Below are 246,206 nucleotides of genomic sequence, written 5' to 3'. Positions count from 1 at the left end.
GATATCAGGTTGGAAATAATTTAGGCCAGATTATTTTTCTATTTATCTCCAATAACTTATGCCAATAGAAGAAGTCTTTATTTGTCATGCAGCAACTGAACACACGCATGTTAGATGAGAGACACAGAGGAACACACCCACACATACACGCTGCCTCTCCTCACTTGACCCATCCCGTCGTCCTTCTCTCCCAAGGGCAACCGGGAGCAGACATGGGTTGCAACGTGGGCCGCGCCCGAGGACCAATCCAAGTGCTCCTGTCCCTCTTCATCAGGGACGCGACAGCGTTAGCGATCTGTATGTTCAAGGTTTATCTCTTTTTTTGGGGGACGGGGGGGGGGGGACACACCCTTGCGAGCACGGGGAGAACAAACTCCACACAGAAAGGCCTGGGAGATACCCCACCTGGGTACCTGGCAACCTGGTCCCCAAGCGGGAATCGAACCCACAACCTTCTTGCTGTGAGGCGACAGTGTTAACCACTACACCACCGTGCCGCACTACTTCATGAACAAAGCATGCGTTACGGCATATTGATGAATATATATTTATAATTGGCAGATGATACTGTCTGTTGTCCTGTTGTAGGATCCCCTTGATTCAGTGCTGGAGAAGTGTGAGCTTGCGGAGCATTGCGTGCACAACAGAGCGAGACTGGAGCAGTGTGAGACCCGCGTGGCGCCTCGGTCTGCGACGGTGGGGGACTGCACCGAGGAGCTGTTTGACTTCCTACATGCCAGGGACCACTGTGTGAGTCTGACGTCTGGCCTGTGACCATTATTGACCATTATTCATCATCAAACCTTTATTTAACCAGAAAATAAAAACCCATTGAGACAGAGGTCTCTTTTTCAAGGGTGATCTGGCCAAGAAGGCAAGCACAGATGATGAAAAAACATATATAACAAGACACAATACACATACAGTAGACCAGGGGTTCCCAAACTTTTCAGGCCGCGACCCAAAAATAACGGTGTCAGAGAGCCGCGACCCCCACTATTATAGGAATTAAACATTTTTTTTTTTTTTTTTATTATTAACGAGAGGGCCTACCTGGAAGAGGTAGAGAATCTGTCGCAGTGGTGTCAGGAAAACTGCCTCTCCCTGAATGTCAGCAAAACAAAAGAGATGATTGTGGACTTCAGGAGGTCGGGGGTCAGGGACTACAGTTCCCTCAGCATCGACGGGGCACCGGTTGAGAGAGTGAACAGTTTCAAGTACCTCGGAGTCCACATATCCGAGGACTTGACATGGACCACACACATTGACAGTATTGTGAAGAAGGCACGGCAACGCCTCTACTTCCTCAGGCGCCTAAGGAAGTTCCAAGTCAGTCAGAAGATCCTTAACACATTCCCTGCCACGCTTATATCCATCAATGTTTGATCACTGCCACCAGTCTAAGCCTATGGAGATGTTTACCTTCTTTGCAGGGCTATAACTTTTTAAATTGTATTGCTAAATTGACATTACTATGGCCCATTCAACATCGATTATCTATCGTTCAGGATGTAGGAACGTTTTACTTTTTCATTCATAGATTCTTCCAAAAATACCGTCTAGAATATAAGTATGTTTTTATCGTTTTCTGCAGTAATTCATAGAACGTGAGTTATAGGCATAAACGCATATATAGATTATCAAATGCCGTTTGTTGCCGATACACGCTATATTAAAAATTTCAACTGTACATGATCCTAAACGTTATGACTGATCATGTGCGGATGAACGGAGGGGGGGGGGGGGGGGGGGGGGGGGGTCGTTTATAATTCCGTGATCGTCGTTAAATGCTTTATGTAGTATGGGTGATATATTGATCAAAGCAGTTTGCATGGATAATAATAAACAAACAGGCTGAAAGTAACGTCAGCGTCCTCTTACCGTTGGGCGATGAGACTGGAGCAAAAAGATCCCATTTATTTGACGGCGATCGAGTCGATCCATTTCATATTTGTATAATAATAATACACGCCCAAATCATGTAGATTATTGAGTTATGGCAGCGATCCATATCCACGGTGTGTGGCTAGAGTCCCACGACAATATGTGAGTGCTGGACGTATTTCGGAGACGCACCGAGGTCGACTCGGCCATTTCCGGTTTGGCAACTCGCCGATCATCCACCAGGGGCAGTATTGAAGCGTTGCAGAGTTGTGCCGAGTCCCACTGCATCAGACCAGGCTCTGTGAGGGAAATATAATTAACATGGCGAAAAAATGAAATATGATCTCAATAACGTCGTACGCCGTGGATTGGCAGAATTAGCATGAACTTGAAACACGTCGTACAACGGTATTGGCGCAGGATGTGTTAAGAACTTCTACTCATGCACAATAGAGAGCATCCTGACTGGCAATATCACCTCCTGGTTTGGGAATAGCACCGCACAAGACCGTAGCAGACTACAGAGAGTGGCCCGTTCAGCCGAAAGCACAATTGGAGGGGGGCTTCCCACTCTCCAGAACATTTACAACAAGCGGTGCATGGGTAAGGCTAAGAGAATTATCAAAGACTCCAGCCACCCAAACAACTGCCTCTTTGAACTGCTGCGGTCAGGCAAACGATACCGGAGTCTCATGGCAAGCACAGAAAGACTCAGAAGAAGCTTCTATCCCCAGGCCATCAGGATGCTCAATGACCAATAACATTGATTGATTGATTGATTGATTGATTGATTGATTGAAAAGTTTATTAACAGATTGCAGAATGGGTACAGTACAGCTCAATACATACAATTGTTAAGGGGATGCAGACCAGAGAAAGACTTTCGTCTTGTTTACATCAGGGTCCCCCGTTGTTACACTATGTAACAACCATCAAATGCACTCACAGCACACACATCCACACGCACACACTCACTTTAAACAAACAACTCACTGCAGCACCCACTTTACACACTTTAGAACACCTAAACACACTTTATATTTATTGGTAAAGAATTTGCACTACAACCCATACCTCATTACACCTTACTGTAAATTGTACCTAAATTGTACCTCATCCCATTTCTGCTTTGCACTATATAGTATATTGTATAGTATATTGTATGGTAACTCAGTTACTTCTACTCTGCATTGAACATTGTACATATGTACATACTGAACACTTGTGTCTACGTACGTGACTTCTATTTTTTACTTGCTATACTTATTTTATTTTATACTTATCTATTTTTGTCTAGCACAGTCTCTGGAGCGTAACAGAAAGAAGCATTTTGTATAAAAGTATTCTGTACTTCTGTATGACAACTAATAAAGAAACTTGAACTTGAAGGTAGTTTGCTGCTGTTGGAGGCGGAAATGGGCGCGTCACGCGATTGGGCGCACATGTCACATGACCAGAAACGTCAGTGGCCAATCAGATCGCAGAACGCGGAACTGGAAATCCGTTGGTAAAAGAATAGACGCCAACTGGCTCCCCCCCTCTCTCTCCTCCATGTAACGCGGAAGTGCAGTCTGTGGTCTATTGCGTTTCAACGTCTTCCTGGATTCCCCCACAAACGCGTTGTGTGTGTTTTGTTTACACAGTGTAAAGATTCTATAGTAGAACTCTACTGGACCAAGACTTCACATCTGGACCAAAACGTTCTTCCTGAGAAAACAGACATCAGACTGTGGACACCACAACATCTGTAAGTAGTACAATTATGTTTACATTGTTTTCCTCTCTTGTGCTGCTTCCTTGCAGCAGCGGCACTCGAAAGGAGCCCTGAAGTTGTACAATCCCAGTTGAATTCAGAACAAATGCTAAATGTTTTACATCTGTAGTACTTTACCATCTCCATGGTCAACTAACTGCTAGCATCTGCAGCGACATAATTCTCTTCACAATAACATATTACATTTCTCCCGATACCGAATTAGCTCTATCGTAGCTGTAGTTTCAAGTTTATTTTATTGATCACATAGGTACAAGTACATTATAGTGAAATGCTTGGTTCTGTGTGGCCCCTGAGATTGTGCTTCATACAGTAAAAATGAACAAAATCAAGCAACATTTCGACGGAGTCCACAGAGAGGCGGGAGAGTGCGACGCCATCTTGTTGACTTTCTTTGTTCTTTGTTCACTGTATTCAGCCAGACGTTACGGGGAGCTGGCTGCCATTCGGTAGCTAAAGTCAACGTGATATTAACGTTAGTTTGATTGACATTTACAGGGGCCAGTTTCGAATAGCAGCCTCCCGTAGGTGCTCTTTGAGAGCGGTTTTGAAGGAGGGTAGGGAGTCACATTATTTTACGGCTGTGGGACGGGTAGCAATAGCATATATCTGCAGAGCTAATTACAAACATCTCAAAACAAGCTAGTCAGACTACTGCTTGACCTAACTCCTAGAACCCACCTCACCCCTGTCCACTTTGACAACCTAGGATGGCTTAGAGTAGACAACAGAGTACAGCAACTTGCAATGGGCCTGGTCTACAATATACACTACGCGACCAAGGTACCCATGTACATGTCAAAATACTTCCCAAAGGTCAGTGAATACCACGATCACAACACCAGAGGGAGCTCCACAAATCATGTAAAACCCAGATTCGGCTCAAACAAGGGACTAAACACGTTTCGCAATTATGCCACATCAATGTGGAACGCCCTACCTAAAGCTGTAAAGGAATGTGAATCACTACCCACTTTCAAAAACACTCTCAAAAAACACCTACGTGAGACTGCAATTCGAAACTGGCCCCTACAAATGTCCTAACCTAGTTGTACAGTAAATGACCAAGTAAGGCTTTGTCAGTATTCCAATGTACAGTGTAAAATGTGTGTGTCCCCTACCCAACCCCCCCCCCCCACCACACCTCCAATGTACAGCCCTCACCCAACCCCACCCCACCCACCCAACCTCCTCCAATGTACAGTTTCTACGCCAAATGTATATACACTCTTTTTCTGGACACTTTTGTATCACAAACAGTACTGTATTTGCAAATCTGATATGCCATAAATGTATAGATGTAGCAGTACTGTCTATCTGTATGTCATGTATGTCATATATGTTATGATGAATTGAAAATGGGGGACCCTGATGTAAACAAGACGAAAGTCTTTCTCTGGTCTGCATCCCCTTAACAATTGTATGTATTGAGCTGTACTGTACTGTACCCATTCTGCAATCTGTTAATAAACTTATCAATCAATCCAGAATCTTCCTCTATCAGCTCTGTAACACCGACCAGACACAGTGTCTGGACAGCTGACTTAGAGCTGGTTTGTGTACACCAACACATTGCCTGGACAATTTAGGCAACTAGGTAATTCAATACAGGTTTCCCACATGGTTTCATGAAGGTGGTGTTTAATAGTAGACAGTATCAAACGATTCTGACAGATGTAATTGGTTAGATTAGATCTACTAGTTGGACATTTCAAATATTGTGGAAAAGCAAAACCGTAAAGTAGACAAATAGTTTTACAGCAAGTTAGAGCAATGCTGACGCAACAAACAAGAATTGAGAGCACCATCCAATCCATAGAGAACACGATTATAAAGCAGTAAAAGAAAACAAAACTCAGAGTTCTGTACTAAAACGGTCAGCATTTTGCTGCTTGCAGACCGAGAGAGTAGGGTACATCTGCAGTGCCGGGGCCTGTACTGTGCATCGGGGCCTGTACTGTGCGGTGCACTACTGCGCATGCGAGAAACAAAGTAACAGTGTTTCCTCTGAAAAAAAACAGCAGCAGTGCTGTAGGGTTGCACGGTATACCGGTATTGGTATAGTACCGCGGTACTAGAGTGTTCGAAATGATACTATACTGCGTTTGGGGAAAAAAACGGTACTTATTTTTATTTATTTATTCATTTATGCATGCGAATGCCTTCCTATTGGAGCACAGCGCTGCTGTCAGTGGTGACGTTGCGCTAGTTTACCGGAAGCAACCTTCTGGAATGAACAACAACAAACTCTAGTTGAGACAAGAGCTGGCATGGCTCGTCCAACGAACGTTGGCATCGGTGGCGCGACCGCAGCGCCGACAGGAGCCACCGCGGCGCCGGTTGTCGTGGCCATCGGCAGTCGCAGTGAGGATCTCCGTCGACCGACGCCGGCCGGCCAGCTCTGACTAGAGTTGTAGCTCGCTGGCTATATGGGCTAACGTTGGCCGAGTTCGCTCCATGCGGGGTGTGCTAGCCAACCAACGTCAATCAACAAAGATCCTCACCGCGACTAGTTAGTTATCATAACCATCCTCGGCAGTCGCGGTGAGGATCTTTGTTGACCAGCGTTGGCCGGCCAGCACATTTTGCACGGGGGGCGAACTCGGCTGGCGTTGGCCTGTATTGCTGTACAGCCGGCGCCGGTCGACGGAGATCCTCACTGCGATTGTCGATAGTTGTGGTGGCCGGTGTCGCGTGCCGCAGTAGCGCCTGTCAGTGCTGTGGTCATGCCGTCGATGCCAACACTCGCCGGACGAGCCATGCCGGCCCCCGTGACTACAGTTCCTTATAGGAGCATTCGAAAATGTCCACAATGCTAGAAAATAAATTGAAATGCCTAATAATAGCCTAAACTGCCGTGCTGAAAGCTAGTAAACACAGCATCTCTATGGCTTAGTCACAAACGTGATTTATACAGAGACATTTGACAATTGCCCATTAACACTTTGGATGCCACGCCCGAGATTTCTCGGGTTTACCCCCCGCGGGTTGAATGCCCACACCCGAGAATATTCATTTTAAATTTTTTTTTATATTAGCGATCTGAAATCATATTGCATCAAGCGACTCTACCGTTGGAGATCCAGGCACCCCCGGCGCTCAGATGTGAAAAAAGCGCCCCCTATCGTCTCCCAGATGGTAAATCACCCTTTTGGATTTGGGTGCGGCTCCGTCACTGACTTTGCGGGCAGTGCGCATACTGTACATACACACACACTCATTGTCTGTCTTTCCATATACCATAACCGTATAATGTAATGTGGTGCGTTTCATGTGGACAGCGCACATGGGAACGCACACACGCCATATGCCGCGGAGCAACACACACACACACCAAACATTCCCTCCTGTCAGCTTTCGTAGGATGTCCGAATGCGCACAATCATTTCATTCCGTTTCCGTTGTTATAGCAGAATGACGTTCATACAGCAAGACATTTATTCATCACATCACATTTATTACTCACAGTCATGATGCATTCGCTTCACTCTGCACTCCTAGGTTGACGTGTTGGCCAAGCAGAAGCACACATATCCGCCAGGTTAAATGGGAGGGGTTGACGCAAGGTAATCGTCACGTGAGCGATATGATTGTATTGTACTGTTTACTTGGTTATCTGTAATTTAAAACAGTTGGAAGTATAGTGGATATAGTGGAGGATATATATTTTGTGTGTAGGAATTGGTTTAATGTGTTAAAAAGAATAATAAAATGTACATCCTGTTTAAAGCCTAGTGGGAGGGGCTATTGGATACAAGAGGGCTGCTTTGGCCCAGGGACGTCAGTCTTGAATGGACTGAGTTACAGTGAAGGTAACCAGGATCCCTAGTAAAACGTGTTGGTATTGCTTGTAGTGGAAGTAGTAGTGTATATTGTGTATTTAGACTTTGTGTAGTGTTAAGTATATGTGACCAGGTATGGACTTCAGGGTCATGTTGAGGGATCTTCATTTTTTTTTTTTTTTTTTTTTTATACATATTATGAAAGTACAGATTCATACCTTCAAAATAAGCCATCACTTGAACATTTTGGTGGGATACTTTGCAAGCTACTTCCTATGATTCATGGTGATTATCACAAAACGTATTCAGAGATAATAGCCTTCAAGAGACGAGCAGGCTATTCTGTGACAATAGTGAAACAACTACAACACTACCCAGAAGTCATTGTAATCCATGGCCCCCCTCTCTCTAGGGCAATTAACACCTGGCAGCTTTCCAGTCTGAGGCTCTTTGTTATTACAATGAGTCTGGTGACTGGTAGTGAAAGGGACCCTGATAATAAACAAGAGATTAATCAAGTTTCAAGATTTTATTAGCATTTAAAATAACACGAGATAAAAATAGACATGCTAAAGTCAATGTTCAATGTTCTGATGGCCTCTCCAGAAGCATTTAGATGTAAATACATGTAGTGTGGTAGTGAAAGACACAACAACTAGGTTAACCGTCTGTAGTGTGGTAGTGAAAGGGTTAACCTTCTGTAGTGGTAGTGAAAGGTTAACCTTCTGTAGTGTGGTAGTGAAAGGTTAACCTTCTGTAGTGTGGTAGTGAAAGGTTAACCTTCTGTAGTGTGGTAGTGAAAGGTTAACCTTCTGTGGTGTTGTAGTGAAAGGTTAACCTTCTGTAGTGTGGTAGTGAAAGGGTTAACCTTCTGTAGTGTGGTAGTGAAAGGTTAACCTTCTGTAGTGTGGTAGTGAAAGGTTAACCTCCTGTAGTGTGGTAGTGAAAGGTTAACCTTCTGTAGTGTGGTAGTGAAAGGGTTAACCTTCTGTAGTGTGGTAGTGAAAGGTTAACCTTCTGTAGTGTGGTAGTGAAAGGTTAACCTTCTGTAGTGTGGTAGTGAAAGGTTAACCTTCTGTGGTGTTGTAGTGAAAGGTTAACCTTCTGTAGTGTGGTAGTGAAAGGTTAACCTTCTGTAGTGTGGTAGTGAAAGGTTAACCTTCTGTGGTGTTGTAGTGAAAGGTTAACCTTCTGTTGTGTGGTAGTGAAAGGTTAACCTTCTGTAGTGTGGTAGTGACGGATAAAAAAACGGATAAATCGTTTTTTTTACCATATTTCTACACATTTCGCTGCCACATTACAAATTATGAAATCTCGACGAAATACCTCTGAATAAGAATAAAAAAAAAATTAAAGATTCAATGACTAATTCGGCCAGAAACGGCTTTGAGGCGAAGCGTTACTAAGCGCTTCTGTAGTGTGGCAGTGAAAGGGTTACAACATCTCTCTTGCGCGCTGCAACAGCAGCAGCTCTTCAGCGTTCAGATTTTTATTCTGCACAAAGAAATCCGCGGTACTAAGCGCTTCTGTAGTGTGGCAGTGAAAGGGTTACAACCATAGGCGGCGTGTGCGCATTATGGCAGGGTAGGCTCCAAAAGGAACGCCCCCTTTTAGGAACGCCCCCTTTTATTTTTGGTCGCAAACTGTCCAGGGGTTCTGATTTCATATACACACACACACGTAACTAGGCTATACTACAGCGAGCCCCACTCATTTATATATAGTGCAAATTAAGTGTTCAAATGAAGGCATCCAATAATATATTAACCATTGTCTTACCTTAATGCAGATAAATGCGACATCCAATATGATTAACGGTTCACTGATCATGAAATATGAACTACTATACAATTGCAATAGTATTAGAAAGGATATATAATAACAACACAACAAATTTGTTTCAAATTCAAGGACATTTATTAGAGAATCAAGAGGTTTATTCAGGGAAATGTCATGTGAAATGCGGGTGGTCATCGATTGTGCAAAATACAATAATAAAATAAAAACGGTATTAAGAAGACATAATGTGCATGATAAAAATAGACATGCTAAATTCCTGAGACGGCACTGGTTCCTATATACACTATTATACAATATATAATTTTAACTCCGTCATTATACTTATCTAAATAAACGTTCCAAGATGAACCACATCTGTTCCTTGCTTAAAGTGACTTTTACTTTCCTCCTTCCTTTAAGACCAGACATGTAGGTTATTATGAAATACTAATAATATCAGTAGTTGCAGTCAATATTGCACATTTTTATTTGCAAATTAAATCAGTAACGGGCTGCACGTTCTCTTCGCCAGTCTGATGTCTCATCTTCTCGTCTTTCGTCTGTGTTGCTGTAATGGGGCGAGAATGGGGGGGGGGGAAGCGGTGACACAAATTAATTACTGTCCATGGTCCTGAATTTATACACACACACACACACACACTAGACTACAGCGAGCCTATCCCCTTTCGTTAGATATACTGTAGTGCAAATTATGTGTTCAAATTAAGGCATTCAATATGATTTCAATCAATCAGTCTTACCTTAATGCAGCAATATGCGACGTTTTGTCTTGGCATCGTAGGCAGCAATGATCTCTTCTACTCCAAGTGTGCGTGTCAGATCACTTTCAATGTGAAGCAGACTCAGAGTTGACAGTCTCGATGAAAAGGAACGTTTCTGTTTCCCAAAATATGTTTTAGGATATTCTGGCAGGACTGGCTGAGAGGGGCCAGTGTTTTTTTCTCCCAAATCAGTGTGGGGTGGATTACCTGAAGCCTCAGGTGATCGGGTCACGGTGTTATGCCCAGGGGCAGGGCTCGCTGTGGCTTCACGGATGCGATCTTCTAGAGCTTCTGAATTACTGTTATCTTCTTCTTGCTCCTTTGTCTTGAAAAAATTACGTATATCCATCTTGCATTTGTGCAGCCGTTGCTGTGTGCTGTGACCTGGAACCAACTGGCGACTGCATTCGAATTCAGATGTTTATACAAACGGATGCGTGCGATGTGATTGGTACAGACTGGATGCGGTCTGGAATGTCAACTGCCCATTGACACCTCCGTCGGGGCGACCCCCCCCCCCCCCCACACACACACACAGAGTTTCAAGTTTCAAGTTCAAGTTTAGACACAGGCTGCCTAATTCTGCAGTATGCCCATATATTATTTATATATAAATGCTAAATATTTACATCAGACATGTACAGACAATGTACAAACAAACAATAATTCTACATATTAGGTACAGGCAATCATATGGTGTTAGAGTTCTGCAGGGATGTTGTTGACAAGTTATTTTTTAACCATGTTTTGAAGTGGGGGTGGGTGCCCGCAGGGCCGTCTGGAATGTTAAGTGTAGAGAGAGCTATAGTCTTCCTGGGGTCCACACAGAAAGACAACACAAAACACAAAACATAACAACATGAGATACATATGACAATCACAATTAACAATGATAATCTAAAAACAGTAAAACATTGTAGACATCATTAGAATCAGAATATTTTGCTCACATATTTAAGTAGTGCATTCTCAGGTGGTATTTGAAAGACACTTTACTATTCAATTTACTTTTGTTCATTGGGCAGTTATTCCAATGATTGATGGCACGATAAACAACAGTCCTCTTTAAAGCATTTGATTTTGGACGTGGTAACATAATCTGTCCATCATCGGCTGACCTAGTAAAATAAGTATGAACCTGACTGCATCTGACAATTTGTTTGTATAAGAAAACAGGTTGAGATGAAAAGACAGTGTTCCTGAAAAATTTAACTGTGTTGAAAACCAGCCTATTCTCCTTAGTGTGCCTTTGACTCAAAGGCTTTGAGGTGCTTTGGTATAGGTGCAAGCATATTCATAGTACCCTTGAATGAGTGCTCCTGCCTGCAGTCTTCAGACAGTGTATTCAGGCCGTCTGGAATGTTAAGTGTCACCACACCTATCCATTGACGGACCCCAGCCCCCCCCCCCCACACACACAGGTACACAGGGGATTTTTTTTTTTTTTTTTTTTTTTTTTTTTAATAAATAAAAAATAATGTGTCGACTGGTCTGGGAAGGCACAGCCTGCCCCAGCCTTATACACCCGCCGCCCATGGTTACAACATCTCTCTTGCGCGCTGCAACAGCAGCAGCTCTTCAGCGTTCAGATTTTTATTCTGCACAAAGAAATCCGCGTTACTAAGCGCTTCTGTAGTGTGGCAGTGAAAGGGTTACAACATCTCTCCAGCAGTCCAGCCTCGCGCTGCAGCTGCTGAGCAGTGCACCAAGCCGCGCGATTGGACATTTGTAACGTTGACACAGCCAAGCTTTCAACAGTGTTATTTAGATGTATTTACCCATTAGGTTGAAAAAAATGCACCCTAACGAAATTCGTTCGCTCATAAAATTCTAACTGTGTTTTAATGGTTTTTAATTAAGTTAAAACATGCGTTTTATAACGGGTCAAGGCCTTTTTTTTTAATCTTTTTTTTAGACACTGCGTTACGTTGCTTATAACATTAAGATAGTGTATTAATAGTGTGTTATTCTCTCTCTGAGAAAGGAGAGCTAAATAATGACGTCTGTGTGTTAAAGGATAACTCCACTTTTTTTTTTAAATTAGCTTATTTAACATCTTCCCTGGAGTTAGACAAGAAGATGCATACCTTTTTTGTCTCTGTGCGTGCATTTTAGCTTTGGGAATAGACGCTCCGTTAGCATAGCTTAGCTTCATCACTGGAAGTGGGGGAGGACAGTAGCCTTACAGTGCCTTACAGTGTATTGCAAGGTCTGACATTGACCAAACTTGATATGCATGACCTTGGTGGGCTCTAGGTCAACTCCTGAAAAGGGGGTCAATGTCAGACCTTGCAATCAAAAGTTAGGGGCGCACTGAAATTATGGCAAGGGTTATTAGCCCCCTAACTTTTGATTGCAAAGTCTGACATTGACCCCCTTTTCAGGAGTTGACCTAGAGCCCACCAAGGTCATGCATATCAAGTTTGGTCAATGTCAGACCTTGCAATACACTGTAAGGCACTGTAAGGCTACTGTCCTCCCCCACTTCCAGTGATGAAGCTAAGCTATGCTAACGGAGCGTCTATTCCCAAAGCTAAAATGCACGCACAGAGACAAAAAAGGTATGCATCTTCTTGTCTAACTCCAGGGAAGATGTTAAATAAGCTAATTTAAAAAAAAAGTGGAGTTATCCTTTAACACCTATTATGTACATGTACTTGGCCCCTGTGGACAGGCCCAAGCCCGCTCATGTCGTTTTTTATCCTCAATTGAAAGAAAATTTGTGGAACTATTATAGCAATAATTACCTCATTTACAAGTTGTATTTAAGTTTGCAACTAAGGGCAAATAATGGAACAGATTAATGACAATTCAAATATGTAAAAAAAATCAAGATTTCGATTTTTGGGATTTTCTGGACAGCAAGACATTAAGTCATTTCAGAGCACCTCCCCCTTTGCGGATCAAATCGGGTTTGGTCACGGCGAGTCACATATTGTGTTTTGTTTATTTGTTTTCTCTTTTTCCACTTTTGTTAGATATAGTAAGTATAGCGTATTTTGTTTTACGTTACTTTCACTTTTCACATTTTTTGTAAAACTATATCACCTCTGCACTTTTGGGAGGCGGGAAATAAAAAACCCACCAACGAGATCTTTCGACTACGCCTGTTTATGAGAGAATCAAAGGAGTTCGGGAGAGGACCCCGTCACAATGAAAGTGAATGGGAGTTCAATCTGGAGCCTTAGAGCAGCGGGGATTATGTGTTTACACTATACTCGGTGGATCAATCAAATGAGCGCTTTTTTCGAATGGCGATCAGGAATTGGAATAATCCATTTGGATACCATCTGATCTCAGGTAAGGCATCTATGTTATCAGTATTAGGATAATCAGACCCGTTTTCATGGATATATAAGCTTTTATGTGATTATGGTGATAGGCTGTTTGACTCTGCTCGCGGTCAGGAAATAGGAGAATCGATTTTCAACTGCCGGCACGAGCGTGCATGCGTACACATATACTATCGATCATCTAGCGTTTATTTGAAAACGATTCATAAATAGGCCGAAAAATGACAACGTTCTAGAATATTCCAGTAAAGGCGCTTATTATGAGTTTTTTCCGTGAAAACAAGTGATTTTCAAAATGCTATCAAACGGAAATGAAGCGATAAAAAAACAATCTGCCACGACAATGTTGACTGGAAAATGAGTCTTTGATAAGCGACGGGCAGATTAGACACATAATTTAAAACATAGATTAGGCGATATTAATGTTAACATTGAAGTGGCCTTGGGCATTCAAGGGACTAATACGGAATTAACCTCTGGCGCTCAAAGTGTTAACACTTTCTGCGCCAAAAAACGTCGTACAACGGGTTTCAAGTTCATGCGAATTCTGCCAGATCACGGCGTACGATGTTATTTTGATCATATTTCATATTTTCGCCATTGTATTCATATTTCACTCACGGAGCCTTGTCTGATGCTGTGGGACTCAGCACAACTCTGCAACGCTTCAATACTGCCACCTGGTGGATGATCGGCGAGTTGCCAAACCGGATATGCCGGTTGGATCTCAGTGCGTCTCCTAAATCCATCCGGCCACTCGTATATCGTTGCGGGACTCGAGACACACACCGTGGATATGGATCGCTGCCATAACTCAATAATCTACATCAGGGGTGTCAAACTCATTTTCACAGAGGGCCACATCAGCATTATGGTTGCCCTCAAAGGGCCAAAGACCGTATAAATGTTAATGTAATGTAAAATAAATGTAGCTACTCATTTACATATTGTTAAACATGTTGTTTCTGTATTTATTACTTATTCAAGTTATACATATTGCATATGCATTTGCATAGATGTAAAAATATATGTTAGCTTATGTTATTTTTAGGGATGCACGATATTGATTTTTTGACACCGATACCGATAACTTTATGCTCCTCAAGCCGATACCGATACCGATAACCGATATTTTATCAACTTTTTTTTTTTTTTTTTGTATTTATAAGCTCCGACGTCATCGGTACTGCTATCGGTACTCGAGAAATTGTGGAGTTTTTTTTTAGGAATTTAAACGTCGCAAACTAATCTTGTTGGCTGTTGTCTATTATCTCTCCTGCCTCTGTCTCTGCCTGCGAGCGGGCTCCCTCCCACACACACACTCACTCACACACACACACACACACTCACTCACACGGGTGCTGCGCTGCCGACTCAGTACAGACAGCTCTGCTCTCATAATGGCGGAGAGAACGAAATGTTCAAAAGTCTGGGTCTATTTTACTAAAGTCGATGCTGACAACGCTCGTTGCCACAAGTGCAACAAGACATTTGCCAGTAATGTATAAGCGCTGGTACTTGTCAATGTGGCTGGCGGGGAGATAACGTTAGCTCCGAGTAGAGTAATGGCTGACAATCCGGAGGTAAATAAACTAACGAGAGCTTCCGATTGGTGGTAAGAAGAAGAGGTGGGTGCAAGCCGTGGGACGTAATTGGCAGATCGACTGTCTGTCTCCGAATGTAACGTGACTACGTCACAGCCAAGAAAGGGAGCGCTCGATTTGTGAAAAACTCCCTGTTCCTAAACCACACGCTATCAGTTTTACCACAGTACTGGCAAAATGGGAGGATGCTATAATAAAAACAAGCGCCCTTCATCCAAATCCACCCACACCGGATTTCTTTTAACCAAAAAATGTATTATATGTTATCGGAGCTATCAATAACGTTATCGGGATGACGTCATAATTGCTGATATCGGCCCGATAATTATCGGCCCGATAATTATCGTGCATCCCTAGTTATTTTAACGAATAATTTTAGTTTATCAGACCCCCATATTACTCCATCAATCAATGATCAAACCATTCAAGTAAATAACAAAGAAGAATATCATCAAATACAAGCTATGACATTAAGTTTGTTCAAAACCTTTTTGTCACAGTCAAGAGGGGCAGAACTAACAACTGTGAGCTGCAAAGAACACGTGGGACAGATGTAGCAGATGTTACAAAAACAAATGGCTGCACACAACCTTGCAGAGGCCATACATCCAACTAATGGAAGATAGTTTAATTAACTTTAATTAACAGATTGCAGAATGGGTACAGTACAGTACAGCTCAATACACACAATTGTTAAGGGGATGCAGACCAGAGAAAGACTTTCGACTTGTTTACATCAGGGTCCCCCATTTTCAATTCGTAATGAAATTGCTATTATGTGTCTGCATGAACACACAACTGTAACTGTACTCAAAAATAACAAAATAAGGGTTGTCTCAGTTCACAACTATATTGGTAAAGTTTTGGGTGGGACTTGTTTGCGTCCCTACAGCTTCTTATTCAATTGAGCGAGATGCTCGGTTATGTCACACAGCCAGTTTGCATCTGACAGTTCAGACAATATTTCTTCAACCCTTTACCTATTCTGCCTGGATCTTTTTTGTATTTTGGGCTGTAAAATTGTCAAAGAATGTCTGAGGAGTAAACTTGTGCTTTTGGCTTTTTTCCTTTGTTACTTCATCAATACCTCAGATGTTCAACATACATGTATGTGTAAGAATGTGTAATAACTAAGGCTGTCAAAGTTAAAGCTTTATTAACGCATTAACCCACAATTATTTTTAACACTGCTATTTTTTAACCCAATATTAATGTTTAAAAAAAAAATTGGGGCCGTGAGTTTGACACCTATGATCTACATGATTTGGGCGTGTATTAGTATTATACAAACCGCAAATGGATCTACTCTATCCCCATCAAATAACTGGGATCTTTTTGCTCTAGTGTCATCGCCCAACGGTAAGAGGAGGCTGCCGTGACTTTCAGCGTTTTTGTTTATTATTATTAGAGCTGGGCCATTAACGGCGTTAACGTGCTGCATTAACGTGAGACTAGTATCGCACGATAATATAATTGACACCGTTAATCTTTTTCTCAACGTTGGGTCTGTATTGTCCTTAAATACTTGCCGTAGTTCACAGCTGTGGTGCCCGGAAGTGATTGCATCAAGTCAAGTCAAGAGTTTTAATTGTCACGGCATACAGGTATACAATGAAATGCGGGTGGTCTTGCCCGCAACGATGTGCAATACAGTGGTACAACATATAATAGAATGTACCGGAGCTGTAGTCAGAATAATGTGTTAAACTAAAGTAACTTTAGTGGTCCGGTAATCATTGTTATACAGGTGAGGTTAAGAAGTCCTCAGGATATAACACAATTCGGCGATGAGGACGTCTGAATCTGCGCAATGCAAAAAAGAAGAAGTCCGTTGAGAGCTTTGTTTACATTATTAACGTTAGCTTAGCGAGTTAGCATGTTAGCTCACGTTAATCGGGCGGCACTTGAAAACATCTACAAGAGGAGGAAATCCACTTTACACACTAAAGGAAGGATCGACTGGACTATCGTGAGTGTTTACAACAGAAATGGCTTGGGTTATTGGAAATATTGGACCGTTTGATGACAATGTGGAGCAATATGAAATGAAAATGGGAGACCCTGATGTTAGCATGTTAGCTCACGTTAATCTGGCGGCACTTGAAAACATCTACAAGAGGAGGAAATCCACTTTACACACTAAAGGAAGGATCGACTGGACTATCGTGAGTGTTTACAACAGAAATGGCTTGGGTTATTGGAAATATTGGACCGTTTGATGACAATGTGGAGCAATATGAAATGAAAATGGGAGACCCTGATGTAAACAAGACACGTCTTTCTCTGGTCTGCATCTTCTTAACAATTGTGTGTATTGAGCTGTACTCCGACTGTAGTAGCTGTTCAGTGTTCTCTTGGATGTGGACCTGAGACAGTAGCTGTTCAGTGTTCTCTTGGATGTGGACCTGAGACTGTAGTAGCTGTTCAGTGTTCTCTTGGATGTGGACTTGAGACTGTAGCTGTTCAGTGTTCTCTTGGATGTGGACCTGAGACAGTAGCTGTTCAGTGTTCTCTTGGATGTGGACCTGAGACTGTAGTAGCTGCTCAGTGTTCTTTTGGATGTGGACCTGAGACTGTAGTAGCTGTTCAGTGTTCTCTTGGATGTGGACCTGAGACTGTAGTAGCTGTTCGGTGTTCTCTTCATTCATGGAACCGTTACACTGAGCTTGCACTGAATTTGTTGAGAAACCTGCTTCTACAGCAGTCTGTGTGTGAGCAACCAGTCAGCAGCATTGTGAATTCAGAGATTCACTAAAAGACACATTGAGAGACAGGTTTTGTGTGGATTAAGAAATGAAGGTGCACAGAAGAAACTACTGACAGAGAGTGATTTGACACTGGAGAGAGCTGTCAATATCAGTGTAACAATGTTAATGGCATCAAAGGAAGGGCACAGAAAATTACGATAAATCTGGTTTTAAAAGAAACACTGGAAATTACAAAAAGAAGAGACATGTTCATGCTGTTGAACAAGGAGATAGAACAGCTAGTGACTCCTCAGATGAAGAGGAGAGGATAAATCTCCTCCTCTGGTCATTATTTGGGTAGAACACACATTTTGAATGCATTTGGCAGACTTTTTTCTTTTCTTTTTGAGCCATTTTAATCTAGATTAATCTAGATCAATTGCAGGTAGATTAATCTAGATTAAAAAATGTAATCTATGCCCAGCTCTAATTATTATCCATGCAAACTGCTCTGATCTATATATCACCCATACTACATGAAGCATTTAACGACGATCACGGAATTATAAACGACCCCCCCCCCCGTTCACCCGTGCATGATCAGTCATAACGTTTAGGACCATGTACAGTTGAAATTTTTAATATAGTGTGGATCGGAACCAAACGGCATTTGATAATCTATATATGTATTTATGCCTATATCTCACGTTCTAGGAATTACTGCAGACAACGATAAAAACATATTTATACTTTAGACGGTATTTTCGTATGAATGTGTGAATGAAAAAGTAAAACGTTCCTACATCCTGAACGATAGATAATCGATGTTGAATGGGCCATAGTAATGTCAATTTAGCAATACAATTAAAAAAGTTATAGCCCTGCAAAGAAGGTAAACATCTCCATAGGCTTAGACTGGTGGCAGTGATCAAACATTGATGGGTATAAGCGTGGCAGTTAATGTGTTAATGGTTCATACATACTGTATAAAGATAACGGAAATCTATTTTATTTGTTAAACAGCCTACAATATGACATAACCTAGTTCTAGATTATGATAGGCTATAGTGTTGTCACGATACTGGAATTTCGACTTCGATACGATACCTTGAAAAGTATCGATACTTTCGATACCAAAAAAAACTTTTTATAATATTTCTTTTTTATTATTATAATAATTTTTTATTTTTATTTTTTAACAAATTTTGCTTTTGTTGCTGGTTGATTCTCCTCAGCTTCTCTCTGGTACTATACGAGAAGATAAATACACTTTTAAAACCCTTTGTTTATCTTTAGATCAGAGAGAGGGAGAGAGAGAGAGAGATTTCTCCGGAGCTATGCTCGGAGCATTTATTAACGTTACATTTTCAACAACATTGCTGCTAATTGGACACTTCATGGAGGCGGGGTAACGTTGTGTCGAGTTCATGCGTGTACTGGTGTAGGATGGGCTCCGGCTCCGCTCGACCTAACATTTGAAACGGGGTAGTTGTGTCGAGTTCATGCGTGTACTAGTGTAGGATGGGCTCCGGCTCCGCTCGACCTAACGTTGGAAACGGGGTAGTTGTGTCGAGTTCATGCGTGTACTGGTGTAGTGGGCTCGGCTTGACGTTACTCCGTTTCCATGAAGTAATAGGTGGCCAGCTAGCTAGCATTAAGCTAACGGAGGAACGACAGCTAACGTTAGCTAATAATAGCGTTGTTTACAAACTGAAGACAGGGCTGCGCTGCCCGGCTGTGAGGGGGAGGAGGCTGCAGCAGCTTGTGTCTGTTGCTCTGAGCGAGGAGGAGGAGGAGGCGGAAGGGCAAGGCTCTGGCAGCGCGTCTGTCTGTCAACAACTTGCGGGAGCAAGCCAGCTGGTACCGATACTGCAGAAAGTATCGGTACTTCGGGAAATGAGTATCGAAGCCGTTTTAAATATTCAGTATCGATATTTATCGATACTTCGATATTTTTGACAACACTAATAGGCTATATCAGTCTCACTCATCAAAATATTTTCTAGGTAACTTATGGTATCTCAAACTAATTAGGCCCTCTGCTATGACAAATGTATAATAATACAACCATACTTTTTCTACCCCTTGAATTTTTTTAACTACAGAAGTCTACTGCATTTGGCTCACAGAGTGACTCCCCCCACTCAGAAGCAACCTAACCTCCCAGGTTTTTTTGAGCAGCATATAAAGTACACAAATTAGTCCAAAGATGATAAAAGGCTCAACAGGGCAGTCGCAGAGTTCATCTGTGTGGACCAAGTTCCAATATATATACAGTTGAGAAAGCTGGGTTCAGAAACCTTGTACAGCAACTGTTTTGAGTGCAAAAAAAAGTTCCCCAGCATTTTGAACGCCATTGCTTTTAATTTATTTATTCTCGTCATTGTTGTGTTTTAAAATAAAGAACAATAATGACATCTGAGAGTGTTTCCCTGATTTTGAGAAAGTATCGAAAAGTATCGAAATTAATATTGGTATAGTATCGAAACTAAAATGTTGGTATCGTGAAACCCTACGGTGCTGCACGCGCTCTGCCGGAATCTATATTTGTGCGTGCGCACGTGCCGCCGGAATCCATATTAGCGCACGCTGCCGGAGAAATAACTTAAAACTACCTTAGAATTGTTCGAGATTTGCTAGGATGTTTTTGGTGTGTCCGCTGACACTAGAAGTGCTCTGGAGGCCCAGGTAGCTGCATATTTTACACTGCAAAAAAAAGAAATCTTATCAAGTGAAAATATCTTGTCTTTGGTACAATAAGTCCAATATTGAGTAGTAGGGCTGCTCAACGACGTCGAATTTTTGCGTCGTACCCAACCCTAGTCATAGGAGACTATTGCGCTTCGTTGCCCCTTATATCTTGAATCGTGTGCCAAATGTCCTGAATCACGGGTACGACCGTCACGTGAGGTTCAACGTCACCACACACGTCATCAACACGAGCCTCGATACACTCCACATAAATTCCTGGATTATTCAACAAACGCTTTGTGTGTTTACAGTGTGAAACTCTCTGTGGCAGAACTCTATTGGACCAAGACTTTCTTCTTGTGGAAACAGACATCAGATTGTAGACACCACAACATCTGTAAGTACAATTTATGTTTACTTTGAGTTTCTGAACATGGAGAGACCAATCCAAGTCGATCGGAACTTTCTCGGCCGAGCTATAGTCACATTCTCAGCACCTACTCCCCATGCGCATGCGCAGATTGCCCACGGAGTCTCGGGATTGTCCAGATGTCTAGGTTTATCAATCTGCGCATGCAGAGTTTGGGGAGTAGGTGCGGGAAAAATTACTGTAGCTCGGCCGAGAAAGTGCCGATCGATTTGCGATTGTTCTCTCCATGTTCAGTGCCCAGTAGTTCAAAATCTTTAATCTCAATCAGATCCGATCCGATTTGAACCTCTTTACCTCTTAATCTCTGAAAATCCGCCTAAAAATGCACACCTAAGTAAATGGAAGATTGCTCCACTTCTACAAGGCCATTTGCATGTTCTTTAGGGATGCCCCGATCACGTTTTTTGCCACCGATACCGATCACCGATCGTCGTGAGCCATATCGGCCGATACCGATCCGATACCGATCGTTTTTGATTAGAAAGAAATTAAAAATTATTTTATATACATTTTTTTTTTTTTAATAAAATATATATATTATATAATTAGACTTGTACTTGTATTATCTGCGAGACATCGCCACCACGCAACAAGTCAAAATGCTCGCTATCTGCAAACAGCTCCACTGTCTGTAGAGTACACACAGACAGTGGAGCTGTTTGCAGATAGCGAGCAAAAGGATTCTCCGGCGCTGCAGCGGGACCCTATTGGTAACGTTATGGTTCTTTGGTCATTTCACATTCAGCAAGCCCTCAGCTCGAATACGCATTCAATCAATGTTATAAGACATTGATATCAGGAGCTATCTGTAGCTACTGCTAGCCGGCTAGATGACGTTAAGACAACTATTTAGTTCAATCGGACATTTAGTTTTGAACAGTGAATTAACGTCAGCTAACGCGAGCTAACGGAGCTATCAACATGCACTACAAGACTTGCTGGAGCATTTGTTGATATCAGGAGCTATCGGTAGCTAGCCGGCTAAATACCGTTAGACAATGCCTACTAAAAGTGAATAGTTGACTGGGTAATTTTGTTTAAACAGTAACGATAGCTAGGTAGCTAACGTTAGCTCAGGTCGAATGCACTATCTAGACTCAGCAGAGGAGGTCCGCCTCATCTGTGTTTACAAACTCTACACGGGTACGGGCGGGGCTAGGGAGGAGGAGCAGTTTGCAGGTCCTGTGCGTCTGAGACAAGCGAGTGAGATATCCACTTGATCAGTTTCCGCGATCGGCGAATATGACTAATTATCGGAATTCCCCGATCGCATATTTATACTGCTTATCGGCCGATAACGATCGGTGGTATCTAGGGACATCTATGGACCTCAGGGAATGTATTCCCAGTGTCATAAATATTGTGTCTATTACTAGGCTTGAGTAAATTGTTATGAAACACTACAAATGTGTCTAAGGAAACTGAGGATACGGCTACATATGGGATGATGACAGTGGTGAGGATGATTAACATCAGTGTTGCCTGGGAAGTGTGGTGGTAGATGAGGGGTTGGGTCGTGGGTGAGGGTGTGGACTGGGGTTGGGATGTATAGGCGAGGGGATTAGGGTTATACAGTAGGTAGTAGGGCTGGGCGATATGACGATATTATATAAATATCGGGTACAGTTCATTAACGATGCACCTTTTAAACGTATCGTGGATATCGTGATGTTTTGCCCAAGAGGATTGTGTCGCGTCAATCTGGTCCACACGTTGACACTTTTGAACAGCGCCGCCCCACACACACACACTACTGCATCAAAGTTACTACTTATGATAACAAAGGCATTCGTTTTGTGGCATTAACGTTATATAGTTACACTTTCAATAACATCAGCGTATTTACATAGCAACGTCCGAGGTCGACCTAGATAGCAAGCATTAGTCGTTCATATCTCAGCCCGTGCTGACTCAGTTGTGCCCATTCTGCGGTCTGTTAATAAAGTTTTCAATCAGACAGATGTATGGAAAGGCTTTTATTATAACATCCGTTGCAGTAAAATCATTATGCCTCCAGTCGTTTAGTCATTCTGCGGAGCTAAAAGCTAAACGTCGGCCGCGGCGAGCTACCGCTGCCATTGTTGTTGTCATTGAGCTCTCCAATGGCGGAAGTAAAAAATGAATACGCGCTTGCCGATTGGTGCTAAGAACAGCAGGGCGGGTGCAAGCGGTGTGACGTAATTGGCAGACGAGACTGTCAATCAAAATGATTCTGTTTGCCGTCTGAATGAATGAAAACGTTATTAACAGATTGCAGCATGGGTACAATACAGTACAGCTCAATACAACAACAGTCAACAGTGGACTGCAGGATGCAGACCAGAGAAAGACTTTCGTCTTGTTTACATCAGGGTCCCCCATTTTCAATTCATCATATTTCATATCTAAATCATATAATATCTCATTGCTAAATATATGCAATATATAATCTAATAATCCAATAATCTAAATCTAATATATAATATAAAAATGCTAAATGCATGGGTATTTTATTTTGTCTTTAATGTTAGCTTGCAAACTCAAATACTGTCTTGGTAAGCCTCATAATGAATTGTTTGGGGAAAAAAAGAAAAACATTGTGATGCGTATCGTGTATCGCCGAAAGGTCAGAAAATATCGTGATATCATATTTAGGCCATATCGCCCAGCCCCACTAGGTAGTGTGATTTGTTTGTATTTTTGTACCTGCATTCTATTTAGTTTTTAAATGGAAAATAAAAAGGTTAATGTCTTATTGATTTGTCAATTTTTTGACATTCCAAATTAAGGGGATGGTGTAGTGTGTGGGTCTATTCTTTTTCTCATTATACTATCTGTTACAAAGGATCAGATTAAACCGAATATATATATTTATTGATTGATATATATTGCATAATATTTGTATATCGTTTGATATCCCTTGTATATTCATTTACATTTACATTTAGTCATTTAGCTGACGCTTTTATCCAAAGCGACTTACAAGTTCTGTACGACAAGCCATCAGGAAGAGCACAACTCTATCAGCTGAGTAACAATGTTCATCAAAGTGTTGAGTGCTACAGTGTAGGTTAGTTTATTAGGACAAGTGCATGACAGTATGGTTAGTTAGGGTTAGATTTTTTTTTTTTTTTTTTTTTGTAATTCAGATAATGGTTGAAGAAGTGAGTCTTTAGTCGACGGCGAAAGATTGGACGTGTTTCGGCTGTCCTAACTGGGGTGGGTAGTTCATTCCACCATTGTGGGGCAAGGACTGAGAATAGGCGACTTCTCTTTGATGACCCTCCCGGAGCTTGGATAGGAGTAGGTCTGAGGCGGCCAGAAGATGCAGAGCGTAGGGGTCTTGAGGGTGTGTAGTTAGAGACCATTGACCGGAGGTAGGCGGGAGCAGTTCCCTTTGCCGCACGGTATGCTAGGTCAAGGGCCTTGAAGCGGATTCGTGCAGCAATGGGGAGCCAGTGCAGGTCCCTAAGAAGTGGGGTGACATGGGCCGACTTCGGTAGGTTTGAGATCAGGCGGGCCGCTGCGTTCTGAATGAGTTGAAGAGGCTTAGTGGCAGTGGCCGGGAGGCCAGCGAGCAGTGCATTGCAGTAGTCGAGGCGGAAGATGACTGTTGATTGGACGAGGAGTTGGGTGGCTTCTTTTGTCAGGAAGGGGCGTATCCTTCTGACGTTGCTCAGGAGGAATCGGCAGGTTCTGGTTGTCGCTGCGATGTGAGCAGAGAAGTTCAACTGGTCGTCGAGGACAACACCAAGGTTCTTGGCGGTCGGGGACGCGGTCACAGCTGCATTCTCGACTGTGATGGAAAGGTCGGTCAGGGGGGAGGATTTGGCCGGCAGGTGGAGCAATTCTGTTTTGCTTAGGTTCAGTTTGAGGTGGTTGGTCGTCATCCAGGCGGAGATGTCGGACAGACAGGCCGAGATCCGCTCAGAGACGTGGATATCTGAGGGAGGGAAGGACAGGAAGAGTTGAGTATCGTCGGCATAACAGTGGTAGGAGAAGCCATGAGACGTGATAATGTTACCCAGTGATTTAGTGTAGAGGGAGAAGAGAAGGGGTCCTAAAACCGAGCCCTGGGGGACACCCGTCCGCAGGGGGCGGGTGGCCGACAGGGTCCCTCTCCATGACACTTGGTAGGAGCGGTCATTGAGGTATGATGACAACCATGTCAGCGCAGAGCCAGCCACTCCCATTCCTGCGAGGGCCGCGAGGAGGATCTGGTGGTTGACTGTGTCGAAGGCTGCAGATAGATCTAGGAGAATCAGGACAGAGGAGAGGCCTTTCGCTTTTGCTAAGTGAAGTGCCTCTGTGACCGCAATGAGGGCTGTCTCTGTGGAGTGACCAGTCCTGAAGCCTGACTGATTAGGGTCTAGGAGGTCATTCTGTAAGAGATAAGCAGTAAGTTGGTTGGATACAGCACGTTCAAGTGTTTTAGAAAGGAAGGAGAGAAGAGAGACAGGACGGTAGTTGCCTATGACGGTAGGGTTCAGGGATGGTTTTTTTATGAGGGGCGTGACTCTGGCTTGTTTTAGGGAGGTGGGGACCACCCCCGAGTTGAGTGAGGAGTTGATGGTTGCAGTTAGGAATGGGAGGATGTCTGGTGCTATGGACTGGAGGAGTGGGCTGGCCCCAAATAGAGCATTGAGACCGCGTGCGAATTAATAACTGAAGTGTCAGTGTTTAACGCTATACCGTCGAGTGCGACCTATTCTATTAAGTCAGTAATAGTCTATTTGTGTATAGTGTATCGTGCGGCTAAAGTTCTACAGTGACCAGCATCACCAACGTTTTCCTCGTATCAGCTAGAGTGCTTATCCAGGCTGGGCTGCTTATCATGGCGCTTTCACCCGAGGGGCCCTAGACGAGGATCGTGTGGACATGTACACTGGATTATCTACCCGACGACTGCATAGCCCTTTTCGGCTGGATTATATTTGCTTTTGGTCCTGTAATTAATGGAGCGGAGAATCGCCGACGCCCACAAGTGTGTGGGATTTACCCTGTGAGGAGCCACGTCGAGTCTGCCCCTCAGAAGCCTGAGGCAGGCTAGCTTTCTTCCATGTGGAGCTACATGCTACGGAGAACAGCTGTATTCGTCTGTGGATCAAGATCTTATTGCACCGTCTCCCGTACTCGGAGTCTCCTTATCATCGTTGCCCAGACTCTACTACCGACAGATCCTCTACCCTTGCTGGCTTACAACCGGGGGGACCCTTCCAGTATCTCCCGCTATATTACTAGTGTACCATAGATATAATTCCCTAAGATTCAGGTTGTATGATTACCTCCTGCGTAATATGAGAATGGACATTCGTTATTGATTTGCCTACGCACATTCCTTTGCCTTATAAGCGCATTCAAAGTGAAGTAAAGAAAGTATATTATGTACCTTTTGCTGCAATAAATACTTAAATACAACTTTGTGTAGAACCGATTCATTGTGGGGAAGTGTTCATCATTAGATACCTATGTACTGTATGGCCAGTAGGAATGTACATAAAGACGGTAGTGGTTTAATGATACCATACTTATCAATACAGTCAGGGAATTGTACCCCTCAGTTACAATTGGTCCTTCGAGCCGGAGGGTAACTAGCGTAATATTAATATAGTGGTATTAATATTGACATGGCCAATGATGAACACTCCACAAAACGGTTCTCCTAAAATAGATCGCCCGCAGCGTAGACGGCAGACACCTCAGTACTTAGAGGATTACGTTGCCAATATACTACCTAGCTTTCTACAGACGGTAAACGCGGAAAAAGTAGATAGTAAAATTATGTCTGACCCTATCGACCAGGCTACCCCGCCAGTAGAGGCCCTAGTGGGTTCTAACGTAACTGACCAAGCTCACGGTGGGGACCAGGAGGGACCTGACATGACTTTACCCCCCGCCAAGACCGAAGAAGTAGTCCCCGGAGAGCTCCAGGATAAAGAAAGCCCTCCAGGGATGGAACTCGACCCACCACAAGAAAGGGCGAGCACCCCGGAGATGGATCTCCTAGACTCGCCACAGGAGAACGGATCTCCAACGAGTACTACCAGGAGCGGATCACCTCAACCAGCGTCTTCCCCCAGCGAGGCGGACAAGATGCTGGCACAGGCCTTCCTCGCCAGCCTGGCAGCCTCAACAGAGCGCGATCGACTCCAAGCACAGACGCTTAGTGAGCGCGAACATTCTTCCATGGAAAGAGAACGCCTTCAAGCGCAGCAACGGAGCGACGAAGATCGTATACGTCTAGAGATTAGACGCCTTCAGACGTAAGAGAATATGGGAAGAGACCGGGCCGAAGCCCAGCGCGCCGCCGCCGCTGCCGGTGCCCAAAGAGAAGCAGAGCGCGACCTCGCTCTCACCAAGCGCGAAGCCGAGCGCGACCGATTACAAGCGCAGATAATGGAGCAGCTGATTACCAGGGCAACACCCCCTCCCTCCGCACGGGGCTCCAGGGCCTCGTCAAGACAAGGGTCAAGGGCACCCTCCCCTACCCGATCAAGCGACCCTGAGCCCGACCACCAGAGAGAGCCTATACCCCTCTCCGAACCCCTTCCCCGACCAATCCAAGCGAGACCCAGCTACAAGGAAGAAACGGTCTACACCGCAGAGAGGCTAAATAGACGACTACAGGATCTAGATGACCTGCCAGAGGAAGAAGAAGAGGGAGAGGAGGAGAGTCAAGCCCAACAGCAGCACAGTACTCCACAGGACCAGGAGGTCCAGTACAGCCCAGGCTTTACCCCCGCGGCTCTGCGCTACAGACCCCCGACTCAATTCACGGGTGAGCTTGACGCACGACCAGCCCCGAGGAACAGCACCTGGATACGCGGGCCATGGTACCCAGCCCACCAAGAGGCGTAAGAGGAGACTCGCCTAGGAGGCCTCTCTTCCAACGCTCACCGATGTGCCAGCCATCCATGGCATCGTACATTGGCACACCGACGTTCCCGGACTTCACACACGAGAACAGAGCACAGTACACAGAGCTACATGTGCTTAGAGACAATGATGTCCGATGTAGCTGATGAACCGTACAAATATGCTATCCTACTAAAGCACCTCAAGGTCCCCCGAGCGCACAATATAGCGCTGGCATATGCCACCTCTACTACCCCATACACCGCGGCTCTAGCAGCACTCGACCAAAGATATGGACGCATATGGGACTACGTAATACAAGAGATAAGGCATATTGACCGCCTACCCCCAGCCACAGACAATCGCTCACTAGATGACCTGTCTATCAAGGTACAATCCCTGGTAGGGATGCTGGGGGCGCAAAGAGAAAAGGGTATGCACGAACTGTACGCGAACTCTAATGTCGAGAGGATTTTAGAGAAGCTTCCGCCCGCCCAACAAGAGCGCTTCAGGCGGCAAAGAGACCACCGTGATCCTAACGGTCCCGAGCCATCCCTCCTAGACCTAGCCGACTTCCTGGCGAGAGAAGTCAACAGCCTACGGTTGGATACGTTCATGCGGAGCACACCAAGCTCCAGAGAGGGACCTAGGAGAGCAAACGATGGCCGCAGATTGGTGACCGTCATGCACCAATCAGAATCAGTACCGAGCAGCAAGAACCACAGTACCCCCTCGATGAAAGAAGTGGAAGATGGTGTGACACGTTCAAGAAGATGACCGCCGACGAGGTGAGTCAATGGATAAAGTCCAACCGACGCTGTTACCGATGTGCGCGCAGTCACATGGCAGCCGATTGCCGCTTAAAGAAGAGGTGTAGTCGGTGTGACGGAGCCCACTTAGACGTCCTACACGACAGTAACAGAAGAAAGCCTGCACCCTCAAGCAGCACAAAGGCAAGTGTTATGTACATTGACCCCGCCAGCAGCGGGGGCGCCCGGGTGCTCTTAAAGGTGGTCCGTGTAACATTGAGTTACCAAAACAAGGTCATGGACACTTACGCCGTCCTTGACGACGGGTCAGAGAAGACCCTTCTCCTCGCGTCCGCTGCGGCCCAGCTGGGGCTGCGGGGGAGCGAAGACCAGATGACGATTCGGACAATAAGAAGAGATCTAAAGACGATAAAGGGCGAGAATGTCTCCTTCACTATCGCAGCAAGCAGGCAGCCAGAGAGACGGTATAGGATCACTAACGCTTTCACCAGCCAAGACATAGGCCTGTCGCAGTACACCTACCCCATCGCCAAGCTGATGGATAAATATGTGCACCTGCGTCAACTACCTATACCGCTCATAGATGGTGCCACCCCGACCCTGCTGATAGGCTCCGACCATGCAGACCTCATCGTCCCGATGGACCGGGTCCACACAGGGCCCAGAGGCTGTCCTGCAGCAGTCGAGACCCGCCTAGGATGGACACTACAAGGCCCCCTCGCTAGGTCTCTTAACCGAACAGCAGCCACTAGCTGCCTCCACTCCAGAGTGACAGAAGAAGACACCACCCTCCTACAGCATGTCGAGAGGCTATGGACACTAGAGACAATGCCCTTTAAGAACGAAAAGAAAGACATTCGTTCCAAGGAAGACATTTACGCTATAGCCCTCCTCGAGCAGGGGACAAAGAGAGTCAAAGTCAATGGAGTGATGAGATACGCAACTCCACTCCTGAGGCGAGAGGGTATGCCTACCTTCCACGCCCCAAAAGAAGCGACGGAGCGGTATCTATTGAACACAGAGCGGCGCCTAGCCAGAGACCCCGCTCAAGAGACTGTGTACCGCGCTGAGATTGACAAGCTAATCACAGCGGGACACATAAAGAAAATTGACATTAAAGAGGCCGATCAGACGACCGAATCATGGTACGTGCCGCACCACAAAGTCCACCACAACGGCAAGGATCGTATTGTGTTCAACTGCAGCTACCAGATCGGATCACAAAATCTGAATAAAGAGCTCTTGCCCGGCCCAACACTCGGCCCCTCTCTACTAGGCGTGTTACTACGTTTCCGCCAAGACAAGGTGGCCATCAGCGGCGACATCAAAGGGATGTTCCTGCAGGTGAGACTAGTGGAGGAGGACAAGCCCCTGCTGCGGTTCCTATGGAGAGAGAGGATCGGGGACGAGCAACCAGCCATCTATCAATGGGAAGTCCTCCCTTTCGGAACCACATGCAGCCCATGCTGTGCTACGTTTGCACTGCAGAAACACGTCGCAGAGGACCCAGCAGCTGATGAAGAGGTCCGACAAAGTGTAGGAAATAGTTTCTACGTGGACAACTGTCTGCAAAGCGTCTCGACGCCAGAAGAAGCCGAGGCCCTTCTACTCAAGCTCCGCGCCTCCCTGATCAAAGGCGGCTTTGATCTCAGGCAGTGGGCCAGCAGCGACCCGCAAGTATTGCGCAGCCTCTCCCCCGAGGACAAGGCAGCAAGCAGCGAGACCTGGATGGCGACCATCCCAGGAGAAGCCCAAGAAATGACATTAGGACTAGTCTGGCGCTTCAAAACAGACTCGCTCCATTATAAACACACACCCCTGACCAAGGAGCAGGGAAGGTCGACTGCACTACCGACCACCAGACGGAGTGTATACAGAACACTCGCCAGACAATATGACCCGTTGGGATGTATTCTACCTTACACCACCAGGGCAAAGATGATTGTAAGAGCATTATGGGACAAGGACCAGGGCTGGGACGACCCCATACCCGAACACCTTGCATCCACATGGAGAGAGTGGGAGACAGAACTCAGCTCACTCCCAGGTGTCAACATACGCCGCAGCTACTTCCCACCCACAGTGAGGCCGGAGACGTGCCAGATGGACCTGCACGTCTTCAGCGACGCCTCCGAAGTAGCCTACGGTTCGGTGGCCTACTTGCGTGCCCGAGAGGAGGGAGGAGAAATACATACTGCTTTCATCCTGGCTCGCTCAAGAATAGCCCCACGCAAGCAACAATCTATCCCGCGTCTAGAGCTCTGCGCAGCCCTAGCAGGAGCGCAACTCGCCACGTTAATCCAACGTGAACTCACCATCCCGGTGCAAAGAACAATCTTGTGGTCAGACTCCACGACAGTACTCACATGGATCCGGTCTGATTCGTGTAGATACAAGGTCTTCGTGGGAGTCAGAGTCACAGAGATTCAAGATTTAACAGAAGCAGCAAGCTGGAGGTATGTGGACACAAAACACAACCCAGCTGACGTCATCACCCGGGGAATGTCCCTGGATGACCTCACCCGTCACAACCTATACAGTGACGGGCCAGAGTTCCTCAAGCTCCCGGAAGAAGAGTGGCCTACACCCACCCCACGGGAAGCGAGTAAAGAGGAGGCAGAGAACAAGAAATCTATGTTTTTTGATTTGACCACACCCGTCTCCACAGACCCCGACATAGACGATTGCCTCACCCTTGAGAGTGCGCAGCTAAAGACATTCCTGTGGCACCACCCAGAGGTTCAGCTCACTACTGACATTACTGCAGCTAACTACGAAGAAGCAGAACTTCTTCTCCTACAACGAGCCCAGAGAGACTCGTTTCCCGATGAGCTAGACTGTCTACAGGGAGCAAAGCCTGTCCCGTCAGACAGCAGATTGCTCCACCTAGCCCCCGAGAGCGACGCCCATGGTCTCATCAGAGTGGGTGGTCGTCTGCGGAGAGCTCCAGACTTACCGGATGACGTCAAGTACCCGATAGTCTTAAACAGCCGACACAAGGTCACAGAGCTGATCATAAAGAAATACGACGAGGATGTGCATCACGCCGGGGCAGAGAGAGTCTTCGCGGAGATCAGACGTCGTTATTGGATACTGCAAGGGAGAGAAGCAGTGCGGCGTTTCCAGCGGACTTGTCTAGACTGTCGTAAATGGCGAGCGCAGCCCAGTATACCCCGGATGGCTGACCTACCTCCCTGTCGCCTCCGACTCGGCGACAAGCCTTTTCACTCCACCGGTATGGACTGTTTCGGCCCGCTGTATGTAAAGAAAGGAAGAGGGACCGAGAAGCGGTGGGGTATTGTATTCAAATGCATGACCACCCGAGCGATGCATATAGAACTCCTTCCAACCATGAGCACAGACTCATTCCTTATGGCCTTCCGAAGATTCACATCGCGGAAAGGCAAACCGTCTATACTATTGTCTGATCACGGGACAAACTTCAAAGGCGGAGAAAGAGAGCTGAGAGAGAGCTTCCAAGCTATGGGCCCAGAACTTAAGACCCACCTCGCTCCATCCCAGATTGATTTCCAGTTTAATCCCCCGAATGCACCTCACTTCGGTGGAACTTGGGAACGAGAAGTACGTTCAATAAAGACAGCCCTGTACGCCGTGCTTGGGGCCCAGACCGTGGCGGAAGAAGTCCTAATGACAGTCCTCACGGAGATCGAGGGAGTATTGAACTCAAAGCCCCTCGGTTACGTCTCAAGTGATGTAGCAGATGTCGACCCAGTCACCCCAACACTCTCTTGATGGTGCGGCTGGACCCCGCGCTACCACAGACAGTGTACAGGCCTGAAGAAGCGAACGGCCGAAGAATGTGGAGGTACAGTCAAGTATTGGCTGACAAGTTTTGGAACAGCTTCCTACTCCACTATCTACCGTCTCTACAGACCCGCCAGAAATGGATGAAAGAGAGAGACAATTTGACAGAAGGAACAGTCGTCATGATTATCGACCAGTCACTACCCCGAGCTATGTGGCCGGCTGGCCGCGTAAGCAAAGTGATCACCGGTGCCGACGGAAGGGTCCGAGCAGCCGAAGTGCTCGTCCAAGGGCGGATCTACACCCGACCTGTGGCGAGGCTAATAGAGTTGCCAAGGCTCCCCGATACTATTGATGACGACCATGACCCCATGACTTTGTGGACTGCCATACCCCTCACAACAGACATTGAGTAGTGGACAGTGCGGTTAATCTGTCTCTGCTTAGCTAATTAGGTGGGACTAATTAGGAGGCGGCTGTTACAAAGGATCAGATTAAACCGAATATATATATTTATTGATTGATATATATTGCATAATATTTGTATATCGTTTGATATCCCTTGTATATTCCTTGTACATATACACGGAATATCCCTTTAGCCTAGTACAGACCATAATATTTCATTCCCCTATTGGACAGCGGTCCACAGGCGCCAAGGCCATGCCTCCAAAGTCAGGTTCAAAGTCACCGCCGGGGACATGCCTGGACATGAATGGTATTGCGCAAGGATATGAGACAGGAATAAATCTGGTACTAGTTTATTCATCTAAGCTTATAAATACGGCGCAGGTGAATACAGAAGTATGTTACCCAATAAGTTGAAGCCTCACCCACGATACGACGTGCGGTGAAGTATGGCCTGTTTGGCCCCAAATAGAGCATTGAGACCGCGTGCGAATTAATAACTGAAGTGTCAGAGTTTAACGCTATACCGTCGAGTGCGACCTATTCTATTAAGTCAGTAATAGTCTATTTGTGTATAGTGTATCGTGCGGCTAAAGTTCTACAGTGACCAGCATCACCAACGTTTTCCTCGTATCAGCTAGAGTGCTTATCCAGGCTGGGCTGCTTATCATGGCGCTTTCACCCGAGGGGCCCTAGACGAGGATCGTGTGGACATGTACACTGGATTATCTACCCGACGACTGCATAGCCCTTTTCGGCTGGATTATATTTGCTTTTGGTCCTGTAATTAATGGAGCGGAGAATCGCCGACGCCCACAAGTGTGTGGGATTTACCCTGTGAGGAGCCACGTCGAGTCTGCCCCTCAGAAGCCTGAGGCAGGCTAGCTTTCTTCCATGTGGAGCTACATGCTACGGAGAACAGCTGTATTCGTCTGTGGATCAAGATCTTATTGCACAGTCTCCCGTACTCGGAGTCTCCTTATCATCGTTGCCCAGACTCTACTACCGACAGATCCTCTACCCTTGCTGGCTTACAACCGGGGGGACCCTTCCAGTATCTCCCGCTATATTACTAGTGTACCATAGATATAATTCCCTAAGATTCAGGTTGTATGATTACCTCCTGCGTAATATGAGAATGGACATTCGTTATTGATTTGCCTACGCACATTCCTTTGCCTTATAAGCGCATTCAAAGTGAAGTAAAGAAAGTATATTATGTACCTTTTGCTGCAATAAATACTTAAATACAACTTTGTGTAGAACCGATTCATTGTGGGGAAGTGTTCATCATTAGATACCTATGTACTGTATGGCCAGTAGGAATGTACATAAAGACGGTAGTGGTTTAATGATACCATACTTATCAATACAGTCAGGGAATTGTACCCCTCAGTTACACTATCCACTGAACTGTTTTATGTGTACAACCTCAATTTTTAGAATATCTACATCCTGATCTGCACTGCACAATTTTTTAGAACTGTATAGTATTCTTTATTCTAGTCATCTTATTTTATTCTAAGCTAAAATTATCGTATTGCACTGCACACTTTTTAGAACTGTATATAGTAATCTTTATTTTAGTCATCTTATTTTTTTCTATACTAAATGTATTGTATTTTATTATTGGAAGCTGCTATGGTCGAGGGACCACAATAAATAGATTTTCACTCTACTTGCTGTAAAGCACTGTGATCAATACATAGAACTATCCTACCTGTCTGTGATCAGTACATACTTTATGTTGCATGGTTTGGAGAGCTAGGAGGCTACCTTACGCTCTAGCCTAAAACTAACTTTTCCTTTTTCCGTTTCAAACCTTTATTTCAACTTGTTAGGAAGTGGAGGTTTCCCTCATTTAGATTAGATTAGCTGTCATTATACAGCACAAGTACAGTACTAGAAGAATGTTTGGCAGATGTAGGCCATTGTCGGTACATTATGAACCATGACACAAAGGTATCTTTTTCTCTTAACCTGCTGTAAGTTAGCCTTTAGTTTTTTTTGCAAATAATCCACTGTGCCCACCATGATTAATTTGTTTTGGGCATCTTTGTGTCAACGTCTAGAGAAACCCCATAATGGATTGTCCAGACGTCCACACGCTTCCCATCACCCGTGGCAACAAGGATGGTCTGCTGGACATAGACGAGCTTGCCAGAGGTGATCATTTTACCACTTAATTTATATTCCTTACATTCTTTAAAGTAATTTTGTTTTTAATTTCTATCATTCCTAAACACCTCATGGATATCAATCAATCTACATTTTATTACGGACTCAGGGTCCATATAATATACGATACATAGAATAAATGACAAAAACCATAAAAAACATAGTTTAAAAGATAAGAAAAGAAAATGCAGAGTCTTGCATAAAGACAACCGTCTCAGTGTTTCCTGGGATTGAAGGACAAAACCAAGATGATCTCATTTACAGTCATTTACCCGGCAAATACATTTCTACATAAGATTTCTTAAGACAGCTTGGGATGGAAGTCCTGCAGCCACAAACATCTTACTTGCACTACACCATCTAGCCCTCTTAAGTAATATTATCATGACATCATTATAAGATACTTGTTTCTGTAAGCTTGCTTTTTTGTAGTTTGATTGCAGCACATCGTAAACTAACTGAGAGAACTGAGACATGTAAACTAACTGAGAGAACAGAGACATCTTCACTACATCTGTACACATAGTCAACTAACTGAGAGAACAGAGACATCTTCACTACATCTGTACACATACTGTACTAATCTTACTGAGGGAACATAGAATCAGTATTTTCCTCAACATAGATGTAGTATTTTCTCCAACATGGATATAGTATTTTCCCCAACATATTGTATTTTCCTCAACATCGATTTAGTATTTCCCTCAACATAGAATTCCAAGATGTTAGAAGACAAAGTGTATTACAATGGCAGCATGTGTCTAACTGCAAAGGGCTAGATTGTGGCTTGACACAGGGCAGCTGTCTTGGACCACTCCTGTACTCTATATTCACAAATGACTTACCATCTGCTTTGTGTAAAGCAAGTATACAAATGTACGCGGACGATCCCACACTGTATTATGCTGCAAACACTAGTGGTGATCTACACAAAGTTTTATCTACAGAGTTATATGCAGTAACTAATTGGATACAACTAAATAAGCTGGTATTAAACATCTCAAAGACCAAATCAATTATCATAGGAACCAGTCACAAACTATTAGCCAATCCTACACTGAGTCTGCACTTGTCTGGTGGACCCATACAACAGGTTGATAAGGTTAAATTACTGGGAGTCATAATAGATAGTCGACTGACATGGGTAGAGCACATTGACACAGTGGCTAAGAAAATGGGTAATGGCATTTATATGGCAAGAAAATGCCGTCCTTATGTTCCACCACATATTCTGGGACAGGTCGTTAAGTCATTCGTTTTAAGCCACCTGGACTACTGCTCACCTGTTTGGTCCTCTGCATCTGACAGTGCACAGAGGAAACTACAAATTATCCAGAACAGAGCTGCCAGACTAGTCTTACATTGCCCCATAACAACGGACATAAACAGTATGCATAGGGAATAGGGATGGGTACCGAATTCGGTACTTTTGAGGTACCGAACCGAAACACGTCGGTACTACAGAGTATCGAATCAAGTGAGAAACCGAAAAATAAATAAATAAAATAATTTCTTTTTTTTTTATAATTTTTTATTTTTTTATTTTTTCTTTCTTTTTTTTTTTACTTTTTTTTTCATGTCAACGTTCACACGCACAATATATGCTTACCTAGGATTTGACTTGATTCAACAACAAAGCAGTCGGAGCAATGACGAGCCGAAAACTGTCGAAATTGTAGTTATTTGAAGTTTGGATTTTTTTTTTGCGACTGAGGTAGGTAAATTAAATTTCTTGAGACTAAAGTACCGAAAAAAGGTACCGTTGGGTACCGGTATCGATTCACAGGTACCGGTACCGGTATCGGTTCAAATGTGAAAGGTACCCATCCCTAATAGGGAACTCTTATGGCTATCGGTAGATAAAAGGCTTGTCTTAAATACAGTCACATTCTACAATAACAGCATCCACGCCTCTAAGCCTGAGTTTTTATATACCGATATTTTCGGACTATAAGCCGATTTCCCCCCCCCCCCCCCCATTTTCCCCATTTTTGTGCGGCTAATCTATGGATTTCTACAGCTAACTGGGTGCGCTCCCTCAGCTCTGTGACCGTCAGATCAGACTCCTAAATCTGCTGCAGCAGTGCACACCTTGCCCCTCCTCCTCCTCACAGACCCACGTCAACCAACCATTACGACAAGAGTCTAGTGTATGAGCAGCTCGGAGCTCCTCTTTCAACATAACTGAAGCATTAAACAAAATGACCCAGTCAACGAACTATTCACTTTAGTTTATTAATGCATGCGGCGTTAATACCTGGCTGGCTAACTAGCGTGGCTATCGTTCTGTGAGCTGGCGTTAGTACCTAGCTGGCGCTGGCTAACTAGCGTGGCTATCGTTCTGTGAGCTGGCGTTGGTACCTGGCTGGCTAACTAGCGTGGCTATCGTTCTGTGAGCTGGTGTTAGTACCTAGCTGACGCTGGCTAACTAGCGTGGCTATCGTTCTGTGAGCTGGCGTTAAATGGGAGCTTCCTCAAACAGCCATCTCTTTCCCGACAATCCCCTCTGTTAACGAACCCTTACATATGGTAATTAAACATTAAAACACCTGCGGCTTATAGTCCAGTGCGGCTTATATTATGTACACATCATTCAATTTAGCTGCTGTGGCTTATATTCAGGTGCGGCTTATAGTGTGAAAATTACGGTAGTCAAATGATCAGATGTAGTCACTTACACAATCATTTAACTAGAATGGCAGGAGAAGGTAAAATCATGTTACCTCGCCCAAAATTGAATGCCATACGAAAATCTGTAATTTATCTAGCCATTACTTATTGGAATAGCTGCCCAGAACACATACGTCAATTAAATAGCAAATCATCATTTAAACATAAATTCTGAATGTATTACTTAGCTAGTGAGCAGTATTGGTGGTTATTTATTTTTGTTTTTAATTATTTGTTCTTATTATTTTCTTAGCTGTGACAAGCTGAAGATGGTAATGCTGCCCTTTACAGGCAAGCATTAGCTTTTCATCTTTCATGTGCAATATTGTTTTTTTGTATGTATTTTTTTGTATGATTGTAATAAGTTAGGTTGTTGTTTTGTTTATATGTGACTCGCCGTGACCAAACCCGATTTGATCCGCAAAGGGGGAGGTGCTCTGAAATGACTTAATGTCTTGCTGTCCAGAAAATCCCAAAAATCGAAATCTTGATTTTTTTTACATATTTGAATTGTCATTAATCTGTTCCATTATTTGCCCTACAACTTGTAAATGAGGTAATTATTGCTATAATAGTTCCAAAAATTTTCTTTCAATTGAGGATAAAAAACTACACGAGCGGGCTTGGGCCTGTCCACAGGGGCCAAGTACTGTACTTAATAGGTGTTAACACACAGACATCATTATTTAGCTTTCCTTTCTCAGAGAGAGAATAACACACTATTAATACACTATCTTAATGTTATAAGTTATAAGCAACGTAACGCAGTGTCTAAAAAAAAGATTAAAAAAAAATAGGCCTTGACCCTTATAAAACGTATGTTTTAACTTAATTAAAAACCATTAAAACACAGTTAGAATTTTATGAGCGAACGAATTTCGTTAGGGTGCATTTTTTCCAACCTAATGGGTAAATACATCTAAATAACACTGTTGAAAGCTTGGATGTGTCGACGTTACAAATGGTACAATCGCGCGGCTTGGTGCTCAGCAGCTGCAGCGCGAGGCTGGACTGCTGGAGAGATGTTGTAACCCTTTCACTGCCACACACAGAAGCGCTTAGTACCGCGGATTTCTTTGTGCAGAATAAAAATCTGAACGCTGAAGAGCTGCTGCTGTTGCAGCACGCAAGAGAGATGTTGTAACCCTTTCACTGCCACACACAGAAGCGCTTAGTACCGCGGATTTCTTTGTGCAGAATAAAAATCTGAACGCTGAAGAGCTGCTGCTGTTGCAGCACGCAAGAGAGATGTTGTAACCCTTTCACTGCCACACACAGAAGCGCTTAGTAACGCTTCGCCTCAAAGCCGTTTCTGGCCGAATTAGTCATTGAATCTTTAATTTTTTTTTCAGAGGTATTCAGAGGTATTTCGTCGAGATTTCATAATTTGTAATGTGGCAGCGAAATGTGTAGAAATATGGTAAAAAAAACTATTTATCCGTTTTTTTATCCGTCACTACCACACTACAGAAGGTTAACCTTTCACTACCACACTACAGAAGGTTAACCCTTTCACTACCACACTACAGAAGGTTAACCTTTCACTACCACACTACAGAAGGTTAACCCTTTCACTACCACACTACAGAAGGTTAACCCTTTCACTACCACACAACAGAAGGTTAACCTTTCACTACAACACCACAGAAGGTTAACCTTTCACTACCACACTACAGAAGGTTAACCTTTCACTACCACACTACAGAAGGTTAACCTTTCACTACAACACCACAGAAGGTTAACCTTTCACTACCACACTACAGAAGGTTAACCTTTCACTACCACACTACAGAAGGTTAACCCTTTCACTACCACACTACAGAAGGTTAACCTTTCACTACCACACTACAGAAGGTTAACCCTTTCACTACCACACTACAGAAGGTTAACCTTTCACTACAACACCACAGAAGGTTAACCTTTCACTACCACACTACAGAAGGTTAACCTTTCACTACCACACTACAGAAGGTTAACCCTTTCACTACCACACAACAGACGGTTAACCTTTCACTACCACACTACAGAAGGTTAACCCTTTCACTACCACACAACAGAAGGTTAACCTTTCACTACCACACTACAGAAGGTTAACCCTTTCACTACCACACTACAGAAGGTTAACCTTTCACTACCACACTACAGAAGGTTAACCCTTTCACTACCACACTACAGAAGGTTAACCTTTCACTACCACACTACAGAAGGTTAACCTTTCACTACCACACTACATGTATTTACATCTAAATGCTTCTGGAGAGGCCATCAGAACATTGAACATTGACTTTAGCATGTCTATTTTTATATCGTGTTATTTTAAATGCTAATAAAATCTTGAAACTTGATTAATCTCTTGTTTATTATCAGGGTCCCTTTCACTACCACTACCAGTCACCAGACTCATTGTAATAACAAAGAGCCTCAGACTGGAAAGCTGCCAGGTGTTAATTGCCCTAGAAAGAGGGGGGCCATGGATTACAATGACTTCTGGGTAGTGTTGTAGTTGTTTCACTATTGTCACAGAATAGCCTGCTCGTCTCTTGAAGGTTATTATCTCTGAATACGTTTTGTGATAATCACCATGAATCATAGGAAGTAGCTTGCAAAGTATCCCACCAAAATGTTCAAGTGATGGCTTATTTTGAAGGTATGAATCTGTACTTTCATAATATGTAAAAAAAAAAATGAAGATCCCTCAACATGACCCTGAAGTCCATACCTGGTCACATATACTGAATATGTGTGTGTATATGTATGTATGTATATAGTGTGTATGTATGTATATGTGTGTGCGTATATATGTATATTTGTATGTGTATATATGGATATGTGGGACTTCGGACCCCAGGAAGACTAGCTGGTGCCATTGGCGTCAGCTAATGGGGATCATTTTTTATAAACAAATACAAATACGACGGTTCTCTCAGTTTCAGAGAAGGACACAGACTGGTTTGTAATCCAAGGTTATGAGGAGCTTGGAGAGAAGAGTGGAGCTAAACTACAGACAAGACTCTTGGAAATCCCGCTCAAGAGATTGTCAGTGGTAAGATGGGAAGAAAATTACATTGGGAGTTGTTTAAAGGGGACCTGCATTGCTATTCCTAGCACTATTTGGGCAACTTTACACAATTCCTGTGAGTCTATTGAAGACATAAGCCCATAAGCACTTTGAGTGACAGATGCCTAATGCCTAATTTTACTTTACTTTTAAATTGCTTCTAGTTAATTAACCTCTTTAGCCTGAGCGGTCCGACGGAGGTTAAAGGGTACAAAGTATGAAGAAGGTGAACATGTGATTTTACTATATAATGGTCAGCTAACTGCTAGCATCTGCAGCAACGTAATTTTCTTCACAATTAAATATTACATTCACTCTTCACAATATTACAACCTCTGATAGGTCTATCTTAGCTGTAAAGACATATATTGTCAATGAATTGGTCAAAGACAGACCAGACCACTAAAGACTACTATGACAGACAGATATGACCAAATCAACAGAAAAAGGTCTTTCCTCTTTTCCTCCTTTACCTTTCCTTTCAGCCATAGGCTACAACAGGATTAACGAGCAGCGTCAAGGCTGCAATGCCAACAGTTGTCTATGTCAATTGATATTGCTAATATAATATCCATTCCATTGAATATATAATTTCAGACTGAATTATCTGTACTAGTGGTCTGTGTACTCTTACAATGATATTGTTACAAGGACAGACAAACCACAATGTTTTGAGAACTTGAGAAATACAAACTGAACGAATGCAAAATCTGAACTCTTCATTGGTGTACTTCTCTCTTCTCCAGGTACAATTGCTGCATTGCTCCCCAACGACAAGCAGAGATATGAACAAGTCAATGCCTCACTGCTGTGACCGGTGTGGAAAGAGCTTCATCAAGAAGTCCAATTTTCTAAAACACCAGTGCATTCATACAGGAGAGAAGCCTTACTACTGTGACCAGTGTGGATCGCGCTTCAGGACCTCTGGAGAATTAAAGACACACCAGCGCATTCATACAGGAGAGAAGCCCTATAACTGTGACCAGTGTCAGAAGAGCTTCAGTATCTCTCGAAACTTAAAGGTTCACCAGCGCATTCATACAGGAGAGAAGCCTTACCACTGTGACCAGTGTCAGAAGAGCTTCAGTATCTCTCGAAACTTAAAGGTTCACCAGCGCATTCATACAGGAGAGAAGCCTTACCACTGTGACCAGTGTCAGAAGAGCTTCAGTACCTCTGGAAACTTAAAGGAACACCAGCGCATTCATACAGGAGAGAAGCCCTACCACTGTGACCAATGTGGCACACGCTTCAGGACCCTTGCAGACTTAAAGAGACACCAGCGCATTCATACAGGAGAGAAGCCTTACCACTGTGACCAGTGTCAGAAGAGCTTCAGTATCTCTGGAAACTTAAAGCAACACCAGCGCATTCATACAGGAGAGAAGCCTTACTACTGTGACCAATGTGGATCGCGCTTCAGTATCTCTGGAAACTTAAAGCAACACCAGCGCATTCATACAGGAGAGAAGCCTTACTACTGTGACCAATGTGGATCGCGCTTCAGGACCGCTGGAGAATTAAAGATACATCAGCGCATTCATACAGGAGAGAAGCCGTACCACTGTGACCAGTGTGAGAAGAGCTGCAGGACCCTTGGAGACTTAAAGGAACACCAGCGCATTCATACAGGAGAGAAGCCTTACTACTGTGACCAATGTGGATCGCGCTTCAGGACCGCTGGAAAATTAAAGATACACCAGCGCATTCACACAGGAGAGAAGCCTTACCACTGTGACCAGTGTGGGGAAGGCTTCAGTCGGTCTGGAAACTTACAGAGACACCAGCGCATTCATACAGGAGAGAAGCCATACCACTGTGACCAATGTGGCACACGCTTCAGGACCCTTGCAAACTTAAAGAGACACCAGTGCATTCATACAGGAGAGACCAATGTGGAGAGCACTTCAGGACCTCTGGAGAATTACAGATACACCAGCGCAGTGTTACTACTGTGACCAGTGTGAGAAGAGCTTCAGTAGATGTGACGGCTTAAAGGTTCACCAGCGCATTCATACAGGAGAGAAGCCTTAAAGACAGTGGAGGAAACATTTCATTCGATCATTTAATTTAAAGACACACCAGCACATTCATACAGGAGAGAAGCCTTAAAGACAGTGGAGGAAACATTTCATTCGATCATTCAATTTAAAGACACACCAGCACATTCATACAGGAGAGAAACTCTCACCAGTGAATTCATACAGGAGAGAAACCCTACCACTGTGACCAGCATGGGATGAGCTTCAGCCAATCTCAAGATTTAAAGAAGCACCAATATATTCCAGTATATTTATTCAGGTGTCAAACCCATTGTGTAGAAATCTGCTTAAAAACTCAACATACTTAACAACACATTCATCCTCAAACACCAGTTTCATGGTTTAAATAGAGTCTTTCTCTCTAATCCTCTCTTCCAATAGTTGTCTTTCTTCACACACATAGGGCCCAAGGGGTGCTTGAGCATCTGCCCTTTTTCCATCAGAGTCAAACAATGCCCTTTTCTGTCTGGTGGTAATGGTATTTTATTTGCATGTTATACTGAGTACTGTTATACTGAGTACTGTTATACTGCTATACCGAGTACTGTTATACTGAGTACTGTTATACTGAGTACTGTTATACTGAGTACTGTTATACTGCTATACCGAGTACTGTTATACTGAGTACTGTTATACTGAGTACTGTTATTTAATTTTGTCTATTTTCTATTGAAATTCTATCATATGTGCTAAATATAGATGCAACAATGCATTTTAAAGTTTTAAAAGATTGCGTCCCTCCCAACTATTCTTTGACATCTGTAAGCTTTGCAACACGACTCACTAGGAAATACTGCCTGTGGTTTAGGAGGGGTGGCTCCTAGGTAGAGCAGGGCAGGACGCAGAAAGAGACGATATCTCCTGTGTATGAAGATTATCATTTAAATATCTATTTAAAATATTTTTTGTTATACCCGACATCGCTGCGAATGAGGGCAACCGTAACTTTTTTTAGTTAAAATAAAGGTTTGAAATTAAATGAATTAGGGTTAATCAATGGTATTCAATACAGTGTGAAATAAGCAAAAAACAAGATTTTACATGCAGCATGTGTGAAAGGGTCTTTAGTGTGTTTACATTGCATACTGCATTTTGTCATAGCCTGCACCCTCGTACATTATAAGACCAGTGTTTGTGAAGTGTTGGTGTCGTGCGTTATTGATTGTTTTAAGCATTCAGAGAGAGAGAGGCTTTGATGTACCCTTTATTTTTGGTCGAGCACCAAGGTTGAGATGTGAAACATTGGAAAAGCATATTACTGTTCCACTGGCTTTTCCTCTTGATATAATTCTCAAATATCTACACATAGCAACCATCGTTTTGCACATAGCAACCGTTGTCCCTTCCATTGCCATGTTCAAAACAATGGCCGCTATGTTACAGGCAGCCATGTTGGAAGAAATACACAAACATTCAGTACAAGGCCTCTATTTAAACACATTTTCAAATGTGAACTCTAATGTAAGATACACCGATAAGAGAGAGACGCTTGTCTCTGGTTTTATAATAAAATGGCAAAAAGACAAAGGTATAATGTTCAGTGCAAATGTGTATGTCGTTTACAGTTTATTATGCCACAAATGTATGCCTTAGTTATACGGTGGTTTGTCACAGAGTTAAAATGTTTTCACTATCAATATATAAAATTAGCCATTGTTTTTGTTTCTGGCCCGCCATACTGTCGCCCGAGGCCAAACTTAATTGCTGACCCCTGGTCTGTAAGAGATCATCTGACCCCTGGTCTAGGAGGTCATTCTGTAAGAGATCATCTGACCCCTGGTCTAGGAGGTCATTCTGTAAGATCATCTGACCCCTGGTCTAGGAGGTCATTCTGTAAGATCATATGACCCCTGGTCTAGGAGGTCATTCTGTAAGATCATCTGACCCCTGGTCTAGGAGGTCATTCTGTAAGATCATCTGACCCCTGGTCTAGGAGGTCATTCTGTAAGAGATCATCTGACCCCTGGTCTAGGAGGTCATTCTGTAAGAGATGATGACCCCTGGTCTAGGAGGTCATTCTGTAAGATCATCTGACCCCTGGTCTAGGAGGTCATTCTGTAAGAGATCATCTGACCCCTGGTCTAGGAGGTCATTCTGTAAGATCATCTGACCCCTGGTCTAGGAGGTCATTCTGTAAGAGATGCTGACCCCTGGTCTAGGAGGTCATTCTGTAAGATCATCTGACCCCTAGTCTAGGAGGTCATTCTGTAAGATCATCTGACCCCTGGTCTAGGAGGTCATTCTGTAAGATCATCTGACCCCTGGTCTAGGAGGTCATTCTGTAAGATCATCTGACCCCTGGTCTAGGAGGTCATTCTGTAAGAGATCATCTGACCCCTGGTCTAGGAGGTCATTCTGTAAGAGATGATGACCCCTGGTCTAGGAGGTCATTCTGTAAGATCATCTGACCCCTGGTCTAGGAGGTCATTCTGTAAGAGATCATCTGACCCCTGGTCTAGGAGGTCATTCTGTAAGATCATCTGACCCCTGGTCTAGGAGGTCATTCTGTAAGAGATGCTGACCCCTGGTCTAGGAGGTCATTCTGTAACCCAGAGGTCTGTGTGCCTGAAATAAATACAAATATAGAATAAAAGAAATAATGACCAAAACCCGAGAAATCTCAGGTCTGTTAACCTGAGATATCTCGGGTCTGGCCATTAATGTGTTAAGAAGCTCCTTCCTGCAGGAGACAAACAACACAACATTAGATTAGATTCAAATGTATTGTCATCATACAGCACAAGTACAGTACGATATAAATAGGTTTGGTATCCAACCAGAGTGCAAATGTAACAGTAAAGTGCAGTAGTAATATACAATGTACAGGTGATTAAACTGAATATAAAATATATAAATTAATTAGTACTACTGAGTAATGGTGCTAATCAGTAAGTCATACTGGCCAGCAGTGTAACTGGCAAGAGTAGGTAAGTGATATGTACAGATATATATATAGTATCTACATTATGTAAAAAGGACTATATTAGTGATGCACCGATGTGAAAATTGTGGCAGATACCGATAACCGATATTAATATTGCTGTTCTGGCCGGTACCGATATTTACCGATGTCGATATCTCTGTATAGAAAACACTTTTTTATGATAATCAAATAAAGAGCTATTTTCCAAAAAGCATTTTATTTTACATTTGTAACTTATTTTCAGAAATGACTGATATTTTGATATCGGCCCTATCTTGATATCAGACCGATACCGATGTGTAAAAAAATGCCCATATCGGCCGATATTATATCGTGCATCACTAATGTCCATATAAAGCTTGTGCTTGTATCGACATGCCTTGTATCTGTTTAAACATTACGTTTCGGGTTAACGTTACTCACTAGACGATTGAAGGAGCTCTTGCTGGTCCTATTAACGTTAGCCTACTTAGCTAATAGCTTACTGGTCCGTGTGTCTGGTGGAGCGCTAGTGTGAGGGGAGAGCTTTCGGATGGAAAGGGCAAAGCAACTTGTTTTGGGAGCCGAGCTGAGTTGGACGACGTGTCTGACAGCCCTGGTCCTGCTGCTCAAATGGCTCAATGGAGGACAACGGGCAAGAAGGACTATTCTGAAAGCAAGAGACCGAAGGGCAGCGACCCTGCTGAGGGCAGAGCAAGCTGTCCGTCAATTCAAAGAGTCGGTAAGTGTTTTTTACACAGACGATTCCCCACCCCACCTACCCAACCTCGTCCAATGTACAGTTTCTTCGTCAAATGTATACTGTATACTCTCTTTTTTAGACTCTTTTTGTATCACAAACAGTACTGTATTTGTAGATCTGGTATGTCATAAATGTCTAGATGTAGCAGTACTGTCTATCTGTATGTCATGTCATATTATGTTAAGATTAATTGAAAATGGGGGACCCTGATGTAAACAAGACGAAAGTCTTTCTCTGGTCTGCATCACATTAACAATTGTGTGTATTGAGCCGTACTGCATTGTACCCATTATGCAATCTGTGTTCAAACATTTTTTCAATCAATCAATCAATCAAAGTACAGTAGTAATGTCGTTTGTTGTGGAAATTTAGTTTTACCAAGTCCGGTGAGCTTAATACATTTAATTTCAAACCTGTATTTAAACTCGAAAGGCAACTGAGGTTTCCCCCATTTACAGTCACGTTGAGTGTACACACAGAGTTAAAAATATAACACAGAATATAAAATCATAACAATAAGACAAGTAAGGATAACAATCAATTAAAACATGTAGGCCTACAACTTGATTTACAATGGTTGGAGATCAAGGTTTTAAACTGCAACAGAGGGGAGAATCTCAAGCTGGACTGTTCCATTCCATGAGCTAGGGGGCATCATAGTAAAATGTAGATTTACCCTGTTCCCAGCAAACTCGAGGGACCTAGAACGGGTTCCATAGGTTCCAAAATTCCATTCCAATAATGATGTAGTATAATTAGGTATCTTACCAAAAACGGCTTTAAAGATGAACAAATACCAGTGTTTGTTGCGCCTCTCCAACAGCGAGGACCAACCAACCTTCTCATAAAGGACACGGTGATGAGTGTTGTATCTATCATTAGTGATGCATCTGAGGGCAGAGTGATAGATGGAGTCCAAGGATGTACTGTAACTTAAGTAAGGGTTTAGGCCGCAGCATGCCTATTATCACCATAGTCCAGGGTCCTCATTTATAAATTTTTCTTAGAAAGTATTCTATTTTCATACGTAAGCACAGAATTTAGAATGTGTGCACGCACAAAAAAAACAGGATTTCTCACACGTGCGTACACAGGTCCTACGCACACCTGTCTTGATAAATATCACTTTGATCCTAAGCTGGAGCTCGTGCACTGTTTTAAGTATTTGCATACCAGAACCGCCCCGATTAACCATATACGGTAATGGAACACCCCCATGAAATGTGGAAAAGTGGACTAAGCCGAGGGAAGCGTGTTATGGAGAAATACGTGACAGGCTGACAGACGGATATGATATCTATTAACCATTGCTGCCTGGGCAGCGCAAACACTAATAAAGACCGTGCTGGAATATGACTGCCTTTTTCCGTTTTGTTCGATTAATACCCAGGGATTAAAGTTCTCCTCAATTTTATTCCAAATCGCAACGGATTTTCCATCAATTTTCTACCTGCTGCATATGATTTCTAGAGGCATACAATCTATTTTGATGTCTGTATTGGGTAGCTTATATAAACAATAATACGAGAGCATATACAAGAACAATGAATCTCACTGCCATGTATGATGTAGCCTATACGCCATGTATAGCCTGCCTATGTGATCAATAAAAACGTGAACTTTAATCCCATCATCATATTTACATAGTCTGTCCACTATGTTTATTACTTTGTTATTTCCCCCCCTATCTATGTAAAGCGACCTTGCATGGGTCTCTTGAAAGGCGCTATATAAAATGAAGCTATTATTATTATTGTTGTTGTTATTATTATTATCACGTCTGTGCGCGGAGCTCAGTGAAGTTTCAAAGGAGCGAGGTAATCTATTCTAACCAACAAATTGAAGTAGAAAGCATTTCGTTGTGGCCAATCTTATTTGGAAACATGACACAAAATAATAGTATGTCGCTTTTTATTTGAAACAATATTTAATCGCGTTTGGAGGTGGGTGTTCTGTAACCCCTTTCGTGACTGTAATGCACAGAGTGAATCCACAGTCACTTGCTCCTCAATAGGAAACCAACCTAGATTTACCCTGAAGGACTGGTTCTGACTGAACCGTTCGTTATACAAGAATCACAGAGACGTTTCAAAGGTACTCACAGTTGCACGAGGGTTTCGGACAGAGATACGGGATGGTTTGAAAGCTCGGCGTTGCTAATAAACATTTTAAATATTTTTTATAAACTGGTCAACACAGCATTATTTCCGGCGTTGGCTGCCTGGTGTGATCACAGCGCATGCGCATCATGCACACAACGCCGGAAATAATGCAGTGTTGACCAGTTTATGAAAATTAGGGATGCCCCGATCATGTTTTTTGCCACCGATACCGATCACCGATCGTCGTGAGCCATATCGGCCGATACCGATCCGATACCGATCGTTTTTGATTAAAAAAAATTAAAAATTATTTTATATAATGTTTTTTTTTTTATAAAATATATATATTATATAATTAGACTTGTACTTGTATTATCTGCGAGACATCGCCACCACGCAACAATTCAAAATGCTCGCTATCTGCAAACAGCTTCACTGTCTGTGTGTACTCTAGTAGCCTCCAGCTCCAGCAAGGATTCTCCTGCGCTGCAGCTGGACCCTATTGGTATAACGTTACTGTGCTTTGGTCATATCACATTCAGCAAGCCCTCAGCTCGAATACGCATTGAATCAATGTTATAAGACATTGATATCAGGAGCTATCTGTAGCTACTGCTAGCCGACTAGATGACGTTAAGACAACTATTTAGTTCAATGGGACATTTAGTTTTGAACAGTGAACTAACGTCAGCTAACGCAAGCTAACGGAGGTATCAACATGGACTACTAGACTTGCTGGAGCATTTGTTGATATCAGGAGCTATCAGTAGCTAGCCGGCTAAATACAATACAATACAAGTTAAACAATGCCTACTAAAAGTGAATAGTTGACTGGGTAATTTTGTTTAAACAGTAACGATAGCTAGGTAGCTAACGTTAGCTCATGGTCGAATGCACTATAGACTCGAGCAGAGGAGCCTCCTCTCAGTCCTCAGTGTTTACAAACTGTACACGGGTGCTGGCGGGGCTAGGGAGGAGGAGCAGCGGCAGTTTGCAGGTCCTGTGTGTCATAGACAGACAGCGAGTGAGATCTCCGCTTGATCGGTTTCCGCGATCGGCGAATATGACTCATTATCGGAATTCACCGATCGCATATTTATACTGATTATCGGCCGATAACGATCGGTGGCCGATCGATCGGGGCATCCCTAATGAAAATTATTTAAAATGTTTATTAGCAATGCAGAGCTTTCAAACCATCCCGTATCTCTGTCCGAAACCCTCGTGCAACTGTGAGTACCTTTGAAACGTCTCTGTGATTCTTGTATAACGAACGGTTCGGTCAGAACCAGTCATTCAGGGTAAATCTAGGTTGGTTTCCTATTGAGGAGCAAGTGACTGTGGATTCACTCGGTGCATCACAGTCACGAAAGGGGCTAGGTGGTTGATGGTGGTTGAGAAGTGAGAGAGAGAACCCTTGTAAGTTCTATCTATTTATACACTGTGGAGCGCAGTTCTGGAAGGTTCTAGCCTGTTCTAACCGGTTCTACTATGACATCATACTGAAGCTTAACTTGAATTACACTATGACACAGCGGCAGTTACACTAGGTGTTCTGCGTCTGCCCCCCGTGCCAAACAAGCAAACCAACCTCTTGTTCGCGCATGAGCCCGTTATAATTACACTACTGTCGCTATTTCACAATGAACTATAATGAATTACGGTTCATACAGAACATGCGCCAGTGTCGGGAGTAATGCATGAAAGCTTATTTCCGCGTTGAAACTAATGCATGAACTGATGAGCGCATATGCCGTAGTAACGATATTCTACCACTGGGCGTCAGCTACGCATGCTCTGAGCTGTGCGTAGACATAAGCACAAAGTCAAGTTCACGTTCAAATTGATAAATCCCACACTTTGCTTAGAAATGGTCGTACGCATGGGTTAAGCACATATCTGTGCGTACGCAACGTTGATAAATGAGGGCCCAGGACTGATAAGAAAACTGCTTCGACAACAATTGAGATCGAGTCAAGGGATAGCAAAGAAAATAGTTTTATTCTTTGCGCACAGAAGGATCAATTCAAAGCAGAGAGACAATCTGAGAAGTGAGCGACACGTCAAGGTTCACTTTCAGCCTTAAACAGTAGTAAAGAAATCGAGGTTTGTATACATGAAAAAACTGTCTATGACGTGGAATGAATACTGATAAGCCTGCACCTGCTGTGGCTAGGAGTGGTTTAAGACAAAACATGTTCTCTGTATGTTAGAGCATTTAGTAAGCTGATTTCCCGTACAGGAATAGTACAAGAAATATTGACAGTGTTTCTTAAAGGGTAACAAAGCATATGATTTTTCTATAATTCGTTTATATTATAGTTTATAATACATTTAATTATATTATAGAAAGATTTTTCTATAATCTAATTATAATACTATAATAGAGTTGGATGATGTTTCACTGTCAAATATCTTTAAGGTCCCATCCGCGCTTAGCAGGCGCCCCGACCGAACTGTAGGAGTCGCTGTTTACAACTACCCGGACCCACCCCGCCAGCTTCTCCCACCCTCTAATACTGCCAATTGTATTAGTGTGAACGGCCAGCCAAGCTGGTGACAACCCCGGAGCTGTGAGCTGGATTCGAACAGGCGAATCCTGCTCACAGCTCCGGGGTTGGTGACGAACGCAATCTCCGCTACGCCACCTAACCGCCCGCGTCAGCCACTGTATTAATAATTGACCATGGTACTGCCATGATACAAATCATGTATCATCATGGTACCATTTTTGTACTTAGATAATATAAACCAATTTAACCATGATAGTATAACCGAGTGGATTTGAACCTGAGACCATAGGATCCACAGGCGGCCGCACTAACGAGCTGAGCTAAAGGGTCAGACCCGTAGTTTACAATAGCATAATAAAAAACAATTACCAGATAAATGCAATAGATTATACAGAGCTTGTCGTACTTTACCACAGGAACGTTTCGTAAGGGTACTGTCAGTCATAGACGGTAGTGTCAGTATGTTGACTTACTCATTGTCTAACTTACTTGTTTCATATAGCATCCATTGACGGACAGCCCTACCATCATATCTCTTTCTTTGACCGAGTTGACAAAGCGTTTGAAGGAGGGAACACTGAGTCCTGAAGATGTGTTGTATTCATACATGGAAAAGGTAAGAGAAATTAAGTTAATGCAATAAAGATATTGAGGTATGTGCTATGCTCCAAACAACTTTCAGATTTCTATTCACTCACCCTACACTGACCTGTCACTACACTGACCTGTCACTACACTGACCTGTCACTACACTGACCTGTCACTACACTGACCTGTCACTACACTGACCTGTCACCTGTCACTGACCTGTCACTACACTGACCTGTCACTGACCCGTCACTGACCTGTCACTACACTGACCTGTCACTGACCTGTCACTACACTGACCTGTCACCCTTCACTGACCTGTCACTACACTGACCTGTCACCTGTCACTGACCTGTCACTCCACTGATGTGTCACTACACTGACCTGTCACTACACTGACCTGTCACTACACTGACCTGTCACTGACCTGTCACTACACTGACCTGTCACTACACTGACCTGTCACTGACCTGTCACTACACTGACCTGTCACTACACTGACCTGTCACCTGTCACTGACCTGTCACTGACCTGTCACCTGTCACTGACCTGTCACTACACTGACCTGTCACTGACCTGTCACTACACTGACCTGTCACTACACTGACCTGTCACCTGTCACTGACCTGTCACCACACTGACCTGTCACTACACTGACCTGTCACCTGTCACTGACCTGTCACTACACTGACCTGTCACTACACTGACCTGTCACCTGTCACTGACCTGTCACTACACTGACCTGTCACTACACTGACCTGTCACTACACTGTCACTATACTGACCTGTCACTACACTGACCTGTCACTACACTGACCTGTCACTGACCTGTCACTACACTGACCCGTCACTACACTGACCCCGTCAGAGATTTGATTTGCCATGTATGGACGAATCCACATTGGAATACAGGTACTTAAATTAACCCGATGATTGATGTCAGGCTATCTCGGTTTCTCGAAGCCTGATTCGGTCTCAAACTGTCTCGTTAATTCGAACCAGACTTGAGTACTCAGGATAGTTGCACTTAAGTCCCACGGGTTGACGTGATGACATATTACAGTACATTGTATATAGGAAGTGGAAGTAAACATTGCACGTCACATGTATTGCATCTAACAACCGTATGGCAGTTCGTTTGTTCCGCACACAATGTATGTAATGTACTTCCTTGTTGATAAGAGTATTAATTAAACACTTGAAAAATATCCCTTTAGAAAAGATAGAAAATGTGCGATTAATCGTGATTGAATATTTGAATGGATAATAGACAGCCCTAGCTGTTAGATATGATTCAGTACAGAATTCCAAAACTGTCTGTATTGCAGGTGGGGAGATAACAGGAACGTTGTGATCAGAAGTCATTCATACATTCTCTGATGAGGCTTAAGTTAACTTCTAGTGAATACAATATGTGTTTAACTATTGCTCATTGTTCTGGTTCCCTGGGCTGCCCTTGTTAAGAACTACTGATGTACAACCTGTGTAGGCTGTTTGGCTGTTTGGCTGATTGACTGTCCGGACAGTGTCACACACAACCAAATGACACTCTTCATCATCTTCATCAGTGATGAGGTGACAGATGTGAAACTGTCTTGTTTTAACCCTTGGTGGTGTCTGTGTTCTTGTTACTCATCCAATGGTCCCGCCTCATTATTGGGATTTTAACCCTTTCACTGCCGCACTACCAAATGGTTAACCCTTTCACTGCGACAATACACAGAATGTTAACACTTCCACTGCCACACAACAGCAGGTTAACCCTTTCACTGCCACACTACAGAAGGTTAACCCTTTACTATCACACTACCGACGGTGACCGTGTGGTAGTGAAAGGGTTAAAACATATAATAATATAGACAGCATAAATGTGTCATTTACCTCTGCTTGATCACATTTATCAATAAAAGTAATAAAATGAGATGTAAAAAAAATAAAAAGACATCATAATCACGACTGAATGAATGGAATAAATCATGTTTATCTCGAAGAATATGAATGAAACAAGGTGGAGGCAGACAGTGAAGGTACACAGAGAACCTTTTTACTTAATTTATACCATATTTACTTGTTTTCACCTACAATTGCCACACTCTTGGGTCCAGTGGACCCGAACACCACGTACTGTATCTAATATAAAATGTAGGGAGGGGCTCAGTGTGCATTTAATGATTTTGATTTTGATTGTATTACGGATCCCCATTAGCTGGTGCCATAGCAACCAGCTTGTCTTCCTGGGGTCCATACAAAAAAAATGTATTATCACAAAACAAAATTATTAAAAGTCAGTACTCAACACACAATGCATAATGAAACTAACAATTAAGATGGCTAAAATGACATGCAAGCACAGAAACAGAAAACAAAAAAAAACAAAAAAAAATACTTTACAGTGTTAAATACAATTTAAGATTATTTTTGAAAGTGAATCTACTGTAAATGCAGCAGAGGTTTTGAGGCAGGTTATTCCAAAGAGTTAATGCTCTAAAAATAAAAGATCTCATTAAAGCGTTGGTTTTTGGACCTGGTAATTCAAGATGCCCATTACTGGAACATCTAGTTTAACACTTTGATTGCCCAAGCTTAATTCCTTTTTACCCCCTTGAATGCCCAAGGCCACTTCAATGTTAACCTTAATATCGCCTAATCTATGTTTTAAATTATGGCTATGTGTCTAATCTGCCCGTCGCTTATTAAAGACTCATTTTCCAGTCAACATTGTCGTAGCAGATTGTTTTTTTATCGCTTCATTTCCGTTTTCTAGCATTTTGAAAATCACTCGTTTTCACGGGAAAAATAAGACATTCCATGATAATCGCCTTTTACTGGAATATTCTAGAACGTTGTCATTGTTCGGCCTATTTATGAATCGTTTTCAAATAAACGCTAGATTATCGATAGTATATGTGTGCGCATGCACGCTCATGCCGCAAGTTGAAAATCGATTCTCCTAGTTGCTGAGCGCTTGCACAGCCAAACAGCAATATCACATAATCACATAAAAGCTTATATCTCTGTGAAAACTAGTCTGATTATCCTAATACTGGTAACATAGATTCCTTACCTGAGATCAGATGGTATCCAAATGGATTATTCCAATTCCTGATCGCCATTCGAAAAAATCGATATTTTTATTGATTCACCGTGTATACTGTAAAAACACATAATCTCCGCTGCTCTGAGGCTCACTAGTGGAGCTGATCGACCCCGGCTGCGTGAGTGAGAAGTAAAATGTGGAGTCAGGGATTTTTTTTCTCATTCATTTTCATTGAGTTCAATCCAAAAGGGTGAATTACCATCTGGGAGACGATAGGGGCGGTTTTTTCCACATCTGAGCGCCTGGAGTGGTTGGATTTCCAACGGTAGACTTGGTTGATGAAATATGATTTCAGATCGCTAATAAAAAAAAATAACTAATATTCTCGTGAGGGGCCTTCAACCAGCAGGGGGTAAACCCGAGAAAACCCGTAATGAGCATGCACAGTATTACTAAAAATAACCTGTTTATGTATAAAAACAGGAGTTTTACTGCTCATGACCAACTTGAATGCATTTTGAATGAAGATGTGTTCTTTACTGTATGTAATATAAATGTAGGGAGGGGCTCAGTGTGTATTTAATGAAGATGTGCTCTTTACTGTATGTAATATAAATGTAGGGAGGGGCTCAGTGTGTATTTAACCTGTTCCACATGATGTGAAAATCCGCATAAAATATATACCTATAGGTAAATGGAATATTGCTCCACTTCTCCAAGGGCTATTTGCATATTCTTGGTATCTAGGTACATCTATGGACCTCAGGGAATGTATTCACAGTGTCAGAAATATTGTGTCTATTACTAGGCTTGCTTAAATTATGATGAAACAAAGGAGAATATGAATTATGATTTTTCTTTGCATCTTTGACAGTGAATAACACCATGATAATAATGACCAAATGTAAAAACCTGCCACTGATCTCGTTCAGTACCCTCTTGAGATCATGTGTAAAAAAAATCTAAGGATATTAATAAAGGGAAGATGATAAAACCGAAGGTTCTGTAGATACAGTACTGAATTCTCCCATCCGGACCAATGCAATTTGAAATATTATTATAGAATAGATGCTTATACATTACCTTATTATAGCCAATTCGCACATTTATATATATATATACATATATTATCTTTCAAATGCCTGAGTTCAATTTGGATTTAGTATCACCAGGCGTGCATAAGAACAGATAATGATATCTACTGTAATCTAGTGTACTTTTTTATTTTCCTCACAGTGCAACCGTTTTGAAACTAATTTCAGATCTAATTGTTCCTACATTCTAACAATAGGGAGGAGAAACTAACTGCGTTTCAATATTTGTCAAACGTTACCTTTTGTGGCTTATTATCGCAAATCATAACAGTTATGGATATGATTCATTCAGAACGCTGAACATTGAAAGCCCACAGTATCTGACAGGAAGTGTAGTTTGGAAAAACTCTGGTCGACAGCTATGCATGTCCTCTACAAAATGGCCACAAAAAGGCTACAATTCCCATGGTTCAAAATGTCCATTTCCGTTTTCCGGCTTGGATAGACGATCGAAAATCGAAAACTTAAAACGATCTAATGGCACTTTTAACCTATTACTAAACTAACGTATTGATGATAATATACATTCTACATGGTTTTGTGACATGTTAGTGATGTTAATACTTGAAAACGTTTGATAAAAAAATCGCAAAAAATATTGATCTATAACCATAATGTCATTTTGGGGTCGGTACCTACCCTAAGGGGTGGAACAGGTTGAAGATGTGCTCTTTACTGTATGTAATCTAAATGTAGGGAGGGGCTCAGTGTGTATTTAATGAAGATGTGCTCTTTACTGTATGTAATATAAATGTAGGGAGGGGCTCAGTGTGTATTTAATGAAGATGTGCTCTTTACTGTATGTAATATAAATGTAGGGAGGGGCTCAGTGTGTATTTAATGAAGATGTGCTCTTTACTGTATGTAATATAAATGTAGGGAGGGGCTCAGTGTGTATTTAATGAAGATGTGCTCTTTACTGTATGTAATATAAATGTAGGGAGGGGCTCAGTGTGTATTTAATGAAGATGTGCTCTTTACTGTATGTAATATACATGTAGGGAGGGGCTCAGTGTGTATTTAATGAAGATGTGCTCTTTACTGTATGTAATATAAATGTAGGGAGGGGCTCAGTGTGTATTTAATGAAGATGTGCTCTTTACTGTATGTAATATAAATGTAGGGAGGGGCTCAGTGTGTATTTAATGAAGATGTGTTCTTTACTGTATGTAATATAAATGTAGGGAGGGGCTCAGTGTGTATTTAATGAAGATGTGCTCTTTACTGTATGTAATATAAATGTAGGGAGGGGCTCAGTGTGTATTTAATGAAGATGTGCTCTTTACTGTATGTAATATAAATGTAGGGAGGCGCTCAGTGTGTATTTAATGAAGATGTGCTCTTTACTGTATGTAATATAAATGTAGGGAGGGGCTCAGTGTGTATTTAATGAAGATGTGTTCTTTACTGTATGTAATCTAAATGTAGGGAGGGGCTCAGTGTGTATTTAATGAAGATGTGCTCTTTACTGTATGTAATATAAATGTAGGGAGGGGCTCAGTGTGTATTTAATGAAGATGTGCTCTTTACTGTATGTAATATAAATGTAGGGAGGGGCTCAGTGTGTATTTAATGAAGATGTGCTCTTTACTGTATGTAATATAAATGTAGGGAGGGGCTCAGTGTGTATTTAATGAAGATGTGTTTTTTTATGGAGGCTTTATCCTTTATACCGGCAGCCATCAGGCTCTACAACAAAGGGCTCGGACGGCCGGCTCTGCTGCCAGAACTATCACTGTCAGAACTCGGGACTTGAGAACCAGAGACTCACATCACCGTACTGACTATCTTGTATTGTGTACTAGAGACACATATCACTCTACTATCTTGTATTTTGTACTTCTTTATATTATATTGTATTTGTATTTATATTGTATCTAAAGTGTATATAAATACTGGACTGTAATAGGACTGTGAAGCTCTGTATCCCCCCCCCCTGTACCCCCCCCCCCCCCCATGCTGCTTTGACACCTGAATTTCCCCAAGGGGATCAATAAAGGATTATCTTATCTTATCGTATCTTATCTTATGTTCTTCACAGAAAATGAGCCAAGGCCAATGAGTCTTATTTGAAAACAATTCTTAATTTATAATGTCTCTCTTACTAAACATTGAAAACGGGTCCCTCACACCCTCACACCCTCCTCCTTGTGCGAGGCGATAAGCCGAGCAGGAGATGTAGGGGGAGGAGCTGGCAAGTGTCCAGGAGGTCCTGATTAAATTAATGCATTAATTAACATTGTTAGCCTGTAACAAGCACCAATTGACGCCTTTGAACAGTTATCCTGTCTTTAATCAAAGGATAATTACATTTATTTCTGACCTAGACACAATTTTTTTCATCACCTTGACATCATACCAATCAATTCCGACCAAAAGGCCTGTCAAGGCTTTTGACGGACGAGGCCCTTAATACGTCCTCCATGTTGGAAGAAAGAATGGTTGCTACAGTACATCTGGTACACAGATCACAGTAGAACCGTAAAATCATGCTTTCACAGTGTTTTATCTATGCGACCACTGTACATAAATTGGGAAGCCATGTTGGAAGAGAGAGATAACTACACAAATATTCCATGAAAGGCCTCAAGTGCATGGATCACAACGGAGTGCATTTTGAATCGACTGTCTCCTTCCACCAGCAGTATAATCTAGACTAGAGCACCAACAATCTGACGGAGAATGTCCTCCTCAACTCAATCTGGTGAAAGGGTATTCAATTAAAATGTTGATGCAAAATGAGCTTTTCTCCTACAGGTCTATATAGTTTTGTTGGCATTCTGATCAAACTTGTGATGGGAATTAGGCCAAATCACATGGCTTGCTTTCTGAGAGACGTTCCATTCGCTTCTCTGCCTTTTGGCTAAGATCAAGTGTAGTATCTGTTATTATCGGTTTAATTTCTGAAACGTGCCCTACTCGAGTACCATATTAAATAGATTTTTGGAACAGGGAGATGGAATAGAGGCTTGCTCCGTCCACCCCCAGTATCCCCATGAACGGTGCACTCCTCCTCCCCAAATGTCCCCAAAGGGATCAATAAAGGAATATCTTATTTTATCTATATAATAATATATATCTTATAATATAAATTATTATATTATATATATATTAATATAATATATTTTTAATGACTCTTCCTTCTACTTGTGATTTTATTTCACATTGTAACAGTTTTATTTACATTTAGTCATTTAGCTGATGCTTTCATCCAAAGCAATTTACGAATAGTTGAACTTGAGTCGATTTCCTCACCCTCTCGCTGTGTGATAGTCAAGTCAAGTCAAGAGTTTTAATTGTCACGGCATACAAGTATACAATGAAATGCGGGTGGTCTTGCCCGCAACGATGTGCAATACAGTGGCGTCACGTGATCTCTGTTTATATGCTGGGACCAGCAAGATGGCGGCATGATCCGACGTGTTTGTTGCTCCCGCTAATGGTGGAGCCGGTACAGCCTTGTAACCGGCTCTGAACGGGGTGTAACAGTGGTCGAGTGTATTTCCTCCCCTTGTGGAGCAGACGATGTGCTGGAAGAAAGACGGCATGACTTTCTTCAGATTCGCCTGATTGAAATCCCCGGCTACTATCATGGCTGCTTCCGGATGCTTGATCTGGTGTGTGTTCAGATGTTCGTGTAGTTCCCCTAACGCCCTGCCGACGTTCGCCTGGGGGGGAATGTACACTGCAGTCATGATCACTGCAGTGAATTCGCGCGGAAGATGGAACGGGCGACATTGGATGATTGAAAAGCAGCAGAGAGGTTGAGTAGTCGCCGGCTGTTGTTCCACTGTTTGGACTGGAGGGGCAGAGGGGCTAGAGAGGAGGGAGCGGATGGTGTCAACTTTGGTCCTGAAGAAGGTGGCAAAGTTGCTACACTGTTCCTCAGAAGAGTCGGAGTGAGGTTATATTTGGGGAGGTTATGATGGAGGAGTAGTACTGGGACCGTGCCAGACTGGGGGATTTTGAGTAGGCCTTCTGGTGTTCACGGTAGGCCAATTTGTGTACAGTGAGTCCTGAGACCTTGAGTCGCCGCTCAAGGACACGCCCAGCAGTCTTCATACTCCGCAGCTCGCTGGTGTACCAGGGGGCTGAGCGTGCGAAGGTGACTGTTTTGGATTTGACAGGGGCATGGAGATCCAGAAGACTGTTCAGGGATTTATTGTAGAAGTCCACTGACTCAGTTGCTGATGAGAAGTTGACAGAGGAGAGAAGCTGGAGGTCCAGGGTTATGGTGTCCGGGTTGATATTTTTGAGGTTCCTGAAACGGATTTGGCGCTTGGGCTTGTTGAGTGGAGACTGGAAAGACAGCTCCATTGAGATGGTCTTGTGGTCAGATACCCCCAGATCGTAGACTAGCAGGTTGTTGATGGGGGCGGAGTTTGTGATGACCAGGTCGAGCGTGTGGCCCTTTGTGTGTGTGGGGACATCAATGTGTTGTGTGAGGTTGAGGCGGTCCAGAAGTAGCAGAAAACTCAGCTGCAGGGTGGCAAGAGGGCGTGTCGACGTGAATATTTATATCTCCAAGTATTATGATATTGGCAGATGTTGTGCAGAGTGTGGTGAGGAGGTCCTGCATCCGAGTCTGGGATGAAAACAGAGTTGGGTTTAGGTGGCCGGTAAATCAGTAGTATTGTCATGAGGAGAGGGGGTTTACATTTGAAAGCAAGGCATTCAAATGAGGACAGTACAGGCAGGGGCAGGGGGGGGCAGTTCCAGTTGGTTTCTATGAATAACGGCTAAGCCTCCACCACGATCGGTGCTGCGGGCTTTCTCCAGGTAACTGTAACCAGGAGGACAGGCTTCGTTTAGGGTGAAGTAAACCTCTGGCTGGTGCCAGGTTTCAGTGAGACACATGAAGTCTATCTCCTTGTCGATAATGTGGTCTTGTATGAAGGATGATTTATTATTGAGAGATTGTGTATTTAGAAGTTCTATTTTGACTTTTGGTAATGAGGTGAGTCTCTGTACGGGCCGGAGTAGGCTAGAATCCACTCCACGATTTCTGAAACCCTTCGCGGGTTGTGATCTCGCGTTACTCCCCGTGGTAACATGCAGAGGTCTCGCGGGGTTTCACAGAGCTCCGATGACGCGTCAGATCTGCGACACGGCGACCGGCAGAACTGGAATAGCTGCATGTTCATGCTGGGAGTAAACAACCTTCCTCTGTGTGCTTCTGTGGATGTAACGAGGCCGGCGAAGAAGTCCAAATTGTTTTATTGTTGTGGCGAGCGTTGGGAAGTTGTAGTTGTTGAGACTCAGGAGTTGCGGGATGGCGTATTTCAGCATACCGGCGCCGAAACAGTTAGCCGAATGCTAAATGCTAACGGCAGTCAGCTGGTGCTCGGTAGCAACGGAGTTTGGGCGAAGCAGGAGGAAGCTCTGACAGCCGTCAGATCAGTCGAAAACCGTGCAATAATTCCAAGGTAAGACACTTTGAAACAATCTGACGTTTAGCTTGGTGTAGACTACCACCACGTTTAGCCATGTATCTACAGCCAGACGATCGTCATATCAAACAACCCTGGACTGATTGATTGATTGATTGAAAACTTTATTAACAGATTGCAGAATGGGTACAATACAGTACAGCTCAATACACACAATTGTTAAGGGGATGCAGACCAGAGAAATACTTTCGTCTTGTTTACATCAGGGTCCCCCATTTTCAATTCATCTGGACATATATGACATACATGACATACAGATAGTCAGTACTGCTACATCTATACATTTATGACATACCAGATTTGCAAATACAGTACTGTTTGTGATACAGAAGGAGTCAGGAAAAGGGAGTATATACATTTGACGTAGAAACTGTACATTGGAGGAGGTTGGGTGGGGGGGGTTGGGTACACTGGGATATTGACAACCATACTGGGTAATCTACATTGGAGGTGGTTGGGGGGGGGGGGGGGGCACACTGTATATACAAGCAAAACTGTACATTGAGGGGGGGGGGGGGGAGACACTGTACAAACAAACAAAATTGTACATTGGACTATTGACAAAACCATACTAGGTAAATGACTGTACATTGGAGGGGGTTGGGTTAGGATATTTACAGGGGCCAGTGTTGAATTGCAGTCTCCCGTAGGTGTCCCTTGAGAGAGGTTTTGAAAGTGGGTAGTGATCCACATTCCTTTACAGCTTTGGGTAGGGCGTTCCACATTGATGTGGCATAATTGCGAAACGTGTTTAGTCCCTTATTTGAGCCGAATCTGGGTTTAACATGATTTGTGGAGCTCCCTCTGGTGTTGTGATCGTGGTATTCACTGACCTTTGGGAAGTATTTTGACATGTACATGGGACTTAGCTGTTGTTGTTAGCCGGGAGCTATTTGTTGAATTAGCCCTGGGCTGGATCCACGGAGCGATGATCCATGGCATCGAGGAAGGAGGTGGAACTTGGAGAAATATCTCAGTGGATGTTGAATAGGATTCAAATGATAGCGACAGCAGGAGGACAATGGGCCTGTGTAGTTGATAACAGCCGTCGAAAAAACAGTAAACAAAAATGTATCCGTATAGAGATCCGAGTAAAAATCACAAAACGTTAAAACATATATAAACAATATAAAAGTTCTCAAATTTATTAATCTAAAAAGTTGGCTTTGTATATAAATAAGATGTCAAATCAGACGGAGAAGCGGCGAACAACAAACGCCTGCGTCCTCTCCTCTCTCTTAATTTAGTCTCGCATGTCATATATGTTATGATGAATTGAAAATGGGGGACCCTGATGTAAACAAGATGAAAGTCTTTCTCTGGTCTGTATCCCCTTAACAATTGTGTGTATTGAGCTGTACTGTATTGTACCCATTCTGCAATCTGTTAAATAAAGTTTTCAATCAATCAATTCAATTCAATCAATCAATAAATAACATCTTATCTCTCCATCATTCACAGATACACCGCGCACTCTTGCCTGTGTATCACTTGTACCGACTCAGATTCCCCTAAATCTGAGGCCGGTAACAAATTCCATAAACTGATATTTTTATTTTATTTAACCAGGTAGGTTAAGAACAAATTCTTATTTACAATGAAGGCCTGGTGAGAGGACAAAAGGACCTCTCGAAGAGTAACAGGGAAAGGAGACCAAATGTGTTAATAAAATAAAATAGAGAGACATGATACATACATCACAGAGGTATTGCAAATAAATAATTCAAACACAAACAACCAAATACAATTACAAGGTATATAGATGAAACCGTTAAAAGGCTCGGTGACAGTTGCAGGTGTGTGTAAACAACCATAAACTGAGATGGGACGAGCGTCCTCTAGCGCAGAGCCAACACTTTTCACTTTGGGGCAATTCCATGCAAATGTCAACCTCACCATGAAAAAAATTAAATAACATGATCATAACCAAACCAATTTCAAATGTATCATCAAGGTCTCTATATTTTGAAGTACAAAATAGAAGGGCTGTTGTATCAATATGTGAATCAATTATGTACTTTGTCTTTCCATTGGCAGGTGAAGCATGCTGTTATAATGCCCCTTTATGGGACAGCGAATGTAACATCCATAACGTTTTCCAGGAAAAGTTGTCATAAAACATGCATCTGGAATGCAATGTCAACCAAACTTCCTAAGCAAAGCTAACTTTTATAAAGATGACATATTAGCAACAATTAGTCATCTGGTCTTATTTTTTGTATTCTTTACAAGTGTTATGGATGTTACCGTTATGGATGTTACATTGCAAGTGACGGATGTTACATTGCAAATGTGTGTTAAGTCCGATTATGACCCCTTTGTTTGAAGTATAATTTACACATTTTAGTTACATTTATTGAGATAAAGATGAGCCTGCAGTAAGAAATGTTTTGACCTTTTGGATTTTGAGATAGGTGACAAAATACACAGCGTTATGGATGTTACGGAAATTGACAAGCTTTTCGGACTCACTGAACACATGATGAAAGCTCTGTGAATATCTTTTTCAAAGAATAACATGTTTACTATCACTTTGTAGGGAAGGGTTTGAGGTACCCAAAAAGCACATTCAGGAAAACCTGGCATTTCCTCTCAAGGAATGAATCACAAAAAAGTGCCGTTATGGATGTTACATTTTTGCGTTATGGATGTTACACGTCTGAAATAGACAAAAAACACTATCAAAAATGTGTGTTGTTAAGTCCGATTATGACCCCTTTGTTTGATTTAAATCAGTGTAGTATCTGTTATTATCGGTTTAATTTCTGAAACGTGCCCTACTCGAGTACCATATTAAATAGATTTTTGGAACAGGGAGATGGAATAGAGGCTTGCTCCGTCCACCCCCAGTATCCCCATGAACGGTGCACTCCTCCTCCCCAAATGTCCCCAAAGGGATCAATAAAGGAATATCTTATTTTATCTATATAATAATATATATCTTATAATATAAATTATTATATTATATATATATTAATATAATATATTTTTAATGACTCTTCCTTCTACTTGTGATTTTATTTCACATTGTAACAGTTTTATTTACATTTAGTCATTTAGCTGATGCTTTCATCCAAAGCAATTTACGAATAGTTGAACTTGAGTCGATTTCCTCACCCTCTCGCTGTGTGATAGTCAAGTCAAGTCAAGAGTTTTAATTGTCACGGCATACAAGTATACAATGAAATGCGGGTGGTCTTGCCCGCAACGATGTGCAATACAGTGGCGTCACGTGATCTCTGTTTATATGCTGGGACCAGCAAGATGGCGGCATGATCCGACGTGTTTGTTGCTCCCGCTAATGGTGGAGCCGGTACAGCCTTGTAACCGGCTCTGAACGGGGTGTAACAGTGGTCGAGTGTATTTCCTCCCCTTGTGGAGCAGACGATGTGCTGGAAGAAAGACGGCATGACTTTCTTCAGATTCGCCTGATTGAAATCCCCGGCTACTATCATGGCTGCTTCCGGATGCTTGATCTGGTGTGTGTTCAGATGTTCGTGTAGTTCCCCTAACGCCCTGCCGACGTTCGCCTGGGGGGGAATGTACACTGCAGTCATGATCACTGCAGTGAATTCGCGCGGAAGATGGAACGGGCGACATTGGATGATTGAAAAGCAGCAGAGAGGTTGAGTAGTCGCCGGCTGTTGTTCCACTGTTTGGACTGGAGGGGCAGAGGGGCTAGAGAGGAGGGAGCGGATGGTGTCAACTTTGGTCCTGAAGAAGGTGGCAAAGTTGCTACACTGTTCCTCAGAAGAGTCAGAGTGAGGTTATATTTGGGGAGGTTATGATGGAGGAGTAGTACTGGGACCGTGCCAGACTGGGGGATTTTGAGTAGGCCTTCTGGTGTTCACGGTAGGCCAATTTGTGTACAGTGAGTCCTGAGACCTTGAGTCGCCGCTCAAGGACACGCCCAGCAGTCTTCATACTCCGCAGCTCGCTGGTGTACCAGGGGGCTGAGCGTGCGAAGGTGACTGTTTTGGATTTGACAGGGGCATGGAGATCCAGAAGACTGTTCAGGGATTTATTGTAGAAGTCCACTGACTCAGTTGCTGATGAGAAGTTGACAGAGGAGAGAAGCTGGAGGTCCAGGGTTATGGTGTCCGGGTTGATATTTTTGAGGTTCCTGAAACGGATTTGGCGCTTGGGCTTGTTGAGTGGAGACTGGAAAGACAGCTCCATTGAGATGGTCTTGTGGTCAGATACCCCCAGATCGTAGACTAGCAGGTTGTTGATGGGGGCGGAGTTTGTGATGACCAGGTCGAGCGTGTGGCCCTTTGTGTGTGTGGGGACATCAATGTGTTGTGTGAGGTTGAGGCGGTCCAGAAGTAGCAGAAAACTCAGCTGCAGGGTGGCAAGAGGGCGTGTCGACGTGAATATTTATATCTCCAAGTATTATGATATTGGCAGATGTTGTGCAGAGTGTGGTGAGGAGGTCCTGCATCCGAGTCTGGGATGAAAACAGAGTTGGGTTTAGGTGGCCGGTAAATCAGTAGTATTGTCATGAGGAGAGGGGGTTTACATTTGAAAGCAAGGCATTCAAATGAGGACAGTACAGGCAGGGGCAGGGGGGGGCAGTTCCAGTTGGTTTCTATGAATAACGGCTAAGCCTCCACCACGATCGGTGCTGCGGGCTTTCTCCAGGTAACTGTAACCAGGAGGACAGGCTTCGTTTAGGGTGAAGTAAACCTCTGGCTGGTGCCAGGTTTCAGTGAGACACATGAAGTCTATCTAGGGTGACCAGATATCACGCATTGCGCGTGATTGCACAGCAAAACTGTCTCTTTTCACGCGTCACGCAAATTGAGACCATGTCCCTCTTATTGGTTGTCATCTGCGCGAACGTCCCCCCCCCAGCCAATGGAACCCCGAACGCGGAAGTGAAGCTCCGTTGGGGAAAATATACACACAAGCGGGGCCTATTTGAAATCTCCGCGATAGCAAAGAGCTGAGTGACAGACAGTGACACAACTGACAGCTCGTGCGACCCGCCATTAAGAAGAAGACACTGACAGCTGCCTAGAACACACTCGTACTTTAAAAAATGCAGGACACACCAAACAAAAAGAGGAGGTGTAGTTACCGTAGCGAATGGAAAACAGAATACCCATGGGTGAGAAATGTCGAGGGGGATGCAGAGAGGGTTTATTGTGAACTTTGCAATAGTTCGTTCTCTATTGGGCATGGGGGCGAATTTGATATAAAACGACATAGACAAGCTGAGTCCCACAAGAAACGGGTTACACAAAAAGAGACGTCAAAATCCATGTTCGCATTTCTCCGACCAAAAGACGTTGGACAAGCAGACAAAATAACTGCTGCAGAGGTAACAACTGTTTACCACACTGTCCAACATGCCCAGTCATACAGATCAGCAGACTGTGGTACCAAGCTATCCCCTACCATTTTCCCCGACTCTGACATAGCCAAGACAATGGCCTGTGGTCGGACCAAGGCAGCAGCCATCGTAACCGACGTGCTAGCCCCTGCTTCGGTGGAGAGTTGTCTCAGAGAACTCAAAACGCCAGCGGTTAAGCCACGGGAGGAAACAACCAAAGGTGTGTTAAATTCATGTGTGTATGAGGGTGTAGATTCCCTTCGGGAAAATGAAATATATTGCAAATATATTAGGACTATAGTACTGTGGGAGTATTGCCAATATATTATTAAATGTATTACAATAACAATATATTATCAAAGGATATATCCACAATATATTTACAAATATACACATGGTAATTATATTGGTGTGTATATTATTCTATTTCCATATATTATGATATGGTTGGAAAGGATATTGCCATATATTTCACTAAAATATATTAATAATATACTGCACACATATTTTTGATAATCACATGCTCAACTTCCTGCAGTCAGAGTGAACTGAATACATGCATTTCATAGCAAATATTGAAATAGCAGTAATACCACATTCATTAACAAACATATAAGGGATGGAAAGGGGGGATGGCAGTTTTAGAAGGGGGATAATTTTGACCTGTTTTTATCTCAGGGGGGATCCCATCCCATCCCCCCTCAATTTGAGTGCTGTGTATAATAATTTGTGTGTAGATAATCTCTCTTTAGCCTAATCATCCATCTTTTCTCTCTCCACAGCCCACACGCCATTCTTCTCTGTGGCTTCAGATGCCTCTAATCATGGCACCACAAAACTATTCCCACTCTCTTTAAGATACTGGACGCCAGAGTTGGGTTTACAAACAAAGATCCTGGACTTCTATGAGGATAGTGATGAGTCATCTGCTGCAATCTACCACCAGATTACAACCAAGTTAAAGGACAATGGCCTGAAACTTGAAATGATTTCAGCGTACACTGCTGACAATGCCAGTGTGAACTATGGGAGAACCAACTCAGTGTTCCAGAAGCTGAAAGGGGACAACGGAGACATCTTAAAGGCAAACTGTGTGGCCCACATCGTCCACAACAGTGCAAAACATGCTGGAGATAAGATGAACATTGACATTGAGAGTGTGGTGAACAAAATCTACAGTCACTTCTCATCATCTGCAAAACGCACTGCAGAATTGAAATCAGTGTTTGCGTTTGTGGAGGAAGAATTCCAGTCTGTGCGGAGACATGTGCCCACAAGGTGGTTAAGCCTGTGGCCCGCAGTGAAGAGACTCCATGACAGCTGGGTGGCTATCAAAAGTTACTTCCTCTCTTTGGGAGAGGAGCAGTGCCCAATGTCACTATGGCGGCTGTTCAAAGACGACCAGCATGGTGAGGGGAAACCCCTTGAGCTGCAGGTAATACATTTTATTGCACTCAACCTTTTTTATTGTACTTTATATTTGAAACATCATGTACTTTGATTATCCCTACAAAAACATAGGGATAATGGAAACATAATGATAATGCCAACAGTATCAGTATACAGTAGCATTGACTGTCCTTACTCCTTTTAGGTTTACCTGTCTTTCCTGAGCAACGCGCTGAAGATCTTCCATGACATTGTGCTGCTGCTGGAGAGAGATGACGGGACTGTCTGTGAGCTCTATGACATGATGTTCACTTTGAAAACAAAGCTTCAGCAACGACAGATGGATGGCTTCTTTGGGATGGAGACAGATGTGATCCTCCAACAGTTTCCAGACACACAGGCAGCAGTGATCAAACAGGATATGTCCAACTTCTACCAGGCCTCTCTCAACTACCTGGAGCAGCGATATGACTTCACTGACAGCAACTTCCAGAAGAAAGTGGCCAGCTTGGCACTGCTGAAGAGCCAATTCACCTTCTCCCATCTCTGCGAAGCTGTAGAGGTCCTGCAGTTAAGAAAGAAGCTGGACATGGATGCACTATACGATGAGCACTGTGTGGTTCTGCCACGCCAACAGGCCATCGTAGAGTCAGGAGCTCCTGTCGTGGAGAAGTGGTCCACCTTGCTCAAACACACAGACACACCAAACCTGACTGCAGTTGCGTCTTTCCTCTTCAGCATTCCCATCACCAATGCCTCAGTGGAGAGGGTGTTCTCACTGATGACTGCATGCTGGACTGACCAGAGGAACCGCTGCTCGGTGGAGCTCATAAAGGCAGAAATTCAAGTGAAGTGCAACTTTAGACTAAGTTGCAAGGAGTTCTATGCATATGCACTGAAGGAGAAGGCTCTGCTGGAAGCTGCACGCTCCAACAAGAAGTACAAAGTAAAAAAGAATCTTGATGGTAAGAAACGTATGTCATTTTGGACCCCCTGTGTCTACAATAAAGTATGATTTATTTGATTTTGAATGGTGTTGGATTTTACTATGCTGGAAAACCATTTGGAACCTTCTCATAATGTTGCTTATGCTTAATTTATTTCCTTATTATTATTCAGATGCTGGTGTGAAGGTGTGAAGAGAGAATCCTGTGGGTGGCGCCAGAGTGCTGAACTGTCCTTTTCCTGCTCCCAACCACCACTGCAAGTCCCCCCTCATCCTTCCTCCCCCCTGCTCATTCCCTGAATCCCTGGACTTGTGAGTTGAGACTGTTGTTACTGTTCCTGCTCTGTTGAGCTTTCCAATCATCACTGCAAGTCCCCCCTCATCCTTCCTCCCCCTGCTCATTCCCTGAATCCCTGGACTTGTGAGTTGAGACTGTTGTTACTGTTCCTGCTCTGTTGAGCTTTCCAATCATCACTGCAAGTCCCCCCTCATCCTTCCTCCCCCCTGCTCATTCCCTGAATCCCTGGACTTGTGAGTTGAGACTTGTGTTACTGTTACTGCTCTGTTTGATAAGTGATTGTAAGTCTGGGTGGTCATTTAATGTATTTAATTTATTTTTAGTATTATTTATTATTATTATAATTTTGACACCCATTAGAGACAAAAGGAAAATAAAAATAAAATGAATAAGGGCAAAACATATTAGGCTTGTGGTCATTTTAATGAGGACAGTGGCGGATGAGCCTTGAAGGAGGCGACAGGGACAGTCCACCAAAAGGGTGGGGGGGGCTGCGCGCTGGGGGGGGGGGGGGGGGGGTGTCCCACATTGTCCCTCACAAACATACCCTTTGTCCCACATTTGGTTTATTGGGACCTGGTCACCCTAAGTCTATCTCCTTGTCGATAATGTGGTCTTGTATGAAGGATGATTTATTATTGAGAGATTGTGTATTTAGAAGTTCTATTTTGACTTTTGGTAATGAGGTGAGTCTCTGTAAGGGCCGGAGTAGGCTAGAATCCACTCCACGATTTCTGAAACCCTTCGCGGGTTGTGATCTCGCGTTACTCCCCGTGGTAACATGCAGAGGTCTCGCGGGGTTTCACAGAGCTCCGATGACGCGTCAGATCTGCGACACGGCGACCGGCAGAACTGGAATAGCTGCATGTTCATGCTGGGAGTAAACAACCTTCCTCTGTGTGCTTCTGTGGATGTAACGAGGCCGGCGAAGAAGTCCAAATTGTTTTATTGTTGTGGCGAGCGTTGGGAAGTTGTAGTTGTTGAGACTCAGGAGTTGCGGGATGGCGTATTTCAGCATACCGGCGCCGAAACAGTTAGCCGAATGCTAAATGCTAACGGCAGTCAGCTGGTGCTCGGTAGCAACGGAGTTTGGGCGAAGCAGGAGGAAGCTCTGACAGCCGTCAGATCAGTCGAAAACCGTGCAATAATTCCAAGGTAAGACACTTTGAAACAATCTGACGTTTAGCTTGGTGTAGACTACCACCACGTTTAGCCATGTATCTACAGCCAGACGATCGTCATATCAAACAACCCTGGACTGATTGATTGATTGATTGAAAACTTTATTAACAGATTGCAGAATGGGTACAATACAGTACAGCTCAATACACACAATTGTTAAGGGGATGCAGACCAGATAAATACTTTCGTCTTGTTTACATCAGGGTCCCCCATTTTCAATTCATCTGGACATATATGACATACATGACATACAGATAGTCAGTACTGCTACATCTATACATTTATGACATACCAGATTTGCAAATACAGTACTGTTTGTGATACAGAAGGAGTCAGGAAAAGGGAGTATATACATTTGACGTAGAAACTGTACATTGGAGGAGGTTGGGTGGGGGGGGTTGGGTACACTGGGATATTGACAACCATACTGGGTAATCTACATTGGAGGTGGTTGGGGGGGGGGGGGGCACACTGTATATACAAGCAAAACTGTACATTGAGGGGGGGGGGGGAGACACTGTACAAACAAACAAAATTGTACATTGGACTATTGACAAAACCATACTAGGTAAATGACTGTACATTGGAGGGGGTTGGGTTAGGATATTTACAGGGGCCAGTGTTGAATTGCAGTCTCCCGTAGGTGTCCCTTGAGAGAGGTTTTGAAAGTGGGTAGTGATCCACATTCCTTTACAGCTTTGGGTAGGGCGTTCCACATTGATGTGGCATAATTGCGAAACGTGTTTAGTCCCTTATTTGAGCCGAATCTGGGTTTAACATGATTTGTGGAGCTCCCTCTGGTGTTGTGATCGTGGTATTCACTGACCTTTGGGAAGTATTTTGACATGTACATGGGACTTAGCTGTTGTTGTTAGCCGGGAGCTATTTGTTGAATTAGCCCTGGGCTGGATCCACGGAGCGATGATCCATGGCATCGAGGAAGGAGGTGGAACTTGGAGAAATATCTCAGTGGATGTTGAATAGGATTCAAATGATAGCGACAGCAGGAGGACAATGGGCCTGTGTAGTTGATAACAGCCGTCGAAAAAACAGTAAACAAAAATGTATCCGTATAGAGATCCGAGTAAAAATCACAAAACGTTAAAACATATATAAACAATATAAAAGTTCTCAAATTTATTAATCTAAAAAGTTGGCTTTGTATATAAATAAGATGTCAAATCAGACGGAGAAGCGGCGAACAACAAACGCCTGCGTCCTCTCCTCTCTCTTAATTTAGTCTCGCATGTCATATATGTTATGATGAATTGAAAATGGGGGACCCTGATGTAAACAAGATGAAAGTCTTTCTCTGGTCTGCATCCCCTTAACAATTGTGTGTATTGAGCTGTACTGTATTGTACCCATTCTGCAATCTGTTAAATAAAGTTTTCAATCAATCAATTCAATTCAATCAATCAATAAATAACATCTTATCTCTCCATCATTCACAGATACACCGCGCACTCTTGCCTGTGTATCACTTGTACCGACTCAGATTCCCCTAAATCTGAGGCCGGTAACAAATTCCATAAACTGATATTTTTATTTTATTTAACCAGGTAGGTTAAGAACAAATTCTTATTTACAATGAAGGCCTGGTGAGAGGACAAAAGGACCTCTCGAAGAGTAACAGGGAAAGGAGACCAAATGTGTTAATAAAATAAAATAGAGAGACATGATACATACATCACAGAGGTATTGCAAATAAATAATTCAAACACAAACAACCAAATACAATTACAAGGTATATAGATGAAACCGTTAAAAGGCTCGGTGACAGTTGCAGGTGTGTGTAAACAACCATAAACTGAGATGGGACGAGCGTCCTCTAGCGCAGAGCCAACACTTTTCACTTTGGGGCAATTCCATGCAAATGTCAACCTCACCATGAAAAAAATTAAATAACATGATCATAACCAAACCAATTTCAAATGTATCATCAAGGTCTCTATATTTTGAAGTACAAAATAGAAGGGCTGTTGTATCAATATGTGAATCAATTATGTACTTTGTCTTTCCATTGGCAGGTGAAGCATGCTGTTATAATGCCCCTTTATGGGACAGCGAATGTAACATCCATAACGTTTTCCAGGAAAAGTTGTCATAAAACATGCATCTGGAATGCAATGTCAACCAAACTTCCTAAGCAAAGCTAACTTTTATAAAGATGACATATTAGCAACAATTAGTCATCTGGTCTTATTTTTTGTATTCTTTACAAGTGTTATGGATGTTACCGTTATGGATGTTACATTGCAAGTGACGGATGTTACATTGCAAATGTGTGTTAAGTCCGATTATGACCCCTTTGTTTGAAGTATAATTTACACATTTTAGTTACATTTATTGAGATAAAGATGAGCCTGCAGTAAGAAATGTTTTGACCTTTTGGATTTTGAGATAGGTGACAAAATACACAGCGTTATGGATGTTACGGAAATTGACAAGCTTTTCGGACTCACTGAACACATGATGAAAGCTCTGTGAATATCTTTTTCAAAGAATAACATGTTTACTATCACTTTGTAGGGAAGGGTTTGAGGTACCCAAAAAGCACATTCAGGAAAACCTGGCATTTCCTCTCAAGGAATGAATCACAAAAAAGTGCCGTTATGGATGTTACATTTTTGCGTTATGGATGTTACACGTCTGAAATAGACAAAAAACACTATCAAAAATGTGTGTTGTTAAGTCCGATTATGACCCCTTTGTTTGATTTAAATCAGAAGTATTTTATGACTCCTTGTTTGATTAAAATCCAACATATTTCCAGACACAACTTTTTCACACATTGTTGGTCTAGGCAGAGCAGTGTCCACGTTAGCCTACTGCTAATCGGCTGCTGTCAGCCATCTCCCCCTCGTGTCTGCTCAGCCTACATGTGTATTTGTTATTGTTTTGCAGAGTGTCGTGACAAGAATCCCATCCCAAAAAACACAGAAACCCCAAATGAAACCAAACAGAAAGTAAATGAGTATTATTCCAGGGACGACATTTCAAGACAGGCCCCTTGAATGAAGGATGCAGTGACCATAAGAGAAGGAGTCAAGCAGAGGGTTCAGAAACGCCACATGCAGGGAACAAACTTAACTTTTTGACTTACCAGCCATTTGGCTGGTAGATTTAAAAAACTACCAGCCAGGCAGATTTTTTACCAGCCAAAAATTATAAATAGCTTTTTAGTATATCGCCATGTGTTATTATTACTATATAATACTCTCATATGCTATTTTCAATTAATATCATAAACAACATAAGGAATATTAGCATAATTTTGAGTGGACTGAAGGAATGAGTCAGCGTTAATAGTTTTAAATGCAAATAATTTATTGCGAATTTATTTACAATATGGAAGCAAAAGAACATATTAAAACAACTTCAGACAAGATAAACAAATCCATACTTGCCACCTACAAGGGATGTTAGCGGAGTCTGTAATGCATCCAGCCTTGTATGGAATAATAATAGTAATAGAATACCAACGGAACGGAACGAATATTCTAATTGTTCTGGCGGCCAGCCCTAATTTAGTTCATAGTCCTCTTCCTCAGACAGTTCCTCAACACGGTCCGCCATGGAGCCTGGCCTTCTGATACGCACTCCATCTGTGCACCACAGGTCAATAGCGGGGTTGGGGTCGAACGCCTTGATGTCTTCCGAGGTCAGCTGCACTGTGAGGAGATCTGATAGGGAGGCAGGGGTCAGCTTGGACCTCCACTCAGACTTAACCTAAATACAAACAACAACAAAAACAGGGGGGAAATGGCAGTGAGTGAACGCATATTTTCTTGGCACTCACAGAGAGCTTAATGGTAACGTGTGCAGTGTGCAAGTCTTCACCTGCTTCATGGCACTGAAGCCTCGTTCACAGGCAGAGCTGTGGATGCTGGGATGGACAGGACCAGGTCCATCAGATGGAGCACATCAGGGCATAGGTCTTTGTGGAGCCTATTCACTTCAGACCAGGACAGGTTTACCACATTTCCCTCTTGGTATAGTTTTGTTTTTAGGATGGTCCACTGGTCAGGTATTTTAACCTCACAGACACCGGCAGAGTTCAGGGCCCTCATTTATCAATGTTGTGTACGCACAGATATGTGCGTAACCCCTGCGTACGATCATTTCTAAGCAAAGTGTGGGACTTATCAATTTGAAATTGTGCTTGACTTTGTGCGTATATCTACGCACAGCTCGGAGCATGCGTAGCTGGCTCCCGTTGGTAGAATATATTATTACAACACGGAAATAAGCTTCTGTGCATTAGTTTCAACACTGGCATGTTCTGTATGAACCGTAATTCATTATAGTTCATTGTAAAATAGCAACAGTAGTGTAATTATGGTCAAAACCCTATAAATAGTATTTGGAATAATAGGTCTTTCTCTCCGAATGAATGCAGCATGGTTTATAGCGTTATCGGAATATACGGGGTGTACTGACTGACTGCGCTCCGCGTAACTCAACTCGTTATTATTTTGCGCACAGACCGCAGAAACACGGGAACGTTTTGATTATATTTAAAAGGCTTTACGTTAAATGAAACAAGTGGAATTTCGAAGCTGTAAGCAGAATACAAGTCATATGAACACCCACGATATAGTGTTCTTTCCCCTTTCTACTGTATAAGAAAGAATAAAAAATGCATTGCAATGAGAACAGAGGGTGTATGTGTATTACAAAACCCTTGCAATAAATGTGTCTTAAATGAATGAAAAGCATACATGCTCTGGACACAGAGCATTATCGTGTGGGTGATATCATGACAGAATTTCACTTATTTAGTTTTACAATGTCAAAGCCTAAATCAAAACGTTCCCGTATTTCTGCAATCTATGCGCAAAATAATAATGAGTTGAGTTCTAACAAAGAACGTATTACATGCTGGGTGGGCTGATAGAGTAAACTATGATATGAATATGATATGATATAATGTATACTGGTCCGTCCGCGAGGATATGGCGAGGAGTCGGATAGCCATTAAATGCCATTTGAGAATGAATGCAAAGCGACGGCCTATAGCCTATACATATTATTTAATGTTTTCATAAGCGTAAAGATACAACAGCTAGATTAATGATCAAGTTTGTTTATTGTGCAGGGTTCGCAGGGCTGTGTCATGTGCTATTATATATGCGCAAGTTACTGTTGCATAATGTAGGCTATGGGTTGGCTGCTATTATATGTAATTCATATAGGCTGCCTAATACCGACAACAAAATAGATTGTATCATATGCCTCTACACACATCATATTATACCCGGTAGCCAATCCATATTCCAGCATGGTTATGATAATGATACAGCAACGCGCCAAACAGACAGTGGTTAACGAACGGTCTTTATTAATATTTTGAGCTGTCCAGGCAGAATTGCAGCAATGGTCTTAAAGGGGAACTATCTTATAAATGACCTTTTCCAGTGTTTCGGGTTATTTTATAGCTATGTGGACTTATAGTAATATAATCTATGTCTCTAATTCTCGATTTGGCGCATTCTTCCAATTCTCCCCTCACAATAATGTCCCTCCCTCAAGTGAGTCATCTGAAAATTTGCCTATATGGGACGTCACATGGTGAATTTGCATAATAACACCCGCCCCCCTCTATCTGCCAGGCAGCCACGAGCCAGCGCAGGTAAACACAGTTGAACAGTATCTATTGCAGGACGCAACCGCAAGCAAATTGAATTGAAGTGAGTTACTTAGCATTGGATTATCGTTATGAACAGATCGGGGCTACGTTGTGCTGTTCCTAGCTGCCGTGCAACGAATGTGACCTTGCATTTATTCCCTGACGATAGCGTGACCCGTCATCAATGGACAAAGTTTATTTTCGGCGACCCGCCGAATGGTTTTCCAACTCATCGTAGTCGCGTCTGTACCGCACATTTTTGCGAGGATGACATTGATAACAAAGGACTTTATGATGCTGGGATGAGTTCCAGGATTACACTAAAGAAGGGTGCTGTACCGTGTATTCGGGACCCGAACGAATCCGTAAGTACAAATGTAATTAGTCAGCTAACTAAATAATTGTTGCTAGCTTAGCTAACGTTATTTTAGCTCTGTGCTTCATTATATATATGTAGACCTAGTTGTGTGTATTGCGAATGAATGATTGTGTTCCTTGTGTGTGTTTGGGGGGGAATAGCTAGGTTTATCTCAGCTGTTTATTGCGCCAAGGAAATCTAACGTTAGTACACGCTGTGTGTGTGGTAGACGGAGTGTAAGGTATTCCATCCTAATTGTGAAATAAATGATCAGATAATCCAGTCGGGCCTGACTATATTCAATATCTAAACTTTACCTGCACTATTCTTACCCTACCTTCAATGGTTTTATTCCAAGTAGTGAATCAAAATATGTTACAGACAGATTATGCATTGTATTGTATTATATATGTAATTGTTTTTATCCTTAGGGCAATGTAAATGTAAGCAGGCCTTTGCAGCGCCCAGCTACGCGGGACGCAACACGCTCCCGGGACATCTGTTGCCAGACCGACCCCCCAAATAGAATATCTATTGGCACTCAGCTCTCTATAAGAACTTTACAGACGCATGTCAAAAGTCAAGGTTTGTAACATTTCTGATCAATTAGCAAATTATGTATTCCAGTTAGTGCTGTGATGTGTTGCTTAGAATATCAATTCTGTAGCTATTGCACATGTAATGCACACATGTAGTTTTGGTAGCTATAATAGCCTTTAGATTGATTGATTGATTGATTGAAAAGTTTATTAACAGATTGCAGAATGGGTACAGTACAGTACAGCTCAATACATACAATTGTTAAGGGGATGCAGACCAGAGAAAGACTTTCGTCTTGTTTCCATCAGGGTCCCCCATTTTCAATTCATCATAACATATATGACATACATGACATACAGATAGACAGTACTGCTACATCTATACATTTATGACATATCAGATTTGCAAATACAGTACTGTTTGTGATACAAAAGTGTCCAGAAAAGGAGTGTATATACATTTGGCATAGAAACTGTACATTGGAGGAGGTTGGTTGGGTGGGGTGGGGTTGGGTGGGTTGGGTGAGGGCTGTACATTGGAGGTTGGGGGGGTTGGGAAGGGGACACACACACATTTTACACTGTACATTGGAATATTGACAAAGCCTTACTTGGTCATTTACTGTACAACTCGGTTAGGACATTTGTAGGGGCCAGTTTCGCATTGCAGTGTCACGTAGGTGTTTTTTGAGAGTGTTTTTGAAGGTGGGTAGTGATTCACATTCCTTTACAGCTTTAGGCAGGGCGTTCCACATTGATGTGGCATAATTGCGAAACGTGTTTAGTCCCTTGTTTGAGCCGAATCTGGGTTTTACATGATTTGTGGAGCTCCCTCTGGTGTTGTGATCGTGGTAATCACTGACCTTTGGGAAGTATTTTGACATGTACATGGGTACCTTGGTCGCGTAGTGTATCTTGTAGACCAGGCCCATTGCAAGTTGCTGTACTCTGTCGTCTACTCTAAGCCATCCTAGGTTGTCAAAGTGGGCAGGGGTGAGGTGGGTTCTAGGAGTCAGGTCAAGTAGTAGTCTGACTAGCTTGTTTTGAGATGTTTGTAATTTGTTTTTTAGTGCCTTTGAGGTGCTTTCGTACCTTGAGGTGCAAGCATAGTCGTAGTACCCTTGAATGAGTGCTCCTGCTAGAGTCTTCAGGGTATTCTTGTTTACCAGAGAGGAGATCCGGTACAAGAATCGCGTTCGTTGGTTGACTTTTTTTATTACATTGGATGCCATTTTGTCACAGGAAAGATTAGCCTCTAGGATGGAACCCAGGTAGGTAATTTCATCTTTCCTTGTGATAATATTGTCACCCACTGTAACCGAGAAGCCGTCGGTCTTGCTGAGTTTGTTATTTGAACCGAAGAGAATGGACTCTGTTTTGCCCATGTGTAATGATAGTTTGTTGTCGGCGAGCCATATGCAGATTTTGCCTAGTTCCGAGCTGAGGGCTTTTTCAACCAGTAACTTGTTCTTGTCAGAGACCAGCAGGGCTGAGTCGTCCGCAAACAGGAACAAGTTGCAGTCACAAGCTGACGACATGTCATTTGCATAAATTAGGAATAGTAGCGGTCCTAGTATGCTTCCTTGTGGAACACCACAGCTCACTGTGAGGGGGGGGGATAGTGTACCGTTTACTTCCACCATCTGTTCCCTCCCCTCCAGGTAGGATTGTATCCAGCTCACTGATAAACTATCAAAACCAATTGCTTTTAGCTTGTCAATCAGAATGGTGTGATTGACAGTGTCGAAGGCCTTTTGTAGGTCCAGCATGACCATGCCGCAGTATTTGCCCGCGTCCACCTCTTGTTTGATGTGGTCGTTCAAGTAGAGAAGGCATGTGTCAGTGGAGTGGGATGTTCTGAAGCCAGATTGGAATTCGTAGATTAGATTTTTTTCCGCGAGATACTTTTCGATCTGTTCGTATACTATTTTTTCCATGACTTTCGAGATGGATGTAAGGATAGAAACAGGGCGGTAGTTACCCGGGTCTAATTTGCTGCCCTTTTTGTGCAGGGGTGTTACTCTCGCAATTTTGAAGTCCTTGGGGACGTGTCCCTGTTTTATGGAGAGGTTTATTATGTGTGTGATGACTGGGGTGATGGCTGCTGCTGAGTCTCTGAGGAATTTGGAGGGGATGTTGTCATGGCCAGTGGCCTTGTTTGGTTGGAGGGCGCTCAGTTTTTTGAGTACCTCATCTGTAGTTACTATTTCCAGTTTGAAGTCGTCTTTGTGGACGCCTAGGTTCTTGTAGTATGCTACTATGTGTTCTACCCCATACTGCCCTGAGTGGGAGGGTAGTTTGTTTACCAGTGTTGTGGCTATGTTTGTGAAGAAAGTGTTTAAGTAATTGGCTACATCCAGCTTGTCTGTGATGAGCGTGTTGTCCGTCTTTATGTTTATGTTTGAGAACCTGGTTTTGAGTTTTTTACTGCAGCCTAGTTGATTGTTGAGTAATTTCCAAAGTTCACGTGGTTTATTTTTGTTTTCCTCGGTTTTGTCATTGATGAAATGCAGTTTTGATCATGGAGTTTACGTCATTTCTTAGTCTGTTTCTTTCTAGTTTGAGTTCAGTCACGTGGTCTTGGAGTTCACTGCTCGTGCTTTTGGTAAGCTTTGACTGACTTTTACGAAACTCAGAGCATTTTTTGTCTCTGGCTTTCATAGCGGTCAGTATTTCAGTGTGCATCCATGGCTCAGCGCGATTTTTTACCCTGTTGGTTCTTAGGGGGGCCATGTTGTTTAGTATTGATGAAAATTTGGTTTTGAAGCCAAGCCAAGTTTCTTCAACCAGTGTACCATTGAGTTCATCTGACCAGTCCAGACTCTCCAGTTCAAGGTTAAAGGCCTCGCTAGAGTAGGTTTTGAGGTCTCTAGATGTGACTGTTTTGTGACAGCCAGCCTTTAGTTTTAGCTTTTTGCGGGTACAGAATATCATATAATGATCACTTAACCCGCATGCTATAACCCCTTTATTGGAGATCTTGGACTTGTCAGAGGTCAGTATGAGGTCAATGGTAGTCTGAGTTGATTCACATATCCTTGTGGGTTGGGTGATTAGTTGGCTGAGGCCGTGCAGATCACAAAACCTATTGAAGGATTTGAAGACGGGTGCATCTTTTTGTTGCATATCCGTGTTCCAATCCCCAATAAGAATTTTTTCCGCATCCTCAGCTCCAGCTAAGCACACATCCAGAGTATCATAAAAGCCAGTTTGATCTGGCGGTCTGTATATTGTGCCGACTAGAACAGATTTTGCCCTTTCAAATAAAATTTCCACCCATACGGTTTCAATTGTCTCATGATGAAGGTCAGTACGGGTAATGAATTTGGTGTCCTTATGTATGTACATACAAACACCACCTCCATACTGGTTTCTGTCATTACGGACTATAGTATAGTTCTCTATTTCTATTTCAGGGTCTGTTACAGATGGATCAAGTTTAGTTTCAGTAAAGCATATTAAGTCTACCTTACCGCTCATAAACAGGTTTCTTATTTCGTCCAGCTTATGCTTAATGCTGTTCACATTAAGGTGAAAGATGTGTAGTCCGTTTTTATTAGCTGTGTTATTGATGTCTTCAAGTTCCAGGTAATTGTTTTCTGGTGCTGCTGTGGGGGAGGGAGGGGGGGGGGCTTTGTTGTTGTCTCCGTGAGGTCTGTGTGCTGGTGTGTGGTGAGGGGGGATCCTTTGTCCTGTCTTTTCTGGCGGCAACCCTTTGTTCTCCTGGGCTGGTAAACATAGCCAGCCTGGCTAGGTTGGCTAATTTATCAGGCGATTTGTCCGTGGGGTTGCCGGTTGGGGGGGCTTTGTTGTCGTGGGTGGGAAGGGGGGAGGGGGGGGTCGGGACCCGCGCCGTGCTGGTACAACAAAGGACTTTGTTCCTGGATGTTTTCGCCGTTAGCTCCGCTGGCTAGCCGGCTATCGGGCGTTGAGATGTTTAAATCCCGCGTCGGGATGGTTGTCATGGTTTCGACCCTCGGTTCACCTCCTCTCGTCTCTGCCTCACGTGTGCTCGTCTGCTGCGGCGTCATTTGGGAAGAGTTGCCGTCCGCGCAGTGGATGTAGCCACAGGTTGAGTTGTTGACGTTGGTCGCGATGGTAACGTCCCTCGCTTCTTGCGCTGCCAGACCAAGTCTTCTCGCCTGAGTTCTGGTCAAGACCGGGCCTGGGTTTAGATGAATGTCTCCCGAGAGTAGCAGGATAAGGGACAAAAAGGTCTTTCGGTCCATTCTGCCATTCGGGGGTCTGTTCTTTCTTTCAGGATTGGCCGTTAATGTTGCGTGAACGGTCGCTGTCCCCACGGCCAGGTGCTTATGCTCCGTGCCGTTTTGGAAATAAAAGTCGCTGTGTACCTCCTTTTCTATGTTTGCTCTTCTCTCCTCTTCTGTCTGGTTAGATATCAATCTATCTACTGTAATATCATCCACAGACAAACTGAACAGGCCATAAGACTTGTGAATGCCTAGCAATCTGTACACATTGAACGAAAGTCTGCCTTCTTTGACTAAACTACTGTATGTTTTCTAAATAGCTGTTCAGGCAAAAGTGGCGTCTGTAGAGGTTGGAGTTGGAACCCCAGGCTGCTGGTTCAATGAACCTGCTCCCTCCACCTCAACACCAGTGAAGACCTTTCGATCCGGTAAACGACCACGGCTGGATTTGGATGATGATGATGTGTTCTTCAGCTCCCCCTTTGAGGACCAAGAGCCTCATGACTCCACCTACACCCCTGACTCAGCGACGACCGAGTCCTCGATTCTAGCGTAAGTTCTTAGCCAGTAAATAGTAATGCTGTTCTAATAGTAATGTGCCAGTTCTGATGTAGATGACGTCATTTATTTACGTCATTGTGTTTCTTTTTTCTTTATTCTTACGCTCATATCCCTTGAGCAGGCAAGCCTCACCACCCATATACAATGTACCTAAATACATCGTATACGAAGACTGTCTCCTCCAGTTATTCCAAAAGTGTCCGGTGTGCAGTGCTGCATGTGATGTCCAGAAACAACGCGAGGAACCTTCTTGGCTGTCAATCAACGGTGCCCCCATTGCCAGTTTAGCAGAAAGTGGGCGAGTCAGCCATTGATTGGAACCCCACCTGCAGGGAACCTACAACTTTCTGCTGCTGTCTACTTCACAGGGGCATCTTTCAACCAAATGGAGAAGGTATTGATTGCATAAGTCATGTATCCATTATGTTTCCATTTTGTTTGTGTTTAGCGTTATTAATTTATTATTTTCTTGTCTTAAAAAATATTAGGTTCTCAATGCATTCCGCGTCAAGACGATGAAGTACAGCGCGTTTCGGAGACACGCCAGGATGTACTTGGAACCTGCCATTATTAACAAATGGAAGACACAACAGGAGGTAAACGGTACTCTACCCCCCCCCCCCCTCACAGTGAGCTGTGTGGTTTCCACAAGGAAGCATACTAGGACCGCTACTCTTCCTAATTTATGCAAATGACATGTCGGCAGCCTGTGAAGCAATATAATCCAACCAGAAAAGGTTCTGCAGTCGCCGGTGTAGGTTCTCCAGTGTACATATCCAACGGTTCTCGTCTAGGACTCCTCGGGTGGGGGCACGAGTTTAGGCCGCCCAGCCTGGATAAGTGCACTAGCTATATACACGACGAACCGGTGGTAATGCTGGTCACTGAAGAACGGTAGCCGCACGATACACTATAAATGATAGACTATTACTTCACATTAGAATAAGGCGAACTCAACGGTACTGCGTTAAACTCTGACACTTTAGCGTTGCCTTTGAACTTGCCATTGGGTGTATGGTCGTTGGCGCCTAGGGGTCGCTGTCCAATAGGAGAGCGAGTATTATGGTCTGGTTTGTACCCAGGTAAAGGGATATTCCGTGTATATAAAGAATATACAAGGGATATCAAACGATATACAAATATTATACAAGGGATCTCAAGCAATAAATATATATATTCGGTTTAATCTGACCCTTTGTAACAGTAGTAGTATGGCGATATTGTGTGTATTGAGCCGTACTGTATTGTACCCATTCTGCAATCTGTTAATAAAGTTTTCATTCATTCATTCAGGTGACTCTTGCTACTTTGAGCCAGAAGAATAAGGTCATCGTTGGCGGCGACATGCGTGCAGACTCCCCAGGTTAGAAGCATTTCCCAATGTCAGATTTCTACTTTATGATTTAATTCAGAGTATTGCACTACATTGATGAAATTGTTATTCTACTCCTGTATGTCCACAGGCCACTGCGCAAAGTACGGCAGCTACTCCGTCATGGAACTAGACTCCAACACTGTCATAGACATCCAGCTAGTGCAGGTGAATACCGGTATACTACTTGTAGTGGCCGCTTGTCTCATTGAATTACTTGAATGTCCAAGATGCAGCCGATGTAGTTTGCAGGGTTTTATTGTCCAAAGGAAAAGATGAATGATGATGAAGTTGAACAGAGCAGTTGTCAATTGTTTGTTGCAGATAAGCAGTTCCAGGTTTGAGAGTGAATCCTCGCAGGTGCATGTACTAGCTCTGAATACAGAGCCTCTTATAATAGAGCTGGTGTGCCCCCTAGTGTCCAAACATAAATACTGTTCTACCGTTACCCCCTCCAAACGGTTACTGGAAAGAATTACACTCCTCCACATACAAATTTATTTGGAATAACAAACCACCACGTATAAAAAGATCCACCGCACAGAGAAACAAAGCAGACGGAGGTATGGCATTTCCAGATTTCTACCACTACTTTAAGGCGTACACTTTAAGACCACTAACAACATGGTTTGATCCCCAAGCATTAGTATCCAAGGAGAAATTTAGAAGAAAATATAGTAGCTCCACATAGGCTGAAGGGCATAGTATACACCAAATTACCAATTAAGCAATGCGATCCTAAATTATTATTATTATTATATAAATGGCATAATCACATAACGGGTATTAGGGGTATATCCTGTATAAGACATGACTAAATGGTAATTTCATTGGATATGCACTGTGAATTAATGCTTGTATATCTTTTTTTTTTTTGATCCACTTTTTCTCCCATTTTTCGATATTTTCTCCCATCCCAATTTCGTATCATCCAATTCAACCCTCCCCTGTCACGAACGCTGTTTCTTGCCTCCCACAAGCCGGCTGCAATGTGGACTAAGTCATACATAGCACAAGTCCCCTCCGGTACTTGAGGTAACAGCAGTCGCATCTTTTCACCTGCGCAGCTCGATCAGTGTCGAGGAGTAACGCGTGGGAGGCTCACGCTGCCCCCGACACTTCCTGATTCTACTGCGCAGGCACACCAACCGACTTGTAGGAGTCGCTTGTTCACAACGTTCGATCCCCACCCTTCAGTTTTCCCTCCCCGTAATACGGCCAATGTGTATTACTGCGGACGACCAGCTAAACTGAAAACAATGTGGAGAGCTGGATTCGAACACGCGAATCCTAGCGTCTCCACACTGGTGGCGAGTGCCTTGCCCACTACACCACCTAGCCGCCTTAATGCTTGTATATCTTATCGTGTGTTGTCATGTTTGTTTATATGTCTGTTTAAAAAAATAATAAAAAAAAAAAAAATAAAAAAAAAAAATCTAGAAAAAAAAAAAAAATACTGTTCTGCCTCTGTTCTGTTCAACAGAGCAATGAGGTTGGTGGCAGTTACCATATGGAAAAAGAAGGATTGCAGCGAAGCCTAGCTCTTCTGAAGGACAGTGGTGTGACATTGGATTGCATTGTCACAGACCGTCACCCCCAGATTCAGAAGTTCCTGAGAGATCAGGGCATCAATCACTTCTATGATGTCTGGCATCTAGCAAAGGGTATGACACATTCAATCTCTTATGCTGTTGTTATCCTGTTCTGTTTAAATATGCATGATATCAAAGGTCTAAAATTAAGCTGTGTAAACAATGTATAGCTTGGTAAGTAAATAAATTATGTAATAGACTGGATGATGACTTATGTTCTGCAAAATCCTATTACAAGGGTTGTCTAAGAAGGTGGACCAAGTGGCCAAGGACAAGGACTGTCTGGTGGTGAAGAAGTGGAGGCAAGCCATAACAAACCACCTCTACTGGACTGCATCTTCATCGCAGACAGGCCCTGAGAAAGTGGCAAAGTGGATGTCACTGTTCAACCACATGCATGATGTCCATACACATAAAGACCCACTGTTTAAAAAGTGTCTTCATGCGGACCATCTCTCAAGAGATAAGAGCAAGTGGTTGAAGCCTCGTATGTACACACTATGGTTATGTGTCAGAAGTTGATATTGTCAAAAGACCTATGTATGTCTGTCCATCTTTCATGATGAGTATATATTTAACATATTTTTTTCTGAATGCAATTTCTTTTTACCTTTAGAATCAAAGGCTGCCTTCAGACTTGAAAAAGTGCTTCTAAACAAGAGAATCCTGAAGGATGTCGCTAAACTCAGTCCACACCACCAAACGTCTCCATTGGAGTCTTATCACAGTGTCATCTTACGGTTCGCACCAAAGAACGTTGTGTTTCCATTTCTAGGAATGCTTTGCAGGTAATTTAGATTGTGTACAGATGACTAATTATGAACACCTGATGTGTAATCACTCATTATGTAGAAAATAGATTACCTACTAGATCTATTAAAAATATATTGCTTATATATATTTTTGTTCTTTCAGACTCTACCTATCTGCAATGCATTTCAATGAAAATGCCAAACGCCCACAAGCTACAAGTTCCACTGGAGAGCCTGCCTTCAAGTTACATTTTCCCAAGGCAAAGAAGGGGGGCTACACTCTGAAACCCATAAGGGCTGCAGCAACATTCAGTGAGTAAAACATGCAATTTCTTGGAATGTTAACTTATTCTTGGGCACTTGGGTTTAGATTTTTCCTTTTAATTAACATTTCTATTTCGAGGTCGATTCCATGCCGTATGAGTCAAATTAAAACATTTGGTTATTACTCTGGATATAAAATTAACAGACAAAACAGAGGCACTGGCTATTGGGGGTAACATTTCTCAACAGGCCATATCCCTCTTCCCTTTTAAATGGCCAAGTACTGGTATTTATACACATTTGACTAATTGTATAAAGCCAAGTACACAAGGCTTATCAATATGATATTTATATATGATAAAGTGGGCTTGTATAGAGCGTATAGGGTTATAAAGGCACTGCATATTTATTTTCATCTTATTAGTTTATCTTATTTCCCATTTGATTGTCATTTTCTGCATAAACTATATTATTGAAAGACTAAAACTGCACTTACAGTTGAACAGCAACGATAACAATAAAGTTATAAGAATACAAATACATTTAAATAACATTTATAACATGACATGGCATTTTTTATTTACAGACTATGTGAACGAGCTCATGGAGCTCTTGTTTGACAGCGTCATCCTTGAACCGGAGCGTTACATGGAGCAGGTGCTTGAGATTCCCATCCCTGAACATCTGTCTGCGCATTTTGACAGGCCTTCGATGGAGGATGCCATTGCGGGATATGAGTCACGCTTTAATGAAGGGGCGGTCTGAAGCCAGACCAGGCTATTGGTCCAATGAACCTGCTCCCTCATAGTCAGTAATGTTCTTTATTTATCTCGAACATTTCAACCATAAAACAATGAGTACTGTATACACTATTACCAACCCATACTTATATTCATTATACACACTCATACCAACCAAGACTCATTATACAGTAGTAACACAAAGGTTTTAGAGTTTTTTTTTATGTTTTTATTTTCTTTAGTCAAGGGGCGGCGGTCTGAAGCCAGTGTATACCCCCTCCTCGTCTGGGTATTCTGCATGGATGCGAAGGACCACACAAGAGGGAATGACGACCCTCACGTGGCGGCCCAGAAAACCCCAGCACCAGCTGACAAAGCTTCGATAAGCTACATATCTGAAACGACTAAAGAAGAAAAAGAAGTATTTTATTTATGAAAAGGTCCATGAAAAGGAGCGCTGCAGTAGGGATACAAGGACAGTGTCATCTGAAAACTTAACCAGATGCCTTTGGTCATCAAGCGATCTGCAGCTGTCCGTGTACATAATGAATAGAGATTTAATCTTTCACTAGATTACAAAAAATGTGAATCCCTACCCACCTTCAAAACCGCTCTCAAAGAGCACCTACGGGAGGCTGCAATTCTAAACTGGCCACCGTAAATGTCCAAATCCTTGTATGAAAGGTGCTATACAACTAAAGTGTATTATTATTATTATCAGCGTTGGGATATTTTGCATTCCACTGATATAGGTCTGTTTGAATTCCCAGTGGAATTAAGGTGATACCCGGCCGTGCCAGCTAAGTCTATAAAAGAAATTGAGACGCATGCTTTGGGCTCAATCACTATTGCCCAATGATGTGTCTGTCTAACCCCAAGATTTTTATATATACGGTATATATTCAATAAATTTGAATATCGTGGAAAAGTTATTTTATTTCAGTAATTCGAGCAAAACTCGGTTATAGATTCATTACATACAAAGTGAAATATTTCAAGCCTTTATTTGTTTTAATTTGGATGATTATGGCTTAAAGCCCAAAATTCAATATCTTGAGAGTTTGAAGAGAAATGTAATATAGAAATGTCGGCCTTCTGAAAAGTATGTTCACTCAGTACTTGGGTGGGGCTCCTTTTGCACAAATTACTGCAAAATATATAGACTTTTACACTGTTCTAATTTATTGAGCTGTGTGTGTATATAAACACATGGTGGCGCTCTGCACCCCACATCATTGTTTAGGGAAAGCCCCGGCTCATTTACTCCCTACATTGAAACAACTGCATTTTGTTATACGAGCAAATGATGTGGACTTCAATTCACCCTGTCCTGTAAACTGTACATCCTATGTGCATTACACAACGGCTACCTCCATCACCTTATCATAAGCTCTCAGTTAACCGATGTAAAGCTTTCTAAATAGTCATAGGCTGATTTTCAATGACCTAACCTTAGTAAATAGCATTTGTACTATTTTGTGGTAAATATTTTGCTAACTAGATATTTTTACTTGTTGTAACATTAGCATGTAGAGTAATGTATATAGCTAGCTAAGCTAGTGGTGTATGGAAGATGCTGTTGGAATTTGTGAGCTTGTCTCAGAGTTCAGAGGCAACTGGGCAATGCGTCTTGAAGCCACAACACTGGGTCCTTCATGTGGACTATTCTCGTGAACACTGTAAACACTACCCCATTTAATAATTAAAAGTGTTTGGCAAGTCAGTGCTATTTACTCCTCTTATAGTAGTGGATTTATTCCTCCCAGTATTAGTATGTGTTTATGGAAGCCAACGTATATACTTGAATTGTCACTATTTGCACAACTGCCTTTGTTCATTTACAATTACACAATTGTATGATGTACAAGTAATATTCGCTCACGCTCTGCCAGACAGGGTTGTCCTCTTAGTCCCGGTCTGTTCAATCTATCATTAGAGCCGTTAGCACAATATATAAGACAATCCCAATCCATAGAACCTATCGTAATCAAGGGCACACAACAAAAAATTTGTTTATATGCGGACGATGTAATATTGTTCATGAAAAACCCCAACACCACATTGCCTCATCTGCTCAAGTTGATTGAGGACTTTGGTGATTTATCGGGATTTAAGATAAATTGGCCGAAGTCGGCTTTCCTTCCACTTAACACCCCTGCAAAAAAAGATACAACCCTCCCAGGACAGATACCGATGGTAAAACATTTCAGATGCTTGGGAGTGGAAATATTCCCTACCATAAGACAAACGGTGAAGCACAACTACACAAAAATCCAAAACAAAATCAAAGACGACCTTGATAGATGGGCAAAACTTAAGAACACAGTACAAGCACGGATATCAATAGTTAAGATGGATGTACTACCTAAAATCAACTTCTTCTGTTCAATGCTACCGTTACCCCCTCCAGAGGGTTACTGGAAAAGATTACACTCCTCCACATACAAATTTATTTGGAATAACAAACCACCACGTATAAAAAGATCCACCGCACAGAGAAATAAAGCAGATGGTGGCATGGCATTTCCAGATTTTTTCCTATATTTTAAGGCGTACTCATTAAGTCCATTGACAACATGGTTTGACTCCCAAGCATTAGCATCTTGGAGGAAAATAGAAGAAAACATAGTAGCCCCACATAGACTGAAGGACATAGCATACACTAAACTACCAATCAAGCACTGTGAACGAAAATTTGGCCCCATAATTACTCATGCGATCCGGATATGGCGTGAATCACAAAAAAAAAATCCTAACCCACAAGAATGGCACAACCATACTCCCTTATTCAATAACAATGCTCTCTTAATTGGAAAACGACCTATAAGATTCCCTATATGGGAAGAGCAAGGCATACACTCATTAGGGGATATTTTTAACAAACAGGGTTTTTGTAGTGATAAAGAAATACGCAAAAAATTTAATCTCACCAAGTCCACATGGCTTTTTCACAAACAGTTAGAGCTATGTTTGAAGTCTCACGGTGTTCCATTAGACAGACCAATTGAACACCACAGATACCACAAATTCTTCTACTCAAGAGAGACATCGAGAGGTTTTGTTTCAGAATTTTATCATCAATTACTAACGTCCTCGTATGAAACCCTCCAACTTGACTCTGTCTGGAGGAGGGATATACCAGACCTGGAAAATGACTTTGATTGGCAAGGAGCCTGGGCAAATGTCCGACTTACATCAAGGAACCCGGATCATCAACAAATCAATCTTAACTATATTCACAGGACATACTTGACTCCTATAAGACTGTGCCGAATGGGGCTCAAACAAGATTCCAAATGCACCCAATGTACAAATGGGGACGAAGGGACATTTATGCACATGTATTGGGACTGCTCACCAGTTAAGGCATTCTGGAAAGATGTGACCCAACAAATATCAAAACTCGTATCTTGGAATATACCTGTACACCCCTCGGTATTGCTGTTGAATGATGTTTTTGAGTTTGCAGTGAATCCACAGCTAAAGAGATTGGTTTTATCGGGTATCACAGTAGCCAAAAAGCTGATCGCATCACGCTGGTTTCAACCGGAAAAAATTTGCCGTAAAGTTTGGTTTCTTACATATCTCGATGTAATTTACCATGAAATATCTACAGCAAGAATTCTGGGTCTCAATGAATCCAAAATGTCAATGTGGTTAGAAGTGGTGGAGAGAATAAAAGCTAGCTTATAATGGTAGTGTCTGGTTAGGTGCGAGGGATAGTGGAGGTACTTCTCAAGGTGGGGTCCGGGAGGGGGGGGTTCGAGCTGAGCATATGTATGTAGTTTTTTTTTTTAGATAACAGGTATTATGGGTATATCTTATATAAAACAACTAACCAAAAGGTGATCCCATTGGATGTGCCCTGACAATTAATGCTTGTATATCTTATCGTGTGTTGTCATGTTTGTTTATATGTTTGTTTTAAAAAAGAATAAAAAAATAAAATACAAAAAAAAAGTAATATTCGCTGGTATTATAATGTAAAATAAATTGTGTTTTGTGCTGTACAACACAGTGACATTCCTTCATGCACAACACAGTATTCAAATACATTATACAGCTGTACTGTTATTACATTATACATACTTGTTTACGCCCCGGATTGGCAGACACCCATAATCTGCCCTGTAAATGTTGTTTGCCATTTGCAGCGAATATCGGTTTAGGCAGACCGGTTCCAAACCTGGGTGGTCTACCATGCACAACGGGGGTTCCCGTGCTTGGTCACATCTTCTCCTGACCTATATAAAACAACACAGTTAGTCCATTTATTCACCCTAAACCCTGTCCTCATCCTTCAAGGTCAATCTAAAGAATGTGACATTAGCCAGATGCATGTTTTCTGTAACTGTTAGCCAGTTTATGTTACTCATAAACAGTACTGTATATTTTGTAGATCTGGTATGTCATGAATGTCTAGATGCAACAGTACTGTCTACCTGTATGTCATTTATGTTATGATGAATTGAAAATGGGGGACCCTGATGTAAACAAGACGAAAGTCTTTCTCTGGTCTGCATCCCCTTATGTAATTGAGCTGTACTGTACCCATTCTGCAATCTAAAGTTTTCAATCAATCAATACCTGAGGTATTTCCAGGCAACAAAGATTCTCCACCGCGGTAGGCATTCGAGCACAGTTGCCACAGACACACCTGCAGTGCATAAACGAAAGTGCATATACTGTAAAGTGAACAGATTCAACACAATTCCTACTGTACTTGTAAGACGTGGATGCAATATATAACATTATGCTTCTCTTTTCGTTGGGCATGCTACCTAATTTACCCAAAGAAAACTAACGTTATACCTCGCTATAACGTCATAAATAACTACTAACTAACGTTACTGTTACTGACTGTTGTTAGACAGTATACATTACCCACCACTCAGAAACAACTTGAAGCCCTCGTCGTTCAATCTCGTCCTCCTCCTCCTCGGAGTCGCAGTCGGGGTCACTCTCCGGATCAAAAATATATGCGTGCGCCATGTTTGTTTACGAGTTCACTTTCGCACGCGTATGGGCGGAGCTACAGGTGGGGGTCTCTCTCTCTCTCCCTGTCACTCAAATCGCATTCAGAGTATGGGCGTGGCCAAGCCTCAAAACGGCTTAAAATTTTGAGGTAGACAAATGCTGCTTTTGAGTACTCGATTAGAAAGGAAAAAAAATATATTTTTTTTAAATAAACCTTACACATGTGTTCCATAAACTCACAGGAATTGTGTAAAAGTGCCCAAATAGTGAAAGAAATAGTAAAATAGTTCCCCTTTAAGCAGGGAACAAACTTAACTTTTTGACTTACCAGCCATTTGGCTGGTAGATTTTAAAAACTACCAGCCGGGCAAATTTTTTACTAGCCAAAAATTATAAATAACTTTTTAGTATATCGCCATGTGTTGTTATTAATACTCTCATATGCTATTTTCAATTAATATCATAAACAACATAAGGAATATTAGCATAATTTTGAGTGGACTGAAGGAATGAGTCAGTCAACTGGTCGTTATTCCTCTGTCTTTCCTCTGTCAGCGCGCACACACCACACACGCGGCTCCTCCCCCGCTAGCCCCCACCCTCTTCTAGTCAGCCTGCTGTTCTCTGTCTCTCTCTCTCTCTCTCTCTCTCTCTCTCTGTGTTTATGCGGAGCAGCGTTAGCTCCGCACGGCTAACGCGGAGCTAACGCTAGTTTGCCCCGAATTAAATTAATAACTAGGTTGCAAATCATAGTAGTTTTCACTGCACATAGAAGCAGTCAAACAGCGGGAGCATTTCGGGAGCATATGACCAAAACCCAGGCAACTTCGAGCCCTTAAGGAATCAAATAGTCTGCTCTATGGCTGCATGCTGTGTATCGCTGCTCTGCTCGGCTTTAATGGAGCAGAAGCACGGACTGGGGCGGATATGACTCGCGGAGTTGCTACAGGGTTTTTCAAAATAAGAGTATCATATGAACGGAAAGTTTCTAGCTGCCGGAGCTAGAGCTGCCGCGGTATTGGTATTTTCCTTACCGCACAAATTTGCGAAATATTTCCTACCGCCGCGGTTATTACCGCACAGTGCGCACAAAAAAATAAAATAAAATAAAGTTTGAATGCATTTTTTATTTTTTTTCAGTAGTCTACTCTTATAGCCTGCCTCTAGTCTAATGGCGCTTTTCCACTGCATAGTACCTACTCGACTCGACCCGCTTTAGGTACCTGGTACTTCGTTCCTTTTCCACTGCAGCCAGGTACTACTCCGTTTGTCTCCGTGTGGGGATGCAGGCGGGGCCGCTTGTGTACACTGAAAGCTCCGTGGGCATAGCCATGTCCGAGGGCTTGCAGCAAGCCAGAGTTTAACACAGTTTCAAGATGGCGGCAACGTTAGAGGTAACGTTAGCTTTAGCAGAATAGCCACAACGAGAGTCTGGTTAATGTTGTTATTGATTGATTGATTGATTGAAACTGTGTTAAACTCTGGCTTGCTGCAAGCCCTCGGACATGGCTATGCCCACGGAGCTTTCAGTGTACACAAGCGGCCCCGCCTGCATCCCCACACGGAGACAAACGGAGTAGTACCTGGCTGCAGTGGAAAAGGAACGAAGTACCAGGTACCTAAAGGTCGAGTCGAGTAGGTACTATGCAGTGGAAAAGCGCCATTAGACTAGAGGCAGGCTATATGCTATAAAGAGTAGACTACTAAAAAAAAAATGCATTCAATTTTTTTTTTCTTTTTTTTGCGCACTCACTGTGCGGTAATAACCGCGGCGGTAGGAAATATTTCGCAAATTTGTGCGGTAAGGAAAATATCAATACCGCGGCAGCTCTACGTCTGGGCGCTACTTTATTATTTTTATAAAAAACAGCGGTGATGCGGTATTCAGCCCAACTCTGCGGTGGGCGTGATGCAACAGCGATACCGCGGTAATGCGGTTATCGCGGCAGCTCTAGCCGGAGCCCAGATATTATGACTGGAGCTGCGCTTGGGGCGGCAATGAGACCCGCACAGGATTTTCAAAATAAGAGTATCGATATGAACTACACGCCAGCTGGCGGGCAGACTATTATTTTCAGACGCCAGACGGTAAATCTACACGCATTTGGCGATGGGCGTCTAGTTATTTTGTTCCCTGGTCTTAAGGGAGTCGTTGATATCTGACATCACCATGTACAAGTCCGCCAGCATTTTATTTATTATCCCATACGGGTTGTGTCTTCTTGGTTAGGCAGCGCCTCTGTGAACAATCTCTCAGAGTTCGCTCGGGTCAGTCCATTATTTCACATCCCATGGGGGTGTTCCATTACCATATATGGATAATCGGGGTGGTTCTGGTATGCAAATACGTAAAACTGTGCACGAGCTGCAGCGTAGGATCAAAGTGATATTTATCAAGACAGGTGTGCATACGACCTGTGTACGCACGTGTGATAAATCCCGTTTTTTTGTGCGTACACACATTCTAAATTATGTGCTTAAGAACAAAGATAGAACACTTTCTTTTTTTTTATTTGTCTTTTTTTCCCCTCCTTTTTCCTCCGATTTTCTCCCATCCCAATGTTAGTCGTTATGCCAATTCCCAATCCCTTTCCTGGTCGCTGCGCACTTACCCCCCACAGTCGGTCTGGGAGAGTGGAGGCTATCACATGCTTCCTCCGACACACGTCTAGCCAATCAACCGCTTCTTTTCACCTGGCAGCGCGGACTCTCACTGAGAGGGTGTAACTAGAGCTGCCGCGGTATTGATGTTTTCCTTACCGCACAAATTTGCAAAATATTTCCTACCGCTGCGGTTATTACACAAAAAAAAATTTGAATGCATTTTTTTTTGTCTACTCTTTATAGCATATAGCCTGCCTCTAGTCTAAATTGTCTATCTTTAGAGGATGACTTTGCAGCATGAATATTGTTTGGGATTCGGCATGCACGCATTCGTTATTAAAAGTGAAACACGGATTCGAAGTCTCCCCTCTGTGTCGCGGGCAGGGGTGGTAGCGGCGCGCCCGCCGGTTACCCCCCCGACCCTTTCTTCTTCTTCTTATTATTACGTTACTACTTATGATTACAAAGGCATTCGTTTTGTGGCATTAACGTTATATAGTTACACGTTCAATAACATCAGCGTATTTACCGGACCATAGCAAGGCAAGCGTTACTCAATTCATATCTCAGTTCCTTTCTTTGCTCAGAGCGTGCCGAGTTGTACCCATTCTGCGGTCTGTTAATAAAGTTTTCAATCAGACAAGTGTATAGAACGAAGGGCTTTTATTATAACATTTCGTTGCAGTAAAATCATTATGCCTCGTTCCCTGAGGAGCGACGGTAATCCACTCCGGTCTCCGGTGGGAGCTAACGTATTAGCCGTGTTGTGACTGTGAGCTCTGATCAATGGCTGACATTCAGGAAGTAAAAGCACTGCAAGACGCTCCAACGTGTGACGCGTATCTCTTCTGACCAATCAGTGGTCTGCAGTGTTTCATGTGACTTTTCTGGTACCCAATAGGGTCGCTTGGAACTTCGACAGAGAAGTAGGGTATATCTGCAGAGCCGCAAGCCCAACGAGAGCAGGGTACTTTATTATTATTATAAAAAACAGCAGTGATGCGGTATTCAGCCCAACTCTGCGGTGGGCATGATGTAACAGCGATACCGCGGTAATACCGATACCGCGGCAGCTCTAGGTGTAACTTGTGGAAGGATCACACTACCCCCCTTGGACTCCACTGTAGAGAACGGGTGCAGGCCTTTGACAACAAACTGGGTCACAGCCCTGTGACACCCGTTCACCCTATCCTGTCATCCTTCCTCTAGCTGCTAGGGAGAAAGGACTTTGGGTGGTGGAGGTAGAGGGAGGATGTGTGGTGGGCTCACTGGCCTGGGACACATTGGTGGCTGACGCCTCAGCTTGACGATCTATAAAAAGTTTTTAGATTGTAGTATTTGTAGCTAAACAATTATTTTGTTTATTAGCCTATTTGTAATAATTCGTTATTAGCCTAGGCAACTCCGTATCTTGGCTTACCGGCTGCAGTGGACGTGGATGCAGATGGGACACTGCGTGCAAGGCAGTCGAATACGGCGCATTTCTGCACACTAATATCGTGTTTTGCCAACAAATGTTTTGATAGATTGCTCGTATTGCCACCCTTACTGGCAAATGTTTTGTTGCACTTGTGGCAACGTGCGTTGTTCGTATTGACCCTTGAAGTATATCCATACTTTAGAACGCTTCGCTCTATCCGTCATCACGACTCAGTGCATGCAGACTCAGAGGCAGAGCTGTCTGTGTGCAGCGCGCTTCAGCACGGGGACAGCACTTTCATTAAGGAGTACCCGTATGTATAAGAAGTACCCGTATGTATAAGAAGTACCCGTATGTGTAGCGACTCGCGAGGAGTGTGTGTAATAATGACTCGCTGCGGCTCGCTTCTTGTGCAGAGACAGAGAGAGGAGAGATCGTTCGCAACTTTTAAATAATAATAATAATAATAATACTTTCTCTAGAGTATCGATAGCAGTACCGATGATGTCGGAGCTTATAAATACTCCGGTATTTTCTAATATAGTACCGGTTCCCGTTTAGAACCGGGGTCCGGGGGTCATCCCTACCCACCGGTCTGGCCGGAAGTATTGTTGTTATTATCCTAGCTGCCTAGCAGAATGTATTGAGCGGACAACTTGTCTCGTCCGGCTCTGTGTTTTTGAGCTAATGATAAAACAAATGTTGAGATTGTTGGTGAACAACTAACTTTAGGTTAGTTTTAACGTTAGCTACTAACGTTAGATGCAGCTACTACAGGCAATCAACGATGAGGAGGAAGCGTCAAAGCCGTATATAATAGAATAGCTGTGGTGCGTAGGCACTGCAGCACGACTCGAAACTACCTGTTATAATAAATTAATTCATGTTTAACTTGTCCCCGTGTCCAGTCCTTTGACCAGCCCCACCCGTTCATTGTAAACAATGATGCATGTAATTGTATTAACGTTATTCTGTGTTGTAGCTATGCTATTATACGTTGTATTTCGTTTGTTAGCTATTTAGCTAATGTTGTTAGCATTGGATAGCGTCAACACTAGATCTTTAATCTTTATTTAGCAGTCCAGTTTCTCCGGGCAGTAGCGAGTAACTACTTGGGTCTAAAAATAGCTAACGTTACATTACAAAGAACGCTACTTGGTTAAAAGGAGCAACACTATTGAGAAATGTAGTTAAGCTATGTGGCGTTGCTAGTGCCCCACGGAGCTCCCGTGCTGTGCTCTGTAGTAAGGCCAGCGGCCCCCCACACGGAGAGTGACTGACAAGGGGTACTGGTTCCGCCTCATTAAAACAAACGCGCAAATATCAATTAATCGCGCCCGTCAAAATCATTGCATTCATTTTAATTATCGCGCCGATTAATCGATTTATTGCTTATCACGGCAGGCCTAGGCTACACTAATATTATAATATTATACTATAAGACGTCACCATCACTTTCATACCAACCGTGCCCTTATTGGATTATTTATGTTGACGAAACTGATAAAGAAAGTTGATTTAATAAAAGAAAAAGACTCCTTTAATCAGATTAATCACTTTATTCAAATTGAGGATTTAGTAAAAAAAAAAAAATAATCATTAAAAATAAATAATATAATATATATATTTTTTTTAATGATTTTTTTTACAGACATTCGAAGCTTTGTTCGAATACTTATAATAATAATAAGCACTATCTCTCAACCAAAGCAATGCAACAGAACAATTTTGATTGACAGTCGATTCTGCCAATTACGTCACACCGCTTGCACCCGCCCCTGCTGTTCTTACCACCAATCGGCAAACGCTTTACTTCCGGGAAGTCCGCCATTGATCTGCAGCGAGAGATCAACAGCAAACCTACCGGCGCTAATAACTTTAGCTCCCCGCGGCCACGAGTAGTTTACCAGCGCTAGCCTCCGCAGGATGACCAAACGAGGCATAATGATTTTACTGCAACGAATGTTATAATAAAAGCTTTTCTATACATTTGTCTGATTGAAAACTTTATTAACAGATTGCAGAATGGGTACAACTCAGTACGGGCTCTCTGAGCAAAGGAAGGAACTGAGATATGAATGAGTAATGCTTGCTATGGTCGGGTAAATACGCTGATGTTATTGAACGTGTAACTATATAACGTTAATGCCACAAAACGAATGCCTTTGTTAATCATAAGTAGTAACTTTGATGCAGTAGTGTGTGTGTGTGGGGGCGGCGTTGTGCAGGTCGCTTGACTGAAACTTTTTTCAAAGTTTGAATGTGTGGGCCAGATTGACGCGACACAAATTGATGGATATTTATCGGCTACTGTCATCGGCATAATTGAGCTTATCGGCCGACAGGCCGATGGCAGTCAATGAGGCACTTATCGGCCGATACCCGACCGATATATCGGTGCACCCCTAGTTATAACAAGCACGTTACATGACCGGCACTTCGGCCCTAGAGTGTACTCCCCTGTACTCTACTGCGGTTCAGATTAATACAGGAAAAGGTATACATTGGGGGCTCGAGTCCGGGATATGAAAATAAATCCTGATTTCATCTGTGAGTTGTAAACTGTATGGAAATGTGAAGTTAGCTCATGCTACTGGAAAACGGACGCCTCGTCATTAAATGAAGTTAAAAATGATGACGCCCCTCTTATTTTACCCGCGGTTGTCGCAGTTGTCTGTTCTACATCCCACGGGTCACTTGACACACCGCAATCTGCGGTTATCGCGACAGCCCTATGTTTAATCATATCTCTATCACCACTAAGAAATGCCCTCTTCTTTCGGTTAATTGCAGCTTTCACCTCCCTAGATACTCAAGGTTTATCATTTTAATAATTTTACAGGGGATGGCATCATCAACACAGAAATGTAGACTCTTATCAGCTTTACTGTCCAGGTCAAGATCATCGTCCTCTAAAATTGATGCTAAAATACAATAATAAAATAGAATAAAATAGGCATAGAAAAAATAAAATAGATAAGACACAAGATATGCATGGTAGAAAAAAGACATGCTAGGTTCCTGAGAAACTGGTTCTTATATACACTAGTAAACACTACTATGCAATATACAATTTACAATGTTAACTCTTAAATGCAGTGGTGCCCAACCAGTCGATCGCGATCGACAGGTAGATCGCGGGCTGATTTCAAGTAGATCTCGATTAATAAAATTCGATTATAATTTTTTTAATTTTAAATTCTTTTTTTGCTAAATCAACTCTGCCTCTCCTTGTTAACTACAACAAACAATGCTGTTTGTTATTTAAGATGAGGTCGGACTCGGCACTGACTTGATTTGTGTTCATTATGCTGCTTTTATAAAGCCTCAAATGACGGCTTACAATATACAATTTTGGCTGGTAGCTCTCGGCTAGGTGGTAAATTAAAAAGTAGATCTTGGAGGGGCGGTTAGGTGGCCGAGCGGAGATTGCGTTCGTCACCAACCCCGGAGCTGTGAGCTTGATTCGCCTGTTCGAATCCAGCTCACAGCTCCGGGGTTGTCACCAGCTTGGCTGGCCGTCTGCACTAATACAATTGGCTGTATTAGAGGGTGGGAGAAGCTGGCGGGGTGGGTCCGGGTCGTTGTAAACAGCAACTCCTACAGTTCGGTCGGGGCGCCTGCTAAGCGCGGATAGGACTCGAGGGGGATAGTGTGGTCCTCCCACACGCTACGCCCCCTCGATAAGAATCCGCGCTGCCAGGTGAAAAGAAGCGGTGATTGGCTGGACGTGTGTCGGAGGAAGCACGTGGTAGCCTCCACTCTCCCAGATGATCTGACTGTGGGGGGTAAGTGCGCAGCGACCAGGAAGGGACTGGGAATTGGCATACGACTAACATTGGGATGGGAGAAAATCGGAGGAAAATGGAGGGGGAAAAAGACAAAAAAAAAAAAAAAAAAAAAAAAGTAGATCTTGGTTCAAAAAAGGTTGGGCACCCCTGTCTTAATGTATCTAAACTAGAAAGTACCTCCTTCTTTTAAAGTGTTTCTAAAGATTACATTTTTGAGTGACATTTTGTTTGAAGTGATTTTTTTAGCGGTTGCCGCGCGCATGTGTGTTCTCATGTGTATTTGTGAGTGGAGAGTTCAGTGTTCTGATGGCCTGGGGGAAGAAGCTGAGTCGGAGACAACACAGACGTAACACACAGGTTACATTTGCATCCTAAAATGGCTTACCTGAGCTGGGTCCACCTTGGTTGGTCTCCTTGTTCTCATGCAAGGCTCTATAATGCCTCAGAATCGGTGAGGTGTTATTGTTGTATCCAAGTTATTTTGAACACAACAGACACTTCACTTTTTAAAGTAACAGAAATTAGAACAAGGGATATGCTGTGTTGTCACATTTATTAATATTACTACTGTATGTGCATACTTAGGAGAGAGATCAGCTCGGTTAGTTATTACTATGTGAATACTTAGGAGAGAGATCAGCTCAGTTAGTTGAACAGATAGCAAACAAACAAGGTCAACACAATGTGAGGTCATAGGACCTAACAAAATTAATAGTTGGTTTCCGGTTGCCGACCGACCCTGCCGATTTAGGTGCGACCCAATATATTTGATGAGTTAAAAAAAAAAAAAAAAAAACGATTTTTTATTTTAATTTTCTTTCTAGAATAAAGTTTCATAGAAATCTTAGTCAAACATTTAGTATTATGGATATTAAACATGCTGGCAGAGTACATGCATCCATGTTGTTGTGAACATTTTAATTAAATAAAGAAATTCCCTATCCATAGTCGCCGTGGGAAAGAATAAAATAAAAAAATAAAATAAAATAAATTCCCTACCTACCCATGGCCAAACTGACAACCAACAGGAAACCAACAATATATTTTACTTTGCCTAGGTAGGGATGGGTACCGAACCGAATGAAGGGTACCGACCGAATCACGTCGGTACTACCGAGTACCGATTCACGTGAGAACCGCCGGTGCCAAATACATTTTTTTAAAGTCTGATGACGTCAACCTTTCGTTTACCGCAAAATGAAACCTATGAAGTGTGCCGCACGTTCACACGCACAATACGCACTTACCTAGAATTTGACTTGATTCAACAACAAAGCAGTCGGGGCAATGGCAAGCCGAAAACGGTCGCAAGTGTTGTTACACTTTACAAAGCTAGATGCAGACAACGCTCACTGCAATATTATATATATACAAATTGTTCTAAATAAATAATAATGATAATAAATTATTTGAAGTTTGGATTTTTTTCGTATATAGATATAATTTTTAGAGACTAAAGTACAGAAAAAAGGTACCCTTGGGTATCGGTATCGATTCAAATGTGAAAGGTACCCAACCCTAGTCATAGGAGACTATTGTGCTTCGTTGCCCCTTATATCTTGAATCACGTGCCAAATGTCCTGAATCAGTCACGTGGTACGACCGGCACGTGAGGTTCAACGTCACCACACACGTCATCAACACGAGCCTCGATACACTCCACATAAATTCCTAGATTATTCAACAAACGCTTTGTGTGTTTACAGTGTGAAACTCTCTGTGGCAGAACTCTACTGGACCAAGACTTTCTTCTTGTGGAAACAGACATCAGACTGTGGACACCACAACATCTGTAAGTACAATTTATGTTTACTTTGAGTTTCCTGAACATGGAGAGACCAATCCAAGTCGATCGGAACTTTCTCAGCCGAGCTATAGTCACTTTCACTTTTTGATGTCACACATGCGCTGTAAATAACTATGTACAGATACCGAGATGTCACTCCATGTTACCTGCTACCTGTTACTGCACAATGTTGTTTCTTCTTTTGATTCTATTATATGTACCACTGTATTGCACATCGTTGCGGGCAAGACCACCCGCATTTCATTGTATACCTGTATGCCGTGACAATTAAAACTCTTGACTTGACTTGACTTTTCTCAGCACCTACTCCCCATGCGCATGCGCAGATTGCCCACGGAGTCTCTGGGTTGTCCAGATGTCTAGGTTTATCAATCTGCGCATGCAGAGTTTGGGGAGTAGGTGCGGGAAAAATTACTGTAGCTCGGCCGAGAAAGTGCCGATCGATTTGCGATTGGTCTCTCCATGTTCAGTGCCCAGTAGTTTAAAATCTTTAATCTCAATCAGATCCGATCCGATTTGAACCTCTTTACCTTTTAATCTCTGAAAATCCGCCTAAAAATACACACCTAAGTAAATGGAAGATTGCTCCACTTCTACAAGGCCATTTGCATGTTCTTGGTATCTAGGGACATCTATGGACCTCAGGGAATGTATTCACAGTGTCATAAATATTGTGTATATTACTAGGCTTGAGTAAATTGTTATGAAACACTGTACAAATGTGTCTAAGGAAACTGAGGATACGGCTACATATAGGATGATGACAGTGGTGAGGATGATTAACATCAGTGTTGCCTGGGAAGTGTGGTGGTAGATGAGGGGTTGGGTCGTGGGTGAGGGTGTGGACTGGGGTTGGGATGTATAGGGTGAGGGGATTAGGGTTATACAGTAGGTAGAGTGATTTGTATTTTTGTACCTGCATTCTATTTAGTTTTTAAATGGAAAATAAAAAGGTTAATGTCTTATTGATTTGTCCATTTTTTGACATTCCAAATTAAGGGGATGGTGTAGTGTGTGGGTCTATTCTTTTTCTCATTATACTATCCACTGAACTGTTTTATGTGTACAACCTCAATTTTTTGAATATCTACATCCTGATCTGCACTGCACAATTTTTTCGAACTGTATAGTATTCTTTATTCTAGTCATCTTATTTTATTCTAAGCTAAAATTATCGTATTGCACTGCACACTTTTTAGAACTGTATATAGTAATCTTTATTTTAGTCATCTTATTTTTTTCTATAATAAATGTATTGTATTTTATTATTGGAAGCTGCTATGGTCGAGGGACCACAATAAATAGATTTTCACTCTACTTGCTGTAAAGCACTGTGATCAATACATAGAACTATCCTACCTGTCTGTGATCAGTACATACTTTATGTTGCATGGTTTGGAGAGCTAGGAGGCTACCTTACGCTCTAGCCTAAAACTAACTTTTCCTTTTTCCGTTTCAAACCTTTATTTCAACTTGTTAGGAAGTGGAGGTTTCCCTCATTTAGATTAGATTAGCTGTCATTATACAGCACAAGTACAGTATTAGAAGAAAGTTTGGCAGATGTAGGCCATTGTCGGTACATTATGAACCATGACACAAAAGTATCTTTTTCTCTTAACCTGCTGGAAATTAGCCTTTAGTTTTTTTCAACTTTTTTCTATGTCGATGGAGACCAGAGCCTCAGCCATGAGCACTCCAGCCGGCAAACTGCCACCGGGTCTACCCTCGCCTCCGCCCGGTATCGATGAGATAAGTGAAGCTGTTCTCTCGGTCATGACCAAACTCCATGCAGACTTTGAGGTACGCTTCGCTGAAACACAAAGAAAAGTACAGGCGGAATTTTTTGATACTCTTCATCAGGAAATGTCGGAGGAAATTAGATTGGCGGTCGACCCTTTGAGGGAGAAGATGGAGTCGCTACACGCGGCCTCCACGGCTAATGCTAACGAACTAGCCTCGCTAACGACAGAGGCCTCACAACAGGGCGAGAGGATAGCGTGTCTGGAGAGCTCCCTGCTGGCTAGGCAGGCTGACGTTGCCAAACTACAGTCGGTAATTGTGGAAGTGCAGTCCCGGGAGAGACGATACAACATCAGGATTGTTGGTGTACCGGAGGGCAGTGAGGGAGGTCGTCTATCGGAGACCATGCCGCAGCTGTTGCAGAAAATACTGGGGGAAGATGTCCTCCCCACCCCACCGATATGCGAGTCGGCCTACAGAGCGGGCAAGACCAGTCCTGGAGTGAACAAGGAGCCGAGGCCCATCATTGTCAGGCTAAACAGGCTACAACAGAGAGAGCTCATCATGCGGTCGGCCCGTGCCAGAAGGGATGAACTAGGTCTCGGTGGTCACAAAGTGGCCATTTTCGAAGACTTTACGCCGGAGGTTCAAGCACAGAGAGGCGGGTACAAAGTGGTCATGGCCAGGCTATGGAAACTGGGCCTGAGGCCTACGCTATTCGCCCCTGCGAGATTATCTGTGCTGTGTAAGGGCGATGATCATCGTTCATTTTGGTCGTTGGCTAAAGCGGAGGAATATCTCGGTGGGATAACCGAGACTGTAGCTTGATAACTATGTCGGGTGAGTGACTTGGCGATGTGGGCATAAATACATTGATAGAGCGGACTACTCACAAATGCTTATTGTCATACCCAAATAGGCTAACTGGCCACTGCCCATCCAAGCTAGCGGGGCATCCCAATGACTTCTGTTACTTGCTAATGCTGACCTCATGGTCGTACGTGTGTGTCGCCTCTATGAAAGCTAGCGAGCTAGCTGGACAATGTTCATTTCAGATACGAGCGTGCTGGCTGGCTTCATCACTAGCTGGCGCGCTAGCCTCGGGCTAACTAACATGCTATGGCTATCGACCGCACAGAGCCATTCGGGACCCGTTAATGTTTACGTATTTTGGCTATTGTTGCTGTTTAAGTGGCATCTGTTTGCACAATTTAACTGTGATTGGGTCCTGTCCTACCTATCTTCTGATATGCTTTATTTTATTTTTATTTTTTTATCCAGTTGTGCTATAGCATTTCGACGTTGAGACGCAGATTCAGAAGTAGTTGGTTACAGGGATGGCGTTGAGTTATTATATAATAATAGCTGATTTTTTCCCTTATAGTTGGTTCATATTAGGGCCAAGGCTCACGTTTGTTTTCGCCAGTAGCACCTGCGGTTGACCCGTTTTGTTGTGTTTTTAGGACTTGTTTTCCTTGTCCAGACGGGGTTTGGCTGTTTTGAGCCTTAAGCTCCAGTCGTAGAAGGTCGGTTAAGTATATATATGCAATATATAATAACAGGTTGTGTCAGATATAGCTTATTACTATCCCCGGGTTATTGAAGGTGTTTACTTCTATTTTATATAGGACTATGTCATTCCAGCCTTTGTACCTGACCAGGGGGACTGTTAAATGCTTGCATCTTGACCATAACCCTTTTTCCTTTTTCTTTTTATTGTTGCTGTTTAAATGACGTCTGTTTGCACAATTTAAATGTGATCGGGTCCTGCCTTAGACTATCTTCTGGTATGCTTTAATTTTTTTAATTTTTCTTTATCCATTTGTGCTATAACATTGCGACATTGATACGCAGAGTCGGAAGTAGTTGGTTACAGGGATGATGTTGAGTTATTATATAATAATGGCTATTTTTTCCCTTATAGTTCTCATGTTAGGGCCAAGGCTCACGGTGGTTTTCGACCGATAACTTTATTGAATTTAAAAATTTTATTTTTATTTGTGTTTATTGGACTAGTGGGGGTTTAATTAGGGGTTTATCTAGAGAGGGGGTCGGAGTGGAGAGAGTCTTATTGGATCCATGATTCCAGTGGGAAACGATAGGAAGATGACCATCCTTAGTGGATGGAGCATAGGGAGGGGATTGGAGAATGGGTATAGGAGGGTTAATATTAGGACGGTGGGTTAGGGTATAGAGTAGGAGTAGGGGGGGTTGTAACTGGGGTGGTATTTTTCTGTGTTTTCTGTGTTTTCTGTACTGTTGTCCTATATATGTGTAATTGTTCCTCCTCTGAACTCTTGGGATTGACCGTCTGGGCCCGCCTGGATCAGCGCCTCTGTCCTCAGCCTGGCTGCACTGGTATGTTCTCCACGCATTTTGACAAATTCGACCATGGCTAAATTGAATATTTTAATTTGGAACGCAGGTGGTCTTAACGCCCCACACAAGCGTGCCAGTGTCCTTTGGTTATTGAAGAGAAGAAATATTGACATTGCTCTCCTTAGTGAGACGCACTTATTGGTGGGGGATGTGTCAAGGCTAGCAAATCGACAATATCACGTTATCTCCTCATCCTCAGCCGATGATAAGACAAAAGGAGTCGTCATAGTTACAAGACGTAACCTTGATATCAAAGTCCTGGATGTGTGGTCGGACACGGAGGGAAGGATTACTATAGCAAAAGTTGAGTTCTCTCATAGGAAGATGGCATTAATAGCATTGTATGCCCCTAACACATTTGATTCAGCGTTCTATAACACAATCATGAAGAATATGTTGGAACTTACTGGATACGCTCTCATTGTGGGTGGTGATTTTAATGCATGCTGGGATGCGGAGATGGATAGGTCCGGGTCCTCTGAAACAAGCGACCAAAAACTGTCCTCTAAGGCCCTCAGGATGTGGGCCCAGGACACGGGGTTCGCAGACCTATGGCGCATATCCAATCCCACCCTCAAGGATTACTCTCACCTGTCAGCCAGACACAAAACCTTCTCTCGAATAGACTATGCATTCGCGTCCCCTAATATGTTTGATAGTTTCGACGTCTCATTGGTTCCCCTAGCTCTCTCGGACCACAAGGGGATTTTCCTTATGGCAACCTTTGGCAGGCTCTCCACGAGAGCTCCCAGGTGGCGTTTTAACTCAACCTTATTAAAGAACGATGATTTCTGTACTGAGTTCAGGAGTAAACTAACTGAATTCTTGCAGATCAATGTCGGCACGGTCGAAGACCCTAGGGTCCTATGGAACGCATTGAAAGGATTTATCAGGGGTCATGTCACACTTTTCGCCTCCAATTTGCGTAAATCCCGGTCAAAAAAACTAGAAGGACTGGAAACATTATACGCAGACCTATCTTTGCAAACTAACTATAGTGAACGACTAAACACACAACGTAAGATAGTCAAGAAAGAAATAAACTCCATACTTAAACAACAGTCTGAATTCTTGATACATAGGACAAGGCAAAATTACTACTTTCACGGTTCCAGGCCTAGCCATCTGTTGGCAATGAAGATACGCTCGAATGATCATTTCTCGGATATCCCTTCGATCAAGACGCGACAGGGAACAGTCACTACTGATTCAAAAAAGATCAACGACACTTTTAAAGAGTTTTACTCACAGTTGTATAGCTCAGAGGTTAATTTCGATAACGCTAAATTTGAATCGTTCATTGGCGGGCTTGAGATACCCCACATTTCTGAAGCAGAGGCTAAGGAACTGGGGAAACCAATCACTCTTATGGAACTTAGGGAGACAATTGCTGAAATGCAGAGGGGTAAGGCACCAGGCTGGGATGGGATTCCACCCGAGGTATATTTAGCTTTCTGGGACCAACTGGGTCCATTGATGCTCGATATGATCAATTACGCTATCGAACAAGGGGAGTTCTCAAGGGATGTCAACATGGCATTGATTTCTTTACTTCTCAAGAAGGATAAAGATCCCAATGATTGTGGTAGCTATAGGCCCTTGAGTCTTCTCGGGGCCGATCTAAAAGTGTTTGCCAAGGTGCTGGCCCGCCGCCTGCAGAGATTTATGACGGTATTGGTACACTGCGATCAGACTGGTTTTATCCCGGGGCGCCTGGCTGCAGATAATCTTAGGAGGCTGTTGCATGTAGTCGAAAACAGTAAAGACAATACAGCTCCGTCCACAGTTCTGTCTTTGGATGCCATGAAGGCGTTTGACAGACTAGAATGGTCATACCTGTGGAAGGTACTTGAGGTTATGGGTCTTGGAAAGAATTTTATTCATATGATTAAAGTCCTGTATGCCTCGCCGTCGGCAATGATACTGACAGGCAAAAACTGTTCCACACTTTTTCCAGTCTCCAGATCTTCTAGACAGGGTTGTCCTCTGAGCCCAGGACTATTCGCGCTTTCCCTCGAACCATTGGCCCAATTTATTAGGCAATCGGAGGACATCGTCCCCATAATGGTCAATAATACACCACACAAAATTGCTCTCTATGCGGATGACCTACTGATTTTTATGGATGACCCCTCCCGGTCGGCCACAAAATTACTGGGAATAATCGACGACTTTGGTAAATTGTCAGGCTTTAAGATTAACTGGAACAAATCAGCCTGCCTACCTCTTAATGAGCTGGCCAAGGCTGTGCGACTACCAGCTGATATCCCCATAGTGGAACATTTTAAATACTTGGGCATAGAGATATTCCCCACGCTGAGTCAAACTACTAAGTACAACTTCACGGGTACTTATGATAAAATACGCCAGGATCTAGACAGATGGTCGTCCCTTCCTAACTCCTTACAAGCCCGGGCTTCCATAATCAAAATGAACGTCCTGCCTAGGATACATTTTGTTAGCTCAATGCTCCCCCTGCCCCCTCCAATAGACCACTGGCGCAAGGTACAATCGATGGTATCTAAGTTTATCTGGAATAACAAATGCCAGAGAATCAAAAGAGCTACTACTCAACGTAGAAAACAAGATGGGGGCCTCGCAATCCCTGATTTTAAGCTTTATTTCTGATCCTTTTCACTGAGACCTCTGATGTGCTGGCTAGACCCTTTAGAGGCTGTATCTTGGCGCTCCTTAGAAGCGGCGGCGGTCTCACCGCTAAGATTACAGGATGTAGTGTACTCCACTATCCCTATTTCGAAATGCCGGCTGAGGTATGGACCGATCATAACTCACGTGATCCAAACATGGCGTAATGTACAAAAGTCGTGTGGGGTTAAATGCCCATGGCACCTGGACTCTCCAATTTTTAATAACCAGCAACAACTTGTTGGGCACAAGCCGGTTAGTATTCCTCAATGGCAAAGGAGGGGAGTCCATACTCTGGAGGATATTTATGATAAGAACGGCCTTTGTGCGTTTCAGGACTTAAGAGAATTTTATGATCTTCCCGGCGAGTCCTTCTTTCTTTACCTTCAACTAAGGTCAGCGCTGAGGGCGCATGACGTGCCATGGGCTCAAGCTTTGCAACCACACCCCTTCCTCAGGCTCATAGTGGACAGGACGACCTCCAGAGGGTTTGTCTCAGACTTTTATACGCTCTTAATTCAATCCACGTATAAAAATCTATCATTGGATACAATCTGGCGTGTGGATATCCCGGAGTTGGACCCTGAGTTTGACTGGGATGATGTTTGGGCAAATGTGGCATTGTCTTCCCGCAACCCCAATCACCAGCAAATTAATTAAAATTATATTCATAGGACCTATCTTACACCTAGGAAGCTATTTGCTATGGGACTGGTAACCGACTCCCGGTGCACTTTGTGCTCTCAAAGGGCCACTGGCACTTATATGCATATGTATTGGGATTGCCCACCAGTAGCCCGCTTTTGGAGGTCAATAACGGACAAACTTTCAGATCTGTGTGGCTTAACTATCCCATTCACAGCTGTTACGCTACTCCTGAACGATATAACAACACTACCCGCGTCCGTACAACTAAAAAGGGTTGTCCTAGCGGGCGTCACAGCAGCGAAGAAGCTAATAGCATTGAGATGGAAGGAGCCTGAGAAGCTCACAGTGATTAACTGGTCCCTAACACTGTTGGATGTGATTTATCTTGAGATATCCATGGCGCGGGTGATTGGGGTGGGGCAGGCTGGGATTGACCTGTGGTTCACAGCAGCTGAGAAGGTCAGGACCGCCGTGTGTGGCTGAGCGGGGTTGGGGTGCTTGTTCGGGGGAGTCCGGCGGTCTCGTGGGAGGGGGAGGAGGAAATGTCTTGTCTTGTCTTGTTTTTTGTGTTGTCCTCTTGAGTTTAGCTGGGGATTTTATGGGGGGGCAGCTATTTAGCTATTTCTTCACTATTTGGTCACTTTTACACGGTCCCTGTGAGTCTATGGAACACCTCTGTAGGTTTTTGTTTTTTCATGAAGGTTCATTGCTCTGTTTTCGGGTCGTGTTCTCAAAAAGTGGGCCTTGTTGTGAATTAGAGATGTACGTTTTATTAATATAGGGCCACACGGCCGGGAATCGGGGCTGAATACTGGGAAAGGCCATTTATTAGATAGTACCCCTTGAATTTAAAATTTAAAATGTTGAACTCTGTTTTCTTTTATTTTTGTCTGTATAATTGTTATTCTGTATTATTATTGTTTTTGTTATTTTCCTGTGAAGTTCTGTGTATTGTGATTGTGATTAATGTGTTGTCTTGTTTCATGTAAATAATAATAATAAAAAATTTAGCAAAAAAAAATATATATACTTGTTTCTGTAAGCTTGCTTTTTTGTAGTTTGATTGCAGCACATAGTAAACTAACTGAGAGAACTAAGACATGTAAACTAACAGAGAACAGAGACATCTTCACTACATCTGTACACATAGTAAACTAACTGAGAGAACAGAGACATCTTCACTACATATGTACACATACTGTACTAATCTTACTGAGGGAACATAGAATCAGTATTTTCCTCAACATAGATGTAGTATTTTCTCCAACATGGATATAGTATTTTCCCCAACATATAGTATTTTCCTCAACATCGATTTAGTATTTTCCTCAACATAGATTTAGTATTTTCCTCAACATAGAATTCCAAGATGTTAGAAGACAAAGTGTATTACAATGGCAGCATGTCTAACTGCAAAGGGCTAGATTGTGGCTTGACACAGGGCAGCTGTCTTGGACCACTCCTGTACTCTATATTCACAAATCACTTACCATCTGCTTTGTGTAAAGCAAGTATACAAATGTACGCAGACGATTCCACACTGTATTATGCTGCAAACACTAGTGGTGATCTACACAAAGTTTTATCTACAGAGTTATATGCAGTAACTAATTGGATACAACTAAATAAGCTGGTATTAAACATCTCAAAGACCAAATCAATTATCATAGGAACCAGTCACAAACTATTAGCCAATCCTACACTGAGTCTGCACTTGTCTGGTGAACCCATACAACAGGTTGATAAGGTTAAATTACTGGGAGTCATAATAGATAGTCGACTGACATGGGTAGAGCACATTGACACAGTGGCTAAGAAAATGGGTAATGGCATTTATATGGCAAGAAAATGCCGTCCTTATGTTCCACCACATATTCTGGGACAGGTCATTAAGTCATTAGTTTTAAGCCACCTGGACTACTGCTCACCTGTTTGGTCCTCTGCATCTGACAGTGCACAGAGGAAACTACAAATTATCCAGAACAGAGCTGCCAGACTAGTCTTACATTGCCCCATAACAACGGACATAAACAGTATGCATAGGGAACTCTTATGGCTATCGGTAGATAAAAGGCTTGTCTTAAATACAGTCACATTCTACAATAACAGCATCCACGCCTCTAAGCCTGAGTTTTTATATACCGATATTTTCGGACTATAAGCCGACCCCCCCCCCCCCCCCATTTTCCCCATTTTTCGACCCTGCGACTTATATAACGGTGCGGCTAATCTATGGATTTCTACAGCTAACTGGGCGCGCTCCCTCAGCTCTGTGACCGTCAGATCAGACTCCTAAATCTGCTGCAGCAGTGCACACCTTGCCCCTCCTCCTCCTCACAGACCCACGTCAACAAACCATTACGGCAAGAGTCTAGTGTATGAGCAGCTCGGAGCTCCTCTTTCAACATAACTGAAGCATTAAACAAAATGACCCAGTCAACGAACTATTCACTTTAGTTTATTAATGCATGCGGCGTTGTCTAATGTTATCTAGCTACTGATGGCTCCTGATATCATCAGTTTGGCATTCGATTTCGCAGGTGCTGGCTAACTGGCTATCGTTCTGTGAGCTGGCGTTGGTACCTGGCTGGCTAACTAGCGTGGCTATCGTTCTGTGAGCTGGCGTTAGTACCTAGCTGGCGCTGGCTAACTAGCGTGGCTATCGTTCTGTGAGCTGGCGTTGGTACCTGGCTGGCTAACTAGCGTGGCTATCGTTCTGTGAGCTGGTGTTAGTACCTAGCTGGCGCTGGCTAACTAGCGTGGCTATCGTTCTGTGAGCTGGCGTTAAATGGGAGCTTCCTCAAACAGCCATCTCTTTCCCGACAATCCCCTCTGTTAACGAACCCTTACATATGGTAATTAAACATTAAAACACCTGCAGCTTATAGTCCAGTGCGGCTTATATTATGTACACTTATATTTAGCTGCTGTGGCTTATATTCAGGTGCGGCTTATAGTGCGAAAATTACGGTAGTCAAATGATCAGACCAGAGAGAGGGGGGCCATGGAATACAATGCATTCTGGGTAGGGTTGTAGTTGATTAAATCACAGGTGTGAACCTCTCCACAAGTTCGAAGACCATTCATCTGTGAATGCGTTTACTGATATCACCATGATTCATAGGATGTAGCTTGAAAAATATCCCACCAAAATGTTCAAGTGATGGCTTATTTTTAAGGTATGAATCTGTACTTTCACAATATGTAAAAAAAATAAATAAATTGGACCTTGCCTCAACAAGTCCATTGCCCCCATGCCCAGTCACATATACTGAATATGTGTGTGTATATGTATGTATATAGTGTGTATGTATGTATATGTGTGTGCGTATATATGTATATTTGTATGTGTATATATGGATATGTGGGACTTCGGACCCCAGGAAGACTAGCTGGTGCCATTGGCATCAGCTAATGGGGATCATTTTTAATAAACAAATACAAATACGACGGTTCTCTGTTTCAGAGAAGGACACAGACTGGTTTGTAATCCAAGGTTATGAGGAGCTTGGAGAGAAGAGTGGAGCTAAACTACAGACAAGACTCTTGGAAATCCCGCTCAAGAGATTGTCAGTGGTAAGATGGGAAGAAAATTACATTGGGAGTTGTTTAAAGGGGACCTGCATTGCTATTCCTAGCACTATTTGGGCAACTTTACACAATTCCTGTGAGTCTATTGAAGACATAAGCCCATAAGCACTTTGAGTGACAGATGCCTAATGCCTCATTTTACTTTACTTTTAAATGGCTTCTAGTTAATTAACCTCTTTAGCCTGAGCGGTCCGACGGAGGTTAAAGGGTACAAAGTATGAAGAAGGTGAACATGTGATTTTACTATAATAATGGTCAGCTAACTGCTAGCATCTGCAGCGACGTAATTCTCTTCATAATTAAATATTACATTCACTCTCTTCACAATATTACAACCTCTGATAGGTCTATCTTAGCTGTAAAGACATATATTGTCAATGAATTGGTCAAAGACAGACAGACCACTAAAGACTACTATGACAGACGGATATGACCAAATCAACAGAAAAAGGTCTTTCCTCCTTTACCTTTCCTTTCAGCCATAGGCTACAACAGGATTAACAAGCAGCATCAAGGCTGCAATGCCAACAGTTGTCTTGGTGCTGGGCAGACTGAAAGGTTATAGGGTGGCAATTAGGGATGCACAATAATTATCGGGCCGATAATTATCGGGCCGATATCAGCAATTATGATGTCATCCCGATAAACCCGATAACGTTATTGATAGCTCCGATAACATATAATAAATTTTTTGGTTAAAAGAAATCCGGTGTGGGTGGATTTGGATGAAGGGCGCTTGTTTTTATTATAGCCTCCTCCCGTTTTGCCAGTACTGTGGTAAAACTGATAGCGTGTGGTTTAGGAACAGGGAGTTTTTCACAAATCCAGCGATCCCTTTCTTGGCTGTGACGTAGTCACGTTACATTCGGAGGCAGACAGTCGATCTGCCAATTACGTCCCACCGCTTGCACCCGCCTCTTCTTTTTACCACCAATCAGAAGCTCTCGTTCGTTTATTTACCTCCGGATTGTCAGCCATTACTCTACTCGGAGCTAACGTTATCTCCCCACCAGCCACATTGACAAGTACCAGCGCTTATACATTACTGGCAAATGTCTTGTTGCACTTGTGGCAACGAGCGTTGTCAGCATCGACTTTAGTAAAATAGACCCAGACTTTTGAACGTTTCGTTCTGTCCGCCATTATGAGAGCAGAGCTGTCTGTACTCGGCAGCAGCGGCACCCGTGTGTGTGTGTGTGTGTGTGTGTGTGTGTGTGTGTGTGTGTGTGTGTGTGTGTGTGTGTGTGTGTGTGTGTGTGTGTGTGTGTGTGTGTGTGTGTGTGTGTGTGTGTGTGTGTGTGTGTGTGTGTGTGTGTGTGTGTGTGTGTGTGTGTGTGTGTGTGTGTGTGTGTGTGTGTGTGTGTGTGTGGGGGAGTGTGTGTGTGGGGGAGTGTGTGGGAGGGGAAGAGAGGAGAGAACACAGCACAGCCCGCTCAGGCAGAGACACCGAGGCAGGAGAGATATAGACCGGCCAACAAGATTAGTTTGCGACGTTTAAATTCCTAAAGAAAAAAACTCCATAATTTCTCGAGTACCGATAGCAGTACCGATGAATACAATAAATATCGGGTATCGGTTATCGGCAAAAAAATCAATATCGTGCATCCCTAGTGGCAATATGCTATATTACAAACTAATGATCAATAGGCTACTCTTTGGCGAATCAATACATGGATTTCATTGGTGTACTTCTCTCTTCTCCAGGTACAATTGCTGCATTGCTCCCCAACGACAAGCAGAGATATGAACAAGTCAATGCCTCACTGCTGTGACCAGTGTGGAAAGAGCTTCATCAAGAAGTCCAACTTAAATACACACCAGCGTATTCATACAGGAGAGAAGCCTTACTACTGTGACCAGTGTGGATCGCGCTTCAGTCAGTCTGAAAACTTAAAGATACACCAGCGCATTCATACAGGAGAGAAGCCTTACTACTGTGACCAATGTGAGAAGAGCTTCAGTAGATATGACGTCTTAAAGGTTCACCAGCGCATTCATACAGGAGAGAAGCCTTACTACTGTGACCAGTGTGGATCGCGCTTCAGTCAGGCTGGAGAATTGAAGATACACCAGCGCATTCATACAGGAGAGAAGCCTTACCACTGTGACCAGTGTGAGAAGAGCTTCAGGACCCTTGGAAACTTAAAGATACACCAGCGCATTCATACAGGAGAGAAGTGTTACTTCTGTGACCAGTGTGAGAAGAGCTTCAGGACCCTTGGAAACTTAAAGATACACCAGCGCATTCATACAGGAGAGAAGTGTTACTTCTGTGACCAGTGTGAGAAGAGCTTCAGGACCCTTGGAAACTTAAAGATACACCAGCGCATTCATACAGGAGAGAAGCCTTACTACTGTGACCAGTGTGGATCGCGCTTCAGGACCTCTGGAGAATTAAAGATACATCAGCGCATTCATACAGGAGAGAAGCCGTACCACTGTGACCAGTGTCAGAAGAGCTTCATTACCCCTGGAAAATTAAAGATACATCAGCGCATTCATACAGGAGAGAAGCCTTACCACTGTGACCAGTGTGGGGAAGGCTTCAGTCAGTCTGGAAACTTACTGACACACCAGCGCATTCATACAGGAGAGAAGCCTTACCACTGTGACCAGTGTCAGAAGAGCTTCAGTACCCCTGGAAACTTACAGAAACACCAGCGCATTCATACAGGAGAGAAGCCTTACCACTGTGACCAGTGTGGGGAAGGCTTCAGTCAGTCTGGAAACTTACTGACACACCAGCGCATTCATACAGGAGAGAAGCCTTACCACTGTGACCAATGTGGAACACGCTTCAGGACCCTTGGAGACTTAGAGAGACACCAGCGCATTCATACAGGAGAGAAGCCTTACCACTGTGACCAGTGTGGGGAAGGCTTCAGTCGGTCTGGAAACTTACAGAGACACCAGCGCATTCATACAGGAGAGAAGCCTTAAAGACACACCAGCACATTCATACAGGAGAGAAACCCTACCACTGACCAGCATGGGATGAGCTTCAGACAATCTCAAGATTTAAAGATTAAAATTGTGTAGAAATCTGCTTAAAAACTCAACATACTTAACAACACATCTAGCAATCCAACTAATGTGATCTGCATCAGAAGAACTTCTGACACCCATCTTCAAACACCAGTTTCATGGTTTAAATAGAGCCTTTCTCTCTAGTCCTCTCTTCCAATAGTTGTCTTTCTTCACACACATAGGGCCCAAGGGGTGCTTGAGCATCTGCCCTTTCCCCTCAGAGTCTAACAATGCCCTTTTCTGTCTGGTGGTAATGGTATTTTATTTGCATGTTATACTGGTATAGTGCTATACTGAGTACTGTTATACTGAGTACTGTTATACTGAGTACTGTTATTACTTTTTTTGTTTATTTTCTATTGAAATTCTATCATGTGCTAAATATAGATGCAACAATGCATTTTAAAGTTTTGAAAGATTGCGTCCCCAACTATTCTTTGACATCTGTAAGCTTTGCAACAGGACTCACTAGGAAATACTGCCTGTGGTTTAGGAGGGGTGGCTCCTAGGTAGAGCAGGGCAGGATGCAGAAAGAGACAATATCTCCTCCTGTGTATGAAGATTATCATTTAAATATCTATTTAAAATATTTCTTGTTATACCCGACATCGCTGCGAATGAGGGGAACTGTAACTTTTTTCTAGTTAAAATAAAGGTTTGAAATTAAATGAATTAGGGTTAATCAATGGTATTCAATACAGTGTGAAATAAGCAAAAAAAATAGATTTTACATGCAGCATTTGTGAAAGGGTCTTTAGTGTGTTGCATTGCATACTGCATTTTGTCATAGCCTGCACCCTCATACATTATAAAACCAGTGTTTGTGAAGTGTTGGTGTCGTGCGTTATTGATTGTTTTAAGCAATCAGAGAGAGAGAGGCTTTGATGTGCCCTTTATTTTTGGTCGAGCAGCAAGGTTGAGACGTGAAACATTGGAAAAGCATATTACTGTTCCACTGGCTTTTCCTGTTGATATAATTCTCAAATATCTACACATAGCAACCATCGTTTTGCACATAGCAACTGTTGTCCCTTCCATTGCCATGTTCAAAACAATGGCCGCTATGTTACAGGCAGCCATGTTGGAAGACAAAGAAATACACTAACATTCAGTACAAGGCTCTATTTAAACACATTTTCAAATGTGAACTCTAATGTAAGATAGACCGATAAGAGAGAGACGCTTGTCTCTGGTTTTATAATAAAATGGCAAAAAGACAAAGGTATAATGTTCAGTGCAAATGTGTATGTTTACAGTTTATTATGCCACAAATGTATGCCTTAGTTATACGGTGGTCTGTCACAGAGTTAAAATGTTTCCACTATCAATATATAAAATCAGCCATTGTTTTTGTTTCTGGCCCGCCATAATGTGGCCCGAGGCCAAACTTAATTGCTGACCCCTGGTCTGTAAGAGATCATCTGACCCCTGGTGTAGGAGGTCATTCTGGAGATTAAAGCATAACGTTTAATGTTGCTCCATGTGAGTAGACCTTTAGGCCGTGGTGGGACATCTTAAATCCAAATGAAAACCTTATAGCAAGCTGAAAGGTCCCACTCTATCCGTCCTCATCATAACTATATGACTGAACACAGCTCTTCTGTTCAATGTTGACGCCCTGGCCCTCCAGATGTGTTCTGCACATTTACCACTAGAGGGCAGAATGTCACCATGTATAACCTGAATTTACATTATATACTTTTTTTATCCAGCAGAGGGCAGTACACTCACCCACTCACAAACCTAAACCAGGTAACAGGCTGCTTTACAGTTTTATTGGACAGATCTGCTGTTGCAGGGATTTACCAGAACAACAGTAATTTGTCAAACAATTTGTCCTGCTGCTGTGAATGACACGTTGTTAACACTTTGACTGCCACGCTGTTTCCCCATCTTTGTACTTAGTTGGCCAGCGCTGTAAAGTATAGGGATTTTCACTTCGGTTTTTGCAGGGCTATATCTATATTCTATATTATAGCTATGGAGACAATACTATGGCTCATTTGACATCAACTATCTATCGTTCAACATGTGAAAAAGAATAAATTTTTTCATGCATACGTTCGTGTGTTATACCGTGGTGAATATTGTATAGTTTCTGAGTGATCCTGGCTAATTCCTGGTAACTGTCTTATGGAGCATTACGTGAACTCTGCTAATTGCGTTGGCGTTGCTCGCCTGTACACGCTACTATTTCCAATTCAAAGGTATATAATAGGTATTATGTTTTTTTGATACTTTGATCGCCAGTAACGGCATTCGTTTTGAACGCCACACATGTTGATCGGCTGGATCGATATGAAAACATTATAGGATCAAGCTGAAATTTGAAATTGATGTCATATAGTCCTTACCTTTACTACGAAGTATCCCAAAAATAATATTCCAATTGTCTGATCGCGATTTCCAGTATTGGTGTCCATCGTGTCCTCGACATAATCCGGCACACACATGCATGGAGGGTCATTGGACGTGTTTCAATGTGATCGGGTGAACCACTAGACTGACCCAAAATATATCGCCCGGAGGGATTTAAGCACCCGATGTTAAGGAGGGTTTCAAAGGGTGGGTGATACTGCCACCTAGCATGATGCGGCCGGTATTGCACTCTGGCGATCTCAGAATGATTCCCTATGGTAACCCCGAGGTCCGTGTGCCTGAAATGATTACAAATGTAGAATAAAAGAAATAATGACCAAAACCCGAGAAATCTCAGGTCTGGCCATTAATGTGTTAAGAAGCTCCTTCCTGCAGGAGACAAACAACACAACATTAGATTAGATTCAAATGTATTGTCATCATACAGCACAAGTACAGTACGATATAAATAGGTTTGGTATCCAACCAGAGTGCAAATGTAACAGTAAAGTGCAGTAGTAATATACAATGTACAGGTGATTAAACTGGATATAAAATATATAAATGAATTAGTACTACTGAGTAATGGTGCTAATCAGTAAGTCATACTGGCCAGCAGTGTAACTAGCAAGAGTAGGTAAGTGATATGTATGATATGTTTATCACCATCGGCGACTCCAGTTCCCCCCCGGCACCAGTCAACCAAGACGTCCCCCAAGGCTCCGTACTTGGCCCAATCCTATTCACCATCTACATGCTCCCCCTCTGTCAGATAATCCGCCGCCATGGCCTCAGCTTCCACTCCTATGCCGACGACACTCAACTCTACCTCTCCACCAAACCATCCACCCATCTCCCCCCACACTCCCTTATCAACTGCCTTCACGAAATAAAAACCTGGATGTCATCTAATCTCCTCAAACTCAACAACAATAAAACCGAGCTCATGGTTGTGGCACCCAAGGCCCTGCTCCGGAAGGTTGGGGATCTCACCCTCAACATTGACGGCTGCTCCATCTCCCCATCCCCTAAGGTCCGCAACCTGGGCGTTATCCTGGACTCCACCCTTTCCTATCAATCCCATGTCAATTCCCTCACCGAATCCGCCTTCTTTCACCTCAGAAACATTTCCAGACTCCGACCATCACTTTCCGACACCACAGCTGAGACCCTCATCCACGCCTTCGTCACCTCCCGCCTGGACTACTGCAACGGGGTCCTGTCCGGGGTCCCAAGCAAAACCCTGGACAGGCTCCAGTATGTTCAAAATTCAGCTGCCAGGGTTCTAACCCGCACCAAACCCTGGCAGCACATCACCCCCATCCTCATCCACCTCCATTGGCTCCCCATCAAATCCCGCATCACCTACAAAACCCTCCTGCTCACCTACAAATCCCTTCACGCCCTGGCACCTCAGTACCTCACTGACCTCCTACACTCAGTCACGGTCCCTGCGATCCACGGACACTGGTCAGCTCTCCATCCCCCGAACCAGACTACGGACGTTCGGGGACAGAGCTTTTAGTGTGGCAGCTCCCACCCTCTGGAACTCCCTCCCCGCAGAACTCCGCACCGCCCCAACTCTGGACTCATTTAAAAAACTGCTCAAAACCCACCTCTTCAACCTGGCCTTCAACCCCTAACTTTCTCACTTTATATGTATGTTGTGTCTGTCCACTATGTTTGTCAATTTGTCATCCCCCCCCCCCCCCCCCGCCCTTATGTAAAGCGATCTTGGGTCCTCTGAAAGGCGCTATATAAAACGTTATAAGTTATTATTATTATTATTATTATTATTATTATTATTATTATTATTATTATTATTATTATTATTATGTACAGATATATATATATATAATATCTACATTATGTAAAAAGGATTATATTAGTGATGCACCGATGTGAAAATTGTGGCAGATACCGATAACCGATATTAATATTGCTGTTCTGGCCGGTACCGATATTTACCGATGTCGATATCTCTGTATAGAAAACACTTTTTTATGATAATCAAATAAAGAGCTATTTTCCAAAACGCATTTTTCTTTTTTACTTTTGTAACTTATTTTCAGAAATTACTGATATTTTGAAACTATTTAAGACAAAAACGTGTAAAAAAATGTATTAAATAAAATATTTTTTTTTTTTTATATCGGCCCTATCTTGATATCGGACAGATACCGATGTGTAGAAAAATTACCATATCGGCCGATATTATATCGTGCATCACTAATATCCATATAAAGCTTGTGCTTGTATCGACATGCCTTGTATCTGTTTAAACATTACGTTTCGGGTTAACGTTACTCACTAGACGATTGAAGGAGCTCTTGCTGGTCCTATTAACGTTAGCCTACTTAGCTAATAGCTTACTGGTCCGTGTGTCTGGTGGAGCGCTAGCGTGAGGGGAGACCTTTCGGATGGAAAGGGCAAAGCAACTTGTTTTGGGAGCCGAGCTGAGTTGGACGACGTGTCTGACAGCCCTGGTCCTGCTGCTCAAATGGCTCAATGGAGGACAACGGGCAAGAAGGACTATTCTGAAAGCAAGAGACCGAAGGGCAGCGACCCTGCTGAGGGCAGAGCAAGCTGTCCGTCAATTCAAAGAGTCTGTAAGTGTTTTTTACACAGACGATAACCCCACCCCACCTACCCAACCTCGTCCAATGTACAGTTTCTTCGTCAAATGTATACTGTATACTCTCTTTTTTAGACTCTTTGTATCACAAACAGTACTGTATTTGTAGATCTGGTATGTCATAAATGTCTAGATGTAGCAGTAATGTCTATTTGTATGTCATGTCATATATGTTAAGATGAATTGAAAATGGGGGACCCTGATGTAAACAAGACTAAAGTCTTTCTCTGGTCTGCATCACATTAACAATTGTGTGTATTGAGCCGTACTGTATTGTACCCATTCTGCAATCTGTGTTCAAAAATGTTTTCAATCAATCAATCAAAGTACAGTAGTAATGTCGTTTGTTGTGGAAATTTAGTTTGACCAAGTCCGGTGAGCTTAATACATTTAATTTCAAACCTGTATTTAAACTCGAAAGGCAACTGAGGTTTCCCCCATTTACAGTCACGTTGAGTGTACACACAGAGTTAAAAATATAACACAGAATATAAAATCATAACAATAAGACAAGTAAGGATAACAATCAATTAAAACATGTAGGCCTACAACTTGATTTACAATGGTTGGAGATCAAGGTTTTAAACTGCAACAGAGGGGAGAATCTCAAGCTGGACTGTTGGAGTTCATTCCATGAGCTAGGGGGCATCATAGTAAAATGTAGATTTACCCTGTTCCCAGCAAACTCGAGGGACCTAGAACGGGTTCCATAGGTTCCAAAATTCCATTCCAATAATGATGTAGTATAATTAGGTATCTTACCAAAAACGGCTTTAAAGATGAACAAATACCAGTGTTTGTTGCGCCTCTCCAACAGCGAGGACCAACCAACCTTCTCATAAAGGACACGGTGATGAGTGTTGTATCTATCATTAGTGATGCATCTGAGGGCAGAGTGATAGACGGAGTCCAAGGATGTACTGTAACTTAAGTAAGGGTTTAGGCCGCAGCATGCCTATTATCACCATAGTCCAGGGTCCTCATTTATAAATTTTTCTTAGAAAGTATTCTATTTTCATACGTAAGCACAGAATTTAGAATGTGTGCACGCACAAAAAAAACAGGATTTATCACACGTGCGTACACAGGTCCTACGCACACCTGTCTTGATAAATATCACTTTGATCCTAAGCTGGAGCTCGTGCACTGTTTTAAGTATTTGCATACCAGAACCGCCCCGATTAACCATATACGGTAATGGAACACCCCCATGAAATGTGGAAAAGTGGACTAAGCCGAGGGAAGCGTGTTATGGAGAAATACGTGACAGGCTGACAGACGGATATGATATCTATTAACCATTGCTGCCTGGGCAGCGCAAACACTAATAAAGACCGTGCTGGAATATGACTGCCTTTTTCCGTTTTGTTCGATTAATACCCAGGGATTAAAGTTCTCCTCAATTTATTCCAAATCGCAACGGATTTTCCATCAATTTTCTACCTGCTGCATATGATTTCTAGAGGCATACAATCTATTTTGATGTCTGTATTGGGTAGCCTATATAAACAATAATACGAGAGCATATACAAGAACAATGAATCTCACTGCCATGTATGATGTAGCCTATACGCCATGTATAGCCTGCCTATGTGATCAATAAAAACGTGAACTTGAATCCCATCATCATATTTACATAGTCTGTCCACTATGTTTATTACTTTGTTATTTCCCCCCCCTATCTATGTAAAGCGACCTTGCATGGGTCTCTTGAAAGGCGCTATATAAAATGAAGCTATTATTATTATTGTTGTTATTATTATTATCACGTCTGTGCGCGGAGCTCAGTGAAGTTTCAAAGGAGCGAGGTAATCTATTCTAACCAACAAATTGAAGTAGAAAGCATTTCGTTGTGGCCAATCTTATTTGGAAACATGACACAAAATAATAGTATGTCGCTTTTTATTTGAAACAATATTTAATCGCGTTTGGAGGTGGGTGTTCTGTAACCCCTTTCGTGACTGTAATGCACCGAGTGAATCCACAGTCACTTGCTCCTCAATAGGAAACCAACCTAGATTTACCCTGAAGGACTGGTTCTGACTGAACCGTTCGTTATACAAGAATCACAGAGACGTTTCAAAGGTACTCACAGTTGCACGAGGGTTTCGGACAGAGATACGGGATGGTTTGAAAGCTCGGCGTTGCTAATAAACATTTTAAATATTTTTTATAAACTGGTCAACACAGCATTATTTCCGGCGTTGGCTGCCTGGTGTGATCACAGCGCATGCGCATCATGCACACAACGCCGGAAATAATGCAGTGTTGACCAGTTTATGAAAATTAGGGATGCCCCGATCATGTTTTTTGCCACCGATACCGATCACCGATCGTCGTGAGCCATATCGGCCGATACCGATCCGATACCGATCGTTTTTGATTAAAAAAATAAATAAAAATTATTTTATATAATGTTTTTTTTTTTATAAAATATATATATTATATAATTAGACTTGTACTTGTATTATCTGCGAGACATCGCCACCACGCAACAAGTCAAAATGCTCGCTATCTGCAAACAGCTTCACTGTCTGTGGCTGCGTTTACATGGACAGTTTATTCCCCTTTTCATTCGGAATTTTAACGTTAAATCCTATTTAAAGTTATTATGTAAACATCTGAAAATACTTAATTCCGAATGAAAATGGCCATTCCGAAATAAAATCCATTCCGATGTAAGTGGCCGGTTTATTCCGTTTATCATTCCGAATTAAAGCTTTTTCTGTCCATGTAAACGCTTTTCACGCATTTTTCGGAATTAGTTCCCCCGGTCTTTCTGCGCATGATCGCGCATAGGCTACAGTACACATAGATGATCGCGAACAGGGGCACATATTGTTCCATAGCATAGGCCTTCAGTTGATCATGACAAATCCTCTCTTACCTTGACGATTAAAAAGCCTCCATAATTTAGTAAATAAAGCTGTAGCCAGCCAGCTAGTATTGATGCTATACAAAATTCTATCCACATTAGCTACATAGCTAACCAACTAAATACAATGGTATCCTGAGGTAACGTTAAATACAACATTTGCTAGTCGAAATGACTGGACACACACAGGGACAAGTTAAACATCAATCAATTAATTTATTCCAACAGGTAGTTTGAGCTGCATGTGAGCCGCGATCTTTCTCTCCTCTCCTTTGGAAACTAATGATGATACGTTAGCTAGAAAAAGCACAGAACCGGCCGGCAAAAGTTAAGCTGCTAGCAACAGACACTATAATACTTCCGTCGGGGGATTTCAAAATAAAAGAGCGACGTCTAAAAGCACCGTAAATACGTTTATTTTGTACATTATCTAACATTAACACGAACCTAAACTAACTTTAGATTAGTTTAGGTTCGTGTAACGTTAGATATTGTAAAGAATAAACGTATTTACGGTGCTTTTAGACGTCGCTCTTTTATTTTGAAACCCCCCCGCCCGGAAGTAAAAATTATGCTTATTTGTCTGCTTGTTATCAATGGGTTGCTACATACGGGGTACAATGTTACATAGGCTGTGCGTCGATGTTGCAGAAGCATAAAGGCAGAGTGTCTGCAACACCTTTGCTTTGTCGATGTTGTGGTGCAGTTGCTTTGAAGTTGCTGTAGCATGTAGAGGCCTTTAACGTTAGCAGAATAGACACACCGAGAGTCTGGTTAATGTTGTTTGGTACGCTAGCACAGTAGCTGAGAATACCGGTCGCAGCTGTTTGTTTACTTCCGGTAAACGTAATGACGTTAACATCCTGTTTACGTTTACCCAATCAGAAGCCTTCCCAGCCCCAAACCTTACGATGACTCGAAAACTCCCGATTAGACAGTGACTTTCATGTAAACACCTTGTCGGAATTAAGATTTGACATGTAAACTCGCATGATTTTTTTTTAGATCCGAATGATTTGATTCCGAAGTTATAATTCGGAATTAAAAGTCACCATGTAACCGCAGCCACTGTGTACTCTAGTAGCCTCCAGCTCCAGCAAGGATTCTCCTGCGCTGCAGCTGGACCCTATTGGTATAACGTTACTGTGCTTTGGTCATATCACATTCAGCAAGCCCTCAGCTCGAATACGCATTGAATCAATGTTATAAGACATTGATATCAGGAGCTATCTGTAGCTACTGCTAGCCCACTAGATGACGTTAAGACAACTATTTAGTTCAATGGGACATTTAGTTTTGAACAGTGAACTAACGTCAGCTAACGCAAGCTAACGGAGGTATCAACATCGACTACTAGACTTGCTGGAGCATTTGTTGATATCAGGAGCTATCAGTAGCTATCCGGCTAAATACAATACAATACAAGTTAAACAATGCCTACTAAAAGTGAATAGTTGACTGGGTAAAGGAGCAAGTGACTGTGGATTCACTCGGTGCATCACAGTCACGAAAGGGGCTAGGTGGTTGATGGTGGTTGAGAAGTGAGAGAGAGAACCCTTGTAAGTTCTCTCTATTTATACACTGTGGAGCGCAGTTCTGGAAGGTTCTAGCCTGTTCTAACCGGTTCTACTATGACATCATACTGAAGCTTAACTTGAATTACACTATGACACGGCGGCAGTTACACTAGGTGTTCTGCGTCTGCCCCCCGTGCCAAACAAGCAAGCCAACCTCTTGTTCGCGCATGAGCCCGTTATAATTACACTACTGTCGCTATTTCACAATGAACTATAATGAATTACGGTTCATACAGAACATGCGCCAGTGTCGGGAGTAATGCATGAAAGCTTATTTCCGCGTTGAAACTAATGCATGAACTGAGGAGCGCATATGCCGTAGTAACGATATTCTACCACTGGGCGTCAGCTACGCATGCTCTGAGCTGTGCGTAGACATAAGCACAAAGTCAAGTTCACGTTCAAATTGATAAATCCCACACTTTGCTTAGAAATGGTCGTACGCATGGGTTAAGCACATATCTGTGCGTACGCAACGTTGATAAATGAGGGCCCAGGACTGATAAGAAAACTGCTTCGACAACAATTGAGATCGAGTCAAGGGATAGCAAAGAAAATAGTTTTATTCTTTGCGCACAGAAGGATCAATTCAAAGCAGAGAGACAATCTGAGAAGTGAGCGACACGTCAAGGTTCACTTTCAGCCTTAAACAGTAGTAAAGAAATCGAGGTTTGTATACATGAAAAAACTGTCTATGACGTGGAATGAATACTGATAAGCCTGCACCTGCTGTGGCTAGGAGTGGTTTAAGACAAAACATGTTCTCTGTATGTTAGAGCATTTAGTAAGCTGATTTCCCGTACAGGAATAGTACAAGAAATATTGACAGTGTTTCTTAAAGGGTAACAAAGCATATGATTTTTCTATAATTCATTTATATTATAGTTTATAATACATTTAATTATATTATAGAAAGATTTTTCTATAATCTAATTATAATACTATAATAGAGTTGGATGATGTTTCACTGTCAAATATCTTTAATTATGATATGTTCAGTTTTACTGTGGTATCAGCCACTGTATTTTTTTTTTATTGATCTTTTTCCCCCTCCATTTTCCTCTGATTTTCTCCCATCCCAATGTTAGTCATTATGCCAATTCCCAATCCCCTTCCTGGTCGCTGCGCACTTACCCCCCACAGTCAGATCATCTGGGAGAGTGGAGGCTATCACGTGCTTCCTCCGACACACGTCCAGCCAATCAACCGCTTCTTTTCACCTGGCAGCGCGGATATTCTCCGAGAGGGTGTAGCGTGTGGAAGGATCACACTATCCCACTCAGGTCCCATCCGCGGTTAGCAGGCGCCCCGACCGAACTGTAGGAGTCGCTGTTTACAACGACCCGGACCCACCCCGCCAGCTTCTCCCACCCTCTAATACTGCCAATTGTATTAGTGTGAACGGCCAGCCAAGCTGGTGACAACCCCGGAGCTGTGAGCTGGATTCGAACAGGCGAATCCTGCTCACAGCTCCGGGGTTGGTGACGAACGCAATCTCCGCTACGCCACCTAACCGCCCGCGTCAGCCACTGTATTAATAATTGACCATGGTACTGCCATGATACAAATCATGTATTATCATGGTACCATTTTTGTACTTAGATAATATAAACCAATTTAACCATGATAGTGTAACCGAGTGGATTTGAACCTGAGACCATAGGATCCACAGGCGGCCGCACTAACGGGCTGAGCTAAAGGATCAGACCCGTAGTTTACAATAGCATAATAAAAAACAATTACCAGAGAAATGCAATAGATTATACAGAGCTTGTCGTACTTTACCACAGGAACGTTTCGTAAGGGTACTGTCAGTCATAGACGGTAGTGTCAGTATGTTGACTTACTCATTGTCTAACTTACTTGTTTCATATAGCATCCATTGACGGACAGCCCTACCATCATATCTCTTTCTTTGACCGAGTTGACAAAGCATTTGAAGGAGGGAACACTGAGTCCTGAAGATGTGTTGTATTCATACATGGAAAAGGTAAGAGAAATTAAGTTAATGCAATAAAGATATTGAGGTATGTGCTATGCTCCAAACAACTTTCAGATTTCTATTCACTCACCCTACACTGACCTGTCACTACACTGACCTGTCACTACACTGACCTGTCACTACACTGACCTGTCACCTGTCACTGACCTGTCACTCCACTGATGTGTCACTACACTGACCTGTCACTACACTGACCTGTCACTCCACTGATGTGTCACTACACTGACCTGTCACTGACCTGTCACTACACTGACCTGTCACTACACTGACCTGTCACCTGTCACTGACCTGTCACTCCACTGACCTGTCACTACACTGACCTGTCACTGACCTGTCACTACACTGACCTGTCACTACACTGACCTGTCACTACACTGACCTGTCACCTGTCACTGACCTGTCACTACACTGACCTGTCACTACACTGACCTGTCACTACACTGACCTGTCCCCTGTCACTGACCTGTCACTACACTGACCTGTCACTACACTGACCTGTCACTACACTGACCCGTCAGAGTCAGAGATTTTATTTGCCATGTATGGACAAATCCACATTGGAATACAGGTACAGAGCAATACTGTATGTCTACAACTAAACCAATACAGGAGCAGAGCAGAAACAGTACAGAAAAAAAAACAGTATAAAAGGACAAATGCTGAGGTTAAGAATAAGATCAACATCTGCTAAAGTGCATATCATAGTAAAGTGCATAATGCATAGAGGCACTGTTACGACCCCTGAGGTTTAAGGGTAAGGGCTGTAACATAAACGTTGGTTGACAGAAAGGATGACCAGGTTTGTAAACAAAATTAATTATATTTATTGATATAAAAAGGAAGCACAGAGGGGCGCCGGAGTGGCGCACTGGGGTGCGGCGCGGCCGTCCCGGGTTCGACTCCCGGACCCGGCGACCTTTGCCGCATGTCTTCCCCCATGTCTCCTCCCGTTCTTCCTCTCTGCTGGACTTAAATAAAGCCAATGGAAATCTACCAAAAACATAAAGAAAAGAAAATAAAAAAAGGAAGCACAGGGCCCCGTTCCTCGTGCGTGGTTCAACTAAGCCGATCAAATGTCCTATTAGCAGCTTAAATTAACCCGATGATTGATGTCAGGCTATCTCGGTTTCTCGAAGCCTGATTCGGTCTCAAACTGTCTCGTTAATTCAAACCAGACTTGAGTACTCGGGATACTTGCGCGTAAGTCCCACGGGTTGACGTGATGACATATTACATTGTATATACGAAGTGGAAGTAAACATTGCAAGTCACGTGTATTGCAATGTACTTCCTTGTTGATAAGAGTATTGATTAAACACTTGAAAAATATCCCTTCAAGGTACATTTAGAAAAGATAGAAAATTTGCGATTAATCGTGATTGAATATTTGAATGGATAGACAGCCCTAGCTGTTAGATATGATTCAGTACAGAATTCCAAAATGGTCTCTATTGCAGGTGGGGAGATAACAGGAACGTTGTGATCAGAAGTCATTCATACATTCTCTGATGAGGCTTAAGTTAACTTCTAGTGAATAAAATATGTGTTTAACTATTGCTCATTGTTCTGGTTCCCTGGGCTGCCCTTGTTAAGAACTACTGATGTACAACGTGTGTAGGCTGTTTGGCTGTTTTGCTGATTGACTGTCCTGACAGTGTCACACACAACCAAATGACACTCTTCATCATCTTCATCAAGGATGGTTAACCCTTTCACTGCGACAATACACAGAATGTTAACACTTCCACTGCCACACAACAGCAGGTTAAAACATATAATAATATAGACAGCATAATGTGTCATTTACCTCTGCTAGATCACATTTATCAATAAAAGTAATAAAATTAGATGTAAAAAAAAAAAATAAAAAAAAAATAAAAGACATTATAATCACGACTGAATGAATGGAATAAATCATGTTTATCGCGAATAATATAAGATAAGATATTCCTTTATTGATCCCCTTGGGGAAATTCAGGCATCATAGCAGCATGGGGGAAGGGGGGGGGGGTACAGGTAGTAAAAACAACACAAGCAGTGTGAATGAAACAAGGTGGAGGCAGACAGTGAAGGTACACAGAGAACCTTTTTACTTAATTGATACCATATTTTACTTGTTTTCACCTACAATTTCCACACTCTTGGGTCCAGTGGACCCGAACACCATGTACTGTATGTAATATAGTTCTCCTCTCTCTCTCCCAGCTTTCCTCTCTCTCTCCCAGCTCTCCTATCTCTCTCCCAGCTCTCCTCTCTCTCTTTCTCTCTCCCAGCTGTCCTCTCTCTCTCCCAGCTGTCCTATCTCTCTCCCAGCTCTCCTCTCTCTCTTTCTTTCTCCCAGCTGTCCTCTCTCTCTCCCAGCTGTCCTCTCTCTCTCCCAGCTCTCCTATCCCTCTCCCAGCTCTCCGATCTCTCTCCCAGCTCTCTGATCTCTCTCTCCTCTCTCTCTCTCCCAGCTCTCCTCCCTCTCTCTCCCAGCTCTCCTCTCTCTCTCCCAGCTCTCCTCTCTCTCTCTCTCTCTCTCTCTCTCTCTCTCTCTCTCTCTCTCTCTCTCTCTCTCTCTCTCTCTCTCTCTCTCTCTCTCTCTCTCTCTCTCTCTCTCTCTCTCTCTCTCTCTCTCTCTCACAGGTTTTAGATTGGTGGCGAATGGTCTGGGGAAGGCAAGACTACAAACTGGCTGTTTCTGAACACAAGAATGTGCATTTTTGAAGTATTGTGGCGCTGTAGATGTGTCCTGGTCTGGTATTATACAGACCTAAAATAAGATCTTTGTTAAACACCCCATGCAAAAACCACACACTTTTAATGGTATTTTCAGTTCAAATGACGACGCAAAAAAATATTGTGAATCACATTGCAAATTGTAATATCTGACAAAAGAATTGTAATGCCAGTATTTTTCTTTCTGTATCTTTCAGTTCTAGTTCGGACACAGCTACCGTTGTAAGCCTCTCACCGTCTCTCTCCCATGTACACTGCGTTGTCTTTCCCTGTTTGAAATGCCTGTCGTAGCCCCTACAGTAGCTCTATGAATGTTGTAGGTAACCAGACGTTGAAGGTCGTTGAAACGCATCAGGTCTGAGGAAGTTGGAAGGCGGCTTTTGTTGACTTTAGTTCTGTCGATAAGTGTAGCCTGCTGCAGACATGTTCCAGGAGAAAGCCTGTTCTCCATCCCCACCTGCTCCTCTCAACATGTCTGTTCTGTTCCTGTTCCAAAAACCTGATATATTCTATTTTAGTTGATTTATTATTATATTTTTTTCCTAATTTAGATAAAAAGATAAATTAGGGGTGCTCCAGTAGCACACCATGTTACCGCGCTCGCGCGGGACTCCGTGCTGCGTCACGGATCTGGTTGACTCCGAGTTCGATTCCCGGACTCGCCGTCATTTGCCGAATGTCTCCCCCTGCTCTCTCTCCCGTTTCACCCTACAACTGTCGGTCATGCTTGACCAGAAAAGCGATAAACACTAAAAAATAAAGTAAAAAAAAAAAAAAAAAAGATAAATTAATCAAAAGAGATCTCTGTTTTTTTTGTTTCACCATCTCTGACCTGAGAAGCAATGACAGCCACAACTCACGTCTGATGAGATGATGACGTTCCTACAGGAGACGCATCAACAGAAACACAAGGCTGACTTATGTTCAGATGGACCCAATCTAAAATTATTGGCCAAGTATTAGTACTGCTGAGTATAGTAAGTAGTTCTCACTGCTGCTGTGAGTGGTAGTAGTACTGTATATACAGTACATTTCCATTCACCATTTTTCACAGTATATAGTATATTTTGTACTGTAATATATTGTTGTACACAACTTGTAAGTCGCTTTGGATAAAAGCGTCAGCTAAATGTAAAATGTATATTTACCATTTTTCTCAGTGTAATTTTATCATAGTTGAGCTGTTTTTATAAAGTTGTGTTTGGCTACAACTACAATACTTTCCTTATTGTCAAACTACTGTAGTTTGGCAAATTATAGTATCATCAGTTGCCGTGACAACTATGTATAAGAAAGAATTGGGTAGGAGTGTGGGGGGGGGGGGAGGTTGGGTATGAGGGGTGGGTGGGGGACACTACAAACAAAACTGTACATTGGAATATTGACAAGACCATACTTGGTAATTTACTGTACATTGGAGGGGGTTGTTAGGACATTTACAGGGGCCAGTTTCGAATTGCAGTCTCCCGTAGGTGTTTTTTGAGAGTGTTTTTGAAAGTGGGTAGTGATTCACATTCCTTTACAGCTTTTGGTAGGGCGTTCCACATTGATGTGGCATAATTGCGAAACGTGTTTAGTCCCTTGTTTGAGCCGAATCTGGGTTTAACATGATTTGTGGAGCTCCCTCTGGTGTTGTGATCGTGGTATTCACTGACCTTTGGGAAGTATTTTGACATGTACATGGATACCTTGGTCGTGTAGTGTATCTTGTAGACCAGGCCCATTGCAAGTTGCTGTACTCTGTCGTCTACTCTAAGCCATCCTAGGTTGTCAAAGTGGGCAGGGGTGAGGTGGGTTCTAGGAGTCAGGTCAAGCAGTAGTCTGACCAGTTTGTTTTGAGATGTTTGTAATTTTGTTTTTAGCGCCTTTGAGGTGCTTTGGTACCATGAGGTGCAAGCATAGTCGTAGTACCCTTGAATGAGTGCTCCTGCCAGAGTCTTCAGGGTATTCTTGTTTACCAGTGAGGAGATCCGGTACAAGAATCGAGTTCGTTGGTTGACTTTTTTTATTACATTGGATGCCATTTTGTCACAGGAATGATTTGCCTCTAGGATGGAACCCAGGTAGGTAATATCTTCTTTCCTTGTGACAATATTGTCACCCACTGTAACTGAGTTACAGACAGGTGTCTGGGTCTTAAACAAGAGAGTCACATATACAGTAGAGGGTTTCAACTCTCCAACATAAACATTCGAAATGCGTTTGATTTCCTGTCAGCTATTGATTGTGGTGTATATGAGTCAATTTGAACCTGGGACCATAGGATCCACAGGCGGCCGCACTAACCAGCTGAGCTAAAGGGTCAGACCCGCTAGCAGGTGCTGGTTGACTGTGGCAGACTCCTTAGTAGTTTGCAGTCGTCCTCCCAAGAAGTGTGTCCTCGTACGTTTCTTCATCCATGCGAGCACTCGGGCACTCAGATCCCACCCCCATTCCTACGTAAACCTGGATACAGATTCACAGGGCAGTGAGATCCCACCAATGTGAATGAATTAATGAAAACTTTATTTAACAGATTTCAGAATGGGTACAATACAGTACGGCTCAATACACACAATTGTTAAGGGGATGCAGACCAGAGAAAGACGTTTGTCTTGTTTACATCAGGGTCCCCCAGGGGGGGGGGGGGGGGTGACTGAGCATGAGCATGATGGCATAGGCATAGCTTCTTTCTGATTGGTTAAAAAGCCACTGCCCCAACAGTCATGAACTGTGAGAAAGAAAGAGTTGGTCTGTAGAGGAAATGTTGACTCAGTCTTCAAGGCGGCAATATAACAATAATCCATTAGGGGGTGTATTGCACAAAATATGCTCAGTAACGCAGACATCATTGTCCTCAAGTCTCTATTAGACTGGCTGGCAAAGCAGAAAGAACACTGTTTTAATCCACACCACAGCCTCTGAGACTGATTGCAACATTAAATTCCCTAATAGAGAATTAGCTTTAATAAGGACATTCCATTAAAACAAATATTTTTGTAAAGCTTTTTTGAGGCTCAAGACCAAATTAACATCATGACTTAAAGGACATCAGCAACGTCATTTCACAGCTGTAGAATTGGTGTAATTTGATGACTTTGTGAATTGCAGAATAACTAATAGAGACTATTTGCACTTTCTTCCAAAGACATAGCAGTAGCAGCTGAATACACGAAGACCTGGGCTCTGGCCCCTAGGTGGCAGCAAAACACCAGAAAATGTTCTAGGTTAAAGATGCAGCATTTTGTTTCTACAAGTCATGGGACCTCCTTCGATGTCCTCTGTTAGGTGGACCCTGCACAGCAGAGGACCTATTAATCCTGACCTCCATACAATCAATAATACAAATGTACAATCATTTTGGCATTTCAATAAACCCACAATAAAACCCTGTTGGTTTTAGAGCAAAGGTGAATTTGCTTCCTGTCGCTGACTCTGGACCAGTCTACTCGCGTACGCGTTACATGATAATGTAGTATTTCGCTTTAGAAAACCTGTCTGGATGTACTGAGTGAACCCTCAGATCAGAGTGATGATCGCTACGCTGTGGAATTCCTACATTGTGATCAGGCATTCTGTGCGCTCGTGAATAAATACTAGTCGGAATCGTGTCACTTTATGACGTCGTTTTTCCATTTCATTTCAGGGTCACGGTACGATATTGCTGTACTTTCAATCTGGCAGCACTGCTTGAATGGTACTCCATGTGAAGTCACGTGATGGAGAGGGTGGCTGTCATTCTTCATGGTGTCCTGCCAGGGTGTGATGGAGAGGGGGACTGTCATTCTTCATGGTGTCCTGCCAGGGTGTGATGGAGAGGGGGACTGTCATTCTTCATGGTGTCCTGCCAGGGTGTGATGGAGAGGGGGACTGTCATTCTTCATGGTGTCCTGACAGGGTGTGATGGAAGGAGAGGGGGACTGTCATTCTTCATGGTGTCCTGCCAGGGTGTGAAGGAGAGTGTGGCTGTCATTCTTCATGATGTCCTGCCAGGGTGTGAAGGAGAGGGTGGCTGTTATTCTTCATGATGTCCTGCCAGGGTGTGAAGGAGAGGGTGGCTGTTATTCTTCATAATGTCCTGCATCTTACTCCTTGTGCATCTCTCCACCACAACCCCCACTGAGTCCAAGCTCCTACCAAACACTGAAGCAGCCTTTTGGACCAGCTTGTCCAGCCACCTAGTGTCCTGTCTCTGTATGTCATGTTGCCTCCCCAGCAGACTGCAGCAGAGACACTTGAACGTCTTGCCATAAAAACGACTGAGTTTTCGCCCCTGAAACTCGATACTCGCATATCACATTATTGTAGAGAGGAGGTTGTAGTACTTGAGTCCAGGACTGATTTTCAGGACTCGTGACTCGACTTGGACTTGAGCACTGATGACTCGGACTCGGAAGGTGCAGACAAGGACTCTATGTTAATTATAGTGTTATTATTATTTCATTTATTTTGTAATAGGCACTAATCATTTGGCATAAGATATTGATGGCTAGTGCATTTGTTTGGCTATTGTGTCACAAAGTAAATAAACTCCCTTTGAAATGGTGACCGCTGCGTCATTTATGTTTAAATGTAGACCTTTCTTATTTTTATGTCAGCTCTTTGACTGCCAGAGTGGAGTGGACTCAACCTTGATGACTTGGACTTGGACTCGGACTAGGGTAATGGGGACTTGACTCTGGTTCTTCTTTGGTGACTCGGACTCGGACTTGGACTCGAACACTGGGGACTCGAGACTCGACTCGGACTTGAGACTTAGTGACTTGACTACAACACTGGTCGAGAGGAGGTTCATTATTAACCCAGACGGATGTCTGAATGTCTGTTTTCCAGGTGTGAGCAGCATCCTTCAACGAGTGCCACATTCCTGTGAGCTGTGACACTGCATTATGATATGATATGATATGATATGATACATTTATTTATATTGCGCCCCTCAACCAATAGTTACATCGGCCCGGGGCGCAGCCCGGAAAAAAAAGAAAGACAGAAAGACAGGAACAATACGAAAACAGAAAAAAACATGCAGGCTAACCAAGCAGACAGAGAGCGGACGGACACAATACACCAGTCATACTACAACACAAACCTAGAGTGCTTGCAGATTTTAAGTTTTAAATGATAGACAAGGATGCTGCCTCCAAACAGGGTCGTGTTTACCACGTTCACCGGAAGAGTCCATATGAACGACCCACTGTTGTGGTATTCACAACTTTGTAAGTGGGTCATTTTCTGAAAGCTCAGAGGTCAAGAGTTGTGACGCAGGTGCTGACATAAAAAGATAGAGGCTGCTAGAATGAGAACAGGACTGAAACAGAGAGGTGTAGAGGCTGCTAGAATGAAAACAGGACTGACACAGAGAAGTATAGGACTGAAACAGAGGGGCTAGCAGCCTCTATACCTCTCTGTTTCAGTCATGTTCTCTAGTTACTGGCATCACTGCTCAGGAGGTGTGTCTCTCAGGAGGTGTGTCTCTCAGGAGGTGTGTCTCAGGAGGTGTGGCTCTCAGGAGGTGTGTCTCTCAGGAGGTGTGTCTCTCAGGATGTGTGTCTCCATGCTGAAGTGGGGTGCTGCTCCCCTCCTCCCTGTCTGGAGGTGGATGTGGTGTCCTGCTCCCCTCCTCCCTGCCTGGAGGTGGATGTGGGGTCCTGCTTCCCTCCTCCCTACCTGGAGGTGGATGTGGGGTCCTGCTCCGCTCCTCCCTGCCTGGAGGTTGATGTGGATGTGGGGTCCTGCTCCCCTCCTCCCTACCTGGAGGTGGATGTGGGGTCCTGCTCCGCTCCTCCCTGCCTGGAGGTTGATGTGGATGTGGGGTCCTGCTCCCCTCCTCCCTGCCTGGATGTGGATGTGGGGTCCTGCTCCCCTCCTCCCTGCTTGGAGGTGGAGGTGGATGTGGGGTCCTGCTGCGCTCCTCCCTGCCTGGAGGTGGAGGTGGATGTGGGGTCCTGCTCCCCTCCTCCCTGCCTGGAGGTGGATGTGGATGTGGGGTCCTGCTGCGCTCCTCCCTGCCTGGAGGTGGATGTGGGGTCCTGCTCCCCTCCTCCCTGCCTGGAGGCAACGGTCAGCTCCTTGTTCTTGTCAGCCCATCTTCACCACCTGTCGCCTATCCAACAGAAAGTCCAGGTCCAGGTTGAGGCCCAGGTCTCTGAGTTTGGTGTCTAGTATGGAGGGGACTACATGGTGTTGAAAGCTGAGCGGAAGTTTATGAACAGCGTCCTCACATAATTTAAACAAGTGACCTTGTTCTTCTTAGGCACATACGATTCCAAAATACTGTACAGACACACTGAAATAACAAGAACGCACATGCAGAGTAGAGTGACAATACACACAACAACAAGCATTCCCTGAGGAATATCCTATACAAGTTGTATATCTTTCAAGGTTGTGAAAACCTCCACTGTGCAGAGATTATATGATGATGATGATGATGATGAATAGTTTATTTTCGGTCTTTGTTTACAGATCAATCAAAAACACACTTGCGTGGACTTTCAAAAGAAAAGAAAAATCACAAATGTACATAATTCAAAGTAAGCTCACACACAAAATCCAAACTCAATGACCGAAAAAAGGAATAGGCTGAAGCACATGCTTATTTTTGCATATCCTTTACAATTCTTAAAAACTAAATATACTTTAATATAAGAAAGAAAAACTTAAAATATGCTGCAAGATATTACCTTTTTTTTTTTTAAAGAAAAAAAAATAATGATTTTGTTTTATGTTTTACTCAAAACTGTACTCCTGAATTATTTGATCCTTTAGGGCCTTTTTAAATCTGCATTGAAAGACTCCCTGGTCCACCAGCTTATCATAGACTTTTGACTGAAGAAACATCCTTTGGTTCTATAAATCGTACTCATAGCAAACACACTCATACGTCTGTTTATACCACAGTCTCTTACTGGATGACCGTTGAGTTTATATAAATTATAATAATGTGACTATCTCAGGAGGAAGAGGAGGCGGAGGAGGAAGAAGAAGAAGAGGAGGAGGATATGGTGGTATGTTCCATCAGTTCATTACAAACAAACACCATTACAAACAAGACAGATGTTAAACAAATTACACCGCAAAGCTACATTTCAATCATTTACCAGATTGAAGCATAATTCATTAATTCTCTATGTGGTTGAGCCAAAAGCAATCTCTGCTTGGCAGTGGAAATATTGGCAGTGGAAAGTGCTAATTTGGTAGAGGCACGCTACCCTCACTAAATATACAAGAAATACACAAGAAATACAACAGTGGCGTTTCCTCTGTCTCAATCTTCTCTCTATCAGCTTCCCACGCTCTCTCTCGCCAGGTAATGGAGTAACCTTAGTAAAAGCTCAGCCTTCTCCTCCTGTGTGTCTTCAGGAGTCGCATCCTTTGACTGATATTGTTTGATGCCTGCCTCTTTTTCTCGCCGCAGTATAGTCAGGGGCGTCATTTTGGTATGGCAAGGTATGGCACTCGCCATACCTTGGCAAAAAAAATAAAAAATAAAAAAATTATAATCATTTTTTTTTTATGTTTTAGAATTCGAATGTCAACATTATGAACGAAGCTTCGAACTATTCGGTACAGCCCTAGCATGTTTTGATATTGTCAATTATCTCACTTTTACTACTAACTCAAATATGCCACAAAAAAAAGGAAAATGGACATACAGACGTTTTTTAATCAAAGGGCAGCAGAGACAAGTGATACAGGGACACAGGTAAGGTCTTACAATGGCTTAGTGATTATAACAGTGCAGTTCAGCATTCAGTAACCCATACTTTTTGTGAACGTGTTTTTGATACTACATTCTGTTGAACACACACCTCAAAACCGTACCTAAGGAAAATTGGCTCAATTACAAGAAAAATAATAGACAGTTATGATATTACATTCTGCATAAATTGTATGCAAAATATTGTGGTTCCCTGCTTTAGTCTGTTGACACATTTCTATACTAAAAATGCTTGTGTAGTCCTGTGTCATACCTAAATGTCATATAAGGCTACATACAAGGCTAAGAGAATCATTAAAGACACCAGTCACCCGAACAACTGCCTCTTTGAACTGCTGCGGTCAGGCAAGCGATACCGGAGTCTCAAGGCGAGCACAGAAAGACTCAGAAGAAGCTTCTATCCCCAGGCCATCAGGCTGCTCAACGAACAATGAACACTACACAACAACAACCATCAAACGCACATAGCACACACATCCATATGCACACACTCACTTTAAACAAACACACTGTAGCACCCACTCCCCACACTTTATAGCACACACTCACTTTAAACAAACACACTGTAGCACCCACTCCCCACACTTTATATTTATTGATGAAGGATTGCACTACAACTCGTACACCTTACTGTAAATTGTACCTAAATTGTACCTCATCCCATTTCTGCTTTGCACTATATAGTATTGTACATTAGTACACTGCATAGTATTGTATATTATATGGTAACTCAGTTACGTCTATTCTGCATCAAACATTGTACATATGTCTATACTGAACATTGTGACCTCATTTTCTACTTCTAATTTACATGCTATACTATGTTATTTGATACTATCTTGTCTAGCACAGTATCTGGAGCGTAACAGTAAGAAGCATTTTGTATGAAAGTATTCTGTACTTCTGTATGACAACTATTAAAGAAACTATAAGTGAATTGTATAGAAACAACTCACCAAGGGGGGGAAACCCCACCTTCAACCCCCCACCCCCCCCTCCCTAATTGCCATACCTTGGCTTTTACTGAAATGATGCCACTGAGTGTAGTCCTTTGTAAAGCAGGAAGCTCTCGTGGTTGTAGGCAGATCTGTGATGCCATTCACTGCTTTTATATTGGATATCAGGTTGGAAATAATTTAGGCCAGATTATTTTTCTATTTATCTCCAATAACTTATGCCAATAGAAGAAGTCTTTATTTGTCATGCAGCAACTGAACACACACATGTAAGATGAGCGACACAGAGGAACACACCCACACATACACGCTGCCTCTCTGCACTTGACCCATCCCGTCGTCCTTCCCTCCCAAGGGCAACCGGGAGCAGACATGGGTTGCGGCGTGGGCCGTGCCCGAGGACCAATCCAAGTGCTCCTGTCCCTCTTCATCAGGGACGCGACAGCGTTAGCGATCTGTTCTGTATGTTCAAGGTTTATCTCTTTTTTTGGGGGACGGGGGGGGACGACACACCCTTGCGAGCACGGGGAGAACAAACTCCACACAGAAAGGCCTGGGAGATACCCCACCTGGGTACCTGGCAACCTGGTCCCCAAGCGGGAATCGAACCCACAACCTTCTTGCTGTGAGGCGACAGTGTTAACCACTACACCACCGTGCCGCACTACCTCATGAACAAAGCATGCGTTACGGCATATTGATGAATATATATTTATAATTGGCAGATGATACTGTCTGTTGTCCTGTTGTAGGATCCCCTTGATTCAGTGCTGGAGAAGTGTGAGCTTGCGGAGCATTGCGTGCACAACAGAGCGAGACTGGAGCAGTGTGAGACCCGCGTGGCGCCTCGGTCTGCGACGGTGGAGGACTGCACCGAGGAGCTGTTTGACTTCCTACATGCCAGGGACCACTGTGCGAGTCTGACGTCTGGCCTGTGACCATTATTGACCATTATTCATCATCAAACCTTTATTTAACCAGAAAATAAAAACCCATTGAGACAGAGGTCTCTTTTTCAAGGGTGATCTGGCCAAGAAGGCAAGCACAGATGATGAAAAAACATATATAACAAGACACAATACACATACAGTAGACCAGGGGTTCCCAAACTTTTCAGGCCGCGACCCAAAAATAACGGTGTCAGAGAGCCGCGACCCCCACTATTATAGGAGGTAAACATTTTTTTTTTTTTTATTATTAACGAGAGGGCCTACCTGGAAGAGGTAGAGAATCTGTCGCAGTGGTGTCAGGAAAACTCCCTCTCCCTGAACATCAGCAAAACAAAAGAGATGATTGTGGACTTCAGGAGGTCGGGGGTCAGGGACTACAGCCCCCTCAGCATCGACGGGGCACCGGTTGAGAGAGTGAACAGTTTCAAGTACCTCGGAGTCCACATATCCGAGGACTTGACATGGACCACACACATTGACAGTATTGTGAAGAAGGCACGGCAACGCCTCTACTTCCTCAGGCGCCTAAGGAAGTTCCAAGTCAGTCAGAAGATCCTTAACACATTCCCTGCCACGCTTATATCCATCAATGTTTGATCACTGCCACCAGTCTAAGCCTATGGAGATGTTTACCTTCTTTGCAGGGCTATAACTTTTTAAATTGTATTGCTAAATTGACATTACTATGGCCCATTCAACATCGATTATCTATCGTTCAGGATGTAGGAACGTTTTACTTTTTCATTCATAGATTCTTCCAAAAATACCGTCTAGAATATAAGTATGTTTTTATCGTTTTCTGCAGTAATTCATAGAACGTGAGTTATAGGCATAAACGCATATATAGATTATCAAATGCCGTTTGTTGCCGATACACGCTATATTAAAATTTTCAACTGTACATGATCCTAAACGTTATGACTGATCATGCGTGGATGAACGGAGGGGGGGGGGGGGGGGGGGGTCGTTTATAATTCCGTGATCGTCGTTAAATGCTTTATGTAGTATGGGTGATATATTGATCAAAGCAGTTTGCATGGATAATAATAAACAAACAGGCTGAAAGTAACGTCAGCGTCCTCTTACCGTTGGGCGATGAGACTGGAGCAAAAAGATCCCTTTTATTTGACGGCGATCGAGTCGATCCATTTCATGTATAATAATAATACACGCCCAAATCATGTCGATTATTGAGTTATGGCAGCGATCCATATCCACGGTGTGTGGCTAGAGTCCCGCGACAATATGTGAGTGCCGGACGCATTTAGGAGACGCACCGAGGTCGACTCGGCCATTTCCGGTTTGGCAACTCGCCGATCATCCACCAGGGGCAGTATTGAAGCGTTGCAGAGTTGTGCCGAGTCCCACTGCATCAGACCAGGCTCCGTGAGGGAAATATGAATAACATGGCGAAAAAATGAAATATGATCTCAATAACGTCGTACGCCGTGGATTGGCAGAATTAGCATGAACTTGAAACACGTCGTACAACGGTATTGGCGCAGGATGTGTTAAGAACTTCTACTCATGCACAATAGAGAGCATCCTGACTGGCAATATCACCTCCTGGTTTGGGAATAGACCGTAGCAGACTACAGAGAGTGGCCCGTTCAGCCGAACGCACAATTGGAGGGGGGCTTCCCCTCCAGAACATTTACAACAAGCGGTGCATGGGTAAGGCTAAGAGAATTATCAAAGACTCCAGCCACCAAAACAACTGCCTCTTTGAACTGCTGCGGTCAGGCAAGCGATACCGGAGTCTCATGGCAAGCACAGAAAGACTCAGAAGAAGCTTCTATCCCCAGGCCATCAGGATGCTCAATGAACAATAACATTGATTGATTGATTGATTGATTGATTGATTGAAAAGTTTATTAACAGATTGCAGAATGGGTACAGTACAGCTCAATACATACAATTGTTAAGGGGATGCAGACCAGAGAAAGACTTTCGTCTTGTTTACATCAGGGTCCCCCGTTGTTACACTATGTAACAACCATCAAATGCACTCACAGCACACACATCCACACGCACACACTCACTTTAAACAAACAACTCACTGCAGCACCCACTTTACACACTTTAGAACACCTAAACACACTTTATATTTATTGGTAAAGAATTTGCACTACAACCCATACCTCATTACACCTTACTGTAAATTGTACCTAAATTGTACCTCATCCCATTTCTGCTTTGCACTATATAGTATATTGTATGGTAACTCAGTTACTTCTACTCTGCATTGAACATTGTACATATGTACATACTGAACACTTGTGTCTACGTACGTGACTTCTATTTTTTACTTGCTATACTTATTTTATTTTATACTTATCTATTTTTGTCTAGCACAGTCTCTGGAGCGTAACAGAAAGAAGCATTTTGTATAAAAGTATTCTGTACTTCTGTATGACAACTAATAAAGAAACTTGAACTTGAAGGTAGTTTGCTGCTGTTGGAGGCGGAAATGGGCGCGTCACGCGATTGGGCGCACATGTCACATGACCAGAAACAGTGGTGGCCAATCAGATCGCACCAGAAACGTCAGTGGCCGATAGACCACTACACTTCCGCGTTACATTGAAATCAAGGAGGAGATTGCGGGGGTCAAATGAATGGATGTGGACGAGAGCCGTGATGGAAGTGGTTGCCGATACGGCTGTGGGGGTGCTAGAGACATGATCGAATAGACGTTTATGCGCCTCGCTCTCCTGAACACGGCGTGACCCATAACTAATCGATCAGAACTAAATCGGCAGAGAAAAAGCCCATTTTAAAGCACCTATTCCGCTTGGACATGCGCAGAGTGCCCATGGAGTCTGGACGACGCGAGATGACGCTCGAATGAATGTGGACCGTTCTATCAGAGGGGGGAGCTTCGGTGGCCAGCCGAACAGGATAATGAAAAAATGATCCCACTAAATGGCCAGACGTGTCTTATGGCGACATCTACAATTACCTCAATGGTACACTGGTTGAAGAAACATGGCTTGGTTTCAAAACCAAATTCTCAGCAATACTAAACGACATGGCCCCCCTAAGAACCACCAGGGTAAAAAATCGCGCTGAGCCGTGGATGCACTCCGAAATACTGGCCGCTATGAAAACCAGAGACAAAAAATGCTCTGAGTTTCGTAAAAGTCAGTCAAAGCTTACTAAAAGCACGAGCAGTGAACTCCAAGCCCACGTGACTGAACTCAAACTAGAAAGAAACAGACTAAGAAACGACGTAAACTCCATGATCAAAACTGCAAAAAAGAATTTCATCAATGACAAAACTGAGGAAAACAAAAACAAACCACGTGAACTTTGGAAATTACTCAATAATCAACTAGGATGCAGTAAAAAACTTAAAACCAGATTCTCAAACATAAACATAAAAATGGACAACACGCTCATCACAGACAAGCTGGATGTAGCCAATTACTTAAACATTTTCTTCACAAACATAGCCACAACACTGGTAAACAAACTACCCTCCCACTCAGGGCTTTATGGGGTAGAACACATAGTAGCTTACTACAAAAACCTAGGGGTCCGCAAGGACGACTTCAAGCTGGAAATGGTAACAACAGATGAGGTACTCAATAAACTGAGCGCCCTCCAACCTAACAAGGCCACTGGCCATGACAACATCCCCTCCAAATTCCTCAGAGACTCAGCAGCCGCCATCACCCCAATCATCACACACATAATAAACCTCTCCATAAAACAGGGACACGTCCCCAAGGACTTCAAAATTGCGAGGGTGACCCCTCTGCACAAAAAGGGCAGCAAATTAGACCCAGGCAACTACCGCCCTGTTTCTATTCTCACCTCCATCTCGAAAGTCATGGAAAAAATAGTCTACGAACAGGTCGAAAAGTACCTAGCGGAAAAAAATCTAATCTACGAATTCCAATCTGGCTTCAGAACATCCCACTCCACTGACACATGCCTTCTCTATTTGAATGACCACATCAAACAAGAGGTGGACGCAGGCAAATACTGCGGCATGGTCATGCTGGACCTACAAAAGGCCTTTGACACAGTCAATCACTCCATTCTGATTGACAAGCTAAAAGCAATTGGTTTTGATAGTCTATCAGTGAGCTGGATGCAATCCTACCTTGAGGGGAGGGAACAGATGGTGGAGGTAAACGGTACCCTATCCCCCCCCCCTCACAGTGAGCTGTGGTGTTCCACAAGGAAGCATACTAGGACCGCTACTGTTCCTAATTTATGCAAATGACATGTCGTCAGCTTGTGACTGCAACTTGTTCCTGTTTGCGGACGACTCAGCCCTGCTGGTCTCTGACAAGAACAAGTTACAGGTTGAAAAAACCCTCAGCTCGGAACTAGGCAGAATCTGCATATGGCTCGCTGATAACAAACTATCATTACACATGGGCAAAACAGAGTCCATTCTCTTCGGTTCAAATAACAAACTCAGCAAGACCGACGGCTTCTCAGTTACAGTGGGTGACAATATTGTCACAAGGAAAGATGAAATTACCTACCTGGGTTCCATCCTAGAGGCTAATCTCTCCTGTGACAAAATGGCATCCAATGTAATAAAAAAAGTCAACCAACGAACTCGATTCTTGTACCGGATCTCCTCTGTGGTAAACAAGAACACCCTGAAGACTCTGGCAGGAGCACTCATTCAGGGGTACTACGACTATGCTTGCACCTCATGGTACCAAAGCACCTCAAAGGCGCTAAAAACAAAATTACAAACATCTCAAAACAAACTGGTCAGACTACTGCTTGACCTTACTCCTAGAACCCACCTCACCCCTGCCCACTTTGACAACCTAGGATGGCTTAGAGTAGACGACAGAGTACAACAACTTGCAATGGGCCTGGTCTACAAGATACACTACACGACCAAGGTACCCATGTACATGTCAAAATACTTCCCAAAGGTCAGTGAATACCACGATCACAACACCAGAGGGAGCTCCACAAATCATGTTAAACCCAGATTCGGCTCAAATAAGGGACTAAACACGTTTCGCAATTATGCCACATCAATGTGGAACGCCCTACCCAAAGCTGTAAAGGAATGTGGATCACTACCCACTTTCAAAACCTCTCTCAAGGGACACCTACGGGAGACTGCAATTCAACACTGGCCCCTGTAAATATCCTAACCCAACCCCCTCCAATGTACAGTCATTTACCTAGTATGGTTTTGTCAATAGTTCAATGTACAATTTTGTTTGTTTGTACAGTGTCTCCTCCCCCCCCCCTCAATGTACAGTATTACTTGTTTATACAGTGTGCCCCCCGGCCCCCAACCACCTCCAATGTAAATTACCCAGTATGGTTGTCAATATCCCAATGTACCCAACCCCCCCCACACAACCTCCTCCAATGTACAGTTTCTATGTCAAATGTATATACTCCCTTTTCTTGACTCCTTCTGTATCACAAACAGTACTGTATTTGCAAATCTGGTATGTCATAAATGTATAGATGTAGCAGTACTGACTATCTGTATGTCATGTATGTCATATATGTCCTGATGAATTGAAAATGGGGGACCCTGATGTAAACAAGACGAAAGTCTTTCTCTGGTCTGCATCCCCTTAACAATTGTGTGTATTGAGCTGTACTGTATTGTACCCATTCTACAATCTGTTAATAAAGTTTTCAATCAATCAATCAAAACCTCATTGAGTCTCCAGGTAGACTAATGTTTATATTTAAGTCCATTCTCTTCGGTTCAAATAACAAACTCAGCAAGACCGACGGCTTCTCGGTTACAGTGGGTGACAATATTATCACAAGGAAAGATGAAATTACCTACCTGGGTTCCATCCTAGAGGCTAATCTTTCCTGTGACAAAATGGCATCCAATGTAATAAAAAAAGTCAACCAACGAACGCGATTCTTGTACCGGATATCCTCTCTGGTAAACAAGAATACCCTGAAGACTCTAGCAGGAGCACTCATTCAAGGGTACTACGACTATGCTTGCACCTCATGGTACCAAAGCACCTCAAAGGCACTAAAAAACAAATTACAAACATCTCAAAACAAGCTAGTCAGACTACTACTTGACCTGACTCCTAGAACCCACCTCACCCCTGCCCACTTTGACAACCTAGGATGGCTTAGAGTAGACGACAGAGTACAGCAACTTGCAATGGGCCTGGTCTACAAGATACACTACGCGACCAAGGTACCCATGTACATGTCAAAATACTTCCCAAAGGTCAGTGAATACCACGATCACAACACCAGAGGGAGCTCCACAAATCATGTAAAACCCAGATTCGGCTCAAACAAGGGACTAAACACGTTTCGCAATTATGCCACATCAATGTGGAACGCCCTACCTAAAGCTGTAAAGGAATGTGAATCACTACCCACCTTCAAAAACACTCTCAAAAAACACCTACGTGAGACTGCAATTCGAAACTGGCCCCTACAAAGGTCCTAACCTAGTTGTACAGTAAATGACCAAGTAAGGCTTTGTCAATATTCCAATGTACAGTGTAAAATGTGTGTGTGTCCCCTTCCCAACCCCCCCCCCCCCCCCCACCTCCAATGTACAGCCCTCACCCAACCCACCCAACCCCACCCCACCCAACCAACCTCCTCCAATGTACAGTTTCTATGCCAAATGTATATACACTCCTTTTCTGGACACTTTTGTATCACAAACAGTACTGTATTTGCAAATCTGATATGTCATAAATGTATAGATGTAGCAGTACTGTCTATCTGTATGTCATGTATGTCATATATGTTATGATGAATTGAAAATGGGGGACCCTGATGTAAACAAGACGAAAGTCTTTCTCTGGTCTGCATCCCCTTAACAATTGTATGTATTGAGCTGTACTGTACTGTACCCATTCTGCAATCTGTTAATAAACTTTTCAATCAATCAATCAATCAATCAAAGCGGTCTGTAGCCACTTACATGGCCACCGAAGCTCCCCCCTCTGATAGAACGGTCCACATTCATTCGAGCGTCATCTCGCGTCGTCCAGACTCCATGGGCACTCTGCGCATGACCAAGCGGAATAGGTGCTTTAAAATGGGCTTTTTCTCTGCCGATTTAGTTCTGATCGATTAGTTATGGGTCACGCCGTGTTCAGGAGAGCGAGGCGCATAAACGACTATTCGATCATGTCTCTAGCACCCCCACAGCCGTATCGGCAACCACTTACATCACGGCTCTCGTCCACATTCATTCATATGCACCCCCCGCAATCTCCTCCCTGATTTCAGAATCCCGGAAGTGTTACGGTGGTCTATCAGATCGCAGAACGCGGAACTGGAAATCCGTTGGTAAAAGAATAGACGCCAACTGGCTCCCCCCCTCTCTCTCCTCCATGTAACGCGGAAGTGCAGTCAGTCAGTGGTCTATTGCGTTTCAACGTCTTCCTGGATTGAGTGGATTCCCGCACAAACGCGTTGTGTGTTTTGTTTACACAGTGTAAAGATTCTATAGCAGAACTCTACTGGACCAAGACTTCACATCTGGACCAAAACGTTCTTCCTGAGAAAACAGACATCAGACTGTGGACAGTGGACACCACAACATCTGTAAGTAGTACAATTATGTTTACATTGTTTTCCTCTCTTGTGCTGCTTCCTTGCAGCAGCGGCACTCGAAAGGAGCCTTGAAGTTGTACAATCCCAGTTGAATTCAGAACAAATGCCATGTTTTACATCTGTAGTACTTTACCATCTCCATGGTCAACTAACTGCTAGCATCTGCAGCGACATAATTCTCTTCACAATAACATATTACATTTCTCCCGATACCGTTAGCTCTATCTTAGCTGTAGTTTCAAGTTTATTTTATTGATCACATATAAGGTACGAGTACATTATAGTGAAATGCTTGGTTCTGTGTGGCCCCTGAGATTGTGCTTCATACAGTAAAAATGAACAAAATCAAGCAACATTTCGACGGAGTCCACAGAGAGGCGGGAGAGTGCGACGCCATCTTGTTGACTTTCTTTGTTCACTGTATTCAGCCAGACGTTACGGGGAGCTGGATGCCATTCGGTAGCTAAAGTCAACGTGATATTAACGTTAGTTTGATTGACATTTACAGGGGCCAGTTTCGAATAGCAGCCTCCCATAGGTGCTCTTTGAGAGCGGTTTTGAAGGAGGGTAGGGAGTCACATTATTTTACGGCTGTGGGACGGGTAGCAATAGCATATATCTGCAGAGCCACAGAGCCAAACGTCTGGGCGGGGCTTCGTGGACGTGGCTTGTGGCATGGACCTGCGGCTTTGCACTAGAGTTTGTGAGCTTGACGGCAAGTTCTTTCGACGGTTAAGCCTAGGCACTCTTTCGAAGTTGGTTAAGGTTAGAGTTTGTCTTAGAGCATGGCGATAGAATGAAAGTTGTGTATGTCGTAAACGAGAGAGAGCGAGCGAGAGAGCCCCCCCCCCCCCTCATCCACATGCGCAGTAGTGCAAAGGTCGGTCCTGTGGTAGTTCAGTGTGTTAGGCCCTGTACTAGGTCTGTCCTGTGGTAGTTCAGCGTGTTAGGCCCTGTACTAGGTCTGTCCTGTGGTAGTTCAGTGTGTTAGGCCCTGTACTAGGTCTGTTCTGTGGTAGTTCAGTGTGTTAGGCCCTGGACTAGGTCTGTCCTGTGGTAGTTCAGCGTGTTAGGCCCTGTACTAGGTCTGTCCTGTGGTAGTTCAGCATGTTAGGCCCTGTACTAGGTCTGTCCTGTGGTAGTTCAGCATGTTAGGCCCTGTACTAGGTCTGTCCTGTGGTAGTTCAGCGTGTTAGGCCCTGTACTAGGTCTGTCCTGTGGTAGTTCAGTGTGTTAGGCCCTGTACTAGGTCTATCCTGTGGTAGTTCAGTGTGTTAGGCCCTGGACTAGGTCTGTCCTGTGGTAGTTCAGCATGTTAGGCCCTGTACTAGGTCTGTCCTGTGGTAGTTCAGCATGTTAGGCCCTGTACTAGGTCTGTCCTGTGGTAGTTCAGCATGTTAGGCCCTGTACTAGGTCTGTCCTGTGGTAGTTCAGCGTGTTAGGCCCTGTACTAGGTCTGTCCTGTGGTAGTTCAGTGTGTTAGGCCCTGGACTAGTTCTGTCCTGTGGTAGTTCAGTGTGTTAGGCCCTGGACTAGGACCGTCCTGTGGTAGTTCAGCGTGTTAGACCCTGTACTAGGTCTGTCCTGTGGTAGTTCAGCGTGTTAGGCCCTGTACTAGGTCTGTCCTGTGGTAGTTCAGCGTGTTAGGCCCTGGACTAGGTCTGTCCTGTGGTAGTTCAGTGTGTTAGGCCCTGGACTAGGTCTGTCCTGTGGTAGTTCAGCGTGTTAGACCCTGGACTAGGTCTGTCCTGTGGTAGTTCAGCGTGTTAGGCCCTGTACTAGGACCGTCCCGTCAGTAGCAGGACAGTCCACTCTCGTTGGGCCGGGATCTGGAGCAGCTCAGCCACAGCAGACTCTAGAACAGAACCTGTTGGGGCTCGCATCACTCCAGAATCAGCTCTGTAACACCGACCAGACACAGTGTCTGGACAGCTGACTTAGAGCTGGTTTGTGTACACCAACACATTGCCTGGACAATTTAGGCAACTAGGTAATTCACACATGGTTTCATGAAGGTGGTGTTTAATGGTAGACAGTATCAAACGATTCTGACAGATGTAATTGGTTAGATTAGATCTACTAGTTGGACATTTCAAATATTGTGGAAAAGCAAAACCGTAAAGTAGACAAATAGTTTTACAGCAAGTTAGAGCAATGCTGACGCAACAAACAAGAATTGAGAGCACCATCCAATCCATAGAGAACACGATTATAAAGCAGTAAAAGAAAACAAAACTCAAGAGTACTGTACTAAAACGGTCAGCATTTTGCTGCTTGCAGACCGAGAGAGTAGGGTACATCTGCGGTGCCGGGGCCTGTACTGTGCATCGGGGCCTGTACTGTGCGGTGCACTACTGCGCATGCGAGAAACAAAGTAACAGTGTTTCCTCTGGAAAAAAAACAGCAGCAGTGCTGTAGGGTTGCACGGTATACCGGTATTGGTATAGTACCGCGGTACTAGAGTGTTCGAAATGATGCTATACTGCGTTTGGGGGGGAAAACGGTACTTATTTTTATTTATTTATTCATTTATGCATGCGAATGCCTTCCTATTGGAGCACAGCGCTGCTGTCAGTGGTGACGTTGTGCTAGTTTACCGGAAGCAACCTTCTGGAATGAACAACAACAAACTCTAGTTGAGACGAGAGCTGGCATGGCTCGTCCAACGAACGTTGGCATCGGTGGCGCGACCGCAGCGCCGACAGGAGCCACCGCGGCGCCGGTTGTCGTGGCCATCGGCAGTCGCAGTGAGGATCTCCATCGACCGACGCCGGCCGGCCAGCTCTGACTAGAGTTGTAGCTCGCTGGCTATATGGGCTAACGTTGGCCGAGTTCGCTCCATGCGGGGTGTGCTAGCCAGCCAAAGTCAATCAACAAAGATCCTCACCGCGGTGAGGATCTTTGTTGACCAGCGTTGGCCGGCCAGCACATTTTGCACGGGGGGCGAACTCGGCTGGCGTTGGCCTGTATAGCTGGCGAGCTATGGTTCTAGCCGGAGCTAGCCAGCTGGCGCCGGTCGACGGAGATCCTCACTGCGATTGTCGATGGTTGTGGTGGCCGGTGTCACGTGCCGCAGTGGCTCCTGTCAGTGCTGAGGTCATGCCGTCGATGCCAACACTCGCCGGACGAGCCATGCCGGCCCCTGTGACTACAGTTCCTTATAGGAGCATTAGAAAATGTCCACAATGCTATTCGCAAGAATAGAAAATAAATTGAAATGCCTAATAATAGCATAAACTGCCGTGCTGAAAGCTAGTAAACACAGCATCTCTATGGCTTAGTCACAAATGTGATTTATACAGAGACATTTGACAATTGCCCATTAATGGTTCATACATACTGTATAAAGACAACGGAAATCTATTTAATTTTTGTTAAACAGCCTACAATATGACATAACCTAGTTCTAGATTATGATAGGCTATATCAGTCTCACTCATCAAAATGTTTTCTAGGTAACTTATGGTATCTCAAACTAATTAGGCCCTCTGCTATGACAAATGTATAATAATACAACCATACTTTTTCTACCCCTTGATTTTTTTTTAACTACGGAAGTCTGCTACATTTGGCTCACAGAGTGACTCCCCCCACTCAGAAGCAACCTAACCTCCCAGCTTTTTTTGAGCAGCATATAAAGTACACAAATTAGTCCAAAGATGATAAAAGGCTCAACAGGGCAGTCGCAGAGTTCATCTGTGTGGACCAAGTTCCAATATATATATACAGTTGAGAAAGCTGGGTTCAGAAACCTTGTACAGCAACTGTTTTGAGTGCAAAAAAAGTTCTCCAGCATTTTGAACGCCATTGCTTTGAATAAAATTTATTTATTCTCGTCATTGTTGTGTTTTAAAATAAAGAATAATGACATCTGAGTGTTTCCCTGATTTTGAGGAAAAGTATCAAAATTTATATTGGTATAGTATCGAAACTAAAATGTTGGTATCGTGATAACCCTACGGTGCTGCGCTCGCTCTGCCGGAATCCATATTTGTGCGCACGTGCCGCCGGAATCCATATTAGCGCACGCTGCCGGAGAAATAACTTAAAACTACCTTAGAATTGTTCGAGATTTGCTAGGATGTTTTTGGTGTGTCCGCTGACACTAGAAGTGCTCTGGAGGCCCAGGTAGCTGCATATTTTACACTGCAAAAAAAAGATATCTTATCAAGTGAAAATATCTTGTCTTTGGTACAATAAGTCCAATATTGAGTAGTAGGGCTGCAACGATTAGTCGACAGACGTCGATCATAAAAACTCGGCGGCGCCGAATTTTTGCGTCGATGCGTCGTAAAAAATAACAATTTTTTAATACTTTTTTTTGCACTACCTATCTTTGTGAAAGTGGCTTCTCAGCTCTGGTCCAGCTGAAGACAAAGCAGAGGAACAGATTGGACATTGAGCATGACCTCAGAGTTGCTTTGTCTACCATCACCCCAGACTTTGAGACTCTTGTCAGGAGCAAACAACATCCCCAGTTATCCCATTAGTTCCCTGGGATGTTAAGCTAAGAAGGATATATTATTTATTATTATTATTACTTTATTTCATTGTGTTTTTAGCCCTAGTTGCACTTTTGTTGCAACCCCAGTTATCCCATTAGTTCTCCCAAACTTACTGTCGGTCTGTTATGTTAGGGGCCTTTCTCACTCACCATTTGGGGTCGAATCAGCGCCCCCCGGGAACGGGGGGGGAGTGTTCTCACTCAGACGGACACACCCCTTTTGGGTGCGAAGCGGCGCTGATTCGTACTATCCCCTGCTGAACCTGGGACGCTTGAAATAGGTGGTTCTGGGTGCGCGCCAGTGACACACACAACGTCGTTACTTGCTTGAATTGTGGGCAGATAAAAACACACAGCAAAAACTGGACAATACCCACTAAAACGATATTTATATCTTCTATATATCTTCGAAATATATCAGATATAAAGCAGGGGTGGGAATCACCAGTTTCATCACGATACGATATCGATTCTTTGGACAACGATACGATATTATCCGATATCACACAGTCTGCCACGATACGATTCAGGTGCCTGCGATCGATATGATACGATATTATATGCCCATTTAACACAATCAGTAACATTTAAATAAAAAAAAAAGGGCAATGGAAATATCATTTGACATTTTTATTTTTGAGCTCTTCCAGACATTTAAATGAAAAACAATCTATTGTTTTTAATACAAATTGACCTCCTGTTCACTGTTTTTGGTCCGTTTTTCTTTTTTTTCTCGATATTAATATCCTATTCACTGTCACAGAGCTGTATTTTGGCTGGAAAAGCCGGCCAGATCCTGTTAGTGGGGCTATCCCGAGAATGCACCCTCCTTCCCAGTCCCCACTTCTCTCTGCCTATGGCTCTGGGTTAGCTTGTTAGCTTACGCTAAAGTAACGTTATCTTCGATCATAATCATAATGGAGTGGCGAGGATTAGGGATGGGAATTGATAGGATTTTATCGATACGATTCCATTATCGATTCTGCTTATCGATTCGATTCTTTATCGATTCCCTTATCGATACCTGATCAATTTATAATTTAAATAAATAAATTGGAAATGCAACAGAACTACATTTAGTCATTTAGCTGACGCTTTTATCCAAAGCGACTTACAAGTTCTGTACGACAAGCCATCAGGAAGGGCACAACTCTATCAGCTGAGCAACAATGTTCATCAAAGTGTTGAGTGCTACAGTGTAGGTTAGTTTATTAGGACAAGTGCATGACAGTACGGTTAGTTAGGGTTAGATTTTTTTTTTTTATTCAGATAATGGTTGAAGAAGTGCGTCTTTAGTCGACGGCGAAAGATTGGACGTGATTCGGCTGTCCTAACTGGGGTGGGTAGTTCATTCCACCATTGTGGGGCAAGGACTGAGAATAGGCGACTTCTCTTTGATGACCCTCCCGGAGCTCGGATAGGAGTAGGTCTGAGGCGGCCAGAAGATGCAGAGCGTCGGGGTCTAAGCTGGTTAGAATAACAACATGCAACTTGACATTTCTGATTGTCATTTATTGTTGAGCCCCCATGTCAGAAAAATACAAACACTGTAAAAAATAAAACATTAACTATAGCCTACACTTAAATAAAATAATGTATTTGAGATTCTCTTAAAATGTATTTATTTTTTTATTCTTAAACGAATTTAATCTATTGAATAACAGGTTGTTATTCCTCTGACTTCTGTCTCTCACTCACACACTCTCTCTCACACACACACACACACACACACACACACACACACACACACACACACACACACACACAGAGAGAGAGAGCTCCCTCCCCGGGCCCCTGTCCTTTAAAGTATTGGCTTGTGTTGCTACACGGACACATTTGTATGTTGCACCATGGTACTTCCTGTCTGACGGACTCAGAGTAGACTAGTAGAGACTTAGTAAACAAACAATCCGGCTCTTATTATATGTGAACTAAAGAGTACAAGGTTTACACAACAGTCCCCACCCGCTGTTTTATTGTATTTGTACCTGTACTATCCGCTGTCAGCTGTTTATCTCTCTTTGTGAGCTTGATTAAATAGCGTTAGCTCACGTTAGCTAGCGATAGCTCCGCGGCTAATTTTAGCTCACCCTAAACTAAATCAATGACTGTTCTAAAGCATTCAAGTAGTTTTCACTGCACATAGAAGTAGCCAAACAGCGGGAGCATTTCGGGAGCATAATACCAAAACCCAGGCAATTTCGAGCCCTTAAGGCAGGGATCGGCAATAGGCGGCCCGCGGGCCAACATTGGCCCGCCAGCAATAATTTCTGGCCCGTCAGATTATTTTGAGAATATGATATTTATTTGACGCACGGGAAATATTCACTCGGGACGCCAAGGTGTCTTTTATTGTGAAGCTGTATCTATCTACCGGCAGTCATCAAAAGCATGTCTGTCACTATAGCCAATTGAAATGCTAGAAATGGTCAGGTGGACTGGGAGAACCAATGGAATAGTCCCACCGGGCCCTGTGTCTTTCCCTAACACACTTTCACTTCCGCGAGCGAGTTGAAGAAAACAAAACAAACATCTTTGGATAGATTCTTTGCAACGGGGAAATATAACGCTTCTTTTAATAAACAGGAGCCATACTTAAAATACGGGTTTATCGTAACAGGTCGGTGATTCTTGCGTGCCGAGCCGACGTCCTCTCTGCATAATATGTGGCGACAACAACAACAACAACAACGAGGCAAGTTGGCAGATAAAGTAGCTGCATTCAACGCCAATCTGGAATTGGAGGGCGGCGAGTGGATATGACATGTTTCAAACATTAGCAGGGATTTTGGAGGACTTAACAACAAACAAGAAGGTATGGTGAGTCGTGTTTTCATGCATTCTGATCTGTTCATCACCCGCCGGTGTTCTGCAAAATTCTACTCTTCCTCGAATTCTGCTGCCAGCACTCCTGCGCGCAGAACACCGGCGCTGCGGTGATCTGCAACAGCTGAGAGCTGTTCATGAATGAATGGATGAGTGAGAACTTTGTTTGGCGGATTGCAGAGTGGGTGCAGTGCAGTGCGGCGCAGTGCACACGGTTGTTGGGGGGATGCAGACCAGAGAAAAACGTTTGTCTTTTTTCAATATCAGTATATTAAATTAGCCATTGTTTTTGATCCTGGCCCGCGAAGCAAGGGCTTGGGGAAAATCTGGCCCGCCGCAAAACCTAATTGGCGACCCCTGCCTTAAGGAATCAAATAGAGTCTGCCATGGCTACATGCTAACGTAACGTTATTGCGCAACTGTAGGCAGCGATAAGGGAATCGAAAGTCACAGGAGCCACACGGTTCCAGGCATCGGCCAATTAGGAACCGGTTCCCAACAGGTTAGATGCATTGGACCCGTTGCGGAATAAAACAGCAGGGACATGTTTTGGGTCACAGAATAGGCACACTAGTGTTGCTCGGCTCTGGGTTAGCTTGTTAGCTTACGCTAACGTAACGTTATCTTCGATCTTTAACGCGACGTGGGCATAATGGAGTGGCGAGGATTGCAAAGCAGGTTAGATGCATTGGACCCGTTGCGGAATAAAACAGCAGGGACATGTTTTGGGTCACAGAATAGTAGGGCTGACCTTCGATTTTTTTTTGTGGCAATCGAAGCTTCGGGGCCGAGCTTCGATTTTAATTCGAAGCTTCGAATAAAAAAAATTAATTAATAATTTTCTTTTTTTTATATATAATCTTTTTATTTTATTTTTTTATCTTATGTTGTGGGACTTGTACAGCCATTTGGTAAACTTTGTTGTTTTTAAATGTGCTCTATAAATAAAGTGGATTGGATTAATGAATTAAGTAGCCCCTTTCGTGACTGTGACGCAGCCAACACGGCTGTGTGATTTAATTCAAGGTGGATCGCTGTTGTCGTTTGAACAACTTCAGATTTCATGGGAACTACCAATCCCCCAAATCAAGAATGTTTAAGATGAATGAAGTAAGATTTAGATTATTTGAAATATGGCCTGTGTAGACTAAACTATGCACAGAATTATGTCAGTCTACAAGGTCCGGATTCTACATGGTCCGGCAATGTAGACCTTGTAGACTCCACTACAGACCAATTATCAGTGAATGTTCATGCATTTTTAAGAAGGGCTACTTTCACAAAAAAACAAAGAACTCACCAAAACATCTCAGTAGCACCTTATCTAAATGTTCTATTTCATATATGGAGATTCATATTTATTTATGTATTGCATGCATTTCTACATTTTATTTCCTATTTTGTTTATTCATCCCAGTATCTTTCTTTCTTATGTGTGGAATTCTACAAGGCATTTACATTCACATTTACATTTAGTCATTTAGCTGACGCTTTTATCCAAAGCGACTTACAAGTTCTGTACGACAGGTCATCAGGAAGGATACAACTCTATCAGCTGAGCAACAATGTTCATCAAAGTGTTGAGTGCTACAGTGTAGGTTAGTTTATTAGGACAAGTGCATGACAGTAAGGTTAGTTAGGGTTAGATTTTTATTTTTTATTATTTTATTTCAGATAATGGTTGAAGAAGTGCGTTTAGTCGACGGCGAAAGATTGGACGGGATTCGGCTGTCCTAACTGGGGTGGGTAGTTCATTTCACCATTGTGGGGCAAGGACTGAGAATAAGCGTGTAGGTGGTGTATATGTGTTTGAGGATGATATCCTTCAAACAGGCAATAGTGATGATATAATTTGGGCAGTGCTGAGCTGGGTTACTTTCCTCCAGTGTATTTGTCCCCCGGCCCCACCCAATGGCCCCATGCACACACACACACCGAAGTAAAAAAAAAAAAAAAAATGTAAACTTCGACTTTTTTTTTATGTTCGAAGCTTGTGCCATCGAACGAAGCTTCGAAGTATTTAAGACATCCCTACAGAATAGGCACACTAGTCTTGCTCTAGTGACACTGTGTGCTGTTGATGTTAAACGGAGTTTCACAACACTGGGCGCGGGGGGTCGCCGGATTTTCAAAATAAGAGCATCGCAATATGAATCGATCTTTTTACGTTGCATTATATATCGGCCGATATGGCCGCTTTTTTACACATCGGTATCGGTCCGATATCAAGATAGGGCCGATATTAAAAAAATAATTAATAAAAAATTATATATATATATTTTAAACTTTTTTTTCTTCTTTTTACCTGTCATTTCTGAAAACAAGTTACAAAAGTAAAAAAAAAAAATATGCGTTTTGGAAAATAGCTCTTTATTTGATAAAGTGTTTTCTATACAGCGATATCGACATCGGTAAATATCGGTATCGGCCAGAACAGCAATATTAATATCGGTTATCGGTATCGGCCACAATTTTCACATCGGTGCATCACTACGTTGCATCGATCCTATTTGATTATTGATAATAGATCGATATATCGATCTGGATCGATGTATCGTCCCACCCCTAATATAAAGCCCCTGGCTTGCACATAGCAGTCACGGAAGGGGGTAAAGACTTCCCTGGCTCGCATTAAGCCTGGTAACTTTTTTTGCCATAGCTATATGTCTACTATACTTTCTTGTTCGAATGCATTTATTTCTATAGACCAGTGGTGCCCAACCAGTCGGTCGTGGTCGACCAGTAGATCAATGACATGCAATATAATTGCCACGAGCGATGGGATAATGTTAGCTTCTGAACAGGCTAAGCTAACTAGCATTAGCCGTTAGCTTAGCGTTAGCCATTGCTATGTCTACTATACTTTCTTGTTCGAATGCATTTATTTCTATTAGACCAGTGGTGCCCAACCAGTCGGCCGTGGTCGACCAGTAGATCAATGACATTCAATATAATTGCCACGAGCGATGGGATAATATTAGCTGCTGAACAGGCTAACGCTAAAACAGGCTAAGCTAACTAGCGTTAGCTTAGCGTTAGCCATTGCTATGTCTACTATACTTTCTTGTTCGAATGCATTTATTTCTATTAGACCAGTGGTGCCCAACCAGTCGGCCGTGGTCGACCAGTAGATCAATGACATTCAATATAATTGCCACGAGCGATGGGATAATGTTAGCTGCTGAACAGGCTAACGCTAAAACAGGCTAAGCTAACTAGCGTTAGCCGTTAGCGTTAGCCATTGCTATTAGGGATGCACGCTATTGATTTTTTGACACGGATACCGATAACTTTATGCTCCTCAAGCCGATAACCGATATCGATAACCGATATTTATTGTATTATACTTTTCTTTTTAAATGTGTATATATATTGCCACAAGTGCAACAAGACATTTGCCAGTAATGTATAAGCGCTGGTACTTGTCAATGTGGCTGGCGGGGAGCAGCTAACGTTATAGCTCCGAGTAGAATAATGGCCGACAATCTGGAGGTAAATAAACGAACGAGAGCTTCTGATTGGTGGTAAGAAGAAGAGGTGGGTGCAAGCGGAGGGACGTAATTGGCAGATCGACTGTCTGCCTCCGAATGTAACGTGACTACGTCACAGCCAAGAAAGGGAGCGCTTGATTTGTGTAAAACTCCCTGTTCCTAAACCACACGCTGTCAGTCATACCACAGTACTGGCAAAACGGGAGGAGGCTATAATAAAAACAAGCGCCCTTCATCCAAATCCACCCACAACGGATTTCTTTTAACCAAAAAATTTATTATATATTATCGGAGCTATTAATAACGTTATCGGGATGACGTCATAATTGCTGATATCGGCCCGATAATTTTCGTGCATCCCTAATTGCTATGTCTACTATACTTTCTTGTTCGAATGCATTTATTTCTATTAGACCAGTGGTGCCCAACCAGTCGGCCGTGATCGACCGGTAGATCAATGACATTCAATATAATCGATGCAAGCAATGTTACTAGTAATAGGCTAAGCTAACTAGCGTTAGCCGTTAGCTTAGCGTTATCGTTAACCCTGCAAAAGCGGACTCTGACAGTTCGTGAGAAAAGGGGGTGGGTTATATTGACAAGGCTTGACAACAGAGGTTCAAATATAACTTCATATTTATTGGTTATTTGTTTATTTTATATCAGCATCCAGTCTCCACCACCGTGTGTTAAACTCTTCCTTCCTTTGTTGATGTTCAAGCGTGACATCGCCTACGGCAAGCCACACGCTCAAAATGCAAACCGTAAGCAGAACCCGGAGCGAACCAAGACTGCAGTGTGTACACAAACTAGAGGGGGGGGGGAGTTTGCACTCAAGACGGAACGGACCAGAACGGACCTGAATGGGTGAGTGAGAAAGCCCCCTCAAGCTAAGAAGTCTGCTAAGAGCCCGGAAAAGGAGCCGCGCCCACAGGAAGCAGAGATGGAGGGTGTGACAGAAATAATCGTTAGATTAGTCGACTAATCGAAAAATAATCTACAGATTAGTCGACTACCAAAATAATCGTTAGTTGCAGCCCTATTGAGTAGAATTTTATCTTGAATTATCTTATTCCACAGATAATTTTGCTTATTTTTTTTGGGGATTTTGGTCAATTTAATCTTGTTTTCTTAAAACAAGATGAAGAATCAAGAGGTTTATTTGTCACATACATACCAGGGAATACAGTGAAATGAGAGTGGTCTTGCCCGCATTGATTGTGCAAAATCCAATAATAAAATAGAATAAAATAGGCATAGAAAAAATTAAATAGATAATACACAAAATATGCATGGTAAAAAAGACACCTCCCCACCGTATGTATATATTCTCTCCCCACCGCATGTATATTTCTCTCCCACCCACCCCCTCATGTACAGTCTCCTCCCCACCGTATGTATATATTCTCTCCCCACCATATGTATATTTCTCTCCCACCCACCCACCCCCTCCTAATGGACAGTCTCCTCCCCACCGTATGTATATATACTGCCATCTTTCTCCCGGGTTGGTGTGATCACATGACTGACAAAGCCGTGCAGTGATAGGCCAGAAGTCAGTTTGATTGCATCCAGACTCGATTGCTTATCCTGTCTGGGTAACCCGGATGATTCTGCATCGCAATTTTTTACATCGAATTTTGAACACCGTAATTATGCATTAGCATTTTTATTTCACATAGGTAAATTCGGAGCAAAAATATTCAGATACATGATTTCAAAGTCATTATTTTCAATGCTATAAATTCGGTGTCTGATAAAATTCAAATACTTACATAAGAAGCTGAGTCGGAGTCTCATTGTTCTTGCAGCGTGTGACCGTAGGCGCTTGCCTGACCGCAGCAGCTTAAAGGAAAACTCCAACATTTTGGGAAATTAGCTTATTTGCCATCTACCCTGGCGTTAGACAAGAAGATACATACCTTTTTTCTTCTCTGTGCATGCAGTAGGAGTAGGAAGACGCGCACCGTTAGCCTAGCTTCGCGTCAGTCACTGGAAGTAGGTTCCTCCATTAGCCTAGTTCCCAACGTCTTCCTACTGCATGCACAGAGAAGAAAAAGGTATGCATCTTCTTGTCTAACTCCAGGGTAGATGGCAAATAAGCTAATTTCCCCAAATGTTGGAGTTTTCCTTTAAACATGCGTGGTGGGGTGGAGAGAGAGAGAGATCTGATGCTCCGTAGCTGACCACACCATGATGGTATTTTGTCAACACAGTTTGAACCTGGCTAGAGGAAGCGATATAAGGAAACGAATTGCCAATAAATGTGAAGTTGTCTTTGAAGTAGGGATGCACGATAATTATCGGGCCGATATCAGCAATTATGACGTCATCCCGATAAACCCGATAACGTTATTGATAGCTCCGATAATATAATAAATTTTTTGGTTAAAAGAAATCCGGTGTGGGTGGATTTGGATGAAGGGCGCTTGTTTTTATTATAGCCTCCTCCCGTTTTGCCAGTACTGTGGTACGATTGATAGCGTGTGGTTTAGGAACAGCGAGTTTTTCACAAATCCAGCGCTCCCTTTCTTGGCTGTGACGTAGTCACGTTACATTCGGAGGCAGACAGTCGATCTGCCAATTACGTCCCACCGCTTGCACCCACCTCTTCTTCTTACCACCAATCAGAAGCTCTCGTTCGTTTATTTACCTCCGGATTGTCAGCCATTACTCTACTCGGAGCTCAGGCTAATAACGTTAGCTCCCCGCGCCAGCCACATTGACAAGTACCAGCGCTTATACATTACTGGCAAATGTCTTGTTGCACTTGTGGCAACGAGCGTTGTCGGCATCGACTTTAGTAAAATAGACCCAGACTTTTGAACGTTTCGTTCTGTCCGCCATGAATGATGAGAGCAGAGCTGTCTGTACTCGGCAGCACCCGTGTGTGAGTGAGTGTGTGTGTGTGAGCACAGCCCGGAGCCCGCTCGACGCGGGCAGAGACACCGAGGCAGGAGAGATAACGTTATAGAAAACGGCCAACAAGATTAGTTTGCGATGTTTAAATTCCTCAAAAAAAACTCCATAATTTCTCGAGTACCGATAGCAGTACCGATGACGTCGGAGCTTATAAATACTAAAAAAAAAAGAAAAATTTAAAAAATTTCGGTTATCGGCTTGAGGAGCATAAAGTTATCGGTGTCAAAAAATCAATATCGTGCATCCCTACTTTGAACCTGTTAAGCGTCTTCAATATACCCCCCCCCCCCCATTTCCTCACTAATGGAACTGGTGTTGCAGAGTCACGTTAGTTAGTTATTTAGACACTGTAGTTTAGCGTTAGCTGAACGGCTAACTGGCGTTAGCCAGTTGATCAATTCTATTCATGTCTCCTCTAGAGTTGTTCCGATATCGATACCAGTATCGGAAATGCCGCCGATACTGCCTAAAATGCTGGTATCGGCCAATACCCTCTAATTCTGCGCTCCGATACCATATGACGTCATTTATCAACAACACTGCGGTCTGCTGTGAGCATTATAAAACAAACGTGTGTTTAACCGACCGTGAATTAAAGTGTCAATGCTGTTTGTCATTTTAACAGCAGATACTTTCTTAAATGCCATCCTCCCGACAGAGCGGTGTTGACGGGGAGCTCTGATGCGTTCGCTTGGTGGTGTTAGCATTGAACAGCTAACCGAAAGCTAGCGTTAACTAACGTTAATGGCTGCAGACCTGCAAGCAAAGTACAGCAAGTTGGCAAAGGAGTATTCCAACTTAAATCACATTTTCACCAGTAAAGTTTGTCTTTTCATCTACCGGTAGCTCATGCTAGCTAACCTAGTTCACGTTAACGTCGTCACTAGTGATCGACCACCTCGCGTACACAATTAATGACATGTTGCGCACAGCCATATCGTGACAATGTTTAGCTTTTAGTGCCAAATGATAAGAGTCTGAGGCGGAGTCTCAAAAAGAGGATGTTGAATATTTATTGTTAATTGTAGGTTAAAAAAAACTATTCGCGCGATTTTAATTTGGTTCCACAATGACTCATGACTAGGGATGTCCGATATTATCGGCTGATATCGGCATTAAAATGTGATATCGGAAAGTATCTGTTTTCAAAAAAGATTTTTTTTTTCTATAACCTTTATTTACCCAGGCAAGCAATTAAGAACAAATTCTGATTTTATTTATTGTCAAAAGTATGCATAATGTTGTGTTAATTCCACAACAAGAGATATGTAATGTTAATTACCTGAAATTATTCCATTTTCTTGGGGGGGGGGACCCTGCATATATCGGTATCGGTTGATATCGGTATCGGAAATTAAGAGTTGGACAATATCGGTATCGGTAAAAAAGCCAATATCGTACGTATCGTATCGTGGATATCGTGATGTTTTGCCCAAGAGGATTGTGTCGCGTCAATCTGGTCCACACGTTCAAACTTTTGAACAACGCCGCCCCCACACACACACTACTGCATCAAAGTTACTACTTATGATTAACAAAGGCATTCGTTTTGTGGCATTAACGTTATATAGTTACACGTTCAATAACATCAGCGTATTTACCCGAACATAGCAACGTCCGAGGACGACCTAGATAGATAGCAAGCATTACTCGTTCATATCTCAGCCCGTGCTGAGTTGTGCCCATTCTGCGGTCTGTTAATAAAGTTTTCAATCAGACAGATGTATGGAAAGGCTTTTATTATAACATTCGTTGCAGTAAAATCATTATGCCTCGTTTAGTCATCCTGCAGAGCGCTGGTAATCTACTCGTCGGCCGCGGGGAGCTAACGTTAGTAGCTTTGTTGTTGTGAGCACTCGTCAAAATTCTGGACATTCTGGAAGTAAAAAACGAATACACGCTTGCCGATTGGTGCTAAGAACAGCAGGGCGGGTATAATAATAATAATAATAATAATAATAATAATAATTTCTCTAGAGTATCGATAGCAGTACCGAGGACGTCGGAGCTTATAAATACTCCGGTATTTTCTAATATAGTACCGGTTCCCGTTCAAAACCGGGGTCCGGGGGGCATCCCTACTCCCCTGTACTCTACTGTGGTTCAGATTAATACAGGAAAAGGTATACATTGGGGGCTCGAGTCCGGGATATGAAAATAAATCCTGATTTCATCTGTGAGTTGTAAACTGTATGGAAATGTGAAGTTAGCTCATGCTACTGGAAAACGGACGTCTCGTCATTAAATGAAGTTAAAAATGATGACGCCCCTTTTTATTTTACCCGCGGTTGTCGCAGTTGTCTGTTCTACATCCCACGGGTCACTTGACACACCGCAGGATTGCGGTGATGCGGTTATCGCGACAGCCCTATGTTTAATCATATCTCTATCACCACTAAGAAATGCCCTCTTCTTTCGGTTAATTGCAGCTTTCACCTCCCTAGATACTCAAGGTTTATCATTGGGGAAAGTTTTAATAATTTTACAGGGGATGGCATCATCAACACAGAAATGTAGACTCTTATCAGCTTTACTGTCCAGGTCAAGATCATCGTCCTCTAAAATTGATGCTAAAATACAATAATAAAATAGGCATAGAAAAAATAAAATAGATAAGACACAAGATATGCATGATAGAAAAAAGACATGCTAGGTTCCTGAGAAACTGGTTCTTATATACACTAGTAAACAGTGATTTTTTTTTAGCGGTTGCCGCGCGTGTGTGTGTTCTCATGTGTGTTTGTGAGTGGAGAGTTCAGTGTTCTGATGGCCTGGGGGAAGAAGCTGAGTCGGAGACAACGCAGATGTAACACACAGGTTACATTTGCATCCTAAAATGGCTTACCTGAGCTGGGTCCACCTTGGTTGGTCTCCTTGTTCTCATGCAAGGCTCTTTAATGCCTCAGCATCGGTGAGGTGTTATTGTTGTATCCAAGTTATTTTGAACACAACAGACACTTCACTTTTTAAAGTAACAGAAATTACAACAAGGGATATGCTGTGTTGTCACATTAATTAATATTACTATGTGCATACTTAGGAGAGAGATCAGCTCGGTTAGTTATTACTATGTGCATACTTAGGAGAGAGATCAGCTCAGTTAGTTATTACTATGTGAATACTTAGGAGAGAGATCAGCTCAGTTAGTTGAACAGATAGCAAACAAACGCGCAATAAATGCCTAAGTCAACACAATGTGAGGTCATAGGTAGGGATGGGTACCGAACCGAATGAAGGGTACCGACCGATTCACGTAAGAACCGCCCGTGCCAAATACATTTTTTAAAAGTCTGATGACGTCAACGTTTCGTTTACCGCAAAATGAAACCTATGAAGTGTGCCGCACGTTCACACGCACAATACGCACTTACCTAGAATTTGACTTGATTCAACAACAAAGCAGTCGGGGCAATGGCAAGCCGAAAACGGTCGCAAGTGTTGTTACACTTTACAAAGCTAGATGCAGACAACGCTCGCTGCAATATTATATCTATACAAATTGTTCTAAATAAATAATAATGATAATAAATTATTTGAAGTTTGGATTTTTTCTTTTACAACACTTCGTATATAGATATAATTTTTAGAGACTAAAGTACAGAAAAAAGGTACCCTTGGGTACCGGTATCGATTCAGATGTGAAAGGTACCCAACCCTAGTCATAGGAGACTATTGCGCTTCGTTGCCCCTTATATCTTGAATCGCGTGCCAAATGTCCTGAATCAGTCACGTGGTACGACCGGCACGTGAGGTTCAACGTCACCACACACGTCATCAACACGAGCCTCGATACACTCCACATAAATTCCTGGATTATTCAACAAACGCTTTGTGTGTTTACAGTGTGAAGTCTCTCTGTGGCAGAACTCTACTGGACCAAGACTTTCTTCTTGTGGAAACAGACATCAGACTGTGGACACCACAACATCTGTAAGTACAATTATGTTTACTTTGAGTTTCCTGAACATGGAGAGACCAATCCCAAGTCGATCGGAACTTTCTCGGCCGAGCTATAGTCACTTTCTCAGCACCTACTCCCCATGCGCATGCGCAGATTGCCCACGGAGTCTCGGGATTGTCCAGATGTCTAGGTTTATCAATCTGCGCATGCAGAGTTTGGGGAGTAGGTGCGGGAAAAATTACTATAGCTTGGCCGAGAAAGTGCAGATTGATTTGCGATTGGTCTCTCCATGTTCAGTGCCCAGTAGTTCAAAATCTTTAATCTCAATCAGATCCGATCCGATTTTAACCTCTTTACCTCTTAATCTCTGAAAATCTGCCTAAAAATACACACCTAAGTAAATGGAAGATTGCTCCACTTCTACAAGGCCATTTGCATGTTCTTGGTATCTAGGGAGATCTATGGACCTCAGGGAATGTATTCCCAGTGTCATAAATATTGTGTCTATTACTAGGCTTGAGTAAATTGTTATGAAACAATGTGCAAAGGTTTCTAAGGAAACTGAGGAGAGGGCTACATATGGGCTGATGACTCAGTGTTGCCTGGGAAGTGTGGTGGTGGATGAGGGGTTGGGTGGTGGATGAGGGTGTGGACTAGGGTTGGGATGTATAGCGCGAGGGGATTAGGGTTATACAGTAGGTAGTGTGATTTGTTTGTATTTTTGTACCTGCATTCTATTTAGTTTTTAAATGGAAAATAAAAAGGTTAATGTCTTATTGATTTGTCCATTTTTTTTTACATCATTCCAAATTAAGGGGATGGTGTAGTGTTTTGATTTAACTATCTTGAAAGTGTGTGGGTCTATTCTTTTTCTCATTATACTATCCACTGAACTGTTTTATGTGTACAACCTAAATCTTTTGAATATCTACATCCTGATCTGCACTGCACACTTTTCGAACTGTATAGTATTCTTTATTCTAGTCATCTTATTTTATTCTAAGCTAAAATTATCGTATTGCACTGCACACTTTTTAGAACTGTATATAGTCATCTTTATTTTAGTCATCTTATTTTTTTCTATACTAAATGTATTGTATTTTATTATTGGAAGCTGCTATGGCGAGGGACCACAATAAATAGATTTTCACTCTACTTGCTGTAAAGCACTGTGATCAATACATAGAACTATCCTACCTGTCTGTGATCAGTACATACTTTATGTTGCATGGTTTGGAGAGCTAGGAGGCTTAGATTAGATTAGCTGTCATTATACAGCACAAGTACAGTACTAGAAGAAAGTTTGGCAGATGTAGGCCATTGTCGGTACATTATGAACCATGACACAAAGGTATCTTTTTCTCTTAACCTGCTGTAAGTTAGCCTTTAGTTTTTTTGGCAAATAATCCACTGTGCCCACCATGATGAATTTTGTTTTGGGCATCTTTGTGTCAACGTCTAGAGAAACCCCTAATGGATTGTCCAGACGTCCACACGCTTCCCATCACCCGTGGCAACAAGGATGGTCTGCTGGACATAGACGAGCTCGCCAGAGGTGATCATTTTACCACTTAATTTACATTCCTTACATTCTTTAAAGTAATTTTGTTCTTAATTTCTATCATTCCTAAACACCTCATGGATATCAATCAATCTACATTTGATTACGGACTCAGGGTCCATATAAAAGACGATACATAGAATAAATTACATATAAAAGCACCATAAAAAACGTAGTTTAAAAGATAAGAAAAGAAAATGCAGAGTCTTACATAAAGACAACTGTCTCAGTGTTTCCTGGGATTGAAGGACAAAACCAAGATGATCTCATTTACAGTAATTTACCCGGCAAATACATTTCTACATACAATTTCTTAAGACAGCTTGGGATGGAAGTCCTTCAGCCATAAACATCTTACTTGCACTACACCATCTAGCCCTCTTAAGTAATATTATTGTGACATCATTATAAGATACTTGTTTCTGTAAGCTTGCTTTTTTGTAGTTTGATTGCAGCACATAGTAAACTAACTGAGAGAACAGAGACATCTTCACTACATCTGTACACATAGTAAACTAACTGAGAGAACAGAGACCTCTTCACTACATCTGTACTGTACACATAGTAAACTAACTGAGAGAACAGAGACCTCTTCACTACATCTGTACACATAGTAAACTAACTGAGAGAACGGGGACATCTTCACTACATCTGTACACATAGTAAACTAACTGAGAGAACGGGGACATCTTCACTACATCTGTACACATAGTAAACTAACTGAGAGAACGGGGACATCTTCACTACATCTGTACACATAGTAAACTAACTGAGAGAACGGGGACATCTTCACTACATCTGTACACATAGTAAACTAACTGAGAGAACGGGGACATCTTCACTACATCTGTAGTATTTTCTCCAACATGGATATAGTATTCCCCAACATATAGTATTTTCCTCAACATCGATTTAGTATTTTCCTCAACATAGATTTAGTATTTTCCTCAACATAGAATTCCAAGATGTTAGAAGACAAAGTGTATTACAATGGCAGCATGTCTAACTGCAAAGGGCTAGATTGTGGCTTGACACAGGGCAGCTGTCTTGGACCACTCCTGTACTCTATATTCACAAATCACTTACCATCTGCTTTGTGTAAAGCAAGTATACAAATGTACGCGGACGATTCCACACTGTATTATGCTGCAAACACTAGTGGTGATCTACACAAAGTTTTATCTACAGAGTTATATGCAGTAACTAATTGGATACAACTAAATAAGCTGGTATTAAACATCTCAAAGACCAGACCAAATCAATTATCATAGGAACCAGTCACAAACTATTAGCCAATCCTACACTGAGTCTGCACTTGTCTGGTGAACCCATACAACAGGTTGATAAGGTTAAATTACTGGGAGTCATAATAGATAGTCGACTGCCATGGGTAGAGCACATTGACACAGTGGCTAAGAAAATGGGTAATGGCATTTATATGGCAAGAAAATGCCGTCCTTATGTTCCACCACATATTCTGGGACAGGTCGTTAAGTCATTCATTTTAAGCCACCTGGACTACTGCTCACCTGTTTGGTCCTTTGCATCTGACAGTGCACAGAGGAAACTACAAATTATCCAGAACAGAGCTGCCAGACTAGTCTTACATTGCCCCATAACAACGGACATAAACAGTATGCATAGGGAACTCTTATGGCTATCGGTAAATAAAAGGCTTGTCTTAAATACAGTCACATTCTACAATAACAGCATCCACGCCTCTAAGCCTGAGTTTTTATATACCGATATTTTCGGACTATAAGCCGATTCCCCCCCCCCCCCCCCCCCCCCCCCCATTTTCCCCATTTTTCGACCCTGCGACTTATATAACGGTGCGGCTAATCTATGGATTTCTACAGCTAACTGGGCGCGCTCCCTCAGCTCTGTGACCGTCAGATCAGACTCCTAAATCTGCTGCAGTAGTGCACGACTTGCCCCTCCTCCTCCTCACAGACCCACGTCAACAAACCATTACGGCAAGAGTCTAGTGTATGAGCAGCTTGGAGCTCCTCTTTCAACATAACTGAAGCATTAAACAAAATTACCCAGTCAACGAACTATTCACTTTAGTTTATTAATGCATGCGGCGTTGTCTAATGTTATCTAGCTACTGATGGCTCCTGATATCATCAGTTTGGCATTCGATTTCGCAGGTGCTGGCTAACTGGCTATCGTTCTGTGAGCTGGCGTTGGTACCTGGCTGGCTAACTAGCGTGGCTATCGTTCTGTGAGCTGGCGTTAGTACCTAGCTGGCGCTGACTAACTAGCGTGGCTATCGTTCTGTGAGCTGGCATTGGTACCTGGCTGGCTAACTAGCGTGGCTATTGTTCTGTGAGCTGGTGTTAGTACCTAGCTGGCGCTGGCTAACTAGCGTGGCTATCGTTCTGTAAGCTGGCGTTGGTACCTAGCTGGCGCTGGCTAACTAGCGTGGCTATCGTTCTGTGAGCTGGCGTTGGTACATAGCTGGCGCTGGCTAACTAGCGTGGCTATCGTTCTGTGAGCTGGCGTTTGTACCTAACTGGCGCTGGCTAACTAGCATGACTATCGTTCTGTGAGCTGGCGTTGGTACCTGGCTTGCTAACTAGCGTGGCTATCGTTCTGTGAGCTGGCGTTAGTACCTAGCTGGCTAACTAGCGTGGCTATCGTTCTGTGAGCTGGCGTTGGTAACTAGCTGGTGCTGGCTAACTAGCGTGGCTATCGTTCTGTGAGCTGGCCTTAGTACCTAGCTGGTGCTAACTAGTGTGGCTATCGTTCTGTGAGCTGGCGTTAGTACCTAGCTGGCGCTGGCTAACTAGCGTGGCTATCGTTCTGTGAGCTGGCGTTGGTACCTGGCTGGCTAACTAGCGTGGCTATCGTTCTGTGAGCTGGCGTTAGTACCTAGCTGGCGCTGGCTAACTAGCGTGGCTATCGTTCTGTGAGCTGGCGTTGGTACCTAGCTGGCGCTGGCTAACTAGCGTGGCTATCGTTCTGTGAGCTGGCGTTGGTACCTAGCTGGCGCTGGCTAACTAGCGTGGCTATCGTTCTGTGAGCTGGCATTGGTACCTAGCTTGCGCTGGCTAACTAGCGTGGCTATCGTTCTGTGAGCTGGCGTTGGTACCTAGCTGGCGCTGGCTAACTAGCGTGGCTATCGTTCTGTGAGCTGGCGTTAGTACCTAGCTGCCGCTGGCTAACTAGCGTGGCTATCGTTCTGTGAGCTGGCGTTGGTACCTAGCTGGCGCTGGCTAACTAGCGTGGCTATCGTTCTGTGAGCTGGCATTGGTGCATAGCTGGCGCTGGCTAACTAGCGTGGCTATCGTTCTGTGAGCTGGCGTTTGTACCTAGCTGGCGCTGGCTAACTAGCGTGACTATCGTTCTGTGAGCTGGCGTTGGTACCTGGCTTGCTAACTAGCGTGGCTATCGTTCTGTGAGCTGGCGGTAGTACCTAGCTGGCTAACTAGCGTGGCTATCGTTCTGTGAGCTGGCGTTGGTACCTAGCTGGCGCTGGCTAACTAGCGTGGCTATCATTCTGTGAGCTGGCGTTAGTACCTAGCTGGTGCTAACTAGCTTGGCTATCGTTCTGTGAGCTGGCGTTAGTACCTAGCTGGCGCTGGCTAACTAGCGTGGCTATCGTTCTGTGAGCTGGCGTTGATACCTGGCTGGCTAACTAGCGTGGCTATCGTTCTGTGAGCTGGCGTTAGTACCTAGCTGGCTAACTAGCGTGGCTATTGTTCTGTGAGCTGGCGTTGGTACCTGGCGTTGGTACCTAGCTGGCGCTGGCTAACTAGCGTGGCTATCATTCTGTGAGCTGGCGTTAGTACCTAGCTGGTGCTAACTAGCGTGGCTATCGTTCTGTGAGCTGGCGTTAGTACCTAGCTGGCGCTGGCTAACTAGCGTGGCTATCGTTCTGTGAGCTGGCGTTGGTACCTAGCTGGCGCTGGCTAACTAGCGTGGCTATCGTTCTGTGAGCTGGCATTGGTACCTAGCTTGCGCTGGCTAACTAGCGTGGCTATCGTTCTGTGAGCTGGCGTTGGTACCTAGCTGGCGCTGGCTAACTAGCGTGGCTATCGTTCTGTGAGCAGGCGTTAGTACCTAGCTGGCGCTGGCTAACTAGCGTGGCTATCGTTCTGTGAGCTGGCGTTGGTACCTAGCTGGCGCTGGCTAACTAGCGTGGCTATCGTTCTGTGAGCTGGCGTTGGTGCATAGCTGGCGCTGGCTAACTAGCGTGGCTATCGTTCTGTGAGCTGGCGTTTGTACCTAGCTGGCGCTGGCTAACTAGCGTGACTATCGTTCTGTGAGCTGGCGTTGGTACCTGGCTTGCTAACTAGCGTGGCTATCGTTCTGTGAGCTGGCGGTAGTACCTAGCTGGCTAACTAGCGTGGCTATCGTTCTGTGAGCTGGCGTTGGTACCTAGCTGGCGCTGGCTAACTAGCGTGGCTATCATTCTGTGAGCTGGCGTTAGTACCTAGCTGGTGCTAACTAGCTTGGCTATCGTTCTGTGAGCTGGCGTTAGTACCTAGCTGGCGCTGGCTAACTAGCGTGGCTATCGTTCTGTGAGCTGGCGTTGATACCTGGCTGGCTAACTAGCGTGGCTATCGTTCTGTGAGCTGGCGTTAGTACCTAGCTGGCTAACTAGCGTGGCTATTGTTCTGTGAGCTGGCGTTGGTACCTGGCGTTGGTACCTAGCTGGCGCTGGCTAACTAGCGTGGCTATCGATCTGTGAGCTGGCGTTAGTACCTAGCTGGTGCTAACTAGCGTGGCTATCGTTCTGTGAGCTGGCGTTAGTACCTAGCTGGCGCTGGCTAACTAGCGTGGCTATCGTTCTGTGAGCTGGCGTTGGTACCTAGCTGGCGCTGGCTAACTAGCGTTATTACTTGGCTAGTGAGCAGTATTGGTGGTTATTTATTTTTGTTTTTAATTATTTGTTCTTATTATTTTCTTAGCTGTGACAAGCTGAAGATGGTAATGCTGCCCTTTACAGGCAAGCATTAGCTCTTCATCTTTCATGTGCAATATTGTTTTTTTGTATGTCTTTTTTTGTATGATTGTAATAAGTTAGGTTGTTGTTTTGTTTATATACTGAATATGTGTGTGTATATGTATGTATGTATATAGTGTGTATGTATATGTGTGCGTATATATGTATATTTGTATGTGTATATATGGATATGTGGGACTTCGGACCCCAGGAAGACTAGCTGGTGCCATTGGCATCAGCTAATGGGATCATTTTTAATAAACGAATACAAATACGACGGTTCTCTGTTTCAGAGAAGGACACAGACTGGTTTGTAATCCAAGGTTATGAGGAGCTTGGAGAGAAGAGTGGAGCTAAACTACAGACAAGACTCTTGGAAATCCCGCTCAAGAGATTGTCAGTGGTAAGATGGGGAAGAAAATTACATTGGTAGTTGTTTAAAGGGGACCTGCATTGCTATTCCTAGCACTATTTGGGCAACTTTACACAATTCCTGTGAGTCTATTGAAGACATAAGCCCATAAGCACTTTGAGTGACAGATGCCTAATGCCTAATTTTACTTTACTTTAAATTGCTTCTAGTTAATTAACCTCTTTAGCCTGAGCGGTCCGACGGAGGTTAAAGGGTACAAAGTATGAAGAAGGTAAACATGTGATTTTACTATAATAATGGTCAGCTAACTGCTAGCATCTGCAGCGACGTAATTCTCTTCACAATTAAATATTACATTCACTCTCTTCACAATATAGGCTACAACAGGATTAACGAGCAGCATCAAGGCTGCAATGCCAACAGTTGTCTTGGTGCTGGGAGGGTGGCAATATGCTGGATACTATAAGACTTGAAAGAAACAGAAAAAAAGTGATCTTAATTCATACACATATTACAAACTATTGATCAATATGCTAATCAATACATGGATTTCATTGGTGTACTTCTCTCTTCTCCAGGTACAATTGCTGCATTGCTCCCCAACGACAAGCAGAGATATGAACAAGTCAAACCAGTGTGAGAAGAGCTTCATCAAGAAGTCCAACTTAAAGAAACACCAGCGCATTCATACAGGAGAGAAGCCTTACTACTGTGACCAATGTGAGAAGAGCTTCAGTAGATATTACGGCTTAAAGGTTCACCAGAGCATTCATACAGGAGAGAAGCCTCACTACTGTGACCAATGTGGAGCGCGCTTCAGGACCTCTGGAGATTTAAAGATACACCAGCGCATTCATACAGGAGAGAAGCCTTACCACTGTGATCTGTGTGAGAAGAGCTGCAGGACCCTTGGAGACTTAAAGAAACACCAGCGCATTCATACAGGAGAGAAGCCTTACTACTGTGACCAGTGTGGATCGCGCTTCAGGACCTCTGGAGACTTAAAGAAACACCAGCGCATTCATACAGGAGAGAAGCCTTACCACTGTGACCAGTGTGGGGAAGGCTTCAGTCAGTCTGGAAACTTACTGACACACCAGCGCACTCATACAGGAGAGAAGCCTTACCACTGTGACCAGTGTCAGAAGAGCTTCAGTACCCCTGGAAACTTAAAGATACACCAGCGCATTCATACAGGAGAGAAGCCTTAAAGACAGTGGAGGAAACATTTCATTCAATTTAAAAGACACACCAGCACCTTCATACAGGAGAGAAACTCTCACAGTGAATTCATACAGGAGAGAAACCCTACCACTGTGACCAGCATGGGATGAGCTTCAGACAATCTCAAGATTTAAAGATTAAAATTGTGTAGAAATCTGCTTAAAAACTCAACATACTTAACAACACATCTAGCAATCCAACTAATGTGATCTGCATCAGAAGAACTTCTGACACCCATCTTCAAACACCAGTTTCATGGTTTAAATAGAGCCTTTCTCTCTAGTCCTCTCTTCCAATAGTTGTCTTTCTTCACACACATAGGGCCCAAGGGGTGCTTGAGCATCTGCCCTTTTCCCCTCAGAGTCTAACAATGCCCTTTTCTGTCTGGTGGTAATGGTATTTTATTTGCATGTTATACTGCTATACTGAGTACTGTTATACTGAGTACTGTTATACTGCTATACTGAGTACTGTTATACTGCTATACTGAGTACTGTTATACTGAGTACTGTTATTACTTTTTTTCGTTTATTTTCTATTTTCTATTCTATCATATGTGCTAAATATAGATGCAACAATGCATTTTAAAGTTTTGAAAGATTGCGTCCTGCAGAAAGAGACAATATCTCCTCCTGTGTATGAAGATTATCATTTAAATATCTATTTAAAATATTTCTTGTTATACCCGACATTGCTGCGAATGAGGGGAACCGTAACTTTTTTCTAGTTAAAATAAAGGTTTGAAATTAAATGAATTGGGGTTAATCAATGGTATTCAATACAGTGTGAAATAAGCAAAAAAACTAGATTTTACATGCAGCATGTGTGAAAGGGTCTTTAGTGTGTTGCATTGCATACTGCATTTTGTCATAGCCTGCACCCTCATACATTATAAGACCAGTGTTTGTGAAGTGTTGGTGTCGTGCGTTATTGATTGTTTTAAGCAATCGGAGAGAGAGAGGCTTTGATGTGCCCTTTATTTTTGGTCGAGCAGCAAGGTTGAGATGTGAAACATTGGAAAAGCATATTACTGTTCCACTGGCTTTTCCTGTTGATATAATTCTCAAATATCTACACATAGCAACCATCGTTTTGCACATAGCAACCGTTGTCCCTTCCATTGCCATGTTCAAAACAATGGCTGCTATGTTACAGGCAGCCATGTTGGAAGACAAAGAAATACACAAACATTCAGTACAAGGCCTCTATTTAAACACATTTTCAAATGTGAACTCTAATGTAAGTTAGACCGATAAGAGAGAGACGCTTGTCTCTGGTTTTATAATAAAATAGCAGAAAGACAAAGGTATAATGTTCAGTGCAAATGTGTATGTCGTTTACAGTTTATTATGCCACAAATGTATGCCTTAGTTATACGGTGGTCTGTCACAGAGTTAAAATGTTTCCACTATCAATATATAAAATTAGCCATTGTTTTTGTTTCTGGCCCGCCATAATGTGGCCCGAGGCCAAACTTAATTGCTGACCCCTGGTCTGTAAGAGATCATCTGACCCCTGGTCTAGGAGGTAATTCTGTAAGATCATCTGACCCCTGGTCTAGGAGGTCATTCTGGAGATTAAAGCATAACGTTTAATGTTGCTCCATGTGAGTAGACCTTTAGGCCGTGGTGGGACATCTTAAATCCAAATGAAAACCTTATAGCGAGCTGAAAGGTCCCACTCTATCCGTCCTCATCATAACTATATGACTGAACACAGCTCTTCTGTTCAATGTTGACGCCCTGGCCCTCCAGATGTGTTCTGCACATTTACCACTAGAGGGCAGAATGTCACCATGTATAACCTGAATTTACATTATATACTTTTTGTATCCAGCAGAGGGCAGTACACTCACCCACTCACAAACCTAAACCAGGTAACAGGCTGCTTTACAGTTTTATTGGACAGATCTGCTGTTGCAGGGATTTACCAGAACAACAGTAATTTGTCAAACTATTTGTCCTGCTGCTGTCAATGACACGTTGTTAACACTTTGACTGCCACGCTGTTTCCCCATCTTTGTACTTAGTTGGCCAGCGCTGTAAAGTATAGGGATTTTCACTTCGGTATTTGCAGGGCTATATCTATATTCTATATTATAGCTATGGAGACAATACTATGGCTCATTTGACATCAACTATCTATCGTTCAACATGTGAAAAAGAATAAAAATGTTAATGCATACGTTTGTGTGTTATACCGTGGTGAATATTGTATAGTTTCTGAGTGATCCTGGCTAATTCACATCTCACCTTTGACGGCCAGGTAATCCCCCTCTCCCCCTCAGTCACAAATCTGGGGGTTCGATTTGACCCCCACCTGACCTTCAACACCCACATAAAACACCTCTGCAAGACCTCATTCTATCACCTAAAAAACATATCAAAACTCCGTCCCATTCTAACCCTGTCAGATGCAGAGAAGCTTGTCCATGCCTTTATCTCCTCAAGACTGGACTACTGTAACGGACTCTTCATCGGGATTCCTGGCAAGAGCATCCAAAAGCTGCAGTACATCCAGAACAGCGCTGCCAGGATCCTGATGAGAGTCCGTAAACACGATCACATAACCCCCATCCTTCACTCACTACACTGGCTCCCGTCTCATCCCGGATCAACTACAAAATCCTTACGATCACCCATAACTGCATAAACGGACACGCACCCCTCTACCTTCAGGAACTCATCACTCCACAATCCTTCACCCGCACCCTCAGATCCGCAGGTAGCCTGCTCCTTCAGGTCCCCAATACCCGGCTCTGCACCATGGGTGACCGAGCCTTCTGCACGGCTGCACCACGCCTGTGGAACAGCCTCCCCATCCAGCTGAGGGCACCACAGAGCCTGGACTCTTTTAAAGCAGGCCTGAAAACCTATCTATTCAAAAAGGCCTTTGACTGTTAGCTTTTTATTTAAATTTTATTGCGCTTTGTTTTTAAATTGTCTGTTTATACTATGTTTTTAATTAACTATGTTCTATTTTTATTCTGTATTTTATTTTATTTGTTTTACTAATAACTATTTTATTCTATTTTTTTAACTGTTTTAACCATGTAGTGTAGCACTTTGGGATCCCAGCGAACAAAAAGTGCATTACAAATCCAATCTATTATTATTATTATTATTATTATTATTAATTCCTGGTAACTGTCTTATGGAGCATTACGTGAACTCTGCTAATAGCGTTGGCGTTGCTCGCCTGTACACGCTACTATTTCCAATTCAAAGGTATATAATAGGTATTATGTTTTTTTGATACTTTGATCGCCAGTAACGGCATTCGTTTTGAACGCCACACATGTTGATCGGCTGGATCGATATGAAAACATTGTAGGATCAAGCTGAAATTTGAAATTGATGTCATATAGTCCTTACCTTTACTAGGAAGTAGGGCTGTTGAGATATATGTTCTCATATGCTGAAAATGGGATCATATGTTATGGTTGTTAATATGTTTTGTAGTGAGTAGCCTAGACGTTCATAGGCATGTGTTGTATTGGAAATGTGGTGCAACTCTATTCTAAGTATTGTGTTTTGTTCTTGTTGCAGTACGTAAAGACATGACGGCATGACGCAGTGGCGGGAAGCCGAGCACGTATATCTAGCTGTCAGCTGTCATCGGTCAGCTGTCAGTGCGCACAGGGGTGAAAGGGGTGTGTCACAGCTGGGAATGTTTGGGGTGTTTGTAATGGAGGAGAAGTTTGGTTCACTTATTGTAAATAAACTATTCACATAAAAGAAACAAAACGGATCAGGCGTTCTTTGTGTGGATAAATACATTATGATAAGATATGAGCCATGGTGACAAAGAAACAGAACCCTCTACATTGAACGACACTGATGACGAAGCAACAGAACCCTCTACATTGAACATGGAGAGCGAAGGAACACGGACCTCTACAGGTTATGGGCCCAGACGTGGTGGTACCGCAGGAGGACGATGGCAGAGATTAGTTTTCGACGGAGATGAAAACAATTACGAGCTTTGGGAAGTGAAGTTTCTCGGCCACATGAGAATGATGGGACTAAAAGACACGATACTCTGCACCAGTGAGGACGGTCCAGATGACGACAAGAACGAAGAATGCTACGCAGAGCTAATACAATTCCTGGATGACAAAAGTCTATCGTTGGTTATGAGAGAGGCGACAGATGACGGTAACAAAGCACTCGAAATACTACGAAGTCATTACGCAAGTCAGGGTAAGCCAAGAATTATTGCCCTGTACACAGAACTAACGTCACTGAAGAAAGAGTCTGGTGAAACGGTGACAGATTATATCATTCGAGCTGAAAAGGCAGTAACTTCCCTAAGAAATGCAAAGGAAGTTATTAGTGACTGGCTAATTATAGCCATGATTCTAAAAGGACTTCCAGATACGTATAAGCCTTTTGCCATCCATACGACACAGAGCAGTGATGAACTGACGTTTATCCAGTTCAAGAGGAAACTACGGAGTTACGAGGAGACAGAAAAGTTTGACACTAAAGAAAAATCCGACAATGTGATGAAAGTAAACGTATCATCTGTGACATGTTACGGATGCGGAGGCCGTGGTCATATAGCAAGAGAGTGTCGGCAAAAAGGAACCAGTGTAGCGAAGTGGTGTAACTACCATAAAAGTTCTACACACAGCGATGAGACATGCAGGAGAAAACCCCAGCAGAGAGATGACGCAAAACAGACGGCGGACAGACCAGAACGTGAAGAACATACATTTGTATTCACAGTGAGTCAAGGATTCCTCCCAGACACTATCAGAAGAAACGGATTAATGGTAGACTGCGGAGCTACATCCCACATCATAACAGAGGAAAACAAGTTCATAAGATTTGACGAGACATTTGACCCAAAGTCACACTACATGGAACTAGCTGACGGGACCAGGATGAACAATGTGGCAATGAAACGAGGCGACGCAGAGGTGTTCCTACAGGACTCAGATGGAAGATGCGTCGGAATCACACTGAGGAATGCGCTGTTCATCCCATCGTATCCACAGAGCATACTCTCCGTGCAAGCAGCCACAGCAGACGGAGACAAGGTGACATTCCAAGAAGGACAGAACCTGGTCACCAACAGAGATGGCGCTGTTTTCCGCATAGAGCAGCATGAGAGACTGTACTACCTGGAAACGGTAAATAATGAAACATGTGTTGATCATTCAATTAATGATATGATGTCCAGAGACAAAGTGAGCTTAACTTGTGATGTAAAAACTTGGCATGAGATTATGGGACATTGTAACGTAGATGATGTGTTGAAATTACCAAAGGTGGTAGAGGGTATGAAGATAACAGGTAACACTAAGATAGACTGTAGTGTCTGTACTGAAGGAAAATTGACCAACAACAGAAATAGGAAACCTGATGCAAAAGCTAGTGCCCCCCTAGAGTTAATTCACACTGATTTAGCAGGTCCCATTGACCCAACTACTCAAGATGGACATAGATATGCAATCGCATTCACAGATGATTTCTCAGGAGCAGTGTCTGTTTATTTCCTCAAAAACAAGGGTGAAACAACATTGGCAACTGAAAAATTCCTGGCAGATAGTGCACCATATGGTCAAGTCAAGACCATACGGTCAGATAACGGTACGGAATACACAAGCAACTCCTTTCAGTCACTGTTGAGAGATAGAGGGATAAGACATGAGACATCATGCCCCTATTCCCCCCATCAAAACGGCACAGCTGAGAGACAGTTTAGGACTTTATTTGAAATGGGAAGGTGCCAATTATTAGAAAAGAGATTACCAAAGACACTGTGGCCTTATGCTGTACAAAATGCAGCTCACATCCGAAATAGATGCTACAATGAAAGGACCAAAAATACCCCTTACTTCATGTTAACAGGAAAGAAACCAGACCTCTCAAAAATGTGGGTGTTCGGCTCAGAGTGTTATGCATATAAACACGATCATAAGAAACTCGACCCCAGATGTGAAAAGGGGATATTTGTGGGATACAGTAAAAACAGCCCGGCATACCTAGTATACAAACCGCATACAGGAAAGGTATCAAAACACAGGCTAGTAAAATTCATTAGAAAGAACAGTGTGGAACAACAGACTCAAACTGATGAGGATGATACAGAATTCCTGACACAAGACAGAGAGTCTGGTAGTAAGAACAGCACTCATGTACCACAGCCACAGGTTGAGGAGAACACAGAGAGTCAGGTTCTAGAGGGGAGCGACGAGACTGTAAATACAGATACAGATCAACAGGATGAAAACGATGCAGATCCACAACCTAGTCCTAGTGAAAAATGCCGCTATCCAAAAAGAGAGAGGAGGAAACCACAATACTTACACGACTATGTATCAGATTTTACAGATGATGATGTAACCGATACATGTGTTGATTACTGTTACAGGGCGGTTTGTGGAGTCCCTCAAACCTATAGACAAGCTCTGAGGTCACCAGAGTCACCCAAATGGGAACAAGCGATGAACGATGAGATCAACTCACTGAAAGAAAATGACACTTTTGAACTGACCTTTTTGCCTGAGGGCAGGAACACAGTGGGGGGTAGATGGGTCTATGCCATTAAAGAAAATGCTGAAAGAGGCCAAATATATAAAGCTAGATACGTTGCTAAGGGTTACAATCAAACAGAAGGCATAGACTACCATGAGACGTTTGCTCCAACAGCAAACCTTACGTCAGTAAGGGCATTGATGCAGGTCGCAGTACAAGATGACCTCATTGTCCATCAAATGGACGTCAAAACGGCATACTTACATGCTCCTATAGAGGAAGACATATTCCTAGAACAACCTGAGGGTTATGAAGAGGTATCAGAGACTGGGAAGAAGTTGGTATGTAAATTAAAGAAATCCCTTTATGGTCTGAAACAGTCCGGAAGGAACTGGTACAAACTCCTAAATGATCATCTAGAGAAAGACAACTTTACAAGAAATCTATCTGATCACTGTGTATACAGAAAAGAGATGGGTGATGAAACTATTATCGTACTAATCTGGGTCGATGATTTAATCATCGCCGCTAGCAGTAACGAACTTCTGAACAGTTTCAAGGAAAACATGAAAGCCCAGTTTAACATGAAGGATCTGGGGAAAATATCATACTTCCTGGGCATTCAGTTTGAACAAAAGGGAGAAGAAATAAAAATGAATCAGAAAACATACATTCTAAAAATGCTTGATAGATTTGGAATGTCAAACTGTAAACCTAGATATACACCATGTGAATTAAAAGTGGAAGTTGATAGAATTGAGGAGAGTGACAAAAACAATGTTAATCCCAAAGAATACCGTGAGATCATAGGCAGTTTGATCTATGCAATGACTTGTACCCGACCAGATATTAGCTGGATTGTTAGTAAATTATCACAAACACTGGCAAATCCAAAAACAGAGAACTTAGTAGCTGCTAAACATGTTTTGAGATACCTAAAGGGAACCAGTGACTACGAGTTGTGCTTCAAGAAATCAGATGAAGACTTAAGTCTTATAGCTTACAGTGATTCTGACTGGGCATCTTCTGTGGAAGATAGACGAAGTACGACAGGATACTGTTTTAGCCTGACTAAACAAGGCCCTGCAATATCCTGGAAGTCAAAGAAACAACCAACAGTAGCACTCTCAACATGTGAGGCTGAATACATCAGTCTAGCTACTACTACTCAGGAAAGCATGTATCTAACTCAACTATTAAATGGCATGGATAAGAGAGTCTACCATTGTACAAAGATTCATGAAGACAACCAGGGGGCCATTGCACTCAGTAAGAACCCAGTGAACAGACAGAGGTCCAAACACATTGATGTAAAGTATCACTTTATTCGTGAGGCAGTCACCGAAGGGAAAATCGATATTGTTTACTGCCCAACAGAAGATATGGCTGCAGACATACTTACAAAACCGGTAGTGAAGTTCAAGTTTAATAAATTCAAGAGTTTCTTTTTTGGAAACTAATATGAGTATCGTCATTTTCGGCTTGAGATGATGAGAACAAGTGGGGGTGTTGAGATATATGTTCTCATATGCTGAAAATGGGATCATATGTTATGGTTGTTAATATGTTTTGTAGTGAGTAGCCTAGACGTTCATAGGCATGTGTTGTATTGGAAATGTGGTGCAACTCTATTCTAAGTATTGTGTTTTGTTCTTGTTGCAGTACGTAAAGACATGACGGCATGACGCAGTGGCGGGAAGCCGAGCACGTATATCTAGCTGTCAGCTGTCATCGGTCAGCTGTCAGTGCGCACAGGGGTGAAAGGGGTGTGTCACAGCTGGGAATGTTTGGGGTGTTTGTAATGGAGGAGAAGTTTGGTTCACTTATTGTAAATAAACTATTCACATAAAAGAAACAAAACGGATCAGGCGTTCTTTGTGTGGATAAATACATTATGATAAGATATGAGCCATGGTGACAAAGAAACAGAACCCTCTACATTGAACGACACTGATGACGAAGCAACAGAACCCTCTACATTGAACATGGAGAGCGAAGGAACACGGACCTCTACAAGGGCTGTCCCCGACTAAGGATTTGGATGGTCGACTACGATTGGCCAAAATTTGCCGTTAGTCGACTATTTGTCGGCTTAAAAAAAATAAAAAAAAGTGTATTTTTTTTATTTTTTTTTATCGTTCCATTTGGGCTGTGGGGGGTGCTTAATGTCTGAAGGAGTCGACTGAAGGCTTCTTGTCCTCTGCAAAAGCATGCAATTGGTCCACTGATGGATACATCTTGATATTTGTCTAGTATAGTGTGTTCATTAGATGGGTGAAATCCTCTTTCAGTGCCTCTGTGCCTGTTTTCGTAGGCAGTTAGCCTCTGGTATGCATGCCATTAGCGTTAGCCACGCTTCTATGCCTCTTTTCTTTTGACATTTTTTTTTTTAATATTTTTTTTTTAAATTATATTCGACTAAGGTTGGCCAGTCGACTACGGCCCCTTTCGACCGATTAGTCGACTAATCGATTAATAGGGGTCAGCCCTACTAGGAAGTATCCCAAAAATAATATTCCAATTGTCTGATCGCGATCTCCAGTATTGGTGTCCATCGTGTCCTCGACATAATCCGGCACACACATGCATGGAGGGTCATTGGACGTGTTTCAATGTGATCGGGTGAACCACTAGACCAGGGGTGCACAACCTTTTTTGAACCAAGATCTACTTTTTAATTTACCTAGCCGAGAGCTACCAGCCAAAATTGTATATTGTAAGCCGTCATTTGAGGCTTTATAAAAGCAGCATAATGAACACAAATCTGTCAGTGCCGAGTCCGACCTCATCTTAAATACCAAACAGCATTGCTTGTTGTAGTTAACAAAGAGAGGCAGAGTTGATTTTGCAAAAAAATAAAAATGTTATCTAATTTTATTAATCGAGATCTACTTGAAATCAGCCCGCGATCTACCTGTCGATCGCGATCGACTGGTTGGGCACCACTGCACTAGACTGACTCAAAATATATCGCCCGGAGGGATTTAAGCACCCGATGTTAAGGAGGGTTTCAAAGGGTGGGTGATACTGCCACCTAGCATGATGCGGCCGGTATTGCACTCTGGTGATCTCAGAATGATTCCCTATGGTAACCCCGAGGTCTGTGTGCCTGAAATGAATACAAATGTAGAATAAAAGAAATAATGACAAACCCGAGAAATCTCGCGTCTGGCCATTAATGTGTTAAGAAGCTCCTTCCTGCAGGAGACAAACAACACAACATTAGATTAGATTCAAATGTATTGTCGTCATACAGCACAAGTACAGTACGATATAAATAGGTTTGGTATCCAACCAGAGTGCAAATGTAACAGTAAAGTGCAGTAGTAATATACAATGTACAGGTGATTAAACTGGATATAAAATATATAAATGAATTAGTACTACTGAGTAATGGTGCTAATCAGTAAGTCATACTGGCCAGCAGTGTAACTAGCAAGAGTAGGTAAGTGATATGTACAGATATATATATATATATATATATATATATATATATATATATATATATATATATATATATATATATATATATATATATATATATATATATATAATATCTACATTATGTAAAAAGGATTATATTAGTGATGCACCGATGTGAAAATTGTGGCAGATACCGATAACCAGTGATGGGCAGTAGCTAGCTACAAGTAGCGACGCTACATAGCTTAACTACAATTCTCAGTAGCGTGCTGGTAGTGTCGCTACTTTTTAACCCGGGTAGCGGTCTCTGTAGTGGAGCTATTTATAGAACGAAGTAGCGACGAGAAACGTTACACGCTACTTTCGGGAGAAACAGTCTAGACTAGAAGATTTGTGAGGAGAAAAAAAAACTCCCCGTAAAAAACCCACTATGATTGGTTGGTTGGTTTAGATATGAGTATGACGACTCACGATTGGGTATGGTAGGCCAAAACATTACGGGTAGGCCAATCAGAGGCAGGATAGTGCGCGACTCCAGCCGCAAAGCAGGAAGTGAAAATCAAAACACAGACGTACTGAATGAATGCAATTTAACGGATTACATGAACCAGTCCGCGCGAAATGGCAGAGGGGTTCGATGGCATTGATGAAGATGATGATGTCAATAACAACAATGCCTCTCCATGGCCCTATCTGGGACACATTTATGAGTTTGACTGAAAAAACGGCTAAAACATATGCTGCTCTCAACACGTCCAGCACTAACTTGAAAACACATTCAGGTGAGCTGATGAAAATCAACTGTTCCCAAACAGCACACAAGTCAGTACACTTTTTGTCAACAGCTTTAACTAACAGATAGCTGCTATCATGATGATGTTTCACTATAGGCAGAAAATGAACAATATTATGGGGGTGGAGAAAAGAAAAAACAAGGGAAAAGCAGTGGTTCTCAACCTGTGGGACAGGACCCCCAGGGGGGGTCCCCACATGTTTTTGGGGCCATGGAATGTTTTGTGAGTTACATATTTAAATACATTTGGTCATTTAGCTGACACTTTCATTCAAAGCAACTTACAAATTGTGTACAACAAGTCAGCAGGAGTGGTACATATCTAGCAGCCAAGGATAAGTAGTATTGTTTGTCAGTGTCAAGCTTGAGTGTTATACTCTGAGTACATACTGTAGTAGTATAGACATATTAGCATAGTTGGTAGTAGTATATACATGGTAGCATAATACTAGTAAAATGAAGTAAAACAGTTACAATTCAGATATTGAAGAAGTGTGTTTTTGGTTGATAAAGTGGGCAGGTTTCAGAAGATGCAGAGTTTAGGGATAAATCATACATAAAGATAGAATAGAAAAGAAAAAGACCATTACTGCATCAAAAGTAATCTACAAACTATACTATAAAAACTGATAAAACCAAATGGTCTCTTTCTTTTCTTTTGTAGAGGCTGCACCCAGCTAAACTTGCCTTCCTGGATTTTGTACATATAAGTTCATGTTAAAAGGACGACACAAAAAGCCAGACCGAGGGCTTGTTTCAGTTTTATAATAAACAATCAAACTGAGAATCTTTTTTCCTGCCTATTTTTTTGGTGGAAACTTGATCATGAAGTAAAAAGAAAAATGTGCGGTTGTAGCTAGCTATTTTTGCCATGTTCTTGTAGTGTAGCTTGCTACATTTCTCTGGGGATAGCTTCCATTGTAGTTGAGCTATATTTAATCGAGAGTAACTTGTAGTGTAGCTTGCTACATTTTCCAAGTAGCTTGCCCATCACTGCCGATAACCGATATTAATATTGCTGTTCTGGCCGGTACCGATATTTACCAATGTCGATATCTCTGTATAGAAAACACTTTTTTTATGATAATCAAATAAAGAGCTATTTTCCAAAACGCATTTTTTTTATTTATTTTTTTTTACTTTTGTAACTTATTTTCAGAAATGACTGATATTTTGAAACTATTTAAGACCAAAACGTGTAAAAATAATTATTTAAGGGGAACTGTATTGCTATTCCTAGCACTATTTGGGCAACTTTACACAATTCCTGTGAGTCTATTGAAGACATCTGTTTTTTTCAAAAAAAATGCATTGGTTTATATTTCTAATCAAGTACTCAAAACCATAATTTTTCAGCCTCCGGATTTCAGGCTGTTATGGCCCCGCCCATAAGCACTTTGAGTGACAGTCAGCCCACACAGTCTGAGAGAGAGAGAGATATATTACAGTTCTCTCTCTCGGTTCGGGAGCATGGGCTGTGGCGCAGCGCGGTGGTGGACTTCCTCGAACGGGAGAGGGAGACACGCAGAGTGTTTACAGTTCTCTCTCTCGGTTCGGGAGCATGGGCTGTGGCGCAGCGCGGTGGTGGACTTCCTCGAACGGGAGAGGGAGACACGCAGAGTGTTTACAGTTCTCTCTCTCTCGGTTCGGGAGCATGGGCTGTGGCGCAGCGCGGTGGTGGACTTCCTCGAACGGGAGAGGGAGACACGCAGAGTGTTTACAGTTCTCTCTCTCGGTTCGGGAGCATGGGCTGTGGCGCAGCGCGGTGGTGGACTTCCTCGAACGGGAGAGGGAGAGGGAGACACGCAGTCTCCCTCTCCCGTTCGAGGAAGTCCACCACCGCGCTGCGCCACAGCCCATGCTCCCGAACCGAGAGAGAGAGAACTGTAAACACTCTGCGTGTCTCCCGTTCGAGGAAGTCCACCACGTGGGTCTATCTCTCGCTCTCGCTCGGCTGGCAGCTAGAGGGGGGCGGGTGTTATTATGCAAATGAGGACCATCTGATGTCCCGAATACGCTAATTTTCAGATGACTCACTTGAGGGAGGGACATTATTGTGAGATGAGAATTGGAAGAATGCGCCAAATCGAGAATTAGAGACATAGATCCTATTACTATAAGTCCACATAGCTAGAAAATGACCCTAAACACTGGAAAAGGTCATTTATAAGATAGTTCCCCTTTAAATAAAATAATCATTTTTATTTATTTTTTTATATCGGCCCTATCTTGATATCTGACCGATACCGATGTGTAAAAAAATTACCATATCGGCCACTATTATATCGTGCATCACTAATATCCATATAAAGCTTGTGCTTGTATCGACATGCCTTGTATCTGTTTAAACATTACGTTTCGGGTTAACGTTACTCACTAGACGATTGAAGGAGCTCTTGCTGGTCCTATTAACGTTAGCCTACTTAGCTAATAGCTTACTGGTCCGTGTGTCTGGTGGAGCGCTAGCGCGAGGGGAGACCTTTCGGATGGAAAGGGCAAAGCAACTTGTTTTGGGAGCCGAGCTGAGTTGGACGACGTGTCTGACAGCCCTGGTCCTGCTGCTCAAATGGCTCAATGGAGGACAACGGGCAAGAAGGACTATTCTGAAAGCAAGAGACCGAAGGGCAGCGACCCTGCTGAGGGCAGAGCAAGCTGTCCGTCAATTCAAAGAGTCTGTAAGTGTTTTTTACACAGACGATTCCCCACCCCACCTACCCAACCTCGTCCAATGTACAGTTTCTTCGTCAAATGTATACTGTATACTCTCTTTTTTAGACTCTTTTTGTATCACAAACAGTACTGTATTTGTAGATCTGGTATGTCATAAATGTCTAGATGTAGCAGTACTGTCTATCTGTATGTCATGTCATATTATGTTAAGATTAATTGAAAATGGGGGACCCTGATGTAAACAAGACGAAAGTCTTTCTCTGGTCTGCATCACATTAACAATTGTGTGTATTGAGCCGTACTGCATTGTACCCATTATGCAATCTGTGTTCAAACATTTTTTCAATCAATCAATCAATCAAAGTACAGTAGTAATGTCGTTTGTTGTGGAAATTTAGTTTTACCAAGTCCGGTGAGCTTAATACATTTAATTTCAAACCTGTATTTAAACTCGAAAGGCAACTGAGGTTTCCCCCATTTACAGTCACGTTGAGTGTACACACAGAGTTAAAAATATAACACAGAATATAAAATCATAACAATAAGACAAGTAAGGATAACAATCAATTAAAACATGTAGGCCTACAACTTGATTTACAATGGTTGGAGATCAAGGTTTTAAACTGCAACAGAGGGGAGAATCTCAAGCTGGACTGTTGGAGTTCATTCCATGAGCTAGGGGGCATCATAGTAAAATGTAGATTTACCCTGTTCCCAGCAAACTCGAGGGACCTAGAACGGGTTCCATAGGTTCCAAAATTCCATTCCAATAATGATGTAGTATAATTAGGTATCTTACCAAAAACGGCTTTAAAGATGAACAAATACCAGTGTTTGTTGCGCCTCTCCAACAGCGAGGACCAACCAACCTTCTCATAAAGGACACGGTGATGAGTGTCAGTGGCGTCGTTAGCCCTGGGCTTCCGGGGCTTTAGCCCCGGATGTTTTTCTCCTAGCCCCGGATCTAAAAAAAAATAAAATAAAATTGTTTACATTTTTTTTTTTTTTTTTTTTATGTCAGCATCCCCATTGTCTGTGCTGAATGTTTGTTAGTGTTTGGTATTTTTTGTTGGTTTTTAGTACTTTTAAACATTTTTAGTAAGTAGTTTTCATTTGATCCTATAATTCTTTCATTCACCGATTTGTGGACTTTTTTTTTTAGTGTCCTGAAAGGCGCCTTATAAATCAAATGCATTATTATTATTATTATTATCATCCAGGAGGGAAAAGACACTTTGGATAGTAGGGACTGCATCTCTGCCTGTCCTGACCAGGAAACACTTTGCAACTGTGATCTCCTCTGGCAATAGTTGGATATTGTAATGTGTGGCAAGGGGTTGCAGCAATTCCACTGAGAGAAACTGGTCTGAGGCTGGATAACATGCCTGTATGCCTCTCATAAGTTGTTATCCAACTCATGAGAACCTGCTCTCAAGCTCTTGCAGCATTCTGTCCACGACTGGATAGAACAGTCTCTGTCTCAGCTGATCTCCTGAGCTGAGGTCTGAGCTTGTGCCACAAGATGACTCAACTACATACTCGTCCATCCTTTTCTGCTTCCTCCTTTGGCTGGTAGTATGTTCCTCAATCCAAAGGCCATTACATATGGCCTTTGTCCTGTCATACATGTCCACTGCCATCTCTGAGGTGCGATAACCTTTGAGTGTGTCCTGCACTGTGCTTTTAAATAGTACAGATATTGAAGATGTGCACTTTAACGCAGCAGCACCTGGAGCCATCCATACCCATGTCCAGTGTCCTATAATAAGCTTTAATCGAACCTCGGATAGTCCGGTTGGTTTGGGGTGGTGTGAAAGCTCATTCACTCTTGCAAGTGAACCCTGCTGCGGTTCATTTGAGATGTGAATGCAAAGCGGACCAAAGGCAGGAAAAGACCCAAAAATCGAATATTTTTTTTATGATTTTCGATTGCCTAAGCATGATTTTGAAAACGGGGCCCGGTGTTTCAAAACACACAATTAGCACAACCACACACACAATTATCAGAACACCTCAGATCCTTTGCTAAATTAAACACTTGTCAAAACCATAGACTAATTTTGTTACCATATGAAACACACGTTACATAATGACTTAATTCTGTTTGAACCAGTTACACACACTGCTGTGCTTAACCTAAAACACATTTAGCAATTCTACTTCTCAGTGATTAGAGTACTGTAAGTGAAGTATGCAGAGAATGTATTGTATATTTTCACGTTCTCTGTGTACAGTACTTCACTCTCCTTCCATTTTGGTTGAAGACAGGTGAACTCACCTGCTGCATTTTTATAGTGCTTAAACCTGATTGTGTATCTACAATTAAGCAATGGTGTGTTTGCGCATCTGATGGCTGTGTTTAACCAATTGGCTCATATGTGGTAATTTGACATTCTGTGTCTAATGTAATGCAAGTGTGTTTAGTGTTTTGCAAATCACTGTGTGTATTGTTTTGCAAAAAGTGAGGCTGACATTGTAGGGGTGCAAATCTGGGCCTATATTTTGCTCCTTGAGTGTAAGGTTTTGATAATTGTGTAATACTTTTGATTTGAGTGTTTATGCAATTGAAGAAAACTGTAAAGACTAGAGATGAACTGTTTATTTATTTTGTACATAGGCTGTGCATATGTTTGTTTGTTTGTTTATTTGCTTATGTGTATGATTCTTAACTGTGTTTTTATTTTGTTATTGGTGTATATGTGTATGTACAGTATATGTATATATATTATATATATATGTATATATATGTGTATATATGTATATTTGTACTCCTGTTGGGGCTTCTTGGACCAGATCAATGTTTTATCTGGCTAAATAAATAAATAAATAAGAAACTGATGATTTGGTCCTGTTAACTTTGAATTTTCTATGGGGACTGCCCAGATCCCTCGCATGGACCTGGACCTCACTTTGAGAACCTCTAATGATTCTAGTTATTCAGTATTCATCTCTAATTACTCTAAAATTGCGTATTTCTGTGGTTAAAAAAAAAAAAAAAGGACCCCCCCCCCCCCCCTCCACCCCCCTGGGCTGAAGCCCCCAATGTTTTCTAACCCTAAAAACGCCCCTGATGAGTGTTGTATCTATCATTAGTGATGCATCTGAGGGCAGAGTGATAGACGGAGTCCAAGGATGTACTGTAACTTAAGTAAGGGTTTAGGCCGCAGCATGCCTATTATCACCATAGTCCAGGGTCCTCATTTATAAATTTTTCTTAGAAAGTATTCTATTTTCATACGTAAGCACAGAATTTAGAATGTGTGCACGCACAAAAAAAACAGGATTTATCACACGTGCGTACACAGGTCCTACGCACACCTGTCTTGATAAATATCACTTTGATCCTAAGCTGGAGCTCGTGCACTGTTTTAAGTATTTGCATACCAGAACCGCCCCGATTAACCATATACGGTAATGGAACACCCCCATGAAATGTGGAAAAGTGGACTAAGCCGAGGGAAGCGTGTTATGGAGAAATACGTGACAGGCTGACAGACGGATATGATATCTATTAACCATTGCTGCCTGGGCAGCGCAAACACTAATAAAGACCGTGCTGGAATATGACTGCCTTTTTCCGTTTTGTTCGATTAATACCCAGGGATTAAAGTTCTCCTCAATTTTATTCCAAATCGCAACGGATTTTCCATCAATTTTCTACCTGCTGCATATGATTTCTAGAGGCATACAATCTATTTTGATGTCTGTATTGGGTAGCCTATATAAACAATAATACGAGAGCATATACAAGAACAATGAATCTCACTGCCTATGTGATCAATAAAAACGTGAACTTGAATCCCATCATCATATTTACATAGTCTGTCCACTATGTTTATTACTTTGTTATTTCCCCCCCCTATCTATGTAAAGCGACCTTGCATGGGTCTCTTGAAAGGCGCTATATAAAATGAAGCTATTATTATTGTTGTTGTTATTATTATTATCACGTCTGTGCGCGGAGCTCAGTGAAGTTTCAAAGGAGCGAGGTAATCTATTCTAACCAACAAATTGAAGTAGAAAGCATTTCGTTGTGGCCAATCTTATTTGGAAACATGACACAAAATAATAGTATGTCGCTTTTTATTTGAAACAATATTTAATCGCGTTTGGAGGTGGGTGTTCTGTAACCCCTTTCGTGACTGTAATGCACCGAGTGAATCCACAGTCACTTGCTCCTCAATAGGAAACCAACCTAGATTTACCCTGAAGGACTGGTTCTGACTGAACCGTTCGTTATACAAGAATCACAGAGACGTTTCAAAGGTACTCACAGTTGCACGAGGGTTTCGGACAGAGATACGGGATGGTTTGAAAGCTCGGCGTTGCTAATAAACATTTTAAATATTTTTTATAAACTGGTCAACACAGCATTATTTCCGGCGTTGGCTGCCTGGTGTGATCACAGCGCATGCGCATCATGCACACAACGCCGGAAATAATGCAGTGTTGACCAGTTTATGAAAATTAGGGATGCCCCGATCATGTTTTTTGCCACCGATACCGATCACCGATCGTCGTGAGCCATATCGGCCGATACCGATCCGATACCGATCGTTTTTGATTAAAAAAAAAATTAAACATTATTTTATATAATGTTTTTTTTTTAATAAAATATATATATTATATAATTAGACTTGTACTTGTATTATCTGCGAGACATCGCCACCACGCAACAAGTCAAAATGCTCGCTATCTGCAAACAGCTTCACTGTCTGTGTGTACTCTAGTAGCCTCCAGCTCCAGCAAGGATTCTCCTGCGCTGCAGCTGGACCCTATTGGTATAACGTTACTGTGCTTTGGTCATATCACATTCAGCAAGCCCTCAGCTCGAATACGCATTGAATCAATGTTATAAGACATTGATATCAGGAGCTATCTGTAGCTACTGCTAGCCGACTAGATGACGTTAAGACAACTATTTAGTTCAATGGGACATTTAGTTTTGAACAGTGAACTAACGTCAGCTAACGCAAGCTAACGGAGGTATCAACATGGACTACTAGACTTGCTGGAGCATTTGTTCATATCAGGAGCTATCAGTAGCTAGCCGGCTAAATACAATACAATACAAGTTAAACAATGCCTACTAAAAGTGAATAGTTGACTGGGTAATTTTGTTTAAACAGTAACGATAGCTAGGTAGCTAACGTTAGCTCATGGTCGAATGCACTATAGACTCGAGCAGAGGAGCCTCCTCTCAGTCCTCAGTGTTTACAAACTGTACACGGGTGCTGGCGGGGCTAGGGAGGAGGAGCAGCGGCAGTTTGCAGGTCCTGTGTGTCTGAGACAGACAGCGAGTGAGATCTCCGCTTGATCGGTTTCCGCGATCGGCGAATATGACTCATTATCGGAATTCACCGATCGCATATTTATACTGATTATCGGCCGATAACGATCGGTGGCCGATCGATCGGGGCATCCCTAATGAAAATTATTTAAAATGTTTATTAGCAATGCAGAGCTTTCAAACCATCCCGTATCTCTGTCCGAAACCCTCGTGCAACTGTGAGTACCTTTGAAACGTCTCTGTGATTCTTGTATAACGAACGGTTCGGTCAGAACCAGTCATTCAGGGTAAATCTAGGTTGGTTTCCTATTGAGGAGCAAGTGACTGTGGATTCACTCGGTGCATCACAGTCACGAAAGGGGCTAGGTGGTTGATGGTGGTTGAGAAGTGAGAGAGAGAACCCTTGTAAGTTCTCTCTATTTATACACTGTGGAGCGCAGTTCTGGAAGGTTCTAGCCTGTTCTAACCGGTTCTACTATGACATCATACTGAAGCTTAACTTGAATTACACTATGACACGGCGGCAGTTACACTAGGTGTTCTGCGTCTGCCCCCCGTGCCAAACAAGCAAACCAACCTCTTGTTCGCGCATGAGCCCGTTATAATTACACTACTGTCGCTATTTCACAATGAACTATAATGAATTACGGTTCATACAGAACATGCGCCAGTGTCGGGAGTAATGCATGAAAGCTTATTTCCGCGTTGAAACTAATGCATGAACTGAGGAGCGCATATGCCGTAGTAACGATATTCTACCACTGGGCGTCAGCTACGCATGCTCTGAGCTGTGCGTAGACATAAGCACAAAGTCAAGTTCACGTTCAAATTGATAAATCCCACACTTTGCTTAGAAATGGTCGTACGCATGGGTTAAGCACATATCTGTGCGTACGCAACGTTGATAAATGAGGGCCCAGGACTGATAAGAAAACTGCTTCGACAACAATTGAGATCGAGTCAAGGGATAGCAAAGAAAATAGTTTTATTCTTTGCGCACAGAAGGATCAATTCAAAGCAGAGAGACAATCTGAGAAGTGAGCGACACGTCAAGGTTCACTTTCAGCCTTAAACAGTAGTAAAGAAATCGAGGTTTGTATACATGTTTTATTGATCTTTTTCCCCCTCCATTTTCCTCTGATTTTCTCCCATCCCAATGTTAGTCATTATGCCAATTCCCAATCCCCTTCCTGGTCGCTGCGCACTTACCCCCCACAGTCAGATCATCTGGGAGAGTGGAGGCTATCACGTGCTTCCTCCGACACACGTCCAGCCAATCAACCGCTTCTTTTCACCTGGCAGCGCGGATATTCTCCGAGAGGGTGTAGCGTGTGGAAGGATCACACTATCCCACTCAGGTCCCATCCGCGCTTAGCAGGCGCCCCGACCGAACTGTAGGAGTCGCTGTTTACAACGACCCGGACCCACCCCACCAGCTTCTCCCACCCTCTAATACTGCCAATTGTATTAGTGTGAACGGCCAGCCAAGCTGGTGACAACCCCGGAGCTGTGAGCTGGATTCGAACAGGCGAATCCTGCTCACAGCTCCGGGGTTGGTGACGAACGCAATCTCCGCTACGCCACCTAACCGCCCGCGTCAGCCACTGTATTAATAATTGACCATGGTACTGCCATGATACAAATTATGTATCATCATGGTACCATTTTTGTACTTAGATAATATAAACCAATTTAACCATGATAGTATAACCGAGTGGATTTGAACCTGAGACCATAGGATCCACAGGCGGCCGCACTAACGAGCTGAGCTAAAGGGTCAGACCCGTAGTTTACAATAGCATAATAAAAAACAATTACCAGAGAAATGCAATAGATTATACAGAGCTTGTCGTACTTTACCACAGGAACGTTTCGTAAGGGTACTGTCAGTCATAGACGGTAGTGTCAGTATGTTGACTTACTCATTGTCTAACTTACTTGTTTCATATAGCATCCATTGACGGACAGCCCTACCATCATATCTCTTTCTTTGACCGAGTTGACAAAGCGTTTGAAGGAGGGAACACTGAGTCCTGAAGATGTGTTGTATTCATACATGGAAAAGGTAAGAGAAATTAAGTTAATGCAATAAAGATATTGAGGTATGTGCTATGCTCCAAACAACTTTCAGATTTCTATTCACTCACCCTACACTGACCTGTCACTACACTGACCTGTCACCACACTGACATTTACATTTACATTTACATTTAGTCATTTAGCTGACGCTTTTATCCAAAGCGACTTACAAGTTCTGTACGACAAGCCATCAGGAAGGGCACAACTCTATCAGCTGAGCAACAATGTTCATCAAAGTGTTGAGTGCTACAGTGTAGGTTAGTTTATTAGGACAAGTGCATGACAGTACGGTTAGTTAGGGTTAGATTTTTTTTTTAATTGTTTTTTTTTTTAATTCAGATAATGGTTGAAGAAGTGCGTCTTTAGTCGACGGCGAAAGATTGGACGTGATTCGGCTGTCCTAACTGGGGTGGGTAGTTCATTCCACCATTGTGGGGCAAGGACTGAGAATAGGCGACTTCTCTTTGATGACCCTCCCGGAGCTTGGATAGGAGTAGGTCTGAGGCGGCCAGAAGATGCAGAGCGTAGGGGTCTTGAGGGTGTGTAGTTAGAGACCATTGACCGGAGGTAGGCGGGAGCGGTTCCCTTTGCCGCACGGTATGCTAGGTCGAGGGCCTTGAAGCGGATTCGTGCAGCAATGGGGAGCCAGTGCAGGTCCCTAAGAAGTGGGGTGACATGGGCCGACTTCGGTAGGTTTGAGATCAGGCGGGCCGCTGCGTTCTGAATGAGTTGAAGAGGCTTAGTGGCAGTGGCCGGGAGGCCAGCGAGCAGTGCATTGCAGTAGTCGAGGCGGGAGATGACTGTTGATTGGACGAGGAGTTGGGTGGCTTCTTTTGTCAGGAAGGGGCGGATCCTTCTGACGTTGCTCAGGAGGAATCGGCAGGTTCTGGTCGTCGCTGCGATGTGAGCAGAGAAGTTCAACTGGTCGTCGAGGACAACACCAAGGTTCTTGGCGGTCGGGGACGCAGTCACAGCTGCATTCTCGACTGTGATTGAAAGGTCGGTTAGGGGGGAGGATTTGGCCGGAAGGTGGAGCAATTCTGTTTTGCTTAGGTTCAGTTTGAGGTGGTTGGACGTCATCCAGGCGGAGATGTCGGACAGACAGGCCGAGATCCGCTCAGAGACGTGGATATCTGAGGGAGGGAAGGAGAGGAAGAGTTGAGTATCGTCGGCATAACAATGGTAGGAGAAGCCATGAGACGTGATAATGTTACCCAGTGATTTAGTGTAGAGGGAGAAGAGAAGGGGTCCTAAAACCGAGCCCTGGGGGACACCCGTCCGCAGGGGGCGGGTGGCCGACAGGGTCCCTCTCCATGACACTTGGTAGGAGCGGTCATTGAGGTATGATGACAGCCATGTCAGCGCAGAGCCAGCCACTCCCATTCCTGCGAGGGCCGCAAGGAGGATCTGGTGGTTGACTGTGTCGAAGGCTGCAGATAGATCTAGGAGAATCAGGACAGAGGAGAGGCCTTTCGCTTTTGCTAAGTGAAGTGCCTCTGTGACCGCAATGAGGGCTGTCTCTGTGGAGTGACCAGTCCTGAAGCCTGACTGATTAGGGTCTAGGAGGTCATTCTGTAAGAGATAAGCAGTAAGTTGGTTGGATACAGCACGTTCAAGTGTTTTAGAAAGGAAGGAGAGAAGAGAGACAGGACGGTAGTTGCCTATGACGGTAGGGTTCAGGGTTGGTTTTTTTATGAGCGGCGTGACTCTGGCTTGTTTTAGGGAGGTGGGGACCACCCCCGAGTTGAGTGAGGAGTTGATGGTTGCAGTTAGGAATGGGAGGATGTCTGGTGCTATGGTCTGGAGGAGTGGGGAGGGTAGCTGGTCCAGCTGGCAAGTAGTCGGACGGTTCGACGTTACCAGTGTCAGGGTCTCTGCTTCTGTAATGGGAGAGAAAGATGACAGAGTGAAGGATGAGGTTCTCGATTCAGCATTTGGAATGGGTGGGGGTTGGGAGAAGGAGCTGCGGATGTTCTCCACTTTTTCCTCAAAGAAGATCGCAAAGTCTTCGGCAGAGAAAGATGAGGGAGGGGGGAGGGAGGACATGGTAGCATGCAGTTTGCGAAGATTCTTGGCAGAGGCCTCGATCCTATGGTGGAAGAAAGAAGCTTTGGCATTAGTGATGGTTTTGGAGAATGTTAACAAGAGGTTGTGATATGTGTCGATGTCAGCAGTGAGGCGTGACTTTCTATACTTCCTTTCAGCTGCTCTCAGGACCTGTCTTTGTTCTCTCACTGGATCTGTCAGCCATGGACTGGGTGGGGAACGGCGGGCAGGTTTCTCAACGAGGGGACAGAGCTTGTTGAAGGAGGTTGCAAGGGCTGAAAGGAGGGTGGAGGTTGCCATCTCTGTGGAGAGAGCAGAGAAGGTGTCACTCAAAGGTAGAGCGGATAGTATGTCAGAGGAGAGGGTGGAGGGGGATAGGGAGGGCAGGTTGCGTCTGAGTGAGACTGTTTGAGTTGGGGTGAAGACCTTTCGGTTAAGCATGAGAGTTAGTGAGAAGGATATGAAGGAATGGTCAGATACATGTAGGGGAGTTACCGTGGTGTTAATGATGCTGGAGTTACGGGAAAATATGAGATCCAAGGAGTTGCCTGCTTTGTGGGTGGGAGGCATGGCAGTGGGAGTCAGGTCAAACGATTGTAGGAGGGAGACTACTATGACTGACTGAGATGAGTCAGGCAGGTTGAAGTCGCCCAATAGAAGGAGAGGGGTACCATCTTCCGGTAAGGAGCTAAGAAGCATGTCCAGCTCATCTGTGAAGTGATCGAGTGTACCTGGAGGGCGGTAGAGTGTAACAATGGTGAGATTGAAAGGATTAGAGACAGATACTGCATGATATTCGAGAGAGGAGAGTGACAGTTCTGGGAGTGGTGTTACGTTTGTAGCCCATGAAGGAGATGTCATGAGGCCAGTGCCTCCACCCCGTCTGGAAGGTCGAGGTGTGTGAGTGAAGTTATAGTTTGTAGATAATGCTGCAGGTGTTGATGAGTTATTGGGGGTTATCCAGGTCTCAGTTAGAGCCAGGAGCTGCAGATTTAGACTATGGGCGTAGGCAGTAATGAAGTCAGCTTTCTTGACTGCTGATTGACAATTCCATAAGCCTCCCCGTACTGTGACAGGTGTATTAGTGGCTGTAGGAGGGTAGGAGAGATTAGCCGGGTTGCTAGCAAACTGCCGTGGGTGGGTTAAATCTGTTCTAGAGGAGCAGATTGTGGATATAGGTATGAGACACATTGTCTTGTCAAGAGTGGCAGGGAGGAAGTAGAGAAATAGCAGAGTGGGAGGGAAAGGGGGATTTTTCAGAGTGGAGTGTAAGATAGGACTAGGGTGTACTTAGCACTAGGTGGATCGGTGGATCCCTCGGCAGATAACTCCAGGAAAACTCCTCCTCCTCTTTGTCCCTCTTCGTTTCTCGACGCTTCGCTGACGCTACACCAGCAAGCCTTTAAATCTCTATCACTAATTAGTGCTGTCTTAACACCTGGCCCTTAATGGGGCCACTTAACAAAACAAAATGCCGTTTTAAACACGCCCCTTTAATCAAGTCAGCTGGTTCCTCACTTTTAAGATTCACTAATAAACTTAAAATGGCTTACCCTAGTTTTCAGTATAAAGCAATGTTTCTCAGTGAGTGTGTCCTGTCCTTCCTTAACAGAGCTCAGTACAGAGTGATTTCAACACAGTCTGGACCTCTGCTTTTAAACAGGGCAGGCTCTTAATGGCTCACTCAGCAAATCAGTTGCTACTAGTAAACAGGAAACAGTCCCTTAATGGGGGCACTTAACTAAACAAAATGGCCGTTTTAAACACACCCCTTTAATCAAGTCAGCTGGTTCCTCACTTTTAAGATTCACTAATAAACTTAAAATGGCTTACCCTAGTTTTCAGTATAAAGCAATGTTTCTCAGTGAGTGTGTCCTGTCCTTCCTTAACAGAGCTCAGTACAGAGTGATTTCAACACAGTCTGGACCTCTGCTTTTAAACAGGGCAGGCTCTTAATGGCTCACTCAGCAAATCAGTTGCTACTAGTAAACAGGAAACAGTCCCTTAATGGGGGCACTTAACTAAACAAAATGGCAGTTTTAAACACGCCCCTTTAATCAAGTCAGCTGGTTCCTCACTTTTAAGATTCACTAATAAACTTAAAATGGCTTACCCTAGTTTTCAGTATAAAGCAATGTTTCTCAGTGAGTGTGTCCTGTCCTTCCTTAACAGAGCTCAGTACAGAGTGATTTCAACACAGTCTGGACCTCTGCTTTTAAACAGGGCAGGCTCTTAATGGCTCACTCAGCAAATCAGTTGCTACTAGTAAACAGGAAACAGTCCCTTAATGGGGGCACTTAACTAAACAAAATGGCCGTTTTAAACACGCCCCTTTAATCAAGTCAGCTGGTTCCTCACTTTTAAGATTCACTAATAAACTTAAAATGGCTTACCCTAGTTTTCAGTATAAAGCAATGTTTCTCAGTGAGTGTGTCCTGTCCTTCCTTAACAGAGCTCAGTACAGAGACCTGTCACTACACTGACCTGTCACTACACTGACCTGTCACTACACTGACCTGTCACCTGTCACTGACCTGTCACTACACTGACCTGTCACTGACCCGTCACTGACCTGTCACTACACTGACCTGTCACTGACCTGTCACTACACTGACCTGTCACCTGTCACTGACCTGTCACTACACTGACCTGTCACCTGTCACTGACCTGTCACTCCACTGATGTGTCACTACACTGACCTGTCACTACACTGACCTGTCACTACACTGACCTGTCACTGACCTGTCACTACACTGACCTGTCACTACACTGACCTGTCACTGACCTGTCACTACACTGACCTGTCACTACACTGACCTGTCACCTGTCACTGACCTGTCACTGACCTGTCACCTGTCACTGACCTGTCACTACACTGACCTGTCACTGACCTGTCACTACACTGACCTGTCACTACACTGACCTGTCACCTGTCACTGACTTGTCACTACACTGACCTGTCACTACACTGACCTGTCACTGACCTGTCACTACACTGACCTGTCACCTGTCACTGACCTGTCACTACACTGACCTGTCACTACACTGACCTGTCACTACACTGTCACTATACTGACCTGTCACTACACTGACCTGTCACTACACTGACCTGTCACTGACCTGTCACTACACTGACCCGTCACTACACTGACCCGTCAGAGATTTGATTTGCCATGTATGGACGAATCCACATTGGAATACAGGTACTTAAATTAACCCGATGATTGATGTCAGGCTATCTCGGTTTCTCGAAGCCTGATTCGGTCTCAAACTGTCTCGTTAATTCGAACCAGACTTGAGTACTCAGGATAGTTGCACTTAAGTCCCACGGGTTGACGTGATGACATATTACAGTACATTGTATATAGGAAGTGGAAGTAAACATTGCACGTCACATGTATTGCATCTAACAACCGTATGATGCGGCACGGTGGTGTAGTGGTTAACAATGTCGCCTCACAGCAAGAAGGTCCAGGGTTCGATTCCCGCTTGGGGACCAGGTTTCCATGATGCCAGTTACCCAGGTGGGGTATCTCCCAGGCCTTTCTGTGTGGAGTTTGCATGTTCTCCCCGTGCTCGCAAGGGTTTCCCCCCCGATAAGATAAACCCAATGGAAAAACATGCACAACAACAAGATCGCTAACGCTGTGGCGTCCTTGACGAAGACGGACAGGAGCACTTGGATTGGTCCCCTGGCGCGGCTCACGTTGACGCCTGTCTGCTCCCGGCTGCCCTTGGGGGGGAAGGACGACGGGATGGGTTAATCGCAGATACGAATTGCATGCATGCATCGCATGTGTGCCAATTGATGACCTCGGAGCAGGTCCTAAATTATTATTATAATTATTATGGCAGTTCGTTTGTTCCGCACACAATGTATGTAATGTACTTCCTTGTTGATAAGAGTATTAATTAAACACTTGAAAAATATCCCTTTAGAAAAGATAGAAAATGTGCGATTAATCGTGATTGAATATTTGAATGGATAGACAGCCCTAGCTGTTAGATATGATTCAGTACAGAATTCCAAAACTGTCTGTATTGCAGGTGGGGAGATAACAGGAACGTTGTGATCAGAAGTCATTCATACATTCTCTGATGAGGCTTAAGTTAACTTCTAGTGAATACAATATGTGTTTAACTATTGCTCATTGTTCTGGTTCCCTGGGCTGCCCTTGTTAAGAACTACTGATGTACAACCTGTGTAGGCTGTTTGGCTGTTTGGCTGATTGACTGTCCTGACAGTGTCACACACAACCAAATGACACTCTTCATCATCTTCATCAGTGATGAGGTGACGGATGTGAAACTGTCTTGTTTTAACCCTTGGTGGTGTCTGTGTTCTTGTTACTCATCCAATGGTCCCGCCTCATTATTGGGATTTTAACCCTTTCACTGCCGCACTACCAAATGGTTAACCCTTTCACTGCGACAATACACAGAATGTTAACACTTCCACTGCCACACAACAGCAGGTTAACCCTTTCACTGCCACACTACAGAAGGTTAACCCTTTACTATCACACTACCGACGGTGACCGTGTGGTAGTGAAAGGGTTAAAACATATAATAATATAGACAGCATAAATGTGTCATTTACCTCTGCTAGATCACATTTATCAATAAAAGTAATAAAATGAGATGTAAAAAAAATAAAAAGACATCATAATCACGACTGAATGAATGGAATAAATCATGTTTATCTCGAAGAATATGAATGAAACAAGGTGGAGGCAGACAGTGAAGGTACACAGAGAACCTTTTTACTTAATTTATACCATATTTACTTGTTTTCACCTACAATTGCCACACTCTTGGGTCCAGTGGACCCGAACACCACGTACTGTATCTAATATAAAATGTAGGGAGGGGCTCAGTGTGCATTTAATGATTTTGATTTTGATTGTATTACGGATCCCCATTAGCTGGTGCCATAGCAACCAGCTTGTCTTCCTGGGGTCCATACAAAAAAAATGTATTATCACAAAGCAAAATTATTAAAAGTCAGTACTCAACACACAATGCATAATGAAACTAACAATTAAGATGGCTAAAATGACATGCAAGCACAGAAACAGAAAACAAAAAAAAACAAAAAAAAATACTTTACAGTGTTAAATACAATTTAAGATTATTTTTGAAAGTGAATCTACTGTAAATGCAGCAGAGGTTTTGAGGCAGGTTATTCCAAAGAGTTAATGCTCTAAAAATAAAAGATCTCATTAAAGCGTTGGTTTTTGGACCTGGTAATTCAAGATGCCCATTACTGGAACATCTAGTTTAACAATTTGATTGCCCAAGCTTAATTCCTTTTTACCCCCTTGAATGCCCAAGGCCACTTCAATGTTAACCTTAATATCGCCTAATCTATGTTTTAAATTATGGCTGTGTCTAATCTGCCCGTCGCTTATTAAAGACTAATTTTCCAGTCAACATTGTCGTAGCAGATTGTTTTTTTATCGCTTCATTTCCGTTTTCTAGCATTTTGAAAATCACTCGTTTTCACGGGAAAAATAAGACATTCCATGAAAATCGCCTTTTACTGGAATATTCTAGAACGTTGTCATTGTTCGGCCTATTTATGAATCGTTTTCAAATAAACGCTAGATTATCGATAGTATATGTGTGCGCATGCACGCTCATGCCGCAAGTTGAAAATCGATTCTCCTAGTTACTGAGCGCTTGCACAGCCAAACAGCAATATCACATAATCACATAAAAGCTTATCTCTGTGAAAACTAGTCTGATTATCCTAATACTGGTAACATAGATTCCTTACCTGAGATCAGATGGTATCCAAATGGATTATTCCAATTCCTGATCGCCATTCGAAAAAATCGATATTTTTATTGATTCACCGTGTATACTGTAAAAACACATAATCTCCGCTGCTCTGAGGCTCACTAGTGGAGCTGATCGACCCCGGCTGCATGAGTGAGAAGTAAAATGTGGAGTCAGGGATTTTTTTTCTCATTCATTTTCATTGAGTTCAATCCAAAAGGGTGAATTACCATCTGGGAGACGATAGGGGCGGTTTTTTCCACATCTGAGTGCCTGGAGTGGTTGGATTTCCAACGGTAGACTTGGTTGATGAAATATGATTTCAGATCGCTAATAAAAAAAAATAACGAATATTCTCGTGATGGGCCTTCAACCAGCAGAGGGTAAACCCGAGAAAACCCGTAATGAGCATGCACAGTATTACTAAAAATAACCTGTTTATGTATAAAAACAGGAGTTTTACTGCTCATGACCAACTTGAATGCATTTTGAATGAAGATGTGTTCTTTACTGTATGTAATATAAATGTAGGGAGGGGCTCAGTGTGTATTTAATGAAGATGTGCTCTTTACTGTATGTAATATAAATGTAGGGAGGGGCTCAGTGTGTATTTAACCTGTTCCACATGATGTGAAAATCCGCATAAAATATATACCTATAGGTAAATGGAATATTGCTCCACTTCTACAAGGGCTATTTGCATATTCTTGGTATCTAGGTACATCTATGGACCTCAGGGAATGTATTCACAGTGTCAGAAATATTGTGTCTATTACTAGGCTTGCTTAAATTATGATGAAACAAAGGAGAATATGAATTATGATTTTTCTTTGCATCCTTGACAGTGAATCTGATGAATCTGATGATAATAATGACCAAATGTAAAAACCTGCCACTGATCTCGTTCAGTACCCTCTTGAGATCATGTGTAAAAAAAATCTAAGGATATTAATAAAGGGAAGATGATAAAACCGAAGGTTCTGTAGATACAGTACTGAATTCTCCCATCCGGACCAATGCAATTTGAAATATTATTATAGAATAGATGCTTATACATTACCTTATTATAGCCAATTCGCACATTTATATATATATATACATATATTATCTTTCAAATGCCTGAGTTCAATTTGGATTTAGTATCACCAGGCGTGCATAAGAACAGATAATGATATCTACTGTAATCTAGTGTACTTTTTTATTTTCCTCACAGTGCAACCGTTTTGAAACTAATTTCAGATCTAATTGTTCCTACATTCTAACAATAGGGAGGAGAAACTAACTGCGTTTCAATATTTGTCAAACGTTACCTTTTGTGGCTTATTATCGCAAATCATAACAGTTATGGATATGATTCATTCAGAACGCTGAACATTGAAAGCCCACAGTATCTGACAGGAAGTGTAGTTTGGAAAAACGCTGGTCGACAGCTATGCATGTCCTCTACAAAATGGCCACAAAAAGGCTACAATTCCCATGGTTCAAAATGTCCATTTCCGTTTTCCGGCTTGGATAGACGATCGAAAATCGAAAACTTAAAACGATCTAATGGCACTTTTAACCTATTACTAAACTAACGTATTGATGATAATATACATTCTACATGGTTTTGTGACATGTTAGTGATGTTAATACTTGAAAACGTTTGATAAAAAAATCGCAAAAAATATTGATCTATAACCATAATGTCATTTTGGGGTCGGTACCTACCCTAAGGGGTGGAACAGGTTGAAGATGTGCTCTTTACTGTATGTAATCTAAATGTAGGGAGGGGCTCAGTGTGTATTTAATGAAGATGTGCTCTTTACTGTATGTAATATAAATGTAGGGAGGGGCTCAGTGTGTATTTAATGAAGATGTGCTCTTTACTGTATGTAATATAAATGTAGGGAGGGGCTCAGTGTGTATTTAATGAAGATGTGCTCTTTACTGTATGTAATATAAATGTAGGGAGGGGCTCAGTGTGTATTTAATGAAGATGTGCTCTTTACTGTATGTAATATAAATGTAGGGAGGGGCTCAGTGTGTATTTAATGAAGATGTGCTCTTTACTTCTTCTTCTTTCGTGTAACGTCAGAGGTCCAACTCCGTATCTTGTAGCCATGCCCTTAACTCTGGTCCCACATCAAAGAGGCTGGCTTCCGAGGGTGGTTTGTATAGGGGGCAGATGGTCAGGATGTGGTCAACAGTCTGCTCAGGGTCTCCACACTCACATGCAGCGCTGTCTGCCAGGCCCCACTTCTTTAATGATGCTTTAAAGCGACCAACCCCAGATCTTAAACGGTTCAGCAGAACCCATTGCCGGCGTGGAAGATCGTCTCCTGTGGCGCCATCTCCTGGATCCCAGATGTGGTGGTGGATACGGGTTGGCCCAGCACTCTCCCACTCTCTCTTCCAGGCTGCCGCCAGCCATCCATTTCTGGATAGGTCCTCAGTGGTGGAACGGAGCATCTCTTGTGCCACCTTGTTGTAGGGGTGGCGGGACTTGAGTCTGCTCATAGGTGCTGTTGTTGTTGTGGTGTTGTGTAGGATGTGCCAGTCATGCTTCACTGCCTTCCTTGCTAGGGCGAGAGTGGCAGCCTCTCGTCGTAGGCCAGCTGGTGCGATTCCTGCAAGGACTGGCAGCAGGAAGACGGGTGTAGCCTTCAGGCATCCAGTGATGATCCGGAGGGCGTTGTTAGTAGCCGCATCAACTTTTTTAACGTGCAGGCTTCTGCTCCAGACTGGGGCACAGTACTCTGCTGCCGAGAAGACCAGGGCTTGGGTGGATATCCGAAGGGTCTTGGCAGTGGCTCCCCAGGTTGTACCTGCGAGGCGTCGGATCAGCGCAACCCTTGATGTTGTCTTTGCCCTGACATCTTCGAGGTGTTGTTTGAAGGACAGTGTCCGATCCAGACGCACGCCAAGGTATTTAGGGGCTTGCTGGGACTCCAGACGCTTGTGGTCAGCATATACCTCCAGTTCCCTCTTGGCATCTCTGTTGCAGAGATGGTATGCTGCTGAAACGGTCTTGCTGGTGCTGAGCTGTAGGCGCCACTTTTGTAGATAGGCTACTAGGATGTCCATGTCTTGGTTAAGACCGTCCTCCAGTGCCTTCCATGTGGGTCTTCTCAGCATGATGGCAAGATCGTCCGCATAGCCGTACTTTCTGGATGCTGTGACTGGGAGATCGTAGATGTAAATATTAAACAGCATCGGAGAAAGGACTGACCCCTGTGGGACACCCCTGTAGGGAGGGGCTCAGTGTGTATTTAATGAAGATGTGCTCTTTACTGTATGTAATATAAATGTAGGGAGGGGCTCAGTGTGTATTTAATGAAGATGTGCTCTTTACTGTATGTAATATACATGTAGGGAGGGGCTCAGTGTGTATTTAATGAAGATGTGCTCTTTACTGTATGTAATATAAATGTAGGGAGGGGCTCAGTGTGTATTTAATGAAGATGTGCTCTTTACTGTATGTAATATAAATGTAGGGAGGGGCTCAGTGTGTATTTAATGAAGATGTGTTCTTTACTGTATGTAATATAAATGTAGGGAGGGGCTCAGTGTGTATTTAATGATGTGCTCTTTACTGTATGTAATATAAATGTAGGGAGGGGCTCAGTGTGTATTTAATGATGTGCTCTTTACTGTATGTAATATAAATGTAGGGAGGGGCTCAGTGTGTATTTAATGAAGATGTGTTCTTTACTGTATGTAATCTAAATGTAGGGAGGGGCTCAGTGTGTATTTAATGAAGATGTGTTCTTTACTGTATGTAATATAAATGTAGGGAGGGGCTCAGTGTGTATTTAATGAAGATGTGTTCTTTACTGTATGTAATCTAAATGTAGGGAGGGGCTCAGTGTGTATTTAATGAAGATGTGCTCTTTACTGTATGTAATATAAATGTAGGGAGGGGCTCAGTGTGTATTTAATGAAGATGTGTTTTTTTATGGAGGCTTTATCCTTTATACCGGCAGCCATCAGGCTCTACAACAAAGGGCTCGGACGGCTGGCTCTGCTGCCAGAACTATCACTGTCAGAACTCGGGACTTGAGAACCAGAGACTTACATCACCGTACTGACTATCTTGTATTGTGTACTAGAGACACATATCACTCTACTATCTTGTATTTTGTACTTCTTTATATTATATTGTATTTGTATTTATATTGTATCTAAAGTGTATATAAATACTGGACTGTATAGGACTGTGATGCTCTGTATCCCCCCCCCCCTGTACCCCCCCCCCCCCATGCTGCTTTGACACCTGAATTTCCCCAAGGGGATCAATAAAGGATTATCTTATCTTATCGTATCTTATCTTATGTTCTTCACAGAAAATGAGCCAAGGCCAATGAGTCTTATTTAAAAACAATTCTTAATTTATAATGTCTCTCTTACTAAACATTGAAAACGGGTCCCTCACACCCTCACACCACACACCCTCCTTCTTCTGAGAGGCGATAAGCCGAGCAGGAGATGTAGGGGGAGGAGCTGGCAAGTGTCCAGGAGGTCCTGATTAAATTAATGCAGTAATTAACATTGTTAGCCAGTAACAAGCACCAATTGACGCCTTTGAACAGTTATCCTGTCTTTAATCAAAGGGTAATTACATTTATTTCTGACCTAGACACAATTTTTTTCCATCACCTTGACATCATACCAATCAATTCCGACCAAAAGGCCTGTCAAGGCTTTTGACGGACGAAGCCCTTAATACGTCCTCCATGTTGGAAGAAATAATGGTTGCTACAGTACATCTGGTACACAGATCACAGTAGAACCGTAAAATCATGCTTTCACAGTGTTTTATCTATGCGACCACTGTACATAAATTGGGAAGCCATGTTGGAAGAGAGAGATAACTACACAAATATTCCATGAAAGGCCTCAAGTGGATCACAACGGAGTGCATTTTGAATCGACTGTCTCCTTCCACCAGCAGTATAATCTAGACTAGAGCACCAACAATCTGACGGAGAATGTCCTCCTCAACTCAATCTGGTGAAAGGGTATTCAATTAAAATGTTGATGCAAAATGAGCTTTTCTCCTACAGGTCTATATAGTTTTGTTGGCATTCTGATCAAACTTGTGATGGGAATTAGGCCAAATCACATGGCTTGCTTTCTGAGAGACGTTCCATTCGCTTCTCTGCCTTTTGGCTAAGATCAAGTGTAGTATCTGTTATTATCGGTTTAATTTCTGAAACGTGCCCTACTTGAGTACCATATTAAATAGATTTTTGGAACAGGGAGATGGAATAGAGGCTTGCTCCGTCCACCCCCAGTATCCCCAGGAACAGTGCACTCCTCCCCAAATGTCCCCAAAGGGATCAATAAAGGAATATCTTATTTTATCTATATAATAATATATATCTTATAATATAAATTATTATATTATATATATATTAATATAATATATTTTTAATGACTCTTCCTTCTACTTGTGATTTTATTTCACATTGTAACAGTTTTATTTACATTTAGTCATTTAGCTGATGCTTTCATCCAAAGCAATTTACGAATTGTTGAACTTGAGTCGATTTCCTCACCCTCTCGCTGTGTGATAGTCAAGTCAAGTCAAGAGTTTTAATTGTCACGGCATACAAGTATACAATGAAATGCGGGTGGTCTTGCCCACAACGATGTGCAATACAGTGGCGTCACGTGATCTCTGTTTATATGCTGGGACCAGCAAGATGGCGGCATGATCCGACGTGTTTGTTGCTCCCGCTAATGGTGGAGCCGGTACAGCCTTGTAACCGGCTCTGAACGGGGTGTAACAGTGGTCGAGTGTATTTCCTCCCCTTGTGGAGCAGACGATGTGCTGGAAGAAAGACGGCATGACTTTCTTCAGATTCGCCTGATTGAAATCCCCGGCTACTATCATGGCTGCTTCCGGATGCTTGATCTGGTGTGTGTTCAGATGTTCGTGTAGTTCCCCTAACGCCCTGCCGACGTTCGCCTGGGGGGGAATGTACACTGCAGTCATGATCACTGCAGTGAATTCGCGCGGAAGATGGAACGGGCGACATTGGATGATTGAAAAGCAGCAGAGAGGTTGAGTAGTCGCCGGCTGTTGTTCCACTGTTTGGACTGGAGGGGCAGAGGGGCTAGAGAGGAGGGAGCGGATGGTGTCAACTTTGGTCCTGAAGAAGGTGGCAAAGTTGCTACACTGTTCCTCAGAAGAGTCAGAGTGAGGTGATATTTGGGGTTTGAGGAGGTGGTTGATGGTGGAGAATTCCAGGACTGTCATTTATGATGGAGGAGTAGTACTGGGACCGTGCCAGACTGGGGGATTTTGAGTAGGCCTTCTGGTGTTCACGGTAGGCCAATTTGTGTACAGTGAGTCCTGAGACCTTGAGTCGCCGCACAAGGACACGCCCAGCAGTCTTCATACTCCGCAGCTCGCTGGTGTACCAGGGGGCTGAGCGTGCGAAGGTGACTGTTTTGGATTTGACAGGGGCATGGAGATCCAGAAGACTGTTCAGGGATTTATTGTAGAAGTCCACTGACTCAGTTGCTGATGAGAAGTTGACAGAGGAGAGAAGCTGGAGGTCCAGGGTTATGGTGTCCGGGTTGATATTTTTGAGGTTCCTGAAACGGATTTGGCGCTTGGGCTTGTTGAGTGGAGACTGGAAAGACAGCTCCATTGAGATGGTCTTGTGGTCAGATACCCCCAGATCGTAGACTAGCAGGTTGTTGATGGGGGCGGAGTTTGTGATGACCAGGTCGAGCGTGTGGCCCTTTGTGTGTGGGGCAGTGTTGCAGTGCTGGTATAACTCGGTATAACGGCGTTATACCTCGCTCACTGAGGCTGAAGTACGCGCAATCGCTTTTTACATGGCATTATCCAACCGGACTCCCGGAGAGCCAGCGGCGCTCTCTGGGCCGCGCGCTGACGGCCGCGCTGTGAGGCAATAGTATCCAGCTGCAGGACGAGAGCAGCCAAAAAAAACTGTGCATGCGTGCGCACGCGCGTGGAGCGTTTGACCTACTGTCAATTTGCCACTGCACCACTGGTGTGGGGACATCAATGTGTTGTGTGAGGTTGAGGCAGTCCAGAAGTAGCAGAAAACTCAGCTGCAGGGTGGCAGGAGGGCGTGTCGACGTGAATATTTATATCTCCAAGTATTATGATATTGGCAGATGTTGTGCAGAGTGTGGTGAGGAGGTCCTGCATCCGAGTCTGGGATGAAAACAGAGTTGGGTTTAGGTGGCCGGTAAATCAGTAGTATTGTCATGAGGAGAGGGGGTTTACATTTGAAAGCAAGGCATTCAAATGAGGACAGTACAGGCAGGGGCAGGGGGGCAGTTCCAGTTGGTTTCTGTGAATAACGGCTAAGCCTCCACCACGATCGGTGCTGCGGGCTTTCTCCAGGTAACTGTAGCCAGGAGGACAGGCTTCGTTTAGGGTGAAGTAAACCTCTGGCTGGTGCCAGGTTTCAGTGAGACACATGAAGTCTATCTCCTTGTCGATAATGTGGTCTTGTATGAAGGATGATTTATTATTGAGAGATTGTGTATTTAGAAGTTCTATTTTGACTTTTGGTAATGAGGTGAGTCTCTGTAAGGGCCGGAGTAGGCTAGAATCCACTCCACGATTTCTGAAATCCTTCGCGGGTTGTGATCTCGCGTTACTCCCCGTGGTAACATGCAGAGGTCTCGCGGGGTTTCACAGAGCTCCGATGACGCGTCAGATCTGCGACACGGCGACCGGCAGAACTGGAATAGCTGCATGTTCATGCTGGGAGTAAACAACCTTCCTCTGTGTGCTTCTGTGGATGTAACGAGGCCGGCGAAGAAGTCCAAATTGTTTTATTGTTGTGGCGAGCGTTGGGAAGTTGTAGTTGTTGAGACTCAGGAGTTGCGGGATGGCGTATTTCAGCATACCGGCGCCGAAACAGTTAGCCGAATGCTAAATGCTAACGGCAGTCAGCTGGTGCTCGGTAGCAACGGAGTTTGGGCGAAGCAGGAGGAAGCTCTGACAGCCGTCAGATCAGTCGAAAACCGTGCAACAATCCCAAGGTAAGACACTTTGAAACAATCTGACGTTTAGCTTGGTGTAGGGTGTAGACTACCACCACGTTTAGCCATGTATCTACAGCCAGACGATCGTCATATCAAACAACACTGGACTTAGCTGTTGTTGTTAGCCGGGAGCTATTTGTTGAATTAGCCCTGGGCTGGATCCACTGAGCGATGATCCATGGCATCGAGGAAGGAGGTGGAACTTGGAGAAGTATCTCAGTGGATGTTGAATAGGATTCAAATGATAGCGACAGCAGGAGGACAATGGGCCCGTGTAGTTGATAACAGCCGTCGAAAAAACAGTAAACAAAAATGTATCCGTATAGAGATCCGAGTAAAAATCACAAAACGTTAAAACATATATAAACAATATAAAAGTTCTCAAATTTATTAATCTAAAAAGTTGGCTTTGTATATAAATAAGATGTCAAATCAGACGGAGAAGCGGCGAACAACAAACGCCTGCGTCCTCTCCTCTCTCTTAATTTAGTCTCGCATGTCATATATGTTATGATGAATTGAAAATGGGGGACCCTGATGTAAACAAGATGAAAGTCTTTCTCTGGTCTGCATCCCCTTAACAATTGTGTGTATTGAGCTGTACTGTATTGTACCCATTCTGCAATCTGTTAAATAAAGTTTTCAATCAATCAATTCAATTCAATCAATCAATAAATAACGTCTTATCTCTCCATCATTCACAGATACACAGCGCACTCTTGCCTGTGTATCACTTGTACCGACTCAAGATTCCCCTAAATCTGAGGCCGGTAACAAATTCCATAAACTGATATTTTTATTTTATTTAACCAGGTAGGTTAAGAACAAATTCTTATTTACAATGAAGGCCTGGTGAGAGGACAAAAGGACCTCTCGAAGAGTAACAGGGAAAGGAGACCAAATGTGTTAATAAAATAAATAGAGAGACATGATACATACATCACAGAGGTATTGCAAATAAATAATTAAAACACAAACAACCACAAGGTATATAGATGAAACCGTTAAAAGGCTCGGTGACAGTTGCAGGTGTGTGTAAACAACCATAAACTGAGATGGGACGAGCGTCCTCTAGCGCAGAGCCAACACTTTTCACTTTGGGGCAATTCCATGCAAATGTCAACCTCACCATGAAAAAATTTAAATAACATGATCATAACCAAACCAATTTCAAATGTATCATCAAGGTCTATATTTTGAAGTACAAAATAGATTTGATCGTAATATTTATGAGAATGCATGTTTTTTTCACACTACAGGAGGAGACACAATGATGTAAAAATTTATTTTCGATTAACCTAATTGTATGACTTTCTGAATGGCCAGAATGGCAAAAAAAATCAACAGATATTTTTCTAACCTCACCTTTGGTCATGAAGGGCTGTTGTATCAATATGTGAATCAATTATGTACTTTGTCTTTCCATTGGCAGGTGAAGCATGCTGTTATTATAATGCCCCTTTATGGGACAGCGAATGTAACATCCATAACGTTTTCCAGGAAAAGTTGTCATAAAACATGCATCTGGAATGCAATGTCAACCAAACTTCCTAAGCAAAGCTAACTTTTATAAAGATGACATATTAGCAACAATTAGTCATTCTGGTCTTATTTTTTGTATTCTTTACAAGTGTTATGGATGTTACCGTTATGGATGTTACATTGCAAGTGACGGATGTTACATTGCGAATGTGTGTTAAGTCCGATTATGACCCATTTGTTTGAAGTATAATTTACACATTTTAGTTACATTTATTGAGATAAAGATGAGCCTGCAGTAAGAAATATTTTGACCTTTTGGATTTTGAGATAGGTGACAAAATACACAGCGTTATGGATGTTACGGAAATTGACAAGCTTTTCGGACTCACTGAACACATGATGAAAGCTCTGTGAATATCCTTTTCAAAGAATAACATGTTTACTATCACTTTGTAGGGAAGGGTTTGAGGTACCCAAAAAGCACATTCAGGAAAACCTGGCATTTCCTCTCAAGGAATGAATCACAAAAAAGTGCCGTTATGGATGTTACATTTTTGCGTTATGGATGTTACACGTCTGAAATAGACAAAAAACACTATCAAAAATGTGTGTTAAGTCCGATTATGACCCCTTTGTTTGATTTAAATCAGAAGTATTTTATGACTCCTTGTTTGATTAAAATCCAACATATTTCCAGACACAACTTTTTCACACATTGTTGGTCTAGGCAGAGCAGTGTCCACGTTAGCCTACTGCTAATCGGCTGCTGTCAGCCATCTCCCCCTCGTGTCTGCTCAGCCTACATGTGTATTTGTTATTGTTTTGCAGAGTGTCGTGACAAGAATCCCACCCCAAAAAACACAGAAACCCCAAATGAAACCAAACAGAAAGTAAATGAGTATTATTCCAGGGACGACATTTCAAGACAGGCCCCTTGAATGAAGGATGCAGTGACCATAAGAGAAGGAGTCAAGCAGAGGGTTCAGAAACGCCACATGCAGGGAACAAACTTAACTTTTTGACTTACCAGCCATTTGGCTGGTAGATTTAAAAAACTACCAGCCAGGCAGATTTTTTACCAGCCAAAAATTATAAATAGCTTTTTAGTATATCGCCATGTGTTATTATTACTATATAATACTCTCATATGCTATTTTCAATTAATATCATAAACAACATAAGGAATATTAGCATAATTTTTAGTGGACTGAAGGAATGAGTCAGCGTTAATAGTTTTAAATGCAAATAATTTATTGCGAATTTATTTACAATATGGAAGCAAAAGAACATATTAAAACAACTTCAGACAAGATAAACAAATCCATACTTGCCACCTACAAGGGATGTTAGCGGAGTCTGTAATGCATCCAGCCTTGTATGGAATAATAATAGTAATAGAATACCAACGGAACGGAACGAATATTCTAATTGTTCTGGCGGCCAGCCCTAATTTAGTTCATAGTCCTCTTCCTCAGACAGTTCCTCAACACGGTCCGCCATGGAGCCTGGCCTTCTGATACGCACTCCATCTGTGCACCACAGGTCAATAGCGGGGTTGGGGTCGAACGCCTTGATGTCTTCCGAGGTCAGCTGTACTGTGAGGAGATCTGATAGGGAGGCAGGGGTCAGCTTGGACCTCCACTCAGACTTAACCTAAATACAAACAACAACAAAAACAGGGGGGAAATGGCAGTGAGTGAACGCATATTTTCTTGGCACTCACAGAGAGCTTAATGGTAACGTGTGCAGTGTGCAAGTCTTCACCTGCTTCATGGCACTGAAGCCTCGTTCACAGGCAGAGCTGTGGATGCTGGGATGGACAGGACCAGGTCCATCAGATGGAGCACATCAGGGCATAGGTCTTTGTGGAGCCTATTCACTTCAGACCAGGACAGGTTTACCACATTTCCCTCTTGGTATAGTTTTTGTTTTTAGGATGGTCCACTGGTCAGGTATTTTAACCTCACAGACACCGGCAGAGTTCAGGGCCCTCATTTATCAATGTTGTGTACGCACAGATATGTGCGTAACCCCTGTGTACGATCATTTCTAAGCAAAGTGTGGGACTTATCAATTTGAAATTGTGCTTGACTTTGTGCGTATATCTACGCACAGCTCGGAGCATGCGTAGCTGGCGCCCGTTGGTAGAATATATTATTACAACACGGAAATAAGCTTCTGTGCATTAGTTTCAACACTGGCATGTTCTGTATGAACCGTAATTCATTATAGTTCATTGTAAAATAGCAACAGTAGTGTAATTATGGTCAAAACCCTATAAATAGCATTTGGAATAATAGGTCTTTCTCTCCGAATGAATGCAGCATGGTTTATAGCGTTATCGGAATATACGGGGTGTACTGACTGACTGCGCTCCGCGTAACTCAACTCGTTATTATTTTGCGCACAGACCGCAGAAACACGGGAACGTTTTGATTATATTTAAAAGGCTTTACGTTAAATGAAACAAGTGGAATTTCGAAGCTGTAAGCAGAATACAAGTCATATGAACACCCACGATATAGTGTTCTTTCCCCTTTCTACTGTATAAGAAAGAATAAAAAATGCATTGCAATGAGAACAGAGGGTGTATGTGTATTACAAAACCCTTGCAATAAATGTGTCTTAAATGAATGAAAAGCATACATGCTCTGGACACAGAGCATTATCGTGTGGGTGATATCATGACAGAATTTCACTTATTTAGTTTTACAATGTCAAAGCCTAAATCAAAACGTTCCCGTATTTCTGCAATCTATGCGCAAAATAATAACGAGTTGAGTTCTAACAAAGAACGTATTACATGCTGGGTGGGCTGATAGAGTAAACTATGATATGAATATGATATGATATAATGTATACTGGTCCGTCCGCGAGGATATGGCGAGGAGTCGGATAGCCATTAAATGCCATTTGAGAATGAATGCAAAGCGACGGCCTATAGCCTATACATATTATTTAATGTTTTCATAAGCGTAAAGATACAACAGCTAGATTAATGATCAAGTTTGTTTATTGTGCAGGGTTCGCAGGGCTGTGTCATGTGCTATTATATATGCGCAAGTTACTGTTGCATAATGTAGGCTATGGGTTGGCTGCTATTATATGTAATTCATATAGGCTGCCTAATACCGACAACAAAATAGATTGTATCATATGCCTCTACACACATCATATTATACCCGGTAGCCAATCCATATTCCAGCATGGTTATGATAATGATACAGCAACGCGCCAAACAGACAGTGGTTAACGAACGGTCTTTATTAATATTTTGAGCTGTCCAGGCAGAATTGCAGCAATGGTCTTAAAGGGGAACTATCTTATAAATGACCTTTTCCAGTGTTTCGGGTTATTTTATAGCTATGTGGACTTATAGTAATAGAATCTATGTCTCTAATTCTCGATTTGGCGCATTCTTCCAATTCTCCCCTCACAATAATGTCCCTCCCTCAAGTGAGTCATCTGAAAATTTGCCTATATGGGACGTCACATGGTGAATTTGCATAATAACACCCGCCCCCCTCTATCTGCCAGGCAGCCACGAGCCAGCGCAGGTAAACACAGTTGAACAGTATCTATTGCAGGACGCAACCGCAAGCAAATTGAATTGAAGTGAGTTACTTAGCATTGGATTATCGTTATGAACAGATCGGGGCTACGTTGTGCTGTTCCTAGCTGCCGTGCAACGAATGTGACCTTGCATTTATTCCCTGACGATAGCGTGACCCGTCATCAATGGACAAAGTTTATTTTCGGCGACCCGCCGAATGGTTTTCCAACTCATCGTAGTCGCGTCTGTACCGCACATTTTTGCGAGGATGACATTGATAACAAAGGACTTTATGATGCTGGGATGAGTTTCAGGATTACACTAAAGAAGGGTGCTGTACCGTGTATTCGGGACCCGAACGAATCCGTAAGTACAAATGTAATTAGTCAGCTAACTAAATAATTGTTGCTAGCTTAGCTAACGTTATTTTAGCTCTGTGCTTCATTATATATATGTAGACCTAGTTGTGTGTATTGCGAATGAATGATTGTGTTCCTTGTGTGTGTTTGGGGGGGAATAGCTAGGTTTATCTCAGCTGTTTATTGCGCCAAGGAAATCTAACGTTAGTACACGCTGTGTGTGTGGTAGACGGAGTGTAAGGTATTCCATCCTAATTGTGAAATAAATGATCAGATAATCCAGTCGGGCCTGACTATATTCAATATCTAAACTTTACCTGCACTATTCTTACCCTACCTTCAATGGTTTTATTCCAAGTAGTGAATCAAAATATGTTACAGACAGATTATGCATTGTATTGTATTATATATGTAATTGTTTTTATCCTTAGGGCAATGTAAATGTAAGCAGGCCTTTGCAGCGCCCAGCTACGCGGGACGCAACACGCTCCCGGGACATCTGTTGCCAGACCGACCCCCCAAATAGAATATCTATTGGCACTCAGCTCTCTATAAGAACTTTACAGACGCATGTCAAAAGTCAAGGTTTGTAACATTTCTGATCAATTAGCAAATTATGTATTCCAGTTAGTGCTGTGATGTGTTGCTTAGAATATCAATTCTGTAGCTATTGCACATGTAATGCACACATGTAGTTTTGGTAGCTATAATAGCCTTTAGATTGATTGATTGATTGATTGAAAAGTTTATTAACAGATTGCAGAATGGGTACAGTACAGTACAGCTCAATACATACAATTGTTAAGGGGATGCAGACCAGAGAAAGACTTTCGTCTTGTTTCCATCAGGGTCCCCCATTTTCAATTCATCATAACATATATGACATACATGACATACAGATAGACAGTACTGCTACATCTATACATTTATGACATATCAGATTTGCAAATACAGTACTGTTTGTGATACAAAAGTGTCCAGAAAAGGAGTGTATATACATTTGGCATAGAAACTGTACATTGGAGGAGGTTGGTTGGGTGGGGTGGGGTTGGGTGGGTTGGGTGAGGGCTGTACATTGGAGGTGGGGGGGGGTTGGGAAGGGGACACACACACATTTTACACTGTACATTGGAATATTGACAAAGCCTTACTTGGTCATTTACTGTACAACTCGGTTAGGACATTTGTAGGGGCCAGTTTCGCATTGCAGTGTCACGTAGGTGTTTTTTGAGAGTGTTTTTGAAGGTGGGTAGTGATTCACATTCCTTTACAGCTTTAGGCAGGGCGTTCCACATTGATGTGGCATAATTGCGAAACGTGTTTAGTCCCTTGTTTGAGCCGAATCTGGGTTTTACATGATTTGTGGAGCTCCCTCTGGTGTTGTGATCGTGGTATTCACTGACCTTTGGGAAGTATTTTGACATGTACATGGGTACCTTGGTCGCGTAGTGTATCTTGTAGACCAGGCCCATTGCAAGTTGCTGTACTCTGTCGTCTACTCTAAGCCATCCTAGGTTGTCAAAGTGGGCAGGGGTGAGGTGGGTTCTAGGAGTCAGGTCAAGTAGTAGTCTGACTAGCTTGTTTTGAGATGTTTGTAATTTGTTTTTTAGTGCCTTTGAGGTGCTTTGGTACCATGAGGTGCAAGCATAGTCGTAATACCCTTGAATGAGTGCTCCTGCTAGAGTCTTCAGGGTATTCTTGTTTACCAGAGAGGAGATCCGGTACAAGAATCGCGTTCGTTGGTTGACTTTTTTTATTACATTGGATGCCATTTTGTCACAGGAAAGATTAGCCTCTAGGATGGAACCCAGGTAGGTAATTTCATCTTTCCTTGTGATAATATTGTCACCCACTGTAACCGAGAAGCCGTCGGTCTTGCTGAGTTTGTTATTTGAACCGAAGAGAATGGACTCTGTTTTGCCCATGTGTAATGATAGTTTGTTGTCGGCGAGCCATACAGATTTTGCCTAGTTCCGAGCTGAGGGCTTTTTCAACCTGTAACTTGTTCTTGTCAGAGACCAGCAGGGCTGAGTCGTCCGCAAACAGGAACAAGTTGCAGTCACAAGCTGACGACATGTCATTTGCATAAATTAGGAATAGTAGCGGTCCTAGTATGCTTCCTTGTGGAACACCACAGCTCACTGTGAGGGGGGGGGATAGTGTACCATTTACTTCCACCATCTGTTCCCTCCCCTCCAGGTAGGATTGTATCCAGCTCACTGATAAACTATCAAAACCAATTGCTTTTAGCTTGTCAATCAGAATGGTGTGATTGACAGTGTCGAAGGCCTTTTGTAGGTCCAGCATGACCATGCCGCAGTATTTGCCCGCGTCCACCTCTTGTTTGATGTGGTCGTTCAAGTAGAGAAGGCATGTGTCAGTGGAGTGGGATGTTCTGAAGCCAGATTGGAATTCGTAGATTAGATTTTTTTCCGCGAGATACTTTTCGATCTGTTCGTATACTATTTTTTCCATGACTTTCGAGATGGATGTAAGGATAGAAACAGGGCGGTAGTTACCCGGGTCTAATTTGCTGCCCTTTTTGTGCAGGGGTGTTACTCTCGCAATTTTGAAGTCCTTGGGGACGTGTCCCTGTTTTATGGAGAGGTTTATTATGTGTGTGATGACTGGGGTGATGGCTGCTGCTGAGTCTCTGAGGAATTTGGAGGGGATGTTGTCATGGCCAGTGGCCTTGTTTGGTTGGAGGGCGCTCAGTTTTTTGAGTACCTCATCTGTAGTTACTATTTCCAGTTTGAAGTCGTCTTTGTGGACGCCTAGGTTCTTGTAGTATGCTACTATGTGTTCTACCCCATACTGCCCTGAGTGGGAGGGTAGTTTGTTTACCAGTGTTGTGGCTATGTTTGTGAAGAAAGTGTTTAAGTAATTGGCTACATCCAGCTTGTCTGTGATGAGCGTGTTGTCCGTCTTTATGTTTATGTTTGAGAACCTGGTTTTGAGTTTTTTACTGCAGCCTAGTTGATTGTTGAGTAATTTCCAAAGTTCACGTGGTTTATTTTTGTTTCCCTCGGTTTTGTCATTGATGAAATTTTTTTTAGCAGTTTTGATCATGGAGTTTACGTCATTTCTTAGTCTGTTTCTTTCTAGTTTGAGTTCAGTCACGTGGTCTTGGAGTTCACTGCTCGTGCTTTTGGTAAGCTTTGACTGACTTTTACGAAACTCAGAGCATTTTTTGTCTCTGGCTTTCATAGCGGTCAGTATTTCAGTGTGCATCCATGGCTCAGCGCGATTTTTTACCCTGGTGGTTCTTAGGGGGGCCATGTTGTTTAGTATTGATGAAAATTTGGTTTTGAAGCCAAGCCAAGTTTCTTCAACCAGTGTACCATTGAGTTCATCTGACCAGTCCAGACTCTCCAGTTCAAGGTTAAAGGCCTCGCTAGAGTAGGTTTTGAGGTCTCTAGATGTGACTGTTTTGTGACAGCCAGCCTTTAGTTTTAGCTTTTTGCGGGTACAGAATATCATATAATGATCACTTAACCCGCATGCTATAACCCCTTTATTGGAGATCTTGGACTTGTCAGAGGTCAGTATGAGGTCAATGGTAGTCTGAGTTGATTCACATATCCTTGTGGGTTGGGTGATTAGTTGGCTGAGGCCGTGCAGATCACAAAACCTATTGAAGGATTTGAAGACGGGTGCATCTTTTTGTTGCATATCCGTGTTCCAATCCCCAATAAGAATTTTTTCCGCATCCTCAGCTCCAGCTAAGCACACATCCAGAGTATCATAAAAGCCAGTTTGATCTGGCGGTCTGTATATTGTGCCGACTAGAACAGATTTTGCCCTTTCAAATAAAATTTCCACCCATACGGTTTCAATTGTCTCATGATGAAGGTCAGTACGGGTAATGAATTTGGTGTCCTTATGTATGTACATACAAACACCACCTCCATACTGGTTTCTGTCATTACGGACTATAGTATAGTTCTCTATTTCTATTTCAGGGTCTGTTACAGATGGATCAAGTTTAGTTTCAGTAAAGCATATTAAGTCTACCTTACCGCTCATAAACAGGTTTCTTATTTCGTCCAGCTTATGCTTAATGCTGTTCACATTAAGGTGAAAGATGTGTAGTCCGTTTTTATTAGCTGTGTTATTGATGTCTTCAAGTTCCAGGTAATTGTTTTCTGGTGCTGCTGTGGGGGAGGGGGGGGGGGGCTTTGTTGTTGTCTCCGTGAGGTCTGTGTGCTGGTGTGTGGTGAGGGGGGATCCTTTGTCCTGTCTTTTCTGGCGGCAACCCTTTGTTCTCCTGGGCTGGTAAACATAGCCAGCCTGGCTAGGTTGGCTAATTTATCAGGCGATTTGTCCGTGGGGTTGCCGGTTGGGGGGGCTTTGTTGTCGTGGGTGGGAAGGGGGGAGGGGGGGGTCGGGACCCGCGCCGTGCTGGTACAACAAAGGACTCGGTCCAGAGTCCTTTGTTCCTGGATGTTTTCGCCGTTAGCTCCGCTGGCTAGCCGGCTATCGGGCGTTGAGATGTTTAAATCCCGCGTCGGGATGGTCGTCATGGTTTCGACCCTCGGTTCACCTCCTCTCGTCTCTGCCTCACGTGTGCTCGTCTGCTGCGGCGTCATTTGGGAAGAGTTGCCGTCCGCGCAGTGGATGTAGCCACAGGTTGAGTTGTTGACGTTGGTCGCGATGGTAACGTCCCTCGCTTCTTGCGCTGCCAGACCAAGTCTTCTCGCCTGAGTTCTGGTCAAGACCGGGCCTGGGTTTAGATGAATGTCTCCCGAGAGTAGCAGGATAAGGGACAAAAAGGTCTTTCGGTCCATTCTGCCATTCGGGGGTCTGTTCTTTCTTTCAGGATTGGCCGTTAATGTTGCGTGAACGGTCGCTGTCCCCACGGCCAGGTGCTTATGCTCCGTGCCGTTTTGGAAATAAAAGTCGCTGTGTACCTCCTTTTCTATGTTTGCTCTTCTCTCCTCTTCTGTCTGGTTAGATATAAATCTATCTACTGTAATATCATCCACAGACAAACTGAACAGGCCATAAGACTTGTGAATGCCTAGCAATCTGTACACATTGAACGAAAGTCTGCCTTCTTTGACTAAACTACTGTATGTTTTCTAAATAGCTGTTCAGGCAAAAGTGGCGTCTGTAGAGGTTGGAGTTGGAACCCCAGGCTGCTGGTTCAATGAACCTGCTCCCTCCACCTCAACACCAGTGAAGACCTTTCGATCCGGTAAACGACCACGGCTGGATTTGGATGATGATGATGTGTTCTTCAGCTCCCCCTTTGAGGACCAAGAGCCTCATGACTCCACCTACACCCCTGACTCAGCGACGACCGAGTCCTCGATTCTAGCGTAAGTTCTTAGCCAGTAAATAGTAATGCTGTTCTAATAGTAATGTGCCAGTTCTGATGTAGATGACGTCATTTATTTACGTCATTGTGTTTCTTTTTTCTTTATTCTTACGCTCATATCCCTTGAGCAGGCAAGCCTCACCACCCATATACAATGTACCTAAATACATCGTATACGAAGACTGTCTCCTCCAGTTATTCCAAAAGTGTCCGGTGTGCAGTGCTGCATGTGATGTCCAGAAGACAACGCGAGGAACCTTCTTGGCTGTCAATCAACGGTGCCCCCATTGCCAGTTTAGCAGAAAGTGGGCGAGTCAGCCATTGATTGGAACCACACCTGCAGGGAACCTACAACTTTCTGCTGCTGTCTACTTCACAGGGGCATCTTTCAACCAAATGGAGAAGGTATTGATTGCATAAGTCATGTATCCATTATGTTTCCATTTTGTTTGTGTTTAGCGTTATTAATTTATTATTTTCTTGTCTTAAAAAATATTAGGTTCTCAATGCATTCCGCGTCAAGACGATGAAGTACAGCGCGTTTCGGAGACACGCCAGGATGTACTTGGAACCTGCCATTATTAACAAATGGAAGACACAACAGGAGGTAAACGGTACTCTACCCCCCCCCCCCCTCACAGTGAGCTGTGTGGTTTCCACAAGGAAGCATACTAGGACCGCTACTCTTCCTAATTTATGCAAATGACATGTCGGCAGCCTGTGAAGCAATATAATCCAACCAGAAAAGGTTCTGCAGTCGCCGGTGTAGGTTCTCCAGTGTACATATCCAACGGTTCTCGTCTAGGACTCCTCGGGTGGGGGCACGAGTTTAGGCCGCCCAGCCTGGATAAGTGCACTAGCTATATACACGACGAACCGGTGGTAATGCTGGTCACTGAAGAACGGTAGCCGCACGATACACTATAAATGATAGACTATTACTTCACATTAGAATAAGGCGAACTCAACGGTACTGCGTTAAACTCTGACACTTTAGCGTTGCCTTTGAACTTGCCATTGGGTGTATGGTCGTTGGCGCCTAGGGGTCGCTGTCCAATAGGAGAGCGAGTATTATGGTCTGGTTTGTACCCAGGTAAAGGGATATTCCGTGTATATAAATAATATACAAGGGATATCAAACGATATACAAATATTATACAAGGGATCTCAAGCAATAAATATATATATTCGGTTTAATCTGACCCTTTGTAACAGTAGTAGTATGGCGATATTGTGTATTGAGCCGTACTGTATTGTACCCATTCTGCAATCTGTTAATAAAGTTTTCATTCATTCATTCAGGTGACTCTTGCAACTTTGAGCCAGAAGAATAAGGTCATCGTTGGCGGCGACATGCGTGCAGACTCCCCAGGTTAGAAGCATTTCCCAATGTCAGATTTCTACTTTATGATTTAATTCAGAGTATTGCACTACATTGATGAAATTGTTATTCTACTCCTGTATGTCCACAGGCCACTGCGCAAAGTACGGCAGCTACTCCGTCATGGAACTAGACTCCAACACTGTCATAGACATCCAGCTAGTGCAGGTGAATACCGGTATACTACTTGTAGTGGCCGCTTGTCTCATTGAATGACTTGAATGTCCAAGATGCAGCCGATGTAGTTTGCAGGGTTTTATTGTCCAAAGGAAAAGATGAATGATGATGAAGTTGAACAGAGCAGTTGTCAATTGTTTGTTGCAGATAAGCAGTTCCAGGTTTGAGAGTGAATCCTCGCAGGTGCATGTACTAGCTCTGAATACAGAGCCTCTTATAATAGAGCTGGTGTGCCCCCTAGTGTCCAAACATAAATACTGTTCTACCGTTACCCCCTCCAAACGGTTACTGGAAAGAATTACACTCCTCCACATACAAATTTATTTGGAATAACAAACCACCACGTATAAAAAGATCCACCGCACAGAGAAACAAAGCAGACGGAGGTATGGCATTTCCAGATTTCTACCACTACTTTAAGGCGTACACTTTAAGACCACTAACAACATGGTTTGATCCCCAAGCATTAGTATCCAAGGAGAAATTTAGAAGAAAATATAGTAGCTCCACATAGGCTGAAGGGCATAGTATACACCAAATTACCAATTAAGCAATGCGATCCTAAATTATTATTATTATTATATAAATGGCATAATCACATAACGGGTATTAGGGGTATATCCTGTATAAGACATGACTAAATGGTAATTTCATTGGATATGCACTGTGAATTAATGCTTGTATATATATTTTTTTTTTGATCCACTTTTTCTCCCATTTTTCTATATTTTCTCCCATCCCAATTTCGTATCATCCAATTCAACCCTCCCCTGTCACGAACGCTGTTTCTTGCCTCCCACAAGCCGGCTGCAATGTGGACTAAGTCATACATAGCACAAGTCCCCTCCGGTACTTGAGGTAACAGCAGTCGCATCTTTTCACCTGCGCAGCTCGATCAGTGTCGAGGAGTAACGCGTGGGAGGCTCACGCTGCCCCAGACACTTCCTGATTCTACTGCGCAGGCACACCAACCGACTTGTAGGAGTCGCTTGTTCACAACGTTCGATCCCCACCCTTCAGTTTTCCCTCCCCGTAATACGGCCAATGTGTATTACTGCGGACGACCAGCTAAACTGAAAACAATGTGGAGAGCTGGATTCGAACACGCGAATCCTAGCGTCTCCACACTGGTGGCGAGTGCCTTGCCCACTACACCACCTAGCCGCCTTAATGCTTGTATATCTTATCGTGTGTTGTCATGTTTGTTTATATGTCTGTTTAAAAAAAAATAAAAAATACAAAAAAAAAATCTAGAAAAAAAAAAAAATACTGTTCTGCCTCTGTTCTGTTCAACAGAGCAATGAGGTTGGTGGCAGTTACCATATGGAAAAAGAAGGATTGCAGCGAAGCCTAGCTCTTCTGAAGGACAGTGGTGTGACATTGGATTGCATTGTCACAGACCGTCACCCCCAGATTCAGAAGTTCCTGAGAGATCAGGGCATCAATCACTTCTATGATGTCTGGCATCTAGCAAAGGGTATGACACATTCAATCTCTTATGCTGTTGTTATCCTGTTCTGTTTAAATATGCATGATATCAAAGGTCTAAAATTAAGCTGTGTAAACAATGTATAGCTTGGTAAGTAAATCAATTATGTAATAGACTGGATGATGACTTATGTTCTGCAAAATCCTATTACAAGGGTTGTCTAAGAAGGTGGACCAAGTGGCCAAGGACAAGGACTGTCTGGTGGTGAAGAAGTGGAGGCAAGCCATAACAAACCACCTCTACTGGACTGCATCTTCATCGCAGACAGGCCCTGAGAAAGTGGCAAAGTGGACGTCACTGTTCAACCACATGCATGATGTCCATACACATAAAGACCCACTGTTTAAAAAGTGTCTTCATGCGGACCATCTCTCAAGAGATAAGAGCAAGTGGTTGAAGCCTCGTATGTACACACTATGGTTATGTGTCAGAAGTTGATATTGTCAAAAGACCTATGTATGTCTGTCCATCTTTCATGATGAGTATATATTTAACATATTTTTTTCTGAATGCAATTTCTTTTTACCTTTAGAATCAAAGGCTGCCTTCAGACTTGAAAAAGTGCTTCTAAACAAGAGAATCCTGAAGGATGTCGCTAAACTCAGTCCACACCACCAAACGTCTCCATTGGAGTCTTATCACAGTGTCATCTTACGGTTCGCACCAAAGAACGTTGTGTTTCCATTTCTAGGAATGCTTTGCAGGTAATTTAGATTGTGTACAGATGACTAATTATGAACACCTGATGTGTAATCACTCATTATGTAGAAAATAGATTACCTACTAGATCTATTAAAAATATATTGCTTATATATATTTTTGTTCTTTCAGACTCTACCTATCTGCAATGCATTTCAATGAAAATGCCAAACGCCCACAAGCTACAAGTTCCACTGGAGAGCCTGCCTTCAAGTTACATTTTCCCAAGGCAAAGAAGGGGGGCTACACTCTGAAACCCATAAGGGCTGCAGCAACATTCAGTGAGTAAAACATGCAATTTCTTGGAATGTTAACTTATTCTTGGGCACTTGGGTTTAGATTTTTCCTTTTAATTAACATTTCTATTTCGAGGTCGATTCCATGCCGTATGAGTCAAATTAAAACATTTGGTTATTACTCTGGATATAAAATTAACAGACAAAACAGAGGCACTGGCTATTGGGGGTAACATTTCTCAACAGGCCATATCCCTCTTCCCTTTTAAATGGCCAAGTACTGGTATTTATACACATTTGACTAATTGTATAAAGCCAAGTACACAAGGCTTATCAATATGATATTTATATATGATAAAGTGGGCTTGTATAGAGCGTATAGGGTTATAAAGGCACTGCATATTTATTTTCATCTTATTAGTTTATCTTATTTCCCATTTGATTGTCATTTTCTGCATAAACTATATTATTGAAAGACTAAAACTGCACTTACAGTTGAACAGCAACGATAACAATAAAGTTATAAGAATACAAATACATTTAAATAACATTTATAACATGACATGGCATTTTTTATTTACAGACTATGTGAACGAGCTCATGGAGCTCTTGTTTGACAGCGTCATCCTTGAACCGGAGCGTTACATGGAGCAGGTGCTTGAGATTCCCATCCCTGAACATCTGTCTGCGCATTTTGACAGGCCTTCGATGGAGGATGCCATTGCGGGATATGAGTCACGCTTTAATGAAGGGGCGGTCTGAAGCCAGACCAGGCTATTGGTCCAATGAACCTGCTCCCTCATAGTCAGTAATGTTCTTTATTTATCTCGAACATTTCAACCATAAAACAATGAGTACTGTATACACTATTACCAACCCATACTTATATTCATTATACACACTCATACCAACCAAGACTCATTATACAGTAGTAACACAAAGGTTTTAGAGTTTTTTTTAATGTTTTTATTTTCTTTAGTCAAGGGGCGGCGGTCTGAAGCCAGTGTATACCCCCTCCTCGTCTGGGTATTCTGCATGGATGCGAAGGACCACACAAGAGGGAATGACGACCCTCACGTGGCGGCCCAGAAAACCCCAGCACCAGCTGACAAAGCTTCGATAAGCTACATATCTGAAACGACTAAAGAAGAAAAAGAAGTATTTTATTTATGAAAAGGTCCATGAAAAGGAGCGCTGCAGTAGGGATACAAGGACAGTGTCATCTGAAAACTTAACCAGATGCCTTTGGTCATCAAGCGATCTGCAGCTGTCCGTGTACATAATGAATAGAGATTTAATCTTTCACTAGATTACAAAAAATGTGAATCCCTACCCACCTTCAAAACCGCTCTCAAAGAGCACCTACGGGAGGCTGCAATTCTAAACTGGCCACCGTAAATGTCCAAATCCTTGTATGAAAGGTGCTATACAACTAAAGTGTATTATTATTATTATCAGCGTTGGGATATTTTGCATTCCACTGATATAGGTCTGTTTGAATTCCCAGTGGAATTAAGGTGATACCCGGCCGTGCCAGCTAAGTCTATAAAAGAAATTGAGACGCATGCTTTGGGCTCAATCACTATTGCCCAATGATGTGTCTGTCTAACCCCAAGATTTTTATATATACGGTATATATTCAATAAATTTGAATATCGTGGAAAAGTTATTTTATTTCAGTAATTCGAGCAAAACTCGGTTATAGATTCATTACATACAAAGTGAAATATTTCAAGCCTTTATTTGTTTTAATTTGGATGATTATGGCTTAAAGCCCAAAATTCAATATCTTGAGAGTTTGAAGAGAAATGTAATATAGAAATGTCGGCCTTCTGAAAAGTATGTTCACTCAGTACTTGGGTGGGGCTCCTTTTGCACAAATTACTGCAAAATATATAGACTTTTACACTGTTCTAATTTATTGAGCTGTGTGTGTATATAAACACATGGTGGCGCTCTGCACCCCACATCATTGTTTAGGGAAAGCCCCGGCTCATTTACTCCCTACATTGAAACAACTGCATTTTGTTATACGAGCAAATGATGTGGACTTCAATTCACCCTGTCCTGTAAACTGTACATCCTATGTGCATTACACAACGGCTACCTCCATCACCTTATCATAAGCTCTCAGTTAACCGATGTAAAGCTTTCTAAATAGTCATAGGCTGATTTTCAATGACCTAACCTTAGTAAATAGCATTTGTACTATTTTGTGGTAAATATTTTGCTAACTAGATATTTTTACTTGTTGTAACATTAGCATGTAGAGTAATGTATATAGCTAGCTAAGCTAGTGGTGTATGGAAGATGCTGTTGGAATTTGTGAGCTTGTCTCAGAGTTCAGAGGCAACTGGGCAATGCGTCTTGAAGCCACAACACTGGGTCCTTCATGTGGACTATTCTCGTGAACACTGTAAACACTACCCCATTTAATAATTAAAAGTGTTTGGCAAGTCAGTGCTATTTACTCCTCTTATAGTAGTGGATTTATTCCTCCCAGTATTAGTATGTGTTTATGGAAGCCAACGTATATACTTGAATTGTCACTATTTGCACAACTGCCTTTGTTCATTTACAATTACACAATTGTATGATGTACAAGTAATATTCGCTGGTATTATAATGTAAAATAAATTGTGTTTTGTGCTGTACAACACAGTGACATTCCTTCATGCACAACACAGTATTCAAATACATTATACAGCTGTACTGTTATTACATTATACATACTTGTTTACGCCCCGGATTGGCAGACACCCATAATCTGCCCTGTAAATGTTGTTTGCCATTTGCAGCGAATATCGGTTTAGGCAGACCGGTTCCAAACCTGGGTGGTCTACCATGCACAACGGGGGTTCCGGTGCTTGGTCACATCTTCTCCTGACCTATATAAAACAACACAGTTAGTCCATTTATTCACCCTAAACCCTGTCCTCATCCTTCAAGGTCAATCTAAAGAATGTGACATTAGCCAGATGCATGTTTTCTGTAACTGTTAGCCAGTTTATGTTACTCATAAACAGTACTGTATATTTTGTAGATCTGGTATGTCATGAATGTCTAGATGCAACAGTACTGTCTACCTGTATGTCATTTATGTTATGATGAATTGAAAATGGGGGACCCTGATGTAAACAAGACGAAAGTCTTTCTCTGGTCTGCATCCCCTTATGTAATTGAGCTGTACTGTACCCATTCTGCAATCTAAAGTTTTCAATCAATCAATCAATCAATACCTGAGGTATTTCCAGGCAACAAAGATTCTCCACCGCGGTAGGCATTCGAGCACAGTTGCCACAGACACACCTGCAGTGCATAAACGAAAGTGCATATACTGTAAAGTGAACAGATTCAACACAATTCCTACTGTACTTGTAAGACGTGGATGCAATATATAACATTATGCTTCTCTTTTCGTTGGGCATGCTACCTAATTTACCCAAAGAAAACTAACGTTATACCTCGCTATAACGTCATAAATAACTACTAACTAACGTTACTGTTACTGACTGTTGTTAGACAGTATACATTACCCACCACTCAGAAACAACTTGAAGCCCTCGTCGTTCAATCTCGTCCTCCTCCTCCTCGGAGTCGCAGTCGGGGTCACTCTCCGGATCAAAAATATATGCGTGCGCCATGTTTGTTTACGAGTTCACTTTCGCACGCGTATGGGCGGAGCTACAGGTGGGGGTCTCTCTCTCTCTCCCTGTCACTCAAATCCATGCATTAAAGCATTCCGTCTCCAGACGGATTTCCGTCAATTTGATTGGGGAGATCCGTCCATTTGATTCGCAGTCTGACGGAATTGGCTACCTGGTATAATATGATTTGTAGATGCATACAGATTGAAACAAAATTGAGCCAATCAGAGGCGCCAAATATGGAAAAGGGCTTTTTTTCCCTATCGCGCCAAGCAGTCATCATCACTCAGCGACTCGAGAGACAGGATTACGCTGCTCACTCCGCGGTTGCAGCTGCAGGCTATTGGGCGAGTGACAATTGCGAGGTCTGAGAAGTTTGTCCGCCACATGGCAGGGTAACAAAATAGTCATGTAAAATAATTAAAAACTGCGGTGTGTTTTGGTTTTACGAGTCGCCTTTTTTGCAGCCTCACGCGTCAACTGCTTGTTTACCAACGTCACAGCCACCACGCTGCTTGCACTCGGCTCGCTGCTATATACCGATTAGCTAACGTTAGCTTAATAGCGTCGGTTAAATGGAAGGAGTAAGCCGGCCACTAAAAAGAGAACCCACCGCGGGTTTCTCAGATGAAAAGGATCAACGGGACCACCTAACAAAAGGTTTCGAGAGGAGAGGACGTTTGAAGAGACTGGCTAGGCAACTTGTTCCGTGTGCCGCAACGATGTCAAAAAGAAAAACAGAACAACACGTTTGTCATTGTCGTGTTACTTCACAGTACAATATGTGAGTCCCCTACTGTGGTTGTGAGTATACGTTTATTAGCTTAACTCCGTAGCAACATCACACAGGTGTATCTGTATTCTGTAGACAGTCTCCTCCCCACCGTATGTATCTTTTTTCTACCACCACCCCCTCCTAATGTACAGTCTCCTCCCCATCATATGCATATAATCTCTCTTAGGATCTATGGGTAACAGTACTGTATATTTCTCTCCCACCCACCCCCTCCTAATGTACAGTCTCCTCCCCATATGTATATAATCTCTGTTAGGATCTATGGGTAACGGTACTGTATATTTTCTCCCACCCACCCACCCCCTCCTAATGTACAGTCTCCTCCCCATCATATGTATAATCTCTGTCAGGATCTATGGGTAATATTACTGTATATTTGCATATCGTATATGTCACAAATGTAACAGTACTATATACCTGTAGTGTAGTATGTCCCTATGCCATAAATGTCATGATGTCAATGTCATGCATGTCATAAATGTCACTATGAATTGAAAATGGGGGACCCTGATGATGTAAACAAGACAAACGTCTTTCTCTGGTCTGCATCCCCTTAACAATTGTGTGTATTGAGCCATACTGTATTGTACCCATTCTGCAATCGGTTAAATATTGATTGATTGTTATAACAGATTGCAGAATGGGTACAATACAGTACAGCTCAATACACACAATTGTCAAGGGATTGCAGACCAGAGAAAGACTTTCCTCTTGTTTGCATCAGGGTCCCCCATTTTCAATTCATCATAACATATATGACATACATGACATACAGATAGATAATACTGCTACATCTATACATTTATGACGTACCAGATTTACAAATACAGTATTGTTTGTGATACAATAAGAGTCTAAAAAAGAGCATATACATTTGACGAAGAAACTACATTGGATGAGGTTGGGTGGAAGGGGGGGGGACTGTACATTGGAGGTGGTTGGGGAGGGAAGGGTTGGGTAGGCGGGGTGGGGGGGTAACTGTACATTGGATTATCGACGAAACCGAAACAAGTAGGCTCCCTTAAAACACCAACGCTATTAAAAAGAAATACAGTGGAGGTTAAAATAAGAATATGACTTGGCCTGAAAAAAATTCAGTCAGGAGATTTTTTTTTGCTTTAATCCCTGCTCAAATCGCATTCAGAGTATGGGCGTGGCCAAGCCTCAAAACGGCTTAAAATTTTGAGGTAGACAAATGCTGCTTTTGAGTACTCGATTAGAAAGGAAAAAAAATATATTTTTTTTAAATAAACCTTACACATGTGTTCCATAAACTCACAGGAATTGTGTAAAAGTGCCCAAATAGTGAAAGAAATAGTAAAATAGTTCCCCTTTAAGCAGGGAACAAACTTAACTTTTTGACTTACCAGCCATTTGGCTGGTAGATTTTAAAAACTACCAGCCGGGCAAATTTTTTACTAGCCAAAAATTATAAATAACTTTTTAGTATATCGCCATGTGTTATTATTAATACTCTCATATGCTATTTTCAATTAATATCATAAACAACATAAGGAATATTAGCATAATTTTGAGTGGACTGAAGGAATGAGTCAGTCAACTGCTCGTTATTCCTCTGTCTTTCCTCTCTGTCAGCGCGCACACACCACACACGCGGCTCCTCCCCCGCTAGCCCCCACCCTCTTCTAGTCAGCCTGCTGTTCTCTGTCTCTCTCTCTCTCTCTCTCTCTCTCTCTCTCTCTCTCTCTCTCTCTCTGTGTTTATGCGGAGCAGCGTTAGCTCCGCACGGCTAACGCGGAGCTAACGCTAGTTTGCCCCGAATTAAATGAATAACTAGGTTGCAAATCATAGTAGTTTTCACTGCACATAGAAGCAGTCAAACAGCGGGAGCATTTCGGGAGCATATGACCAAAACCCAGGCAACTTCGAGCCCTTAAGGAATCAAATAGTCTGCTCTATGGCTGCATGCTGTGTATCGCTGCTCTGCTCGGCTTTAATGGAGCAGAAGCACGGACTGGGGCGGATATGACTCGCGGAGTTGCTACAGGGTTTTTCAAAATAAGAGTATCATATGAACGGAAAGTTTCTAGCTGCCGGAGCTAGAGCTGCCGCGGTATTGGTATTTTCCTTACCGCACAAATTTGCGAAATATTTCCTACCGCCGCGGTTATTACCGCACAGTGCGCACAAAAAAATAAAATAAAGTTTGAATGCATTTTTTTTTTTTTTTCAGTAGTCTACTCTTATAGCCTGCCTCTAGTCTAATGGCGCTTTTCCACTGCATAGTACCTACTCGACTCGACCCGCTTTAGGTACCTGGTACTTCGTTCCTTTTCCACTGCAGCCAGGTACTACTCCGTTTGTCTCCGTGTGGGGATGCAGGCGGGGCCGCTTGTGTACACTGAAAGCTCCGTGGGCATAGCCATGTCCGAGGGCTTGCAGCAAGCCAGAGTTTAACACAGTTTCAAGATGGCGGCAACGTTAGAGGTAACGTTAGCTTTAGCAGAATAGCCACAACGAGAGTCTGGTTAATGTTGTTATTGATTGATTGATTGATTGAAACTGTGTTAAACTCTGGCTTGCTGCAAGCCCTCGGACATGGCTATGCCCACGGAGCTTTCAGTGTACACAAGCGGCCCCGCCTGCATCCCCACACGGAGACAAACGGAGTAGTACCTGGCTGCAGTGGAAAAGGAACGAAGTACCAGGTACCTAAAGGTCGAGTCGAGTAGGTACTATGCAGTGGAAAAGCGCCATTAGACTAGAGGCAGGCTATATGCTATAAAGAGTAGACTACTAAAAAAAAAATGCATTCAATTTTTTTTTTTTTTTTCTTTTGCGCACTCACTGTGCGGTAATAACCGCAGCGGTAGGAAATATTTCGCAAATTTGTGCGGTAAGGAAAATATCAATACCGCGGCAGCTCTACGTCTGGGCGCTACTTTATTATTTTTATAAAAAACAGCAGTGATGCGGTATTCAGCCCAACTCTGCGGTGGGCGTGATGCAACAGCGATACCGCGGTAATGCGGTTATCGCGGCAGCTCTAGCCGGAGCCCAGATATTATGACTGGAGCTGCGCTTTGGGCGGCAATGAGACCCGCACAGGATTTTCAAAATAAGAGTATCGATATGAACTACACGCCAGCTGGCGGGCAGACTATTATTTTCAGACGCCAGACGGTAAATCTACACGCATTTGGCGATGGGCGTCTAGTTATTTTGTTCCCTGGTCTTAAGAGAGTCGTTGATATCTGACATCACCATGTACAAGTCCGCCAGCATTTTATTTATTATCCCATACGGGTTGTGTCTTCTTGGTTAGGCAGCGCCTCTGTGAACAATCTCTCAGAGTTCGCTCGGGTCAGTCCATTATTTCACATCCCATGGGGGTGTTCCATTACCATATATGGATAATCGGGGTGGTTCTGGTATGCAAATACGTAAAACTGTGCACGAGCTGCAGCGTAGGATCAAAGTGATATTTATCAAGACAGGTGTGCATACGACCTGTGTACGCACGTGTGATAAATCCCGTTTTTTTGTGCGTACACACATTCTAAATTATGTGCTTAAGAACAAAGATAGAACACTTTCTTTTTTTTTATTTGTCTTTTTTTCCCCTCCTTTTTCCTCCGATTTTCTCCCATCCCAATGTTAGTCGTTATGCCAATTCCCAATCCCTTTCCTGGTCGCTGCGCACTTACCCCCCACAGTCGGTCTGGGAGAGTGGAGGCTATCACATGCTTCCTCCGACACACGTCTAGCCAATCAACCGCTTCTTTTCACCTGGCAGCGCGGACTCTCACTGAGAGGGTGTAACTAGAGCTGCCGCGGTATTGATGTTTTCCTTACCGCACAAATTTGCAAAATATTTCCTACCGCTGTGGTTATTACCGCACACACACAAAAAAAAAAATTTGAATGAATTTTTTTTTTGTCTACTCTTTATAGCATATAGCCTGCCTCTAGTCTAAATTGTCTATCTTTAGAGGATGACTTTGCAGCATGAATATTGTTTGGGATTCGGCATGCACGCATTCGTTATTAAAAGTGAAACACGGATTCGAAGTCTCCCCTCTGTGTCGCGGGCAGGGGTGGTAGCGGCGCGCCCGCCGGTTACCCCCCCGACCCTTTCTTCTTCTTATTATTATTACGTTACTACTTATGATTACAAAGGCATTCGTTTTGTGGCATTAACGTTATATAGTTACACGTTCAATAACATCAGCGTATTTACCGGACCATAGCAAGGCAAGCGTTACTCAATTCATATCTCAGTTCCTTTCTTTGCTCAGAGCGTGCCGAGTTGTACCCATTCTGCGGTCTGTTAATAAAGTTTTCAATCAGACAAGTGTATAGAACGAAGGGCTTTTATTATAACATTTCGTTGCAGTAAAATCATTATGCCTCGTTCCCTGAGGAGCGACGGTAATCCACTCCGGTCTCCGGTGGGAGCTAACGTATTAGCCGTGTTGTGACTGTGAGCTCTGATCAATGGCTGACATTCAGGAAGTAAAAGCACTGCAAGACGCTCCAACGTGTGACGCGTATCTCTTCTGACCAATCAGTGGTCTGCAGTGTTTCATGTGACTTTTCTGGTACCCAATAGGGTCGCTTGGAACCTCGACAGAGAAGTAGGGTATATCTGCAGAGCCGCAAGCCCAACGAGAGCAGGGTACTTTATTATTATTATAAAAAACAGCAGTGATGCGGTATTCAGCCCAACTCTGCGGTGGGCATGATGTAACAGCGATACCGCGGTAATACCGATACCGCGGCAGCTCTAGGTGTAACGTGTGGAAGGATCACACTACCCCCCTTGGACTCCACTGTAGAGAACGGGTGCAGGCCTTTGACAACAAACTGGGTCACAGCCCTGTGACACCCGTTCACCCTATCCTGTCATCCTTCCTCTAGCTGCTAGGGAGAAAGGACTTTGGGTGGTGGAGGTAGAGGGAGGATGTGTGGTGGGCTCACTGGCCTGGGACACATTGGTGGCTGACGCCTCAGCTTGACGATCTATAAAACGTTTTTAGATTGTAGTATTTGTAGCTAAACAATTATTTTGTTTATTAGCCTATTTGTAATAATTCGTTATTAGCCTAGGCAACTCTGTATCTTGGCTTACCGGCTGCAGTGGACGTGGATGCAGATGGGACACTGCGCGCAAGGCAGTCGAATACGGCGCATTTCTGCACACTAATATCGTGTTTTGCCAACAAATGTTTTGATAGATTGCTCGTATTGCCACCCTTACTGGCAAATGTTTTGTTGCACTTGTGGCAACGTGCGTTGTTCGTATTGACCCTTGAAGTATATCCATACTTTAGAACGCTTCGCTCTATCCGTCATCACGACTCAGTGCATGCAGACTCAGAGGCAGAGCTGTCTGTGTGCAGCGCGCTTCAGCACGGGGACAGCACTTTCATTAAGGAGTACCCGTATGTATAAGAAGTACCCGTATGTATAAGAAGTACCCGTATGTGTAGCGACTCGCGAGGAGTGTGTGTAATAATGACTCGCTGCGGCTCGCTTCTTGTGCAGAGACAGAGAGAGGAGAGATCGTTCGCAACTTTTAAATAATAATAATAATAATAATACTTTCTCTAGAGTATCGATAGCAGTACCGATGATGTCGGAGCTTATAAATACTCCGGTATTTTCTAATATAGTACCGGTTCCCGTTTAGAACCGGGGTCCGGGGGTCATCCCTACCCACCGGTCCGGCCGGAAGTATTGTTGTTATTATCCTAGCTGCCTAGCAGAACGTATTGAGCGGACAACTTGTCTCGTCCGGCTCTGTGTTTTTGAGCTAATGATAAAACAAATGTTGAGATTGTTGGTGAACAACTAACTTTAGGTTAGTTTTAACGTTAGCTACTAACGTTAGATGCAGCTACTACAGGCAATCAACGATGAGGAGGAAGCGTCAAAGCCGTATATAATAGAATAGCTGTGGTGCGTAGGCACTGCAGCACGACTCGAAACTACCTGTTATAATAAATTAATTCATGTTTAACTTGTCCCCGTGTCCAGTCCTTTGACCAGCCCCACCCGTTCATTGTAAACAATGATGCATGTAATTGTATTAACGTTATTCTGTGTTGTAGCTATGCTATTATACGTTGTATTTCGTTTGTTAGCTATTTAGCTAATGTTGTTAGCATTGGATAGCGTCAACACTAGATCTTTAATCTTTATTTAGCAGTCCAGTTTCTCCGGGCAGTAGCGAGTAACTACTTGGGTCTAAAAATAGCTAACGTTACATTACAAAGAACGCTACTTGGTTAAAAGGAGCAACACTATTGAGAAATGTAGTTAAGCTATGTGGCGTTGCTAGTGCCCCACGGAGCTCCCGTGCTGTGCTCTGTAGTAAGGCCAGCGGCCCCCCACACGGAGAGTGACTGACAAGGGGTACTGGTTCCGCCTCATTAAAACAAACGCGCAAATATCAATTAATCGCGCCCGTCAAAATCATTGCATTCATTTTAATTATCGCGCCGATTAATCGATTTATTGCTTATCGCGGCAGGCCTAGGCTACACTAATATTATAATATTATACTATAAGACGTCACCATCACTTTCATACCAACCGTGCCCTTATTGGATTATTTATGTTGACGAAACTGATAAAGAAAGTTGATTTAATAAAAGAAAAAGACTCCTTTAATCAGATTAATCACTTTATTCAAATTGAGGATTTAGTAAAAAAAAAAAAAAAATCATTAAAAATAAATAATATAATATATATATATTTTTTTAATGATTTTTTTTACAGACATTCAAAGCTTTGTTCGAATACTTATAATAATAATAAGCACTATCTCTCAACCAAAGCAATGCAACAGAACAATTTTGATTGACAGTTGATTCTGCCAATTACGTCACACCGCTTGCACCCGCCCCTGCTGTTCTTACCACCAATCGGCAAACGCTTTACTTCCGGGAAGTCCGCCATTGATCTGCAGCGAGAGATCAACAGCAAACCTACCGGCGCTAATAACTTTAGCTCCCCACGGCCACGAGTAGTTTACCAGCGCTAGCCTCTGCAGGATGACCAAACGAGGCATAATGATTTTACTGCAACGAATGTTATAATAAAAGCTTTTCTATACATTTGTCTGATTGAAAACTTTATTAACAGATTGCAGAATGGGTACAACTCAGTACGGGCTCTCTGAGCAAAGGAAGGAACTGAGATATGAATGAGTAATGCTTGCTATGGTCGGGTAAATACGCTGATGTTATTGAACGTGTAACTATATAACGTTAATGCCACAAAACGAATGCCTTTGTTAATCATAAGTAGTAACTTTGATGCAGTAGTGTGTGTGTGTGGGGGCGGCGTTGTGCAGGTCGCTTGACTGAAACTTTTTTCAAAGTTTGAATGTGTGGGCCAGATTGACGCGACACAAATTGATGGATATTTATCGGCTACTGCCATCGGCATAATTGAGCTTATCGGCCGACAGGCCGATGGCAGTCAATGAGGCACTTATCGGCCGATACCCGACCGATATATCGGTGCACCCCTAGTTATAACAAGCACGTTACATGACCGGCACTTCGGCCCTAGAGTGTACTCCCCTGTACTCTACTGCGGTTCAGATTAATACAGGAAAAGGTATACATTGGGGGCTCGAGTCCGGGATATGAAAATAAATCCTGATTTCATCTGTGAGTTGTAAACTGTATGGAAATGTGAAGTTAGCTCATGCTACTGGAAAACGGACGCCTCGTCATTAAATGAAGTTAAAAATGATGACGCCCCTCTTATTTTACCCGCGGTTGTCGCAGTTGTCTGTTCTACATCCCACGGGTCACTTGACACACCGCAATCTGCGGTTATCGCGACAGCCCTATGTTTAATCATATCTCTATCACCACTAAGAAATGCCCTCTTCTTTCGGTTAATTGCAGCTTTCACCTCCCTAGATACTCAAGGTTTATCATTTTAATAATTTTACAGGGGATGGCATCATCAACACAGAAATGTAGACTCTTATCAGCTTTACTGTCCAGGTCAAGATCATCGTCCTCTAAAATTGATGCTAAAATACAATAATAAAATAGAATAAAATAGGCATAGAAAAAATAAAATAGATAAGACACAAGATATGCATGGTAGAAAAAAGACATGCTAGGTTCCTGAGAAACTGGTTCTTATATACACTAGTAAACACTACTATGCAATATACAATTTACAATGTTAACTCTTAAATGCAGTGGTGCCCAACCAGTCGATCGCGATCGACAGGTAGATCGCGGGCTGATTTCAAGTAGATCTCGATTAATAAAATTCGATTATAATTTTTTTAATTTTAAATTCTTTTTTTGCTAAATCAACTCTGCCTCTCCTTGTTAACTACAACAAACAATGCTGTATGTTATTTAAGATGAGGTCGGACTCGGCACTGACTTGATTTGTGTTCATTATGCTGCTTTTATAAAGCCTCAAATGACGGCTTACAATATACAATTTTGGCTGGTAGCTCTCGGCTAGGTGGTAAATTAAAAAGTAGATCTTGGAATGGAAGTTGGAATGATTGCTGTTTAAATGACGTCTGTTTGCACAATTTAAATGTGATCGGGTCCTGCCTTAGACTATCTTCTGGTATGCTTTAATTTTTTTAATTTTCCTTTATCCATTTGTGCTATAACATTGCGACATTGATACGCAGAGTCGGAAGTAGTTGGTTACAGGGATGATGTTGAGTTATTATATAATAATGGCTATTTTTTCCCTTATAGTTCTCATGTTAGGGCCAAGGCTCACGGTGGTTTTCGACCGATAACTTTATTGAATTTAAAATTTTTATTTTTATTTGTGTTTATTGGACTAGTGGGGGTTTAATTAGGGGTTTATCTAGAGAGGGGGTCGGAGTGGAGAGAGTCTTATTGGATCCATGATTCCAGTGGGAAACGATAGGAAGATGACCATCCTTAGTGGATGGAGCATAGGGAGGGGATTGGAGAATGGGTATAGGAGGGTTAATATTAGGACGGGTGGGTTAGGGTATAGAGTAGGAGTAGGGGGGGTTGTAACTGGGGTGGTATTTTTCTGTGTTTTCTGTGTTTTCTGTACTGTTGTCCTATATATGTGTAATTGTTCCTCCTCTGAACTCTTGGGATTGACCGTCTGGGCCCGCCTGGATCAGCGCCTCTGTCCTCAGCCTGGCTGCACTGGTATGTTCTCCACGCATTTTGACAAATTCGACCATGGCTAAATTGAATATTTTAATTTGGAACGCAGGTGGTCTTAACGCCCCACACAAGCGTGCCAGTGTCCTTTGGTTATTGAAGAGAAGAAATATTGACATTGCTCTCCTTAGTGAGACGCACTTATTGGTGGGGGATGTGTCAAGGCTAGCAAATCGACAATATCACGTTATCTCCTCATCCTCAGCCGATGATAAGACAAAAGGAGTTGTCATAGTTACAAGACGTAACCTTGATATCAAAGTCCTGGATGTGTGGTCGGACACGGAGGGAAGGATTACTATAGCAAAAGTTGAGTTCTCTCATAGGAAGATGGCATTAATAGCATTGTATGCCCCTAACACATTTGATTCAGCGTTCTATAACACAATCATGAAGAATATGTTGGAACTTACTGGATACGCTCTCATTGTGGGTGGTGATTTTAATGCATGCTGGGATGCGGAGATGGATAGGTCCGGGTCCTCTGAAACAAGCGACCAAAAACGGTCCTCTAAGGCCCTCAGGATGTGGGCCCAGGACACGGGGCTCGCAGACCTATGGCGCATATCCAATCCCACCCTCAAGGATTACTCTCACCTGTCAGCCAGACACAAAACCTTCTCTCGAATAGACTATGCATTCGCGTCCCCTAATATGTTTGATAGTTTCGACGTCTCATTGGTTCCCCTAGCTCTCTCGGACCACAAGGGGATTTTCCTTATGGCAACCTTTGGCAGGCTCTCCACGAGAGCTCCCAGGTGGCGTTTTAACTCAACCTTATTAAAGAACGATGATTTCTGTACTGAGTTCAGGAGTAAACTAACTGAATTCTTGCAGATCAATGTCGGCACGGTCGAAGACCCTAGGGTCCTATGGAACGCATTGAAAGGATTTATCAGGGGTCATGTCACACTTTTCGCCTCCAATTTGCGTAAATCCCGGTCAAAAAAACTAGAAGGACTGGAAACATTATACGCAGACCTATCTTTGCAAACTAACTATAGTGAACGACTAAACACACAACGTAAGATAGTCAAGAAAGAAATAAACTCCATACTTAAACAACAGTCTGAATTCTTGATACATAGGACAAGGCAAAATTACTACTTTCACGGTTCCAGGCCTAGCCATCTGTTGGCAATGAAGATACGCTCGAATGATAATTTCTCGGATATCCCTTCGATCAAGACGCGACAGGGAACAGTCACTACTGATTCAAAAAAGATCAACGACACTTTTAAAGAGTTTTACTCACAGTTGTATAGCTCAGAGGTTAATTTCGATAACGCTAAATTTGAATCGTTCATTGGCGGGTGTAGCGTGATGAATTCTGCGTTGTGTCTGGTGTGAGGTGGACGTAGACACTCAGACAATGGTACCCAGTTGGTGATGTTTATTGCCTGTTAATCACAACAGCACGCACACAAGACACGACGTCGTTATTGGCCATTATCAGCGTGCACTCCACCTCTGGCTCTCATGCTGCACATACACAAAGAGCGCCGCACGCGCACATTTAGAACAGCGCGCCGGCTACAGTTACAACCATTATATACATTTGCTCCGTGCAAGCTAGCTTCAGTAACAACATATGAAACAACATGAAATAAAAGACAGTGTGTAAACATTAGTTAAACCAAAGTAAATACAAAAACAGCGGTTCATACCTGTTAATCACAACAGCACGCACACAAGACACGACGGCGTTATTGGCCATTATCAGCGTGCACTCCACCTGATATTGTCAAACAGAATGCCGAGTTTAGTACACGAACGTTGCTGTTTTACACAGGCGAATTAATGTCATTGCACAACAAGGTATTTCAATAGCAAAACAAGTTATACAAAGCATTTAAATCCCATATTAAGTAAACGAACGCTCATACCTCTGGCTCTCATGCTGCACATACACAAAGAGAGCGAGCACCTCCCACCGGCGTGTCTCTCGTCGACAAACCGGCCAAACCATTGTGTACTTTAGTTGAAAGTATTTACAATACACCAATTGTTCAATGGAAAGATATCTTATCTTCTCTAAACCCATTATAAAGGACCCAAACGGTATTTCGTTTGTGGAATTGGTAACTCAATGTGAGGGAATTAATATACAGTAGTAAACCAGACACCCCTCCAAAACCTAGAATGGACTCGGTGCACGTTGGTCCACGTTGATCCACTTTTGTTCCTTCAAAATAAGAGTGTTTCTGTTTTGACCCACATATTTAAGATAAAAGGTACCAGTTTCTGTCCATGATACTAGCATAACCACTTCACTCTGCTACATACTCCCCCACTGACTTATGCCAGATCATGGACAGTGTTCCCTTCAATCAGCTCAACAGCGTACGTATAAACCAAAGAAACAGAAAATAAAATAAAAAATTACAACAAGTCAACGTGTCACCTGCAACTCAATGTATTCCCTTCATTCCAGACCTAGAAAATAGGTCGACCAGCTCAAAAGCTATCCGATAAAGGATCAGGAAAAATAAAGGGTAGCTAATCCCTTATCCAACCACAGGCAAAAAAACATGCCATGTACATATTTATACCACGGAATACACCAAAATTACCAAATCATGTCTAGTGCAATAGACAACCGTAACTACCAGTATGACTCAAAGAAAATCAAACAGCAAAATCAATGAAAGAAAAGAAAAAAATTCCAGTAATGAAAATAATTACTCAAAAGAAAACAAAAAAAAATTGTATCATCTTCTAGGATGACAGCAGAGCCCTGACTTGTACTGCCATCGTCTGAATGAGCCTGTTAACTGGCCTGATTAGTCTCCCCCGCCTAGTGTAAACCCCTTGAGGTGGCTCAACTACACTTGGTGTGACATCGACAATGGCCGATTCAGGTTCACTCACTGGTACCAATAAGGATGCATTACCAGGGGCCTCCTCCGAAGCAATCATGTCTCCAGTAAATGATTCCACAGTTGTCGTGTCTGACGACTGATCACTATCCTGATAAACAATTACAGAGTATGACTCCTCTGATTCAACATCTGCATCTGGTCCCTCCTCCCAAAAGTGGCGTGGTTTCTTCAGTTTACACTCCTGCTCCTCACCACTATGTGTCTCAAGTGTAATTCTATGATGTTGATCACTACTCATACTCCCTGCCTGCTCCCCTGCTGGCTCTGATACACCCATTGGTGTCGTGGTATCTACTACCCCCTCCACACTGGACTCAGGAAGATGAGCAACCCACCGGGCAGTTCTCAGCTCATCCTGATCAGAATCATCTGTCATTTCCTCACTCGGAGCAGTGCCAGGAATAGACACCTCAATCTCTGGCTCGTCCCATGACGGCAGAGGCAGGAAATTGACGGGCATAATCAAGTTCCTATGAACAGTCTTGATCCTCCCTGTGACAGGATGACGGATACTGTATACATTCAGCCCACTGTTTTTACACACTACAGTATAGACGGCACTCTCCCAGCGGTCAGCTAGCTTTTTCTTGCCTCGCTCCCCCTTATTTGCCAGTAAGACCCGATCCCCCTTCTCTACTGCATGTCCCTTCAACTGTCTGTTATACACCTCAGCCTGCCTGGTCTGTTGCTTCTCAGTATGCTTTTGAGCAAGCGCCATTGCTTCCCTTAGATCCTTTCCCAGTGACTGGACATACTTATCCACATCTACCGTATCTCCATCCAAAAGGACACTCTGAAACATGACATCGACAGGCAATCTTGGAGTGCGACCAAACATCAAAAAGAAGGGTGGGACCCCTGTGGTCTCATGCACTGTGCAATTATAAGCAAACGTCAGAGTGTTCAACATCTGAGGCCATTTCACCTTGGAACGAGGTGGCAAGGCACGTATCATACTACCTAAAGTGCGGTTTAGACGTTCGACCTGTCCATTTCCCATAGGATGGTATGGCGTGGTATGGGACTTTTCAACCCCTGCCATCTGAAGCATTTCTGCTATGAGTGCACTCTCAAAATTAGCTCCTCTGTCGCTATGAATGCAGGCTGCAAAGCCATAAACAGAAAAGAAATTATTCCAGAGCACTCTGGCCACCGTCTTTGCAGACTGATTGGGACACGGATAAGCACACTCTAGTTTGGTAAAATGGTCAGTTATAACAAGCACATCAATGGACTTATTATTGGCATCCTCAGCCGACCAAAAGTCAATACACACCAACTCCAGTGGTGCGGTGGTGACTATAGATACCAGCGGGGCCCTCGCCTCCGGCTCAGGCGCTTTGCTCAGTACACATCTCTTACAATGACTCACATATTCTTTGACATCCTTCTCCATGGAGTCCCAATAGAAACGTTGTCTAGTGAGCCACAATGTGCGCTGCTGGCCCTGGTGCCCGGCCTCATCATGTACCCCCTGCAGCACCTGTCCTCTCAGAGCGCTCGGTACAACATATTGAAAGACCTTCTTCCCACTCACAACGTGTTTTGAAACACGGTACAACACTCCCAATTTTGTTGTGAGTTTTCCCCACTGTCTCAATGTGCGGTTTGTTTCTTTCGACTCATGAACTCTCTCTCTTCGAGATGGACGGCGGCCTCTATCTACAAAGAATTTGACTCTACCAGTAACAGGGTCCTGGCACTGTCTGTTGTACAATTCCTCGTGAGTGAGAACAGGCAATGGGCTCTGTCCCATGGACACCAACCTCTCTAACTGCTGCACGTGAGAGACTGCTCTCATAGCTGCGCCATCCTCCCAACAGCGATGTGTGTGGAGTACAGCAGATACCTCTTCACGAGATATGCTCCCACTGTCACTACCCACCTCACCACTGGCCTTAAAGGAACTCTGAGTTGACAGTCCTAGACCCTTCCTCCTCACCTCTGGTTCCTCACAGGTAAGACGGAACATGTTCTGCACGTCATCCACTTCTAAACCTCTAGCCTCCCTCAACAAGACATCATACAAGGTCCTTGTCAGCCTGTGCATCACTCTAGGTTTAGCAAACGGCTCCCTGCTCAGTGCATCAGCTACTGTATTCTTAGGCCCAGGGATGTACTGAATGTCAAAATCAAAAGGTGCCAGCTTAGCCACCCATCTCTGCTCGCATGCATCGAGTTTTGGCTTTGTGAGGATGTACTTAAGGGGATTATTGTCTGTCCACACTGTAAATTTATGTCCTCGCAGCCAATGGCTAAACTTGTCGTGTATAGCCCATTTCATGGCGAGAAACTCAAGCCTATGAGCGGGATATTTAGACTGAGCATGATTCAAAGATTTACTAGCAAAAGCTATGGGCCTGGCTGTGCTACACCCTTCCTGCACTTGTGAAAGCACAGCTCCCAGTCCACTAGTGGATGCATCTACAGACAATAAAAATGGCTGAGAAAAGTCAGGGTGAGCCAACAGAGTTTGTCCCACCAATGCGGCTTTTAACGCCTCAAAGGCCTCCCTACACTCCACAGTCCAGTCTGCTGCACCAAGCCTACGAAGGGGGGCAGCTCTCTTGCTTTTTACTTTGCCTCTCCGTGGCTTCTTCACACCCGTGGTCAACTGAAACAGTGGTCTTGCAACTACAGAGCAGTTCTCAATGTAATGCTGATAATACACCATCATTCCTAAAAATGACCGGATCTTATTGGCAGACGGGGTGACCCCATCCGACTCCATAATATCGCTCTCCGTCACCCCCACTATCGCCTGCACCTTATCGGGGTCTGTGGCTATCCCCTCCCGAGAAACAATGTGTCCCAAAAACTTCAGTGACTTTCTCAGAAACTGACACTTAGATGGAGACAACTTCAGGTTGTGTTCTCGTAAACGCTGGAATACCATCTCCAGCCTCTGCAAGCTCTCTTCCTCCGACTTGCCAAAGACCAGAAGGTCATCTAAGTAACAAAGAAGACTCAGCGAGTTCTGATCACCAAAGATTGTGAGCATCATTCTCATGAACGTACAGATGAAGCGTTTAGTTTTCCTGGGCGCTTTGCCGCGACGTGAGCACGGTTATATCACGTCGGAAATTAATTAGGAACCCAGGCTGCTGTTCTATTTTATGCCGCCAGGAGGCGCAAAGTCATTAGACGGACGCTACAACGTCCTACACAGTATACTGTATAACGATCTGTATGTAAATGTATATATATTAATTCATTTTGCGCGAATCCACACTTCATTTCCCAGACCCACTTTGTTTTAACCAGTTAAAACCTGTCGATTGCTAGTGGAGGTTCATATAAGGGATATATAATGGATATTTTCTTTCTAGTACCGTGGTCTAGTGGTTAATGCCCATTCCTTTCAAGCCGACGCCCGGGGTTTGGATCCCAGCGGGTATTTTTTTATTTATAAAATGAAATTGCCCGCAACGATGTGCATAATACAATAGTAATAATATATAATAAGAATCCAACCAATAGAGCGACATTGTGCAATAAACAAGTAAACAAAGTATGGCATATTTTACAGTAGGGCACTTTGAAACAACCAATCACGTTGCGCGATAGCACGAGCGATGCATAGTCAGGAAGTAATGTTAGAGCTGAGTTCACTCATTCCGAACGGCGAAATGTAAAATGCTACCCAAGATTGTTGCGTTTCGTTATAAAAACTATGCGGTGATAAACAAAACGAATCGCAGTATGCAAAACGTGCGGTTCGAGGATCACAGTTGGAGATGCAATCATGCAACGTCCAACTTCGTTCGACACTTGAACTAAGAAGGTGCACAAAGATCGGTAAGTGAATGAACGAATGAATGAAAACTTTATTTAACAGATTGCAGAATGGGTACAATACAGTACAGCTCAATATACACAATTGTTAAGGGGATGCAGACCAGAGAAAGACTTTTGTCTTGTTTACATCAGGGTCCCCCATAGTAACTTGGCTTGCTACTGTACAGTAGCTACAGTTAAATCAATGAGCCATCGACAGTGTGCTAACGTTATCATATACTCTCTTTTTTAGACTCTTTTTGTATCACAAACAGTACTGTATTTGTAAATCTGGTATGTCATAAATGTATAGATGTAGCAGTACTGTATCTGTATGTCATGTTATGATGAATTGAAAATGGGGGACCCTGATGTAAACAAGACGAAAGTCTTTCTCTGGTCTGCATCCCTTTAACAATTGTGTTTATTGAGCTGTACTGTATTGTACCCATTCTGCAATCTGTTAATTTTTTTCAATCAATCAATCAATCAATCAATCAATCATTACATCCAAGATACACGGCTGCTGTAGTCTTGTCTTATAAAATACATAAACAATCAGCAATGTCTCGCTTGATGAATGGCCAGCAGTAGCCTAATTAATATTAATAAAAGTATTATCATTTTAATAATTGCGAAACATGTTTAGTCCCTTGTTTGAGCCGAATCTGGGTTGAACATGATTTGTGGAACTCCCTCTGGTGTTGTGGTCGTGGTATTCACTGACCTTTGGGAAGTATTTCGACATGCACATGGGTATCTTAGTGGTGTAGTGTACAGTATCTTGTAGACCAGGCCCATTGCAAGTTGCTGTACTCTGTCGTCTACTCTAAGCCATCCTAGGTAGTCAAAGTGGGCAGGGGTGAGGTGGGTTCTAGGAGTAAGGTCAAGCAGTAGTCTGACCAGTTTGTTTTGTGATGTTTGTAATTTAGTTTTTAGCGCTTTTGGGGTGCTTTGGTACCATGAGGTGCAAGCATAGTCGTAATTAGGGGTGGGAATCACCAGTTTCATCATGATACGATACGATATCGATTCTTTGGACAACGATACGATATATGCCGATATCACAAAGTCTCTCACGATACAATACGATACGATTAGATTCAGGTGCCTGCAATCGATACGAGATGATATCATATGCCCATTTAACACAATCAGTAACATTTAGATCAACAAAAAAAAGGTAATGAAAATATCATTTGACATTTGTATTTTTGAGCTCTTCCAGACATTTAAAGGAAAATCAATCTATTGTTTTTAATACAAATAGACCTCCTGTTCACTGTAAAGTGCCACGTTTTTATATATTGAGCTTTAAACTTTAAGCTACATTTTTTGGAACTCAAAACTCACAACCTCCCTCTCCCAAACCGTTCCTACAACAATTTGTTGATGTTGCATGATCATGTATAGGCCTACATTTATTATGTATTATATTGTTTATGTTTAAATAACATTTAAACATCAAACTCCTCTGACCTCATCTGGTCTTTCCAAAGACGCGCGCACACACACACACAGAAAGGGAGAATGCTATGCTGTAACATCTACACACACGGAGCTACTGCTGTTGTTCTTGGGCGGATATGAGACTCGCCACAGGATTTTCAAAATAAGAGTATCGATATGAATCGATCTTATTACATCGCATCGATCCGATTCGATTGTTGATAATTACATCGATGTATCGATCTGGATCGATGTATCGTCCCACCCCTAGTCGTAATACCCTTGAATGAGTGCTCCTGCCAGAGTCTTCAGGGTATTCTTGTTTACCAGAGAGGAGATCCGGTACAAGAATCTTGTTCGTTGGTTGACTTTTTTTTATTACATTGGTTGCCATTTTGTCACAGGAAAGATTTGCCTCTAGGATGGAACCCAGGTAGGTAATTTCATCTTTCCTTGTGACAATATTGTCACCCACTGTAACAGAGAAGCCGTTGGCCTTGCTGAGTTTGTTATTTGATCCAAGAGTGTATATTGAGCCGTACTGTATTGTACCCATTCTGCAATCTGTTAATAACGTTTTCATTCATTCATTCAGGAGCAAAGGTCAATGACCAAACACACCCAGACTACATACCTGTATTCCCTTCAACATCACAGTCTACACCATCTACGTCAACAAACATCAGTCGCCATGAGCGGCGTGAAAAAAGGAGAGTGATGCAGCCAAGGAGGATGGTGACCAACAGAGAACCAAGGTCGAGTCAAGCTCCTTGACCGCTTCATCTGTGGACAGCAACGACACCAAATGCAAGATGATGACAGGTGTTACCTGGCCAGTGCTTCAGCACTTGTTTTCTTTCTTGCACACAGAGAAGACAAGGAGCACCATAATCTCACCCATAGATCAGCTATTTATCACCCTTGTCAAACTGCGTCACGACATGTCCTTTGACCTCATCTCCCACATCAGAGGTGTGTCAAAGGCAACAGTCAGTGATGTGCCCAACGGATCATTTCAGTGAGTGAGCGATTCGATACACGCTCACGGCAATGAACCGATTCACTGATTCGACTCACGGTTCAGTGGCGCTTCCGGATCCCGCTGCGAATCAAAAACTATAAAAAAATTTGGCAGATGTTATACATACAATTATACATACAATTGTTAAGGGGATGCAAACCAGAGAAAGACTTTCATCTTGTTTACATCAGGATCCCCCTGTTTACATCAGTAATCATCGGTAACATTTAGAATTGATTTCAAGGTCCTCCTCCTTATATACAAAGTATAAACATTGCGATCATCTACTATTGAAGGTTCTGAGTCACAGTCTAAAGAAAATCAGTGATGCAGCCTTTGCTAACTAACTATGCACCAAAGTTATGGAACACACTATGGACATTAGGGAAGCTAGATCTCTTAATATTTTCAGAAATAA

General features: G+C 43.0%; 3 protein-coding genes and 1 long non-coding RNA gene across 7 annotated transcripts; 3 read left to right on the top strand and 1 right to left on the bottom strand.

The window, feature by feature from the left end:
• Positions 1 to 3,523: 3,523 nt before the first annotated feature.
• On the top strand, positions 3,524 to 173,864 carry LOC311248845 (uncharacterized protein). Of its 4 annotated transcripts, XM_084338074.1 has the most exons (6): positions 3,524 to 3,631; positions 145,892 to 146,002; positions 163,598 to 163,684; positions 165,118 to 165,210; positions 170,464 to 170,573; positions 171,122 to 173,864. In XM_084338074.1, exons 4-6 carry the CDS (start codon positions 165,129 to 165,131, stop codon positions 171,752 to 171,754), a joined length of 825 nt encoding a protein of 274 aa, XP_084194200.1. In that variant the 5' UTR covers positions 3,524 to 3,631; positions 145,892 to 146,002; positions 163,598 to 163,684; positions 165,118 to 165,128; the 3' UTR covers positions 171,755 to 173,864. The 4 variants fall into 4 exon arrangements, with proteins under 4 accessions (XP_084194200.1, XP_084194198.1, XP_084194199.1 ...); XM_084338072.1 differs by lacking the exons at positions 145,892 to 146,002; positions 163,598 to 163,684; positions 165,118 to 165,210; positions 170,464 to 170,573; positions 171,122 to 173,864 and adding exons at positions 20,588 to 20,673; positions 34,556 to 34,649; positions 40,259 to 40,374; positions 41,136 to 43,851 and having other exon boundaries at positions 3,534 to 3,631; XM_084338075.1 differs by lacking the exon at positions 3,524 to 3,631 and having other exon boundaries at positions 145,842 to 146,002.
• On the top strand, positions 82,644 to 86,076 carry LOC311223825 (uncharacterized protein; the record flags this gene model as incomplete). Its single annotated transcript, XM_084308590.1, has 5 exons — positions 82,644 to 82,694; positions 82,795 to 82,871; positions 84,187 to 84,367; positions 84,534 to 84,782; positions 85,898 to 86,076. The coding sequence occupies exons 1-5, from the start codon at positions 82,676 to 82,678 to the stop codon at positions 86,074 to 86,076; spliced, it is 705 nt and encodes a 234-aa protein (XP_084164716.1). The 5' UTR covers positions 82,644 to 82,675.
• Positions 173,865 to 219,349: 45,485 nt separating the features above from the next.
• Positions 219,350 to 223,811, top strand: LOC311223824 (uncharacterized protein; the record flags this gene model as incomplete). The annotated part of the gene is made up of 8 exons (XM_084308589.1): positions 219,350 to 219,472; positions 219,567 to 219,674; positions 220,370 to 220,439; positions 220,540 to 220,616; positions 221,922 to 222,102; positions 222,269 to 222,517; positions 222,647 to 222,757; positions 223,633 to 223,811. The coding sequence occupies exons 1-8, from the start codon at positions 219,464 to 219,466 to the stop codon at positions 223,809 to 223,811; spliced, it is 984 nt and encodes a 327-aa protein (XP_084164715.1). The 5' UTR covers positions 219,350 to 219,463.
• A 222-nt stretch (positions 223,812 to 224,033) lies between these two features.
• Positions 224,034 to 226,713, bottom strand: LOC311222795. The gene is made up of 4 exons (XR_014619380.1): positions 226,590 to 226,713; positions 226,289 to 226,358; positions 225,783 to 225,937; positions 224,034 to 224,190 (listed from the first exon to the last, which is right to left on the bottom strand). It is a non-coding gene; the product is annotated as an uncharacterized lncRNA (long non-coding RNA).
• Between the last annotated feature and the right edge of the window lie 19,493 nt (positions 226,714 to 246,206).

The sequence above is a fragment of the Notolepis coatsorum genome (genome assembly GCF_963971535.1).
Source record: "Notolepis coatsorum genome assembly, chromosome: 2".
NCBI classification, from domain to species: domain Eukaryota; kingdom Metazoa; phylum Chordata; class Actinopteri; order Aulopiformes; family Paralepididae; genus Notolepis; species Notolepis coatsorum.
The sequence above is the reverse complement of the archived record's forward strand: the minus strand, read 5'-3'. Positions and strand labels throughout refer to the sequence as shown.

What these genes read in the sequence shown, in the direction of transcription:
- LOC311248845 (XM_084338072.1), top strand. Translation starts at nt 34,568, where the DNA reads ATGGATTGTCCAGACGTCCACACGCTTCCCATCACCCGTGGCAACAAG. An exon ending in CATAGACGAGCTTGCCAGAG is followed by an intron (nt 34,650 to 40,258) that starts GTGATCATTTTA and finishes CGGTTCTCTCAG; the next exon opens with TTTCAGAGAAGGACACAGAC. An exon ending in CGCTCAAGAGATTGTCAGTG is followed by an intron (nt 40,375 to 41,135) that starts GTAAGATGGGAA and finishes TCTCTTCTCCAG; the next exon opens with GTACAATTGCTGCATTGCTC.